This window comes from Dryobates pubescens, chromosome 14, assembly GCF_014839835.1.
Source record: "Dryobates pubescens isolate bDryPub1 chromosome 14, bDryPub1.pri, whole genome shotgun sequence".
In the NCBI taxonomy this organism is placed as follows: Eukaryota; Metazoa; Chordata; class Aves; order Piciformes; family Picidae; genus Dryobates; species Dryobates pubescens.
Window position 1 is genome coordinate 22,941,246 of NC_071625.1, and position 244,449 is coordinate 23,185,694.

Genomic DNA, 244,449 nt, shown 5'->3' on the forward strand with positions numbered 1-244,449 from the left:
ATTCATAAGGTATGAGAAGGAGGAGCCTTGGATATAAAAAATTACTGCTCCAATTTGTGCCAGGATAGTTTGAATATTTTGGAAACATTGAGTAGTTGAGGAGACATAGAAGCTGGGGTATGGCACTGAAAAGGAGAAAATAGTGAAAAATATGATCCAAGAAGACAGAGCAAAGGAAGTGGGACCAGGAAATAGAAGGCTACTCACATAGCCTGCCAAACATCCACCTGATCTCATAGCCCTTCTTTAATGCCAGAACAGAATTGTGCATTTTGAGAGAAATTCACAGCAGGCAAGGTATCCAACAGTGAGCATTTAACTAATGTTTGTGCTGCTGCCCAGGAAGACTTGCCTTCCCATCTGCAAGAGCTGTCCAAAGTCACAGTGAGTGTGAGTGTGTGCATACCCCATAGAGTCTCCCAAACCTGCTGCTCCATGCCACACAAGACACAGGGAGCTCCACCCAGGGAGCACATAATTGAGCAGCACAGATTGTTGTGGACCAGCATCCAACCCCATGTCACAGTCCTGTTATGCTTGCTAGGACAGTCACAGGCAATGTAACACTATTTACTTCTGAAATGAAGACTAGCAATAGACAACTGCCAGAATTGGGATATGCCAATGAGGCACAGCCCTTCCCTAAATGAGCCATAGGCCCTTAGAGTTACCTTCCTGTAGCTTATCATTTCAAATCATTTGACAAAGATATAGCCAAATATACTGGAGTTAAATCTGAGGACTACAGGATCTGTCTCATGGAGGCCATCTTAGAGGCACAGTGGTGGTTATATTCTTACTTACCAAAATACATTAATTAGAAACCGCAAATTTTGACCCATTTTAATTTACATGACTAACAGATTGGACACAAGATGGGTGATGCCAGCTCCAGCATTGGAATATTTGCCACCTGGATCCACTCCATTTCTGATTTAAGTAGAGTTTTTAGCGACAAGAAACAGAGCTGCAACTTCCATATCTCTAACTCTGTAACCATGGAAACCAGCACTAATTATATGTATCACTAAGTTCTAAATGTATTCAAATATAACACATTATTCTGAAAATATTGAGGTTGTTTTTCTTTTTCTCTCTCACCTTAATATGTTGCAGTTTGCCTTCTGGCTTATTTGTCTTCTAAGTAATTTCACTCATAAAAAGATAAAAGTATGTAGGTGAAAATTGCATTCATTTTCTTTTATGTAACCAAGAGGTAGAGTCATGTAAATGTTTGATCACACACTTCCTACCACTGCTGTAATCAAATGTGAGTGGTTACATTTCATGTTAAGGAGATGCCATTCCTAAAAGTGAAAAAGAAAGCAGCAAAGATCTGCCACTGACATTATGAATGCTCAATATCTCTGTGGAGCACCACAGTGATGGCTCATGAAACAGGAATATGCAGGAAAGGTAACAAGAAAGAATGTACACCACACTTTTATCATTCTTCCTATTCCTGTACCATAACCCCTACAGCTACATGCCAGAGGACAAGCTGAACTAAACCCCCAACCAGAACTGTGTTCCCAAGACATGTAACTGACTTTTCAGTTTAGTGAACTACCAAATCCCTAATGCCTGAATTAGCCTGAACCTGCACATTCATCATTTAGTTTACTACACGATCAGAGACATTCAATCATGTCACACTTTTTTCCCCATCTGAATAGACATCTGCTGTAGTCAAAACGTGATGTGGAAGCACCAGAACAGTGAAAGGCTAAGGCTGTTGGACCAAAACCTTTTAAGTTATTGTCCACTTTTTTTTCTCCCACACCAACAGCTGAGTATGGAAAGTCTTGTGCAAGAACCCCTAGGTGGATGGCAATGAATAAGGCTTGGAGTAGAGCTTCTGGGAATGAGTACACAAGTATGCTGAACAGCATCTGGGACTAATCCCAGGTAGCAGAACTCAGCCACAGCACTGTTAAATTGTGAGTCGTTCTCAGGATGGTTTTGGCCAAAATCAACTAACAGTCTTCCAAAAAAGTCCCAGACATAGCTTAGGAGCTGACACAGATCCAGAATCTTTCCAATGCACAAGTTTGGATGTGACTACTCTATTTTGGAGACCAAAAGCATTTAATACCATGGACACAGGCTAGTAGTACTAAAAAATAAAGAAAAAGATAAAAAACCAAATTCAAGAATTATTTATTAGTCTGAAACTGGCCTCAGAGGCAGAAGGTTTAATCTGAAGCCCAAATATGCTTGATCATGTAGAGCAACAGGCTTAGTTCTCCACGACATCTGGCTGTTGGTCTCTACCTGCATTTCACAAAACATTCTTGCATTGATATTGATAAAACATGAACTGAAGGGACTTCACAAGGACTCAGAGAAGGCTACTTCATCTTCCAGGACTGTTTGTTCTCTTACTCTGTCCAATTTAGTATTCATTGACAGCCTGCTCAGGGTGAAAAATAGCCCATCCCTGAAGTCAACCAGGGATGCAGGAGCTGACATCTATTTGGGTATTTCAAAAGACATGGTTAGGCTTTCTAGGCTCCTTATCTAGTCGATGTAGAGACACAAATCCCTTCAGAAGGTGACTCAAATGAACTGTTGAAATTCAGCTGCACTAGAGGATAGCCTGCTGGCCCCTCTAAAGAAAGAGTCAGCGCAAAGTAAGCCTCCTAACACTGGCTAATTTCAAGGGCCTCCCATCACATTTCAACTCTTCAAAACATTTTAAGATAGAGTGAATGTTTGATCATTTATTAACCTAAATCAAACACTCTGCATTTCATAATCAAACTTCAAGAAGAAAATGCTGCTTTACAATGTCACCTGTAGTAGATAAGAGAGAGAAAAAAGGAGTATCTTTAACAAGTAAAAGCCAAGCAGAAGTCTTCCATTAAATGGCCACAGGCAAATCGGCTTTAACAAAACCTGATCTCCGTAGAGGTTTTGCTTCACTGTGTTTAATAAAACCCATGAAATCCAAGAAGAAAGAAAAACCTGAGACTGTCAAATGAAAAGGGAAAAAAACCTGGATAATACTGAAAGGATTGTCTCATTTTATCTTACCCTGTTTCACTGAAGTGACTTCAGCTATGGCTGTGGTTTTCGTCTTAGTCTTATTGTGCCAACATTGTAAATCAAAGTTATCAGTTTCATTCAATAACAATGTACAAAACTGATCACTTCACATTTCAAGAAAACAGCAAAATTAAGAAGCAGAAGTAGATCCCCCTGAAATGAGGACACTAGCTCAAATACAGGACAACTTCTGCCTATGCTATGATTTGCTAACTGGTGTTGAGATGCAACATTTATCCTTAGTTTTCTTAAATACAACAGAAGTCTCCAAGATACTAAAATATATGCACTATGCTGCATTTCTTGAATGCTATGGGAGCAATTTAGTAATGCCTGGAAAAGATATGTTAGGACTGCACAGACCTTCCTGTTTGTATTGTCATAGTGACTATTGCTGGTAGAAGTCTTGGAAACAATCTGGTTCAGTCCATGCTCCTGAATGGGTCAGGGAAGATTTGTCCTAGATGAGAGTCAAGGAACAGCACCAACAAGTGAACATAGATAAAAATACAAGCTGCTCTAATTAAAAATCTATAAAGACACCACACATTTTGAAATAACCTGAGGCGTGCATGAGGCAGCAGTAGTTGGCATCACTGAATTTCCTCCCCGTTTTGAAGAGTCAAATGAAGTGAATGGCCTGATGGTTTCCTTTCAGTAGCCATAGAATTTCACATACTCTCAGTATGTAGCTCCATGCAAAAATCAATTATATTCAAATTCCTCATCTTAAGAAAGAAACAACTGGGAAGAGGAACACACATCCATACCATCACAGTTGGTGTGAGGAGAAACAAGGAATGACCATTCTTTCTCACTATATAAAATTTAGAATCAATTAATGAAGTTATCAGTTGATAGGCCAAGAATGAATGAAAAGAAGCTGACCACCCCTGATAAACAAAAACACACATAAAGCTATAATTAAATTATGCAACTCAGTATCACAGGATACAGCAGTTTATAATCAAGTTCAGTTAGGGATGAGACAAATTCAGAGAGAATCCACCAAATAGACAGTATCTCTATGAACACAGCTATTTTCATTATATACTTCATAGATTCATAGAATACCAAGTTGGAAGGGACCTAAAGGATCATCTAGGTCAACTTTTTAGGGTAAGAACAGAGTTTAAATGAGATGGCCCAGCACCTTGCCAAGCTGGGCCTTGAAACTGTCTAATGTTGGGGAATCCACCACCTCCCTCAGGAGTTTATTCCAATGTCTAGTAGTTTGAATGGTGAAAAAAATATTTCTGACATCCAGTCCAAATGTCCTCACAGTAGGGACTTGTCCTCATTACCCCTTGTCTTTATTATGTGACTCTTTGCAGAAAGGGAGCCTCCCTCCTCATAATAGCTGCCCTTTATGTACTTGCACATGGTTATGTTTCTTCTCAAGGCTGAACGAAGCCAGTTCTCTCAGCCTTCCTTCATATGACAGGGCTTCCAGTGCACTGATCATTCTTGTGGCCCTTCTCTGGACCCTTTCCAGCCTGTCCACATCCTTCTTTTATAGCTGACCAGCACTGAGTAGAGTGGGAGAATGACATCTTTATCCCTGCTTGTGATACCCTCATCAATGCAACCCAGCAATTTCCTCTAAGCATTTGTTACCAGCCAGTGACCAAGACGGAAGGAAGGACTTCTTCTTGATCAAGTCCTCAGGTCTTAAGAATGAGAATTAAATGTATATAATACTGTCAACAAGGTGATTGCAAGGCAGCTTAGAAGATACCTTCCTTTCAGCCAGTAGATCAAGGGTGTGATTATGCAAACATACTCCTGGAGTACTCCCAGATAACCACGTATCCTCTGGCAAGCTCACTGCAAATTTTCTTATGCCATGTCACCATGTCAAAGCTTGCTTATTAAGCTTAAGAACAATAAATCCTCCATTGGTGATTATTTTTGCTATGCTAATCAAATATTTTCTTCCATAGTGCTAGATCACTGAAGTTCTAAACTCACCCCCTAACTATTCTTCCAAAGATAATGGGTGAGGGAGAGAAGTGGAGGTTGCCTTCCCTTTCCTCAGTCATTCAGGAGCCATCTCTTTATAAAACAAGAAGTAACAAGCTTGTCTGTACACAGTCACCGCTGTGCTGCTGCTGCTGGAAAATAACATTGACCTTTCAAGAGCTCTTCTAAACTTCCAAATCTTTCAAATGCTTTGAGTTCAGCTATACTTTTACAGCAAAATTACTCAAATGATAGGTGTAGTCAGAATAAATGACAACAGTCTCTGAAGCTGAGCTTGCTGAGAAGGCTTTAATTCAGGAGGGTTTACCTCCTGAATTCCAGTTCCACTGTTTTCTGTTCACTGTAGGATGAGCTGGCTGCATGGACTTGCTGATATTAACCCAACTTCTGAACTCACCCCTAATTATCTTAAGAATATCTGACAGCCAACTGATTGAAAAACTCTCCTATTACAGGAGAAGGAAATGGGCCTATTGAACTGGCCTCTTTCTGTAAGCACAGCACTATTGCATTTGCGTAAATTCTTATTTCCATCACCACAAAGCAAACATTGCTTTTGCAGCAATAAGGCAGCAGCTGTACTCTGCAGAGCAGTTCAGCACTTCATGCCATCATCTGCAATATGTCCTCTACAAGAACAAACTCGAGCCCACCCGTGCCTGAAACTCAATTTAGATAATGGAATCTTAACAATTCATCCCAAAAAAAACTACCAGAATCCATTGTAACACAAGACAATTTCAAGGAGGATTTATAGGAAGCAGGACTTTGGTAGATGGTGGTGTTACCCATCTGTGAATTCTCATTACTGTGCATAATTAGGGAGTATTTACATATGCTACTGCATTGCACTGTTCTGAGGCACTTGGAAGACACCAAGCTACTGTATCGTAAATCGTATTGTTGAAGCAGATGGAGCTCCTTGCTCAGTTAAAACTTACAGTTAGACATAATTAGAGAAGCCTGTGTAGAATATTCTTTATTTCTTTAACAACTTATCAAGTTCTTTGTATTGCAAAGCAATTCAGATTAAAGGTCTTTTGAAATGTGTTGCTAATCATTTTTACTCTGTGTCTTGCAGACGGCTCAATCATTACATGCTGAATGATTGTTTCCCACTCTTGCTCAGGCACAGTTACACTGCAATTTCCCTCTCTCTTTCCCTCTTCTGGAAAAATTGCACAACTGACCATTTCTCTAGCATTTTCCATTTAGGTATCCTAGACCATTGCCACTATAAAGTATCACAACACTCCTTCAGGATACTAACCTCATTAGCTTGTGAAGAAATTGAGTGCAAAGAGATTAATGTGAAGATATATTAAAAGTTGCTGAAGGTTTGGTTGTTTTTCTTCTTTAGCTCAAACTGGCCTCATTTTCAGAAGTGCAGGTCAGCCACAAATCTGAGCAGTGGAAACCGGATGCTTCATATTTCAGTCACTTTTACAGGGCTCAAGCTGAAACTGTGTTGGTACCCTGACTAAGCTGGTATTGCAATTCAAACCTGCAGAACATTATTTGGTAATTTATGGTGACAGAGTGGGTTGGAGCATCCTAGATAGTGGAAAATTTGTTGGGTATTTTAAAATAAGTTAGGAAATCTAATAAGGTCCCCAAAATCCCCACAAAGGATCAATTTTCCAAGGATTTGTTACTTCACTTAGTTCTGCTGGCTGCAGCTGAGTGGCTAAAGCCTCTCTACAACAGACCCTCAGCACCCAGCTGTGTGGAGTCTGATGCAGGCCAACCCAAAAGCTCACTTCTTACCTTCAGCAGTGGTGCATAGCAACCAAGCTTTCCAAGCCAAGCACTGGGGAGCAGGTGCAGAGGCACAGCATCTAGAGAAAGTCACTTCAGATCCCGCACAGATAGCAATGATGAAACACAGCTAAAACCAGAATCGAATGCAGAGTAGCCCTCGGTGTATTCCTGTCCTAGATATATGATACAGAGAGACCTGAACTGGATCCAGAAGAACTTATTTGTCTTGATAGTGCATTGGAAGCTGAGTTAAACAAACAAATAGTATTTCTGGATCACTGCACCTCAATTGAGTAGCCCTGCCAAACCCAAGAACACTCTTCCTCTGTGGCACAAACAACCCACCACTTCAGCACAGAGCATGAGCAATTGAGAGCCAATGCAGAGACCTGATGCCATGGATATAGTCTTCCTCCTCCCATGTATTCCCCACATCTGGGTGAAGAACCTTCCCTCCAAACTGGGATCTGTGGTCCAGCTGCCTCTGCCCCTCAGGCTCCTCTGCAATTGAAGACACTTCCACCTGCAAACCAGTCTGGGGATACAATCTCTGTAGAAGCACAGAACTAATAGAAGTAACTAAGTACTGCTTCCCCCACACAAAATTACCAAATAAGACATTTTAAGACAAAATTGGTCAGTGTTATCACAGGCTGCTTCTCATGCCATGTAAACAAAAAAGGAGACTCTCTGCATGTTGTTGCACTTTCCTTGGCACAACAGCAGTTTGAGGCTTCTGCTCTATTAAGGCATTGAGGATCCATTCACATTCTAGACAAAATTTCTTTCCTCCAGATATTTATATCTGAAGTTGAAGAAGATTTCTAACACTCCCATCTTGGAATATCCAACAGAGCAACTAGAAAAGCTTCTGCCCATCATAGAGTCACAGCCCTCTTTCTCAGGGAACCAGCTCTAATGGGCAACAAGTGCTTTCTTACAAGGCTTAGCTGACAGGTCATTTCTTACTTAAAAAACATTTTATCTCTCCTGAGTAGAAGCAACCCAGTAGTTTTGGAGTGTTTGTAATTTGATGGGAGCACTCTCAAGTCAGTGATCTTCACTAAATACCCTCCTGAGTCACCTCAGTAGGTCTGTGCAGTGAGAAAGGATTACTGCAGGAAGGCCAGCATCTCCTGGAGGCATTAGACTAAGCTGAAAGTAAAAGGAAAATAGGAGGGTAAAGCTCAGTCAAGCAATCAAAGTGGACTTTGTACTCTGGTAATTCTTAATTTGCACTCTACCTAAAAAAAAAACAGTAGGCTATGTAAAATATCTTAAGAACTGCTGGGAAAGAAAGCAAGTGAAATGTGCAAGTGTGCAGAGGCTATCACCACAACCCATCATAATCATTCTCTTCCCATCCTCCTGCTGTGACCACCCGCAACTTGTTAGCTAGAGTCTTAGCATGGGAGAAATGCCAGTTTCTGGCCTCTCACCTACATTTTGTCTGATGTAACTTCATCATGATGTTTTGTCACCTACTACTATAGCATTTCAATGCACATATTGTATGTGACTTACCACTCCTGACCCTTCCCCCAAAAGGTTATGGCTTTCAATTCTGGGATCTGCTTAGAAGCAAAATCAGCTGCTGACAGAAAAAATGATGCATACAACAGTACTGAAGCCTGGGGGAATAAAAAAAGTCAAGTGGCCAGGAAAAGCCAACAGAGGTAATAAAAGAACAAGATGATTTACACTGGAAGAAATAATAGCAGCTTGTCAAACAGATATGTGAACTCATTAGCCTCTCCTTAACCACAGGAAGGAGACTGTGAGGTCATGTATTGGTATTACTAACTACTTCAAATGTCATGCTTTTATAACTCACTCAAGCCAGAGATAACCTGTGTTCCAAAATCTCCAGAGACTCACACCAGGGGAGCAGCACCAACAGCTATGAAGGTCAAATTATCTGCCTGTCCAGTTCACATCCTCCTAAGCTCTTCCATGAGAGCTTCTCATGAGAGAGATATGTATAACAACTTCTCTGTTTCAACAAGATATTAGCCTATTATCTTCCAAAGATCCTGATTGCTCCTCTTCAGACAGAAACATCTGCAAAGATATCCATGCTGTGAGTTGTCAGCACCCTGGTCTCTCTAATACTGTTGGTGGCTCTTGCCTTTTCATCTTTATAGCCTTTACTTGCTGTGGCACATTCAGAGGCCTTGTCATGGACTGATTTCTCTTCCTGGTCACATAGTTTCTTCCTATTCCAGTTCTCACAAGCTAACTACAAAGCTTTCTCACATGTCATCCTTCTTTTTCTGATGAAATATCTTTTCCCCCCCACTGTGCAGGAGATGCGTCATTTGGTCTCTCTGCCTCCCTTCCCTTCACACTGTGCAATTATCTTCCACAAGCTGTTTCAAGCTCTGCAGCAATCCCAAGAGCTGAAAATTTCACCAGACATCACTGAAGAACTGCTTCCTCCAGTGTGAAAGGCTCATAAATGCAAGATACACCACTATTTGTGATCTTAATTGCAGATCTACCTCCAGCATCCAACTCCTAACTAATCCTGCCCTACCTCTAGGACAGGAGATGATGTTTCACTTGTAGAGCCAACAGCTGCTTACCACAAGTGTCAAATCAGCAAAAGAGGCTGCATCATGCTGGGTCTTTTACAACTTTCAGAAGATGTGTCCCACCATATCTTCCATCTTTTTAAATGAATTCTCACCATTCATCCTATCAGTTCATTTTAACAAGTTAAAGCTCTTCTTGCTTCTCCTTTATTCCTTCACAGCAAAGCTCCTTGCACCCAAAAATGCAGGCACATTTGTTCTGTATGCATTGCAATTTCAAGGTCTCTACAAGGGCAGTTTTAAATTTTCCTTGCTCTTTACAGCATCAAGCACAGCAGGTCCTAACTCTGCACACCACTTAGCATTGCACAGTGTAAGTCAAGTAAGGGATAGAGTTGTCAATATTTAACTCCTGAGCATTTCCCTGGGGCCCTCAACACACCTCACAAAAAAATCTTGCTTAGAGGTTCCATCACAATGAAGAACTCTCATCCATTTGATCAACTCATTTTTTAGACTTCTCTGCAGTGTGACCTGCAAACCAGCAAAATGATACTTCTATATCTGGTTCATCATCTCTGAACACAAGTCTCTCTGCCTTTTCCCTCCCTTTGAGATCAAAGGAGCTCATTGAAGTGTGAGACACACTCATCCAATACCTTCAGCCTTTTCTCATCAGTCATTTCAAGTTCAATTAGTGAAAGTGGAAAAGGGACAGTACTGACATGCAGGACAGACTTAACAGGCTCTCCTCTCTTTTTTTTCTCCCATAGAGTCTGTGCTCAAGAAAAAGACCTTACAGGAAAGGACTTGCAGGAGGACATAGAGGTAAAACATACACAAAATGCACATGTAATAGCATGTGTTAATCACAGACTAAGTGAAAAGAGACATGAAAATAACTTTAAGAGGTCACTTAGTCCATCAAGGCAAAGTCATGTAAATTTAACCCATCCCTTTCTTTCTATTTTCCAGCACAAAAAAGTAGCATGCCATTTGCTGTTTCTTTTACAACACAGGACTTCACACTTATGATTATATACATGTAATCCTCAAGCAGCTCTAAGCAGTCAGGGGACATCTAGACTAATGCAATGGGCAGGAGATAGTACCTGCTGAAAGGCAGATTCAGATTCCCATATTTCCCAGAAAAATGGGAATTCCTTCAAGCCAGAACAGCAGTCAGATTTTAAAAAGCAGACCTCATGAACAGAACAAGGCCTGGTGAAATAAAAAATGAGGAGAGAGAGGAAAACTTCCTTAATAGTGTATTCAGCAACTGCACTTCAAGGTCTTACTGAGCAATATATAAAATATAACACAACAGGACTTTTCTGCCTGAGGCAATAACAAAGGCAGGGAGGGCTGATTCTGCTGGTCATGCTGCTCATTGATGCTGTGCCAGCATTTTAATAAGGAAAAACCATAGAAATAATCTCCCTTCAGCTTGCAGCTTAAAAGTCCATATATGAGGCAATAGCTAAATATATGAAAGCTCACCCCATTATTTCCAACCTAGAGAAAATTGAGAAATTCAGGCTTGGTCTTCAAGAATCACTTCAAGCTGGGACACTGCTTGAAGTTTAAAACACTTTTAGCCATCTTTGCAGTGGGTGCAGATAGAACCAGAACTTTTGAACTGAATCTAACTGGCTTTCATCTGCTGAACATCTGTTTTTACCTGCTGTCCTGACTGGGAAATCATACTTCAAGACAGACCATGTTTTTTAACCCAAAAATGCATTCATCTTTCTAGGTTCATTGTTGTAGCTTCAAAGTATGATGACACAATCATTGATAAATACAGGAACTTATTTTGCCTTGTCTGGATGTCTGATCCTGCATGCCTAGATATCTGTTTAACAGACAACCCTTTGTTTCCTGTCACTTTGTTGCCCAGGAGTTAATTTTGGCATGCCACATGCTAAGGGGATATATTGCTTTGAGTCAGAGAACAGTAGGGATGCTGTTTGTGTGGAATGCAATGAGAATGGAGCTAATCACTAAAGAAAATAAACATTTGGCCCTATGCTTTGCCTTCTTTGATGTGAGGCTGGTTCTGAAGGTGACATTTGGTCTGCCTGATTAAAAACACTGACATCCATACTGCAACTCAGCCTGTGCATGTTCTGTGCAGAATGATAGACCACTGCAAAACACTGAAGCATGATATCCAGAGGGAGGCTCTGTCCACTTGCATATCTCTTCTGAAAGAAGTCTGAGTTACCAGGATGCCATGGGAAACGTACTGTATTAGAAAAATCTTCCACCAGTAAGGGTCAATGAATGGTCCCACTTGCCCATGCAAAGGACAAAACCATCAAGAATTAAGGCACAAATGACAAGCAGCAGGTAAATGTTATCAGCAGAGGAAACTGTAAGACCAGCTGTACTACTCAAGATCTACTAATATATTTGATCTGCTAGCGTTCCAGCTGGTTGCACATCAGCCTGGCCCAGGTTGCCAGAGCATCAGGACACATGGAGATGCCACATAAACCAGGAAGGCTAAGAACTCCAGGGGCCCTTTGGGGTATGCTTTCTGACAACCAATTTGGAGCGCTGTGTTGTAAAAAAAGCACAAGACAGAATAAAGTGACCCTACCATTTAGGGAAGAAAGGTGTTGTCCTTCATCTAACAGCTTCTAAGTTTGATTGCAGTGGGGAGTGAGAAGTGACCCATTCAAGAATGCCCCACAAGAGGAATACATCCAGAGAAGATCAGTCCAAGGCTATATCACTCCTCTTCTCATGTCAGGCTGCGATACATGTTGACACCTGGCAAGCCTGCTGCCAGCAGCTGTCTCTGCAGAACATCAGCCCTTCTTTGGAACAAAGAGGCAGGAAGGCTCCAGCATTACTCACATCCCACCAGGTAATGGAGGAAAGGGAAGGGTTTACCCACTACCTCCCTTCTCTACCTTCAAGTAACACATGGAACCAAACCTTGTCTCAGACAACTCTGGCCAGATCTGTGGATACCTGTTCATAAGAGAAGCAGGGAGGATGATGGAGGCAGTCTCTGAAAGCTTCCTATCTCATTTTATTCCCAGCAGAGGGCTGGACATGAGTTCAAATGCCTGCAGGGTCCTTCTTTGTCATTCCTTCTCCTCCTCCTCCTCCCATCTCCACCCCTGTCACTTTCATCTAAAGAAATGAGCCTGAGAGACTAACCAGAACTCCCTCACTGTAATCATCTCCACTATCCCGCCTTCTTGTGCCACCCAAATTTTCATCCCTCCTCTGGCCCTTAGCCTCTTTATGAAAACAGCTTTCAGGGTCTCTGGAATTCCCACGGAGTGCAACCCAAACAAACAAACATGAAACACAGTCTTGGTGAGGAAGAAGCACTGCAAAATTCCCATTTCCCTCTCCTAGATTTCTGCCCAGTCTGCCACCAACATTTCTAGCAGAGAGAGAGTCTGTGGGAGTCCTCTCAGCTCATCTTAGAGCAGCCAAGCTAGAAATACTTTAGCTTTTTCCTCCAGGATACACAGAGTCAGAGCCCTGGACTTTTAAGCCAAAGGTCTGGTCCTCAAGCATATAATGAGGAAAAAATCAAAGAAGTGGAGCTAGTTCCCTTTGCCTGCTTTTTGAGGCAGGGAACAAGGATACAGAGAAAGAAACAACAATGATGGGGAGAAGAAGGGTTTATTCCAACCTGGTTAATTCTGTTCTGTTCTATTCTATTCTATTCTATTCTATTCTATTCTATTCTACTCTATTCTATCTCAGGATCTCCCGACTTGAGTGTAAAATGGGACAATATCCTTGTGCTGTCCCTCTGTAAGTCCCATCAAATTTCAGAGCAATTAAGAAAGCAGGTAGATTTTGGACCATGCAGACAGTCAGCCTTCAGGAGGTAGTAAGAACTTGCAACCTTCACTACAACAGAGCCTGGGCCTGGCTAGGTTGTACACAATACATCTATTGATAAGTTAGATTCACAATAGACTTCAGGATCATCCTCCTTTCCAGTACATGTGCCTTCTCTCAAGTGTTTGTAGGGCCTGGATGGAGTCGTGCTCCTTTGACCAAATCACGGCATGTAGCGCATCAAGTCCTTCTGTTTTCTACTGACTAGCTATATCTGGAGTGTGAGAGCAGCATAAAGGAGTGAAGTTCCCGTGTATAATTGCAGTAAGTGTCATGGTATGGCCAAATGAGCCCAGCACAAACCCCAACAGCCCCTGATGTGTCTAGACATGGTCTGCCTCTCCCCGCTCCTTCCTGCAGAAGCCAGGGTAATGCAGGAAAAGGAACAAAGGGACAGGACCTAACATGTCTGGTAAACAAGTCTCCTTTTGGGGTAAGAGCACATGCACTGGCCACTGCTTCTCCCCAACCCGGCCTACGTTTCTGCCTTTTGTGGCCACAGCCTGGCAGAGCCCCTTTTCATCAGGTAACTATTGCCTGGCTTCAGTTGCCCTATTGGCCCAATTGAATCTCAGGCAAGATATATATATACAGGTTGATTTGTAGTCACCTTTGTCTTGCCTTTGCCTTGCCTTTGTCTTGCCTTTGCCTTGCCTTTGTCTTGCCTTTGCCTTGCCTACTTGGTCCTGCCTTGCTTGAAGCTGCCTTGCCTTGAGTTGCCCCTTCTCAAGTTGCCCAGTCCAGAGCCTGGGATAAAGCCACGAGCCTATTCACTGCAAGCTAGAGAAGCCATGAGCCTTAGGAGCTGGAGCCAAGCCTCGCTTCCCCTTGCAACTAGAATTCGAATCATGCCTCAGTTTACCCAGGACAAAGCAAGCACCCATCACAAGAAGCATCATAAAGCATCTGCCATCGTGCTGATGCCAGACCAGCCCCGAGAGCACGTGGCAACCACCCTGCCTGGTGCACGAGAGCACCCCAAGAGCCTCAATGGCTAATACACAGTAGCAGCATTCCCCATTTGGGTGGATGGGTTGGACTTGATGATCTTGAAGGTCTTTTCCAACCTGGTTAATTCTATTCTGTTCTGTTCTGTTCTATTCTATTCTACTCTAATCAGCTGTGAGTAATTACTTCATTGCCTCTTTGGCTTAGCAATTCTTATCGAGTCTCCTCCCCTGTGGCCAAGCACCACTTTGCTCCCAGGGATTCTCTCTGTTACTCCTCCCAGTTTGCTTAAAATTGTTTAAATTGTTCTATTTGCCCAAATGCTGTACATTCCCACTGTAAATATGTATTCCAACTGTACATCAAACCTATTTGATATGGTTTGTTCATTTTTCATATTAATACAATGTTATTAATATTTGTGTTAATATTCATATTTGGCATCTCTTAATTATAAATTAATAAAATTCTATACCAGTAAGTTTCCTGCTATCCACAACTGACCAGGTCCAGCTCTAGTTCCACTCTCCTTTCCCAGAACAAGCACAGTGACAAATGTCTCATGCTTTGGGTCCTGGCCAAGTGTGGGTCCTCTTGAATGACCTGACTCACAGTCTCATGCTCTGTGAAATGCATACACATGAAGAACCCATAGCTTCAGGGACACTAGGCATGGGACTATGCCCCCAGTTGCCTGCTTTCCAGCTAGTTGCTTTGTTATGCTGTCATCTTGACATCCACAAGGCTTTCCTGAGTAATGAGCAAATTGATACTGAGGCCAGACACACTTTTCATAAGCTGTCACTGGGTTTTACTTCAAGAGTACCAAAGCAGTGCCAGGAATGTTGGCAGACACATCCTAGAACACTCCTGCTTCCTTACCCCCCCTCACCTGTCCTTACAGTTCCCCAGCTCCCCTGGCAGCTCCCATATTCCCACAATCCCATCCAAAGCAGCCACATCCTTGCAACATTTTAGAAAAGCTGACACTACAAAATACACTACCTGACTTTTAAAGCTGTCCTGCCTGTGCAGAGCTATGGAAATACCAGATATTCTGGCCATGCCAAGAAAAGCAGAACACACCAGCAACATTACCTGGAATTTAAACACATCTGATATTGTTTTCAAACAGACATTTTCCTGTTTTCTGAAGATTTCTACACTGTCTGAAAAGAACCAGCAACAGCTCCCAGTCCTAAGCTATATTTCAGTCTCCAGCACTGCTGTGAAATCTAAGCTTTTGCACTGGTATGTCTAAACCTGAGGGACTGTACCATCATCTATCACCCAAACTCTGCTCACAACTTCATTTTATATAAAAGGCCACAGTATTCTGTATTTCGTGAAGCTATGCAGTTCTCTCTCCTGCCTGCCATACTCATGCAGTTCTGAGTAGCACTATGCAGTATGTTTACCCTTTAAGGTAAACCCAAAAGGCCAATTCAATCGTTAGGAAGCAAAAGGTTTTTACCATGGGGCAAACCTATCTGAGTATCAGTGGCTGATTTCCAAATGGTACAAAAGGCTTAGTCCAGCTCTGTCAGTGCTTTCAGGGACAGCTTCTTGGCTAAGTTCCACAGACTCCTTTGAGCCATATCTTAAGGCCTTCATCCCCAAGGGATAAAAACTCTTTGGGCAAAAATTAATGCAATGAATAAAACATTTAAGCAAGCTCCCTGAGACTTTCTTTTCACTTTGTGTTTCCCAGTGGGGCCCTGGCATAAACACACAGGTCAAAGACAAAGCTGCAGAACAAATAATTGATTATTGCTTCTGCTAGCCTCAGGAGTAATCACTACATGGGCATTTGTACCACTCTGCCTTCTGCTTCCCACCTCAGCTAAAATATACTCTTTAAGGAGAGGATTTTGAAGAAGAGCTCATGTCACTTGTCACTGCACTCTTCCAGGGCTTTAGAGATGGCTCAGCACTAAAGTTCTTTAAGTATCTTCCAAAATGTTAGCCCTGGATACTAACCTGTTTCCCTTTTCTACCCTCGCACTTCAGAGTTCTTCAGCATAAGAAAAGAACATCAGCAGAGTTTTAATTCTTTATTTTAAATTTCAGCAAAAGAGTATCTTCTTCCTTCCTGCTGCTATGGCAAATAGAGGACACAAGAATCAAAGATAAAATATTTAACTTCACCTGGATCTCAAACTTCCAGCCACTTATCAATATCTCTTTCTTCATGCTATTTTTATTTCTCACTATTTTGCTTTCCCCCATCCTCACTTCGTTCATTTTTTCCCCACCATTACAGGCCCTCTCCTATAGCACTGTTACCTGGCTTAGAGAAGGAAAACTCTTGCTGACTGTTGGAGAAGAAATTCTAACATTACCTTCTTTCAAGAAAGCCTGGAATAGTCTCCTGAGGGAAGTGCCAGAAAGTCCAATCGATTGAAACATTTAAAACAAGATGTCGTGTTGTGCAGGAACATGTAGGAAATACACTGTACAGAGCAGTATTTAACTGGAAAGAAGTAACTGTTACACTTAGTTAGAAAATGTTTGATGATGGGGGGACCAAGTGGTTTTCACAGGGATTAGCTGCTGGGGGAGGGGAGAATAGATAAGATATACAGAGAGATGTTTGTACCCCTTCATTAGCACTTCTGAGCACAGTGCACATGGTTGAAGAGACATGACACGAAGCAGATGGACCACAGTATGTCCCTTCCCTCCCCTTTGCAGTGTCCTTTCCTTCCCTTCCACTCTCCTTCATTTGTCTCTGTAATGCATGTACTATATAGACCAACCAGCAATCCTGCGTGTTCTGCTCCCAACACCATCAAATTTTGTAATTATATAGAAGAAAAACAAATAATTGAACTTGTCTAGCACAAATTATTCCTTACAAATGGTTACTTCCTACCTTCTTGATGCACTTCAAACTCTTTGTTTTTTTTTTTTTAGAAAGATTTTTTTTAATGTTTCAGCCAAATAACAAGGTCTGTCACAGGAAGCCCCTACCAAGAGAAAGATAACTGAAAAGGCATAAAACTTGCCAGTATTGCTGTGAGGTAAGAAATGTCTTCATCAGGACCTGAAAGGAATTTATCAATCCCAATACTAGCACAGGGGTGGATGGTTTTTCAAAGGAAATACAGGACAAAGACTCAGAGCACAAAATCATGCTTGTAAACCTGCAGAGTTCTTCTAAAATCTTATCCACCAGGCATCAAAATTCAGAGACCCCGTTCCTGTCAGATGTTTAGTGTGCACCTCATGCATGAACAGGCTGCCAAGGTTTCTCTTCAGTGGTGGGGCTCCTTAACTTGAAACTCAGCTGGTGACCCAGATTCACAAAGCAACTGCTCTGAGTACACTGGCAGTACCTGGGATATGCCATCTAGCTGAGTCTTACTACATGTGACACCTTTGCAACTTAATATTCCCAAGTCCAGCCCTGCATCCCCAGATGCAGGAGATCTTATGCACCGTGGGAACAAGAAACAGAAAAATGAGAGCAAGCAGCAGTCCCAGAGTTAAAACTGGAGTCATTTGTTCTAAGCAATGAGTGATGTCTCCAACACTGATACAGAGCAGGAATGGCTCCACATAAGACATGAAGATAACTAACTCAGGCTCAGCATCAAAACCAAAACTGCAATTAAAGTGCCGGAAGAACATACATTCTGTACTACATCACTGACCTTACAAAAAGTCTTGCTATAATTAAACCAAACTCTCCAGCAAAATGTTTATGCCATACAGTAATAGCACCAGCTGCAAGATCTGCAATGATGGAAACCCTTTGAAAAGGTTAGAATTATAATTCTATAATATGATGCTATTAATGGACATTTTATCATTTAAACAGTGAGTCATGAAAAATACTTTGTCTTTTCTCTCTCCCCTCCTTTACCAGCCCTCTGCTGTGGATGCAAACACTGTGAGCAACCATCACTCATAATTTTTATTTTTTCTTTGCAAGTATTTCTTTTCCTAGTTGGAATGGGAATCATGAGATCATTTGCAAAGAAAGCTAAGGAAGCTTAAAGGCTTAAAAATATAGTAGTATTTTGCACTAAAAAGAAAGCTTTGGAGAAATCTCAAAAGGAGTAGGCTTTTATACTGAATAAAAGCAAGGAACAATAATACTTTTTTTTCTTTTTTTTTTTTTTTCCATTTCTAAATGCTCCTTTGCAACTTAAGAATTGAGAATTCAAAAATCTACCTTATTCTCAGCTAAACAGCACAGAGGTATACTCTACTAGCTGGGGCTATAGGTGTTTCTACAGGGAGCTCATCTACCTGAACCACGGCAATAGCCAGGTTTTTGTCACTATTAATGTGCAGAGCTGCATTTCCCGGTGTTCCAGTAGGAATATGAATCATGCTGACATTCAGCAGGGTTTGTGCTCCTAGATAATATTTGAAAGTTCTACCCATAAATATTTATATCAAAAATATTGCCTGGAATATGTCTCAATAAAGCCACTGTCCCAGTTGCTCAGTCATGACAGAGTAACTCAGTAACAGCAAAACCCAGGCATTGTATGAGTGAACCACCAAGGCTGGTCTCACTGAGAAGGTGGGCTGAGCATGGTCCAGCACAGGATGACACAGTGAATCACCTCATTACAATCCTGACAGAGAAAGTGGAGCAGAAATATCCAGCAACAAATGGTATTTCAGTGGCATTTCAGCACAGCACTTGTCATACTGAATACCAGCAAATAGCACAGCTCTTCCTCATAAAGCTAAACTGAGGCTATTGCACTCCAAGTATACCAAGCCCAAACACACTCTTCCTTTAGCATTAAATATGTACCTGAGTATCTGCAGTGTTTTCACTCTGGTGGGAAAGGCTGGCAGCAAGGACGCAGGAAGGGTTATGGGCAAGGCCACAGGAAGGGCTGTTGTCAAGGCCACAGGGAGGGCCATAGGCAGCGATGCTGGCAGGACTGGTAGCAGGGCCAAGGGCAGGAGTGCAGGAAAGATCACGGGTAGGGCTGGCAGCAGGGCCATGGGCAGGACTGGCTCCACAAGGGAACCTCCTGAATGTGCCCCATCCTGACTGGGAGGGAGGACTCCAGCAGCTGCACAACCTGTCTCATGTGATTCACATTTGCACTGTTGCACAGGACTCAGAGAAACAATAAGTGGGGGTGAGGGGAGGAAGAAAAAAACATCCACAACCCACCCAGACTTCCATTTCCAAAGGTGGAGTGGGGTAAAAACAAAAGACTTTTGCAAGGTTTCACAGATGCACTTAAAGTGCCGCATGCTGGGATGGAGGTATGAAAACAGGACAGCTGTTAGATGGCAGCAGCAGCAGAGGACAAGGAAATGATCAGTTCAATATCCCTCTAGATGGCCCTTGAATGTCAAAGTGGAGTTGCAGCAGTAAAATAGAAAACTACTGCAGGGAAGCTTTCATATCAGAAAAGTAGCCTGGAGGAGGTGTAAACAGATCTATGTCAAATGAGTCAAATGTGGAATTAGGGAAGTAGCAGTTGGTTCTGTAAACCAAAAATCTTTAGGTGACTTAGAACTGAGGCATCAGATAGTCATCTGTCAATGCTTGCCTAGTATAGCCCTCAAAGTAAAGAGAGAAAGAAAAGTAAATAATGCAGAAGTATTTATCACAGGTGGTCAGGGTGGAAACCTTTAGCAAAAAAAAATGGAGAGACCAAAAGAGAGTATCACAGAGGCAAAAACTGTGGAGAACTTAAAATTCCCAAGCAAAGATTGTGTATTAATACATAGGGTATCTCCAAAGCAGTGAAATGCCTGCAATGGCTTGACTTCAAGTCAGCAGCAGTATTGTAGATCGAAGCAAAGACTGATAAGTAGATTTCTTGAGTCACAAAACAGCCAAAGACTGCACATGCTGCTCATATGTACACACAGAGAATGCTCTCAGAGCCCAGTCATCTCTCCTGCCAGGACATCACTGCCTTCTGGGGTAATGTGACTACGTGGACCACTCCAGCAGAGAACAGAGAGCAGAAAAAGCCAATCCCAGTAAAAGACACTAAAAAAAACCCAACACAGTGCAAGTACTTTTGCAGCCCATGGTAAGAAGAATGGCAAATTCATCTAAGCTATGATCTGCTGTGGTTAGTTTGCAATTGATATTGAAGTCAGCAAATGGAATGCTATTGGGCATCTCTGCACGATACTGGTATTGTGTGGTACAATTTCCACAGGAAAATAGTGGATGCTCAGCCACGTAGTATGCTTTTGCTAAGAAGTGAGAGTTTCTCCAAGTGTTGCATTATTCTTTTATTCACTGCCAAGCAAGAGAGACAGGTTTGAAATTTACATGTGATTGACTAGATTACCTGAGTAATGCACTTACTTCCACTGGCAAATGAAATTAAAGTTAATGCTCCAGAAGAACTGTGCCTGGTACAGCATCCACTTTTCATCAGGCTGTCGCCTGTGTCACAAATAACAGCAAATGTGTTTGCTTTCATTAAAGTCCCAGCTTCAATATCTCTGTTGCTTTAGCAAGAGCTGTGTTTTTCAAGACGGTCTGAAAATATTAAACACTTTCTATTCTATCTGGCAGCTCTTCCTAACCTAACTGACATCCACATTTTACACAGCCCTATCCCTGCACACCACAGTCCTAGAGCATTTCTCAGCATTAAAACACCTTTGTCTCACACCTACCACTATTATTAGGGTGCTAGGTTTGAATGTGAGTTCACCAGGCCAAGATATTTAGCAGACCAGTCATAATCCCTGGCCATGCTTGAACCAGTGCTCCTAAAATAGCTACTGAGAGCAAAACTGGACTGATGCCCACAACTCAGTGGTCTTGCTAGGGTGACGTGAACCAGCTAGGTTACACACGCATGATTTAGACACATGCTGCGACTGCATCACCCTGTTGCAGTAGTAATAAACTTTCACAATAGCTCTTTGATAGGGGAAAGAATATGGTGAAAGGGCTGGGTGGGTCAGAGTTAAGATTACAGTAATGGGCTGTAATGCCACATTCAGCAATAGCAGCCATGAGATCAGTTGCATACCGTTGAGTGGTAGCTACCCATTTCCTTGTGTTTTCTGGGTCTGCATCTAGCACATTGCTGCCTGAACAAATCAGCTTAATGACGGTTCTCCATCTGTTGGGATGTAGTGTGATAAGCTTGTATAATTTGTAAGTTAATTATTTACATATGTTCCTGAAATTGAAGGAAAAGAGAAAACTGTGCACACAGAACAAGCAGAGACAGAGGAGTTAAGGGATGTGACGACCACACTCACTTCTGATCTCACTGCAGTTCAGGGAGAGCTTGATGGTTGCTATAGATCACCAGGAAAATTATATGAGCAAAGGAGAGGAATCCAAAATGAAGTAATTGGGTTTCCAGCCATGAGCAGTTAATGAAATGGTCAGTTATCCAGTTCAAAGTTACTCTGCTTCAGCACATGGGTTTCAAGCCAGGCAGGAAACAGGGTGATGTCATGGGCTTCTTGTGCTCCTTCTCCCCTGCCACATCTCAGTGACCCTGGGAGTCTTGCTCAAATGGAACCCATGGGTCAAAATCTCACTCTGATAAAGGTGCTTCTGGCAAGGAGGTATTTTTCACTGGCAGTGAATGTGTTGAAATATCCATCCATTTCTTTTTACATCATTTCCAAATGCAGTATGTTTGCAAACCAGGGAAAAGGATTTAGGCCACAGTTACTGTCCTCTGCAAAAATCAGATGTTTAAGAGCATGGTGTGTCTAAACTGCTTTTAATCACAGATTGTAAGTTTTGCAACAGCTGATGTCCCAAGTTCAGGGACAGGTAGCAAATATGTTTTGCCATTTTCTCCTCAACATCACTTGCCAGGAGACTGGAAGGGGATGACAAAGCTGGCTTAATCACTTCCTTGCTTCAGAGAGCACATCCAATGTGAAGGGGAATCTAAATAAGTTCTCAGAGGCGTTACAATTTCAGTTTTTAACAAAATAAAGGTTTTGTGAAAGAAACATCCTTCCATTTAAAAACACCTTTTCCCTAAAATTGCTTATTCGTCAATGTCCTCCTATGCTAGATGTAGCAGCTTTCAAGGCTGCACTGTGATCAAAACAAGATTCATCTGGACCAGGCTACCCTAAGGTGGTACTGACCCCTGCCACAAGAAGGGATACAGTGTGTTACAGGAAACACATTCTTATAAGCATCCTGGCCTGCAGAAATCCTCAAAAGGTAAAATTATGCTGAATTAAAGTTTCCACTACAAATTTTATTCCTAATTTTATTTGAATTTTGTCCCTAATGCAAATTTCCAACCAAACCCCCTAAAACTCCTCTTTAACTGATGAGAACAGACACATGTCAATATTTGCTGTAATTATTTTTTCATTTCTGGGAATGAAGGTGCTGAGTGGTTTTGATAGACAGTACTGAGGAGACAATGCCATGATACTAAAGAGAATTTCTGCAGTTCTTACTCAGACAAGAGATTCTTAAACAGACAAGTAGCACCATCCTCTGGACATCTGTGGGAATGGAAAACTAAGCAGACAGGCTTGGTTCCCCAGGAAGTACCAGATTCAAATTTCACCATCCTAAGAGTTCCAAGTCCCTCCACCATATGCTGGAATTTAGAGTGAGGTCTCTATCCACACCATGCTCAACAGTCTCACAGATTTTAATTCAATATCAGAGAAAAGCCACTGGAGCAACAAATTAAAGTTAGAAGAAAGAAGAAAGCTGCTGAAGATATAAAGCCAAGAAACAGCAATAGATATCAGGTGTAAGCAAAGCTCTTCTGAGAGCTGTTTTCCACGCTGTTTTACAATGTGTAGATCGTCATCATACTCTCCAGATAAACACTGAGTTTTGGAGTCAAAGCAGAGCACAAAATTAATTTGTTCTGAGATTTCCATTAAGGAATGTTTTGACTAACCATTAATGTAAAAGCAAAACTGTGGGTGTGTTTTTTTTTCATTCAAGAATTTGAAGGTCTCGCAGAGAAAATAATGCAAACAGTGGAAAGATTTGTAGTCCAAAATGGTTCTTCTGTCAACAGATTTAAAGATCTAAATTTCTTTCTTATTTTGATGTTTCTGTTTATTTCAAGTCTGTTTTCAAGGTTGCATGCAACTGTGTACAAACAAAGATCTTGAAGGTCTCTTCCAACCTGGTCCATTCTATTCTATTCTATTCTATTCTATTCTATTTTATTCTATTCTATCCTATTCAGCAAAAGCCTAAAAATTTCATCTGAAGAATGTGTTCTGAAAATTCCCTCTTGAACAGAAATGGCTGGATTTTTAACTGTGGTGGAGCCTAACAAAAAAAGATTCAAATTATCACCCAAATTGGAAAGATCACAGAATCACCAAGTTTGGAAGAGACCTCAAAGATCACCAAGTCCAACCTGTCACCACAGACTTCATGACTAAACCATTGCACCAAGTGCCACGTCCAATCCCCTCTTGAACACCTCCAGGGATGGGGACTCCACCACCTCCCTGTGCGGCCCATTCCAGCACCTAACAACTCTCTCAGTGAAGGACTTTCTCCTCACCTCAAGCCTAAAATGGGACGATGAATGGGAAGATCCTGGGAGCAGTTTTATTAGAGAAAGTCACTAATTCCTTCTTGTCACAATGATGTCTCTAATAGCAACTTTCTAAATTATGTAGCCTACTTAAATGATAGACTGAGGCCTCATACCACTCATTTCAGATACAGAAGCAGAATTCATGGAAGAGGTGAAATTCACAGCTCTGCAACACAGAAGAATGCGATATAATACATAGGCATTACATTAGGGGATTCCCACAAACCTCAGTTTGTGAAATTTTAGTGCTTATATTATAGCTATAAAAAAAAAAAAAAAAAAAAGAAAAAAAGAAAGAAAAAAAAGAAAGAAAAAACACAAACAAACAAAAAAGGCAAAGAAAAAAAAAACCCCACAGCTTCTGAATCTGCGGGGATGGTAGAAAATCTAAGTCAGATGAAACTGTAGGATCATTTTGGTAGATTTTCAAGTGCCATGGAAGAAAGTTTATTTGGAGTTTTAGAGAAACAAACCAACCCACACACACATAAGTATCTTGTTGCTTGCAATCTAAAGCAAAAAGGACATTTGGCATTTCATTTCCCTAACTACAGTAGCAGTGCTAATATCTGAATGGGGTTAGATGATCAGCCTGACAGTTTGGTGTCTTCCTCTGTTTCACAAGATCAGATACAAGCAATAACATCATCCTTATTGAGAAACATAAAAGTATTTCACAATAACTGGAGTCTGTGCTGGGACACGTCCTTGTAGATGCTAAGGGTCTCCAGCTTCAACGACATTAAAGGGAACAAAAATGCTCAGCTGGGTTTATTCAAGGAGACAGCACTTGGCTTTTGCTCACAAGCAGCTCTCCATATATTGCTGATGACTTCTGCTCCCCCACTGGTGCCTCCTACAGAGATGACCACAGCTCAGGCTAGGGTTTGGGCATACTTCCTCATAAACTTACCTGGGTGTTTGGGTAATGGTAATAATTTCTTATAGTAATGGATAGGGCTGTTAGCAGCAGGGTTGCAGTACTTTTATGTAGAAACACATATTGGCTGTAGAAAAAAGCAAAAAGCTTGTAGTCACAGATGCAAAGGCATTTTGCCCAACTTTGAACTCACTCAAGACACTGTAATCGGGAGCAGAGCTGAAAGAGCCGCAGCCCTGGCCTCTTGCCAGCTCCCTGCCCAGCACTGATAGCACAGGCTGCTGCTGCTGACTGAAACTCTGAACTGGTTCAAGCCTGTATTTCTTGGCTTGGGGAAGAACTTTCTGCAGCACAGATTAGGAAAGCTGAAAGCAAGGATCTATAAATTACTTGGGCCTTGCATGGAAAGAAGGGCAGTTGCTTAATTCTGCTGTTCTTGGTGAGCAATTGTGCTCTGCCAAAAGTGAGCACATGCATGTGTGTATATATACCAAGATATACTGTACCTTCCTTTCACCAAAGGAGAGCAGATAGCCCTACCTGCTTCTAGACACTCTCCTGCCTAAATGACACTGCCCCTGTCTTGATACCAAATGAAGATCCACTGGTCCATTCTTCTCATATGTTGTGCTGAAATCCCACTCCCAAGTGACCTGCTCCAGAGATGCATCCTTTACCTCACAGAATGTTACAGATTGTAAGTGACCTCTGGAGATCATCTAGTCCAACCCCTCTCCTAAAGCAGAGTCACCTACATCAGGTCTATCGGCAATTACATTTATTTGTCTGTGCTGCTTTCTGAAATGCATGGAGGAGGCCATGATCCATAGCACATAAGGCAGCATCGATTTCTAAACAATAAGGTTAACATACTAAATATATTTTCTTGCTACTCTGCACGTTAGTGAAATATTCAGCAATGAACCATCCTAGGACTTTCCATGAGCTATTCAGAGCAAAGCACCAGTGTGGATCCTACTGGAGCTGTTTTGGTACAGGCAGTACCTGTGCCTGATGCACACAACAAGGAGAAAGGGAGTCCCACTGTGATCACTGACCAAGAAATGGATCCTGGTAATCTTGCCAGGCTCCTCCAACAAACCTTCTTCTCCCTCTCATATACAATAAAATGAAAATTATTTATCTGTTTACCAACTGTAGGTCAGAATACCTTTGAAATGTCTGGGTCTGCTCTAGGGAAGTAGGAAAAGTTAATACCTTCCTTAACTTTTTTTGCATAAGACTTTTTGTTAATCTCCTGCCTTTTTTTTTTTTCCCCTTCAGGTCCCTTGAGGACGTTTCTGTATGCATCTAAGCATACCACAGTCTAAACACAAAGGCTTCCCATTTACCAGTAATATTAGTATTATTCTTATGAATACTAGAAACATCATGTCCTTTGGCATTTCAGTGATGCATTAACCTGTTGTCTGGAATTTAAATGAGAGCTGAGAACTGATTTTGCAACAGAGAGTAGATTAGCATTTTCTTGGAAAAGTGGTTCAACCTTTTTAAGCTCTGTTTCCAGCTTTGCCACTGGACAGGCAGAATTTGGCATGATTACACCTTTAAATGAGAGGAGCACGTCAACATTGACATTGCCTTATAGAAATGATTGCTGCAATGGCCAGGAGAGTCACACCTGTTTAAGTGAAAAGCTTTCTGTTAGGTGCCTGACCTTAAGGTAACTGTTGTTTCTGCTAAGCAGAACATGCTGAGCTAAACTGCACCAACCTCATTAAGCAGAGCCATTAAAACCAAAGGTTGTTCTAGCACATGGCTTCATTTTTTATGAATGTTATACATTAAAAAACAGGATGTAAAGATGTAATTTCAATTTATTTCTTTTTTTAAGGCCTTGCTGAAGTCCAGATAGACCACATCCACAGCCTTCCCCACATCCAACAGGCAGGTCACCTGATCATAGGAGATCAGGTTGGAGGGGCAGGATCTGCCCCTCCTAAATCCATGTTGGCTGGGCCTGATCCCTTGGCCATTCTTCAGGTGCACAGTGATTGCCCCCAAGATGATCTGCTCCATCATTTTCCCTGGCATTTTTTTAAAGGCCTATTTAGTGAAAAGACAAAGAGAGGATTTTCAGACCCGCACTGTAGGATGTTGCTCTCTCCTTGCTCATCCTGTGGATGAGCCATCATGCTTCAAGGGAGGAGATGTAACTCACATTCCTTGAACTTCCCTCTGCAGGGATTTATTACTTTCCACTGATTGTCTGAGCCCTCCTGTCTTAGAGACCTTTAAATGAGATGTGGAAGATTAGGCAATATGTCTTCCATTGCCTCCTCAAAATCATGCACCACAGTTTCTCTCTCTGTTAAAAAAAAAGAAGAGCAAAAAACAGATGTGGTTATAGTGCTGATGTGCTAACTACAGTGTGAGTTACCTTTATTCATTAAAAGCTTTAACTTAAGCAAACAATTAACCTTCTAACACATCATAAGAATTCTTCTAGATAAGTTGAACTCTCCTCTGCTTGAATACTTCGATCCCCAAATAGTTTAGCTTATTTTAAAAAGTGGTGAGTCAGGTTCACACTCTTACTGTAGCTATATGCTTTCTCCTAAATTAAGGGTGACCCATTCTCTGCAGTCACACATACTCAAAGAGCTATTTCAATGACAGTGATATGACTTGAGGAGGGCAGTTAAAAGGCCTGACACGTTTGAAGAAGTTAATGAAAAGAAGTGCACTGCTCGTTTGACAGCAGCAAGCTCATCTGCACAGGTTGCTCTGTTATCCCATATTGTCTGGCACATGTGAGGCGTGTAACAGCACAGCAGCACCAAGGGAGGATCAGTTTGCCCAAATCTCAATTCACCGCTATCTATAAGCACATTTCGAAAGAGGTCTGAATCTAGGCCACCATTATAAATTAAATAGTCTTATGGAAGGATGAAGAGGAGTTTGAAGGTCTCCATTCAAGTAGCCTGTGCAGGTAAGGTAATTCAGGCTCTTTTTTTTTTTTTTTTTTTTTTTGTAGTGCAGCTGCATGCAATTAACAGTCAATAAGCTGAGCAAAAGACATCTGCTCACAATAAAGCAACCAGCAACAGCCACAGCAACTGATAAAGAGGCAGAAGCATGTCCTAGCAGAGATTGCCCTTTTCCACAACAGCCTTCGGGGCCAGGCTTATGCAGGGGAGACCACACACACACAAAGGATGCAACAAGTTCCCTGTGGCCCTAGGGCTCCTGCTCCTCCCAGCAGCACTGGCTTGGCAGCTAGCACCTCAGGGAAACCAGTACGAGGTGCAAGAGGTGGCAGTAACTTCTGCTCTTGAAGGAGTTAGGCATGGGTGATGACACAGGGCTACTCCCTTCAGCAGCGATGGGGGTTGCCACCTCCTAAGGGCCAACAGCCTTTCACAGTCCTTTCCCACCATGCACAAGATGCCTTTATTCAACTCAGCCTCCTTTCCTGCCCCCTTGTCGGTGACCGCTCCTTCTTTCCTCATTCTTTTATTCAATTTCTCTTATTTAATGTGCTTCTTACAGGACTCAGGAGGCCTAAAACTTGCTCACCATTAAACAAAAACCAGAAAGGCAATCTAACATGGCACTTCTTTCAGCCAGTTCCCGCTCCCCCTAGTAGTCCTCAGCTGTCTTCGTACGACCCATCTAAGATAGTGAGACATTGCTGTGTCACTATTTTGGCACAGAAAGGACTCAGATGTTTGTCAGCAGTGGTATGCAAACCAGCAAGATGCAACCTGAGAACAGGGCTGCCCATGTTCTGGTGTCCTGCACCACTGGGCAATGAAGCACACAAACCTATGGTGAGACCAATGTTTTCTGTCTGTGACAACACAGCATCGAGTGCTGACTCTTCATCACACTTTCTCATCGCACTTTCTCAGACACTTATGCTTGTGGTTATGAGTCTTAATCAGAAGAGAGGATCCAGACCAGTACTTAGTTCCCAAGCAAAAGTCACAGCAAGGCTGGAAGAGGCAGAATCAGCCCCTTGGGAGTTTCAAAACCAGCGCCCTTCATTAACTTCTCAGTGGCTGTGGTTTTTAGAGGCGAAAAATCATCTCTTTCAACATCACAGTTTAAAAAAATAAAAATGGAGTGAAATACATAGACTTTGAAGTGGTGGGGAAGCACCATTACCCATTCACAGACAGCATTCTGGCCTTCATTAGTGTGATAGGGAGGCTGCGTGCGGCAATGCATGTAAGGACACATTTCCTACAGAGAGCAAGAAGGGAGCATACTTCACACTCATATGCCACACAAGCTGCTTTTCACACAGGTTGGCCAGCTGCCTTTTACTGTCCCCTGCTCTGGAGAGCCATGGGGCTCATCTCTCTTTGGCCTTTCTTCTTTCTGAGGCATCTCAGTGCTGGTCAAAAGTTTACCACGCAGGCATACTCATTGTCATAAAGTTCTGGGGTTCTCTGTTCAGCCTGTCAGAACAAACTTTTGCTTCTGCTAGCTTTCATCTCTTACCCACTTGAAAGGCTGGAGTCCTGGATTTAGCTGTGTTTTCTGTATCCCAGACAGCATATTCAATGGCTCTGCTTTTTCAAGGAATACTGGGTTCATCATCAACATCCTGTACATTTTCCTCGCTCCTACTACTGTTCCTTTGCTCGCCTGTAGGTTATTATAAATTCTGAAACTCCTTGAAATACCAATCTCTTACTGAATCACAGAATCATCAGGGTTGGAAGGCACAGTAAGGATCATCTAGTTCCAACCTCCCTGCCATGGGCAGGGGCGTTTTCTTCTACATCATGTTGCCCAGAGCCACATCTAGCCCAGCCTTGAAAACATATAGGGATGGGGCTTCTACCACCTCCTTGGGCAAGCTGTTCCAGTGTCTCACCACAATGGGCCAGCTTTAACAAAAAAAGAAGCTGTATTTTAGATAGTTTAAACAAATTCCATTTCCTGCTTATTGACAACAGAGTATTGGTTCAACAGATGATAAAAAGCAACAGCAAAAGCAATGGTTCTAGCTTTGTCATTGCGTACCCTGGTTAGTCAGAGTTTATTTTCTCACCCTGAATACTTCATCAGCATTTTTGCATTGGATACCATACTTAGCTTGCACAGGGCCTGCTACCAAAGACATTCACGAGGATATTGTTGCTCAAATAAATACCACAAAGATATTTCACAAAGAAATATCACAGGAATGAGAAAACTATGTTTGACATCTAGGGTTTGGCGTCAGGGATATTCTCTCCTTTTCTCAGCTCTACAGGTTGTTTCCCTGCAACAAGCCTGGCAGCAAACTCATCTTGCCCACAAAGCCTTGAACAGCCATAATTCTACAGAACTGCAGATTGCTCAGTTTACTTTGAAATTTCTGAATCACAGGGTGTGCAATAGAAATATAAGGAAATATCCTCTAGGTTACCTCCAGTGGCATTAAGGATAGCAAAGTCATCACTTTCCCACAAGGTTCCCCACTGGACCAGATCCAGGGAGAAGGATTAACATGCTTCCTATCTTCCTCAAAACTAGACCCATCCAAAACCTGCTCAATCCCCCTGTCATCCTCTGCCAGCCCCCACCAAGCCTTCCCACTTGCATGTGCAGAGATCTGTCAGGCTGTGGGATCTTAAGGGGTTGTGGGGAAGCAATTAGAAATGGATTTTGGATCCTGGATGAAAGAGCTTGACAACAACTGGTCCAGCCTTCCTGAGGGAAACACCAAGAAGCCAGATCCTAATCTTACAATCCTATCCTGACAGTATGCTCTTGCATCAGCCACTGCCATCTGTGCATTCAGATTTCTTTGGCACCAACAAAACCTGTTAGTGCTCATTTACCTACAAAAGTGTGGGGATAAAGTGTGGATTTATTAGTAATTCTGTGGCACTCAGAGAGCAAAGCAGTCTTATACTACCAAATACCTTCAACCCAAAGTCATCTCTGGCCTGACAGGTTTAAGGATGGATTTGGTCTCTCATACCCAAGTATTAATTTTCACCTAAACTATAGTGATTTCAGCCATTATCAAGTGCAGAAACATCTGGGGACTGATTCCATGAAATAGGTATTAAAATTGCTTTTGACCTTCTTCTGTGGAAGTAGAAAGATTAAATACACACATTTACAATTTTGCAGGAACCTTTCCAGCAATGCTTTTATTAAAGAACTGTTCATGTTAATTACCATATTATCTGGTTTACATGCCCTAATTGTCTCCCTGTGGCATACCGAGGAGGAAAAAAAAAATGCAGTTTTGGAAGAAAAATCCCACAAGTGTGTGGGTTGGGGGTTTTTTCACCCTGGTTAAAACAGATTTTCAGCACAATGTGCTTTCTCTGCTTCATTGGGATTCAGGCAGAATCTGAGCTCCCCCTGCTGTTGGCAAAAAAATCGATGTGTGGCTGAGTTAAAGGAATTCTTACTCTCAAGTTTTTCTGTCCAAAAGCAGTCCCTGGGGATCCCACTATTCTGTCTTTGGCTCAGACTGTGGCATAGAAAGAAATAAGTAGCTAGAGACCAGTCAAAGCCTGTTCTTGCAGTCCCACCATTGAATACAGAAAGTATTACAGTCAGAATGAGAGAAGATAGCTGTATGTAAAAACAGCTATTTGACATGTGGGCAGAAGAGGAGAACATTTATATAAGCCCAAAAAGGTGTTGACCTTAAACCATCCTCCGATCTGTAGCCAGAACCAGACCTAGCTCCTTTTAGCAGGTAATATTCCCATCAACAGACCTAGGACCAGAGCAGAGGCTGTGTGATGCTGAGATTACTACATCCTTCACAAAAACAGCAAGTCTGCCCATGGAAAGGTATGCTTTATATATTTGAAGATATTCTGAGCTGAGGTTATTGGAAGAAAGCCCAGTATCCATGTCAGAACAGCTCTAAGTCAACAGGACACAGGTCTATGCTAAGGATATCAACGATTTGGGGATGTTCACCTTGACAGAAATTAACAGAATCCGATTATCGTGAGCCAAGGGTTTCAAGTCCCATTATTAAAATGCCTCTGGCACCTCTGTGTGTGGTATAAATTCCCCTTAGATTAACCAGGTATTGCCCTCAGTCTTTTAATTCACTCATCAAAGAGACAGACACCTCTGAACTGCTCTCCAGGGGAGGCTAAATTAGATGCTCTGAATCACCTTCTGGAAGAGCCCCTTATGATGCCCAGATGGGAAGAGTATGGCAGATCCTAAGCCAGCTGAGATGCACCAGTGCCTTCAGCATCAGTCCTTGATCTCCCCACCTCATTTGGTGCTTTTGAAAAATAATGTCTTCTACTGATGTCAACCCAAAGGGGAGAAGAAAAAGAGAAGGAAAGAAAAGTAAGGGCAAGTTCTTCTAATAAAGATTCACAAATGCTAAAATATTTTCCTGTTTTTCTGGTTGTGTGTCAGGTCTCATTAGGCTACGTTAATGAACTTGTTCCAGGCAAGTTTTGGCATAGTTGTTGTTTGTGGCTTTGCCTAACACATGTGAAAGGGCAGGCTAAGTCTGGTTTGTTTTCAAGTTAGTTTAATGATCAGAAGAGTTGGATGGAAATATAAAAGGAGATATAAATATAAAAGCTTACAGTTAGAGATTCAATACTTGCCCTGTAAGAGTAAAGATATATATATATATGTATATATTTAAAGCATAGTTCTGCACTTCATTTTTTTTCTTTTATCACAGCACAGTGGTGTGTGACTCTTTTAAGGGGGATTCAGTTTGGTTTTTTCTACACTTGTGCTGCATTTAAAACAACAACATTCAGAAGCTGCCTAAGTCCTGCTGCATTGCTCATGCAGAAAGTACTTACACCAACACAGCCATCTTGGCAGAACTTTGTCATTCCTAGAAAGTTTTGTAAGATTAGATACTTCTTTGTGATATGGGCACAAAGGTCACAAAGCACTTGTTTTCTTTGAAAGAATTCCCCAGCTTCCAAGTATACGCAGCACAAAAGAAGCTGGGTACAAACAGCAGAGGTATCCAAATCAATAAGGGCTTGGCACCATCAGCATTCTTGCGATCTCACCCCAGCTACCTCGGCCACTGCATTCCTGGAATAACTGCACTGGTTTCTAAAGAGAGCAAAGTTAGTGACACCAAGGCAGGGGGGAGGGGGAATCACAAGGAAAAAAAACCAAAACAACCAAAAAACCACCACAATCCCACATTTTTACTGCAACGGAGATATTCTGCAAGAGAAACTGAAATCTGTAACATCTGGATGATAACAGAAGGAATGAGTCAACCATCCATTGCTACTGCTTGCTCTGTTTATGTTTCTCATACCACTTTGAATCTTTCCATTATTCATTTTTCTTTATTTTACAGCATCAGGATTACAAACACTGAGAGCTGTTACAAAAACAAGGTCAATGACTTGCTGAGTGCAGAGTTTAGCAAAACTATCTGTGCAGCCAAACTCTGTTCTGCAATCTTCATATTGAAATGAACTGTGAGAACCCTAACCAGCTGCCAGGTCATAATATTCATGGTCAGGCTTTGCTAGATCTTCATATATTCCTAAAGAATCACAGATCTTCATCTAACTACTGTGTGCACCATCAGAAATCTAACTAATTCAGTGATGCAAAGGCTTCCACCTCTCTTTAAGCAGTTAGATGCACAACATGTGCTGTGAGGGACACTGTTTACATTGAAAAGCTAAATGAAAACTGTAATACCCAAGAGCCATGTTTAACAAGCCTGTACTACTGTCACTGATACCTAGCACTCACTCTGATCTTTGAGAACTGGCTCTGTAAGACAGGGGTTTAAGGAGTATTTTTTTGCCCCACCATTGTTAGGTGGATTAGGAAGTGGAGGTTTTACATATCACCATATTTCTATCTAATTCTCCCCTTATATTCTACTGCCATGGGTTTCTCCAGGTCCAGCAAGCATCCCTCAAACTAGTTTAGCATTATCACTGTATTAACAGTGATCAAAATCCTTTGGTTTTGCTGTGAGGCAAAGAGCATCTTTCTATCCCTATTCCTTCCCCTAGCACAATGGCAAACAGCACCCAGTAGTTTTCTCTCACCACACCTTAATTCATAACTAGCAGGTTCCCTTCACCATTTTTTCTACCCACCAACCTCAGCAGGTATTAGAGGTGCTTAACCAAGGCCTGAGCACCCTGGCCACACTGCAGCATTATCACACACCTTTAACAGACTAATAAATGTGGCTACACCACAGGACATATTAGAAGGACATGGAAGCACTGGGGAAAGCCTGTAGCATCCTTTAATACCAAGTTGTTTTACCTGCCCCAGAGCAACACCACCTTGCACCCTTTTCCTTGCACCCTTTGGGCAGTTGCATCCAGGGCTCTTAAAAACTGGCACTGTAAACACAGCTGTGGACTTGGGCTCTTCTGAAGTCTCATTATTGCAGTTCAATTGTTGCTGGCTTTTTTTCCTCCAAGTTTCCAAATTACCTCCAGCCTCTATGTTGTTATAAACTAATTAGGCTTTAATAAGTCAGAATAGGAGACAGATTAAAATAATTAGGCCCTATGATTGATTACTGGGGCTGTTGTGGAGTACATCAGGTGAAACACAATGAAGGAGAGAGTGGGTATTTGCAGAGAGCAGGCAGTTATCGGAAAATGGACACCCAGCTAGCCCTGGCAAATATTAGTCTTGAGTTAACTCCATTGTTTCACAGTGAGAAACCTCTAGCGTGGATGCATCCTGTACTGGTTGCAAAGGAAAAGCCTTTAAAAAAGCTTAAACCTCCCAGGTATGGACACCCAGCATTCCAGAAAACATGTTTGTGAGTATCCCTTGCTATGGTGGCAGCCCACAGGGAGCAGTAATGGCAGTGCTTTGTCCTCTGCACAGGCAAGGCAGGAACAAGGAAAAGCCTGAGCCCTTCTCCACTTTGCCTGCCTTGAGAACTTCCAGTGAGGCTTTGAGTCAGACAGAAATACCTGCCCCTGTGGCCCATCGCACCAAGCACTTGCAGCCACCCAGCCAGAAGATCTTTAGGCAAACACCCGAGAACAGAGCTGGCTCTGTGCTCACACACAAGTGAGCCGTGAGTCATGCCCTCTGAATCTAGGTGTGCAATTTTACTTCCCACATGATAATAAACAGGGGAGTAACACTCAGCTAGTCAGCTCATCATATCAGCATACCAAAGGCTTTATTTTATAACCTAATTCAGCTCTGAAACACATCCAGATTGAAAACAGTTGCAAATAAAAGGTTCTCCAAGCAGTTATGAATGAGTCAGTTTATCGTGTGGCTTTAAGTGAATTTTGATAAAATGTTCAAAGAAAATCCCTGCCCCTGTGTGAGGCAACACTGAGTAATAGGGAAAGTTTTCAACAGAGACATCCACATTTTGAAAAACACCCAAAGTAGCAGATAAAAGCAAACCATTTCTTCCATCCTTTCTTCTCCTTATGAATCCTCAACGCAGTTGGAGATTTTTAGAATCCTGTAAAAGTTAGCTGTATCTGGGCAGACTATGATTATGGTGCATCAAAGCTCTGTCTTATCAAGCCCTTGGGAAATCAAGAATGGCAAAATGAGGGGGAAAAAAGGGGTGGGGTGGAATTACAACTCTGTCTGTTGGGACAGAAAAGAAGTTTGTAGCAGAATTATAAAGTTCCATTTGGCAACATTAGGGTTATGATTACTTAAATACACCAAGTTATCAATCCCTTGACAAGCACATTAAAGAGAAACTCTTGTAAGATACCAGCTTTATTAGGAAGCAGGTAGGCACTGATCAAAAAGAGCCTCTTATCCAAGAGCTTTCTCTGAAAAGTAGAGCACTGGCCTGTGGCTGTTCGATAAGATGAACTCAGGGCCCCAGATCCAATCAATGAACTTACAGGCACTGCAGTAATTTACAGGACAAAGGTTTGCAATGAAATATAATTGCAATTGCCTACTCCTTGAAAAGAGTTCGTAAGTAAAGGTCTCTCAGGTCACAGCAGTCAGATAAGGCACAGAAATTCTGCTATGTATACCTCACCAACCTCCATGCTTTTGAGCACAACATCAAATACTACTTTTATCCTGGATCTAGCACCCACATTAGAAATAACTGTAAGCTCATTTCAAAACTGTGAACATGGACATCCCTGCTCAGCCTCCCCATGAACATCGCAGAACATGATCCAACACCTTCTGATAAAACTCTGGGTTATTGTGAAGTTGAGTAATTTCAGGGTTTATTCAAACCTAAACCTGGAATCAGGGCTTCAGACACAGTTCATTCACAAACAGGATGAGGGGTCTTAGGGAGACCTGCAGCACCTGTTGCTTTCCTTCCAAAGCAACAGTCTAATTATTAACACCCTCAGACAATAAGTAGGAAGCTTAAAACTGCATTATTTCTTTGGCTTGCAGAAATAATAATAAAACCAACCTTTTTCTCCCCTATTCAGTTACACATTGAAATGCAAACACTTGTTCTGAAACAAAGGTACAGATGCAGTTATACCCCAACAGTCTTGGAGTTTGCCTGCAAAGAACAGTCTGGGTTCCAGTCTAGGGTCATTTTTGCACAAAGCCATTGCTGCCTTATGCCATTCTGAGCCACTAAGTGTAACATTACTTCTTGCATGGTGGGAAGACTATAAAAGTAAACAAGGATGCCATATAGCAGCCCATATTGCCACATCTGGGGCATTTTTCAAGGATCTGCAGATTTGTAAGACCTGGGGTTCAGGAGGGAGCTGCTGCACTGGTACAAGGGGGTAGGTGGTACACTCCAAACCCTTCACTGAACAGAAAAATGAGAATCCCATTTCCTGTACGTGATACCCCATGTACCCTGCCCTCTTCCCCTCGTTTTGGGGGCAAGAGTTTCCAAATAGGCACAGGACTACTGGGAGCTGCTTAAATTAAGTCTTCTAGGGCTGGGATTTACCACCCACCCCTGTTCTCAGCCACTCTGACTAATGAACTGTAGGCAGCTGCATGTTGAATACATTGACTCTGGGCAATTCCCTGTTTAATGCACCAACTTTTGGGGACCATCAACTTTTCTTTGCCTCACTTCTCATCTAAAGGGACATCATAGCTATGAGGGGACTGTTTAAGGTAAAAATGTCCCCAGGACAGATACACTATGGCTCCTTAGTAAGCCCCTTTTTTACAACCCTTCTTTACACTGGAAACAGCAAGGGCTCTGGATTCTGCTCTAATCTCTTGTCATTTGACTTTTAGATGTTTAAGTCCTTTGCTGGGTCTCTTCTTCTAATGCCGCTCTCAGGAGCTACAAAGTGGTGAAACTGACTTGTGGCACTTTCAGGCTGCTCCTGCCACACCTGGTACAAAAGGGCCTGCCTTTTCTCTCAGGGTTGCTGTCCTGCAAGCGGTGTGCTGCAGTAATTAGTACCAGGCAGATACGAACAGAAAAAGGCTGATTCTACTTGTGAAGAAGCAGGTTTGTTTGAGGTTCTCTTAAGTCAGTTCCCACACTTGAGCTTAAAAGCAAATGCATATGTTTCATAGTGCCCTGAGCAAATTTCACTAAGTTCAAGCAGGGCCATCAGGATGGCCCCTCTAGGGAGCCCTCCTCCTCAGTCTCTTCTCTGCTACCTTCTTTTGCTCCCGTGTATGGGAGAAAGGCACGAAGAGAGCTTCCTTTTGTCAGTGGCCTGCTGAAAATGTCTCCCTGCATGTGAGCTCCATAGAGGGGCAAATGAAAGCACAGACAAAAGCTCAAGCTTTTTTCCTTGCATGTAGGGATGTTTGTAATTATTAATCTCACAACAGTAGAGGTAAATATGATAAATGCATGACTCAGGCTGTGCCTCAAAGGTCATTCTCGGTTCCTAGCCCAAGCCAAAGGGGAAGAATTAAAAAAGGCTGTTGTACTCATGCTCTCATTCTCTCTGAGGTGAGTCAACCTACAAGTTAAATGCTATAAAATGACAAACATTGGTAAATAAGATAATATTAATGATACTGATGACTCAACTGAAGTAAACACACATCAGTCACAGCTCAGCAGCCCGAAAGAACCTTATGAGAAGAACATACCTGCTCAAATCAAAGATGAGATGATGATTGCAAATCTGCTATTAATAAATATTTTTTTATGACAAAGCATTCCACGCCGTATTTATGTTTCATTATGCACAACACCAACCAAGCGACTGGAAACATTACTCACAGCAATTGTGGAAAAAAAACCTGTGAGAACTCTTTTTCATTTCTGCTAGGACAGTGTAATTGCCTCTTTTAAAAAACCTTCATAGAAAACCCTTTCGTTCTCAGCCCTGGAAGATTAGGCTGCATTCCCAGATTTGTACCTTTTTTCCTAACGCTAAATCTGAGACGCAGCCTGAATGACTGGGGGGCAGAGAGTCCCCAGCTCCTGAAGTCAGCAAGAAACTGCACTGCATGGCTGGTTTGAAGGCATATTCCCAACTCAGGGAGAAAAGGCTGCTGTAGCTAGGGTTTGACAAAACAGCTCTTCAGCTCCTGAGGGAAAGACTGGATGCTTTCAGCCTTAGGAAGTCCAAGGTTTCAGAGCAGAGCAGCTGTCATGGGCTTTGATTGCATTGCTCTTACAGTTACAGATATTTTCCAGAGAAAGAGCATAAGAAACAGTGGCAAGACACAGTAACAGTGTTCTCAGAAGTATACTATCACGGCACACTCACATATGTGCCTGTGACTTCTCCTCCCGCAGCAATGGACTGAACAGACTCTGTTCTTCCAACACATGCTCATCCTCCTGTACTTTCATTTTTCCTAGATTAATGACTCTCACGTTCATCAGACAGTGTTTTCATCCCTCAGTAAAGTCTGCATCCATCTGCAAGAGCCCAAATTATAAACACTGAGCCAAAATGAAGGCTCGATATTGCAGGAATTGATGTGTGGGCTTTCATGCAGGAGGCAGTTCTTTCTTTCCTGCAATAACCTCTCCTCTTGATAAAGTCTGGAGATACAAATCCTGCCTGCCAATATGTGGCTCCCACTGAAGTCACCAGCAAGTGTTTGCAGACAGAGGGTAGAATTTGCACATGGAGAATCATTTGCAGTTTGTTTTTCAGAGCAGTTAAGCCTGATCTGTTGGAGATATGTATGTGAGTCATCTCACACTCACTTGCTTTCCTCCCCTTCTGAACAGTGAGCAAACTTCAGTCTAGTAACCACATATCTGTTCTCCAGCATCCTTATGTCTTCTCCCCCAAATATTTCACAGTCAACTTTGAGAGAGACAAAATTTGCACCAAAATATTGAGCAATTTTAGGTCTGATCTTGTAGAATGGAAGTGATGAACTCCCCTTCCTAATCACATACCCCAGAGTGTTTTCATTTACTAGGATATAAATATCAAGAAAGTTTAATGTGTTTGGGTATAAACCAGAAATAATTCAGAGGAAAGTACCAGAGGATTTTGTTGTCGTTACCAGAGGTATGTGCCATATATCACACAAACCACAGACTTCAAGGCAAAACTCTGTTCTCATCTAGTGTAGCATAAATCCAGAAGAACTCAGTTCAGCACACCCAAGTCTCTCCAGTACTAAATTCCTCCAGCTGCACTTGTGATTTAGCAGCCGCAACACAAATGTCACAGTGCTGAAAAGGCACTGAGGACAATGAGCAGTCTGCAGTTAACCTTGAGGCTGAGCATCTGCATCGGGCTCCTCACTGTCACAGGCTCTGTCCTCTAACTCCCTTGATCCCAAATCAGCTCTTCCTCTTGGAAACACAGGTTATTGGTTTTCTCCCAACTTCTCTCATTTATGAAGTCTTCATTACAGGAACAGCCCCTCAGTAGATGTTAAAAAAAAATTACAGTGTTAAGCATGATTTTATATAATAAATGCAAGATAATCCCTGCACAGCATAAATATGCCATTAAAAAATGTCAGTCTCCTTACTTTGCCAGGCATTAATAGGCCTACTCTACAGGGGATTTAAACAAGAGGACTTTTAGGAGGTAAGTGTTACTGGCTATGTGACCTTGCAATAAAACTTTCCTTTGGAACTTCTGAATGCTTCCCCAGGCAATTGAAATAATTTCAATAGCTCTGTGTGTCCCCCTGAATTCATATGAAAACAATTAGGTTCTGAGAAAGCATCTACACAGCTGAGCTTACAGTCCAAGGCAATGAGGAAATAGCTCCTCCAGTTGCTGTGAATTTAACTTAAAACTATCAGAGGGCAGAATCCCAGATACAGTTTCTCCAATTTAAGTTTTGGGACCAAGCAATTTGCCATCATTTCTTTAACATCTTGATTAAGAGTTTCTTAATAAAAAGTCTGAATTCTGAATGCTCTGCACTTCATAGCTAATCATTAACAGATACTGACTGGAGCTATAGACAATAAGCACAGAACAGGAAGATAATTAAGATGCCTGTCCCAGATGAAACATTAGTTTAAGGGGGTAGGGCATCTGTTTATCTTTGAGACCACATAAGAATTTGAAACATGTAGAACTGAACACAGGAAAAATAAACTAACTCAGGTGGATTTATCATCCTGGGCTGGCACAGAAGTTACAAGGGGCAAAGGCTAGAGAAGTGTGCTATACTGTGAAAAAAGGCTGTTCAAGCAAAGAGCTACTCCTGCTGCTGCTTCCTGGCCTCACCCCCTGGTCTCCATCTCACCTCTGCTGATGTGCCTTCAGCTCAGTAGGCCTTACTGAAAATGAATGGATCACCTTACTTGCAATAGCTCAAACCTAGGATAACTCCATGTAATCTAAATTATCAGATTTTAAATATTTTCTCTGAGACTGGAAGCAAGCTTGTCAAAGGGATGCAGGGAAGCAGATGACATCATACCTAAGCTTCATCCACCACTCTCTTAAGGCCAGTTCATCATTAACAAATACCCAGCACTTCCACAGTGAATTTATTTCCAAAAAGAGATGCAGGGAACCATTTGTCACCTTGATAAGGGAATGCAGGGCATTATTGAGAGAATAGGGCTGCCCCAAGGTACACTGGAATTTTGCCTGGGCAGCTCTTCTCCTCAGAAGGAGCTGTGTGGACATCTTGGGGGTGCTTATGCAATTTGTTAAGCAAACTTGGCTGTGTACCGGAGTTGGTCAGAACATTTTTCCTCAAAGTGAAATTTCAAAATTGAAGTGTTCTTGTCAAGACATCAGGTTTTGAGAGGGCATTTTTGAAAGTCAAGTAATTTACATCCCAGTGATTAGGACAGCAGCCAGGAGATGAAAGAGCCAGGTGAAACTCCATTCCCTGCATGGCTGAGAAAGCTGCAGTGAAATCTTCTGACCAGTAAGACAGATGAGGCTTAAACAAGAGACTCTCACACACCAGACACCCAGTGCCTTAAAGATAGGGAACAAGAAAACAGTCTGAAACCTTGAAAATTACTGCAAAACAGAGCAGTCATCTTCTAAGTCATTTCCCCTGCATATGCAGCAGGCCTGAGTAAAGTGGTTTCATGCAGGGAACAGTAATTGAAAACAGTCATTGAAGTGGTAAACAAACCCAGAATGCTAAATATTAATGTGCAGTAAGTGACCATGTAGGTTTTCCTTCAATATTGAGGATTTAAACCCCACAGTGTAGTTGCAATAACCCATTCTTGTTTTTAAAACATTTTGTTCCAGATAGCCCAAAACCCTACTCCCTCCTGGCAATGAGAACAATAGTTTTCTATTCAAAACTAAGGATAACTTGTTCTAGGGTGAAAAAATCTGCAAAGTTCAAGCAAGTTGCTCATAGGCAAATGGGTTTGCAGCAAGAATAGTGGGTCAGAGCCTTGGTTTTTACTTCTATTCCAAAAAAAAGAGCACCTCCAACAACACAGAGCCCCATAGCAACATGCTCAGGCGTTGACTCTGCACTGAGTCAGAGGGAAGAATGCCATTTAATGACTCACCAGCACCACTTATGCTGCATTGTATAGTGCTAAATAATCTAATCTGTCTATCTACTCAGAACCTTTAAAGAGTCCTAGTCTGCAATGTAAAGAGTTTTCGTTGGCATACATGAAAGACATCAAGGACTGGATTGCGCTCAATGGAAAGCTGCCATCATTTCCACTGGGAGTTAAACCAGAGCTTAGACATGCAATGCATAGTGTTTGGGAAAGCTCTTCAGGGGGGAAAAGAAAGAAAGAAAAGTGAGAAAAGAAAAAAAAAAAAAAAAAAAGTCTTCTTAAAAGGCAATAGTTATCAAAGACAGCGGTTTCTGGACAAAGTTCTGTTCTCAGGTATTCTGCGTTATCTGTGCATGCAGATCTCCCTTTGATGTTGATGAGAAACCTGCTCACCAGGGGAGCACCACCCTGGCAAGGAGATCTCCTTTTAAAGAGGAAGGCGAGAAGCTCAGCCTGCTCGTCCTGCAGCTACGCGGGCATTTCCCTGTAGGTGGCACTGCGAAATTTTTTAACAAAAGCGAATTTTGCGAACTCTTAACGTTCTCAGTTGTTTAGTAACCTTATCTGAATGGAAAAGCCAAACCTCACAAGTCATTTCCCTGTCACAACAGGGACACAAAGGAGTCTTTGCCTGATCCTGCATCCAGTGGTAATCTAGGGGGGAAAAGAAATGTGAGATCATGACTTAGGGTTTTTTTGTGTCATCGAATAGATACTTTCCTGATAACAATTCAGTCCAGATGAAGAATTCTGGATCTGATTTCCTCTCGGCATTACGATTTTAGACTCTCTCTACTGTTCAAGGTTACACAGTGATGCGTGACTGCGTCAGAGATGTCTTTCAGTAACTGCCATGCTGTCTGCTGGTGGCTTCTGCTAGCAATTTCGGTGGCTCACAAACAGTGCTGTGATAGTACCACAGGTGCAAAGATGCTTCTTTTCCGGCAGAAAAAAAAGAAAAAACATTTTTTCTTTTTCCAGCTCTACTGATAAATCCTGGTGTTCTCAGCAAAATAATAATAAATAGATAGACAAGCAGATAGATAAAATCATAGGTGGAAAAATCAAAGTGGCAGTGAACAAAAAAGGCCACCTGCAGGGCAGGGGATAAATCCTTCTGGGGACTGTTCACCCCACGTCAGCCCTGAACATTCTATCTCAAATCCCTACACAACAGAAGCAGAGTGTATCTGCAAATAGCACACAATAAAGATACAAGGATCATCCTTTGAAACATTTCACTTTGAAAGCTCCAAACCCATTGTCGGCTGGATGCTTAGCAATGGGCTGACACTAGTACAAATTCAAGCATGCATTAAAATGTCAGCAATATATGATGGTTTTCCTGCTAAGCCTATCCACCTAATATCTGTGAAGGTCAATACTTTTTCCTTCAAACAGTGCAGGTAAATTCATAAGCTTTCAAAGGACTGAAAAAGGTTTTGTTTCACGAGCATCATGTGGCAGGAAGTCCCATGTGTCAGACATTATGTTAGAAAAATATCCTTCTTTTGCACCATTTAGGGACCTATCACCCTTAGTTTCACAGGTTTCTTTTGTCATCAGATATAAGGAACAGTAATTAGCAGGGAAACATCAATTCTGTTCCGGTACAGGCTATCAGTCCTGAGAAGTTTCCAAAGTCCAGAGAAGGTCTCTTGCTACTTGAAAGGAAGTCAGACAGGACTTTCAGTGTGCTGTAATTAAAGTTTTGCTGCTGGCCACATTCAAAGAAATAAGAATATAAGCCAGAGAGAAGCTTGTGTCATGACTATCCTCTTTGTCTTTTTTTTCTTTCTTTTGTTAATAGAGGATCTCTTAAGCCAGCTTCTGTCAGCAATGAAAGGAGAGAGCAAAAAAAACCCCTCTCTTCCTCTATCGTAACTGCAGTCATCTGACAGACACTCAACCCAAGGACGCTGCTTGCCTTCCAAGGTGAAAGCTCTCAAAAAAATTGATGCTGATGTATCTTGTAAACTCTCAGTTTTTACTATCATCATGGGATTCAGTATCTGGAGAAGAGATTTGACTTATGAGAGATGGCAGCATTAGCAGCTCAAAAGTTCACTCATCCTCAAGAGCATATATATCAGCTGAAATGAGTTTCAAAGGACCATTCACTTGAACTGATTTACAGGTACACCAGCAGACACAGAGACAATTCTTTCAATGACATAATTTTAATAGGCCAGAAGCATTTTTGCTACTGTAGCCAAGAACAGGGTATTTTTATTTTGTTTGTCAGAAGGGAAGCTTTGCTTTGCATGCCTTTAGCCTCAGGAGCAGAGTTTCCTGACAGCATTGCCAAGAGCACATCATTTTTGCAACAGAGGCAACACTGGTAGAGTGATATGCTTCACTGGTCTTGACTGGAGATCATAAATGCTTTTGCAGCTGTCACATGGAGGACTTTGAGCCAAACTATTCAGTACAGGTGTGCAGAACTGCCACTGGAGCCCAGAGCTGCCCTTCTTTGTCCCAAAGCTGAACACAGCTGTACTGGGCTGCCTGTGGCCAGCACCAGGGCAGACCAGTCCAGCTCCACCCCTAAGACAAATGTGCCCATGAGGCTTCGTGTGCTACCATCACAGAGAACACATTGGAAGAGGCTCTGGAGAAGGTGCAAAAATGTTTTATTTGGATACATCCCTTTTTTTTCAATTGCCCTAGGGGTCACAATCTACATGCAGACTGTGGAAGTGCTGACCAGGCAGACGATGGCGCAGAGCATAGCACCAGCAAATCCCACTCCGAAAGCAGCACTGTGAGCAATCCCTCTGTAGAGTAAGGCTGATGGTAATATGAAGGGAGAGAGTTTATTGAGGGAAAGGTTAAACTGCATAATATTTCCCACCTTCTCAGCCAAGTCGGTACTTGATGGGGAAAAATGAGGTAGCACAGTTTTATTTTTCTTAACATGACTTTTTTTTCCTCCATTAGAAAGGGGAACTTTTTAGCCTCACCATTTTCACCTCCAAACTCTGAGTCTGTGGAACAAACTTTTAGCTGCTGACTCAAACAAGTGCCAGTGCTTTCAGTGGAAGTTTTGCCTAAGCTATGACTGTGAGATTTGCTCACTGTTCCATACAAAGTGGGTCTTTGAAAAAAGTCAGTTTAACTCACAAGGTGCCTTCTTCCCCACTCATGGAAGAGGTTGTTAAAAGAGCAGATTATCCTGATGCTTCTTCAGAGCTCTTCCTTTAATTCTATCCAATTTTCTCTCTATTGCAAGGGAGGAAGGGTAAACAGAAAAAAATTTAACAGATTCTAGATGTCTAATCTAATTCCTCATTTAAATTTCTCAGATCTTGAGAAGAAGGGGGCTTAAGTTTAGGAAATTCTAAACATCATTAGATCAGAGAACCATTTTTGAGGGTCTCTTCTATAACATCAAGCATTTTGCTGAAATGTAGCCAATAGTAGCTACGGATCAAATCACTGGCCCTGTGAAGGATCCCATAGCCAGGGATCACGTGAAACTCAGGCTAAGCAAAATGCATTCATGCCGTCAATATTCTAACAGCAGACAAGCACACAGCCAAAATCATTCACAGACGCACTGGGCTCAGCCTGACCCACCTGAACACAGAAATTCTTCACCCTGGAGCAGGGCAGGGTGGAGTGTGAAGATAAAAGAATAATTTTTACTTTGTTTTGCTTCAGATGTTTCAGCACTGGGGTTGTTGTACAGCAAGATATAGTTGGGTACTTGGATGGCAGACAGCCACAGCCCTCATCAGTAGCACTGAGGTGAAAATTATCGTGCTATAATTCAAGCCCTGTCATGCCTCATTGCTTAATTATATACTTCTGATTACAACGGAATAATTTTTCTATACTATGTCCCAAGCTGACATCACTTTGATTAACAACTCATTTATCTGATTACATACTAACTCAATAACAGTTTGAATTGGAAGGAAACCAGGAAGCCCTTTCATGCCCATTCAGCTTCCTAGCCAGCATGCGTATAAGTACCCTGTAATTTCATCTTCTTTATTTATAGCATGAACATTGGTTTAATGACCTGGAGAATGGAACAAGCAGTAAGGTACAGAGATCTGATGATAATAAAAAACCTAAGAGCTGTGAGAGACCCTACAGGAACCTGCAGTATTCCTGCAGCTGGTGTCATCTTCAAGCTTATGCTCCTAATCACTTATTACAGAAGGGCTCAGAGGCTCAGCTATGTCGTAGCCCTGTTATGCTCAGCTCTGAGCAGGCCTCTAATTGAGGAAAGTCTGTTTCAAAGAACTTGCAGTCTTAGGCTTTGATTCAGCAAAGAACTGAGGCATTAAGTCTCTGACTTTAGGCTTCATTATCATACCTCTTCTTGCAACACCAACTCTTTCTTTTATGACTCCCAGTGTTTCCCATAATATGGTGTAGTTCACATCTTCAAAGTGCTATAAAATATAAGTAAATTAAGCTTTAAAACTACCTTAGTGAGATCAGCAGACAGCTGTTTCAGAGGCAGAAACTGAGTCATTGAAATATGGAGTAACTTACCCAAGGCCCCATGGTAAATCATTGATAGCAAGACAAACAGAAAAATCCTAGTTCCTAAATCTCTGCTAGCCCACCACACCTTGTTGCTTATTCTTGATTCACCCATTTTCTTTAGGTAACTTCCTACATCTGCTGTGGGAATAGGAGAAAAGAAGTTCACTGTTAATGACCATATGACCCTCCCCATAATGGAATCCAAAGGAGGAAACTATGAGACATAGCAACTGCATTTCGGTCAAAAGTCTGCCCATCAGGAAGAGCTGATTGAGATAATTATTGCACAAAAGTACACTCATTCCACCAAAATCCCCAGTGGCAGTCAAGGTGGCTGGTTTTCCATTGCCCTGTCTCTCTAGCAAACCCCTACCAAAGCCAAAGCACTGGCATCAGGTCTGTCTAAGCAACTAGAAATCATATATTGCAAAACTGCTTTTTAAATGAGATCTATGACAATAATTTATAATGTAGCAGAGCAAATATTTCGTTCCAGCTTAGTTACAACAGTTTGGATAAAAAAATCGGTTTTTTATACACTCCTCTCAACAGTTTTAGATGATTTAAATAGCACTCCAGGTTGTGCCATCCTCAGGAAAGGGATATGTCTGCTGCAGGTGTGAAGTGACACCAACCACTGCCTCACGAATCGTTCATCATCAGCTCTTGATTGTTATTTCTCTGACCCCTTAAACAACAGTTTATTGAATTTCCAAAGCTTTTCCAAACCCAGCACATGGTGTACACATTCTTATCTACTCTGCATACAAATGCTGGGGAGATATTTCATTAGTTAATACATGCAGGTTGCTCTGCATTTCCAGGATATAGTTACATACACTAAACCTCCAATCGAGCCCCTCATGCTGCATAAATGCCTATGAAATAAGCCATTTGCTGCCAAAGTTCACAACCCGTGTTACAGATGTGGCTATCATGTCAAAAATTATCTCACAGAATCACAGAATTATTGAGGCTGGAATAGACCTCTGAGGTCATCAAGTACAGCCTCAGGAGTTCTCCAGTTGTTTCCTGGTCCAACATCTGTTTACTGACCTCTTCTCAGTTAATCTGTGAATGCTTCCCATTTCTCTTCTTGAATACACTGGCAATGGTATGCAGCCCTCTGCAAGGTAAAGATAAAATTCATCATGTGGATACTCTGCTTGTCTGGAAATGTTTTCCTAAGTGCCAGTGGAAATGAAATGCTGTGGCAGACTGCAGTTGAACTGAACACGAAATGGTAGCTACATGAAGCCTACAGCATCCTGTAATAAATTTAGAGGGGCAGCAGAAGGAAAATCATCAACAATTTGCCATCAGCACTTTGAGAGTGCATGTAAAAACCAGGATGATTAATTTTATTAAATTAAATCAGGAAGAATCCACAAGAACGGTTTCTAACCTGCTCCAAAACCACCAAGAACAGATCTCCACCATAGAGCCCACTGCAGTAACAATTACTTAGTACTCTCTACCACACAAAACCATCTGGCTTTGGTTTTTAACCATGGCTCAACATTTCTTATTTTAAAGGATAGCAAATGTCTCAGGCCAAGACTGATCCAGCTCTGAGTAACTCTGAGCAGACTCTGAGCTTGGAGTGAGAATCATCATTACAGATCTCTGGGTCCACAGGTCATGGGACATGTTCAAGTCATTTGGTTATGATCATCCCCTGCCCTCTTCCCAAATTCAAGGAAATTTGCAGTATGCTGAAGTGCCGAAGCCACTGCGTTTGCTCTACACATGCTCTGTTTTCTAATGGGGAATAAAAGACACATTGCAGCAAAAACATGATTGTGAAAACTGATTGCAGGACCCGTCCTGCTTCACTTCTAGCCTAAGGCATCAATGCAAGGGAAGGCAGCTATAAACAAACTGCATGTAATTATTCCATTATTACAGTACATGCCGGCTGCGTGGGTGGGAATTCTTCTTTTCTATCTGTAGCATGTTTCCCCACATAGCTTCCTCCACCCGCTGTCATCTGTTCCATTAAGTAACACCACCAAAGGACATTACCTCAATGTATTAGCAGGGGATACCAAAGCAATAGCAGACAATGTCTGGGGAACTTTTAAACAGGTCTGATTAGAAACTATAACAATAATAATTAAAATTCCCACAACCTCCAGGACCTTTATGGCTTCTCTTTGCCTTTTCAGCTTTACCAGGTGTAAATTATTTGCATTTTATTGCTATTTTTTAAAGAACAGTAATTAGGGAGGATGTGAACATAGAAGCACACTGCACTGGGCTGCAACCTTTGCCGAATTTCCTTGCATTCCAGGGCTAGGATCAGGGAACCAAGGACTCTTGTAAGGTGGTGCTGTAGAAATACGTATTTCTCAACCAGGACCCGATTCTTTACTCATTCTTATGGATGTAAATTGAGAGCAACTGCATCAAAATAGCTGAATGCTATTCAGTTAGGATTTCAAGGAGCAGTTTTCTTGCTTTCTTTTTCTAAAAAAAAAAAAAAAAAGGAAATAGAATGAGAGCTTTCCTGTGGCCAGATTTCATTGGATAAGAAGATATGTATGAAATGGTGACCAGAAATCTCCCTAGTGTATCCTAGTGCTTCCATCAGCTGAAGGGCTTCGGTAATGAAACATGGGTTTGGTAAGTTTTACCTTTTCAGTTGAAAAATGAGCCAGGAAACGTCACAGGGAAGTTGTTTCCAGCATCTCCATTCCCCCAGCCTCAGTGGGGTGGACTACAGTAGATGTTGCAGTTTTATGCCTCAAGAGTACCACTATTAACTACTGTAAGTCTTAATTAATGAATAGTTCTAAGTGATGCTTAGTTCTGCAGTGTTTCTCTATGTTTTGTCACGGAGATTGTACTTTCCTTCCTCCATTTTTACATCTACTGGGATGGGTACTCACCCCAAAGGGACAGACTACAGTATATTTGCCTACTTCTACTGTGTCTACTGACCCATTGAAGACCCTGTATATTTTCCAAGCTATTGAATTCACACTCAGCTTTCATGAGATGGTCCAGCACCCTGTCAAGCTGGGCCTTGAAACTGCGATGTTATTTTAGAACAGGGACATGAGAAAACACATTGTCTGCAACACCACTTCACTTTTGAGAACTGTTCAGCTGTAGGGAAGGTGGGTCATTAATTTCTTCAAAGATTGCTCTCCTCTACCAACTCCCTGCATTTTATTAATATGTCTTTATGGAGTAAAGGTTCATTTCTTCATCTCCAGTTCACTTCACATGGACTGTCCAGCCTGCTGTTGTCCTAGAAGAGGTGCTAGCATTAACAGCCATGCACTGAAGAAGTAGGATATTGTGCTGTCACAAGTAAATGATAGTCCATCCCTTCTACACTGTCATAAAGGATTGTGCAAAGCAGAAGACAATGAAAAGAGAATTGCCTGTTCCCTTGAAGAACAACAGTACACAGTATACTGCTATATACACAAGTCAGCTTTCTTGCCCAAAAAGGAAGAAAACAAGGCTCAGCACTTTCCTGATTGCTCAAAATCTTTGCAGTCAGAAGGGCTGGCCCATAAACATACATTACACTTCTGAAGTAAACCAAAAGTTTGGGGTACTTCTCATTTATCCAGACCAGCATATTTTTGTTTTGTGACAAGAAATAGATTTCAGTAAAGAGGAGACAGCTGTCCTGCCACATGCAGAAATACTTTTCTCCATTAAAAGAGTATCATAATTAACCAGTCATGCTTTGAAATAAAGGTTATGCTTTAGCTAGCATTGTTGAAAAAGATTCTACAGCCTTTTAAACTCCAGTGAAGAGAATTATTTATGTTCAGATTAGGACATTAACATTTTGTCCTTTGAAGTTTGCTAATATGGAACAAGATTTGTATTTAGTATTTGCAAAGTGAGCTACAATAGTGGCAAGACTGGACAGGGAGATTGTGACTCAAAAAAAAGGGACTACTTTCAGCAGGACTTCAGAAGGCATCTTACTATCACTAAGATCTTCAAAAACCCCACTCAGCTGACATCTAGAGCTACAGGCAACCAAGTTTATGCCAGAAGCAACCTCTTGATTCTGACACTATAGAGCTTTTTGATAACATCTTAACTAATGCCAAAATCCTGTCTGGGCAAGATTGAACCTAGATATTCTCCTATTTGTCTCCAAGGTTCCAAACCAATAGGTGTATTCTAATATACTCTATCCGTGGGCACAGCTTGGTGGACAAGACTCATACAGAAGATCACAGGTCAGAGGGCAATTTTATCACTATCCTATATGAAGCCATATCTAGGTGATTGCCTTTAGAATGAGAGATATCTACATTTATTCCCTTTTCCAACAACTCATGAGGTGGGAGAACTAGAAAACACATGTTCTGTCTCTCAAATGACAGACCTAGCTCTGAATATCTTGGTACTAGTGGGAAGACATGCCCCTTTCCTCAGTGGGAAAGGACTGTACTGGCAACAGATCTTCCTGTATCAGGACTCTTCTGGAGGAAGGCACCATATTTAAGGGGACTAACTGTTGACTTTTCCTACCAGGCAAACAAGAGCTAGGCCCTATGAAGGAGGTTTAATGCTCCCCAAGCTTTGCATGGGAAGGAAGTCTGAGTGGCTAACCCAGGGCTGGGGACGCCACGAGACGGCAGGGTGCCTGAAAGTTAGGCAACGCAGTGTCTGTGATCACATAAGGAGTTAGCCCAAAGGGCCTCAGAGGTATTTCACAGAGAAATGAAACAGTCTCTGGCTATTTCAACACTTGCCATCAGAAACTGCAAAGTCAGCTGATTTTGAGAGAAACTTGCTGGTGAACACAAGCATTAGCATCTTGTGCTTTCTACTTATACATGCTTTGAAACTGTAACATCCTCAGCGCTAGGTTGAAAATATTGCACAGGCTTTATTTTTCCCTTTTCCACTACTGTTAATGGACCTATTTTGCTTGTTACAGAAAACCCTTCCTCAAGAGCCTTTATGAGTAAAGGCAGTGAAGTAGGCAAGTGCTCTCTTCTCCATTTGACAGTCTCTATCAAACTCTTCTTTCCAGACGGCTGACAGAAGCTGAATAGCCTGATCTGATACACTAGGAACTTCATTCTGGTCCTGGCTCTGACACCCGCTTACCGCCTAACCTTCATCTTCATGGGCCTCCATTTCTGTCCCCTAAGTATGTCATCCCTCTGGTTAGATTGAATTCTTCTAGAGAAATACTGCTTCTCATTAGCATGTATTCCTTTACTCAGCTTAGAAGCCTGATACAAACTGGAGAGCTTTAATGCTTAAATGATGCAACTGCTGACCCAGGAAAATTTGAAGACGCAAACTACTAATGCTAGACTAAAACATAATTCTCATGCTGGAACTTCATTCAGCATTGGAGCAAAATCAAGAGGCTGGAAATTCTTCCTACCATTTTATTTGTCTGTCTTGCTTTTCCAGTTCTGTTATGAATGCAGCCAGCAGTAGCTAGATTTCAGGAAGGAGGCCTGCATACAGCCAAGAAAGGTGAGCTCTAATCATTCCATTTACCAGAGACGTCCACAGAAGTAGAGATTAATAAGCATCTTTTGACAGCTCGTGGCCTGCTACAGAGGTTTTCTGGGTGCATGGGAAGTCTGCATTGTCTCAACCTTGAATACACTTTCTGTTAGAAGTGAATTGCACAAGCTCAGATTTCCTCAGAAAACAGCAGCTTATTACTGTGGGCTGCAATAAGTTACTACAGCTCTGAGAAATACTCCAGATAAGCAAAATTCTCAGAATGCAATACAGCATCTTTGCTCTCAGCAAACACGGCAGTGCTGACCCTGCTACATCTGTGAGTCAGGTTTGCATGGCAGGCAGCTAGTCCCCATGGACAGGATTCCTTTACCTTCACTCTCCAAAACTTAAGCACTAAGTCTGCTCTAATCACCTTAGGCTCACTATGTGGGGAGCCAGAAGCAGTTTCACTATAATTTCTTCTTCCCACCAACTTAATACAAAAGATTCAATGTTGACTAGGTCAGACTTAGATGTCTTCCTTGTAACATGTATTTATGTACCCTGTGTCACACATCCAGTGATGGCTTAGTCACACATACTCAATACTAAACCTTGAAGTTAGAATCAAGACCATCATGGTGCTTTTCCCATTCTAGTGTTTGTGTTCATGCAGCTTAATTCAAGAGCTTTCACACAGAGTTACCACTCTGAATAATCATCAAGGGAATACCATCAAGAGAATCAGTCCTGTTGACTGTAGGCTCTTGACTGAGGAACTGAAAAACTAGCATGCATTGTTAAGCTCTGCTATGGTTGTTTACACAAATGTGAATTCCTTCAGCCAAAAGAATTACTAAGTTAAATGTTATGGCCCGTTTCAAGCAGCCAGATGATATCACCTGCCTGACCCCTCTCACCCTAAAAATTAGAAAACGTGCTCTACCTTCCAGATACAACCGTTAGGATCAGTGTCTCTCAAAGCCAAGCCACTTATCACTTGCCTGAAATGTCCAGACCACTGTGAATTTGGCACTGGTTATTCTATGTTTATTGTAAGATGTATTTTCATCAGTAACTTGTTTTCAATAATGCCTTTCTTCACTGAAAACAAAGATTTTTAAGAACCAGAAACTGCCCAAGACTTGGCTCTTGGCGATTTGTGCTGGCGGTGACCCTGCAAAGCACTTAAGTACATGCTCAACTCAGTGCACAGGTATGTCTTCATTGACTTTGCTGGGACAAATATGCAAGGTATGCAACATCTTACAGAGCAAAGCTCTTCACACAGCTGTTCTGAAACACTTCCCTGTTATAACTTGGTTTCTGACATTCTCATGACTCTAAATATTAATCCCAACAGTTTAGTATCTGTTGAGTCAGGACGCCACTTGTAACCCACTTGGGGCATGACCTCTAGCCCCAGAAAAACTGTCCTAGAGCCTTGCAAACACACAGTGAGTTTCTGTGGTGATTATATGTGAGTATGTGACCACTACACAAGCAAGGAAAACCTACCCTCTCTCATTACTGAGGCTGGTTTGGGCACTAGTTCAGTTCTGTCAAGTCCTTTATCTTCCCATGCAGTTAGTAATCAGTTGTTTCTACCTCACCCATATTTACTCTGGTAGTTGAGCATCATCTCAATAAGGTGAGCAGCTCATTTTGTATTCCCTTTGCTAATTGGAGCCTTTAGGCATCTAGGCATCAGATCATGTTTGTGCAAGCACTGTAGAATAGCTCAAAGAATTCAGGTTCTAGTTGATTCAGGTAGTAGAGAGCCTTAATATCATCTGCTGCTAAGATGAATTTGTTGGTGTGACTCAGATGAGTTTTGGGTACCATTTTCAATCCCTGGGACAGAGCATTTCTAGTTGATTCAGGTAGTAGAGAGCCTTAATATCATCTGCTGCTGAGATGAATTTGTTGCTGTGACTCAGATGAGTTTTGGGTACCATTTTCAATCCCTGAGACAGAGCATTTCCATATATCTGAAGTATCCAATACAGCTTCAGTTGCAACCTATGATTCTAAGCACAATGTAGTACATTAACTAAAATGTTAGGGGTTCTTCTCTTTTCTATTTTTTCCATCCTCTTCCCTTGTTTCCTGAGTACTAGCTCTTTATGAAAAAAAACCAATCATTTCTCTTGAGTGATAACCAGCCTTTCATTGTGTACCAGTTTCTGCTCCCAGACCCCATTGTGGCAATGCTTATACCTGCTGAGAGCAAGGAAGCCAATCATCAGACTTCCAGTACTGGGAGGCTAATAGCAGGAAATCAGCACAAAGGAAAATTTCAGCTTAAATGACCATCTAACTGTCAGATGGTGTCAAAGGAGGACTGATGGAATTGATAAAAGGCTCTCTGATGTAGCAGAGAAAGATTTACATATTTTTTTTAATGCCCACAGAGGACATTTTTATCCTACATTCACAAAGCCAGCTGTTTGAAGAAGAAACTTTACCACTTTCAAACATAGAGCATCCCCTATTTTTACCCTTGTTTTCCATGTAAACAAGTATTTCCTTAAAAACAAACAAACAAACAAACAAAACCCACAACACGGTGCGATTCATCAGCTTAAGTGCCTACAGGTTGTGGAGTCCTCCAGGCTCTATCCACGCTCCATGGTGAGACAGACTCCTCAAACACAACTTGGTCCCTTCCTAAGCAAAGTGGGTTTTGTCACCTGATGCTTTGCTTCTCCTTTAATTGAAGGTTGCCTTATTCTTTTACAGCTCAAGAGGGTAAACAGGAACACACACACACATAGCAACTTTCTCTATCCCATTCATTAATTTGTGTAGCTCTTAGTCATCTGCTCTCTAACAAAGTAGTCCTATTCTTTTCAGTTTCTTCCTGAGGGAAGTCTGTCCATGCATAATTATTTTTGTTGCCTGTTCTCAAGCCCCTTGTATTTTTTGCTGTCTCCTTTGTCAGGGCAAACTGCAATTGGTAGTCCTGATTGTAGGGCTGACAATTCACACTATGCTGACTAGTTGTGCAAGACATTCAAGTTAGAGGAAGAGAAACTCCACGTATCTTGTGTAACTAACCAAAACCATGCAAATTACTACTGAATATGCAACTAGGATTGCTCTGCTTCCTGCATGAAAGACAGGGAAAGGGAAAAAAAAAAAAGATGGGAATTTCTCAGTAGGCTTTTGTGTACACACTGCTTCAAAGCTAGGAAGAGACAAGGCTGTGGGAAGAAGCCTGAGTGCCCATTAGGAAATTTAAACACAACCTGAGACAAGGCACCTTACTCTCTTCGCCCTCTGGCTGTTCTGTCACCACTGTCGTGATTGTCACATCAGAGTCTCCATGATTTAGGCCTCCCACTGTGGCCTCTGTATCCTTACATTCCCCTGACCTGTAGCCTTGACACCAGAGCACCTCCTGCCGCTTTCAGCAACCAGCTCCAGAAATGCCCTGTTTTCTTTTTCTGGAAGACATCCCTCTACAATTGTACATCCCCTCCTAGTCCATCCCAATAACTTAAGCATCCCACCACAGAAATCCCCACTCTGATCTGCCCCACCTCAGACAGTGCAGGGCTCATGCAGCCTGCACATCTATAAAAGGAGGATACTGCTCCTCCTACAGACTTTGCCCTGGGGAAAGCAGTAATTGGTGCTGGCAAGGCTGGTTGCCACAACCAAGCACGAGTCTGGCCTGCCTTTCCCACATAAACAATTTCTGGTCCTTGTTCTGAAGGACACAATTAGGACATCAGCCACACTTGTCAAAAAATCTCCCTTAGTGACACCTGAAAAGAGATGAAAAGGGCCTGTCCAATGAATAGCAAAAGCCATTGAAGCCTTCAAAACTGGGTTTCATTTCCCTTTCTCGCCCACTTTTTTCTAGAAGCATCTGTGAGTTGTTGTCTGACTGCATGGCAAACATGATGTTCTGTCCTGCTGTTAAGACCAAATGCAGGCAGAAAGCACAAGCTGTTCACAAAAGATCATCGGCTTATGAATGAGTTGCAGGGGAAAAAAATGTGAGTGATTTTCAGCAGCGAGGCAGTCTCGGGTGTTGACTAATGGCACCTGCAGCAGGACAGCCACAGGAGGGGGAGGCTTTCCCTTGAATCAGTTACAGGCTGGTATGTTTCACATAAGCTAGTTAAATAACACAGTATTGACTCTGCCCCTTGGCTGGGCATCTTAGGTAAGAGTGAATTGTGAAATCTTCAACCCAGTATTACTCTCTGACATATGCTTTTGAAGAAGTTACCACAGAAACCTCAAAAGCAGGTTTCAGTGAGACATACATAGGGCTTTGGTCCTGCACCAGCCCTATGCAAGAAAGCATATTTCATCCCTCCTGAGGCCCCAGTGTTCCATGAGAATCTTTGTTTCAAAGGCAGAACTTGTGGGGTCTCATGGTCTCACTCTGTGTCCCATGAGGATTTCCATGGGGAGGAGGTTAGTTCTGCCTTGTCCCCCCTTGTGGGGTCTCATGGGACAAATTGGGAAGTAAGTCTGAGATAAGAGCTGGTTGAATATATGCAGGAACTAACACACATGTTTACAAACCCCAGCCCAGATCTGGGTATCTGGCTGATGAATAGGGATGGCAGCTGATAGCTGTAGGGGTTCCCATCTTCTCCTCCAAGCCTCGTCACGGCTTTGAGACACCTCAGCTGCTAGTGTGGCACTAATTGAACCACTGCAAATTAGGGCTTGGTGTATTAAGGAGACCCAAAGCCTGTGCCAATTCTTCTGTTAATATTACTGGTCTGCAAACTGCTGGTTCAACAGCTGCCTGCCAAGCAACTGAGCCACCTTCAGAGTGCGAATGAAAACTTCCGAGAGAGAGGTGGGGCAGACAGCCGGCGGCAGGAATCACTGCAGCCATCTCTGGGTAAGTCATCACTGCCTGTGAATCAGAGGCCTCACAAAGCAGATCTTAGGCGGGATGTAAAATATTGCGCATAGCTCTAACAACTATGAGGTGTTTTGAGCCTCATAATGTGTGGCGTTCCCCCGTGGCACAGACTAAATCCATGACTGCATGCTTTCTAAGAAGCTTAGGAAGTGATTGTATAAAATTAGTATTAACTAGTTTCACTATTATTAAATGGAAAATTGAAGCTTTCGACACTAAGCTGTTCAAGGCGGTTGCTACACAAATGCCCGGTAATGCCCTCATCAACAATAACCATTATTAAGGCTGCTCCTTAAAAGCTGAGGAAAAATGCATAATCTGTTGTATTATAATCTGCTTTCCTAGAGCAGCCATGAATTTAAAATCTATTAAGAATGGCACATACAGGAAGAAATTTCCTGTAGGATCACAGAACAGCTGAGCCATGAATAGAGCAAACCCTATCAGTTAAGCTGCAAAGGATAATCAGACATACCCTCTCCTGGATTCATAACATCAATTTATCTGTTTGGCTAATTTTGGTTTGCTCTTTGTATTATAGTTTGTGGTTCCAATATACCAGGATCCTTAAGGAAACCCAAACCCACAATGTTTCCTTTGCACTGTATTTTGGTCATCTTAAAAACCATGCATCCTATTTTCCGCTTTCATTTTTTTCAGATCCTCAGTATTTACAGATTTCACATCCATTGGCCAAAAGCCAAAATTCTTCCTCCTGGGCCTGTCAAAATTAACCAAAAAAGCTAATATAATTGTCAGCAAGGAAAAGTGCTACCACCAGAACAAGGGGCAGCAGCTGCTGCTGTGTTGGAGTCTCAAAGAACTGCCCTAATGTAAAAGGAGAAAAAAGAGGGTAAAAGTACCCCAGTGCTGCAATAAGACAGCAAGCTGCCAGCCAGACCACAGTGCTTTATCTGAATAGAGCACAGTGGAGAGGGTCATCTGGCATCAAACCTGCAAGGTCAGTAAATAATTATTTTCCCTATTTTGCAGATGGGCAAGAGGGGACCAAATTATTTAAGGCCATCCAGTGGGTCAGTGGTAGGACCAGAACTGTTTTTCCCATAGCCTCTGAGCTATATGCTTCATTTTCTAGAATACTATATTCTACATATAGCATTCAAAATAAAATTATAAGGGTCAAGACATCAAGAACAAAGAACAGTGCAGATTTTCTTCTCTAATGGGACCTTGATTGCCTTCTTTGCTAGTATCTACAAGAAAGAAACAGGGGAGGAAAAGGGGAAGGAGAAGGCTAAAATACCCTCTAAGGTTCAGCTTTTTGTAATTATTTGGGTGGGCAAGAATTTTGTTGGAAAACTCCACTCACTGAATATGGAGGCAGTATGATTTTGAAAGCAAGGCAACCTGCCATGGGCCTAGACAAGATCTCAAAAGGTGAAGCTCTTATGTTCAGCAGATACTAAATTAATGTGAGACGTTTGAGATGATTCCGTGTCAGAAGGATACCCCTATTGTGCTCACAGGTTCATCCCCCAGGAGCTGTTCCTGGAGTGAAGCTCCCAAACCAGCCTTTTCTCATTAAAAAATAAAATAAATAAAAAAATAAATAAGGAAGACCATGAAATCATACAGTTATAGTTCTTGTATCAGATTTCTGAGATTTCTGCCTCAAGAAGAAGGGAATGGCCTTGAATTTAAAGCTCTCATGTGTCAGATTAATGCAGCACCAGTGAATGTGCATTTTCACTGGCCACATCCTAAAGAACCCCAGCAAGCTTTCTCCAAGTTCATTTCATAGGACACCTATTCCTAACTGTCTTCTAAAGATGCTGTGTGGTCAAATATACCCCAGAATGGAAGACCTAAGAATCCTGTGAAGTGCCACCATGAGCAGATGCAGAGACATGTCCCATACGTCAGCCCTTGGGCACTTCTTCCTATGATCACCAGGCTGCAGAAACTGAGGCATTAGGACCTTCCCCAACTGCCTTGGCACAGCCCTTCCTTTTCCACTCTACTCAGTGCAAAGCATTTTCCCTGAATATCCTGGCCTAAATTTTTCCATCAAATATCTTAATGCCAACTTACTGTTGATGGAACATGGTCTGTTCATTCATCAAAAGAGCTTTAAATAAATCCCCTACATGAACACACAGGGTTCAGCAAGCAGGAAAAATCGGATTTTTCAAGAGCCCTCCGCTGCCGTTTTCATTTAAATTAGCAGCAAAACTCCCATTAAACTTGAGAACACTGCAACCAGTGCTAAGCCACTTTTAAAACCCTGTCTGCATTGACTAAAATCCACAGTCTTATGCCAAACAATCGGTTCCATCCAAGAGGCTCAAAGAACTAGACTAGGAAAAATCCATAAATTAGCTCATAAGCTAATCAGCTCCTCAAAGTGATTCTTATTTGTTTCCTTGGAAATGAAAAACAGCCAGAAGAAAAAGTCTTCAAGCTCATGAAAGTGTTCTCTCTTTGCCTACATGAAGAAGATCTGAGGATTTAAGCAAATGATGAGTGCTCAGTAATAACCTCTTCAAAGTGTACCCTCTGTGCTAATGCCCTTGATTGTGATAGCTGGAGGAATATGAAAATTGTACAGACTAAAATTCACCCACTTGAGTGGTGCCTGTTTTATGGTAATTCTCTGCGTGGAGGTCATATTTGAGCCACTGTAAAGCTGATAACCAGGCAGTGCTACAGTTAGTAGGAAACCCTGCCTGTGTTTTTAAAACATAGGGTTGATGCTTCTCTTTCGGTTTTCATAGCTTTCCTTTTTTCCTATTCAGATTGTAAAATGGGGAGGATTAGGCAATTTCAATCTGGCTTCAATCAATCAGATTTAATCCAGCAAAAACTTCTACTTTCCCAAGGAGTTACTTTATAACTGGTCAGTGGGCACAGTGAAATGAGTTGGTGGGAGCATTTGGGGTAAGTTTCTTGGGAGATCATTGTCTCAAAGGACTTGCAAAGGTCAGAGTAGAATGGATTCTCTCACTATAGACACCACTGGAACTGCTGCAGTCTGGTTTAGACCTGTATTTCTACATCTTACCAAACTGATATCATAACATCTAATCTCAGACATACCAGAACAGAAGCTTTCTATTTTGGTTTAGATTTTTCTACATGACAGGCAGAACCTAGGCCCATTTTGCAAAAGCAACCCACCTTCTGTTAGTTTGCTAATTGGTTATTTTCTCAGATTCCTTGGTGGTTAAAGAACTTGGTGTTCTTACTGGAATATGAGTTCTTTCCACTCAATAGGCAAGCAAGGTTTAAAATGGATTTAGTCATCAGTATTTTTGGCCCTGTCTAACGTAAAACCAAAACAAAACAAAAAACCCAACGTAGTTCCTAAGTCTCTATTCCTCCATGCCATCAAGGCTATACACTATACAAGCATTTGTACATGGCTGCCTCCTGACAATCCTAACCAAAACCTGACCCAAGAATTGGACCACCCTACCTGACATTATATCAAAACAGCCTGAAATTGCTTCTTCAGCAAACACACCATCTTATCTCTCTTGCCAGATAAAAGGAGAATGACTTCCCACTTGGATAATACTAACTACATCCCTCCAACAGTCTAGCAGCAGCAAAATGTCCCAGCTTCCCTCTGGCAATTGTGGCTCCCAAGTCTCTCTAGCATGAAAAGGCCAAACCCCATAGCAGAAAGCCCAATGACACTTACTCTCATTTATTGCCCACATCACAGAAGCACTTTCACAGTGCATTTCCCAGAGAAATTTTCTCTTTAGAACTTCTGATACCTTGACTCAGTCAGCCTGGAGGTCCTTATGGCTAGTTAAATAAAACTACAGTGTGAGCTCCCACCCACAAGTGGCTCTAGTGAAAGTAAAATTAACCTCCCAAGTCACTTTTGCCACCTCTCAAGAGGCTTTTAGGAACCATAACCAGGGCTGCATCACAAGCAGCATGGCCAGCAGGTCGAGGGAGGTGGAGTCACACGTATCTGTTTGTTTGGAAAACACTGGCAGGACATCTGATAGCCCCCTGTATGCTTTTAGCGAAGGAAATAAGCAAATCAATCTCATTTCAGGATTTCAGTCCTCCCTCTTATTCCAGCTCCTCTTATTCAATGGTTGGCTTGAGGCAGCCTGGCTATCGCCAGGGCTCCAACACTCTAACACTGGCTTCCCTGAGAGTCCATCCTTCCCAGAGGACCTCCTCCAGCCCTAAGACAGCAGCCTGCCAAGTTCTTCTCCGGAGTAGGCGCTCTCCACGGAGCCCACGGCCGCCAGCCCTCGTCTCGCCCGGCCTCAGCTTCCCTCTGCAGCCGAGCCAGCTCTGTGCTGCCACCAAGTGTCGGGCCCCGCTCCGCGCTCATACCCAGCCCGGGCAAGAGCACACCTCTTCCCCAAAACTAGGTTTCAATGCCGTGCAGTGCTGCGGGAACCTCAGACTCCTTCCAGCCAGTGCCCTGACTGCTGATTGCGGAGTGGGACTCCCTCCGTGGAACAACGGACATCTACCTTCCACAGAGACCATGCAGCAGGATGGAAACTGCCCCACCTTGAGATATCTTCTAACCTGCTGGCTGGGACAGACACGTGGGAGATGTGGATTCAGACCTCCTCTGGTAAAGAATGAGGTGGAGGTCATGTGTTTGACTTAGTGTCTTAACCACAGGAATATCTGGCTGCAGCTTTTAGGAGGAAGTTCTGATTTCATATATGTGCTCCGAAATGCCTTTTGGCTCAGGCCCTAAGTGACAAATACGAGCAGGAGAGATTGTGGGTCATGCAGAGGTGTAGGCACTCCTCTACTCAAAGTAAAGCAGAAGCAGAAACAAAGTAGACATGCCTAGAAGCAGAGATGTCAGTGACTGCCAGAACTTCACTGGGGAAAATCTGATGCCTGCTAGCTTTATGTACCTCCTAATTTGTAGTAGATTAGTTCATCTAATATCTGGACTTAGCATTCTCTAGGGGTAAAATTTCAAGGCTGAAGTCTTCCAGTGAATAGATTGAGACTATAATTAAATGGCTGTCATACTAAGAGCCCAATACCAACATATGGAAGAGCAGCATTCCAGTCCCTGCTCCAGATAATATTTTTTAATGTAAAAGAGAAGCCCCCCATCCAAAGGCATTCATGAGTCCAAAAGTCCCAACTGACATAGAACTGCATGAATACCACCAGCCAAAAGTAGATCTGAGACCTGGCCTCCCATATGTCATAAGTGCTCCTCAATACTCTCATCCTCTCCAGATAAGAAGGGGTTTGGTTTCATAAACTGTTTTCAGAGTCAGACTCAATCATCACAGCAAGGCAGCTGGAAGTACACCTACCTCATGAATCTCATTAACAAAGAAGCAAACCATGCCTTGCTTTGTCCGCAGTTATCCAGAGGTGCAGATGTAGACATAAAGAAAAAGAATGGAGACGCTCCTGGGAGAAATGGCAGTGCCCAGAAACAAAAACTGAGAGTGGTGTTCTGAGAGTCTAAGTTGGCAGTTAGACATCTGAATCTTCCTTTCAGGCCTATCTTCATCCTTCTAGGTCATGAGGACCTTAGGTGTACACCTACTTACAGCAGCTCAACGTCTTTCTGTATTACCTGTGTCTGTTTAGTAGGAGCAAAATTTATATTGCTGTCTCTACACATCACACTTGCAAACAATGGAATTGACTACAAATAAGGTCATTAGAAACAGGTAAATAAACTATTATATCCATTAAATGTGTGGATACAAATGCATGTAGTCAGGCAGGACAATTAGATTCAAGGTATCATTATATTCTGTACTTCAGACACAAGCATAAGTGCTGGATCCTGCCTGGGAAATGTAACAAGGTGAGATGGAAAGTAGTTATTGGTTTGAGGGGTACTATTCCTTAACAAATTGCACAATTATCTTATTTCCTGGGGCATTATAATTTATACTACAGTCCTGCCCACAGAGGTAAATGCCTCCAAAACAAATCTGAGGGCCATTACCAGAGCAGCATGGGAGAGTAACTTAGAATCAAAGAATTGTTTTGGTTGGAAAAGACCTTTAAGATTATCAAGTTGAACTGTTACCTAACTCTACCAAGTCTGGTGCTAAACCATGTCCCTCAGCACCACATCTCTGCATCTTTGAAACACCTCCAGGAACAGGGATTCAGTCATGTCCCTGTGGAGCTTATTCCAGTGTTTGATAACCTTTTCAGTGAAGGCATTTCTTCTAATATCTAATCTAAACCTCCCCTGGTGCAACTGGAGGCCATTTCCGCTTGTTCTATCACTTGTTACTAGGGAGATGAGACCAGCACCCACCTGGTGTTTGTATAGAACAACAAGGTCTTCCTTCAGCCTTTTTCTCCAAATTAAATAACCCCATTTCCCTCAGCTATTCCCCATAAGACCTCTTCTCCAGACCTTCACTAGCCACCAAATGGATTTAACTTCATTCATTACCACTCATTGAGCTTAGCCAGCCAGCTAGTTTTTCACCCAGTCAACTGTCTACTCATCCAATCCATGAGCAGCCAGTGGGAGACAGTGTCAAATGCCTTGCTAAAGTCCAGGTAAACAACAGTCTTTCCCTCATTCAGTAAGCAGGTCACCTTGTCATATAAGGAGATCAGGTTCCCCAAGCAGGACCAGCCCTTCATGAACCCATGCTGACTGGGCCTGATCACCTGATCATTGCTGACTGAGCAATGCCACTCAAGATGATCTGCTTCATAACCTTCCCCAGCACTGAGGTCAGACTGACAGGTCTGTAGTTCCCTAGATCCTCCTTCCAAACCTTCTTGTAGGTGGGCATCACATCTGCCAGTCTCCAAACAACTGGAACCTCTCAGGTTAAACAGGACTACTGATAAATGATGGAAAGTGAATGGTAAGCACTTGCAGCAGCTTCTGCAGTACCCTTGGGTGTGTGATGTCCAGCCCCATAGACCTGTGCATATCCAAGTGGTGCAGCAGATCACTAACCATCTCCTCTTGGACTATGGGGATTTCATTTTCCTCTGCATCCATCCCTAACTTCCAGCTCAGAAGGCTGGGTATCAGAGGACTATGTTTCCCTCTATATCTATTAAAGGACAGAGATTCTCCTTAGTCCTCCTTTTGTTGCTAATATATTTGTAGCAGTACTTGTTGTTTTTAACAGCTGAAGCCAGATTGATTTCTAGTTGGGATATGGCCTTCCTAATTTTCTCCCTGCATAGCCTCACAACAACTTTGTAGTACTGAGTGGCCTGGCCCTTCTTTCAAAGACCATAAACTCTCCCTTTTTCCCTGAGTTGAAAATAAATCTTTCTACTCATCCAGGCCAGCCTTCTTTCCCACTGACTTGTATTTTGGCACGTGGGAATGGCCTGTTCCTGTGCCTTTAAGACTTTCCTCTTGAAGGAAGTCCAGCCTTCCTGGACTCCTTGGCCCTTCAGGACTACCTCCCAAGAGACTCAGTTTCCAAAACAGGCTAAAGTCTGCCTGCTGGAAGTCCAGGGTGGTAGGTCTGCTGAGCACCCTCTTTACTTCTCTAACAATCAAGATCTTGTGCTATATATACTGCTTAGGAGACTTAAGGACATTTTTTCATGGCCCATGTTCCCTGTCAAAATCCAGTGAATTTGAAGCAACAACACTGGGACCAGCAGAATGTTCGGAAATGCCCAATAATGTATTCAGAACTGTTAATGCCCTTCTATTCTTCTCAAAGTGACATGGCTATAGGAGAGGAGGGGGAGATAGGAAAAACATGATGTCTTCCCTCTGTCCCTTTTTGATTGCTTCTCAGCTCCTGCTCAGCCATGGCAAATAAGCTGCAGAGATAGAATCCTAGCAGAGCAGCAGACCAACAAGAGAGCATGTGACATCTGGGTGAGAAGTTTCTTGCACTGTGAGATGGTAAGGAACAGGCTATGTTTTGAAAGCAGACTCTTTGACACAGGGTCTTGCGTTTCATCTTGCTGTCACACTGTGTTACCACATCACATCACACTGTGTGACATAATCAGCAAACCCTGTTGTAACCTGCCTTAGTATGTGTCATGGGAAGGCAACCTGCTGCTCAATGCTCATAAGGGTGCTTCAGAAAAAAAATGCAGTCCTGCTATTTCCCCACACCCAGAAGAGTACCAGAAGCAAAGCTGAACATAAAGAGCTGCTGTCCTCCTGCCCATTCATAATTGGCTCCCAAGCGGTCAGCACTTGTCCCCCAGAGCATTTCAGAAATTCCAGAGTACATAGCAATATAAAGCCACTGAAGTGATGTCCCATGAAGAAAAAGGCCGCCTGTTGAAACTTACTATTTCGTATTCAAGTAGGAGGTGGTATGATAGAGCACGCCACAATAGGATCCTGGCAGTGCACATCAGTAAGGACAAGTGAACTATTCAGTGCTCACCCAAGACATTACATTGTCATCTTCCACTGAAGTTTGCTCCCCTAACCCTCTTCATGCCTTGTCATCTTCGCAGCAGTGATCTCAGCTGGGAAGTGATACCAAGTAGCTACTCAGAATCTGAGAACTTTACACTTTTCCTTTTGCTACATTCCTCAGGAATTACCAGTTGCCTCACTTTGTGGATGTCCCAGCAGATGACATTTAAAGCAAGCACTCTCCTGATTTATCTTGTCCCCAGGGGATTTCTAACCTATGTGGACTATGTCTGTGAATAATGAAATATATCGTCACACTACAAATTAAACACATTAAACTAAATGACTGTCTCTTGTGCTCTTTCTCGCTTTGTGAACTTCTACTCATGTATCATTGTCCCTGACACCTTCAATACCATGGACTTCTCTTAAATTCAGAGAAATAAATTCTGTGCACAGCTTAATAAGCAGCATTTTAGAAAGCCTCTTTTTTATATTCATCAAGTAGGTCGTTCACCCCTGAGTGCCGAGTCAGCAAAATGGCACCTCCCATTTTGCACCTCAGCATAGAGGTGGATTTCACCCAGAAAGAATAGTTTGCTTCCCAAGCAAAGAGAATTTAACTGTGAGCCAGGCAGACAAGCACTCTAGTTGTTTCTCTTCTCAACATTCCCCAAAGCAAACTGTTCTCAACAAGAGGTATTAGGGAGAAGACATCACTCTCTGGAATGTGATGCACAGACCCTTCTGATTACCTGCCTTTCCCATCAAGGGCATCACGGTCCACAGGCAGGAGCATCTGGTTAGTAACACTCTCATTGCAAAAGAATGAACTATTCATGTCTTTAAGTGTTTGTAGTTTGGAGTGAAAAAACAGCGCAAGATACAGGTCAACTAATCATATCCAGCCTGCATCACAAGGCACAGGGCTTCACCTTGCAAGGAATGCATCCTCCAGTGTTTGAGGCCTTGCACCACTGCTTTCTTGCTGAATTTCCTTAGCAGACCCTACAATGTGTTCATGGCAGTCGTGGGCAGCCTGCTTGTGTCTCTGCCTCACGCAGCATGCAGAGGCCATACAAAGACAACAAATCCCCAGGTGCTTTCATCAGGTGCTGAGAGTCCTTCATTGCATCAAGGCAGGCATTTCACTGTGTGCAGGAGCAGCACAGCATGACATCAGTGTGAGTGGAATGGGGAGGAGAGCAGCTCACTTGCTGTGTACACAGCAGCCACCTAGGCAAATTGGTTGCAGGCAGTGTCATTAATAAAAGCTGGGAAGTGTAGCTATCTTGATGACAGAAGCAGATTGGATTGCAGCACAGGTTACTGTTTGCATATTTACAGGGAGAAAGGACAGTGGTAAACATTTCCACAGACTGATGGACAGGACTGCAGCCTCAGCTGTATAAACCAGGCACCTTCAGAAGCCCCAGGATGCTGCAGGGGCACAGCATGCACATCATGCATTCTGAGAGACTTGGAGAGAGTGGGGCTGGTGGTGTTGCCAGGCCAAAGACTGGATGGTGGTTGTAGGAATCTACAACCAGCACCCTCTTCAGCTTTGGGGGTGTGATGTGGGCCAGTCAGGGCCCACTCATAGGATGCTGATGCCACCATATTCCACAGACACAAGATGAGGGTCAGGATGGTGGGTGGCACAGGCCCACAAGACTTGATAGATCCCTGTGGTGGTGGCACCCTTGGGATGGTGACACAGCCACCAGGACCAGATACTAACCTGTCCTCAAGATTGGAACCAGGATGAGCATCTGCAGAAAAAAAAAGAACTATCTCTGATTCCTGGCAGGTGGCCTGCCCTCCTTGTGATCTTGTTGGATCACCTCAGAGAAAATGTCTGAGTGCCTTGGCCAGCACCCAGGCAGGACAACAAAGAGTAAGCAGGAATGATTCACGCACCATGCCAGACAACTCTTCCTCCCCATTGGCGCCCGCCCTGCTCTGTAGCAACAACCCATTTGCTCCAGGCATGGGCACTGGCAGCCTCTCTTTCATGGTGACCCCCTGACACCATTTTTAAGGTTTTAATCCCAGCTAACTAGCACAGATTCAGTGTAAAACCTTCCCAGCTGAGAGTATCCTCTTGGGCCCTACAGGATCCCACCTCCCCCAAGAAGCACTCAGCTTCATCCACCAGCCAGCCTCTCTCAGCTGCTGGCCAAATGCATCACACAGCTCCACTTTCTGCCCAAGACTGCACCTCTGATGGTCTGGTTTGGAGGAGGAATGGGAGTAGGTTGCTAAGTCTTTGGTTTCCACAGTTTTGTCCTTGTGTAGCTCCTTCCACAAAGCCCTAGGCTCCACAGGGCCCAGGATCCTATAATTAGTATTAGGTAAGATTAAGATAAAGACTAGCTAAGTAGCTAATTTATCAGGCATTCAAGAAGAAATACCACCTGAATATTAATGCACATTGCAGTTGAATACAGAATACAGAATTAATCAGGTGGGAAAAGACCTTCAAGATCAAGTCCAACCTATCACCCAACACCATCTAATCAACTAAACCATAGCACTAAGTGCCCCATCCAGTCTTATTTTAAACACTTCCAGTGATAGTGACTCCACCACCTCCCTAGGCAGCACATTCCAATGGCCAGTCACTCTTTCTGTGAAGAATTTCTTCCTAACACCCAGCCTAAACTTCCCCTTGTGCAGCTTGAGACTGTGTCCTCTTGCTCTGTCACTGGCTGCCTGGGAGAAGGGACCAACCCCCACCTGCATTATTAGTAATAAAATATCCTGCTCCAATTTACATTCAAACACCTTTTGCTTCTGGCTGGGGAAGCACACCTGTAGTGATGTCACAAACCTCTTAAACCCTATAAATACAACTATATATTTTTGGTAGAAAAAAAAATCAATCTGTCATTGTTTATGGGTAACTCTCTCTGTTAATCCTAAAAATAGGATTAGGGGAAGTAATTTGCAACCTACTTTAACCTTTAGATTTAAGATTTGCTGCATGTGTCCTTCTGCTTTTCCACACAATGGCAAAAGGGCAGTGAAAGAGGAGCAGCACACCCGGCCATCCACAGCCAGAACAGCCAGGTGAAAACCAGGAAGCTGATCCAATTTAAGACAAGCAGCGAACTGAAATATGCATCTTGGTGGAAACACGTTCTGGATCTGCAGTGTTCTGAGCATACACCCTTATGCTTCACAAATGCCTGAAGGAGGACAGCAACATTGTAAACCTGACTCCAAGCAATCTCATCTTCTGAGCTAAAACCTGGCAACCATATAAAAGTGGCACAAGAATGATGTTCCTCCATCCCTCACCACTGAGTCATTGACTCCCACCTTTTAGCTGGGGAATGGACACATGCTTTCTTCTGACCCTGTATTTTGTAGTTTCCTGACCCCATTAATGTCTGCACAACCCTTACAGTAATATGAACAGGACCAAGCATAGCCACTGCATGAAAGTGAGTTTCTTATCCATTGCCATACCTGTCTGCCCCAGCTAATGTAATTTCTGCTTCCTAGTCCCCATCATTTACTAGCCTCACACTTGCTTCTTGCTGCATGAGGTAGACTCCCTGGCTGGAGTCCACCTCTGTAATGCACTGCAGTCATCAAATTGCCATGATGTGTCCTGTCAGTGTAGACAGCATGGAGACTACAGTGCAGTAAGTAAGGGTAATGTAATGAGGCCACAGGGCCAAGAAGCCCAAGAGGAGCTGAGACCGGAAGCACAGGAAGCCTTCTCCATGAGGCATTAGAGATACTCATGCAGCCACACTGATTAATATTGCCTCTCCCAAAATGAAACATGCCATGTCAAGGTCAGTGTGAATGAAAAAGCACACACTCCCAGCCTGCTTGGACTGAAAGGAGAACAGTAGTGCAGAGCAGAGGGAAGCAAGTAGTAGCAATAAAGGAACTTAATGAGGATTACTGTCTGTCATGCAGTAAGAGGGTATCTTTTTCCCTAACTTTTCCTTTTTTATTTTTTTCTAAAGAAACAGCTTAAACTTATAGTTCTGGAGATGGGCACTGAACAATGAGTCGACCTAAGTTGAAGAAGTTGTTCCCATTACAGGCAGCAAGATAGGTAGACAGAAGTTCAAATGCCTCCACTGGAAAATTGGACAAACAGTATGTGGAGTACAGAAGCTGCCTTAAATAGGGGCTTCTAAAAGTTAGAACTGACCTCGAAGGCAGGGGAAAGGCACTTAAATAATGTACAAACAAAGGAAGGAAAGAAGTAATGTAGCAGGTGAGGATTTGCACATGTTTTTGCCTCTAGACTCTTGACAGGAACATTTTTAATGGTGTGTGAGGGTGAGGTATTTTTCAGGAAGTCCAAGGAGGCAACAGAAGTTGGTAATTGCTTGCAAGAGATTTGTTTCAGTGAGTGCTGTGGTTTTGCTACACCTCTGTAGATCAGGTCACATCATCTTTGTGAGCGACATCAGCTCCTCATGCTGTCTAAATGCACTGATTATTAGCACCTCTGCACTATGGATGCACGAGGTTGGATCACTCAGGCCCAGCCTTTGGGATCATATAGACTGTTTAGCTGTGTACATTTGCAATGACTCATGAGATTGTCTGCAATCACTGCAAAAATAGTACTTATGCAACTCAGGAGCTGCTACTGAAATCCTGACATTTACTGGGTCTTCCCCTCTTAGTCACACTTATTTCAATTAATTTCCATGCTGCCAAGAGAACTTCATACAGAAAAGGCATAAACCTGAAAGAGGAACTGGTGGAGTTAGGAAATGCAGCAAAAGGGGATGATCATTTCTTTGCAATTGTGATGAGGAAAGATTGCAGCTGCTATTCCCCCTGTAGAAGTGAAATGTGCAAAGTCAACAAAAAAAAAGGGAGACAAATCTGTAGAGAATTCTTTTTTCTTCATATTTTGCCATGCTGATGTTTCTCTTCACTTTTAAATAGTCATTAAGGCATGACCAGAAGGTATGTTTTTTCACCCATTTTCTAGAAGTGCTGTCCAATCATTTCTCCATTTCAGTATGAGCCCAGCAATACCCTGACGGGTACCACTTGAAGGATGGCTCTGAGCATACTAAGCACATGGGATTTAGCCCTTTCACGCATAAGCAACCTGCCAGATCTCATTCACTGAGACATAGTTCACACATGGAGTCCTTATCCCCCATGCCTTGAGGGCTTACCTGGTAGAGGCCCTATGCTTCCAACACACACCCACAAACATAGAGAAGAAACCCGGGAGTCTGGACAAGTATGAGAGCTTCTTTCAGTGTTCACAGCTATCCTTAAAAATCTTTCAGAGCAGAACCTGCAGAGCCAAATGATAAGTTCATTTCCTACACTGGAATGAGAACTACAATTCTTGCTAAACCCACTGAACTCAGGAGTGTTGGCTGGTACATGAGCTTCAGGTGAGGAACACACAGATTAAGCCCACAGACCCAGGCCATCAGGACAGGGGCACCTTTGTCACAAGAACTTTGTGAATACCTGTTCAGTCCCATTTTAACTTGAACCTGTGCTGTTACCTACTCATGGGGTTACACTGGTGTGAAAGTTCAGTCTCAGTGCTCCAGACTGGACTGTGTTAGTTCCCTTTTTCTTTTCAAGTCATCTGAAATTCAACTGAAATTTGTTGAGCTCTACACATTTGGCACAGTGGAAAACAAGGATCTTGGACTACAGGCTAAGTGATCATTTTTTGGGATGGGGGTCGAATATCTTTTGTCTGTGCAGAAGTAGTAAATGAAGGCCTTCAGAAAGTTCTTGCCATAAAGTTTGTCATGTACAGTAAAAGAAACTAAAATGAGAAACTGCTGTGTAGAAATCAAGCCTGAAGGGGCACAGCTCAATTTCCTATTTTCAGCAAGGCAGGCATGCAAAATGGAATTGAAAGGCATGCACAAACCAAATACGGGTCCCTTATCATGGTAGGTGAATGATCTAAAATCTACTTGTATCTCAGTGAAGTCCTGTGGAAGCTGCCCAATCATTTCCTTACTTTCTCACTTTGAAGTTCTTCTTAATTCTTCATCCTGGCATGGAAAGGAAATGGAATTTCAAAGCTCAAGGTGTTTGGCACACACAAAGACAGTTTTGGCTTCAGCTTCCTAGTAAGTTAAATACAACTTATACCTCACTGAGGAGAGAGCTTCATCTTCAGGGCTACATGGTAGAGCATGCAAAGAGACACAAGTTTTGCAGTGAAAGAACACAGGCAACCAAGCACATCTACTCAATACACTGGAAGGTCCTTTATGTGTAGCCCTGAGATACCTCTTAGACATCCAGGTGTTATGAAAAGGAACACACAAACAGAGAGATGCAGTCAGAGCTCAGCATTGAGTTGAAATGCAACCTCTGAAGAGATTCTCAAGGCCATCATGTCAGGCTGGGCGCCTTTTACACAGGCAGGGTTTCACAACCATTTATGGGATCAGATCACAGCCTCTCAGGGTGCATGATTAGGCACCAGTGTAAAGTGCATAGCCCATGGATCTCAGGCACCTGCCTGAAACAACAAGCAACAGCAGAGAGCATTCAGGTGTGAAAGAGGTACGGGTATGACATAGGGGGAAAAAGCTCTCTTCTAGTGTTTCCTGTTTTTTCTAATAATGTGAAGTAACGTGATGACAGTTAAGGACATTGGTACAATATCCCCAAAATGCATATTTGCTTACCCTCCACAGAGCAGAGACAAGAAATATAGCAGTTCACCAGACTTCTCAGCTCTCTGTGTCTCCTGATACTGAAACTTAGAGATGTCCTTCAGAGAGATGTCCCCTATACCAGGTCAGCCTGGTTTCTAATGCCAGCAGAAGTGCTGATTTGCATATAGACAGCTTTCTAGTGGAAGGCTGTCCTTTCTTCCAGAGAGTAGTCGGTAATTAATGATCTGTGCCTTCTGTAATCAGGCAGCACTCAATGTAATGGTGCTGTAGGTCATGTTTTTCTGTTCCACGATTAGATTTTTGCAAGGAAAGCCCCTTATCTGATCAAACTTTTAGAAAGAAATAAATAATTAAAGTCTCAGGATTGCAGAAGGGGAAAAAAAAAAGAGAGAGAGAGAGAGAGACAGAAAAGAAGACCAATACCAGGAAGACTGACAGGGAGGGTTACAGATTTAGAAACGTGTGGACAGCTTAATGTGAAAATACTCCTACACCTGAGAAAAAGTGACAGAAAGTATAAACCTTGCTTGTGCTCCACCTGATTCTCAGTAGCATAACCTGGCTGAGATCTCTCCTTTCCAGAATACGATCATGGGCATTTAATTTATGGCAATCACAAAGGCAAAAAAGTATCCAGAAGTAATCAAAACCTGAAGTAGCTGAAGAAAGTACAAGATACTCAGGTTTTCTCTGCATACAGGGAAGCTTAGATATGGAACAGACATTCACTGAGAATTGCTCCACCCTCATTCTGAGAAGAGTTCCCACTGATTCAACATGCAGAAGTAAGTCTGGAATTACCATGTGGTTTGGTTTCTTGTTGCAAGAGCTTCTTGCTTCGAATATATTTGTCAGGTAGCTGTCTTTAGGAACCAATCTTTGCATTTTTTTTCTCTAGCTGTTTGCCATCCTCCTGTGTGGCACATTTTCCTTTGGTCAGAGGAGCCAAAAATTGTCTTTGTCCACTAAATATATCATTTTTCTTTTAAAGCTGGAGTCATCACTCTCACCAAGCAACACAGGCATGGGAAGGTCAGGGCAATGGGAAAGAGCTGAGGTGTTCATGGCACAGGAGTAAGCAGTACCACTGGGAACCACATAGTTCTGGAGTGCCCTAATGAAATATATTGGCACCAATATGAACCATTGTTTCTCTGATTACAAAATGGCTATGTTGAAATGACTACCAGGCACTGCTAAAACACCAAGTTCTTATATACCACTTGTCAGCCATCATTTTCAAAGCACTTTCAGAGGGTGGGAAATGATTTATGCAAGGTCACTGAATAGAAGCAAAATTAAACCCCTCTGTGTCTGAGTCATTTGCCAGCATCCTAACCACTGAGATACTCCAGGAAACCCTGGCTTCTTTGTTATGTTAGCCATCCACAGGGCAGGGCATAGCAACAGCAGCAGCAACAGATATACAGCTGGGATTTGCTTAGACAGGGTTATCAGGACAGTTTTAAGTGGTGCAGCTTTGAAGCACTACATGTGAGAAAGATCTTCTTTTCACATGCAGCAAAGTGATGCAAATCACAACGTATCTTTTCTCTGGAATCTATGGACAGAGATACTCAGAAGGCCATACTAATATCACATTTATGCTTAAAGTTGTCAAAGCAGGAAATGAACAATTTGGGAGGTAGGAGAAAAACTGCAGACTCTACAGTTCTGAGTGGTGAATGATCTTTCCATGACCTTTCAGTTTTGCACCTCATCTTTTATTTAAACTATCTATTTACAGCCACAGGACTTTGTAAAAAGCACATGTCTGGATCCATCTTCTGACAGCATTCTGAGATGAAAGTGAGAGGTTTTGGAGACAGAAGGAGAGGTACTAAGCAGTTTTACAGAGCTAAGCAGGGAGTCTGCACAGGAAGGCCCAAAGGAGGCTGCAGGAGGCTGCAGGATAAGACTCCAGTCTGGCTTGCCAAGTAGCATCAGGTTACCCACTTAATCACTCAGCTTTGCGTACTTTGTTAAACTGGGGAAACAGTTACTTCAGCTCCCTATACTGTTAATGGAAAGAGATAATAATGCTGAATTACTACCTAGACTCATGGAGTACTTAGGTCGCTATCACTAGTAAGGATACTCACTACTAATGCTGGGTCTGGTCTCTTTCCTTCTGTGGCCAAGGTGACTCAAGTCCCTCTGGTTGTTTGACAGGAGAATTGGTTAACCTTAAAATAGCTCCTGAGATATCAAAAAGTATTCTGTTAGAGGAATACACTGAAGGACAGAATTGGATGGGATTGAAGAAAGGGGCCATTTAAAATTTGAGTGGTGAATCTGCACCCTTTTCAGAAGTGAAGAGCACTGGGAAGCTCTCTTTAATCTGCACGGCATTTGCACATCATGTCACTTAGCAGGAGCCAGAAGCCCAGGCTGAGGACATCACTTTGAATGTCTCCTTGGAAAACAGCCTGACCCAGCAGCCTCACACACTCACTCCCTCTGCACAGCCAGCACTGAAGTGCTGTGTGTCACTCCCTCGGTTTGCTGGAATCATAAACTCATCCCATTTAGTCTTCTGAGAACTGTTTTGCCATTAAAAAATGTAAATAATAGTAGCTCGAAAACTAACTCATAAAAGGCTTTGAAGTTTGCTTACAAACAGAATACCTTCATAAACTCTCCCAATTGTGTTTGTGCTAAAATATTGACTTTTAGGGAAGGTAAATATTTCTCTATTGCTCATTGCATAGAAGCTTGTTCCTGTTGTTTATTCACATGCCAAGGCCAGTAAGTATGGTTTCAGTGTATATAATCCCAGTATAGGTGCTGCAGTGCAGTTCCCAGCCTGTTCCCCAGGGAATTAGCCAGTGGCAATAATTTCAGACAGACAGCTTTTATTTGCCTGCCACCAGTGCTACTCTGTGCCTTAAAATGTGCTTCAAAGCCTGTTGTGGTCTTTAGAAAGGTCTCTTCTGCAAGCAGACTGCTGCTGTCTCTTGTGTCCTGTTGCTGGACTCCAGTGCACATGCCCTTCTGCAGAGCTTGAATCATTTGTTTTTCCAGGGTCATAATCAATTGTGGATGATATTTGCAGCTGAGTCACCTCTAGCAAGGGCAAAAGGTAATGCCTGTTTGTGCAAGTGTAAGCCATATCCCTTCTTGGGGCTGTGCCATTTGACTGTGGAGGGTGATAATTTTGCCCATCCTCCTCTCCCTTGCATCTCATTCAGGTTTTATTTTGAATGTTTTATTTACAGAGCAAGGGAATTCTATCTCTTTTTTTTATTTATTTACCCTCTGACTACATTTCAGAGCAGCCATGTCAAACACTGGACAAGTTCATGTGAAGTACAGCTATCAGTGCTGGGGAATAACCTCTATCTGCCCTAGGAGAAAAGAAAATATTTTCCTGGAAACAGGAAAAATAAACCAACCTATTGTGTTTCCTTGACAAAGTCACTTCCATATCATCCAACTCACCTCATTCGTTTCCAGCCTCACAAACATCCTCCTGCTCTGCTAAGCCAGGAAAAGAAGTGCCACCACAGCACTGAACTCAGGTTATTCCCAGGCATTGAGAAGATGCACCAAACTTCGCCTTCTGCAGTGGAAATCCGGTGCTCAGCTAGAAGATCACTGGGCCCTGTGGCCACAACCTTATTACCAGACTCTGCAGCAGACAAGCTTATATAACTGGTTGGGGCAGACAGGGAAGAGATACATCGACATACAACAGCTGACCTGAGTGATGCGACACACGTGCTTACTTCTAAGCCTGCAGCCTTAACAACTTTGAGGCACAGATAGATCTTTCTTGGACAAACCCTTCCTCTTCTCTCTCCTGCCTTCAGCATTTCGGCAGCCATTGGGAGTCGGGGGTGGTGGTGTAGAACAACCCAAAGAAATAACAGGACTTAACTAAAGGTATATCCTAGGTTAGTGGTGGAGGCATGGATTAAATCAGCCTTCTGGATCCCATGGTAATGTTCTGTACACAGGAGGGCTTTCTTGAGCTTTTTTGGTTGATTGCTTTTGTGGGTTTTTTTTGTTGTGGGTTGTTTTTTTTTTGTCCTTTTACCTTCTTTTTGCCTTTTCTCTTTTACTCATACTCCCTTCAATCTCTATTCTCATAGTTTCTCTAGATACTTTCCCCCCAAAGCTTTTACTCTGCTATAAAAGGAAAGATCCCTTTTACATTACTTACTTTTAATAAATCCAAGTTGACTGCTGTCCATCTCTTGGGCCTTCAAACAGTTTGTTTGCTACTTTATCCAGAATTTATCAGGGTTTGGAAAGTGGTCATCCTTCTATCTCTTCCATCTTCTTTCCCCTGTTCTTCATTTTAAACATATAGCCAATCTTAATACTGTCCAAGGGATGCCTACTTCATGGAAGAGTCTAGAGGGAAATTATACAGGAAGATGTATCAGAGCTTGCATCTGGAGCCTCAGGACTGGCCAGGCCTTCAAGACTCTTGTCCCAGATCCAAGTCTCTGATCCATGAATTGCCTCTTCTGTCTGGCATGAGACAGAGCTCATTGACCCTCTAATGTATGGATAAATTCAAATACCACTTTTAAGCACCCACCTTTAAATGTCAGCACTCAGAGAATAATGTCTGACTAACAGGAATTGATGGCTCTTGTACCAACACTGGGAAAGACTAAGAATTTTAATATGCAGGTATCTTATACTTCTCATACTGGAGAGTAATTGGTTTCAGAATAATATATCTACGTCCTGGCATTTTATTATGAATCTTCTCCTGATTACTGCTTTGCTTTATGGCTTTCTTGAGATAAACTAGTACATTATGTCATGGGTCTCATTTATCAGATGTAGTTTTAAAAGGAAATTGTGCATGCTCTTGCAGAATGTGTGCTCTTCCATGCCTTGAGCAGTCAAATCAAATCAAACTGCTCCAGGCTCTGTGCTGTGAACAATATATCTAACCAGTCACAGAAAAGGATAGAATCTCCTACTAAACTTTTCCCCTCTCTCACCTCTCCCCTGACTGGCAGGTTTTCCCTCCAGTATTACACTTGATGGCTCTTTGTCAGGCTTTATTTTCCATCAGCCTGCCTGTCAGTGGCCCTGTTTTTCCAGAGATAGCATTTCTGTACGTCAGTGTTCACTATCTAACCATGTCACATTGAGCTTTAATCCTTTCTTAGCCTCTTGTGCCAGGCTTTCGCAGTCAGTACCTGTTGCAATGGGGGTCTTGTAACATTTACTTGCAAACTTAGTTAGGCAACCTGATTGTGTTCGATGGAAGTATCTTGAGTAAACAACTTGTTATGTACATGGCCACTTGCTCAAGAGGTTGAATGTTGCATTACTCATTTACACATGGGATGTTTTGAAAATAAAACCCAAAACACTGCTTTCTTATCAGATAGTGTTTAACTCATTCATGTTTGCAAAGGATGATTCTGAAATTCCCTTTCTGTAGCTCCTTTCCTCTTATGACTGTTTATGAAAGGTGACCAAGCTTATGACTACCTCAGGGAGGTGGTCATAATTAATCAAAGCACAATTGAGTTACTTACATCCTGCCTATCTGAAATCTCCCTCAAGTTTCAATTGAACGAGGCTTTCCTTTCCACTTCCTAGCCTAAACTGTTTCTCTGGAATGTTAAATATTTGCCACAGATCACTCCAAAGCTGGCTGTACTTCAGCAGGAGATAAAGTGACCTCTTGGAACTGTTTGTGACATTTTCAAGAGGTTCTGAAATCCTGCAAGGAGAAGAAAAGCATCTATATACAGAAAAAGATTCTTCCTTTTTTCATGGTCAATTAATTAGCATTATGGTGATTTTGAAAGCAGATAAACTGAATCAGAAAACCCTCAACCTTATCTAACCACACCTAAACTAAACTGGAACTGAAGAATACTTCCAAATATTTTACACTAACACCATGATTCCCAATAACAGGGCTCAAAAGCCCAACTGGAGCGCCTGCAACGACAAGCAGGGTCATGAGTCTGACAGAAACGCACTTAATCCACAATTTATCCTGGTCCTGGGGTTGTGTTGACTGACTAGCACAGCAGGAAAGAGTCTGAGGAATGTAGTCCCCAAATAAGCAGGGTAATTGAGAGAGAACATGCTAAATCACAAGTTGTATTTGAAATCTTCCTTGCTATTAATCTACTGTGAGCAGTAGGTAATGTAATGAGCTGAAGAAATACAAATAGGATGTATTTTCCTAATAGAAAAATCCTATTAAAATCCTCAGTGAAAAAAAAAAATTGATAGAGCACTAATTAACACTTTAAATAATCAGATTTTACATCACTTGCTGATGATTGTAATACTGTTGACCAGGTTCCCACTAGAGTTCATGGTGCTCCAATAGCCCCAGGCTTCTATTTTTAACCATTACTGCCCCTTCTGGACTCTGAAAGATTCTGATTTCTAGCTTGGCCACTTTGAAAAATCTTGGGTAGCCAGTTTTCTGTACTCTGGCCAGCCACAATAAGCCACAAACTTCAGAAACTCCAATAAAGATAAAATAAACAAACAAAAAACCCCAACACAAGCCACCATGGAAATAACAAAGTGAACTACTCCTATGGAATTCTGCCAGCCTTGCATAGACCCCCGGGGCCAGGTTTTCAAGTATTTATTATGCACAGTCAGTACTGGAGTGGGATTTTCTTTCTTTCTCTTTCTTTTTCTTCCTTCCTTTCTTCCTTCCTTCCTTCCTTTCTTTCTTTCTTTCTTTTTCTTTCTTTCTTTTCTTTCTTTCTTTCTTTCTTTCTTTTTCTTTCTTTCTTCCTTTCTTTCTTTCTTTCTTTTTCTTTCTTTCTTCTTTCTTTCTTTTTTCTTTCTTTTTCTTTCTTTCTTTCTTTTTCTTTCTTTCTTTTTCTTTCTTTCTTTTTTCTTTCTTTTTCTTTCTTTCTTTTTCTTTCTTTCTTTTTTCTTTCTTTTTCTTTCTTTCTTTTTCTTTCTTTTTCTTTCTTTCTTTCTTTTCTTTTTCTTTTTCTTTCTTTCTTTCTTTTTCTTCCTTTCTTCCTTTCTTCCTTTCTTCCTTTCTTTCTTTTCCCTTTCTTTTCTTTTTTTCTTTCTTATTTTTTTCTTTAAGTGTAGAGCACCCACACTCTTTTAAAGATCTGGCATACACAATGAATCCAATTGTGCAATCCTAATTGCCTGTTTACACACACTTAAATAGGTGGTCACAACCATAGGCTATGTCTATACCTGTAAAACAAAGGTTCTTGGGACCATGTCTAGCCCTGAGGCCAACTAACAGGGCCGTACTGTTAAATTCCCTTACCCATCAAAACAGTGTAGCCACATCCAACCTGCCCATTGGGAGCTGAATAGCCTCTGTTGACTCCCAAACAACGGTGCCTGGGAACTATTCCGAAGTGTGGATGATTGTGTATCAGGGCACAGGAATGTGTGCTGCTTAATATACTAATATGGACATAGCCTGAGAGTCAACTGTGACCTGAAAACCTTTGTTAGATGGTAATTTTTAATTTATTTTATTTTTATTCTATTCAGAACAAATATAATGTTCCACTGTAAAACCAATGAAGGCTGTCCATGCCTCTCTATGGATGTCATTGAGTTTTGGCCCAGATGCTAGAAAAAATATATTTATAGTGCATATTAATGATATTTGTGTTGCAGTATTGCCAAGGAATGCCAGTCAAGGAGAGCAATGCATGAGCTGCATGAGCTGCAAATACAAAACAAGGTCTGCTTCAGAGGTTTAGGAAAGTAGGTTTTCTAGCAAAGGCAGGATAAATCAACAGCTACAGGACTGACTGCATTGGCTGTTGCAGATAAATGGGAGCTTTCTCTGCCCTTGATCATCCCAGGCTGGAAGTGTGAGAAACATGGCATTGAGAGAGGAGCCAGGATGAGTCCAGATGTAGTCTAGACAAATTAGGCTGTAACTACGAAGAACAGGGATCTCATAGGCAGCACTGTACAAATATGGCCTGGCTTCTCCAACCTGGACTTAGCCAGACCCTTGCTGTACCCCACGGGTGTGCCAGCTGGGTCTCTGCTACCTTGGGAAGCCCTATGACGCACCCTGTTTCATAGTATAGACGCATTCTTGCTCCACATGTGTCTCTTGGTGGGGTTCCTGGCCACCACAGTCTGGACATGTCCACGTTAGAGCAGCCTGGTCAGTGTGAGACTATCTGCCTTTAGCCAGAGCTCAGTGCAGGCTGCAAAACTCGCCTGTGGAGCTGCACAAGTTATTTCTGTGCTATGGGCAGCCCCACAGGATAAAGATGTGTGTCAGTGCTGGCTAATGCATGTGGCTGAAGCAGTGAGTGACAAGTTTTCAGCTGCACAAACCTAAACTTATCTTGTCACTTGGGCATAAATGAGGCTGAATTGTGCCTGATCCACAAATTAATGAAAATGATATTTTGCTATAAGCACTACATTTTTCTCAATACTGCAAAATACCTTTTTCATACCAATAGAAAGGAGATATTTTGCCCTTTATTATGCCCTCTGGTTGTTTTTTTTTCCATATGATAGGGGAAAAAAAAATTAAAAAAGCCCCAAACAACCTGGAAGAATTATACAGCCTGGTTGGGACAGGAACAGAGCCTCCTGCATTTAGTAGCTGCAGCCTTAGCTGCTGATGGTTTATTTGCAGTCTCAAAAAGGACTGATTACATCTTCTGTATCAGTTCCTGGATTTAACTGATATTTGGCTCCCATGAAACTCCTCATCTCATAGCTCATTTGTAGAGTCCACAGTCGATGTGAGTCCCTTACAATGGTTGCAAACTTGGGGCTGCTCTCAGCCCCAGGGCAGCTCATTCTACAAACTCCCCAGCAGCCTCCCCTTTCTTCTGCTTCTTCACAAGTAAAAGCCTTTTCTTAACTCCCAAGCTGAGCTCAGAACTGAGCCTTTTGATGTCCTCTACTGCTGAGGAGTTTTATGGAGATCTGAGGCCATCTGAGAGCTGCCAGCTCTGCCCCACCAGTGCAGATGCATTTTGTCTTTGGGGCTTTGCAGCAGTGTTGCAGCAGCTGAGTTTTCTGTGCTCAGTGCCCAGCAGCTCAGGGACCCAGGCTTTCAGCACCTCAGAAGGACAACTTTGAAGCTTGCTCATTATTCCCTCCAACACCAGTGCTTCTGAAAGAGCTTAGAGTAATTAGTACTATTTACAAATACTGCAGGAGATATTTTAACATGCAGCATACTGGGTGATCTGTGCACCAGATGGAGTCAGACAAATGCCTCTGCCCCAGGAACTTTAAGCCTGAAGAGGAAAAAATATTGGAGTCAGGACTCTACCCACTCTCACAGTGAATGATTTGAACCAGGAGCCAGCAGTGAGACACATATTGGTTATGTTTAAATTTAATTTCAGGTCCAGCAACATGACAGGGTCTGCAGTCACTGCTCCCAGGAAAGGGCAATTCCCACTCAAACAGATACATGAGAGAAGGGAGGAGGACTCACCATCAGTTTATGAAGGACGGTATGCAAGTGCTCATCTGACACCAACAGAGCTGAGCCCCAAGAAGTTGAAGAAGGACTTAATTCAACCAAGACCAAACAGCCCATCCCCTGAAAGATAAGTAAACAAAGGGATTTCTGGGAAAATGAGTAAATGCTTCCAGGTCCTCTTAGTGGATGTCCAGAGGCAGGTGGGCTTTGAAACAGTCTCAATCCACCATGAATGCAGATGGTCATTGCAGAATGCCCCAGGCATGTAAGAGCCATGGAAGGATGGCAGCCCCTGCACCTTCACACCAGGAGAGGCAGCAGACAGTGGTGGTGTCCACAACTTTATCCTGCTGTGAGCAGATAAGAAAGGGGGTCTCCATCTCTACTCTTTAGAAATGAGACCTGGCTATTTTCTTCCACTGTGCATCAGTGCTTTTTTTCTGCATCTCCTTTCATGCTGGCTGGCATTGCAGGAGATTTTGAGATAACCACGAATAAGGCTTTCCTCACCCAAGGGTGTGGTGAGTGAATACATGGGTATTGGGACACTCCACACTGCTGTCAAAGCCTTCTTGTCCAGTCACCCAACCTCCACAGAGGTGTCTCCAATAACCAGGGGAAGTCTCACTCACAATGCTGCAACTGCACCCAAGCCTTGAGGGTCTCCAGAAGACTCTCCCAGCCCATCGCATCTTTTTTTGTTATTACCCTTGTGAATTTGCTGACAGGATCTGAATGGGTACATGCCAGAGTCTCCAGAGAAAGCTAGACATTGCCACTGCAAGGAGATGGCCAGGGGGTCAGTTCTGTGCTGGGACCTCAGCAGGCTGCAGCTGCAGTGGCTGGTTTTTGTTGCAGTCATACTGCTGGAGGGGTTAGAGATCTGCTGATTTTCCTGGGTCATTGGTTGTAGTTACAGCATGGAAAGTTCTGTTACTGATCAAAACACATGCTGGGACATATTATTAAAGGGCTGCAACCAGGTAGGGCTTTGTGGTTGCCCTCTGAAATCAGCACCTCAGTTGCTGTGCATGTAAGCACAGGTTTTCAGCTCCCCTGCCCTTGCAGATCCCTGCACCCAGAGGGAATTTCTGTCCACATCTTCATTGTCACTGCTCCTGCTGCTGCCCTCAGTGCCACCATGGGATAACCACCCCAGGCCTCAGGGGGACCTGCCTTCCTCAGGAGTGAAAAATGGCCTGCTCAGGGTGCTACTGCAGGACCCCAGTGCTAAACCCTGCCCTTCCTGGAGCATCCCCAGTATAACACTTTCTGCTTTGTATTTTGCTTATTAATGATAGTAATTTTAGTTTTTTCCTTTCATGAAAGGCCCAAATGGGTCCAGCTATCAGCTACTCCTGCTCCCTGGCTTGTTGATCCTAGGGTAGATGTCACAGCTGGCAGCTCTCCCACATCAAGAACAGGCACTGCAGAGGAAATAAAATGAATTTTGCTGGCTTTCATTAGATACTGAAATATTTGCAAATGAGTTGATTTATCTCATTTCCAACTTCTTATTTTTAATAAGCATTGGTTTACCCTCACCTTCAGAACATCTCTTGCTTCCTCTCCCTGCCATGCCCAAGCCTGACAGGTAGCAGCACTTGAAGGGAGGATGCAGTACAGCACCATAAGTGCTGCATCCCTAAGAGGTTTCTCATTTCTTCTGCAGCCTTCCCAGGCTCTACCTGCAGCCTTATAGCCAGCAGCCTTTAGACCAAGTACCAGCTGCTTCTGGAGGACTGGCAAACTTGGACACAGATTTTTTTTGCTGTGTCAGCTACAGAAACAAAAATGAATGCACATAAATTTGACCTTAGCTGGCTTCTTCTTACAACTCTGTTTAACAGTTACATCAGCCTGTGCAGTAGCCTGTAAGCTGACATTTCCTGCGAACAGTCAGGCTGTCAGGAGAGACAAAAAAAGCAAGTGATAAATTAGGAGCAAACACTTGATGAGCACATTAGCATACAACAACTTGTTTATTTAATCATCTATCAGACACTTAGAAACACAGAAGTGTTTCTCTTTTTAATGAAGTGCTGCTTCAGTTATTTGATGGTTGGAGCTGATGTGTGAGCAGGGGAGAGAGCAAATCATAGAATCATCAAGGTTGGAAAAGACCTCAGAGATCATCAAGTCCAACCTATCACCCAACACCTCATGACTAACTAAACCATGGCTTCAAGTGCTACATCAAATCGTTTTTTGAACACCTCCAGTGATGGTGACTCCACCACCTCCCTGGGCAGCCCATTCCAATGGCCAGTATCTCTTTCTGCGACGAACTTTCTCCTCACCTCCAGCCTAAACCGCCCCTGGTGCATCTTGAGACTGTGTCCTCTTGTTCTGGTGCTGGTTGCCTGGGAGAAGAGACCAATCCCCATCTGTCTACAACCTCCTTTCAGGTAGTTGTAGAGAGCAATAAGGTCTGCCCTGAGCCTCCTCTTCTCCAGGCTAAACAACCCCAGATCTCTCAAGCCTCTCCTCATAGGGCTTGTGCTCAAGACCTCTCCCCAGCCTTGTTCCCTTTCTCTGGACACCTTCAAGTGTCTCAATATCCTTCCTAAATTGAGGGGCTCAGAACTGGACACAGTACTCAAGGTGTGGTCTAACCAGTGATGAGTAAAGGGGCACAATGACTTCTCTGCTCCTGCTGGACACAAACACAGTGCTGGCCAGCGAGAGAAGTTCTTTAGGGCTCTGCTGATGTCAATGCCTGCTCCCTGCATGGAAAAGATGCAACATGTGTCAGATAAGTGAGTCATGCCGGGTCAGGCCTGGAGCCAGTGACTGCTGAGCTCTCTTCCCAGCTCTGCTACTGATTTGCTTGATGGCTTTGGTGGGTTTGTCAGGCCACATATTTGATATTGCCTGTTCAAACTGCCCCTTAAGAAGGCAGCTGGTTTCTCTGTATCCACTGTTTCTCACAGCTTCCTAAAGCAGCAAGCAGCTGAACTCTATTACCTCCTTATTTCTCTATCTGGACAGTGGAGATAACTGCTCAGGTGTGTCCAGCAAACAGACAAGACCCTGCCAAGACAAATGTACACAGTTAGGCTCTCTAGCTGCAGCACAGAGATGTTTGTTACCCAGACTGAAGCTACAGGAACACTGAGCACCATGTGGCCCCTCAAACATCCCTAGAGTGTTGTTTCCCCACTAATTCCCCTTTAAGAACTACTTCTTTCACATTTGTCACTCAGCCAGCTTTCAATCCAGGTAGTGTGTGCCCTATTCATCCTATATAATGTGAGCTCATTAATCAACCTGGCACGTGGTGGAAGAAGCCAGGAACGTTGTGTCATCTACATCGCCAATCTTGTCTGAAGAGAAAGAAAACAGGTTTCTTTGACAAGATTCACCTTCCACAAAACCCTGATGATCACCATTGGTTTTATTTTTAGCCTCTAATGCCTTTTTGTTGGAGGCCTGAAGTAATTTTTGGCCATTGTGTTGAGGGACATCACCCTTCTCACCAGCCTGTTTCTCCCTGGAGTATCTCTTTCACACCTGTCAAGTCCTAGATGCACCCTGGCAGACTCCCACATCTTATAAATTTCCCCATATTTGTAAATATAAAACTTCACAAAGCATTTCAGTTGGCTTCTTTAAGACACAAAGATAGCTGGGCCAGATGATGTGATAAATGTTTAATTTTAGCAGCCGCTGCCTCACATCTTCCGTTGCTCCAGATGGTAAATGCTGTACTCCATCCACAACATTGTATGGGATGAATATCCTGCTCCTTTCCAAAAGCAGAGCAGAAATAGCTATTGAATATTTCTGCCCTTTTTTTCTTTTCTTTTCTTTTCTTTTTCTTTGTGCCTTTTTTTTTCTTTTGGCACCACTACTTATGCTTTTACCATCTGCTTTTAGCAATGGATCCATACTACCAGGGGATGGGTCTGGGAGAGGAGGCAGCATTGTTCCTGACATGAGTTTTTGAATATTTTCTGCATTTCATTCACTCCACTGGCTGTTGATAGCCCATTAATCCTGTGGTTTCCTTCTATCAGTCACTTACATTGTTTTAACTTGTAATTTATAATTATCATAGTTCTGTTTTGGGGGGGGGGGGGGGGGGGGGAAGGGAGAAGTTGTTGCCTGCTTTCTACATAATTTCTTCATGTTATATTGTTCTTCCGACATCTCTCTTTAAACAGGCTGCTTCTTACCCCACATATCTGTTTTCTCAGGGATTTTTTTAACAACTGGTAGCACAATTCTGGATCATTTCCAGTTTTCATTAACACTTCACATTTTACATTTCTGTTCCCAGTCAGCTATGCCAACAACTGCTTTAAATATGTGTACACATACACACACACACGTTCATACATACACACACATAAACACTGCATAACCTCAAAAACTCAGACACAAGGGGACCACAAAAAAAACACAACAGTCTAGTTAGCAATAATTTGTATGAGATAGGAACACCAAAGACCAGGCTTGGCAATGTGTTGTAATGACACCGAAGTGAGAGAGTGTGTTTAACCCACCCTCAATATGGTGAGCAGGCCTTCAGTCATGTCATTACGAAAAAAAGTCAGTGATCTTTGTCTCCAGGACAGTGCTCTCTGCTGCTCCACAGAGGTCTTGGTTCCATCATTCACAGTGAAGTAATGTGATGTACCAGTCTGTGTCTGCAAGAAGTGACAAAAGTTTGTCAATGTGTGCTTGGGCTTCTGACAATGATACATGCTTTTCAGGTCTGCTGACTTCAGTAAGGGCACCAGCATCACTTGGGTTTTCTCCTGAAAAGGCTACAGCTAGAAATTTGTCCACAAGGTCATAAAGGCTTAACTTGCCCCACGGCTACTAATGTTTCATGGCGGAAATCCAATATTTGATGCAATCTCTTCCAGTCCTACCAGGCCACGCACTTGTCTATGGATTAACTGTTGCTCTACCACTGCCTCAAGTTTTGCCAAATCCTTCACCTACTAGATACTATCTTTATGGACAAGCCCAGATGTCTGAAGCATCAAAAGCCATTGATGAAGTGGAGATTGTCCGTCACCACAGGTGTGAGGATCCTCTTTCCCAGACAGGGCAGCAATAAGCTCCACTCTGGTTTTGGGTTCAACCCTGTGTGTATTTCTGAATATAGAAATGTATGCTCACATTGCATACACAGGCTGATAATTAGTGTTCTAGTAATCTACTTGCATGAGACAAATCCAATTTGATTATGATCAAATAACAACTTCTGTGTGATTAGTCTTTCCATTTCCATCAGAAGGAGGTTCTTTCCTGAGTTAGGCAGAGCTGTCTAAAGTTTAAGAAATAAACCCCCTAAAAAGAAGAAAAAAAGGGGGAAAAAGAAAAATAATCGCTCTGGGGAACTGCTGTTGGCTGGATGAAGTGACTCAACTAAAAGTGAATTAAAATCCTGGGTGAGTTCTCTCCTCTGAGCTGTGAAGAGGTGACTGGAGGACTGAAGGCCCCATTGTCTTGTGCAGTGAGGTGGTCTTTTCATAACTATCCGTCAGTATTTAATTTCCAGTTTTATTAAGCAGAATTTCACTCCATAAATCATACCTTGTTACTTACAGTACCAGAAGAAAGACATTTCCTGCTGGTACTGGGCACAAATGCTGTGCAGGCTTTTAAAGCTTGGCAGCTGTACAGAGCCTGGTGCAGAAGCACAGAGGTCCTGTGTTTCCAGGCCATTGGAAAGCATCTGACACTCACCTCCACAACGGATCTCAATAGAAAGTGTGAGTTGATGTGAATGCTGTTCAACTGATTCAAATCAAGAAGGTAAGACAAGCCAATACCCTGTATGAAAGGAGGACAGCAGACAGGCTTCTCCAAAGTGCCTCAGCTATGCACTTGCCCTAGTGTCCAGAATGTCTATGTATAGCTTGGCATTGAGCTTCTGTCGCTTTTCAGGTTGAACATTTACCTGTGCTTAACGACTGTGTGACAGTAGCTGCTGCATTCCTCGGTACAGTGTCCCAAACAGCCTCCCCAGTACAGTAAATAGTTGCTTTGTCTTTTGCCTTTAGTAGCCCCACAGGAGATAATATTGCCTGAGCTTGTGACCCTGTGCTCTTGCTGGTACAGCTGTCTTCCTGCCAGATCACGTATTAGTTCCTGAGCTCAGGGTGCGTACAATGTGTTTTGTTATGCGTTGACACAGACACACACATACTGGTTTACCCTAATGACATGAGTTGTTCTGAAAACTGAGATCCAATTCTAAGCAGCCATGGGGGCTATTCAGGATCCTACTTGTCAGAGTTAATTTTGAAGGGATGGGGAGGCCAGGGGGGTGAGGAGAAGAAAAAGAAAGAATGGGGGGGAAAAGGATGATTTACAGGCCTAAACAGTCTTCTGGCATCAGTGGCTATGACTGAGCTTTTCTTTGCCAGAGGATGAATTTTGCCTGATTGAGCTGTCCATGAGGGTATCTCAGCTGCTCTCTGGTCCCCTGTTCCAAATTCCTAGGTCACTGTGGCACAGCCCCTGCACTCCACTAGCTTCAGTTTCGTCATTCCACACATCTCCTGGCGCGGGCAGGCATGGGCAAGCATTTCTTGGCAGCTGCCTCTGGAACCACATTAGTACTGTACTATAAGAGCTGCTGCCACTGAGATGTCCTCATCTTCATCCAGCCCCACCAAAAGGCACTTCCTCCAGGAGAGACTGTGATGGTCAGCAGTGCAGCAGGTACAGAAAATGAAGCCTAGCATCCGGAGAGGATAGACATCTGCTTCAGCCCGGAAGCCTGGCTGTCTACAAAGCAGCTTAAAAGGTTATCCTAGGTAAAAGAAAGCAAACAAAGCAAACTTGTGGGCTTGTTTCCGTGGATACTTGCCTGGAAGTGGAGGCATCCTTTAGAAGTCTTCATAGCCTCAGTGCTACAGATTGTTATGAATCACTTGGGACAAATACATCCTCAAAGCAACAATGACTTTTTATTCCATTGTAAGTAGCTCATGTGTTGATGTTTTAGAGAATAACATTGCTTAATGTGTTTATACTTTCTGAAGGATGATGCAACAAAGTCTCTATAAGGTAACCAGCTCTTGTGGAAAGACCCATGTGGCAGGTAGAGCATGCACAACACTATTATCCAGAGCATCCTGTTGTTTGCACAGTTTTTCTTTCAGGTGTTTGGACATATCCCTTTCTCCCTGTTACTTTTTTTCCTCCAGCACATACATGCATAGCCCCCATCTATAGCCCATTCTGATTTTGCTTGCCTCAGGGGCAAAACTCTTTTCAGAGCAACTAAAAAATTTGGTGAACTCCCTTTTGTGTGTTTATGTGTAGCTTTCCATCAAAGACTATAGAATGAGACCATGTGGTCTTGTGGCTAGATCAAAGCTAGAAAGCTCCTGAGATCTAATCTGGGCTGAACCAGTGACTCAGTGGGTGGTTTTGGAAAGTCACATGATCTCAGTTTGCTTAAGTCTATCCAGCTGAAATAAGCAGACAAGAAATGCATGCTGAATCCAACCTGGGCTTCCCAGAACTGACATATTTACAGGAAAGAATCTAAACTGATATACCACACATGCAAGGTAGAGTTAATATTCTATAACAAAGATGCCAGGCTCTTGATAATATGTCTTGACTTTGGACCTGCAGCTCTTTGCATTTGCTGCTCACAAACAGCCTTGACATCTGCAGGATTACCTGAACAAGAATCTGGATGTATGGAGGGATCCTGTGCTGCAGTCATGATTTTCACTCCATTTTTAAAAACACCTCCAACAGCAGGCACCTTACATTGTCCACAATGCCCTACCTGCTCAACCCTGCTCAGACTACCTCTGAGCAGAAAAAGCCCAGCTCAGCAGTTGCCTGATCCCAATCTCCAGTTAGTATTTAGCCAATAATTCCTCCCAGTGAGATTCTTCACAGGCAAATAATTTCCCCCACGTGTTTTCCACTTACACCTGTTTTGAGGCTGAGGACATTAGGAAGGCAATCTTGATCCTAATCTATATTGTAATCCTTTCAGTCGGGCATGGGATGGAGTGAGAAACCTGTTTGCCTGACAGTCGTAATATCTGGAAGACGATTGCATACCTGGAGTTATGCTGCCGTGCAGCAGTGGTGTTAAGTCACAGATGGGGCAGCAAAGGGGAAAGTAAAAGGCTAAAAGTAAAAAGTTCCTCCAGGAACCTGAGATTTTCACTATTACTGATACAATCCCATTCTCTACTCACACTTGAAAGCCCAAAGAGTGAGTCAAAGGGCACTTCTTGGCTTTCAGTAGGCTGGGTGCAAGCTTGGAGTCATCTGAACACATGATCCACCACCTCCTCTTCTCCCCTCCCCAAGCTAAGTAAGCCCATAGGTAGAGCTGCAGTTGCTGACTGAGGCAAGGGGCAGCAGAAGCAAAGTTACCGGTGGCTTGATATCACCCACAATGTATAAAACACAACCTGCTGCCCAAGCAGCCTGGGCATCACCCACAAAATTCCCACCCTCGATCTGGTTTTGGATCTCCCCTTCACATCCACACTCCTCCTCTCCCCGCCAAAACATGTCCCAGTCTCACCCTCAGCTGTGCTCCCCAGCTGCTCAGGGCCCAGTGCCATGGTGGGAAAATTGCTTTGTGGGCCAAAAGTTGCCCAATCCAAAGTTAAATACACAGCTGACTGCACTTCCTGATGGGCAGTGCAAGGAGAAGCCACATTCCTACTCAAAGCACCAGTGGGTTCATGAACATCTCTTGTGCCATCACACACACCAACACAAAGCAACGCTCCCAGTGCCAAAATATCTCGAAGCTGGGACTATGTGTTCCCATGCCTCTTAAATTCTGTGGGCTACTTTTACTGCCAAAATTGCCATTTTTCTCTTGCTTCCATTTTCATTTGCAAGTGAAGCCACAGCTGAACAGTCCAGGGGGATGTTGCGTAGCTAAAAGTGTTAAAATGGAACCAACCTTTAAAGATGTTTTGGGGGTAAAAAACAATTCAGACTCTAATTCTGAATCTCAAAAACTGTTTTGAAATGCTAAGGATCTACCCAGCTTCACATCTGCAGTAGAAGGGAAGGGAGTTTTGAGTCAAATCTAAGTAAGGCACTTAAAGACATAGTAAAACCCACTTCTAGTAAACACCCTGCAACTGGGCATCCTGCTGATTTTATTCTAAACCCGAAAGAAATGCTGCATGTATTTGCCCCAGGGGAAACAAAACCAGTTCTCCCTGAACATGTATTTGGATTTGCCTAACGGGGACAACGGGACTCCAAATGGCTTCTCAGTGCTGGGCTTTGTTCTTCCCATTGCGGCAGCTGCCACCAGAGCCTGACAGTTGTCCTTGGCAGCTGCCCTCCAGGTCGAATGCAGAGCCACCAGACAGCCCCGTGCAGGGTTACAAGTCAGGATCTGATCTGAGGTGAAACAAAATGTCAGCAGGTTCCAATGGTGTTGGCTTCCCCTGTGCTGTATTAAATATATTAACAAGTAGCAGCATAGTAACTCCAAGATGCAGCGGAGTAATTAACACAATAAAATCTTGAAGTTTCAAATGATGCCTTTTGTTGTGGGTGAAAGTGTGAGCAGAAAGAAAAGTAGATTTATATCTGCATCAGCTCTTTAGAAGAGATTCCTGAAAACAGCCTGGGACTCATCAGCTCATCGGGTCTGAGCAATGAGCAGCCCTCACATTTTGCATGTGGCTGAATTTCACTCCAGTGAGTAAAAGAAAAACCCGACAGTTGAATTTGGTAAAAGGAACTACTGGTAAAAGGACACACTGCCTATGTGTCAAATATGGGAAGAGTCACAACTTCTGCCCCAGGCTCCTACAGCTCTGCCCTGGATGGGCAGCCCAGAGCAGCGCTTTACTTTGCACAAAGTGCTGACACCAGCAGATACCATAATAGTGGAAGTAACTCTAACAAAACCCTGCTGGCTAGCACAGCACTTCTCAACCCCAGCTGCTTGCCTTTTTTTTTTTTTAAGTTGTTTTGAAAGTTAATTGTTGAACCTCAAAAATAAAAAACAATTAAAAAAAAAGAAGAGATGGGCAACTATTTATGCCAAGGTTAACTTGGGTCAAATCCCAACATTTTGACTTCAGGCCAGACTCTACAGTTCCCATTCATTTACACAGGAATGTTGTATGCGCTGGAGAATTTCTCCCTGGATTGTTCCTCAGACTGAGTGAACGCTGAGTTAGGATCACTAGGTCTGACCCAACATGCAGCAAGTGGATCAGCAATGCAGTGGGCTGCTGGACAGGCAAAGCCTGACTTTGATCCAGATTACAGTGCTTGTATTAGAATTTATGTCACAGCAAAACTCCTGAGTACACCCTGAATATAGTTGCTGTCAGATCAAAATCTCTGGGTGTACTCTTATGATTCAGATGGAGACTTTCTCTGTGTGGGATCTCTAGGACTAGATACTCCATGGAAGGAAATTGGCTCATCCCTGCAGAAGACATGGTGGGGCTGCCAGGGTTTAATTACAAGTCTGCTTTTTCCCAGTGGTTTGAGTGAAGCCTTTCTAACATGCACTAATGGTGTGGGACTCACAAGGGCTGACAGCAAACTCAGTGATATGCTGCTCATTCCCATCACCAGGGTTTTTTTGCATCTGCAGCTCCTTGGCATTTTTTGACACTTTGCTAGCAAAGGAGGAACAACTGTGATGTGAGATGTCTCCACTGGTATTGTGCTGTGTATCCTTGTCACCAGGAGTGTCCCCAGCTGGCCCATAACTCCAACTCACTCAGGCATCCAGCATAGCACGCAGATACAAGATGAGTAGCTGCTCATGTGTGTTTCCAGGACATATATTTTCTGTACAGAGAGTGATTTATTTCCCCTTACTTTGAACTGCTGCAGCAGCCTGGATCACATCTGTATCATTACCTGCATACTTTATTTGTTTTGGTTGATTGCTTCCCGGCTTAACTTCTCTCTATTAGGCCTTCAGCTGGAGAAGTTCTCCCTTTGATTTTGAGGGCTGTACACATCCTTCAGTGGATGCAAACATACATAAGGAAAACGCACTATCCAGAGCATTGGTGCATTATCCTTTTGGGTGTTTGATGTGTTGGTCACTGGAAGAATCTCAGCGTTGAATTGTACTTTGTCTATGTTTGGCATGTGGTGAGACTAAACAATCCTGTTTGTTACATAGTCACTCCTGCTAGTTGTTTCCAAATGAATCAATAACCCTTTTAAAGCCACAGCTGTGAGACCGTGATTTGTCTACCACTGGCTTTTGCACTGCCCACAGTCATACTCGGCATTTGTTACCCTATGCAAGTCATCCCATTGACTCCCAGAAGCACAGGGGGAGTTCAGGACCTTGAGTTTAAGTGCCAAACCATGGACACATTTCCACTCACCCAGTGCAGGGAGTCCATTGCAGCTGGAGTAGTTTCCAAAATGATTCATCCTGACCTTTGCTTGAGGCATGCAACAGCTTCCTAGCAAAGATGAATGCAGTTTCTGGAAGAATCACTCTAAGATTGTGGTGGCAATCTTCCAGAAATAATTAAATGCAAACATTTGCAGGGGTCAAAAGATCTGGACACCTGTTTCAGGGCAATGCAGCAGGGAGGTCAGCTTGACCATTGCTCAGCTGTCCCAGTGCCCAAGTAAGATTGGTACCTGGGTGAAGAGCAGCTGATGGGTGCTGAAGATAGCAAGATAAGGTCAAGCTGATGGTAAGAAGACAAGTAAAGACTGCATTGTTTTTCCAGAGGCCTCTGACCAGCACAGAGTCATAGAACAGTTTGTGTTGGAAGTCACCTCAAAGATCATCTGGTTTAATCCCCCTGCCATTGGCAGGGACACCTTTCACTAGATCAGGTTGCTCCATCCAACCTGCTCTTGAACACTTCCAGGGATGGGGTATCTATGACTTCTCCTCGCAACCTCTTCCTGTACCTCACCACTCATCAAAAAAGAAACAAAAAAACACCAACCCACAAAAAAAAATTTCTTTCTAATAGCTACTCTAAATGGACCCACTTTCAGTTTAAAATCATTGCTCTTCATCCTATCACTATGCTCCCAGATAAAGAGTCTCTCCCCATCTTTTCTGTAAGGACCCTTTTAGGTACTAGAAGGCAGCTATAAGGTCTCCCTGGAGCATTCTCTTCTCCAGGCTGAACCCCAACTCTCTCAGCCTGTCCTCATATGCCCACTAATTATGCTCATATGCCCACTGATTATCTTTGCAGCTCAAGCAGGTCCATTTCTATCTCACAGTAGGGGCTCCAAAGTGGAAAACAGTAGTCCAGCTGGTGTCTCATGAGAGCGGACTAGAGGGGTATGGAAATGGATTTGCTCAACTGTGCTGTGCCTTCTTGCTGGGGGAGACAGGCAGCAGCTTGAGGTGTTATCATCAATATAGGCTGGGGGATGACCTGACAGAGAGCAGCCATGTGGAAAAGGACTTGGAGGTACTGGTAGGTGAAAAGAGCTGGGCATAAGCCAACAAGAGTGGTGATTCTGCCACCCTGCTCTTGTGAGACCCCACCCAGAGTACTGTGTCCATCTCTGGGACCCCCAACACAAGAAGGAAATGGACCTGAAGGAGGGAATCCAGAGGAGGGTCAAAAAATGATCAGAGGGCTGGAGCGCCTCTCCTGTGAAGATGGGATGAAAGAGTTGGGTTCATTCTGCCTGGAGAAGAGAAGGCTCTGAGGAGACCTTATAGTGGCCTTCCAGTACCTGAAGGGGGACTACAAGAAAACTGGGGAGGAACTCTTTACAGAAGCATGTAACAATAGGACAAGGGACAATGGTTTCAAACTAGAGAAAGGTAGATTTAGATTGGACATTAGGAAGAAGTTCTTTACTATGAGTGTTTTGGAACACTGGAACAGGTTGCCCAGGGTGGTGGTGGAGGCCCCATCCCTGGAGACAGCCAAGGTGAGATTTGATGGTGCTCTGAGCAACCTGATATAGTTGGGGATGATCCTGCTTACTGAATGGGTTTGGCCTAGATTACCTCTAGAGGTACCTTCCACCCCAATGCATTCTGTGTTTCTATGTTTACCTGGGCCCCCCAGCAACTCCTTCAGCTCTGAGGTAGGTCGATGCTGAAAGGCAGGCTCTGAGCTGCCTCTACAAACCCATCCCATAGCAGGCACATTGAAGCTCTGACAACGCAGTGGGAGACCTGTCAGCCCCAAGTGCCCTTCACCGCAGCGCAGGTGCAGGCATTCCCCGAGGGAGGCTGTCAGCAGTGATGAGCGATCACTTCCAGCAGCAGCAGCCTCAGCCCCCTGTGCGCTCTGCCTGCTGCTGGGTGAGGCCTCTTCCTCTCGGGCTCTGACTCATGCCCACATGCGTGAGCAGGATGTGCATCACGGGCCAGCCCTGGGTCACCAGCACAGCTCCCAGCGCCCGTGGGAGCAGCTCTGCCTGCCTTCAGCAGCCAAACCCCTGCCAGCAACCCCGAGCCATACCCAGTGCCAGGGACAGAAGCTAGATGTGACTCCAGCATCTTCCCTCCAGCACAGAAAGTCGTCCTAGAACAGACATGTCCTTGCTGTCACTTTTAAATACGGTGCTGTCTCCAGCAAGCACAGCTTGCCCAAGAAGCCTGCAGGCAGAGGTTCCTCATGGCTTGAGCATGGGTCCCATCCCGATGTGTTGAAAGTACTCTCCCTGCAAAGCCACCTTGCTCCGTGCTGGAGAGTGAATTTTTTTTCCAGTCCTTTTGTTCTGGTTGGCACATGAACTTCCTGGGCCACAAGGCATGAAAAGGTGCTCCCCTTCCAGTGCAAATCAGCTTTTCCCCATGCACCCAGGGGGGAAAAAAAAAAAAAGAAGAAAGAAAAAGATTGAAAATAAATGTTACCAAATCAGGAAACCATTCTGGAGGAGGAGGAGGAGGTGGAGTAGTTCCTCTAACCTCGTGCATGGGGAAAGGAAACTATTTGCTGACTTTGACTTATTTTTTAATTTATTGTTTTGCCAGCTGCTTAGATAAAAGGACAATGATCTGCCTGCTGTAATGAGGCAGACAATCAACCATGCCTTTGCAGCATGGAGCATCTGGCCAGGACACCAGTGACAAGTGGGGAATAGTCCAAAGAGTTCACAGGACACATCCTTTCAAATCCCTCTTTGCAACAGCGAGGACCAGACAATTGCTTGTTCTTCCTCATATGAAAGTTTGAAATCTTCTGGAGATCATTAACTTCAGCAGACAAGGCTCTTGCTTATTAATGATCACAAGACCCAAGATAAAAAATCCCATGAGTTTGCTGATTAAGCCTTTCTGTCTCATAGGCTTGAATCCCCATTGCCACAGGCACCATGGTCACCCAGGAAGGCTGCTGCCCGGCACAGAGCACAGGCATTGCCTTTGGTCTCCACGGGAAGACAGAGCAGGACAAAGTCCCTCCAAAAGAAGGCCTGTCAGTCCTCTTCAGTGGATCAAATTATACTCTCTTTTGGAGCATATTCCCTTTCCAAACATGCTCATTTAATGGAGCAGCATCATGCTCTGATCTGGAATTCGCTGCTACAGGATTTCAAGACCCCAAAGTACAGACAGGGACAAAGGCCAGCCAAGCAAATATTTGACAGGAAGGTCCTCAGAGGATGGTTAAACACTAAGGCAGGTATGAGTGAGCCATGGTGTTACAGAATCATAGAATGGGTTAGCTTGGAAGAGACCTTAAAGATCATCTAGTTCAACCCCCTGATACCAGCAGGGGCTCCTTCCTCTAGATCAGATTATTCCAAGTTCCATTCAGCCTGGCCTTCAACACTTCCAGGAAGAGGGCATCCATAACTTCTCTGGGAAATCTGTTCCACTGACTCACAACCCTTCTTCCTAGTATCTAATCTAAATCTACCCTCTTCCAGTTTGAAACTGTTTTCCTTCATTCTATCACTACACTCCCTGGAAAAGAGTCCCTCCCCATCTTTCATCTAGGGTCCCTGTGTGTGTCCGTGTGCTGCAGGGGGGACATCACAGGGGCAGTCTGACAAACCCCTGCTCTGCTCCCATGCACATCTCCTGACATCTGCCAGTGCTTCTCCTGGTGTTGGGTGGGCCTCTTGGCCCAACAGCATCCTGCCTTCTGCCAGATCCAGGCAGTTTGTGCACAGGCATGAGGGTGGGGAGGGAGCAGAGTCCACCACCCTGCTTGTCAGCCAACAATTTCACATGAGCACCAGGGTAGGTTTTACACTCTCACCTGGGGTTTGTGGGCTGTTTCCCCCCTGCTTTGCAATGAAGGGTGCCAGCTGACCTTTGTGAGCCCTACTGTGCAGCCTTAACTCTCCAAGGAAAACACTTACTCACACCAGACATCCCACTGCCCCTCTGCAAAGTCATTGTCACTGGGCACGAGAGTGTTATGCAGACTTTGCCCCCTATTTCTGTTGCTACTTTGCCCCGAGTTGCTAGTGCAGCAAAGAAAATTTGCAAGATTTGAACCTCAGCAAGTCTGTGAACCTGACAAGTTGAGGCTTGACGGGGATGTTATCAAAAGGCCAAACAATGGCTTTACACTCAATTACATTTATGGTTTCTGTGATTCATCTAAGTGTTTATGGTTTTGTCACTACTTGGAACTTAAGAAAAAAAGAAAAGAATTAAAAGAAAAGAAAAGGGGAAAAAAAGTAAAAGAAAAGAAAAAAGTAAAAGAAAAAAATTAGAAACCCAAGCCCTGCAATGAGCAACTTGCTGGTGCAAGACACTCGATGACACAGGAGAAACTGAGCAACTACCTTAGGTGGTGAGGAAGAGTCATTTTCTGTGGTGACCAGAGCTATATTTGATTTCTTAGGCAATGTCAGCTTTTGCATGCTACATTCTTTGGCTAATCGCCAGCACGATGTGTAATACTTTAGCCACACTGTTGTTACTTAATCCTTTCCTAATCTGCAGTTTGCGCAAGAGGGGTAAAATCTAAGCAAAGCCACTGAGAACATCTCCACTAATAATTTATCAAACTCGACTTTAGTTGTTGGCAGAAGATGGTAGTTGGTGGAGGTGAATGTTTTCCCACAACAGCACCGCACGATAAACATAGAGCAGCTGATTCATGCTGCACTTATTTTCTGTCATCCACCCTTCATGTCACCCCAATGCTTCTTCCAATGATAAGCCCGTGTGTGTGTGCTCACAACACACCACCGAGGTCCCAGTTTCATCCCTTTCTGCAAATTACACATTAATTAACCATTAATAACAGCGGGAGTTGCATGCAGAAATCCACACCCGCTGTGATGAGACCATGCCCTCAGTGAGCAAGTGCCTTATTAATCACCTGCAACTCAGCGCCCCAGCCGCCGCTGCTGCCCCACCAGACAAACGTCCCTTGAGAGGAAAGCACACAGGCACTTGCCAGCCCTAATCCTGCTGTAAAGAAAAGCGTTACCTCTTGCTCTATGAATTTTATTTATTTTGGTCCTCTGGGCAGTGCTTGCTGTTGTTAGAAACATGATTGCTTCATACAGTTATGTTAATGTTTGCATTTGACAGAATGTAATTGATACTTCTGCTGCTCCGGCTTCAAAGCCAAATTAGGAAATGAAGTGCTGCACATTAGCTTGTTTAGCTGGTTAAATACTGTAAATAAATACATACAGAGCAATGGAAACTAATGAGTTTTCTTGAAGGCATTTTCTAACTAGGTGGCTTCACGAAAAATAAAACGAGAATGCTCCTGCTGTGAACTCATATCCTAAAGCATTTGTCGTTTTGCTGCAACAAAAAATTGATCCCAACTGAAATGTGAACTCTGGATTTCACTTGAAGAAGAGGATTTTGCAAGTCATGAAGGAATCATAGTAAGAACTGTTGCAGATTTCATGGTTCTTTTACCAACAATAGTTCTGAGAGATGTTGCATTTAACAAAGCCATTTTTTGCAAGGGATTAATTCAGACTGTGGTTACATGTCAACCTATTCTTCTCAGTGCTCACTGGAAAAGCATTATATTTGTAAGAAGCATTTGCATAGGGTGTTTCATTGTGTTGCTAAGTCTGTGTGGTGCCATAATGATAAATGTTGGGGGGTTCCCTGCCAATGCAATAGCATGAAAAAAAGCAGGGGGAAAAGAAATCTGCCTTTTGCATAAAGAGATAAATCTGAGGAGATTTGCTTGACAGAATACACTCAGCACTGACTGAGTAAAGTGTGTTTTTCAACTTAGGTCTCAGGCCTATCCTCAGTGCATTAAAGCAGAGCAAGGGAAGAGCATAGCACCAACTTTGCAATCCAGCCAAGTGCAATGAATCTTCATCTTCTACACCTGTATAAAAAATTGGGGGGGTTCTCCCTTTTCTTTTGTAAATAACTTGTTGATACAGAAGTGCCTTAAAGGTGTTCTCCTGAACTCAGGGCACTGAACCTCTACCAATCCTTCTCCATTAACTTCAAATAACCTTAACAGTATCACCTGCTTGGCAGAGAGATGTTGGCCTTAAAACTGAGCTTGCTGAGCTGGCTGTTTTACCTGGCAGTTTAAGAGGAAGCTGCTTTATAAATTCTGCTGTGCTACTTATAAAGAAAAATATTGAACTGATGCACAAAATGCAGCCAGAGTATCAAGAGCTGATAAAAAAATGTATTCAGGATACAAGATTGAGCTTGACTGAGAGGTAGGTGGTTTGATGCTGGTTTACGACAGAGCCCAGGATGTTGTGGAAAACCTCAACTTTTATCATGTTCTCAGCAGGAAATGGAGGAGGACTGAAGGTTCCCAGCACTCTTCAGGGAGGCCAGCTGTATCTTGCAGCTCTAAGATGAAAATAGTGACCAGGTCTGAGAAATACACAACAGATTCATACAGCCCTGATCCCAAAGGACCATTTAAAAATAGACGAATTATGACTCCCTCAAAAAGAAATGTATGCATTGCATAAATCAAAGTTCTCACACCCACCATCAAAGTTTAATCACTTAATATGCCGGTTCTTTCAACACGCTCTGAAACTTTGTATACAATAATACAAACGATGAGGTTACGAAGCCATAGCAATTTATTCTGCTGTACAAACGGATATTGCATTATAATCCCTAAAGCAACACAGAGGCTGCTTGCAGATGTTACTACAATTTGGCGTTTATTTTAATTGCTCTGCAACGTAGCTCATGTGAAATAAAGTCATGGGTTGACCTACACATTCACCTACTAAGAGTGACTTAACTGCAAGGGCGAAAAAAAAAACGTGCTTTAAAGGTTTGGATGGTTTCACCAAAACACAAACCTCCTGCAGTTCGTTTTAAAAGGGTGCATCGGGGCTTCTGTCCAAGCCCAAAAGCATGGGAGGGCAGGGGGTAATTTAATCAGCCAGGCTATGTGGCGCATGTATTTTCACAAGTCTTGAAAGAATAACATCGGTAAAGTAACTTGAGATATTTTGGTGTCTGACATTCACTCAGCAAGTGCTAAGAAAATATGCTTACTGCACAGATTGCTGGTTTCTCAGAGTGGGAGTCAAGGTGCCTAATTAAAGTCATTGCACTCTGCTTTATCACTGACCAAGTCGCTGTTCCCTCCCCGTAACTTTTCACTCCTTTTCTGAAAGCAAAATCCTTTCTCAAATTGCACCTGCTCAAAATGCTGCCTGGAAGCAGTTGCCCTGGTGAAGAGATTTCAAGCTAAGGGACAAAGTTAAACATGAGGCAAAGTATAAATAAAAATCAAGACTCTCTTCCTCCTCCTCTCTACTTGTGAGTGATGATCTCACCACTCCGGGTGGATTACAAGGGTGGCTTGATCTCTTTCAGGAGAGCACATTCTCGAACCTTGATACTGCTGCTATTTATACTCCACTCTTCTTGCCACAAAGCAAAGCAGCTCTAATAATCTTTCTCTTCATTTTTAACAAGAGCAATGGGTGGCCTCTGCATCGGCTACTGGCAGCAGGGCCAAATTCCTGCCCACTGGCTCTGGCTCTCTGTTAAAGCCCAAGTTCTTGACCACTGCCTCTGCTTCTGACTGCTCACTTTTAGACACCTGAGATCTGATTTTCCACTAGCTTGAGCATCACATTGCCACACAGGCAGGTGCAGGGTGATAGCCTTTCAGTGCCATAGCATTTTGCACTCACAGATGGAAATGAATGCACATTCTGAAAGGCAAGAGGATGTCAAAAGTTCAAAGGCAGAGCTGTAACTCTCTCTCCTCGTTTATCAGGTGAACAGGATACTCCATTTCACATAGCACCGAGGAGTTATCACACACTTTCCCACCTACAAAAGGCAGGAGCCACCCCCTGTCCCCACTCATCTCCATGGGAATTTCCCCTGGGTAGAGCTGGGGAAAGTCAGGGCTCAGACTCCAGGACCTCAGGTGTGACGGGGCACATGTGGACCATAGAAAAGCTGCATCTCTTTTATACCAGCCCCCAATTTTTCAATGTAACCCAAACATACTCAAGCTGTGTTCCCCCCAAGACACCACAAGAAATGGGGACAAACATTATGAAACCAAGTTTATTAAAACTTTCAGACTTTCTCATCCAGGTTTCCACATACATGTACATATTTACAAGCTGGACATAGTGTTTTTATCTTTTCTGGCAGAGTTTTCCACCAATATATACAAATGTACTGTTTCTTATAGAAGGGTTAAACTGTATCACAGATACAAATGTCAAGCAATCATGAGAGGCTTAGTGCAACGGAGAGCTGTAGCGCCCTGCTCGTAATGCTCATGATTCTGTCAAGTTAGTATTGCCAACAATAATTCACATTAAATTGCTCTTCGACACCTCTTATTAGGACAAGGTACAACAAAACAAGAAAACAAAACCCCACACAGTAAGGTATGTACAAAGTACACAGTACATGAGGTATACATGGTATTCTTGCAACTTGTGGTGGGACTGCAGCTTGCTGGGGGTTAACCCTTAAAATGACTTCACTGGAACTGTGCCATGTAGGGGACATAAATTACCCACCTCATGGCCATTTCAGAAGACACTTACCTAAGGTGAATGGACATCTCTCTTTGCATAAGCCACTGGACACAAATGTGAGAAAAACCAGAATTTTTAGGCAGGACTAAGCTTTACTTACTCTCAGCCCAGGAAGATAATGATTTAGGTATATTCATTATCCACACACATTGGAAAGATTATGAATAATCATGGGGGGAAAAAAAGGGGGGGGGGGGGAGGAGGGGGAGAAAGAGGAGTCCTAGCCAGAGGCAAACAATATACCTGAATAATCAACTAAGGGCGTGTGGAGATTTTACTCTTAAGACTAACTTTTTCTGGGGGGTGAAGGGGGGAAGAGAGGGGATGTGATGTTTTCAGGAGCCTGTAGGGAAACACTACCATGTTTACATATACTGTACAAGATACCCCTTGTCATTTTCCAAGGGAAGGCGCCCCAGCCAATAGTGTTACGGTTTGGTAAATGGATATGTTTTGGCACTCAGAGCTAATGAGACCTGCTACTTGACAAGCTTGCTGAGGGCAGAAAGTTATATAGGCTACACCATGGTAACACGAGGCTTGAGTCTATTTAAAATGCTTTCCTGGTCAGCGAATGGAATTGGAGGGGATCCGGCTGGGAGATCCACCAGTTCTGCAGAGGAGCAGCAGTGAGCAGGCAGCTGGCTTTGGTGAGCAAAGACCTCCTTCCCACATTAAAGTGCGCTTACAGTCAGAAAGCTACTTTGCAAGCCAGCCGGAGCAGCACGCCAAGTCCATTCCCCTTTTTACCCGTTTCTGTCAGATTCGTTCAGTTAGAGTCGTGCCTCGTGCCCCCCACACCCTACGGCTTGACACCAGGGCTCAGCGCTTCCATAGCCACCACTGGAAAGCAGACGGAGCTTTGTTTCTCTCTTACACCTCGCCGGCCATAAGACTCTGCAGCCAAGACGTGGCCAGTTACACCATGGAGGATGTTGGGAGGCAGCTTTTGCAAAGCTGGATGAGTCCTCCAGGAACAACAGGATGGAACGACTAGCAGAGCAAGAGGATGAAACTTCTCTAGTACGCTCAGGGAGCAGAGATCTACAGGTTGGCATTTGTTTTAAACAAGGTCACTTTTCTGACCATACTGGCACTTTAAGATGCTGCTGAATTTGCAAACATGAGAAAATGAAACTCTATGAAGACACCGGAGGTGAGAACCGTGGAGCTTTCTGAGATTTCAGGATTAGCAGAAGAAAGAACTAATATCATCGCTGTCTCCGTGGTATTCTGGAACAATTTGATCCGAAGTTCCTGTCTCCTGGTCTGTATATCCAGGCTCCAAAACTGCCTCGAACCAAGGGTGAAGCAAGATCTCCGGAGCAGTGAGTCTTTCAGAGGGCTCCCGCCGCAGGAGACTGCGGATGAGGCATCGGGCTTTGGGGGAGACGTGGTCAGGAATACAGAACTGTCCACGTCGGATTTTGGAAAAGAGAGTGCTAGGGTCCGAGTCATGGAAGGGATAGCGTCCCACCAGGAGAGTATAAAGCATCACCCCCAAACTCCACACGTCGGCTGATTTTCCAGAGTAAGTCCCGGTCGTATTTAGGATCTCAGGGCTGACATACGCCGGACAGCCGTGCTTGTCTGAGAGTGCATCGTCTTCACCTTTGATGATGTGTGTGTCTTCCAGGCTCTCCAGCCGCAGCTGAGTCCTAGGGAGAGCAGGAGAGAAAGCCCTGGGTTAGAAGTTGCAATACCCAGTCACAAGCGAGCCTGGCAAGCCCCTGACCAGGGCGATCCCCACTCCCCTTCTTGCAGTGCATAAAGAAAAGGAGAGAAGCTGCCTCTGTGTAATGGAAGCACAGCTACACACATCAGGCAGGCACTCAGTGACATCTGCTTATTTACTGGGGGATTTGACAACACAGGAGCAGCGGCAAGTCACCTGCTGTGTATGCAGGTTGCACTGCCACTGCAGGGGGTTAATCAGCCACAATGCATCACGCAGTACCAGATTTGCGGGTCAGACTTTGAGCAAACAGCACCCAGCTACATGATTTTGCAGACTGCAATGTCCAGATCCCTTCTGTGCTTGCAGCAATCATCAGCTCTCTTAAGTTCTGTATTCTATTTTTTAATTTTATTTGGTAACTTTTTTCTTTTCTTCCCCCCCCCCCTTTTTTTTTTGCCTTTCTCCCCTTTCCAGAGGGTACCACTGCTCCTGCCACCTCCCAGGTGGAGATGGCTTCACCCTGACGTCCTGTTTTGGGGTGAAAGAGGAGCTTTGCATCAGCGAGGACGCCATCCCCTTGCCCTGGAAGGGCTCTGCACTGCCTTGCAGCCCGCTGAGCCTGTCCTCGGCATGACCTCGTCAAATACCCATTGGTTCTGCAAACGGAAAATATGACTCAACGAGAACCCTGGGCCCGAGATTGGCTGCGGGAGCCCTGAAACTGCACCTGTGCCGGCGCCGAGTCCGCCTGCCATTGCTTAACCCTCTTCTTGCCAAATGGGATGCACATGACACTCGCCTGTGCAACGCGGCTATTTCCAAACGAGCGGGGCTGTGTGCAATGTGACATTTCAACAAATGTTTCATCTTCTCATGGGCGGGAAAAGCTGCAATAGTTTCCTTCAAAGGAATTACTTTTCTTTGCATGTCAACATATGGTTATTTCTGTTTAAGAGGGCCAGTGCTGGTTAATTTTCGTATCGGGTTTATAAATGCTATCCTGAGGAGGCATTAGTCCAGTTAAAAAGAAAAAAAAGAAAAACAGTAAAAAAGAAACAAGTGTTTTCTTCTGGTTTAGTAATACAACCTCCAGTTTCATCAAACTGAGTACAACACCATTAAAGCTTTTACTTGTTTTTTATTTTCAGCTTTCCACAGGATCAGCAGCTAGTCAGGGTCAGTTTTGCAGATTAAATATCTACTTCTGGCTCTGCCACCTGCGGCAAGGCACTACAATAGCAGCACACACTTCAGGGAAATACCGAATTATTTCCCTAACCTAAATTTAACAACTGGATTCTGGATCGCCTCTCTATAAACCTAGCTTTTAGGGTGAGTTTTACCAAACTACTTTTCTTCAGTGCAGGACTCCCAAAGCAATATTTAACTATGTCCCACCTTCCCCCGTGTGCATGTCTACATCCACAGGCATACGGGGCATGGAAGGCACCACCACTGTACTAGAGGAAAGATAAAAGCCTCGAAGGACACAGACAGTTTTTTGCTAGCAGCATGACCCTGATCAGCAGGGGATTTCAGCAAGGAAACTCCTCCTGAGCACCCCTCTCTCCCAACCCCAGCTCTGGCACTGGGCAGCTCACCTAGGCATGAGGATGGCTCCTCACATCTTCTGCTTCTCCAGCTGTGCCGTTCCCCCTCCCCAGCACAGTATCTCAGCCTCCCTCCTCTCCACCTTTTATTCATTTTACACTAAACAAGTGACACTCATGACATCTTCTGGTGCTAACAGGCATCTGAACTATCGTCCCTTTGTCTAACAGCGGGTTTCACTGAACTTCTGCTCAATGAGAGGAAGCTCCTGGCAAGTTTCCTCCCTTTCATCAGTCATGATCTATGAGCAAACATGTACCGATCAGATCTGTGACCTACTACACACATGTGATGGGGACATACTTGAATCACTCGCCGGTGATGCTGCCTGACATGGCTGTTTCCACTCCCTGGGACACTTTTTGTGTCTCTGGATGTCACATTCCTACTCACCCCAGGGCCAGCTGGTGACAACTGCTTACCTTTCTTCATTAGAGAAGACAAATTTCCTGAGCTTGAGGTCACCAAGTACGATGGCCGATTGGTGGCAGTGAGCGACGGCAGAGACAATCTGCTTGAACAGCCGGGCAGCCTCCTCTTCCCTCAGCCTCTTGCAGCTCCTCACGTAGGAGTGCATGTCCCCAAAGTCCTTTTCAAAGAATACATAGGCCTTGGTGTCCCCGAGGATGACTTCAACTACCCCGGTAATGTTTCTGTGTGACGGCAGCTGAATGTAAGGCCGGATCTTGTCCTGGTAGTGTTTGAGGGGGAACACCTGTACAGAGGAAATTAAACACAAATTCATTCTCAAGGGCGCTGAAAGCAGCCGCTCGCGTAGCAACTCTCCCCAAACAATGACGAGGGAGCTGGAGGGGAGCCAGGGCTCGGCAGGAACGCCGTTCAAAGCGGCTACTGAGACCCTTCCTGTTCATTGTATATTGGGAAGGTGTGTGTATGGGGGGAGGAAATTAAAATAAAATAAACCACCATCCCCAAAACCCTATTCCGAAGTAACAGCTTACTCCCAGCGGCTGGCCGGGCAGGGAGCAGCGGGCGCATATTTTTCAAGGCTTTCCCAGCGTCGAGCGCTCCGAAAACGCCGGGCGGATTCCCGTCTCATCCCCCGCCCCGAGCCTCCCGATGCGCGCCCGCGGAGCTCGGGCTCACCTTGCAGCGCAGCTCCCGTCCGGAGCTGACGCTCAGCGCTCTCGACACCTGCTCCCGCTCGGCCAGCGGCAGCAGCAGGTACGAGGCGATCAGGCTGGGACCCGCCGCTCCCCCGCCGCCGGCGGGAGAAGCGGGGGCACAGGGCGACCCGGGAGCGCTCAGGCAATCCGGGGGTCCGCAATCGACGAGGCGAGGGCACTTGGCGGCCGGCGCTTCCTCGGCGGGACCGTCCTGGAGGGGTTGGAGCCGCTTGGCCGGGGCGCTGCGGCAGCGAGCGGCCGGCAGCAGGGACGCGGGGCGGCTCATGGAGGGGAGCGGGAGCGGGAGCCGAGCTAGAGGCGGGCGGTGCGGGCTGGGCGCATCCCTTCGTTCTCCCAGCCGAAACCTCGGGTCGCGTCCACCATCTGCTGCCGACTCCGCGCTAAAGTAGTTTGAGGCTTTAAAAAATAAATAAATTAATACACACACACACAAAAAGAATGAGTCTCCTCCTCCCGGCCCTGACGCACGGGGAAATGGGAGGAGGGAGGCTTGGACGCGCCTGCTCCGCTCTGCCCGATGCTCTCCACGGCCCCGGGCCACAGCGAGCCACGCAACCAGGCGGGGCGGCGGACACCCACCGCCCCGTCTGGCTGCGGGACCCGCTGGGACCCAGGCGCGGAGGTGACCCTCCTCCCATGGTCCTCCAGCCAGTCTGGAGCAAGGACATCTCATGTCCGACTCGGTCTCCTGAGCCCGGCATGCTCGCAACCCCCCCCAAGCTCCGCTAACTGTGGAGAGGAAGCGTGCTCGGTTCCATTCCTAGGAGGTTAGCTTTTATGCATTTGCTGCGGTTTCTCCCCAGCCCCAGTTCTGGCTTTTCCTTCATCCCAAGGTTTGCATCAGGAACCACCGACGGTGGTTCATGCGCGTAGACTAAACGTGCACCATCGGAAATACCTGGCGTTGGGTTTCCCATGTTTAAACTGTCTGCTCTCCGAAAAAGGAATAGCATCGAGACCAAGCGGCAGTCAGCAGCTGAAGTGTCTTGCGAGGAGCACAGAATTGAGCTCAGCAGCCACCACCGGGATCAGAAGTATGGGTTTAAAGGAATAGTAAATAGATTTGCATCCAGGACTGTTAGTAAACGGAAGCAAAACGAAAGGGGGGGGGGGGGGGGGGGGGGGGGGGAAGACATCAAATCATCTCTAAAAAACCGCACAGCTGTAGTTTTGACAAGTGTGCTTCAGAAGGAAACTCTCCATCTTTCCTCTTTGCATATATGCAAATTTTCTGTAAGACAGTGCTGAGGCTTCTCCGATAGCACGCGGAGCCTACATTTTGTTGGTCTGTAGGATCCGTGCCTATCCCGTTTCACTTCCCCAGCCCTGGCCTGTTTCAGCAGCAGAAGGGACCCAGGGCACCCTCCAGCCACCAGCTCTGAAGCCGGTGATGCCACGCGTGCAGGTATTCACTCAGATTCCTGACAGATAACTGCACGGCAAACCCGTGCATGCCTTCAGCTACTTCGAGTGTATTTTAAGAAACACATGAAACTCTGGTGTGGGATGACTCATAGCATAGCAGTCCCATTAATACATTTAAACATAAAATGCATATGCCATAAAGGGATATCCCAGGGCCTGCATTTTCTCTTTCTTTTTTTTCCTCCCAGAAGTACAATTCCGTTCACGTCGGCGGATGGCTTCTGAGCCATTCACCACAGCTCTCGGAGCGTGCTCTTTGATTTCATTCCTTTCATAGGTAAAACATGCATGAGTGTCCATCAGACCTTTGCTTTATTTTCCCTTCCTGGAAGTTTTTCTGATTGAGATGCCACTGCTGGGTGACTTTATCTGGTAGGATGCTGCATGTATGAGCTGCTTCCTATGACTGAGATAGCATGAGTTGAGAGGTGTCAGTACTTTTGAGGCCAGGGAAAGCATGTAGATACATCAAACTAGCAATGGGCCTGCATGAAGGCACCCCCGGGCATTATTAGCATGTAACAGCATTCTCTGTAGCTCTCTCAGAATGAGAAGCTGTGTGAGCAGGAGTGAAGATGTCAGTGTAAAAACCAAGTGGCGCACCTGGACTAAGTAGGTCCCTTTGGTCCATACCCTCCCAAGGGTCCGCACCCCTCTCAGCTTCTGTGCCAACTCACAGTCCCAGATGAGGGGAAAGGCCATACTGAGGATGCATTTGCACACATCACTGGAAGCCATAGCCTTCACTTTCCCACCCTCCCACCCATTTAAAGCCTCTTAGAGTCCACAGTCACCTCATGCTGGCCCTATGCCACCAGGGGGACCAGCACAAAGTGTTTGGTTCGGGCTACTGGCAACCAAATGGGCCACCTCTTGGTCCTGAAGAAGAGCAAAAACCCCTGTTCATTTTCCTGCCTCCCCAGAAAGTCATCTGGGGTGTGAGAGGAGAGCAGAGCACAGAGGGACTCACAGCACTGCATCCCACAGGCCTGCCACAGACTTGTGGTGTCTGGGCACATTCTTTGCACAGGGATTCTCGGGATTTCATGCCCTCTTGGGGTGTCCCTGCTAACTGGAGAACAGAAACTGGGTGTGCAATCCCCAGATACCAGGAAAAGAATAACCCCTGGGTAACTCATCTCAGAACTATGGGTGAGTGCCCTCTCCCATCTGGCTGTGCAGACCAAACTTCAGTTGTCTACATGTGGCTGAAATGAACCCCAACTTTTTCTCCCATGTGCTGGGTCCTCACAAAATGGAGGCAGTTCCTGACAGAAGGAAACTTTCATTGCTTCTTTAAAATGCCTGGCAGTTTTACTCAAGGCATTAATGTAACGAATAAACATATAATAGCAGTTATTAATCAAATGCTCAATACCTTCTTCTCAGTCCAATGTTTTGGGTATGGATCACAAGATCCACATCCAGGCTCCTCTCCACCTTCACCAGATCCATTCCAACATGCAGAGCAGAGCAGTGTTTCCTACTTTGGGTTTTCTGTTGTGTGGCGTGTTTTTTTTTCTAATCCTGGCTGATCCCCCAAATGCACATACAAGGAAGAGGGAAAAAAAAAAGAAGAAGAAAGTAAGAAAAGGGCTGCCAAGGACAGTGTCTGATGACTTGCACGGCATGGTGCTTCCCAGACAGTTGAAATGTTTCTTCTTTACCCATCTCTACCAGTGCTTGCATGCAAGCACAGTTTGGGTGTGAACCAGTGCAGAGAACAGGAAGAACTCCAGGGAGAGCTTTGTGAAGAAGAACTGCTGCAACATTTCAGTATTACAAGAGTTTTTCAGAATATGGGACTACCACACCTGCCACAGTCGTCTCTTGTTCATTGCAGGTCATGCCACAGGCATTTACACATCCAGGCCTATCTCCTACAACTATTCTCCTCCTGAAAAGAGAAGACATTGGAAGTCTTTCTTTTATTCCCTGCACAAGCCTTCATCATTCCATCTTCCCCTCCCCAGGAAAAGATTTTTTTTGGGGGCTACCAGCTTAGCATGAGATGAAATTAGCATGGCAGTTCTCAGCCATCCTTGCAGTGAAGGTGAGTCTGAATGGCTTTACAGCCCTTCCAAACCAAAGCAGTATTAGGCAGCTCCAGTGGATAGCACTGTAAGTCCCTGTGGAGAACTGATCATTTCAGAATTACATTTACAGACCTCACTTTTGGATAAAACATTGACTTTTGCTTCCCAAGTGCTGGAAAAATGAACTTCTGTGAGCCAGCAAACAAAGAACTGAACACCCAGCCTTGGATACTCCTAAAGAGGCCTGGTACCAGTGAGGTGAGGCAGGGATGGCCTTTGGGAGTATCAGTCAGTAGTTTAGTGCTTGGCAAAGAACAACAGGAGCCTTCCAAAAGCTAAGGAGATCAGCAGCTCTCAAAGGACATTACAAAATCACTACAAAAAGTAGATCCTGTCTTGTGAAAGCAAGCAGGGCTACTCACTGCCTCCCTTCTTCCTGGAGTCTCAGCTGCTAGGTGAGGAACCAGGAGTACAGCAGAAACAAGATGCTGTGGGATGTGCATCACAGATCTGGCCTGTTCCAGAAGAGGGAAGAGTCTTGTCCAGCACAGATTTGCTAGAGCTGTGGCAAGATGAATGTTGCTCTTCATCTATGTATATATACATACACTTTTTTTTTCCCCCAAAAACCCAAGCAAAGCAGGACTATTGCATCTGCTAGATGAAGATTCAAGAATCCAGAATTTTCAGTGGTGATGCACTGACATTCCCTTTTCCTGGCACATTTTTTATTTAAAGGGTTTTTTGTTGCATGGCATTCAAGTATGTACCTGTCTCTCCCTCAGCCAGTGCCCACACTCACCTGATGAGCTGCTTTTCCTTCGATGCACACAAAATTATCTCCACTGCTCCAGTTCTCTGACCCTTTATCTTTGTAACTGGAACAGCCAGAGGCAATGAGAATTGTGTAACCATCTCCTCACTTCCCAAGTGCTTGGGACAGGTCTGGTAACTTTGATGATATGTCTCACGGGATATACAGAGTAAATCTCTATTAGATTAGGCCACTTATAAATAAACTGTCTGCTTGCTGTGGGGAGAAATTTAGAAGTCCTTATTTTAGTTATGGGATGAGAGAGGTCTGACACACAAATACTTCAGCTAATATTAACCTATCAGGCCAATTATTTTTAAAAATCCTTCATTTTACAAAGTATCTCAAGCCATGTAATGGAAATTAAACTACTGCTGGATTGAATTGCCAGCAATTGAAAACCAGCAGGTTGTCCACACTCTACCAGTGTGCAGAATCACTCTGCACAGATTGGGCTCAAAGTGTAGTCGTGTAACCAGGTGATAAAAGACTTAAAAGTAATGGGTTTTTATAGCAGGAATGGAATCTGTGATAAATCCACAACCATCCTTAAATACCGTGGAACTCAGTAGCAGATTCGCTGTTAAGATACAAAACACATGACAAGCACGTACTGACATCAAAAGAAGTGCAATGTTATGGTGTTCAGATGTCTCCCCTTAAGCCCACACAGAAGCTGCTCTGAGGGTTGCTGTTGCTAGAAACTCTAAATAATTCCCTTTTGATAAACCAGTTGTTATCAAATCCAAGGAGTCTCACGAGGAGCACCTCCTGACGTTGTTCCTTTGCAGACTAAAGAGCATGAAGGCTTCTTCTGTTGCTTGAAAGACGTGTGAAGGTTCAGGTTTTAAACCTCAGATCCTGTTTTTACTTCAGAAGTTGATTGCACAAGCAGACAGTGAATGAGTGTCTCTCCATTTCCCTTGCGGTCAGAGAAGATCCTATTCATACTGGGTTTACAAGCAAACACTTCCTTTGGTAAGCTTCCCATGCAATTCAATTCATGTGCATGCTTTCAAGCTCTCTGTCTTTGGGTCTCACAATAAATGAGCGAAGCAGGCTCTTTCCTGTGCCCACTGCAGCATTTTCTGCAGCATTATGAAATGATGAAGCACACTGTGTTTGCTGTACATTGCTGCAGCCCTGATGGGTTGCTGAGATTGCTCATGCATAAGCAAGCACATAGGTGTGCATCTACTGTACAAAGCACACGTGTTCCAGAGTCTTACTTGCTTAATAATCCATCTAATGTTTTTACTTCTTATAGTTACTGGCTGGCAGCCTAGAATCCACTGGCACCTACACAGAGGGTTCTCCTCTGAGCATTGCTGTGACCATGTTGTGTGTATGAAATAATATGTAGTAATAGCACAGTACTTTATAACGAGGAAACAAATCTTTATTTATGTTAGAGGGTAGCTTTCAGCTTGAAGGTTTGGCTGTGGCAAGAGAAAGACCTGTCCTGCTGATATTCTAACATTTTCCACTCCAGGAAGCCTCTTTCCTAGGTGCATCTTCACTGTATAACAGAGCACTATTCATTATGGAAATGTTCATTTAATGAACCACACAGTACCTCAGGATCTTCACATGGAGACTTTAAGGGAAGATGAAGATTAACATTCACTTGAAACAGCAGTGGAAATTAAGCAAGCTGCACAGTCAATTCTAAACTAGTTTTGGCCACAGTACTAGAGCTATTCTTTAGAAAAACGTCACGAGGTACTTGTGACCACAGGTAGGTAAGACCTTTGTCATCAGCCACTCATGAGGAAACATGAGTACATCCAAGAGGACATTGTCTAAAATAAGGCAGTGTGTTGGCCTTGGCTGTTGAGTCATCGGTATCACTTCCTGCAGCCCCTGCTTTGCTCCGGGTATTTCTCAAGGGAGCACTGACAGAGCCTAGGCTTTTGATTCTTCTAGAATGAATAAGATCACAGCTCCAGAGCGGTAATGATGAATATGTCCTTGATTCAGTGGAATGTGTACTCCTTTTAGCACAAGTGTGCTAAATCTTCCATGAGATATCTGCCTGATTAGTTTTTATCTTTACACATCATGGCTCCACTGATTTGAAAACTTCAGTCTCTAGTTGTAAAATGGAGAATTCTGCTTCCCAGGGAGCATCTGCTGTAGTGAGAGAGCTGTGCTAATGGCTTGTGCCTCGGGGTACCACTGAAAGCTGTTGCATATGGATCTTTCTTGCCTTTATTTTAATGTTTGATTAGGCATTTCTTTAATCATTCAAAATACTATTTGGAAATTCTGTTCTCTGGCAGAGACAGATTCTCAGCAAGCTTCAGTGCTAGATCCTTCTCAGCTACATCAAGGCTTGCTGCATTTGGAAAGCACCTCTTATGGAAAAGCAAAAAACACCTCACCTCTGAGTTTCTTTCCTTAAATACAGTTGCAAAATTTCTGACGTCAAACAATGAGACACAAATTACCCTGTGAACTGTTAACATATGCCTGTTTGCATATGATATCTTATAGCCAAAACAGATTAAGATTTGAAGGTTTAACTGCTGTTGAGTTTCCACTGCTGTGAATCATACTGATCAGCTTATTCATCACAGAGACTTATTTTTATTCTTTAACTCCTTCAAGAAGCTTCTATCCAGAGCAGAGTTTACAGGGAGCAAGGGACACACAAGAACAGAGAGGTCACAGCTGCACAGCAATCCCCAAACTTTGCAAACAAAGAGCAAAGAGCTGCCAATAACTACAGCCCCCACCCAGTGAATCAGTAGTGGTTTATAACTTCCATCAGGTCAGTTGACAGGTACAAAAGCCTTCTCCAACAGCCAAGGCAAGTCTCTCCTTCCACCTAGTAAAGTGTCAGCTGCAATTCATACTGATGACCAAGCCTGTAATCTTTCAGTTTCAGAAGGAAGTACTTGTAAGAGCTAACAAGAAGAAAGAACCAGCCATGAAAATTCAACAGGATGGCTCAAATGCCAGGTTCAGGAAAACAAAAAATTGAACTTCACTCATTGTATTTGTACCAGGATTCCTTGAATGTTATGATGTAGTTCAAATTCAGAAATGCCAAACATTCTGGGGAGAACTTCATTGAATTCAGTAAATACAGGCATTTTCCTCTAGCAGTGGAATATATGTGGTACATCATTGATTTTGATGGGGCTCAAGTACTCTCATCAGCAATCCTAACATAAGTGCATGAGTATTTGTCTTCTGGATAATATGGCTGTGGCCATACTTGAAAAGATGACATTTCTGATGACAGAAGAAAGAAAATGACCTCTATTTAAATACACATGGCTCTTCAGCTCATATATGTTTGCTATTAAAGCTAAGCAGGTTAAGTGCTGTCATAAAAATAGTCCATTTCTTTCAGCTGCAGTCTGAGAAGGATTTCAGAATTCAGGCTGCACCTGCTGTCCAGGCTCTCTGATTCCCAGGCTAGCAAAGGAGAAAAGGAAGATCATGTATTCTGAGGCAGGAAGGTGAACATTCAAAAATACCTTTCCACCTAGAGTGGCAATCAGTGAGAACTTGACTATTTGTTCACTTGACTATTTGTTCTCTTCATTTAATGTGTTGCTTCAGATTTATTTGTTTCCTTCTCCCAGCTGCATTATCTTAAACAGGCAGTTCACATTATTACCTGTGGATTAGCCAACAGAGAGAGAGACTGAACACAGCTTCCACTAGGGTCAGCAGCGCTGCTGTGGGTCAAGCCTCTCCTTATGACAAGATGTAACCAAGCCAGCGGTCTCCCTTGTAGCATTACTCATTGGAACATGAGGGCAATGACCATATCAGGGAGTGTAGCTATCTAAGGGTATACTGGTACAACCACCACAGGCAGCAAACCAAACCTGCTACCACCAGTTTGTCGGTATTTATAATGTTCTGTGTTATTGGAAGGCACACACAAGAATCTAGACACCTACAGAAACTAAATTTGAAGTGCAGCACTGAGGTCATGTAAAATGTATGGGAACTTGGGAGACTTGATTGCCACTAGGGATTGAACTTGATCCATGAGGACAAAGCCAATGCACCTTGGTCAGAAACTGCAGAGACTGTTTAACCAATGCAAGTTTTTGTTTCTGAGTGTTCTGTGTATAAATGGAGTAAATTTAACCACAAACTTAAAGCGAAAGAAACAGCTGTGAAAAGTTCAGAACATTTCCCATCCCACCCTCCCTTTTTTCCTTTTCTTTTTCTTTCTTTTTTTTTGTTGATTTTTTTTTTTTAACAGATGCTATGGTTAATGCCCTCCCCTACAGCATTTAGCTAAAAACCGGTGACCTGTCTTGAAAATTATAGGTCTGAGACCTGAAATATCTTTAAAGGAACCTGATTTTTACACATAGGAATACAAATAGGTACCTACTGCTCAATTGCTCCCCAGACTCTCAGCTATCATTGGAGGTGTTTAGGAGGAGATTGGATGGGGTGCTTGGTGCCATGGTTTAGTTGATTCGATGGTGTTGTGATGGGTTGGACACAATGATCTTGAAGGTCTCTTCCAACCTGGTCTATCCTATCCTATCCTATCCTATCCTATCCTATCCTATCCTATCCTATCCTATCCTATCCTATCCTATCCTATTCCACAGCTGGGCTTCCACAGACAGAAGCACTCACGATCACTGCTGAGTTCTGAGAAGATGGACCTTTGGGGTTAGACCACATTATGAAAATTACCCTGGCTAATTATCACGGAGTGTTTTGAACACAGAGGCTCAGCACAAATAACAACAGTTCAGTTCCCTTTTTTTAGCTATGAAATCAGTTTGCAGATTAATATTCTCCAATTACAAAATAACAATTTTCAGTTTGAAGTGGTTTGCACTCTTAAGTGCAATTGGAGTTAATAACGGTCTACAAAAAGAAAGCTGCTGGCAAACAGTAACCCAGAGTGAAAAGCTTAGCAGTCAGGTACCTTAGCTACGTTTTACACCACATGTCAGACTGTAAATTCAGAAAAACTACTAAGGAAGATACCATCCAACCCACTAAAGGCCCTGAAGCTCAAAGAAACCTGTATTTTCTGCTTCACATATGCCAAGATATAATTGCCATCTGACCACCAATGCAGCTCCTTTTACCTATGGCTATTTCTAATTCATATATGTAGTTCCTTATCTGCTGCATGTATGCAGACCAATTTAGGCAGTAAGTATGAAGTGTTGCAAAGTTTAAGTCCTTTTTTTGATCTGTGCCCAAATGCATACATATCTGAAGCTCATAAAAAATGAGATGAACTGCTTTCCAGCCCAGGGCATATGGTTGCAATGTATTTGTACTATCTACAAAGTAGGTATTGGAATACACTTGTAAATAATTGTAGTCTTCTAACCTACGGTATTAAGGTAAAGCTATCTGAGACTTCCAAATGCAAAAAGCCTGATGCAAAACTGCTGAATCTCACAAGAAAAGCCCAAGTTGTGCAGGGTGTTCAAAAATTGTAAGAGCAAGACCAAGATCCTCAGAGCTGACTAGTAACGTTGTGTGTCCACACAGAAAGTATAGACGTGCAGCACTTCCTGCAAATGAAGCTCTAGTAAGGGTTCCTGAGGTTTGCATTAAAACTTGTGTTCCCAAGCAGGGTATATGGCTTGTGTAAAGCCTTGGACAGAGGGCCCTACTCTGGGTGTTCCCAGAGGTTGCACTCTGAGTAATGGAGCTATCTGCAGTAGTGATCAAAGCACTTGCTATTTCATGCCCACTGAATCTGCACTTCTAATGCACTGGAAAAAAAAATTAGCAGACTGACAAGGAAGGTTGAATGCTACAAAACATGCTTTATTTATCAAATGTAAGCTTTTCAGAATTTCAGGAAGGTCAAAAAATCCCCAAACAAGTTAAACTGGAATTCTTTGTGTTTGGCAGCTTAAAAGAATGCTTTCAGCTACAGCTGAGACCTTCAACTTTGCCTATAAATGAAACACTTTAAATAACAATCAGTTACACAACCTACTTACAATCAGCAGCTTATCTCACAAGACCTCTAATAACAAATTTTTGTGGCAGCAGCATATCCATCTGACTTCTCCAGTGTTGACCAGCTTTGTTTATTCTGACTGTCAATCGCTCTTTTAAGTGCTTCATCTGGCATAAGATCTGATTCTTTTACATCAGAATGGCTACAGCCAATTTTAGGGCATCTGTTAAAAAGAAAAGAGAAGCTCCATTACATTGGAAGAACTGTCTTTGTCAGATACAGGCTTTTACATAACATGTGCTCGTTTATTGTGTTTATATAGGATTCACTTTCTGTCAGTTCCTCATTACCTCTTTTCCTCTCCACCAGTTCTCTATAGTGAAAAGTAAATCCATTTATTTTAACTCATTGGAATCAACAGATGAAGGAAGGAAGGAACACAGCAAGAGACAGAGCCTCTCACCCATACATCACTCTCTTTGCTTCACATACACAAGCTGCATCAGGAATGATACTAGCATTGCATGGACATCTTTCTGACTTGGTTTCTGTCTTTGCAGTCCTCTGCAAACTGCAGGTAACCACCTCTTCTTACCTTACTAATCTGAGGTGGAAAAGTAAAATCTTCACTGATAGATAATTAGGAAAATTAATTTCTAGGGAAATAGATAAAAGAGAATGAGGTAAGTCAATCAGTGGACTATCGAGTTGGTGTAAAAATTTACATAGTCTTTTATGAACTGAGAAAGCAGAGAAAGGAGAGATGAGAGTTGAATTAACAGCCTCTAAGTGATAATCAAATATAAAATGTCTTACAACTACTTCAAATAGCCAGATAAAGACATCAGGGTGAGAGATATTCAGGGACCAAAGGTCAGTTTCCTTTGGCAGTGGCCCAAACATACATGGATGGTACCCGTAGTCAGAAATAACACTGTCCCTGAATTTTTCTAAGACTAACTTCTTGAGGCACTGAACTTATTTCCATTCAGCACTTGTAGCTTTTACTCCAGATTTGTCCACAGTGACTGTGTTTGTCATGGATAAATCACTTAATTGCTCAGTGCCTCAGTTTTCCCATTTATCACCTTATTAGAGCAATAGCTTGTGAGCTTAATGAATAACAAGTGCTCAGAAAGCTTTCCACACTTCCTGTAAGCATGAAGTATTAGTATGTCCTTCCAGGCAGTGGAAAATTGTGAGCAAACCAAGACACGTAAGAGTTGCCTAAAGGAGCCTGCAGTGAGGCTATCAGCACAGGACTGGTGGCTGTGCACACGTCAGCTGCAGAGCTGACATCCAGCCAGCTCCCTGCCAAGTGCACCAAAGGAATCCCATGTATTCAAACTGCAAAGTGCGTGTACGGAGACAGCCACTTCTGGAACTCCAGAGTAAGCAAAAGCTTTGATTTCAGAGTCGGGATAGAAAGTATTTCCCTAACCATGACTCTGCTCTACCAAGACACCTGGCAGAAGCACAGTTAAGTAGCAACACCATAATAATGGGGTACTCAAATGGGGAACTCATTGCCTCAGCTGGCCTTCCTTCCCACCACAGCAAACCGTGGTTTTTCAGAGTAGACTGCATTTTCACGAGAAAGGTTAAATTTACAGCAGGTTGGTGAGACTGGGCAGAGAAAACCAAGGAGTCTTTCTCAGTTTAGTTACAGAGAAGCTGAGTTATTGCAGTGCTTGTGCTTTTCAAGCACAGTGGAGTTATAATAACTGCAAGGTTGCAAGCTGAAAGCTCAGAATTAAGAACTGCTGGGATTCAGCCTGCACAAATAACTTCAGTTTGGGTATAAGGTAGCTTTTAAGGCTTACAAATTCAGTCATGTGGCCCTATTAGTTTTTCAGCAGTGCTGAAACTTTTGAGTCACCACAACAGACTCTACTCCCACGACATTTTCCTGATGGATTTAAGAACACAGAATTATTTAGATATGGACATCCTAAATTCAGTTCCATAGTGCAGAAAATATTTTGTTGTGGTTTTAGGCTGTTGAGAACATGCTTCCTAGCCTGTCTCTATCCTCCAGAATGCTCTCCAACTTGTGGCCTATTTCCTAACTCCTGCTCATTTTTGCAGCCAAGTTCTGCAATTCTGGCCATCCAAGTTGCTGGTTTTGTTTTTGCTTCCAAGATATTGCACCCATTCCACTTTTACTCCCTAGACTTCATAACACAGGCAAGGTACTTCTCAGTTGCACTTGAAGCTATCTTGACACGAAGGATACCCCAGTCAATGCTTGATTTCAGAGCAGTGCTTTCCTGTAGCCAAGAAGGAACATGGAATACAAAGTCCTGCACCACCTTTGTGTCCACATGACAGAGTATGTTGAGTCTTACAGAAACATAAGAGCAACCCACAGAGGAAGTAAGCTGACTGTGGCATTATCTTTGGGAAAATCAGGTTGCTAGTCTCTGACAGACCCTCCTGATCATGTGCAAACTGCAGACTTATTAAAAAGTTAACAACTGCTAAGTTTCCATGTGGTGACCAACCCCAAAGCATGAGGCTCTAGCATATATGGTGTGAAAAAAACAATGTGCAATCAATGAGGAAATATTACATCCTCTAAACTTGCTTTAAAAAGTGTTTGAGCCCCTTTATCGCTTAAAAAAATATTAATAATCAAACCCATTGTTAATTTGAAACTCATTTTGAGAGAATTTCATGTGTCAAAATTCAACTGTTGGACTCAATGATCTTTGAGGTCTCTTCCAACCTTGGTAATACTGTGATACTGTGATAGTTACATTAAAGAAAAACCAATCCTGTGTGGAAAGTGGCAGGCTGCTTTGGTGATGTAAAATAAGAATGATCTAATTGAATTGCAGTAGGATCTGACTAATCCTGTCTGATCATTCTTCAACAGCCTGATCTAGTGTGGGGTGTCCCTGCCCATGGCAGGGGGGTTGGAACTGGATGATCCTTGTGGTCCCTTCCAACCCTGACTGATACTATGATACTATGAAATTTCTGTTTGATTGTCCTTAAACTCTGTCCTACCTAAAAAGTGATGGTTTAGTATTCCTCACTTTAACATTTATTTCTGTGTTTTAATATTTCTCAGATGTGTGGAATGTCACTGCAAAAGAGGTTGCAGAGAGGAGACTTCCCTCCCCCCCCCTTAATTTCAGGGATTGCTAAATAAGCAGTGGGAACAAAATAAGCAACTAAATTTTAGGAAGAAAAAGTTTATTGTTTGTGGCTATACAAAATCTCTCTGCTGCTGTTGTGCAGGTACCACGAGTGGCTGTAACTTCCACACACACTTCCTAAATGTTTCCTTACACTTTGTTTTCATTAGAAAGAAAAGCTCCTTCTCGTGTACAGTACTAATGAGGAGACTGTGACTGGGGCAGACACTGAGGTATTACTTCCTGCAGCCTTGCCAATCCAAACACATTTTCTAGAGCAAGTGGAGTATAATTCCACTTACACAGCAAAGCAAATAGCTTTTCCACACATTCTTGGTAGCTTACCGGACTTTTTTCTTTTGCTGCTTTTTATTCTGGATGATTTTTAGAATGGCATCTTCTTCATAAATATGTCCACAGACTTTGTTTCGAACCGGCCTCTTCATTTCCATCTGTAATCAATAAGGTTTGATTTAAGGGAACTGATAATGCCCACGAAAAGACTTCTTACGTGATTTTATGTAAAACAGCAGGAAGTGTGTTTGCCATTTAGAGAAGGCACTCCACTCAAATTACAGGGTTAGATCCTGCATGAGCAACTGCATTTCTACTACATGGAGTTTCTTTCCAGGCAATGTTGCTCTTTGGTGATGCTTGTAATTCATACTGCCTGATTTTTTTTTTACAAGCATTGCTGTTTGGTAATAAACAATTCAATGAACCATAAGAAATAGCTATTTCCCAATAGTTACTGTAGTGGTGATAGCATACCTGTGTAATGGGACAAATAAAGTTCATCTGACTCTGAGTCACAGCTATATCTTCATCGATTTGTTCAATGGCCTCATCATTATCTAACTGATGACGAACTATAATAGAAAACAAGGCAATTTTCATTTAATATAGATAGCCAATACTTAAGAAAATAAAAACCAGCATTTGCCAAACATTATCTCACCATGGTATCTACGATGCCATCACGTATTTCTGTACCACTCCCTAAACAAGATACTGCAATAAATACTGTACTGTTAGAAAGCATGTATTTTGAAATGATAGCCACTCGAGGGGTGTCTGTGTGTCTATTTATACCCAATGCTACAAAGGAGGTTGGGAAGCAAGCTGACCTGAATACACGCAATGCCTTTGGTACTCTCTGTTCAGGTTCACCAAAAACCAGTAACATGCAGCTAAGTCACCAAAATGATTTTAAAAAAGGATGATGTGGAGCTTTTACAGACTTGGCAGCCCTACCATTGAGATCAGTTTGTGTCTGAATGTCATAAATGGGCTTGCCATTTAGCTTGTACACCTAGTATCTATTTTGAGAGGAATTTGTACTATTTATCATAATGCATCACTTGTAAAGTGCTGCTGCTGTATTTTAACAAGACTGTAACTAGCAAAAAACAAAAGCCAGGAGAGTGTTATTTGAGGTCGATAGAAACATAAATGAAGTAACCTTTTCAAGGTGGAGGGGCAGAATAAAGTACTATGATCTCCCAGAAAACACCTGATGGCCCAGTGCCAGGAAATGAGGTACAGGTAAACAAGAAGAAATCCACCTTCAGCTACAGAGGATGCAAGTCCCCACCTTTACCAGAGGAAGGCAAAGTGTAAGCAACTCCATACTCAGGGGCACACCAGCCCAGGGTTCCACAGAGAATCTAATTAGCCAGTAAATATCTGAGACACACAAGCAGCTAAAGAGGATTTATATCACTAAGTACAACCTTAATGAATGTAGAGACTTTTATCTTTTCCTTTGTTCTTTTACTGGGAATCTAGGCTTTTAGTTGAATGCATTCATTTATCTTCAAATCTTATCTGGTAATAATAGGAAACTTAACACCTGCCATAACTTTCCATTCCTTTGGGGCAGTTCTGCAATGTTTTTGCCCTGGGGTGTAGTCCTCAAAGTGTCCTAAGCTCAATAGAACCTATTTCTCTCTGCTTTGCAATTTAGCAACACAGGGTTTGGAGAGGAAGAAATCCTTCTGTGGCCTGTGTTGGCTTCAACTGCCAAGTGAGCAGTGAGAAACACAAGTGAGTGAACATGAATGGTTTAGTTACTTCATGATTTGCCTCCTACAAAGTCTCAGTCCTGGTTCCCTTTGCTGCTATGGCACACCATCAGTGATCTTTACATCCCTGGTATGCAGTTTTCCACATCTGTTAAGATCCAGTGTTTCCTTACTTCTGGTCAATTCTGCACACCTGTATAACACCAACACCTTCCAGATGATAACAGCAGGCATCACTCTTGGAGCAGTCACAATCTCTCACATCTTGTCTAGACTGAGCATAGTGCCACACCAGCCAGCACAGTCTCTGGCCAAAGTACTTCTGGCACTGATATTGCAGCCATCTCTCCACCACAGCACCTCTCAGTATGCAGTTTTATTTGCATATTTTTTCTTACTCCTTAACAGAGCTTGCCCTTCTCTCCATTGCAATATAGCAAGAGTTTTCTAAGCACTCAGACATGTTTCTGACACAGGTACTCCTGCAAATACATAGGCAATACCAAAGCAAGCATCTGTTTCTTTTACTAAGGCCTCATTCAATCAATAGGGTATGGATGCAGAGGAAAAATAAGCTTAAATGTCCAATACTACTACTACTAATAATAATGTTAAGGCTTTCATCTCCAAGAATATCAACATACCTTCACCAGATACTGCCCCCCCTTACAAAAGTGAACACTTGCAAATCAAAAGGAATAGTAGACACAGTTCCACAAATACCAAAACTACAATGGAACTGACATCAGAGAAATATTTGCAGCAGCTACATTTTCAGAAAGTAAAATCTGTCACATGTTATTCTTAGACTGTTCATCTATAGGGTTTATTCTATCATAAACACATAGTATTTTGAAAAAAAAAATACAATTGGGGGAAGAATGGGGGCTTATAATGAAGCTTTTTCAAACATAAAACAATGGGTGAAATCCCCCTGAGACAGCGAGACTAAACAATATTGCAACTATTAGCAGGTGCCAGCTTTGGCATGGGCTGCTTTATTTAAATACCACACTGACTTGCTTCCTGTGAATAATGCTAACAAAGAACAAGAGAATCAGAATTTCCTTAAATTCATGTATCTGCAAATGTTGACATGCTGCAGCACTAATCATTCCTACCGAAAACATTTGTAAACTCCCATTTCTCCATGTTACACTTTGTTTCAACTCATGAACTTGGCATGGAGTTCCAGTGTACCAGAGCATCATACCAGTCAGTGAAGTTAGAGCGTAGCAGTACTAGCAAGATCTAGGACAGGTGATATTTTGCCAAGGATGATTGTTGTTGTATCCACATGCAGATGCCAAGGGAGGAGAGTAAAGCTTTAAAATGTGGGGCTTGTGCCTGTGATTTAACTTAAAAGCTAAGCATTCCCAGTTAAGCATGTCTGTGGCCTCTTCTGAAGAATGTTCACCATGTGCAGCACCTTCTAACTTTGCTGAAGAGTCCCCACTTCACCCATTACTTCTGTGTGTGCTCACTTTAGTACCAACACAAGAACTTGGAAGACTATGTTGAAGCAGCCAAGTCTGAAAATATGAGCTCAAGCTTGGGTACTACTGCTTGAGTCTCCCCTGAAGGCCTCAAGCCTCTAAATTATGTAAGCTAAATCACAGGCTGTATTTACCTCTTTCTTGTTCTGGCTCCATGCGTTGAGGCCCACTCCTTGTAGGTGGGATATATTAATCTTTCTGGATTCAAATCACCCTCTGGCTGCAAGTTTATCTTAAGCACTTTGGGTTGCACTTTATTTGCAATGATTTTGTATCTGCTTTACCAGAATGGGGCCCTGATTTCAAGAGATTATCACAGCATAAATGAATAATTATTTAAAATATTTTCTTTTCACAAGCAGCTGACATTTTAAATAATACATATGTAAGCTTGAGATGATGCAAGTGATACCTCAAACATGTCAATAGCAAGTTAAAATAAATCAGATATATCCCCCAGAGATTTGTTGTCATTGCTTGACACTCTGGGTTACAGGAAGGGAGAGGAAAATAACTTTTTTCAATTACAGTAAGTTATGTAGTGGTTACACAAGGTACACACACATCTCAAACTGATCAGTAAAATGCTCTGAATCATAGATGTATACCTGTAACTTCATATTGGAAGACCTTTTCATTAAGGACAAAGAGATTTTTTTAACCAAATGAAATGTACCAAATTTTGAAGGATGCTACTTGCAAGTCTGGCTATTCTATAGGAAGAAGAAATTAAACACAGGGTCATTGTCATACATATTTCAGCTAAGTCAGGTTGCATTTTTGTACAATGGAGTTCTCCTTGCAAATTAAAACCAGATGCAGAAAACACTAAGTCATTGTTCCTGAAATTCTGATGTTGCCTTAAGTAACAGCAGCACATACATCTCTTTTCATAGTCTAAGAGATTACATTTTAAGAGCCTTGAAGAGTTTCTAGTTTTCCATTCCAGACGATTGAAACCTATTATGAGTATTAGTAACTCACTTTCTACCTGGCTGTCTCAGCAGTGATGTTTACAGCTAATTAATGCCCACTGTTGTAATAAAACTGCATTCTCATAAAGGTATCTATTTTTGGTAACACATCATAATGAATTTTGCCACTGCCAACTGTTTTTTACTTATTCAATTTTAATTAAAAGCTGGTAGGACTTTATATCTCTATCACTTTCATCTCTTGATAAATGTGTGACTAATATGCCTCAGCTCAGTTTTTACCTCCTCTGCTGAGAGAGAGAACTTTACAGCCAACTTTTAAAACTAAGAAAACCATAGTGCAGAGATGTTAACTGCTATATTATCAATTATTTTAAGCATGGATAGTACACTTGTTAAAAACAAGTATCAGAGGGAAGACCTCCGTTGTCATTGTCACTTCTGTGACACACCGACTGCTCATGCTTCCAAGGCCAACAACATTCTCTACCCAACTCCTGTTTCTCTAAGCTGGCACTGAGTGAGTACATGTTGCAATGTAAACTTAATTGATTTATTTCCTTTGGTGCTGCACTGTTCTGCCTTCTCACCTGCCATCAGTCAGACACTAATCCTGGAAATCAAAGGGTGATGTTAAGCATGGAGGATTGAGTCTTTGTAAGCCTGAGCCACTAGACAGACAAGGTCTTGGCTCCCAAGAGGGTCTATTGTACTGCTGACTCCATAGAAATAACAGCAACTCATCCAGGCTGGGAAAAATCCTACCTCTGAAAGCTCTAAAAAAACATGAATCTCATGAGGGCAAGACAAATGGCAAGTGGTCCTGCCAGCAGGACAGAGAAAACAATAAAAGTGGGGGAGGCACAGGACATCATCACATTCAAGAGTTGTATTCTAAGAGTCAGAAGGACTCTGGAACATTGCTAGCGTAGGGTGAGTAAGGTCCAAGGAAAAGACTAAAGGAGGGAATAGCCCAAATGCCACTTTCTGGAGAACACACTGCTGAGACCACCATGGGCCATGTTTAAGAGTAGGTCAGAATGTGCATTAGTGCTCTGAGTTGGACTTCAGATCCAGAGATACAGACCTAAGAACAAATCTCCTGTGTCCTGCCCCTGGGATGGATCCACAGCAAATGCTGCAGGAAGAATGAAAGAAGAGGGGAAGCACAGAGTAATATCTTCCTGGGAATGCTTCCCAGTCTCTAGCAGTTTGTGGCCAAGGACTTCCTGAGTCAGAGGTAATATCTTTGTATTTAATAAGCCCTGGAGTTTTCCTCCAATGAATCAGTCTAAACTTGGAGAGAGGAATTTGGGCCTGGACTTTTCAGGTTGATTAGACACATTTATCTTTGCTAGAAAAGTTAGCAACAGTTTAATTTTCCTTGAAACTTGCCACAGAGGCTGCAGGTTACAGTTTAATTCGAGGGAAAATAAGGTGTGCAAGCTACAGCTGCAAACAGTTCAAAGGCTTTCTGCTTTAGCCAGAGGCATGTGATAGTTTAATTTGCCTACCAAGCCAAACTAGGCTTTGCATTAAAGTACATTACAATTTGATTACTTGCTGGTGTTGCAATACATGAGTTGATCTAAGGAAGGTGGCCTCTAACATGTTGCTCCAGATTGCAATTGCAAATATGATTTACTTGCTCCAGCCCAGGCCAAACAACTCACAAGTCCCTTGTATGTGTCATGTTTTATACATACTTGTGTAAGAAGTACATAGATGTGCTTTTGGGCAATCCAGAATAAAATAACAAACCCATAAATACAAGCCATTCTGATTTTCCTGGAGTGTTAAAGACAAATTAGATGAACAAATTAGCAAATTGTTAGTTCCTTTACCTAGTAAGAGTGAGAAAGGACAGTACCCTGCAGTAAGCAACAATCCTCTATAAACTCCTTTAATGCCATCAAATTCACAGCACTTGCCCATTTTACAGTAATTGGTCCCACTAAGCTGCAGGCTTTTAAAATACACTACTCCAGATGGAAGTACTGTTCCTGCTTTATCCTTTCATTACAGGGTACAGCTGATTGATGCCAGTTTTCCTGAATGACCTTAAAATGAAGAGAGACTATGAACTGATGATAATGTTATGGGATGCAAATCTACATGAAGGAGACAGAAAGACACCTGAAGCTACATACAAGCCAACAAACTCCAGAGGTGCCCTGTGAAACCTTCAACTCATACACTGTTTTAAGTGAGAAGTTAGACATCATCTTTGCTTTTAGATTTTGGGAAAATCATACTGTTGTGCAGTGGGAGCTATGTCCCTAGAAATGCAAACAGAAAGGGTATCTTCAATTATAAGCTACACAAATTGAACAGTTTGGTATGCAAACACACAAAGGCAGCTTTCTTGCTCCCTCTATTACTGCAAACAACCATGAAAAATCCACACTTCAAAGTCCATGGATGACATTTCAAACAGCAGTTTCCTCATCACTGCAGTCTGGACTCGATCTGAAGAAGCTCCTGGGGGAGATGAAGATTACCTAAAAAGATGTCATGAGAGCTCAGCAGGAAGCTCAGAGGAGCCACTATTTCTGGAAAATCTAAGAAGGCCATATTTGTGCATCTTAACTATCATCAACCACAATGGCATGTAAACTTAATAAGCAAGTTAAACACCAAAGGCTTGCTGAAAATAAACTTAACTGATAAACAGACTACTTAAAGAACCAGGAAAATTCAAGTCCACATAAAAGCGTGCCAGGCATGTAACAAGAAAGCAAAAGTTTTAGGGCTGCCACAACACAAGCAAAGCAAGACAAAACCCCTGGAATATCTTAGGGGGGGTGGGGAATAAATCAGATACTAGGCTACTAAATCACAAATATATGTAAAGAATGCTTTTATTACTTGAGTTTTCTCCAGCTTCTAGAAGAAAAAAGGCTGAGCAATCACTGCTTCATAGACTATGTTGCATAAAGGCAATTTCCATGCTTAGAGAGCATCATTTCATATAAAATAGATTACAACAATATCACAGACATTAAAATGGAAGAAATTCACTCCAGAGAGATGAAAGAAAAAGTTGCAAAAGATGCAACCAAGGAAGGGGTAAAAAAAAAGGCCTGTCAGTTCATTAAAAGATGAACCACTTTCCATTACTAACATTGTGGTCAGATTCTGGAATGTCACTGATGCAATGCTAACCATCAAATGACATGAGCATGTAGGGCTTGCCTACACAGGGAAGTTGTTGCAAAATAAGTGAGGGTGTGAATGTAGAATGCATTAGCTACTTGGCAATAACTCACTGTGTGGACGCTCTTATTCTGCACTAGGAGTGCCTTTTGGCTGTTAAGCCTAATCCACTTCCACAGTGGACTTGAGAAAGGCACTGTACATGCTGGACAGTGAGCAGTGAGAGGAAAGCTGTCAGTATTGACAGCAGCTTGGAGCAACACCCATTTATGCCTGAGTCCTTAGCAGTCCCTGGATGTTCTATTCCATAAATTTAATCCTGACTTTCTCAGAGCAAACTATGCCAAGTAATCTCTGCATATTAGCTCACAAGCAGAAACTGTGTCTATGTCATCTCTGAACAAAAAGCAACATGACACATCTTGTAACCTATATGGCTAGAGGTTGCTTTACCCACTCAGTATGTCATTGGCACATGGTTGCAGTCATTCACTTCTGAAAAGTTGAACTGGTGACACGTTTTCAGATGGAACAAACTTTTGCTAGAAAACACTCCTGGGCAGAACTCTTCCAAGGCACAGAAAGTGAGGGACAGAAAATAAGAACAGGCAATCAGAAAACTGGACCAGGTAGCGTAGCTTCCTAGCAGTCTATCCCATGCACTGCTATGGAACCTATGAACTAGCTCCCAGCTAGCCCAAAAGATAACATCCCTAGAAAAGTATCATTCTGATTAACATGTCAATCTGTTTCTTCATGTTCTCATCACAAGACTTTTCGGCAAAGACTTCACCATATCTCCTTCCTAAACAGCTCTGGTGAAAAACACCTTTAAAAAGTCACCAAAACAATGTTCCCAGCCCTGATGTCAGAAGAGTGGTGAATACAAATGCAGTTAGTAGTAGTTTGTCATGTTAGGACTTAGGTAGGAATATTTATGAGGTGTACAGTGAGAGGGACTGAAACTTGAACATTAACCTGTTGATTTTGTGATTGGCAAGGATGGCACTGGCTCAGCAGCTGCCTGAAACTGCAGAGAGCAGAGAGCAGAGAGCAGAGAAAGGACAGTCTCTCAGCTTCAGGAATCAGCAGGTTTGTAGTACAGGAAATGACCTCCACTGCCCCCCTTCACCCAAAAGAAAAGTGGAGAGACAAATCTGCCTTTTTACCAGGAAAAGACAGATAAACTGTATTGCTCTTGAATAAAGACATAAGAAGAAAAACTGAACCTGAAATGGTGGGGAAAAACTACTCTTTTCTCTATCCCCTAGTGCCTGATGTTGAAACACCTGAAAGAAATTTTTAGATGAGCTATTTTATTTCAAAATTAATATTAATGAGGTGAGCATCATTTGCAGTTCTGTTCTTAGTGATGCATTTCAGTTCTTCAGAGTTCTTTCCAGAACTCTTAAATACTTAAAAATGAATTTACATCATTTAGAAACAGATAACACTGAATGATTATAATTCAACATGCAGAGGAGCACTGTATATTTCCACATAACCTATGGAAGCTATATCAAGAAGATGTAGAAAGAGAGAAGTTGTGCTAATTTCCCAAGCTTTTTCTACAGAAGTGAATTTCTTCTCTATTTTATATATAAACTTTACCACTCCAGTTATTCTGAATTGTGCAGCTTTGCACTGCCTGAAATGCCTCTGGGACAGGCAAGAAGGCTTAGCTGTCTGCATGTCATGGTCATTACTCCAGCGCCATCTCAGAGCTTGTCCCTTCTGTGGTCACTGCTCCAGGCACTGGCTGGGTACCTGCTTGGGGCTGCATCTCCTGCTCTACTCCTGCCTTTGGTCAGCAGCCCATGGGCCCAACAACCTCCTCAGAAGATGAATTTTCCCAAAGCAATGAAGCATCTGTGGAAGTAATAACATCCAATTCCTTCTTCTCTTGAACACAAAGCACCATAAAACAGGTCAGTTTTACTACCATCACCATTGCACTGGTGAAAAACAGAGGGACAAGGCAGGAACACATCCAGAGCCACTGGCACATTTTGTGTCCTAGACTGCTGTCTATCCCTTTAGACCACACTGCCGTCCCCAGAGTAACTAAGGCTATGAACAGCTTCCAAATACATTCTTAGTGAATGCATCAGTTCCATGTTCAAAGCAAAAAATACTTCTAGTAGTTGCATAATATCTGGTTGTTTATTTGGGGAAAATTTACACTTGCACTGAAGAACAGAGGATCACTTTCTGGTAGATTATATTTATAAAATAAGGCTTGTTTGCTAACTACATGAGAAAAGGGGGAAAATAGCAACATTTCATATTACATCAAAACGAGCTAGGAAATAAAACTCACCTCTTTTTTTTTTTAAGAGGAACTTACAGACCTGCCATTGCTGAATCATAAAACTCCAAGGTTTTAATTTGGATAAAGACAGAGGGGTAATTTGCATGCATGTGTACTAAGGCATTCTGCAGAAACTATGCTGTGCACACTGGGCAGATCCTCACTGTAATAATCCCTGGTAAACTGCTCCCTAAAAGAAATGACAACTGTGGCTAATCCAAATTTATACAGCATCCTCCAAAACAATATCATGGGGGGCTTGTGCAGCCAAACATCATGCTGCCATTATTTTGGAACAGCTGAACAGTTATTTTTCTCAGCCTGTCCTGTGATATAAGATTAGGCTTCTTGAATGGCAGTCACTAGAAGAATTCTAACACTAAACCTCTGAGCTATAAATACTCATGGATTGTAACTGAAGCAGCCTAGTAGCTGATGATGGTAATGTGTAAGTTTTAAATCTGATGATATTTAGTTTAAGTATCTTTCTGCAGACTTTGATCTGCCAAGGCTGTTTTCTGGAAGACTGCTTCTTCACTAATGCTACAGACATCAGAAAACCATGACAGTTCTGCAGGTGTACTTTATAGAGCAATACACACATTTCAGACTTCACCTTGACATTTTTGCATGGTGCACATAACAGACAACCTGGCAATGACTCTGCATTATGGCAAATCTGCTGGGAAGACTGTGAGGAGGTCAACTAAGGTCAAGCACAAGGCAAACTCTTTTAAAACCAGAGGGTCTCTTTGTCTACATTTTCCTCTCCAGATCAGGTTTAAAAAGGTAGTGAAGCAGGATGGAGAAAGGACTTATTAGAATACCTTCATCACAGATGCATGCAGCAGCTGAAACCAGGATGGCTAAGCAGAAAAAGCAAAGCAAGGGAAGCTAATGTTGAATGGACAGGACAGCAGATGCAGTGTCACTTGTGCTTCATAATAAGGATAAGGAGTACATAGGGTAATCACATGGCATTATGCACAATCTTCATCTTTTAGCAAAGCAGTTAACATTATGCTTGCTATTTCAATTTTATTGTCATTATCAAGATGGAGTAACATTAGAGTTGTCCTCTTCAGAGCTACCAGCTTCCCCCGTACTCTTTGGCTGGCATATCAGGTCTTGCAGAAACACATAGAATCTTAATGTGTATGCCAAGAAAGATCAAGATTTTATACCCAAAAATAAACAGCTTAATATAACTGAAACAATCAAACTAATTAAAGAAGGAAACCAAAACTGAATACAACAGTGCTACACTTAAGGGATCACCATTTCAAAACAACAAAGATAAGGCACAGCCTGTTTTGCTCAATGCTCCTTTCACATCAGAAATCAAGCACAGCAATGCAATCAAGAATCTAGGTTAGGTCACTGTTACTGGGACTCTCTTGCTTGTACAGGTAACATTTCTCCTTTTCTTCACACTTGGCTACAGCAAGTAAAAATACGTGAGAAGTTGGCTCAATGACAGAAAGGAGTGGAAAACCTTTAAGGACAGGGTGATACAGGGTGATTACAGAAAAAAAGAAAGATAGGGAGAAAATTTTTACCAGTGCTGCAGTGACAGGACAAGGGGGAAAGGTTTTAAACTGAAAGAGGGTAGATTTAGATTGGATGTGAGGAAGAGATTCTCTACTGTGAGGGTGGTGAGATACTGGAACAGAGAAGCTGTAGATGCCCAATTCATGAAAGTGCTGAACACACATTTGAATAACCTCATCTAGTGGAAGGTGTCCCTGCCAATGGGACATCCAAAGGTCTCTAAAGGTTCCTTGAACCCAAACCATTCTGTAACATTTCCCTGATTCCAAGCTTTTGTTTGCAGATACCAGCACCTGCAATTATGACTCTTTGGGATCAAACACTGCCTTGATACGGCATGTATGCCAATACTAGAACATGCAACACCATTTCAGAATTATTTGTTAGATTAAGAAGCTGAAAAACACTTTTGGTAAAGACCATAAAGGGACTATATCCTTAAAAAAATGCAACAGTAGAAAATGCTAGTCACAAACAAATGACACAGTTAAGCTCTCCCTATGACAAAACACACTCAGTCTTAACTGAAAAATTGCTGTGAGTACACACTTCCTAGATGTGTATTGCTATTTTTTTTTTCATTGCAAAGCTGGCCACAGTACAGCATCCCATTTCATATGAAGGAAACCATATAAGTCAGCAAAAGGGTTCTTCAGAGGGCACATACTTCAATAATAAATAATTCTATCCTGGGAGTACACAGGAAACTGGAAAACAGCAGTGACTTGCATGCAGATTTTGTAAACATAGGAAATGATCACTTCAAAACTTTCAGCTGCTTGAGGTGCACCCATATATGACAAAGCTAACAGGGAAGAGTCACTGTGTTAGTGACACCCACAGGTATGTGGAAAGGGCAGTAATTTAGCAGTAAGCAAAGTTCCTTGGGAAGTGACAGTCTTTGCAATCACACATTCCTGGGTTACTACATTTGGCCTCTGGCTTGTACAGAACAGAGCTTGAAACCAGGAGCTCGATTATCACTGACAATGCTGATCTGGAATTTCAGGAATGGGTTGTAGTGGGTCCAGGGAAGCAAACAGCATTTATGAAGTGAAGAAGCACTCCATACCTTTGCCAACAGAGAATGTTATGTTGCTCTGAGATGTTGCAAGAGCATGCAAGTAGTGTGGGAAAAATGCAAACAGAGCTGGTGCAGTAGGAACTACAAATGGCATGAGGAGCAGAAAGGTGTATGAAAGTCCACACCACTCCGCTCCTGAAAATATTCTTCATCAAATTATTAAACAATTTGACTGACTGTAAGCAGCTACAGGATAATGAGGTAGTAAAAGGCAGCCAATATGTTTCTTGCCAGATCAAATCATGCCAAACTGATCTAACCTGCTTCTCTGATTGATCAACTGTCACTACTGGCCTAGAGAACTCAGCTAGCATGCATGTGTTGATTAAAAATACAGCTTTTGATGTTCTCCAGACAACATTCTCCCAAGTAAACTAAAGAAACTAGCATGGATTTTCAACTGGATCTGTGAAACAACACAGTAATTATGCTTTCTTCTGATCATAGTTGCTTTTTTCTAAAACAGATCACTCATATAACAAGCATTGCAGTGATGCCTGAAAAACAGAACAGAGATCAAGCGAGATTGTACAAGAGGCAATGCACGTTCATGAAAACACAGTTTCTGCCATTGCAGAGCTACAATGTAAACAATCGGGACAGACATAGAAAATATCTTAACTGGCACTGCCAGAGATGGGAAACTGAGGCAATAGAAGATTAAGAGCCTGATTTCCAAATGAGCACAGCACTTTTGTGGCTTAGTTCGCTTGAAATGCTGGCCATAATCAGCATCATGGGAATCATGCGATATTGAGCTTCTTTGAAAATCACACTTCAATATGAACATTTGGCCCAGAGGTCTTTTGAAAATCTAAAGAGGTTTACCCAAGGTCACCCAGGAAGTCGGTGGCAGGGCTGGGAACTAAACTTACATCTTCTGACTCCCACTCTGGTGCATAACTAATGTTGTTCTGTGTTCTGTTTTAATTAATTCAGTGGAGATCTCAAATCAGAGAATGCTTTTGAAATGAAATAAACCCCTTGCAAGCGCATTGTTTCCTTTAAGAAGCATCAGCACAATGGGCTATCAGCAACACACAAGCAGTAAGGGATTTCTAGATTCTTGAACAAGCTTCTGTTTTCCTTGGAGAAGATAAACTGTGTGTTGTTTACATCTCACATATAAATGGATTCATTGGAGAACTGTTTGTTTTTTTCTCTACTAATATGTTTTCGACTTGTCCTATGCCACTGACCCATACACATATTTTTCTAGTGACAAATGAGTATAGAAAAAGGAAGCCTGAAGAGTGTAAAGGCTCCTAAGGATTAGTAGACAACCTCTGGGGCAAGGAGTGGAGGCTTATGCTATTGCTTATTATTACTACATTTTTCCCTAGGTAGAGAGAGTTGTTTGAAGTGGTTTCCTTGCTAATGCAGTGGCAGAGCAAACTATTTACCTTGCATGTATATGTGGTTGCTTCAGTACCTCTCTTGCTGTTCCTGTGGAACACCTAAGATGCACTGTTTTCAGCAGTCCACAAGTTCTTTCTGAAATATCTATATTCTCTGTATTTTCCCTGGCTTTGGCAGCATGCAGAGGTCTCTAAGCATCTTTTCCATTGGAGAACTACTGCAGACATTTCAAGAACAAGAGAGTATCTCTGACCCTGGTACACTGTCATCATAGGGGACTTCTGTATTCATTTTTTTCTACACTGGAATCTCCCTGATAAAGAGTTGATGAGAATTTGGCCCAGTTTTCCTCAGACAGCTACTTGGTGGATAGAAATGGAAATCCTGACAGCTGGAAATTTCATAAAAGAGGAGCTGCTGTGTTCATTATTCCCAGATTTCTGTCAAACACAGAAAAATGGCTTTGTTTCCTCTTTCCAACTTTCAGTCTTCTTGTGCCTCTTTAGTGCTACTTTCAAATCTGCTGCCTACTTTGGGATATGTTTCTCTTGGACTCACAACTGTATCTTACTTCTCTGCCAAAAGCACCTTCCTTTTTTTTTTCTTCATAATTTTCACTGCTACAAGTTCATGTGTCCAGCTCAAAGCCATGTCACTACTGGCCTAGAGAAGTCAACTTTATACAGAAAGCAACTTTATACAGAAAACATATCACTAAAAACAATAAATAATGACATAGTTATGTAAAGCAAGCAGATGGTGGAGTGAGAGAGATGGTGCACGAATAGACTAGACTAGACTAGACTAGAATAGATTTGTTTCTACAGATTCGCTGGACGCACAGTTTCTACTTACAGAACATTTTTAGTTTCATTTAATCAGTAAAAAGATATTATTAGCAGTAGTTTAGCACTGGTTCAGGGGCTAGTAGTGTTTCTACAATGGAAGTTCTTAGGAGTGTTGCTCATGTAAGGGATGGCATAAGAAAAATCAAAAGAATGCTTAGGGGAAAATAAGTGAATCTGACCAGCACTGCCCAAGCAGAGGGGACGTGGGGGGACTCCATCACGTCACTCAGTGTGCAACTGGGCACAGCAGCAGTCTGAAGGTCCTCATGCATGAAGCATTCCCTGAGCCTACTTCTGTAAGAGTCCTATCTGTCAGGCTCTCTTCTTCCATCTTATCTGTTGCTTGTTTTGCTCCACACCCTCCTTTAGTTGTATGGCTTTCTCATTGTCTTGTCCCACTTATCTCGGATCTCAAGCATTCTGGGGCAGGGAGCATATCTTTATGCAGTAAAGAGGCAGCGCTTTTATGGCACAATAAGCATAATTCATAATTATTTGTTCAGTATATGAAGTGAAACTTCTCACTTAAGCATTAAAAGTCAATTATCTAGAATAGGAGATCCCTTGAGTTAATGAAAAACATGACTGAAAATCTTGGGGTTAACCTTAAAGTGTATGCTTAAACAAACCACAACCACTGTCAAACACAGAGGTTGCACATGTGCTGGAATGCTGATTGAGCAGGCTTATGTGGGATAGTCCAAAACCATTGCAAGCTGATGATTCTGAATAATTAAGCTCCCCCTCATTACAGGTTGGCAAAGCACATTAATCAGATCTCCACGCTCTGAACACAAGAATACATCTTTGACTAGTTGGGTGTTCTGATAAGCTGGATTTGGTAAACTGAGGCTGCATTTGAGACACTACTATTGACCATATGCAATACTATATGCTGCCATATGAGTTACACATTCTACTGTCTGCATACTGACCCAGCAACAGAATTTGCAATGCACATTGTTTTACCTGTTTCTTTTCAGCTCTGACAAGTGTGAATTTCTAAGGACCTTATGAAATGCTTTCTCCTCTTCCAGAGAAATCACAAATGGAGTGGGTGGTTTAGTTTTGGTTTGTTTTTTACTATGGAATTCAAGAGGAGATTGGACGTGGCACTTGGTGCCGTGGTCTAGTCATGAGCTCTGTGGTGACAGGTCAGACCCGGTGATCCTCGAGGTCTCTTCTAACTTTAGTAATACTGTGATACGGTGTGATACTGTGAATTTGACTTTCTATTATGACCCTGCCCATGAAATGAGCTCCAAAAGAGCAGTACAGTACCAGCAGTCTCATGAATTGTGTTGAATAGTCAATTTCTTGTCCCTAAAGGCATCAAAGGACAGAAATCTCTCTTCACATACACTCCTGTTATGGCTAACATCCAGAGAAGAATTTTGTCTAGACTGTTGATCACACAAAATGTAGCATTTAAGTAACACTTAGACAAAGCATAACCATGCAGGAAAAGTAAATACAAATACCAAGTGATACAAAAGTGCTTATGAAGATGCAGGGGAAATTTATTTGGAAGAACATAATTAGAATTCTGCTCACACTGATCTAAAGCCCTGAAAAAGGCACAGAAATCAGACAGTGCTAACATACTAAAACTGGTTTAAAACCAGTAGCATTAGCACCACCCTACTGCACTCAAGCTTTAATCCTGCAAACTTGGCTGGCAAAGGTAGCCGAAGGCATCTTTTCTAATACACAAACTGTGAAGATCTGGTTATAGATGCTTCAGCATTTAAAGTGGGTTGAGCATGACAAGAAGTTTCTAGTTTTCTTAGTTAGCAGTACAACATCACACATTTCTTTTCCAAAAGATTTCACTATTTTGAGACAATGCACAACTCTGATGCTATATGTAAATTCTTTGGGATAGGGTATTTAACCTATATTAGCAACTTAAGTATGATTTGAAATTATGAAGACTTCCCTATCAGAGCCCAGCATCAGATTTAATCCATTGAGCAACACTTGTGATTAGTACACAAGCAGATGGGTGGAACTGCAACGAATTTATTAGAGTTTGAGAAATTAGGAAACCTTATAATCAAAATATTATTGTACAAATTGACTTAAATACAGAAGAGGAATGTGTCCAGGCAGGTCTTCTATTTCAGATACTGTACTTCCATTTGAAACTTGAAAAAAGAAGGAGCAAGAGAAGATGACAGACATGACCATGTCTGAATGGGTCGGTGGGTGGGTCGGTCTTCCTGTGAAATGAATCATACTTTTCATTCAGTTTTATGAAAGCCTTGCTTCAAGCATGCCTGTAATTACTGTTTGGTGCAATGGCACACCAGGCTGCCTGGCAGTGTGGTTTACAAGGCTTTGCTAGTTTTCTGAGGATGCCAGTCTCTTGGGGACACAAATTGCAGTGTGGGTCCCTTCCTCAAAGTGCACAGGTGAGCTGGGAGAGATGATAAAGAAATTTTAGTATAGGATGGTCAGGAGGATTCTTTGTTATAATAATCCAAATTGCTAATTGAAGATGTATAGTAATACAGGTATAGATTGGGATAACTACCCAAATTCTGTGGCCAGAGTTAGCTCAGCCTCAGAAGGTGTTACTACAAGGACACCCAAACCAACCCAGATTATGGCCTGTCTTTGTCAGGCTGGAAGTTTTATATAGCTTTCCCTTAATGCCTTGCTTAGATACCTACTATGTAAAATTAAAAGTGATTCTTTTAAGGTGATTCCACCAAAGATGTCCAGCCACAGCACTGACAGAGAGAGCACCAAGTTGGGTGCTGAAGGGTCTTACATAGTGCTTCAGTCAGCTAATTAGCAAAGGGACATACAACTACCACCAACCTTGAAAATGCTAAAAATGTCACACAGTACATGCTGATGACAGTGCTTCAGATCTCTCATATTTGGGAATTTTGTGCTTTACTCTGCAACACCCTCCTACCATCAGAGATTTAAAGTTCTAAGACTTCTCTGGTGTTCAAAGCTCTTTCTTTCAAAACAATAGGAGACAATATAGTCTCTTTCAAAACATGTCAGGAAGATAAAGCAATAGCACTACTCTTTCCCTTTCTTTTAATAACTATGAAGATAGAAAAAAAGTTCAGGTATTCTTGGGTAGCTTGCAGCCCTAGTAAGGAAAACAGTTGGGGCCACTCTGATGTTTTCTGCTGAAGCTGGACCACTGTGCAGCAATGGGCAGAAATGAAAGCAAAAAATCCAGAGGATGATTTTGCAGCTCCAAGAGCAGGGCATTTGACTGGGGTATTTCACATGATGTCTCATGTAAAATGCAGTTCTCAGTATGTTGAGTGCAGTACCAGTGCCAACAGCTAGCTGCATGACAGCAAGCACTAAAAACACCTCTACTGAGACTGATTTGAGCAATATCCTACAAAGTGAGGCACGGGAAAGTAAAAAGTACCTAAAAGTTTTAGAGTCAAACACCAAACACAAATTAGAGAAAGCACATTGCCTGCCTGATCATGAAGAGGGCCACCAATGGAATCAAGGAGCTATTCTAGAGCCTAGTAGTAACAAGAGATGAGGATGCCTTTCCCATGATGGCTTTTTACATCTAAGAAAGTCACATTGTTATGCTCTTTACCCGTTAGTCTCCTTAGAACTGGGAGTCTAGTGAGTGAATATTGGCTTTACACCACCAGAGAGAGGGTACCTCTTCAATTTCCTTTCAACCCCCTCTACTTCTTCCACTACCCGTCTCTAGTCATGTCTACATTAGCATTGACTTTGATAATCTATTTTTCCGTGGATACATTAGTCTGAGCCGAGCTACAAATTCTGTTATCAGTATTGGTGCTACCCAGTTTAACAAACTGGTTTTGCCCCTGTTGTGATCACAGTATATATGTGTGCTCACTTTGAGAAAGCCAACATCTGTCTCTTTCAACTTTTTCTTTCAACTGATGACAAAATTAGTAGGAAAAGGGAAATAAAGATGAGAGTTACTATTCAATAAGCAAATATAGAATATAAATTCCTAAGGCAGAAGATAAAGAAAAGTGTGTAAATATAAATCCTGCAACAAAAAGAAAAGCATCTGTGTTAGTAGAAAACCCATAGAAGAAATATCAACAACTTGAAATTTGTCTAATGCACTGTTTGCAAACCAGTTTTTAGGCATCCGAACAAAAATGTCCTTGATTCTCAAGGTGCTCATTATGCGTGATTCCATTCACTTAGGCTTCAGTGCTTCTAAGAAATCAGGACACCTACTCACATGTCTAAACACTGGGCCAGTTTATGCCACTAAATGCTGTAACAGTGATTTGGCATCTCTTCTAAGAAACAGCATTGCTAGTTACCTCATGCACTGAATGAAACCTTATGTTAAAACTGGCCTGCAGATTTCAGCATTGGTTATCTGTAAGTTCAAAAGTATCTATCCATACATTATTTTTCTGTCTTCATACAAAATGTTCCAACAAAAGTAATTCTTTATCCACATACGAATGCAATTATTTACACAGCCTCCTTCTACAGACTTGTGTTACTGAGACTAAAACAAAATCTGTAAAAGTAAACAGTTACATTTACCAAAGGATTTTGCAGTACAAGAGCTGACTAACAGAACCTACTGGTCTCAGGGGGTTCAAGATCATTCCTAAAGTTCAAGGGAAAATTGCAATGAAAACACACTTAAAAGTGTTTGAACATCTTCCCAGCTTTTAAAGATTTCTGTTCACAACACAAATTATCATTGTTTGCTCGTGATGATTTTCTCTCCAAGGAGCTGCTCTCCACCTCCTGCCAATTGTTTCTGGTGGAGCTTGGCAAGGCCACAGAGCAATCTTTCTTTGCCTTTTGTGGAGGACTGCCAGAAGAGGCCAAACAGGAGTTAAGACTTGATTTAAACAAGTCTCAGTTTCTGTACAGCTCCCTGATTAGCTCTTTTAGCTAGTCACCACATAGATTATGTCAGAGAATTATGCTCTGGAGTGGGCAAAGCAAGAGACTGGGAAGAGGGAAGGTTCACTACATACTTTACCTGGTAGGTACATGAAGAAGGATTTTAAGTGCAGGACTAAAAATCAATTTATTTGTCCTGCTCATATTGTGAAAAAACATTTTTCTACACTTCCTCTAAAACTCTCTGCCCTTCTAAATTCTGTCCTTCTAGAAATATTCAAGTAATTTATGACTTTGTAAGAATTCCTGGACCTCCCTTAGACCAGAATAATTTTCAAGAATGATGTCTCCTATTAATTAACTAAACTTCACCTTATCATTGTAATTTAGCTTTTCTTTTTTGTTCACAGTATTTCATAATTTTAATCCTTTGCATCACTTCCCACCAGACTCATAAAGTGAGCTTACTACCAGAAATTATGGGCAGAATAGCAATTTTCAGCAGATTTAATACTGTTAAGTTCTGAGGGATCAGACAAATTTTCAGAGCCAGTTGCCAGACTCTGGCTGATATGTATGTTTTGATACTAAATCCAGTGGACATGGTACAAGTCCTGAAAGTTCTGAAATTAAATAAGACAAAGGCACACAGTAAGAATTACAAAGACTGGCAAATTGTGTTGTAAATGATGATTTCAAGAATCTCCAGTATAAGACAATTGGCAATGAAAGGGACACCATCATGTCATGGATTTGACACTCGGCATCCCTACACAAAACAATGTCTATTAAAAGCTTAGCAAAAATAATTTAAATCTTACTGAACTATTATTACACAGGAAGTTACATTTTCTAAGGATTTCCTCACAAGCAAGAGCTGAGGTGCAGAAGGTTCCACTTCAAAGATTATTGAAAAAAAAAAACATCTTTCTGCAGGATTGAAAAAGATGGTTTTACATACTGAAAATTGGAGAAGAGTCACAGTAGGATCAGTGATCCCTGCTGGAACCAGTTTTATTCAACAGTTTCACCAGTGACCTGCAGAAATGGGAAGGCAGTCAAGTGCTGCCCCGATGATGAGGAACTACAATAAGACTTTACAGAATAAGATGGTCTAAAGGTGACCAAAGAGCTTAAATGCAGACAAAGCTAAGGTCAGTAATCAAGGGGAAAATACTCTAAATCATGCCTGCACAGTGCTGAACTCAGACCTTGAACACAGAAACCAGCAAAGAGATCTTGGAGTTGCCACTACCTGTCCTGAAGCAGGTCAATGTGCAGGACAAGTCAAGGAAGTCAAGAAGCCTCTGGGCATCATCAAGAATGGTGTTAAGAACATGACACTGAGTTCCTGCCTGCCTGTGCATAAAGCACTGTACCTAGCACCCACGTTTTGGGTACTACAATGCAGTTCTGGTTTTTGCAATTCAAGGAGATATTGGAGTTACAAAAGGTACAGGAAAGGGCAACTGGCACAATCAAAGACAGGAACAAAGAGCTTTACATGGAGAGACTAAAAAACACTGAAACTCTTCTGTAGCCTAGAATATAAGTATGCAGAGAATATGAGTGAAAGAAAACAGGAATCTAGGAATAGGAGAAGGAAGAGAAAGAGAGGCAGACTTGGGAAACAAGTAAGATAAGTGTTAGGAATGCACAAGGCAGATGGATTCGGCAAGAATTACAATGGTAAGATGAAAAATATAGGAATTTGGTTGAAGAAGAGGTGGGAGTGACAGGTACAAGCAGGTTGAAGAATGTCAGGAAAAATCTGGAAAGGGTAGCTAGGAAGAATATCTAAAGCTGCAACAGGGAAGTTTCTACAAGTACAGAATTTTTCCCTTGAGTCTGAAATTAAACTTGAAATTCCAGAACCTCAACACAGAGATAATCTCTCACTAGTGGCTGGTCAGAAAGCAAAAACCATAAACTGTTGGTTCTGATGGTATTTCTTTGCATCAGTGGCAGGGGACAGCATATACCCAGATGTTCCAATTCAGCTCACAATGTGGAAGCTTAATATGATTTTATCTTTTCTGTCTTTCCTGTATGGTTCCATGTGAATTAAATTTCTTGCAGTTACGCATTGAAAGGGAATTTCTTTGACAGTCCTCAATCCTTGGCCAAGCAGATTTGAGGTGAACTTCTCAAGAGGTGAGGACAAGCTAATTGTACCATTGTGCTTTATCACTTATAATGGAATACAATTATTCAAACATTTCTGGCACTTCTTTTCAGGCCCTCCCATGGCAATGACACAAATTTACTAGCTTTCATTCTGAGTCAGGATAAAAAGTTGTATCTTTTTTCTCAGCCAATTCTATTCCTAATACATCTGACATGAGATCAAAACCGATAAAGAAAAAAGCAAACCAACAAACACAACCTCCCCCCCTCAATAAATCAATCAATGCCAGCTCTTGTATTGCCCAAGTTTAAGTGCTAAAAGTCTTTCAAGTCTTGTGAGAGTTTTTGTTGTGTTCTGGAATGATAATACATTTGAAGTGGGGTAGTGGGCAACCAGAAGGTTGGTAGGTGGAAAAGAAGAGTAAGCCATAACAATGAGACATATTTCTTGAGTTTTATAAGGCTACTTCTGTGACATTTCAATGAATCATTTTCAAACACCAATAAAACTTACAAAATACTCAAGCTTGTTTAGAAGCTGTTGCAATAATGGATAATAAACTAACAAGGGATTCCTTACATCCCTAAGAGGGAGTTGTCTAACTCCACATATGCTACTCAGTATACAGTCTTCATGGAAGTACAATAGCTTTTGTTCCATTAAAAAAAGCAATCAAATATTGTTAAGAAACCCAGCAGCAGCACAAACAAACAAAAACCCCAAAACACAAAAAAAAACAAACCCACAAACAAACAAAACCCCACCAAAACTCTTTTGAAAATATCTCCTTTTCCCCAGTTAAAATACTAGTACCACTTGTAGCAAGCACTCCTCAACCCCTGCAGAAAAGCGGGAAGCCCTGTACTATTCTGGTAAGAGCAGTTTTACCAAAGAGTATGTCTAAACCCTGCTTACATGAGAGATTTCACTTTGCAGGAAAGAAATGGAAATCCCCACTGTAGGAACTGCACAAGGTGCACCAATTACAAGGTAAAATGTTATGACGTAAGGATCTGTTTTTATTTTGGTTTCTGACGACCATTTGAACCGCAAAGAGAAGACTTCAACAGGTTGCACTCTTCTCATGCAACTGGTGGCAGGAGGCAATAAACTCACTACAGCCACTTTACATGGACAGAGGTATTTCAGATATTGGCATGAACAGAAATGGATATTGAAAAAGAGAAGGAACAATTGTAAATGTAAAATATAAAATGCCAGGCATAACATTACAGAATTGATCACTTTTTTTCCTCTTCAGAAAAAACAGAAAACAGAATTAGTCTGATGAAAACTGACAAATCTAGTTCAGTGAGCTGCTTACACACTCTTTAATAAAACATAGTCCTAAACAGAAAATACCACCTGTACTATAATATATATGGCTGAGGATTTTACTGAAAGCAAAATCAAAAATGTTAGAAATTAAAAATACTGAGCTAGGTAAATATATTTGGGGGTTTTCTATGCATTCAGAATTGCCTGGTTTGACCTCATCTCTAAGTAAATATATCTTTGTTGAAGATATCAAACTAAGAATTTTCTAAGTTGATTAACCACATCCAAATGCAATTCCATTCACATTTTGACTTGAATAATAAAATACTTCATAACAACAAGTCTGATTAAATACTTCCACCATGAAGTCCTGGAATTGTGCAATGCAATTCTGAAACATCTTGCTAGGATACTCCTTGATACCACTTGTGTGTTGTCCTTCAACTGAAAAACATGCAATCAAAAAAGTATTCATAAAATTCTTCCAGTCTCAAATGTATGTTCACTTAAAAAGATGTTATCCACTCCAAGCAGCCAACATAAACTATTTTCTGTATATATTTATTCCCAAATTATGATTCATTATACTGCCTATCTTTATGTTTTGGGTTACATTTTCACACGTCTTGGAATCCAAAGAAGAGACTAAGAGATACCATGTCAAGAACATTTGTTAACAGGGTAACTGTCTAAAGTACTTAATTTCTTTGTTAGCAGTACTTCTACATACCACAAAACTCTCAGGCAGCAAGAGAACTCACTTCTCTTTTTACAAAGAGAACTACACACTCAAGTAACTTTGTCTTCCTGTGATTTTAATGACTACTCATCTAAAATTCAGTGATGTAAAACATTAAATATATCTTAATAATAGCTTCACTGTATTCAGCACATGAGAGTCTTTCAGTCCTCTGTTCCCATTACTGTCCAAGTATTTCACAATAATTTTGAACAGATGAATGGGAAGAGCTATCTAACTCTGACAAGGCTATCAGCTCCTGTGGGGATAGTTTAAGACTTTTTAATAGTTTTGAGGTTCTAAATGCCTTAGACATAACTTCATGCATCAGTTGTTTCACAACTGTCTCTCAGGTTTTGGTTTGGCTTTTACATAGTAAAAGTTTGTATGTAAGCTTATATTTTTTTAAGTCAGTAACTTAACTTTTAGCCTTATTTTATGCCTTATTTTATCTTACTCCACTTATTTTAGCCCTATATTAAATTTCTACTTTATCCTCATAGAAAAAATAATTTGGGTTATTCTTTCTGTAATGCATATTTTTGTCTGTCTTTGCTGCACTGATATCTTTAAAAGAACACTAAAGCAGAACAACATCAGACTACTTGAACACAATGAAAAAGAAACTCACTAATCATACCATTTTATTTGCAGAACCTAAATTTGAGAGATTAGTACTTGTCCACAAGTTCTCCAGGAAGTTATGAAAAGAAAGGTGAAAAAGCTCTACTACACATAATTTATGGTTTTGATCTTAAAACCCAAGTGCATTTTGCCTTTGAACCTGAAGCTAAAATAATGTTTAATATTTATTTTCCAAACACTTAATTGGTTTAAGTGCTGCTTCTGAAGGATGACAGTGGAGCACATCATGAGTTACACGACCACTGAAAAAGAAATATTTGAAAACTATCACTTTTTCCTGAAGATAAGCTGTCACATGCATTACAAAACAGTCCTTTAATTATACAGATTCATACTTTAAAAAAAAATAAAAATCCTTGAGGCCTGTGTAATTGACAGCAGAAGATATCTGCAGAGCAATAAATAGATCAGTCTTTAACATTTCATTTTATCATCATGACTCAGTGTGTGGTTCAACGTCTCATTCACTAGAGCCATCAAAACCGGATTACAGAAAGTTCCATTTCCTCCTAGACTTTTCCATGCCACTGGCCTGTGTTCCTGACACTGCACTGACTGGTGGGATGACCTTCAGCAAAACATTTTCCCTTTCAACGTCTGAACTCCCTCATTTGATTTGCCTTTGTTAATACAACAATCAAGACCTAGTGATTAAAAACAAGGTATATATGCCATGGTAACAAAGTAAAAGCCAGTTTTCTTTTACTTCCAGTGCACAGGCCTGTAAAGTCATCAGCACAGCTACTAGTCTTGACACAATAGTACTCATGATAATGACTATCGTTAATGCAGTAATATCAAAGAAGCTGTTCTCTGATTTTGTGTACTGATGTGTGGGCATTCAACATCAAGCAAAGAATACTAAAGCAACAGACCTCTGTAAATTCGTTCATCCTGTGCTATATGGTCCCAGTCAATCTACTCACAAGGAACTATTTTCACTATTTTTTCTCCATTTTCAAGCCGTTTGAAGAAATTTCAAGATGTATCGAATATATTTAATGGTGTGGTATTCACAATCAAAAGAAGAAAAAATACAAACAGAAGCAGTGAAAGAAAATAACCAAGCAATGGAGTTTATTGCTGGTTCTCATCCTCAGAAGGCCATCAGTGCATGAGGAGAGGCTGAGGGAGCTGGGGTTGCTTAGCCTGGAGAAGAGGAGGCTGAGGGGGGACCTTATTGCTCTCTACAACTACCCGAACGGAGGTTGTGGACAGGAGGAGGTTGATCTCTTCTCCCAGGCAACCAGCACCAGAACAAGAGGACACAGTCTCAAGCTGCACCAGGGGAGGTTTAGGCTGGAGGTGAGGAAGAAATTCTACACAGAGAGAGTGATTGCCCATTGGAATGGGCTGCCCAGGGAGGTGGTGGAGTCACCGTCATTGGAGGTGTTTAGGAGGAGACTTGATAAGGTGCTTGGTTGCATGGTTTAGTTGATTAGTTGGTGTTGGATAATAGGTTGGACATGATGATCTTGAAGGTCTCTTCCAACCTGGTTTATTCTATTCTATTCTATTCATAGTGGCAATAGTAATGGACAAAGGTGCAGGAGAGACTAGAAGAGGTGTAGCTTGCCCTGCTATCTCTCACGGAAGATTACACAGATGTCCTCCATTACACTCCTACAGAAGATGATCTGTATACATGAATATATATTCTGTAGTACTAATATTTTCTGTAGAGTTAAATGACAAAATTGATGCTAGAGAAAAAAAAAAGGCTGCTGGATATTGAAGCATATCAAAGTGAGCTCATACTACAAGAGATTTGGAAAGGATGAGAAACTTCAGTTCTAAGTACTTATGAAGTAAAGTATGCTTAATAAAACCTGCTGAAAATGAGCAAATAGCACATGATTATACTTTCCTTCTCCATTTTAATACAAATTCTTCAATTTCATGAGTTGACTTCAACTAAGAAATTGTATCTGTGAGAAATTGTATCTGTGACCCTTACTGTTCTGGTTGACAATTTTTTACAGGATACTCTTACTTGGTTAATTTAGATTTGCACTTTCCACTCACCATGACTCCGTGTGTTACACAAAATATTTACAAAACCACTTTTCACCCTCCCTCTTCTCCAATTATTACAAAGTAAAAACAATGGGAAAAAACTCAAAAAAATTAGTAGAAGTCCTAAGTATTTCTCCCAAGGAGCACCCCTAAAGCAGTCACGAGTCTTTTGGCAAAGGAACAGTTTGGAACTGAGACTTTGCTTTACAGAAGCCTGGAATAGTACTGAATTGCTCACTGTCTGCTCTGCATCTCGACTGTAACCTACTCTAAGCAAGGATTATTTTATTTTCATGCATATGTGTACCACCCAGTCTGAGGAGAATGCATCTTAATTGAGATGAATAGAATTTATTCCTGTGGAAATAACAAATGTATACATAAATATGAATAGTACAGCTATGGGAACAGATTGGTGGGTGGGGAGGAACTTGAAAAATAGATACAATAGGAACAACAAAACAATCACTCAAGAAAACCCTCCAACAATACTGTGAAACTCTATGGCTAACACTATGCAGACTGCAAAGCATAGGTAGGTTTCTACACAGTAGAAATACAATACAGACACAGACAGACACAGAATGACAGAGGTTGAATGGGACCTTTGGAGATCACCTAGTCCAACCCCCTGTGAGAGCAGGTTCACCTAGGGCAGGTTGCACAGGACAGCATCCAGGCAGGTTGTGAATTGACTCCAGAGGTGGAGGAGAATCCACCACTTCTCTGGGCAGCCTGTTCCATACACCCATGAGGAGTGCACTACACTCTCCTACTGGCATTGCTTGCAGTATTTCTACAGTACAAACGCATGCAGTACTTGCAGATTTCACAGTAGAAATCAAGATACTGAATTCTTTTCCCTTGCTTTTGATTTAGAAGTTAATCCAGTATTTGTAGTTGTACAGCACTGCTGTTCTCTTTGTAACCCTGCAACAGTTTTCTTACTGCAGCAAACATCTACACATGTCAGTTAAAGGTTCATTTATTTCCTTGCTGATTTCCTGTAAAACTTGTGACTCAGCATGTCATCTGAACCTGTTACTCTGTGTACTGAGAGGACAACGAACACTTTTGCAACCGTGCTCCGGCTGCACATGTTCTACCTCCTTCTCTGTGAGCAATGTAGAAGTCATCACTGTACTTGGACTAATCATTACCCTGTTACTAAATTCAGCCCCGAATATATGAATGCATGCACACACACGTTATTAACTGTGCCAGAACTGCTGGTAATCTGTATTCACTACAGATAAAAATACTTTTTTTCTCTATTCACTATAGAAGAATGGAGTTTCCCCCCCCCCCCCCAATAGTTCTCATGCTAACTACAGTCTTGAGTAATTCTCTTGCATCACTGTCCTCCAATAATTCTTTTTGAATGATGCATTTATGATGAACTCTTTTAGTCTGAATAGCCGGCTACCTAGCATCATAGAATCAGGACTAAAATCATTATGCCCTTCAAAAAACCCATCTCACATGACTTTTCCTAATTTGATATTTGAAAATCAGAAAAGGTTGCCTTCTGGGTTTTTCCAAATACCTTGTGTTTCCTAATGTAAATGCATTGGTTTCTGGAAGCAACTTATAAAGCTTCTTGGTTTTATGTGAGGAGGTATTCAAAACACATAATTTAATGCTTGTTTTTAATATTGAACTACTCTAAGCTTTTGCATTTAAAATGGAGGGACTGCTTCACTCTGCAGGTTTAAACACAACCTACTTGAATATCTCTATCTGAAATAAGGAGTAAATTGTGTTCTCTAATTTGTTTTCTTGGCATGATTAATCACTTTATAGGCCTCTCTTCTGTCATTTCATTCCCAGTCTAGATTTCCTCATACAAGAAAGGGTTTTTATGCCTTTAATAGTTTTTCCTGCCTCTCTCTGAACTTTGCTTTAACTGCCTTTGCTTTGAAGATAAGATCCCTGCAGATGAATACAGCATTCACGGTGAGGATACATAATTTGTATATATTCTCTCAGCTCTCTCCATACTTATTTTTAATATCATCTTTTTCCTCTTGTTGTATGGTGATGGGCCTGATTTTGGGGACCCAGACAAGAAAGCACTCATTGTTTTGGGCCCTTCTTACCCATCTGCTAGTAAAAAAACAAGGCAACATCTAGCTGGAGAGATTTAAACTGAAAACACTTCTGCTTCTAACAAGCTTGGGAGGAAAAGACTGTGATCAAGGCAGCTTATACAAGAAAGCTTGTGTGTTGCTGGGATCAGTTCTTGGGAAAGTCAGAGCTGTCCTCCACAGTTACTCTAAAGAACGCAAGTGCAGAACAACAAAGCCATCTGCCTGTAACATCCACTTAACCTCATGAGCTGAATCTATGTTTTGAAGTGTATTTTATACTAACTTAAGTAAGAACATTTCTTACAGAAAATAACTTAATTTCTCCTTCTGAAATGTCTTGATTTTCTGTACTAAGTCCTTTGGAAGATGAGACTGGTGGCTGCCAGCATTTTGTTCCACTCCTTGTGCTTGTGCCAGGCTGTGGGACACAGGCAGGTATTTCTGAGCCATCCTTCAAGCAGACAGAAGGTTTTGAATCTAATCACACACACACAGACTTGAAGTTCTCTTTTCTGTAGGCATTACCCCTAAATGTATCTGTGCTATCTTAAATTAATCTATAGTTATGCTTTAACACAGTTCACACACTTTTTCTACTCTGGTCTAAGTTAATTATTTTGGTTTTAATGTATTCAATAAAGGAATTTATTGTGTTAAGACCTTTTTATCTGAATGGACCCCTAAGTCACCTCAGATTGACTCTCCATGACAAAATGTGTTACTTGTTCTTTGTTTTATCCCCTCCTGGTCCATATTTAATTGCTTTTTAAAGTAAAAGGTTTCTCATATGCCATAGAAAGGGACTTAATTTTTCCAACTCTGACAAAGACTTTATTATCCACAACAATTTCAGATTTTGTGCTATGGGTCAGGCGACCAAACTAATTCCACAGTTCAATAGTACTTTATTGAAATTATTCTCATCCTTAGAAAATCCAACAATGTTAACTTGTTCACCACCTGAAGAGAAATACTTTAAAGGCTTTTGGAAAGCTTTACAGGTTCTGGCACTTTAATTCTGAAAATTATGTCTCTGTTCATTAGCGATAAGTTTTGTTTTCACAGCTTTACTCCTGGCGAGCAGGCATTTTACTAGGGCACCTTCTGGCCAAAGATATCACGCAGCAAGTATGCTCCAGGTTTATGTTCTGCTTTAAGATGTGTATAGTGACAGACTGACAGGGAAATTAAGGAAAGAGATGGCTGAGAAGGGATAATTTGAATAAGTATTAGCCTGTGACAGAAGTGGATTCAGTTCTCTGTTCTGACACACTTTCTTAAAGTTCTTGTACAAATGCTTCAATCCAGATGCACAAAGGGAATGGTATGCCTAACTTCCACTGAAACCCCTGAGAGCTAAGATCCCCAAAATATTTTTGTAGAAGTCTTGTTTTTCTAGATCTCCAGTATCCATAAAATAGGTTTCACTGAAAAACTGCATTTCTTTTGAAGCAGCTCACATATTGCCCTTTAGTGTTCATAGAGTAGAAGAATTTAAAGACAGTACTGGCTGTGTGGGACATTACACAAACAGACAGGAGAAAAAGAGACCTAGAAAAATACATTCCAGTCACAAAGCTCTACTTATATTTAAAATAAACAGTCCCACTGTCTCAGCAGTCACAGTTTCTCTGACAGACACTGCTACACCAGGAAGACTCCAGAAGAGCAAAAGCCTTAATGTAGCTCTGCTAGCATGGGAAAAAGATAACCAGCAAGGGTAGAGTAACCTACCCCCTCCTCTCAAAAATTAAAAGAAAGAAGAAACATTTCTACATTTGAAACTGAATCAAAGATTTTCTGCCAAAATATTGTTGTCATTAAGTTTCATGCATTTGATTTATTGCTGCTTCCTGCTGTTCCTGTTTAAACTCTCCTTTCCAGCAGGCATGTAATCAAAAGCACATTAAGCATTCCAACAGCTTGCTTGTTACGACTATTTATAGTAAATAATTACTGATAGATACTTCAAGAGAAAAATAAAGTCCTACACATGACAATTATGTGAAAAATACTGATAGAATTCAGTTGGATCAATACTTCAGTATAGTATCTGAGGTTCAAGGCAGAATTAAACTGTCATATTTTGCTTATTTTTAGCACTTTTTTCACATTGTCTCACTATGAATCTATGGTGCAGTTGCATCCTGGCATGTCCCAGAGATGTGAAGCTAAGACAGATGTTTTTGCTGCATTGAGTTATCTGATTAAGAATGACAGAAGTTTTCTCTACATGAACTCTCACATTGGTGAGAGCAGTTATCATTTGCTCAACTTATTTACAACCCATTCTATTAATGTAAAATGGGTCTTAGGTTCAAGGACAGCAAAAGATTTTGAAAAGCCGTACTTTGGAGACTAGAGAGTTTGGAAATTCCACCTCCTGCTAGAAAATAAAATGCAGGTCTGTGCACATGTGAAAAAGTTCACTAACATAAAATTGAAACTACCATGTATGGTATTCAATAACCTGCAGAACATTCGGAATTTTTAAGACTGAAAGACTGTAAACTAAAGAGCACTGAAGCAATCTTTCAAAGGAACACATTAATAGAGTGAGCTTGTGACTGTGCCAGAATATCTTATTTTAGGACTTTACAGGACTTACACCACTCATTTCATGATTAAATTGTCAACTGAATTTATTTCATGGTACCTATCTCAATACACTGAAACTGTGATCAAGCTGATGACTTAGTGAGACTGATGTCTTACTAAACAACAGACTGCTTAAGTGGCTGGCAGCCTCCATAGATGAAGCTAATGAAGTTTTTATGTGTCAGATACACTGATGTGAGGGTAATGGATGCCAGTACAAAGACCTCAAAAGAAACACATACACTGTAGAGTCCTCTTCATTAAAAAGAAATGGTGTAACTCCACGGTTAACTTTTTACTCTAGTAACAGTATAGAGAAGCCAAAAACTAGTGATACATGTAAACTGCATGCAAACTGCTGAGCAGCTGCGTTGGCAACAGAGAAATCCATCTGTGAGCACTGAAGGATAAGGTATGTGCTGCTGTACTGCTATTCTGATACAATTACAAGCAAAATATACAACGGAGAGCACAAACTGGGTAGTGAGTGAAAATACTCCAACACAGATCTTCTGTGAAAAGCCAATGGTCCTAAAAGATTCTGAGATCTTTAGCTTGGCTTTGTTACTTGTGAACACACAGCCTGGATAAACAGGCAGACAAAGGCAGATTAAACCTCCGTATATCAATGACCTTTACTCAGCAGCAGTACTTTAGTTTTCCCAGGGTTGAAAACAAGGTAGCTTTAACACAGCCAGCTGGCATTATCATCCAAGCATTACTTCACGGGAAATGCTGAACTTTCAGGTTCTTCTGAGAAGAGAGACATGTCTGTATTTCACTAGCATACTGATGAGTCTCCTTTCTAAATTCTGAAGTGGTAGCTCTACAAGGCATCATATTAAACTATCCAGGAGCCAGAATATGGCCTTAAGGGCTGCTGCATTTCAAAACAGTTGATGATGACATACAGTTGTCTGCCAGAACCTGTTAAGCCCTTTCTCAGAAGTGTGGTGAAGAGCAAGAATAGCCTCCAATGTATCAGCAATGTCCCTCATTCAACAAAGCAATAAACCACAATCACACGTTCTTCTACCCGATCAGCAGAAATATGATGATGAGGCAACCCAGATCTGAGAGTGAAAAAATTAATGCACAACCAATGCAGCCAGTACAAAGCACAGAGAAACCCCAAACTTGGCCCAGAACCTTTCCAAATGCCGTTGACAGAAAAATTCAACTAGCCTCTGCTTATGATTTCCAAATAGATGAAATCTTGGTACCACTGAAATCAAAAGCAAAACTCTCAATTTTACAGTGCCTGTAATTCATCTGCAGGAAATTAACTGTCAGGATTTCAAGCATTTTTCCTCCTGGCTAACACTTGAAACATTCACCAACTGTGTAGCAAGATCCTAGTATCTCTGTTCCGTTTTCCTCTTGGTAGATAAAGACGGCAGCAGCTTCTATGTTGCTGTATTTATCTACATTTTGAATAACAGAATAACAACTCTATCAGGATAGCCGTTTTGCAGCCTGAGCTCTTCATGTTTCCCCATCTGCAGCTGTTAGTCAGTGAGAAGCTGCTGTGGATCCTTTGAGTATTCTACCACTTTCTGCTTAAGAAACATGATTCTAGGAACAGACAAGTCAGCTGTCAAGAGATTATTTCACAGATGTACTTGGCATCATGTGAAGCCATTTTCAGCTGGCAATAGCTTGAATAAAGATGTAATTCCACCAGAGAAAAAAGCAGGCTTAGGAAAAAGTGATGATGAAATCAAGAGTAAGCAATGTGCTTATTGCTGAACTGTTTTTTGATGTTCAGTAGGCCCTTGCAGAACTCAACGCATATCTCACTTCTGTTTAGCCCCTACAAGTCTGTGCTCCCTTTCATGAGAAACCAAGCACAGAGGCAAAAGGAGACTTAACAGTCCAAGGCAGGGAATTACGTAAGGGTATCAACAGCCTAACTATGCAAGTGGCACAATGAGGTTATGCAGTTTTAGTACTTTGCTGCACGTATCAAACTCTGTATTTTATGGAGCAATAAAAATACTTCCTTGATTACAAACGAGATTCAATTTTACTGCTTACATCAGGAATACGCTCATGCTTCGACTTCTGTTGTGTTAACAACTATAAGACTCACAAGCCTAGTATAGGCAGAGAACACAGTATTTGATGCTGAACAGTCTATTATCCTGCCAATCACAGTCTAAACTACAGATCAAGTTTGATAACAGGTAACAATTCTCACAGGGATGTTTTACCAGCTGAAATATTCTCTGATCAGTCTGTGTAGCTGGAAGAGAGTAAGTGAGCTTATTACTTGTTAACTTTCCAGATTTTGTTGTGTTCAAGTAGCATCCAAACTGTGCAAGGTGTTTTACCTGGAATTTTTGCTCCCATTCTCCCAGAAGAGCTCCCAATCAAAGGAAACACAGTAGAAAAAAGATCCAGCTTACAGAAAATCCAACTAATTACTTTTCCTTCAAGTAAGGAGCTTACTCACTGCACTGTAAAAAAAGACTGAAAATGTATGCTATGCTGTGTGGATACTGAATCCATAGCTAATCCTATATAAATGCACCAAAGTGAATATTCCAGAATTAACAATGTGCATTTTCTCTTGCACACCACATTCCAGAAAGTATTTGTACTGTAAACTGCTTGGAGCAGGGACCTGTCACTGTTAGTTAGTCCATAAGAACTATGTACATTACGGAGGCTGCATTGAAGACTTTCTGTTCTTTTCAAAGTTCCAAAGGGTAGATCTGATTTTACAGCTCTCCTATGAATTAGATGCTAAGGAAAAGAAAGCAAAATCCCATTTTAAATTATGCAATTGATTATTTTGGCTTACTTTGATGCATTTGTGTTTTGGTTAATTTTTTTTAATTACTTGTGATTTACATCAAAGTCAATGATAAGACATTGGGGTTTGGGTATTTGGGTTTCATTTTTAAACAGCTGTTCACACCAAAAATCTCCAGTTTCCTCCAGGTAGACTACCTGCATAATACCTGGAAGAACTTTCAAAATCACACGTTCAGGACACATCCTGAGCTATATCTTACATTCACAATTTCTACAGCCATTAAGGGGCAAAAATATCTCTGAGACAAAAAGATTTTGTTCAGTTGGATACTTGGTTGGGGACTACAGGAACAGTAAGTACTGGAAGTCCACATCTGGGCAAACTTTGGGATGTGGGATGTTTTTTTTTTCTTAGAAAGAGAAGACAACATAAGTACAAACTTCCTTAAAACACAAGAAAAGGAAGTCAACATCTACCAGATGCCCAAATTCATAACAAATTTGAAAACTGATTTTTGAGAACAAATAAAAGTAATTAAAAACACCCAGAAAATCTTTTAAACACTTATTTTACTTCCTATGCTGCTGACCACACTATTTCAATGCACAACTCTGAACTTTACCTTTCTTGTGGACATTAAGGTCTTACTGCCACTTCGCTGCTGTATCTGTGAAGAAGCAGCTAAACTATACTAGAATATAGTAACATTTTAATAAAAGAAGATTAATTACTAAACAAATCTATACACTTCATTCGTGTCTCAATGTAAAACAATCTGACAAAGCTAGTATCAAAAAAAGTTAAATTAATGAGATTTTGTCCTTAAATATATACACAAACAAATCACATTCTGCAGTTTTATTAGAAATAGCAGTGGTAGCAATACACCAGTACAGGGCTTATAATTTTGCTAAGCAGTACCCACTTGAGCTGAAACTGAATCAAAGAAGTGTATTCAGAGCACCAAAATCACAAAGCTAATGAAAGAGATGCCGTTTTACCTCCTAAATTCTGATAATTTGTTCTTTGGACAGCTCCAAAGTCCCTTTGGGCTGAAGCAGGGACCTGAAGTTAAGTTCAAGTCATGTCTGTGTTGGAAATAACTTTTTGTCTCTCCTATAAGAATCTGCCCATTTTACCCAACAATAACTTTCTGAAAAGCTGAAATCTGCACATTCTTTCCTTAGTTTATGAACTTAAGTAATATTGAGATTTCACCTAGAATTGGCATGAGTCCAGAATGAGGAAAGGAAGATGATCATTCCCCTGCCTAAACTAAGAAGAGAAAGAGGCTTTCTAGTCAAAAGGGGATAAAACACAAATTTAGGGGAGGAACCAGCACCAGAACAAGAGGACAGGGGAAGTTTAGGTTCAAGGTGAGGAGGAAATTCTTAAGTTAGCCATTAGAATAGGCTGCCCAGGGAGGTGGTGGAGTCACCGTCCCTGGAGGTGTTCAAAAAGGGATGGGACATGGCACTTGAAGCCATGGTTTAGTAGTCATGAGGTGTTGGGTGACAGGTTGGACTTGATGATCTTTGAGGTCTTTTCCAACCTTACTGATTCTGTGAAAGAGGAAGATTGGGAAAAGCACCCTGAGGGGAATGGAATGAATAGAAGAGAGGTAGAGAAAGGAAAAAGGAAGGGAGTTTCCTTATTTCCAAATTTAGAAGAGGAATGATTCAAGATGACCTACGAAACCTGACGTCAGACTGCAGTCTTCTTTGCATAAACGCTGAAGTCATTGTGAACTGTGTGCCCTGTAACAACACCTCTGATAAACCAAGTCCTAGGCTTCTCAAGAGCTAGCAAAAAACGTTTATGCTAATCTCTCTGAATTTCAGTTTCCCATCTGTCAAGTGGGAATAATAATAATCCTCTCATATGGGTAATGTAAAAACAAATTCATTAATGCTTGCATATACTGTAGTAACAAGTATCATTAGAAAAGCACAACAGAAGCACTAACTCTGCATTAAGAACAGCGCTTGATTAGTCTGCAGAAAACAACAAATGGGCCTTTTGTTCACTGTTTATATATTAACAGAATGAAGTGTTGGTATTTAATAACTCATAGACTGTAAGCTATCCCCATAAAAGCAGTAAGAAAAAGGCATTGCCCAAATAGTCAACAAGGTAGAGAATACAAAATACTGAATCAGAATTGAGAGGAAAAAATAAACTGTGACGACATAACTTAAAGGCTGTCTGACTGCTTATGTGTGGGGGAACAAAGAGGGGATAAACTAACAATTTGAATTCAAGCAGTCTGTACAATTGCTCTTGAAGCCTTCATAGTTTCCTTTCCACATTACATGTGTACACATATTGATCTTCATGCAAGCACTCACAAATCTTCCACTCACACTGCACCGTATAAACACCTATATCTATATATATTAAGCAATTTTCAGTTAAACCAATAGACTACATCTAGAACTAATACATTTGGTGTTACTGCGTAATGAGGTTAACAGATTCACCTATAGCATAAATTATTCATGTACAACATCAGCTTGAAAATCTGTTTTTCAAGTCTTTTGAACTTAGATTAATCTTAAAACAACAAATGATGAAAGTTCAAACAAAAGCTAATTTTGTTTAATGAACTAACCAAGGAGGTATTGTGAAAGTATTGTGCAACCAAATGCTAAGCTAATTATTGTGAGATCAAATAACTGTTGCCATGGTTACTGGACAGTGTTTTCCATAACCAATTTTATCTCTTCAATAAATCTTAGTGATGCAACAAATATAAAACGTTGACTGTAAAATGACTATTATGTTTTGAACAGCATTTAGTTATGACTGACCTGTAACTGTGCCTGCATTCCCCTGTTTGTCAGAGGATAATAAAAGACAAGTATCTGCTCAAATTAACAGAGGAACAGTTGCAACTATAGCTTGGCTTAGGGACTGCAGGTCAGGTTGCAGATTTTTTTTTCTTCAGTGTATCAAGCACATTTGTGTTGATTTGTTTGCCTTTAGACAGTAAAGTATCAAGAAGACCAGCTTGTTGCCCCACTTTCCTTCACTGTTCTATGTTATTCTTCACTTTCATGTTAGTTCATATCAGATGCTGCAGTGCCTCTACAGTAACTGAAAGCTAAACCAAACATTTGGGTCATAAACAACTGAATATGAAAGTCGACATCAAAAGCATTATCACTGCATAATGAACCAAACTGTGCTCTGATTGAATATCCCTGTGAGGGAATCTAGTCTATCAAATCACAGATTCAACATCTGGCTTCTGAAAGAATTGTTCTGAACTAATAAATATTATACCTTATCTGTGGTTTTGTGTATACAGTTATACCAGGGGATTCATGACTACATCTGATGCTTGGAATTAATCCAAATTTGAAAGGTCTTGAGAAAATACTGAATTTAACTGATGAACCCCAGAAAAGAAAGACAAAGATGGATACCACAGAACAGACTATCTCAGCCTGTCTGTGGAATTTTCTAAATTCAGCATTTGAATATAGATGTTGAAACAATATCCCCAAAAGTAGAAATCAAATGTATTCTAGACATTTGGATTAAACAACAGTTATTTGCTTCTCTGATACCCTGCTTCTGCCTGCTTACACAGGATGCTGCAAAAAGACCCACAAACCAGATATGGCTTCTGTCTTAAATTCATGAATAACTGATTATCAACTAAAGCTAGCCACACATTCTACAGCAAAAGACATAAACTTGATCAATTTCATATGTTTTAAGAATGCACTGTGGATTTATATACCTTTTCTTTGCCACCAGCATGTTTCTGATTTTCTGATGAGGTGCTGGGGAAAAAGGTAAGGAACTTCTCCAAACACAAACCAGTCTCATTGTACTAGATGTCACAGATTTCCTACTGCAGAGTCAGGAATCTGACTACTGCAAGGCCCACAAGATCCTACTCTTGCCAGATTATGTGTCAGTAAATAGCAAGGAAGCCCAAAGGTTTAATTCAAAGCCACACTGCATGGGAGAGGCTCCATTGCCTAATCCCCCTAACCAGGAATTGTAGGTGTTCCAAGACTTGAAATATGGCAGGCCAGAGAACCAGGAGTAAGGTCTTGCAAGGAGAAGTTGTGTTAGAGTAGCGTTAGAGTTCTTGAAGCTACAAGTGCCATTCCTGCCAGTTTCAACAGTGGTTACACAAATGAGGCTGCCACAGTTCAAGCCACACTGGGACATTACGTATCATCTCAGAGCAACAACTTGCCTCTTTTTTTTCCCCATCAAATATTTTGACAGATTTCAATACACAGAAAATGTTCTATTTTAATCAGTTCAGCAAACAAAAATCCTATTTTTGGCTATCTTCCTATCCGCTAAGCACAAGGACAAAAGAAATGAGATGGAATTTACAAGCCAAAGAAATTCCAGTTCTAAAATAATTTCTTAATAACAATGTTACATGGATTTCCAATCAAGCTTAGATCTGCACAGACTCCATAATGTTTTCCAAACTTTGCAGCTCAGCTAATAAAGCCCAAAATAGTACCATCTCTCTCTGAGGCATTTGCATGGCCTCAGAGAAAACAAGTGAGAGAGGCCATCTTTGCATTCCACTGATTTTTGCTGTTCCTATGGCCACCAACAGCCTCACTAGACCTGGGCACTTCAGATCTGAGCCAAGAACTGGGAATCAAAACCCTGTGCCATTTCTCTTTGTGCTTTTCAAATGATTCACAATCTAATGTGTTGTATTAAACAAGAAAATAGATGCCTATAAAAGCACCTCATTAGACAGTTAACAGAGGAATGAGGCAACTGAGAAGCCACAGAAAAGAAACTTATCCCTAATGACCCAGGAGGTCATGAGGATGGGGCTGGGATATTCTCAGCCAGTGGTAGGATAAGGGGCAACAAGTACAAACTAGAATACAAGAGGTTCTACTTGAACTTAAGGAGAAACTTCTTTACTTCCAGTGACAGAACACTGCAAGAGGCTGCTCAGAGAAGTTGTGGAGTCTCTTTCTCTGGAGATTTTCAAACCCACCTGGACACATTCCTGTGCAACCTGATCTAGGTGTATCTGCTTTAGCAGGGGCGTTGGACTCAATGATCTCCAGAGGTCCCTTACAATCCTTATGCTTCTATGAAAATAGTATCTTATAAAGTAAGATTTGACAATAGCAAAGAGGAAATCAGTTCTACAGAAGAGATTTTCATGGGGATGCAAGATACTCTAACACTGAATTTTGGATCACAAATCAATGATTCATGCCTTGCTGAGTACTTTTCCTCTCGTTTCTCATTTTCCCAGCCTAGTAAGAAGATTCATTATTAATTGACCTGAGTTTGAATGCTCAGCTCAACCTAACCTTTAGCATGCTTTTCAATGATGTTTCTGTAACAAAGCTGCCACCTTGATAACACGTGCCTGCAATACAAACCATCACATACTAAAACCCTTTTTCAGGCAGAAAATAAAACATTAAGTATGTTCCAAAGATAACTGTTTAAAGAAAGAGACAAATTAGTTACACTCATGTCACCTTAAATCAGTGAAACGGGAAAGCTAAAGTACCTCGAACAAATGAACAGTTAATACACCCCGTCAGTAACCTAAATCTCCACGATCCTTACTGGGGGCAAATATATGTTATGTTAGAAAAAGAGTAAGGCTACAAGAATTGTATCCACAGGAATTACAGAACCACACAGAATGACAGAATGGTAGGAGTTGGAAGGAAGGGACCAGAGATCATCTATTCCAACCCCACTGCTAAAGCAGGTACACCTAGATCAGGTTGCACAGGAACGTGTCCAAGCAGGTTTTAAGTCTCCGGAGAAGTAGACTCCCCAGCACCTCTGGCAGCCTGTTCCAGTGCTTCATCACACTCAAATTCCAATACCAGCTCATTTCACAGCAGCTATACATAGTGGTTGAGAATGTTCAGTTTTTTAGTCCAGGAAATGGAGAAACCAAAACTTTTTGTTTGCTTTTTTTAATATTCTTCACCTGTTCACTTGCCTAGAGGACTGTGCAGAATTAGTGCTGTGATGGACTTTAGCTTTGCTGGTGTTAAACTGCAAAGCATTCATTGTATAACGCAGGAATTTCACAGGGTGAAAAAAAATTAGTCATGGGATCATTTTGTATTCTGAGCTGTACTGAGGTTCTGAAAGTATTTCTGTGTTTTCTGCTTCTCTGCAACACTCAAAAGCACAAGACTACACAGACCTGCATACTGTATTTGAGACAGCATCACAAAGACCCTGACTAAGCTTTGCACACCAGCTTGTGGGGCATTTTGGAATTTACTTCTCCAATAACTTCACAGACCAATCCCCTTATGAACCCACATTATGAGATTATAACCCATGAAAATACAAGCGATTCCACAGTGCCAGGCAGCCCTAGAAAGCCTGTTTCAGAGTAAAAAGGGTGATGTGAAGAAGAAAAGTTGACTAGCATTTGAAAGATGGAATTCAGAATTAAGTGCCTGGGGACATTATTAGTTTTAGGTCAAAAGCCTCACTGCAATAATTCCTAAGCTTTTCTTTAATAACCCTGCTTCTAAGAAGTACAACCCTGTATTCATTGCAACTTTTGATAATGTCCATACTTCTAAATCACTTCTATTAACAGTAATTTTGAAGTTTTAATAAACTATATTGTGTTATCCCAAAGCACTGGACACAAGAGAAACAAAATACACAACTCCACATGCTTGCATCACTTATTTAGTGGAGTTTCCCTTGAATTCTAGCAGTGTAAATGAAGGGGGGGGAAAGGCTCTGTATCTCTTATACAAATAGAAAACACTCTTTGCACCATTACATAAAACTCATTTTGCAAAAGACTTTTCCTAGAGCTTTTACACTATTTTACTTATTCCCTCGCCTGATTAGTTTCTAACCAAATGTAGATGTTTTCCCTGACCTATTTTCAAAGCAAAATAATCCCTAAATCCCCCAGTTATGCAATCTTGAGGGATTAAATGCTTGTCATGAAAGAGTCTGGATTTGTTTAGACTGAATAAATTTCAGTGGTTTAAATAAAGTTCATTGATTAAATTACATTCATAGAATGCTGGGCCTTGTCACAGGGAGTCTGCCAAAGTAGCTCTATTTAGACATGTATGATATAAGCTTCTGCTCATAGTTAAACCCACAAAATATTTGCATGTGGCGCATTTTGGAAGAGAGTAAGAGTCTTTTTATATAAAACACTTGTTCCATCTCTGAAGAAGTATTACAATTATATAATATCTATATTGCAGTGGCATTTGAATGCCAGCCTGGTCAAAGCAGCATTATACTAGGTAAAATGACAATCTCTGCTCTGAAGCAGGCAACCTAAAAGGCAAGACAAACCAGGTGGAGGAGACAAACAAGTGGGTTGGTCTGGAGGTGGTAGCAAAGACAGAGCAACAAATAATAGGATGCACAGGATTTGCAGGCAATGAGACACAACGTGCCATCTGCCCACCCATAATTAGGTTAGAGTTCTCTCTGTGCAGTTCAGTAGAGCACTTTTGAAGAGACACTTGGAGAAGAAAAGGACTTTGTCTTGAAGCTTCTCTTATACCTAGTAAGATGCCAGGAGAGAAAGGATAAAGATATTTAAGGACAAGTGGAAGACTGAGATCAGCAACAAATGCAGGTGTCAGATACATAGTGAGGCAACAGCTCCCACACAGAAAGGACTAAATGGCCAGAAAGGCATCTTCTGCTTGTTTAGGTTTTGCTCACACAGTCAGATTATTCTTTAAACATCACCTTCATGGTAGTTTAAGCTAACTAGTTACTTCTCATGTACAATAGACTAGGAACTGCTATTTCCAGCTACATTATCTTAATTGTAAGGGTATAACCTCAACTTGTTGGCATTGAACAGCTACTTTTTACTTCTTAGAATTCACTGAGATGACTTGCAGTGAAATGAAGACATTGTTATTGGAAGTGTGAACAGCAAGACAAGGATTTAGAAGAAATGAAAATCTATTTCTTCATGGTTACACACGAATCTTTCTAAATAAGGAAGTCAAGAACAGTGTTTTTTCCTTAGACATAATGACCCCTCCTTGGTTTTCTATCCTTTCTTCCAAAACAGTATGCCTGTCTATCTCAGAAGAGGAAATCGGAATACCTGAACTGTTTTCATGAGCTGCTGTTTCCACCTGCTGTAGCAATTGCTATTTCAATCAGCTGAAATAGAACGGTCACACACAATTCATCTTCAAACCTTCTAAATCTGTACATTCGAAATGTACTCATTGTATCTAGATTCGTGCCCTTCAGCTCTGGAGAGCCTGAGATTTCATTGTCAGTTCATTCTGATACACCATCCTATTATGTGAGCAGGGTCTAAGGATTAAATAGGCACGAAATTCAGGTTTAACAAAAACAGTTATTATAGCATTGCAACATACCTCCTGAATATAAAGATGCAAGAATAGTACTTTCCACATTCCATGACATTTTCTGTAAATACAGTCTTTTAGGCAATTACATGGTCCCTTCTTTCTGGAAATGTAAGTCATTTTCAGTTTCTACCAGGACAGGAAAAACAGCTCACTGAACTTAAGACCTCGGTATTGCAAAATGCTGTACGGATAAGCCAGCTCTTAAAAAGAAAGTCAGACTTCTTGTTCACATTATGGGAGGATAGCTTGGGTGGCTGCAAAATATGACTGCAACCATTACTCTGTAGCAAGCAACAGCTAACCACAGCTTTACAGAAAGTACTGGCAGCAGCAGATTTGCTGTATTTAAGACAAAATCTGGAGGGAAACCACAGCTGTCACAGCTGTGTGCCTGCATTTGTAGCATCCAAAAGCAAAACTACTGATCAGGGATGAAAAAGAGTAAAACTGCAAGCATAAAAGTAATAAATAGTCTTGAAAATAATTGACATGAAGGAAATTCAAATGAAGAGAAACTTACACTGCAGCACTGCTAAGGACACCTAAGGCTTTAAGAAATAAAAGGAATTAGGCTAGTACATGTGCCTCATGCTGGGCAGCCTCACCATGCAATCCCTGAACAGCTGATGCTCATCAAAGTATGGCTTAATCAAAAGAAGTTGCAAAAATCCTAAGCAGTCATGATCAAGAGGATGTAACACAAAATCAATATCCAGGAAAATTAGGTCACAAAAGTAAATTGAGAACACAAGACTAGTAGAAATAGCAGAAAATACATTGTTTTGTGTTGTATTTTCCCACTTTTTAAAGCAGGTACTTTGAATCCTGTGGGGTTTTCCTTAAATCAATGCAGTCTAAATACACTGTCAAGGCAGTTTGATTTACTGTTACTCAAGCTAGACCGCACATTAAACAGTTTTATACTGCAGGCTGTATAACCAAAGAGTTTTAAAAGTCTTGTTGGATTGTCACATGAATTAGCAGAAATCACCTGGAGCACACTTTCTGTTGCTCTTATTTCAACAGCAAGCACCAGTGCATGGCCCTCCATGTAGCTGGTGACACATCACAAGGCAGTGGGTATCTACATCCTCAGTGAGGACAAACCAGATTGAACATCTAGAGGGCTCTGGTGCCAGGTTGTTTCTCAAGGAAAGGACATTCAAGGAAGACCTTCTCAAGCTGGGATTTGGCTAGATGATGCTGCCATTTCAAGAGCAAAACTTCAGAACACATTCATCAGCCATTGAGCAGAAAAAGGAAGACTGCAGTGTGGTAAATCAAAGAGGTGAGATACAGGCACTGCAAGGAAGGCCTGTGTGAATGCCCCATGGTTGACACAACACTTGACAGGAGTACATAGCAGGCACAGTTACATACATACATACATACATAGAATAAACCAGATTGGAAGAGACCTTCAAGATCATCGCGTCCAACCCATCAACCAATCCAACCCACCTAAACAACTAACCCATGGCACCAAGCACCCCATCAAGTCTCCTCCTGAACACCTTCAACGATGGCGACTCCACCATCTCCCCAGGCAGCCCATTCCAATGGGTAATCACTCTCTCTGTATAGAACTTTTTCCTAACATCCAACCTAAACCTCCCCTGGCGCAGCCTGAGACTGTGTCCTCTTGTTCTGGTACTGGCTGCCTGGGAGAAGAGACCAACATCCGCCTGTCTCCAACCTCCCTTCAGTTAGGAGGTAGAGGGTGTCTTAACGTAAGTAAAAGGGGAAAATTCCTGCTGAAATTGCACTGGTAACTACAAAAGACCATAAACATGAGTTTGAGAATAATGGTGTTGGGTCAAGTCCTGCAGTGGCCATTAGCACAGGCCTAGCTCATGCATTTTGCATTCTTCAGTGGTTTTGGACAGACTTTGAATTAGTTGATGGCATGTTCAAACATTATACACATTTCTAACAGCACTTCAAGTATGTTGGTATTTTCTTTGACATGTGTTTAAAATACTTATTCTGAATTTAAAATTCATACATCTCATCCAGGAACAGCAAGCCAGTTGTGTATTTACTCTTGAACCTCAGCAGAATATTGTACTTTTGCCAGCTTTTGGAGAAAGAGCAGTCAAAGACCTTACAGTTCAGCTGCTGAATTTATTTACAGTTCAGCTAACTGAGAAGCAAAAAGACTATCAATGTCGGTGGTTCTAACAAGACCTGGGGAATGACTTTCACAGAATCACAGAATCACCAAGGTTGGAAGAGATCTCAAAGATCATCAAGTCCAACCTGTCACCAAAGACCTCATGACTAAACCATGGCACCAAGTGCCACGTCCAATCCCCTCTTGAACACCTCCAGGGATGGTGACTCCACCACCTCCCTGGGCAGCACATTCCAATGGCTATCGACTCTCTCAGTTTGTCAATGGTTCATCAAAGGATGCCCACACACAATGCTGAACCAGGTAGAAGATGCAATTTCAAAGAGAAAATGTACATTAACAGTCAGTAGGTTTCACTTAAATATTAATTTTCACCTGAAGTAATGCTGAAACCAAACATTAAACCGAATGTGAATGGACCTTTTGAAAACAGTTCACTGTAAAGGAGGGATGACGTGCCTCAATTCTCATGACCTGCATAACATCTAGGCGCACTTTCTGACAGTGTGAAGTGCTTGATGTGGCACATATTTCCTGCAGTGTTTCATAAGACTTAGTCCAAGGAAGATGCAAGGCTTTCAATGATTAATCTTCACTGCTATATATGTGAAATATCCCTCATTATTTAATTATTTTTAATTAATTAGTTTCTACAAGAGAACTACATTTTGGTGTTGCAACACAATGTATCATCAATTTAAACAGAACTGCCTAGAAAAAGAGTAGATCAGAAAGCATATTTCCACTTAGATCTTTTGTTCAAGTCTTTGATTGTTTTAAAGACAGTATCATAAAACCTTTTTTTTTTCACCCCCAAAGACTGCTATTCCATTTTGAATCTTAAACAATCTGTGCCATGAGCCACCTGGAAAAAAATGTGTTAAAAAATAATTGGAAAGATTGCTTTAGTTATAATCCCTTGAAAAAATGTGACAGCCATTATCTATGGCTTTTGTATTTACAGAAAGAATTAATCTCAATATTGTGCTGATCTCTCCTTCCCCCTCTAAGCAATACTGAACAATCAGAATCCACAAAGTTGCCTATTACAGACAAATGTCATTCTGTTATTTCTTGTTATAATGAAAACAGCATAAAACCCACACCAGAGCAGAAAATATCCCCTGGTAAAACACTAAACTTTTTTCTATTCTTTGTGCTTGGATCAGACCTACACTATACAGCATTGGCTAAACGCAGCACCACAGTTTCATGATCCACTCTCAAAGGCTGACTGACCCAAAGCGATAGTATCAGGGGTTACACTGCTCAGCTACACATCCTAGTGAAAAACTTTCCCATTCCTGTGCCCACAACCACTGCCAGGCTGGCTCACAGACACACCTCTCTATGCATCATCCAGGCAGGTCAATGGATTGTACAGATGGTCTGAGAATACCCATGCAGAGAAAGCAGGAAATGCTGCAGTTTCAACATGGAGGTGTTCTGTGTTTTTATGCAACTTCTAAGAAGGTTAGGGAGCTGTAATTAGCATACATCACCTCTTTGTCAGCTGAGCTAACCAGGCTGAACAACCCCAAACTCTCCAGTCCTGAGCAGCCCTGCTTCTTGGGATGGAATTTTGAAGCTCTTTCTTGCTAATTGCTTACACTGCTTCCAGACTCACTGGCACCACAGAAAGCTTCCTACTCGTGTGGAAATCAGGGGAAGACTTTCACTACAAAACTGACCTTTTCTATCTGCTAGGAATGTCATTACAGCTATGGATTCTTCTGAAGACATCTAGTGGTGCTAATAATATATACCACTTCCTGGCTACTGCTATACTGTTATATATTAAATTTAATTCTCAATTCCAGGGATAATTCCTGGTCTCTGTCAATACTGTAAAGTCAACAGCTGTTTGAAAGCAAAGTATTTTAGATGTCACAGACAGTACCATGCTGCCAGCTGCCAACCCAGCTGTCACTCAGGCTCAAAGCATCCAAATTACGATTACAAACTGCAGAGGTTATGTGATCTGCTGGTGAGTTGTGATTGCTAGGTGTTCAAATCTACTTGCATCCAATCAGATCAGACCACATGATTGACAGCTTGGGGTCAGGCTGGCAGCCTGAAGCTTTCCTCATTGAGAGCATCTCCCAGAGTCAGACCTCAGTCAGCACCTGAGCACACACCCAACATAAACAATGTGGATGATGGGCAAAACTCTGTAGCTGGGAATGGTCATAATAGTTACTATTCAGTTATCTTGAACAGGCATTTACTCAAGCTTCAGAATACATATACTACTCACTTAATGCCTGAGCGGGTCTAAAGGTGATGTTCACAGTCCTTTGCAAAGAAAAGTTTGTAAGAAACTAACTAGCTGCACTTTAATGGTTATGGCTAAGTATCTGTTTGGCTTCTTTCTACTTTGCCTTCCCAGGATCAAGACTAAAGTATTTTTCATTGTAGGTCTGGCCTTTTCAGCTTGGTCTCTCAGGTTTTTGGATACTGCCTTCATTTATCAGCTTCAGAGTAATTTTTCACTAAAGTTATTTTGGAGATTGAATAAGTGTTTCACACTATCATGTTAAGAGTGTACTTGGACCAGAGTGCTGCATGTTACTAAAATTCAAATTCCAAAATAAGTCACTAACAGGGAATGTCACAAGCACGAAACCCCCCCACATTTAACAGCCTAGAAGTAAATAATACTTATATTGTTTTTTATACCCTTCTTATATCATATAATGTTGACATAATTTTGTTTCTGCTTTGTAGCTATTTTTTCAACCATATAATTTTTAGAAATCATGTCTTTGTGAGTTCACCTTGAAAAAAATCCCACATAGAAACGAGACAATAAACGTGTTGTGTTCATATGTCAGAATGATGATACAGAAGTTGCTACACCAGGAAAATGTACTTTTAATGTAAGTCTCACAATGTCAAAATATTTTTTTTTACAGTTAACTGTATTGCCAGTGTAAATGCAAACTTTAAGTAGATCTGCACATTACAAGACTAATCCAAAGGTAGGAAACACAAAAATCTTCTGATCATTTTACCAGAGGACATAGTTTTATAATGTGAAGAACAAAATCTCCTATGCAAAAGTAGGGCACTGCACTGCATCCTCGTTCAGTTTTTAAGTTAAAAAATAAAAAAAACCCAAAGCAGCAATTGCCCTTCTTTATTGAAAGGTCACTGTAATGCAATAGGACACACTAAGCAGTTGTGAAATTAAGCCCTCCAGAACCTGGTTGCAGCTTTGGAATGTGACCATTGTTGTGCAATGGAGTTTGTCACCATCATATGAAAAACCCATTGGGAAATAAATCTTTTGTTTACCTGCTCATCTGAGATAACCATCAACTGATTCACATTCTGTAGTATTTCAGTAAGGTCTAAAACAATACCTGAACTGCAAACATCCTGATCTTTTTCTTTAAACCACTCTATTCAAGCACTTTTGGAATAAGTGTCATACATCCTACATACAATTTTATTTTTTGTGTGTGTGTGTTCCTCTTTAAAGAGAAGGTATGTCAACAGGTTCACAGCCTATTAAAAGCTCCTCAGTTCTTGTTACCTATTTTTACCTGCTTAAAAAAAAAAAACAATAATGATGGTGTGCTAGATATCCAGTGTAATATTAATCATGCTGATGTCTCAAGCAAAGGTTTGACCTCTGCTCAGGAGGAACAAGTGGTAAAAGCAAATTAACCCACATGTACAAGCAGGAATATGAGCACATTGTCCTAATTACAATCTTCATTCTCTGGAATTTTGAAGACTCTGAGGGTACATCTGCATAGGTAGGTGTTAACAGAGTTCCTCTCCCCATTCCATTGGGTGAATTGATATAGACTAGTGCTGATTCAGAATTTGCAGTGCCTATTTGCATGGCACTGATTTGGCTCGAGACAACGCAGGCAGAAGAACTCAATATGTCTGCACGTGTCTGTAGACAGTCATCCTGAGCTGTGGACTTCCCATGACATACAGAGGGCAACATAATAAAGATCATAATCAAGTTTCTCAATCTGGAATCTAAAGCAACACTCAAAATTTATACATAAACTAAAAATCTGGCTCCAGATTTAGATTCCTAAATGCAGATTTAGGAAATTAACTTTGGAATGTGCAGTGCTCATGCAGAAAGCTAACTTTTCAGTATCTTAAATTTCTCAGCTAGCACCAATGATCCAAAATACACAAGCTAGTTATGCCTTAAAGAAAGAGTTTCTAAGTTGCTTAGTGAAAAGCATCTCTCTTCATTCCCACTGTCTTTGGCGAATTGACTCTCCCAAGACTAAAGACTTTCATGGCTTGGAAATGTTTTCAATTGCAAACACATGTTTGCAGTTTCTGGTTTGTAGTTAATCTCAGGACAAATCTGTCTAGTAATATTTCATGAAAACAACTGCCACCGTAATAAAAAGCTTGCCATAGATTCTAAGGGTGGAAAACCCCAAAGAACAGAAGCAATGAACTCTACCAGACTAATGGCTTTTGCAAAAGAAAATCATTTGGCAGCTGTTTATAAATGATCGGTTTAACATACAACCTCTTCTCAAAAGGTGACAGTGATTAACAGTCAGCCCAATGATGCTACTGGATCCTGGTATGACTGTGCTTCTGAATCAACCTCACACAAACTGAAAAAAGTAAGTGCTATTTTTAAGATTAAAGGCTTACAGGACAACCTTAGTCAGCAAGGTTCGTTCTGTAAGGGCACAGTCACATAAAAATAGTGCAACAAAGAACAGTGTTTTTCTGGCCATCTGCAGCTCATGCTATGCAAGAACTACATTCAAGGACACATTTGGTTAGCAATACCTATATTATTCACAATTCATAGGGAATAAGGAATAAGCATCCCTTCCATTACATATAAACAAGAATTCTTCTGGTTATATGTACCTGATAAAATCAATTTGAAGGATGGGAAAAGCCATCTGCATTCTGCTGCTGAAAACAGTGTTGAAACTGAATACACTCACAGACCACAATTTGTTAGCACAAAATTCCTATCACTTTTCTATTGACATCTCACAGACATACTAGTTCCTACAGTACTACACACTTCAAGACCCAAAAGAATTCAACAAGCTGGACATCTTCACAACCCACAGTGGTTAAGTAGGTATGAGCTCTCTCAGCACTACGCATGCATAATGGCTTCTGTTTGTCCTATCATATGAAAATTGAACAAAATCATCTTGAATTCACAACTGAAAGTGATTTAAGAACTGAGAGTTTTCATGTGTCATTCTAGGATGCACATGTAACAGGATATTGGTTTCAGTTCAACAGAATATTTCCTGTATCTTTACAGAAAACAGTTAATACTTTGTAATGAAGTTCACATTCAGTGCTAGACTGTCAAGCTGCCGTGTGCCCAACGTGAAGCTTAGCGCACGATCTTCTGATATGTTCTGTAGAGAAAGACTCCAGGTGACTGCCCTGCCCATCCTCTCTGTGTCAGTATGCGTGAATGTGTACACAGAAACACACGTGTATGTGAGGGGAATAGTTTGCTATAGCTTAATAAAGGCATTACTTACATGACATGTATAGAGATGCCCAAGAGATATGATGCCTTAGGCAGCTCCAATCTTTCTGATGATCCTCAGAGCAGAAAAACCTCCTACACAGAGCTGTCTTTTAAAAGGCAGAGTCTTACTCCTAACATAAATTCTCATGTCTATATTCTGCATAACATGTCTGGAGGTGTGGTTGAGGTACTGCCTATTCAGTAGCCATGAAGAAATTGCTAAAGAGCATACACCAGAGTAACCACTGAAACCTTTTCAATAACAATGATTGGGGGGGGTGTCACTGTCAAAGAGGTAACAGAAAAAAGAAAATCAAAATCCTGTCCCATTTTGCACTGTTCGATGTCACACAATCATTTCTTTTTTTGGTCTAGGGTTAGGAAAATAACACAGTATCATTTTTCAGCATGACTGTTAGTCAGGAATTTTTTATTTTCTATTTTTTTAATTACTTCAACCTTATTTTAGTTAAGTATACTGAAAAAAAACCCCAAAAAACAGCCGAAGTCTCCCCAGTGCAGTTATGTCTGCATTTTTATTCACAAATCTATGCTGAAATAATGTAGAACTATGCATATCAGGATAATGCATGAGATACATCCTTTTTCTATAGTGAAACCACTCTTAAGAGAAATTTTTGAAGTTGGTATTCTAGCTGATTGGAGAAAATGCTTTAGCTTGTAAAGATCTGGCAACAGCACACATTTTTAAAGGTACAGATGAATATATCATTCAGTCTCTACATCCACCATCTGTAGTTAAAGGAAGAGATACATAGCAAGCTTTTCAACCAAACCCAGGTATAAAGGATTTTACTTTCACAGAGGTTTTGAACTTACATTATTATATTTTAATTTAATTTATGGAACCTCCTTTAAACAGATGCAGAATATTTTATGCCACTATCATAGGATTTTTCAGCAGTTATAATATCAATTTCTTTTTTAAGTAGGAAAAAATATGGGGAACATTAAAAGGTTTTGTTATTTATTGTTCTAAGAAGTGTTTTTCAGTAAGAAATTACATTTAACTGGAAACACGATTTTAGCATACTGAAGAATGATATTTGGTTCTGCCACTGTATATCAGGATATCATTACATGGTTGCCTCAGTAAGTTGCTTTTGGTTTCAGCCTTCTCTCATTACCCCTTCCCATGTGACTGAAATCAGCTGATCTTTTATAGGCATTCCCACAGGCAGCCAGCAAGCCACTCACTTTCATGCACTAAGCACCATATTTAGGGTGTGCCTTTTAAATACAGAGGCCAACAGGAATACAGTTGCCTCGCTTTGTCTGCCCCTTAAGGGCTGACTGCCTTCCCATCACAAAACTTCTGCCAACCAAAGGGAAACCTTTCTCAGCCTACATTCTTAGCTTTCTGATTTCATGTGTGCTTTTGCCCAGAATACACATTTATTATTTTTTTAAAACAGATTTAAGCATGTTTAAAATATAGTGCACATCATCTAGAGAAAATGTAATTAACTTTTAACATCCATGCAATCATTTTGTTATTGCTACTAAAAAATAGTTCTCAGAAGCCAGCTCTTCCAGAATCTCCAAGAAAAATACTCTTTGTTTCACCATTTTCTGATTCATTTGACTTTGGAAGCAACATAAACACATTGCTGTGTTTAATATTGTTGCACAAGAGAATTCACAAGAATGAAATGTGTTCAAAGTTCCTAGAAAAAAATGTAGCAATGCAGGCTGCCAACTTGTTCAATGTCAAGCTCTAGGCAGTATAGCAGGACTAGCAGTAAATGACTCATAGTGAGTCATGCTTTAGCTATTTTTGCTTTTAAAGTAATGCCAGGCGCTGTGTTAATATTCAACCCAGAGTAAATTTAGCAATGCAAGAAAACAAGTGTTTCCATGGTTGCTCCTTCACAATGTTTATGGTATATACACAGCCATTAGGCACAGGAATTAAGCCAAATTAAGAATATGGAAATGTTCCTCTTTCATTTACAACTGAATTTTGCTACGTTGGGATTCATGACTCACCTAGCTACTCGTTTTTCCAAGTCTAACAAAAATGTGAAGCCACAGCTAGCACACCACCAGCTGTACTGCTGATGGTCAATAGCCACTACTTTCCTCTAAATTACGACTTGTGCCGTGTACACAAGTGAGCTGGAAGCATGCTGGCCTATCAGGAACTGTGCAGTCAAAAGCAAATGGTAAATGAACCAAACCATTTATCATGATAATGAAGTCATGCATAACTTTTTCAGGACAAACCAAGACTGGCATGTAGGTCTCACTAGTGAAACTAACTACACCAATCATGGGCAACATGTTCCCACACTTCTAGGGAGGAGCTGACTGGGAGGAAAGCTGAAGCGGAGCACTGAAGGGAAGAAGGAGGTTGTGGCGTCATGTGAAAAGGGAAAGCAGCTGCAGAAAAATGAGGAAGGATGCTGATTCAGGCTGGGGAGCAGTTGGGCAAAATGAGAGAAGTGGTAAAGAGAACATGATAGAGCTGGAAAATATCTTTCCATCACACAGCTGTGATGTGACAAAACCTATATGCAGGCATGACTTCAATGAAGCTATATCACAACTATGTTTGCTTAGGTGAGTAGGTATTTGTGGAAATGTGAAGCCTGAAATGTGGAATAAGAGTCCAACTTATGTAGACATCCGATACAACATAACAAAACTGCTGGAGAATAGGAAGAGAGAATTTAGTCTGGTTACAGGGGGAAAAAGCAACAAAAAACAACAAGAACAACAAAACCCAAAACACCCAGCCCCCCCAAATAAAAACAAACAAACAAACCCCCCCAAGCCAAATCCAACCAAAAATACCAAACCTAAACAATAAATACACAAACAGAAACATGAAAACCCCCACCCAAAACAATGGATGCTGCAGCAAAGCTTAGGTGAATAGTTTACTTTGCTCACTCTGAGAGCTGCTGCTGATTACATCTGATTGCTTGTTAAACTTTTTTGTTCCCATTTTAATATAGTGATTTATTCATTAGTCTCAAATGGCAGTAATTACTATTTTACTGTAGAGACTGATAAAGCAATCAGGAAGCTCTTAACATTTTTTTCCCCTCAAAGAAAACTCTTTAGCTCTTCTGTACAAAGTCTTCTTCCATGTTGCAATAAGCAGGGCTTTTTTCTCCTGTTTTCCTATCTAATTATAAAGTAGCAACTTAGTTCGTAATGGAAATCTATAGATAAATCCTGATGAACTGCCTTTCACTTTCATTTCATTAAGTCTTGGATTGACCCATAAACTTTCAAATAGGGAGTGAGGGAGAATACTTTAAGAATGGGACAGATCCAAAGAACTGAAGCTGGGATTGTTTAGCCTGGAGAAGAGGAGGCTCAGGGGTGACCTCATTGCCCTCTACAACTATCTGAAAGGTGATTGTAGCCAGGAAGAGGTTGGTCTCTTCTCCCAGGCAACCAGCACCAGAACAAGGGGACACAGTCTCGAGCTGAACCAGGGGAGGTTTAGACTCGAGGTGAGGAGAAAGTTCTTCACTGAGCAAGTCGTTCGACATTGGAATGTGCTGCCCAGGGAGGTGGTGGAGTCACCGTCCCTGGAGGTGTTCAAGAGGAGACTGGACGTGGCGCTTGGTGCCATGGCCTAGTCATGAGGTCTGTGGAGACAGGTTGGACTCGATGATCCTTGAGGTCTCTGCCAACCTTAGTTATACTGTGATACTGTGAAATACAAACACTAAACTCTGAAATTATGAAAAATTCTGTTCAGTGGCCTCCTAAGCCTGAAGATATCTGACTCTGGTAAGTTCCTCCCAGGTTCTTCAGGGATCTGAAGCTGTGACTTCCTTACTTGTCCAGAGGTGCCTCAGCCTAAGCAACAGGGAATACATGGTTTGTCCTGAGATCTCTTTGGCTCTTGAAAGCAGGCTCAGCTCCGCCCAAATGGAAGTTGGTGATGAAGAACCCAGTTTCCCATCCTTTGCTGAGTACTCAATCGAGTACACAAACCCTCTTGGCATCCTTCCTAGCCCACTTCCATTTCCAGCTGCATGCAATGCAGATTTTGCTTCAACTGAAGGGATGGAGAGTGCCCTCTACAGACTAGACTCCAGTTGAGAGGTTCTTAGAAGCCTACACGCAAACTGTCAGAGGTAAGGTACATCCCATCCAGAAATCCCTACAGGAGGGCATAAGGCAGGGGAAGTCTACAGTGATGTTTTCCTGGTATTCTTGTCCAGCCTCCAGTAATCTGGTCAGGAGCACTTGAAGGATCCAGAGAGGGGCCAAAAATGACATCTTCCCAATAAGGGATTTTTCTTAGATGCTTATTTGTGCACTTGTTTGCATCACTTCCTGGGCAACTGCTATAAACACAACGCTGTAATATAAAACACAAGCATTCTCACCAGCACTCCACTGCTTCTCTCCCTCATGAGGTATTTTTGGTGCCTGCTGGAACATCTGTTAAGCAACTCGCCTGAGATCATTCACTGCAAGACTGGTAACATAACAAATCTACATCCATATTTGAGATTATAAGACATGATAAACCTATGCACACTTGTAAAGTCAGATGCTGTGTCTCAAATGAGAACTAATAACAGCTGAAAGATTACAACTTAAACAACTCCTCAGTTGTGACAGAGCATCTGAATGCTCTAAGCCTGTTTCAGAGTAAGGATTAAAACCAGCAAAGGTGTTTGACTTCATTGACTTTGTGCTAATGATAATTGAAAGCACCCAACCCTATTCTCATCCCCTATATCTTAGGTTATGCCTGAGATACAGCACACACAAATACCACTTCAGCTCTCTGGTAATATCAGTCATCATTTCAGCACCTGAAATTCCCAAATCCAGAGATTAGAGTCCTGGTCAATTTCCTCTCCAGCTACATAATACAAGCATGTTCAGTCCCATAGTAAAAGCCCTGATTCATTCCCTCTGTGTTACTTTACAGATGGCACATTTTTAGTTCTCTTACACAATCCTGTGACTGACATCCAGGTGTAAAGCAGACCATGACAACAGAATAGGTCTGTCATGGAACAAAGCTGTTCACACAGATGTGAATAAGCCTCCTTTGGGGAGCCAAGGCACTTAACTCTGGCCACTGGCATTCAGTCTGAAGTCCACACACCTAAAAGATGGGTGTTGCAGTCCTTTAGTGCTTTTCTATCTTTCCTTCTCCACTACAGTTCAACTTACAGAATAGGTTTGGGATAGTGTAATGAAGATCTCCAGTACATTCAATGGCATCACATTTAAGATGGAAAGAAATCATGCTTTACTGTGAAGTTATTAGTGCCTACATCTTTCAAGAGAGAAATAAAACAATGTGGATATAAAAAATTATTGCAAGCAGTGAATGCATGTGAACTTCTGGTAAGAAATTAGAGGATGTTTATTAATCTCACTGTACATTACTAGTTTGCACGTTACTATATGTTGCAAGTGTAGAACAGAGAAATTCCATTGATTTCAGAGGCTACATTGATGCTTAGATCTAAAAGCAAGATCAAAGCAAGTTCTATCTCATCCTGCAGCTCTTCTGAAGGACACACCAAAGAGCTAAATGGCAAGTAGTTTCAGGAAACATAAAACTACCAAGTGTTTTCCTTTCTGGAAACTGGCATACTCTGAAGTTACCACGAAGTATGATACACACTGATGGATTATTATTTAGTGAGAATTATCTCAGATCTACTTCCTCATTCTTCCTCAAATGCTTTTTGCACTGGCACTCAATCCAAATCCATTACTTGGTGCAGAGGTCTATTTCCTTTGATCCCTGGTTCCACAAAGTCCCACGTATAAATTATTAAAATGACCATATAGGAAGGGCAAAACCCCCTACTGCCACTGTAGGAGGAAGATAAATACCCAAGGAACATAAGAAATTAGTAAATAAAACAAAGGTGCCTAAATTTAAAGCTCTATTGAGCTCTACTTTCCTCCTTCCTCCTCAATATACTAAACTCAAAATGGAACATGGAACACCTCAACACTGAGATGCTCTTTCCTTTCTCTGCTTACTTCTCCTTGGACTGTTCTTCATCTGTTCTCCTGTGATCACACTTAGTTGAAGTTTAAGCTGTGAGCTCCATCCTCTCTCATTTATATTTATCTGAATAGCATGCAAAAGGCATAATGGCAAATAAAATTGCACAAAGATGGCAGAGGCAATCCTTGCATTTTCACTGCCCACATTTTTTCAAGCAAAACAGTATGTATGATTGCACCATGAAGGAAGTGAAAGAAAACTGGTAGTGAACTTGCTGATGTTTTATCACCAGAAAGAAAACTTTCCATAAGGTATAATCTATTTATTGAAGTTTGCAGATACTGTCAAGCTTTAGCATCTATCTCAATGCTTCTTACTCATCTGAAATTTGTAAAACATTTCTGCTGAGTTCAAATATGGTCACAAGATGTGAGATACTATAAGCTTCTCTATTGCACAAATGGATTATCATGGAGCCAAGAAATACAGGAACTGACCAGACTGAGCTAAACACAATGAAAGGACAACTTCTCCAACAAGCTAGGGGTGCAGTGCTGGCACAAGAACAAATGAACGAAAACTCAGTCACAGGCTTGATTTGGCTGAAAAATTCTCACCATGTGAGCAAGGTTCTAAGGTTTTTTATCATTCTTCCAACAGAAGTAAAGGGGAAAAATTAATGTATTTTAAGATGGCATTTTATTTGATAATGTGATTGAATGCAACATGAAGGGAATGGAATCAGCATCCAGAAGCTCTCTTCCTGACCTGTGTGTTCTTACAAACAATAAAAATGCCATGCTGGTAGTCATCAATGTGCTCACTTAAGAGAGAATTATACCATGAGAGTAACAATAAATTACCCAAAGTATTATCCCTATGTGTATAATAATAATAAAAAACTATTCCTATGCAACACTCCACTTCCTTTCTGGATTTTATATACTCTAATCTGAAAGCCAGGCTAATATAAAAGCAAGAATTATACCTTGCAAAGACTTTTGTAATGAAATAAAATGTAGATCTCTAAAAAATATATGTATAGATCAGATGAGAGACACAGAATGAGATAGAAGGAAATTACCCTCAAGTATTCACTGATTGTAAGGGCAGATATTTATAACAGTTGAGACCTACATCTGATGCTCTTTCTGATTTAGGTACTTCCCTCAGCTGAGTACTTTTACCACAGGGCTAAAGGGTCAGTGTCTCTCAGGATTTCCTTATTCATTTTTTTCTGGTTTACTCCCTATATAGTTAAATACCCACTGAACAGAGAGACACACTGATTCCAGAGCTACAGGTCAATCACCTAGTAGGCCAAGAGACTGAAACCCAGATCTCCTACACTTCAGGTTATTCACAATGAAAAAAGGCTGTTTGAGGGGGTGGGTTGATTCCTCTTTCATTTGAACTACAAATTCCATGCCAGAGCTCTACATGCCAAAGCGAGAAACTTTTTTTTCATCAGTCATAGTAGGAAGGCAATAATTTAATCTAAAAACCCTCACCAGATCTATTGGCAACTGATGTTCTTTATTAATCTATGAAAGGAATGATTGCTAAGGCAAACTTCTGCTTTTTATGCTATATACCTCATTTTTGACCCAGAAAAATTGTCCCAGATTGCAAGAGAAAAGTTCTGACAGTTTAACTCATTCTAGACTTGGTCCCTCTTTGCAAACTAACAAGGACTCTAGCTGTGGTGGTAACTTTGCAATTTGGACATCCATCTTAGGTTCTGTGTGGCTCCCATTGTTATAGTATTTGAGCTTTCCATTTATCTGGTTTGTTTCTCTAGCTTGTTCCTCTCTCCAAGGGCTCTGTGAAATTGAGAATTTGTATGTCAGACATAATCATCATCACTTTAACTCATTCCATTTGAATTCCAGGCTCTGATCTAATCCTTCAAAAGAACAAATCAGCTAGCTCACTCCTGAGCAATTCAACTAGTTTTTTCCAGAAAATGCCCAGATAAGACAGCTCCAGAAGGACAAAACCATGCTAAGTTTCTCTCTCAGGATAGTCCTTTAACCCTACCCAAAAAGTCAGATCTCATTCACACAAACATCTCTGAACATGCTCATGTTGTTACTCAGGGGCTGCAATTTTCTCCCTCAGCAACACGCCATGAAAACATTACACTAGCCACCTAACTCCCAGTGACCTGTTCTGAACCTAAATGACTTCATCCAACACAAGAAGACTGTCACAAAGCAAAGAACTAAATCAAGGTCTCCCAAACTTCAAGCAACCTTCCTAAGCAACTTCCTAAGCACTAGATCATTTTTTCATTCCTTTACTAGTTAAAGGAATTTTACATAAATGAAAAGTGCATGTCCCACACACCCCACTGAACTGTCATAACACCAATCCTACTTTCAGTTAGAAATTGCAACTTTTACGCTGAAGTTCTTTTTCCCATAATTAGTCAGTAGAAGGATTTTAAATTATTATTTCATACTAAGGATACAAAGAAAACTGCAGTAACATTAGTTTTTCAGCTGATCCTCTGCCAACCCAGCTAAGCATAAAGGCAAAAGCTAGGAAGTTAGGTACAGCTGAAGAGAAATCCAGATCTACAAATCAGTTACGTGAATCCACACAAATAACTATTTACTCAAGCTTTACCTCTCTTACATGGTGAGGAATGGAATTACCTTGTCTACCTCACCGTGATCTTAGGACTAATTGGATGAAACTTGTTAAGCACTATACTACAGTGTCTTGTTGCAGCTTGTTTTCTTATACTACTAAAAGAAAATTAAAGACTTCATTCTTTCCTGCAATCTTCAGATAGACTTTTTTATGAATTTAAAGATATTGTGGTTTAACCCCAGCTAGTAACTAAGACCCACACAGCTGCTGGCTCACTCCCCTCTGTTGGGACTGGGGAGAGAATCTGAAGAGTAAAACTGAGAAAACTTGTAGGTTGAGATAAAGACAGATGAATAGGTAAAGCAGAGCACAAGCAAAGCAAAACAAGGAATTTGTTCATTCACCACTTCCCATCAGCAAGCAGATGTTCAGCCATCTCCAGAAAAGCAGAGCTCCATCATATCAACAATTACTTGGGAAGACAAACATCATCGCTCCAAACGTGCCCCTTTTCCTTCTTTTCCCCCCAGCTTATATCATAGAGTATATAACTGAGCATAACATCATATGGCATGGGAAATCCCTTTGGTCAGTTGGAGTCAGCTGTCCCAGCTGTATTCCCTTCATCTTCATGTGCACCACCAGAAGCAGAAAAGGGCTTGACCCTGTGTCAGCACTGCTCAGCAGTAACTAAAACATCCCAGTGTTACCAACGCCGTTTCCAGCACAAATCCAAAACATAGCCTTATACAAGGTACTATGAAGAAAATTAACCAGGACAAAATCAGTACAAATGAGAATTCCTTTCACAGTCATTTTTTTCTACCACAAACTAATCTAAAATACCTTTCTTTTTTTTTTTTAACATCATTATTTCTCAGCATATGCATGGCTTAAAGTGCATCTATCAACAGGGCATAATGGCATCTACTTGAACACTGAAGAGTAAATTGAACATTTTCTCCATTCAAAATGTTTGCTTATAGATAACAACCTTAAATCTATCCTAGTAAAATGTTAACTCATGATACATACTTTTTCCTTTCAAAAACCTCTGAGACTTTTTTTTCTTCAGTGGCAAGGGGCAAGGAAGAGCTTTACAACCACAGTATTGCTACTTTACATTACAATGACTGGGGATCTTAGAAGAAAAAGTTGCCTGAACTACTATCATGTCTCAAAATCATCCAAAAAGTCTCTTTTCTACATTTGCCAAATTGACTCCTTCAACTACCTGGCATAGCCAGCAACGTTGTCATTCACTCAAATCATAACACTTTCCACAAAATGACTACTGAAGTCTGCATCTGTTGGCTATTTGCACAGACTATGGTTATCAAGGATTCCAAAGTGCATGTTATCAGCTGCTATAAAAGGGCTGTGAATACCTGTCATCCTTTGGGCACTGAACGTGAAACTAAAGAACCTTCAGCAAAACCAGCAGTGGCAGCTAGGATCACAGGAGTAGAGATTATACCTTATGATTAGCTCCTTTTACAGAGTATCAGAAATTTAAACTGATACATAGAGATTAAAGACAGATCTTCCTTTCATTTCATGAAGGCAAAATTCTCATACTCTGTGCCAGGAGATGCCTTTGATATCTCTGTATGTATATATATATATATATATATATACACACACACACAAATAAATATTGGCATGAAATAAGAAGAGCTGATAACACAACTTTAAACAGAAGGTGGGATTTTAAATTTACAGAAGATACAAAATGCAAAGTTAGAATTCCTGCAGTAATCATGACTTAGTTCCTATGGGCTCAGTCCTGCAAGGTTCTGTAGTGTGGTTACAATAAGGAAGTGAAACATGCCAGCCATCGAACACATTTCAAAGGATCTACTTTTGCATTTTAATTTGAGCAACTTGCTTAAGCATTTCACCTTATCAAAAGGAGATCACTAAGCACTTTGCAGAGCCAGGACCCGTATGTGTAACAAGAGCATCAGTCATGTAGGATTAAGGTCACAAAAATTTTCCTTACAAAGCACATATACAGTGATTTAGAATTTTCTATTATTACCAGATTTAGTGAATATCTCTCCTTGTGCTCAATTATTTGGAAAAGATAATGTAGCCATTTTTTAGGTACACAAAATGGCAAGAAAAAGGGGGGGTCTTAAAAATTAATCAACAATTCTTTTCTACTGCTTCTAAGCAGGTTTGAGTAGAAAAATGAAAATGTTTCCCATTAAAAATAAGAAGTGGGAATGTAGAAATGTAGGATAGTTCTGAAAACAGACTTCAGAAAAATCACTTGCTGTTCACATAAAACCTGTCTGACAGTGTTTTGACACATCTTATCAGAGGTGGAGATTTTGCATCATTTTGCACAAATTCCAGCTAAGGTAGCTGCATAATAAAGGCTCACAGATTGAGGGAGAGTGCCTGCAAACTGCCTGAAAGATAAGCAGAACAGAAACTGCTCTGAGGCATATCATCCTTAGTGCCACAGAGATGCACTTTCCCAATTTCATTTCTGTGCTTCGTTGCTGCTGAAGTTCAAAGCTAAGAAAGTCTGCAGAACTGCCTAGAGAAAAGGACAATCTGAAGGTGACAAAGCGCTGTCCCCTCCCTGAGTGATAGAGCTACCTATCGCACTGCCTGTCACCTGTCAGGTGGCAGGGAACAGCCACACAGCTCCCAAGATGTCAAGAGAGAAAATGTATTAGCTTTCTTAATTTTCCATTAAAATAAGGTTATATTTAACTGCTTCACATTCTACACATACCTAAAAATGGTTGAGAAAGTTTTATCCGTCAAATCCTAGTTAATTTCTAAGTAGCAAGTAGCAAGACAACGTGAGAATACATTTCCTTGTTCAGCTATTCCAGAATACAAATGCCAAACTCTGCATAAAAGATGTGTAATGATTAATGGCAAGTCATTTTAGCATCTACCCCATCTGCTCCTTTGAGACAGAAAAGGTTAGAACAAAAGAGAACTCCAGGAAAGCTCCTCCAAGCAAACTTGTATGAGGGTTTTCTATTTTATCTGATTTAGCAATAGAATCAAATTCCAAAAAGGAGCTAAAAACTGGACCATACTATATATGTATGCTTGAAATAGAACAGGAGTTATGCACTTAAGTTGTGCCCTAACTTGGCAAGACTAGCCGCTCAAACTAAAATAGCTCAAACCAGGTAGTTGTTGTAACTCACATTAAGTAGTTTTAAAGTGTGTCCCAAAATTTGCAGACATTGTAATGTGCCCTGGGACTATTATTGTAGGACTCATGCTTTTAAAAGCACAACTCATACAGGAGTATCTAAAAATACACATAGGACTTGACTTGAGCATGGCTGTGGAATATTTAATAGGGTGACCTTAATGTTCATAGAATCATAGAATCAATAAGGTAAGAAAAGACCTCAAAGATCATCAAGTCCAACCTGTCACCCAACACCTCATGACTACTAAACCATGGCTTCAAGTGCCACGTCCAATCCCTTTTTGAACACCTCGAGGGATGGTGACTCCACCACCTCCCTGGGCAGCGTATTCCAATGGCTAACAACTCTCTCGGTGGAGAACTTTCTCCTCACCTTGAGCCTAAACTTCCCTTGGTGCAGCTTGAGACTGTGTCCTCTTGTTCTGATGGTGGTTGCCTGGGAGAAGAGACCAACCCCCACCTGTCTACAACCACCCTTGAGGTAGTTGTAGAGAGCAATAAGGTCTCCCCTGAGCCTCCTCTTCTCCAGGCTAAACAATCCCAGCTCCCTCAGCCTCTCCTCATAGGGCTTGTGCTCAAGGCCTCTCACCAGCCTCATTGCCCTTCTCTGGACACGTTCAAGTGGCTCAATGTCCTTCTTAGATTGAGGGGCCCAGAACTGGACACAGTACTCAAGGTGTGGCCTAACCAGTGCTGAGTACAGGGGCACAATGACTTCCCTGCTCCTGCTGTCCACACTGTTCCTGATGCAGGCCAGGATGCCATTGGCCTTCTTGGCCACCTGGGCACACTGCTGGCTCATGTTCAGCCAGCTGTCAACCAGTACCCCCAGGTCCCTTTCTGCCTGGCTGCTCTCCAGCCACTCTGACCCCAGCCTGTAGCGCTGCATGGGGTTGTTGTGGCCAAAGTGCAGCACCTGACACTTGGACTTGTTGAATGCCATCATGTTGGACTCTGCCCATCTGTCCAACCTGTCAAGGTCCCTCTGGAGAGCCCTTCTACCCTCTAAAGGCAAAGGTACACACGGTGTGCTGTAGGGTAAATTACCAGCTCATCGGAACTGGTAGACATCTTTTATAGATGTTATGTATCTTCAGCTCAGCTGGAATTGCAGCCTGGAAAATCCTACCTCTAAGCCCACTCTTTCTTTGAAGTAGCACTACTTTCTACGTGGCATATGCGGTGTTTTAGGTAACATTAACAGCATTCAATTATACATCTCTGCATAATAATTTGCTACATAAAGCCCAAAAATGAGCAGAGACTTTTTGTACCATGGAGCACATGCACCTATTTAACCTCTCTCAAAGTTGTTAAGACTAAGGCCTTGGTCCTATAAGAATAGGATCTGCTATTTTCTATCTTGTGAATAAAACTCTTCTCTTCAGCTCCATGTGTCTTTTTACAGGCTGGATATGACTGAGAAAAACATGCAGAAGAAGAGAGGATAGAATAGAATAGAATAGAATAGAATAGAATAGAATAGAATAGAATAGAATAGAATAGAATAGAATAGAATAGAATAGAATAGACCAGGTTGGAAAAGACCTTTGAGATTATCGAGTCCAACCTATCATCCAACACCATCTAATCAACTAAACCATAGCACCAAGTGCCCCATCCAGTCTCTTCCTAAATACCTCCAGTGATGGTGACTCCACCACCTCCCTAAGCAGCCCATTCCAATGGCTAATCACTCTTTCTATGAAGAACTTCTTCCTAACATCCAGCCAGAGGGAGGATTAGGGGTAATCAGGACAAGCAAATCACATAACTACAATACACAGAGAAACTCCACAGTCTTACAGGTTCCAGGTCACTGGATCATGTAGAAGTAAATTTACATATGTGAATATAAGCTCCACTGATCTTCAATCACCCACTACTACCCAGGAGCTTCTTGGAGCCTTCTTTGTAAAAGAGCCTTTTGAAAAGGAAAGTATAGCAGGAAAGTGACTTTATGGTGGTTCAACAGATTGTTTAGGCAAAAGACATAATAGTAATGCAAGTTTAAGGCAGCAGAATCGTGCTTGCTTTGAAAAGTTTAACTTTCAATTTTCCACCTGTTTTCTATCTGAAGGCCTGAGGTGGCATTTAGTCTTCCATTTCAAAAGAACGTGGGCTGCACCAGACTGTTCATTTGAATATATGTCCATTATATTGCATCCAAGACTGTGAAAGCTAACATGAAATTTTCCATTTAACCTTTTAAATTGCATTAAGTGCTGCAAGAGGAGCAAAACCAATGGATTTGCATCATCAAAACCATCACGACTTCTACCAAACCCACGCTGACCCACCTGATCAAGTCTATGTGCTGAACATAACAGTCTATACAACATCATCATGCATTCCCTTTTGGGCATAGTTTGATATCTAGGCACAACTAAAATGTCCCAGTGGCTAAGAAGACAAATCTGGATTTCAAGCAGTAGTGATGTCCTCATATATATAAACAGACATACATATTTGACATAGTAAGTCTTATTATGCTTATTTAATTTGCTGTTTTGGTTTGTTGGTTTTGGTTTTTGATATTTTTTTCTAACAGGTCTGCCAGTTAGAATTCAGTCCCACAGCCTGAGCTAAACATATTAGTAGAACATACACCCCTTCCTCAGGCAATTACAGGGTAGAAATAAGTCCAAAGTCAGTTATCAAGATTTTATCTTCTCAGGTACAAACACCTGGAAATTAGAAATTACAACATAATGGTGGGGCAGTAATAATTTTATGGTTATGTAGGGAGTGAAAATTACCCTGTTTTGTGGTCTGCAACTCGGTATGTTCATTCTTAGAGTAGTGCCAAGAGTTTTATTAAACTCAGGGATCAGTACTAACACTTGAATCCAAAATCTTAAAAACTGTAAGGATGGAAAACAAACGTATGAAGCCCTCAAGCTCTAATCCTAGGAAGTCTTGAAATATCAGATCTGAAATTCACCTTGTTGAGCATGTTCTCACACTTCATAGATCTCTACAGGGAAGTAATCCAAAGTCCAGTGAAGTCAGCAGGAGAATTATTTCCGCTAGTTTCAGAAGCTTTAGGGTAGAGCTCCGAAAAAACCCAAAACTCAAGGAGAGCTTGGAGAGAGTATCCAGAATATAATTTTCCAATGGAATAAACCATTAATCTACGACTCCTGAAGTTCCGGATACCAGTATATGTTGAAATCAAAATGTAGCATGAGAGGGAACAGGTACATGGGTCAAGGGACAGCAAGCAGAATAATATGATTTCAAAACATAAACGTGACTGGGGAAGAACAGCACAAATAGTATTAGAGCTCATGAACTTTCCTGGCAACAGTAATCAGAGTGGTATTTTAATGGCTGCTATAGGTGCAGGGCAATAAAAGCATACAATTTTGTTCTGTTGCATCAGTACTAGAACTGTTCACTTTCAAACTTTCCCGGTAATTCAACCACAAGCAACTCAAAATTATAGCATTTGATAAGTCATGTGATAGAAGAAAAAAAATCCTTTTAATAAATTGCAGTGCTGCATGGTGTGTGGATAGGGGCTGTAAACCTGAGAACACACACAGTAAGCATTTTCCAACAATATCGTTCTGCGATTAAAGCAAAGGTCTTCTTAGAGTTGCAACACATCCGAAGTTGTGAAACAGGAGCAATTTGTTTAAGTCACAAATGAAAACAGCTTACCTAATCCTTTTAGAAGATCCTATCAATTAAGGAAAGGGAAAAAAAAAAAAAGAAAAAAGAAAAAAAGAAAAAAGAAAGCCTTCAAATGCACAAGCCCACCTTACAGAACAAAAAAAGTAAAGATGGGAAGGAACTTTTTCATTATATTTTTATTCACACACCCCAGGAACTGTGGGAGTCCAAATACAACTACCAAGGTAATTACATTTGCTTTTGTCTACACAGATATCAATTTAAATCAGATTTTAAATAAGAACACTCATCTTGGTCTGTGCCATAACTGGCAGTTCTATATTTTAGGACAGTTAGTCACATCTCACAATTTGGCATTCAAAGAGTCTATTTTGTAAAAAATAAGACTTACATTGTTTTCTCATCTCTTTAAGTTGATCCTTAAAATACATGTATTTTTCATTCCTTTGCAAATCTGAGTCACTGTTCGTGCTCTCCAGGGCAGTAAATTTTTCCTTTACCAAATTTTTTAAATCTGGTATATTTTCTGGTTTCTCTCTTTTTATCTGTAAGGAATAAGAAATGGAATGTTATTTATTTCAATACATTTTAATACAGTGTGAAAGTCATCCAGCTAAAATTCATTAACATAGCCTGTTTCTTTGGACCACTGTTTGGATTCCTGTTCTGAAAACATAACATTTAGGTAACTGTTTATTTCAGCAGAAGTACCTATAAAACATGGAGGCTAACGTCTCGGTGTCTTATAACTCTGCTGCTCTACACAGGGCATTTGTCATGCTAACAGTGAGAACTGAACCTTGCAGTCAAATTTACATCTCTGGCACAGGACAAAATATTAACAACAACCAGCATAACACTGAACATGAATGAAACTAAATATGACTGCCCAAAAACAGAGAAGGGAAGTGAAAAACATAGTTGCTTTAATCCTCCACTCTAGCCATTTTTGAGAGAAGCTTATAATCTACATGCATAATGAGTGTGATAACACCAGTAAAGGCAGTATAGATAGTTAATATAAAAGGAAACCACTTCAATATATTTGTGCTGTGTGAAGCATTATGCTGTACACGCAAGCAAAAACACAGCTTCTTGAAAAGTACCTGCTTATAGCAATTATATCTGGAATGATCTGAAGAATAAATGAATAGAAATAAAAGAGAAGTCATCACACAGGCAACATTAACACACTCCAAGAGTGCAAAAGCACTTTGAGAACTCCCCCAAACCAATTAGAATTTTCTCTTCTAGTTCCATTTCTCAAGCCAGCATTAAAATCTAAGGAACCATACAGGCCTTCATAACAACTAGCTTACAGGTGGTGGGGACTGTGCTATGCAATGATGCTCAGCAACAGCACAGACTCTGAAAGAAGGTGGACATATGTCAAATCCTTAATGCTAAGCATTCTCTGACCCAGACAAAGGTTATTTCTATCCCAAACATATGGTCAAACACGCCAATCTGAAAAAAGAGGAGGTAAGCACTATTTCCGCTGAGCTGCTCTTCCCCTGCCACACGCATTAAATTCTGCCCCTCATGGAACTGTTCCTTGTGAAAGACAGGAAAAGAGCCTAGTGAGAAAAAAAAAATTGTTCACTTCGAAGTGTTTATTGGTTTCTGGGTTTACAAAGACCCTGGAAATCCTGTGCAATGTATTTTATTTCAGGAGCTAAAGAAATAATATATTTTTACCAGAAAATGGATGTTGCCGACATATAAAATGCTTCATAGCCAAGAAAACTTCACCTTCCTTTTAATCAAAGCAAAGCAATCCATAAAATTGTTATTTCTTCCAAGAGTAAAGACAGTTTGGTAAACCTACTTTAAGCAGATGCAAGTTGTGGCAGGAAGAAACATAAGAATTCAAACATGCACTGCCAGGTGATAGTATGCAGTTTTCAAAGGCACCTGGAGATAAGAGACCACCTACCACAACATCCAGCTGTGAATGGGAAGGACTCTGGGATATCCTGCCACTAAAGGAGCATGGTGACTGCGAAAACCAACAGTGTGTCATCACAGATGCTCAGACTGCTGCATAAAGCCAAGCAGTAGCACACAGTCCTTATTCTATGAAACCTGACAAAAGGGGTAAAGGAAAACAGAACATCCTGTGCAATGGGGGCAATCACACACACTCAAATTATTTGCCTGTGGCAGCATCACAGCAAACTGCTGCAAAGAACGCCTATCACAACCAAACCCTATGTTATTCAGTTGGAGAAGAGACTTGGCCATCTAGTGTATGCAAGCATAAGAAAGCTGACATATATGTAACAAAGTAGGAGCCAGCATGCTGTTTGCTGAAGGTAACATCAGCAATTCCACTAGTTATGAAGAAAAGTAAGTCCTTCACACCAGCTGTATTCCCAACAGCTATACACTATGTTGTGAGGACAGCCCAGCAATGACACTGGCTCAACCAAACATCTACTAGAGAAACTGAAAAAGTCAGGTCAGAGAGATGCTCAAAGAATGCTCTTTCCTATATAAGTTTAACGTCTTTCACATTTAAAATTTAAATTCAGTTCCTGTTCACCTCCAGATGAATGTTTTCATTAAAATGATTAGTAGAGACACCATTCCTGACCACACTCGATACTATACCATCATGTACGCTATTACTGAAATGCCAAGTAGACCTTCTGGCAGGTCAACACATCACAAGTGAATCATAAGGCATGTCCACCCACTATAACAAGTAAATATGTTTGCTGTGCACAAGCAAGTCTTTGGTGCTGCATATCCTCTTCCATGAAGAGGGCTGAGAACAGTCTAACCCCACAATGCAAATGAAAACAAATAAAAGAGAACATGACATCAGTTCTAGTTCCCCACAGTGGGACAGAATTGCAACATCTTACACACTGCATGAGTACAACACCCTTACAGGTACATTACAGTTTTCTTTAGTTCTCACCACCCACTCATACTCTACAGATTCACGATGGATGTAGTAGTGATGAGATCAGCATAACAAAATGTATGAGGACAAAGCAAACATAGGATATGGCTAAGGGACAGGATAAAATTACCAGTGTTCAGGGCCACACGTTGGGGTCATACTTCTTTCTGGTCTCAGCAGCATGCCCGAAAAATGCTTACCTAGCAAACCTAAAGCCATCAGCATATTCAATTTGTCAGTAAAAGTTACTTCACATGGGAACCATGAAAGACATGTTAAGTAAACAACTGTTCATTTAGCAGCACTGTCAGCCAAAACCAGCAGGCTAAGTAACACCTTCCAGTCATTAGTCAATCCATTGAGAGTTACATTGATTTTGAAATGGGGTGGAGGCACACACACCCTACAAAGCATCCTGGAAATGACATCTAACTATGAACTGGGAGTGTTCAGGACATACGGTGAAAAGAGTCAGTCACAACAGCTTGTTTACAATAGAAAAAGCTGAAGGATCTGCTGTAACAGTCCCATAGCAGCAAAGAACCACACAGGTATTTAACATGGGAGCTCAGCAATAAGAGGGAGAACAGACATGTTACACATAATAATTAACGATACTCCATATATGATCCACCAGCAATGCCAACAGAAAAGCACATTTAGAAACACTACAAACAATAATTGTTTAGAAAAACATAGATGTGGTTTACTTATCAGAAGATACATTTGCTCATAGCAAGAGACCACACCATTTGGTCACAGCTGACAGGTGCAAAGAGGTTAATATATTTGATGGGCAATGCTTATGAAATGAGCCAGCTCATCACAGGTCTTTGACTACCGGCAATGGCTGTAAGGATGAGCCTTGCTGTTGTAGATTCTTTCACTGGTTATGTGTCTGTTCTGTGCATAAACTGTTAGACTGTGCCTCCAAAAATCAGGCTTTTTGAAAGACCAGGGTATTTTAAGGGGCAGTATGGGAAATTTTTATTTCATCCATTACCACAACCACCAAATAGGAAATAAATTATTCTGCTCCAGACCAATCCCAGAACCAATGAGGTCAGAGGTACCATAGACTGAAATTGGACCAGCGTGCAGTAATTATCTACATACAGTAGGGGATCAGTGCCTAAAAAGGCACTAATTAGCATGACCTTGCATGCATCATTGCAGCATTTATTAATCTGTTCTTTCCAGTATTATGTCTCAAAACACTAAACAAATATTATTTAGCCTCAAACACTCATTGTGACACATGTACCATCAACTGCATTTTACAAATGTGGAGAGTGCAGCATGAAGAGATGACTAACTTGACCGAAGGTCACACAAGGAGACTGTGGCAGAATCAAGAACAAATAAATCCCATGCTTTGCGTACAAAGCCATCATTTTACCTTCTCCTTTAGCTGAGGGAAAGTTCAAATTAACATGTGCATTTGATTCACTCTCTACAAAGAGGCCTGAAAAAGCTTGTGGCTTCTTGGCAAACTTTGTGATAAAAGGGCGGCACTGTGCTTACCACAAAAATGCTCCGCTGGACTTTGCATTGCGGTGGTTTGCCGTGTGATGCTCCACAGTTATTTTTTTGCCTTTTCTTTCTTCTCTAGCTCTGAAGTCCTTTAGCTGCGTAATTTTAATCCTGTCACTGTTCCTAGGTATTCTTTTTCAGGGCCATAATTCATGTCCTTTGGTTCTGGGGAGCTTGCTAGTGCCACCCATGTTATTTCTCAGAGTATTCTTGTCATGCTTGAACTACACTGATATTTCCTCAAACCAGTGACAATTTGCAAAAGAACTATCTTTCCAAAAACATTCAGAATTCTCACTTTAATCATCCAAACCAAATGTTATTTAATCCCTACAAAATATGGATTTTAGAAGTTTAATTTATGGACATTATTGATATTTGGTATTTTTGATGTAAAGAAGCATTCCTGCTTGCTAATCACCTTTTAATGACCAAATCAGCTGAAATGGCAGAATTTCTTCTTTTCTCAGATTCTTTGTTGTTTCATTTATAAAAGGGAGGATGACTAGTCACTCATTGCTACAAAGCTCAGAGGTATATACATATTACCTAGATATGTATATCCTTTTGGGACAATCTGAAAAAAAGATACACTCCAGCTAACTCTAAACTCACAGTAATTTAGAGTGCATTCACAGTGAAGCCACATGCCTGTCCCTGTGCTTATGGAACGCTGACAGCAGCTGTATCTTACTTAGTATCTTGCAGCTCTTGTTGGGACATAATTTCTTACCTCTGTGAATTTGATATAATAAAGGAACTCAAACAGGATTTTTTTAGACAGACAGCTTCACATAGTGGTGGTGACTAGGCAAAAATGTCCTACAAAGACCCTGTTTTCAGAACCACGTATCACACTTTCTGAACTGACATCACTTTCAAATGTTTGACTCAGGTATTTTAAATCTAAACCTACTTATTTCAAAAGCCAAGAATTGGCTGGCTGTAAGAATGGGCATTGTCAAATGAGCCTCCCTGAGCACCTCCATCAGATAAAAATAACTCTTCTTCCTTTATTTATATGCCACAAACTCAACCAAAAATGCATGTCACCTTTCTTGTTTAACAGTTCCTACATCCTATTATTCCATCCTTACCTCACTAAATAATTTATTACAAATACACATCCTTTCGACACACATTTATTTTACCTCAGGTTAAGTCAAAGTTTGCTGTGATTATTTATTATAACCAATTTATTTCACTGAGAGGGAAAATAACATGGGAGCTAAGTAAATTTGTGGGCTGAGTCACCCATACACTTTGTGAATCATGTGAGAACCAACTCAAAGTGAGTCACCACTGTAACCGAATCAGGCTGCAAAATTTCAGCTCAACCTAAACAGTCATTTATTATTCTTCAATGGCTGGATTCAAACCCTTAGCAAATATCAGATCATTTGTTGATGCACAAATAAAACACAGCTCTTAGAAACATCAGCAAGGGCAGTCAAAAAGGATATCGTCACACAGCAGCAGGAGCTGCACTAGTTTGAATACAGCTCTGCCGCAGTCAGAATTGCCTAAGGGCCCACATCTGCTTCAGGAGATTCAACACCTCTATACATCATGGCTGCAGGGCTGGGACTCTGGTTGAGCAACACCTTCACAGACAATTGTGAAATGCCAAGAGAGGCATATTTATAAGGGCTGACCCATACTTATGACAAATACTGCACATTACACTGTAGGAGCACAGCAGAAAATGACTGTCAGCACATTTCAAACATCCTAAAACTCTGACCGAGTCTGAAGGTGAGGCAGGGTTGCCATGGTTCAAAAGCAGTTTGTCAACATGGTGGCTGTAACTAAGGTGTCCCCCATAATGAATTTCTAGTACCCTCCATGATTTATTTTCCCTACTTGGAACACAGCTGGAGATGTTTAACCTTTATAAAGAAAACAGCAGACACTGCTTCCCTGTACACTGGGCTATATCCAAACAAAGTCCTCACAGGTCGTGGTGCGTTACAGTCATTTTGGTAAGGCTAGAAATGGACTCCGGCCCACTCTGTTTGCTTTCTTTCTCCTGTTTAGAAAGGAACCATGTATACAGACTGGGATTAAAGTAAATGAGCACCAGGTGATGAAACAAGATTGCCTGGGTGCAAATGCAAAGTTTACAGCCTGAACAGCATTTCTTGGTGTTCCCATCTGTTAGAAGTTTCACCTCGAGCAAAATGCTTTAATCTGCACATATTTTAACAGGCAAGAAAAATGCTCTTTGTATTTTACGCAGTTACCCACTATGGTAGAGACAAAACTGAACAGCTTTTTGTTTCCCTCCAAGACCCCTTGTGTGCTGCTCCACAAAGAGCAAAAGAGTAAAAAGCAGCAAGGAAAGTGGATCTTATTGACATACCAGTAATGAAACTACTTGCTACCAGTAGTGTACAACTGGCTCATAAAGAGAGCAATAAATGTGAGTATTAGAGGTGAGGTTTTCCCAAGGTAGCAAAGTGAAGAAAGTTAGTGAATGTTTAGCACCTTAATCCCTTCAGCATTTCTGAAAGCCCAACTGCCTGTGGTTTGCCATGAGGGTTGGACTGAATTTTCTCAATGACTTCAACCAAACAGAAGTCTCTCTTCATCTTGTTTTCTCTGTAGATTTTCAATACATAAAGTGTAAGTATGATAAAGCAAAAAATGTTACAGTATTCTGGAGTCAGTTACCAAAACATCTAAAAAAATGGTTCAAGACACAGTGGAGGAGCAAGTACATAAATACACTAATCCCATTTTCTCTAAGAACTTTAAAGTTCTGCCACAAACCATTTACATACAAACTAATTTTGGTGCACTAGAGATACACAGCATCTTGTTCTAAGCAGTTTTGCCTGAGCACAGATTAAGTCCTATAACAGCAAAAATAACAACTCTTATAAAATCATTGCTTTGTATTAACAACACATTAGCAACTGTGAGGCAGATGGTGCATCTGTTTTAGCAAGGCTGATTCAGCAAATGCATCAGGCTGTTGAACCAGTTTATCAAGTAGCTGATTAATTCATGTATTTAGAAAATACATTAACATGGATATTAGAATTGGGTTTTATTCTTTCATATCCCACTCAAACTGATGGGAATTTAGACATTGATTTAGTGGGAGCTGAAGAAGGCCCTAAGGTAATTTCAGATTAACAACCTGTTTACTTTCGTATGGGTCTGTTTAGTTGACTGAGATCACTAAAATCCATGTAGAAATAAAGGGCCAGATCCTAACCCAAGTACAATTCAGTGTTATCCTCACCAGCCCCCACAAAACACTGCTGATTTATGCCAGCTATGAAGCTGATGCCTGTATAAAAACAAAGGGTGACTTATCCTTTGGAGATGTGCACACAGCATGTATTGTTAAAATCAGCTGAATTTCCACAAGGCTGTTTTCCATATTCCTTGGATATACCTCCAGTGAAAGTCAAGCAGCCTTTTTCAAGTTTTACTTCTTTTTTTTTTTTTAATTCATCTGATGAAACTCTTGTCCTCAAAAAGTTCTTCAGTGCTTACAGCATTTCTTCTTCATATTCTCCAAAACAGCTCTGTGAGTCATATTGTCATTTTTCATTAAGACTAAATGTAACCTTTACACTTTTGGGAAACAGAAATAAGATTTCTTAAGTACAGACTCATACTTTATTTGAACTGACATTAGTTGAAAAACATATATCTAGGCTGACACTTGCAGCCTAGACTCACCAAACTAATATATCTATATTAATACATGGATCAAGATGGCAATACTTCTGTCAGGGTCAGCTCCACCTTTAACACAGAACAGTGAATTCAGTGATGGTTCAGAGCTGCACTTAGTACACACACACATAAAAATCCCCAGGATCAAAACAGTGCCACAGCAATATATCCCCCCAGTTCCCTTATAAACTGGAGTACCCATTTTATACTGCAGTAGGTAGGAAACACCTCACTTGTGTGACAGTCCCCAGTCTGTGGCCTCTGGCAGAACTGCCTTTTATTTTGAGCTTTACTGGGAATGCCTTAGAGACATTTCTCTCTTGAGCCCTTCCACATATCACATTCTTCAGTCATTATTAGTGATGTTTTCTTATCCAGCTTCCTATTGGGACAATCCTCAGTAAAAGTTATTAGCCAGTAAATCTCAGGTCTTACTTCCATTCTTATCCTTCTTGATTTACCAGTTCTGACTGACAGCTTGCACCTCTTTCCTTGTCTTGGCCAACAATTTATGCGATTCTTTTCTCTTCCACAGGACACTCTGGTATGCTAGCATAGCCATTTTGTTATACAGGTGTCCCAGGATATCCCAGTTCCTTGGTTTTCACAGGCTCCCTGCAGGTAGTATAGCATTTGATCGAGGAGGATATTTTCAACTGCAATTCTTTGCCTCCCCTTTGCTTTATAGTCCCATCACCATTACTAATGCAAAACCTCAGAAACAGATTTGTATCAGAAAATTGTAATTCTGGATTGTAATGCTGGATTAATCTTGTTCATGTTACCTCCCTATGCATCATTCCACTGAATTTCCAAAATCTTTGGAGTCTAGCTCACCTTTCCTGCAAACTATCAGAAAATCAAGATGCTGGTTCAAGAGGCTGAGGCAACCTCTGGAGAAGAGAAGACTCCAGAGGGACCTTATAGCTGCCTTCCAGTATCCGAAGGGAGCCCACAGGAAAGCTGGAGACTTTTCATAAGCATGTCAAGTGACAGGACTAGGAGGGTTTAAGCTGAGGGACAGCAGGTTTACACTACATCTTAGGAAGAAGCTCTTCAGTACGAGGGTGGTGAGACTCTGGAATAGGTTGGCTGGAGTGGTTGTGGTTGCCCCCTCCCTGGAGGTGTTTAAGACCAGATTGGATGAGGCCTTGGGCAACCAAGTCTAGTTGAGAGGCATCCCTGCCCATGGCAGGGGGCTTGGAGTAGACAATCTCTGAGGTTCCTCCAACCTAAGCCATTCTATGAATTTACAGTCTCTCATATTTAGCACTGGTTTTGAACTCATCCTTCCTCTTTGTCATATTACTTTACTTTCCCTTTTTTAGCTTCTTTTGAAACTCCTCTCATCACCACTCATCACAACTCTTCAATACTGCTCCCTCCTTGTAACTCTATCAAACTTACTTCCCTCCATTTCTTTGACTCATTCAATGTATATCACACGTAAAACTGATCCCTTTCTTATTACTAGCCCTAATTATGGGATGCTTTAATTCTTCCCTTTATATATTACATTCCCACTAAACACCAGCCTCTGAGTCACTGGCAAAGGATTTAGGGAGCAGATGGAGTGAGCCTCCTCTCCAGGCACGGGGCAGCAGTCTCACTGGAAGGATAGGTTATGGTGACCTATTCACAGGCTACTGTAGTACATCTTCAACCAAGTACACCAGCTGGCACCTAGCAATATTTTGTCCTGAGAGTGCTACTGCCATGCACTTTCTCAGTTGACCTCCCTAAGTTACCTCATTATAAAGCGAAAACACACTAACCAAAGTGGAACATTATAGCTCACCATAAGTAACTAAATCTTATGGTTGAATCTCAGAGATTCATAGATTCATAGCATGGTTTAAGTTGGAAGGGAACTTAAAGATATCTAGCTTCGACCTTCTGCCATGGACAGGGACATCTTCCACTGGACCAGGCTGCTCAAGGCCTCATCCAAGCTGGCCTTGAATACTTTCAGGGTGGAGGCATCCACAACCTCCCTGCACAACCCCTCTCTCTCACCACCCTCACTATACAGAATTTCTTCCTAATATCCAGTCTAAATCTATCCTCCTCAAGCTCTCACACTTCAATAGGGATCTTCTCTCTGAGTACATGTCACAGCAAAATACTTATATTTTACTTGACACCACTCTGTAGTTTTCACAATCAGATGAAATTTCATCTGCTTCTCAGCCGCTCTCTTGCTATTTTGGCCAGTTCCTATAGATTAACTACTATCAATCCCCACCACGATTGCTCCCCTCTGTTTTCTGCCATGCAACATACAGTCACACAATATTTCTAGATTCATGATTTTCTGTTCTCCACCAACCTCACCACCACATTCTCCTGTCCAAGGAACTTACGTTTTGACACCAGACACAGCTCATCTCTATAAAATATAGGGCAGATGAGATCTGCCCTTGGTTCTCAAGTTCATGACTGACTCCTCTAAGGAGCAATGAGGAATCTCATCTTGTTATATAAAGTACTACATGCAAAAGAACCCACAAACAGGACAAACAACTCCCTGAGGAAGTTACAGATTGCAATCACTAAATAGATAGATCATTAACTGGCCAACCGTTTCATTGTTTGCATGACAGAGAGAATGAAACATGCCTGCTGCAAAGTTGGGTAACAAAACTGAAGGGAAAAAAAAGAACACCCAACTCACTGGCAGAAGAAAAAAAACTTTCGCAGAGTCACTAACTCAAAATGGAATAATTAAAACTCCCACTTCAGAAGTTGCCTCTTTGAAGTGGAACTGCAGATCTCTATTTGCATATTAGGAAAGCTTGTGTCGATTTCCATGCTCCATCAGGGCAAGAGATTGCAGATGAGGATGACAAGGCTCTGAATTAGGACAAATCAAATGAATGCAGACTCATGAAATCCTGTAGAGATAATTATGAGTCTCTCAAGATAGTGCCATTAGTATATTAGCATGGTTTCCTCCTTCACCAGTAAATATATTTTTAAAATATGTAATGTCTTCATGTCTGCTATTTCATACATCAGCCCTGCTGAAATTCCTGCAGCCTTCCATTTGGTCTGTTGGCACCATTATTGGTTGATGGGTTGGACACGATGATCTTGAAGGTCTCTTCCAACCTGGTTTATTCTATGTATTCTATGTATTCTATGTAAATTCCTGCTTTGTGGCATACAAGTAAATGGAAAGAAAGAAATAGGAAAAAAGAAAGAAAGAAAATGAGTTGCAGCAAAGATGCAAATTGTAGCACATAAACTTTAGAGATCCCGCTACCCAATGTACCTAATGCAATCCTCTCCCTACATGAGGCAGTCAGACTCCTTATAAAATGGATGAAGAAAGCCAGTGTCCAGAAAATAGGCACCACAAAAACCAGCTATCTAAGCAAACACTGTCCAAGACACAAGGAGTCCTGTTTCTCCAATGGCAATGGGTGCCTCAACCACAAACCCTTTCCTTGATTCAGTTGCTTAAGCCAGGCAAATCCTTCCTCATATAGAATGATGAGAGAAACCCACACACTATCAGATTTAATATCTAAGTGGTTAAAACAGTCATCAGTAAGGTGAGTGACCCGCTTTCAAAACTCTGCTCATCCCATATTAGCTGTCCTAGCCCATAGGCTATTGAGTATTCAGAGGCAAGGCATCTTGATCTCACCTGTTTGAAGTTGTTCCACTTTGTATAACTAATTAAAAGATAATTGGAGTAAGTACTTGAACATGACTCTCTCACATCTCAGGTTATTGCCAAATCATTCAGCTGTGGATTCAGTCTCTCTTTGTTTCTGCAAGGTTCTTAAATCATGTAGGCACTTCTGAAAATCCTATTCTTTGTACTTTACATACAAGTATTCTCAGAGCAGAAAGTCACATTTATTTCAGAATTACCACTACAAACATCCCCCATTCTTCTCATATTCAGTACAATCTCTTGCTCAATAGTGACAGCTAGGTGCTTTGTTTGGGTTGTTGGGGTTGTTTGGGGTTTTTTGGGGGGTGGTTTCTGTGCAAGCAGAAAAGCAGCTTCTGTGGTTCTTAGTTTGGAATCCTTGCTTGGAAAAGACAATGGACAGCCTCAAAGAGTATTCATAGATAACAGAGTAAAGGGATATTGGTCTTTCACAATGACTGATGATTGTTCTTTGGATTCTAAAAATATGGTATTATAGGCTTCAGAAAGTACAAAACGTGAAGAACAGCTCTCTGCCCTAAAGAACTTGCAAAGTAAATGACGGAGCTGAAGCACAGGCAAAGACACAATATAAAGCACACATCAGGAGAAACAAAGATTACAAATCCAGGATAATGAAGTACAATTGAAAGCTTGTAAGGTATTTCAAAATAAAGACAGCCTGGTATAATAGGCATTTGTTCAAGGACTGTAAGTGCATTGTGAGCTGATAGAAGAACAGTATCAGACTAGAGAAGAAATAGTTCAAGAAGTGGTACAGAGGACAAAGTAATTGAAGGAAGGCTGTTCAACCGGTCTACACATGCAATAAATGCTATCCTGGTATAAAACTTGCAGATCTTCTTATTTCATTTCAGCTTACATGTCCTGCACAAAAGTTTAACAAAATGGAATACAATAAAATTCTACCAAAAATGAAAGCAAGACTGCATAAAACATTGATATATAACTGTTTGAGTTCTGCCACTGCCAAAACCTTCCCCACAAAGTCTTAGTTTCAAAATGTGAAGTTACTGCAGTCTGAGACAGGGGAAAATTTTAGAAATGTTGGTTGAAGAGTGGCTTCGGAAAAATGAAGAGTCCAACAACAGGATTGTGAAATGTTAAATGCAACAACATTATGCAGGAAGCAGGGGAAGATCTGATTCAAAAAGACCAAAATTCTGGCTGTGTAAAAACACAGTGGCTCATTTATGGTTTCCAGAAATGTTTTTGCGACACAGCATTCTGTTAGTCTTCAGCTTAAAGGAGTTCTTCCCCATAGCAGAGGCTTGTGGTGATACAATACAGGCACAAACCAACCCTCAGAACAAAAAGTTAGTCTTTTACAATATTTCATTTCTGTGGAGATTTAAACATTTAAATACATCACTACAAAACAAAATGACTCAGTACAGAAGCAATTCAGATGTACCAAAACACATTAGTCATTCAATAAAGCAGGCACCAAGGATTCACTAAAAATACTTTACCCCCAAAAACCAGCAACATATATTTACTTTACTGAGTGGTTGTTGTGGAAAGCACATAAAACCAAATCCTGTACAAATCACCCTCATTTCCCTGTCCCAAAGTTGCCTGCTGTTCCTAGTTCTAAAGCAGCACAGCTAACTTACATCCAGTGTCCAGCCCCTGCTTTGTTTTGAACAGCAGTGCAAGAGGAAACAATGCATGATACGATGTGATGTGATTTGATCACAAGGCAAGTAAACAGGGCAGGGAACTAACTAACCAGCGTCACGAGAAGCTCTCAGCCAGGCAGGAGTCTCACTGGGGGCAGAGTTAACATGCATCAGCCTCCTACTCATCTAGTAATGAGACAGCGTAATTTTGGGAACACCAGCAACAAGAAACCCTGTCATCAGCACACAAAACCAGAAGCAAAGCAGTTAATATAGCAGCTGGATTGCTGGGAGTGCAAAGAAATCTCACAGATGCCACCAACAGAAGCTGGTGAAAATGCAGCACAGATCACCAGCGCAGCCTTTCTGGTACTTTGGCAACCTCAGCCTCCATGGAAGTGCTGTGAGTACTTTCTGTCATGCAGGGCCTGGACTGCTCAGGCACCCAGTGTTCTTCCCTGGGCCAGAGAGCCAGGGAGGTGTGTTCTGATCAAGTAACTGCTATTGCTCACTGAGGAGCTGACAAGAGAGTACAGTGACCTTCACTGCATCAGGAATGCTGCACAGGAGACCAGGAGGATCTTTCAAGACACTTTGCTAAGATACACACGTGTAACCCATTGGGTAGGACTGCTGGAAATACAACATAGCAGAGTGGAAACTGACTAGGACATTCCTACAAGTGGAGTGTGTGTAAGAGAACTTCCTGACACAGCTCGTGAGACGTGCTGTTAGATCTATTGTTTACAAACAGTTGGAAGACCATCTTGAGCACAGTGATTAACAAAACAGTAGAGTTTTCAATTCTCAAAGAAGTAAAGAGAGGGGTCAGCAGAACTTCCACTTTGGGCTTCCTAGGAGCAGACTTGGGCTTGTCTAGGAGACCAGTTCTGAAAGTCCTTTGGGAGGCAGTTCTGAAGGGCATAGGAGTCCAGGAAGGCTGGACATTCTTCAAGAAGGAAATCCTGAAGGCACAGGAGCAGCTGTACCCACGTGCTGAAAGACAAGCCAGTGGGTTAAAAGACTAACCTGCCTGAATAAAGAGCTTTGGCTGGAACTCAGGATGACCTTTGTAAGAAAAGGCAGGCAACTCAGGAGGACTATAAGGATGTCATGAGGTTACACAGGAAGAAAATTAGAAGGGCCAAAGAAGGCTTGGGGAAGAGTGGCTGGAAAGCTGCCAAGCGTTATAGGAAGTTGCAGTGTTAATTGACAGCTGACTGAATATGAGCCAGCAGTGTGCTCCCCTGTGTGAAACAGAAGAATCCATCCCTATTATCCAGCTGAGTCTGTTTCTTGCTCAGAACCTAGATCACTGATGCAGAGAAATTGTCAACATTCACCTAGACTTTTAAACATAGACTACCTGTTGCTCTTAACCACTATGGGACAGGTGATACAGCCTAGAAAAACCTTGAGCAGCTCAAATGGAACAGAGAGCTCAGAGCAAACATGACAAGGCAGAAAACTCAGTGGTGCACTCTTCAATCTTTCTAGTCAATGGAGAGGCCTGGCTAGGAGATGTAACCAGCAGACCGATGCTTGGTTGTGCAGCTACTGTCATCAGCAAGGGAAATTCAGGCTAGATGTGAGGAGGAAGTTCTTCCCCATGAGAGTGGTGAAGCCCTGGAATGGGTTGTCCAGGGAGGTGGTTGGGGCGCCATCCCTGGAGGTGTTTAAGACCAGGCTGGACGAGGCTCTGGACAGCCAGGTCTAGTGTGGGGTGTCCCTGCCCATGGCAGGGGGGTTGGAACTAGATGATCCTTGTGGTCCCTTCCAACCCTGACTGATACTATGGTTTTGGTTTCTTTGTTTATGATAACCTCTACAATTAAGATGAACTGCTACAAATATATGGAAGCTACTTGACAAAGAGAAAAACATCTCTTATGAGTCTCTACATTCTGGCTTTGAACTAGATTCACTAAAGAATAGATACTTGGTCCAGATGTAAGGGAAGGGAGGCGAAAATAGATGTAAGAAAAGGCCTCAAGGGAAAGCTACACATTTCCACTTGGAGGGAGGGCATGCAAAGCTCACTTCAGGTGTCTGGATACTAATGCACAGAGCTTGTCCAAAAAACAAGGAGAAATGGAAGTCTATGCAGAGAGTTCTGATGTAATCAGGATTACAAAGATTAAATAGGAAGCATTCATGTACAGTGTCATGAAGAATGTTCAAGGAAAACAAGAAAGGAAGAAGGGCACTTGCACTTTCTTACAAACCACCTCCTTGTCTATGCAGAAGTCCAGTGTGAAACCAGAGATGTATCTGACAGGAATCTCATGGTCAAAAGCAAAGGCAAAAGCAACACTGGCCACACAGCAGCAGGGCCTGTTAAACACTACCTGCTGTAGAGGATGAAACGGACATGGCTATCTACAAACAACTACCAAAAGCAGCTCAGTTACCAGCCTTGGTACTCATTAGGAATTTCAATCCCATGGACACTATGGCATTGTGCAAGCAATCCAGGATATTTCTAGACTTCACTGGTAGTAACTTTTTAATGCAAATGCTAGAGAGACCAAACAAAGGAAATACTCTGCATGACCTCTGCGCACAAGTAAGGAAGAGAAGTGGCAAATGTGGTCACAGATAGCTTGGGAACAGCAACCACAAGCTGATTATATTCAGGATCCAGAAGACTGAGGAGATCAGAAGAATTAGGACTCAAAATTTTATGCAAGTGGACTCTGGTTTTAGTCAGGAGGTGGCTCAGCATAACCTCCTGTGAAGCTGTCAAAAGAGGTGACGAAGACAGCTGGTAGTTTTTTACAAAAAATGTAATGAGAGCTCAGGAACAAATAATGCTGATGGTCAAGAAGATTAGAATATTCAGTAGAAGACCCACTTGACTAAGCACAGAGCTTCTTAATGAACTGCAATTCACCAAGACAGCATACAGCAAACAAGAACAGGCAACAACAAAGGAGTATAAAAGCACTACTTTGGCACTTAGGAACAAAGTATATTTAGAATTAAAACAAGGGATGTAAAAAGCAGCAAGAGGGAATTGTGTAAGTTCAGAGGAAAAGTGGGGATGATACTGAAGGGGGGAGACAACCTAATGGCTGTGCAGACAGTAATATATTTTTGCCTCAATTTTCACAGGATATATTCAGATCTATGAGTACAAACAAGATTAATCCGAAAGTGCTGAAAGAGTTGGCTGATAAGACTTCAAGAGTCCTGCCTGTCATCTCCAAAGAAAAAAACATAATCATTGGGGCAGGCCCCTGAAAACTGGAAAAAAGCTCACAATATTCTTGTCTGAAAAATGCATAAGAAAAAGAGCTCAAGTCAACTACAGGCTGCTAGCCTTACCTCAGCTCCTGGAAAGATTACATACCACATCCTTGTGGAATCCACCTCCAAACATGCAGAGAACAAAAAGGTCATCAACAATGATCAACACAGACTTACAAAGGGCAGTTCATGCTTGATCAAACTGATTGCCTTGTGTGATGGACTGACCTGAAATGCTGATGTGGGGAGAGTGGTGGATATCAAATGGTCTGGTAGGTAGACTGAGAATTACCAGGATGGCTGAGCTTAGAGCATAACACTCACAATATACATTAGTTTGATATCTAACTGGTAGCCAGTCCCAAGCAGTGGGAGCCTGTTGAACAATAAGGCTGAAAATGCTCACCAATGACATGGATGATGAAACACAATACACTCTCAGCATCTTCTAGACAATATTAATCTAGTGTGTTTGACACTTCAAGCAATAAAGCTTTAATCAAGAAGGACCATGAGGAAATTCAGGCCTGGAAATGTCCGGTTCAATAAGAACTGCAGCTTTTCTAGGGCCCAGTAACCCCATCCATGAGTGCACAGTAAGAACTGATTGGCTTTGTAGCAACTGTTCTGAAAAGGACAGGATGGTTAGGATAGAAGCCAATGCAAAATGTGAGGAAATAGTCTCACTGCTAAAAAGACAGATTGGATACAGGGTACCTTAGGAGCAGTGTGGCCAGCAGGACAAAGAGGTTACTCTCCTCCTATTATATGAAGCACTGACTAGGTGATAGCTGCAATACTCTACACAGTATCACACATTCCAGTTCAAGAGGTACATGGAGAAACTGGAGTCCAGGGAGGGACCATGGGCTCATGACTGATAGAAGGTGGAGCAGCTGCATATTTTTAGTCTGATAAATGGGAGGCTAGGACAGGCAAAAAATACTTGAAGAGTTACAAAAATGGTGTAGCAAAGCTTTCCTCAAGTAAACAAAGGGCATGTAAAATAACATTTTTTTCCTGACAGTGCTACCAACTTAGTGCTTTCTTTTTTTAGAAGACATGCTTTGTTCTCTCTTACTCAGTATCTCTTGTAGGAAGTAGCCCACAGCCACAATTTAGTTGACCATATATATAATCCCAGTTGGACTGGACTACCTTTCTAGTTGGTAACACTGTTGATGGATATATAAAAGGCATTTTTATGTTCACTAATCCAGGAGTCTCAAGGACCAATCTTAAAACTTTTAACTTCTTATCTACTAAAATAAGCCAAAACCCCTGCAATGTACGGAACCCAACCATCCAGGAAAAAAAACCAATGATCCCATTTTGTGCAGTTCAGATTGAGCAGGTAACTTAAGATGGAATTTCATCCATTTTTAAAGAAAGGTCCCAGCAGACAGTCACCCAGAGCTGCAGTTTGGCTCCTCCTGTCAATATTACAAGCAAGATTTGTTATTTAGACATGTTATTAAGTTTTTATTGGGCATTAAGAGAGAAAACTGGCTGCTAGACAAGGATCAAGCTGAAGATTCTTCCTTTCTTTGCTCCAAGTGGGTGTAGCTCTGCTAACTTCAAAATGGATTTTATCTGCTAGTACCTAATTATTAAATGGTTTGTGTGGTTTCATATGACACAGATTTGAAATGAGCTTTGGGATTAAGAATTTTCCAATTATGTAACAATGCCCAGAGCAGGAGCTGTTCATTTACTTATTTTTTTAAAATCACTGAATATATGAGTGAGAACACAGAGATAAATTATTAAATACTCTGAAGACTTCCCAACTATTACAATTATGGAGGAAAAAAAGGCAGCTTTTAGATAGAACTTTCCAACTATTACAATTATGGAGGGAAAAAGGCAGCTTTTAGATAGAACTATGCTTCAAAATAGTTTTGAAACAGAGTAAAAATGCTGTTCTTCTAAAGCTACGTAGCCAGTCAACACAAATTTCAGGATGCAGTAGTGCTGGTGGACTCTGTTTTCTGTGTGCTTTCTGATGCATAAAGAGCACGACTGTATTGGATCGAAGCTCCATCCAGCATATTCTCTTGTCTTTGACAGCGGTCAAAGCAAAAACGCTGGAGTAAGAGTATAACAAGAGTGCCAAATAGAAGAGTGCCTGTTTCCTACAATATACTTTTCTTATTTCTAGCAACTTGCAACTTGGGGATTTTCCAAGATATTGACTGTGTTTGAATCTTTGCATCTAATAGATGTCAATAAGTTTTTCTTCCATTACTTTATCTAGTAGGTTTTTTTAATCCATTAATGCTTCTGGTCTCCGTAACATTCTGTGGCAATTACCTCCACAATGTAATTATTCACTGTGTAAAGTTACTTCCTTTTGTTGGTTTAAAACCTGCTGCTGGAAAATTTCCTTCAATGGCTCTTTGTTTCTACATGACACATCGTGAACAAGGACTTCTGTTCCATCCATGACTGTACACACTGCAATTACAATCACCTTTTATCTGAATTAACTGACAGTTCCTCCTTGGAAGTAAAGCTACATGTAGGATTCTCCACAGGTGCTTTTTGTTTTAGCTGGATTTTCTCCTTACCATAAAACACTGTCTTATTAAAAACTTAACAGACAAGTAAAAAATAAACTAGTGTAAAGAGAGGTTAATATAAGGCATTTGGGTTTGAGTTTTGCAGGGTTTTGAAATGGCTGTGCATGTTCCCTTTGAGTTGTAATACACTTTACAACTATAGTTATCTATGTTGTGCATGTAAACCAGCTTGAAGGGATTTGTCTGATATATGCTTATAAGCCAGGCATATGCAAACCTAACTGCTAGATTAATGAGGATCGACTACCTATACTCGGGTCTAATTAGATCATAGAGAGTTAGCAGAGACATATGTCATTCTAACTGATGGGGCAGCTGTGTGCAAATCCAACTGATGGTCTAGGTTCTCTTAAGACTCTGTTCAACAGGATCTTCATGGCTCTGTCAGATTTTGTCTGCCAAGAGATACAATGCACTGCTGTGGATGAAAAGAAGATAATGCTTCTGTGAGTCTTCTCCCAACAACAGCCAATTCTGCTTTTGGTCAAAAGAAGACAAGAGAGCAAGTCTAAAGCCTAACCAGGCTGTAAGAAGGGAAGCAAGGGGAGAGGAAGAGGAGCTGCCCACCAAAACGAATGTAATTAGCATGCCTCTGCAGAGAAGAGGTGGCGATGAGGGCTGTGCCTCCAGTAGTTAGTGGAATTTCACAGACAGCAGTGGGTGTTTGCAAGGAGTAAGGGCAGCAGGCTTGTTAATAGCTGAAGTCCAGAAACACCCTGTTTCAACAGATAGTTTTACTGAACTGGACCAAAGTGCCACTAGTGCAGCCCAGCATTACTTGTATACCTTGATCAGCTCCAACTGAGCATAAAAATACCCATGAAGAAACATTTCATCTACAGCCCACACTTCATCATTACAACAATTATCACACACCACAAAAGCACACTTCATGTATTTTTCTACAAGAGCTGCCATCTTCCCAGCAACCCTTGTAAATTCTTCATTGCATCCAAGCCCTTACTATACTCTCCCCACACAACAGACTGCTGGGCAGAAAATAGCATCATAACAGCTTTGAATGCAGGATGAGTATCGAATTGAATAAAGACCAAAGTGCTCACACAGAAGCAGTGGCAATGCAGTAAGACACCAACACTTGAAAAGAGGCAGAAGGCCTAAGAGTAGCAACATTATGGAGCTTTGTATTTTTCTGGTTTTGTGGAATTTATCAGCTGTAGTCTGTGTGGGTACATATTAACAGCATTTAAACTTCACAAGGAAGTTGTGTGTGTATCTGATACACTCTTATTTTCTTAAGTCTTTGTGGTAGGTTGAGAGAGGGCCTAGCTCTCCCTCCCCCACAGAGAAAGAAACCACAGCTAAACTCAGTTGGAGAAGCAAAGCTATATTTACAAGCATATATATGGAATGCAGGTTATATATAACACAATTTATACAGTATTTACAAAATATATACAGAAATATACAGCAAAGAAAAATAACACAACAAAATTCCCTCCTCAAGGAGGGTTTCCCTCCCTGTAACCCCCTCTCTCCCCCCCCTACCTCCCTTTTTTCCCAAAAAGGGGTTAGAGAGAGAAAGAAAGGCAGTTATTAAGGAAAAGAGATGTTATTAGGCTTCAAAAGCACATGCAGGCATTAGTTTTGCTTATCTCAAGGTCAGCTCCACTTAGTTTGCTGAGAAGCAGACAGGCCGAGAAGCAGAACAGGCTGGGACGGCAGAACAGGCTGAAAACTCCGAAAAATTCCAACTGCCCTAAAACTTAAAGTTGCATTCTGCCCAGCTACCAGTGAAATTCGTTTAGAATATCTCAGTGTTTTTTCATTTTGATACAAAAACATTCAGCCAGTGTCCCAGTACTGTCCCTTTCTTAAAGGCACAGCCTCAAATGGTCACAGTCTTGTTAAATATTTCTCATTCACTGTCAGTGTTAACGCACAAGCCCAAGGATGAACAAAATACTTCAGCTGGTTAAATCATCTTACTCAGGCTATGCACTTAGTTCAGTTAAATAAGTCAAGAACCCAGAAATTAGTCAAACTTGCCAACTGTTATTATCAAGCACAGTGTTTGTAACTCATAGTAGGTTATCAACAATGGGGCCACATGTGAGAGATACTGTGACACCTGTATTGATTTCTGGCAGGATTTAAGTCTTTTTTGAAACCTCCACCTCAAGCTGGAAAGATAATAGATTGTGTATGTTCTACTCAGCAGATGGTTGGGTTGTTTTTTTTAGAAGGCATTAAAATAGGTATAGTTACATACTGCAGCAAGTCACAAACACAAAGTCCTGCTGCTTCCTTTAAATCAAAGCCACGAACTGCATATTTTTACTGATAAGATCAGTTTAAAATCAGACTAGGAGAAAAAGTAAGTGTTTTTAAATGAGTGTCTTAACATGAAAACTTTGAGGGGAGAAATATTCAAATACTCAACATACACATAATTTCTGGAAACAATTACAGTAATTAAAACAACACTGAATGTTTGGAGAGAGACCTTTTATAGAAGGCATTTTGGAACTGCCTCCCCAAAGACACTGATCCACTTGGGTGTGTTCAATTAACAGGAAAAATTAATTTCAAGTCAAAACCCCTGCTGCTGAGAATCATCCAGCCTTTGGCACTCCCACTCCCTGGCCCCAGCTTTTAAATCCTTGGACTGCCAGCAGGAGCTTTCCAGATGAGATGGCTAATGTGAAAGACAATTTTCACTACTGATCAAGTGAAACTACAACTTCATTGCTCCCATTAACAAGTTTCATCATCAACAATAAAAAATAATCCATGATTTGAAACGAAGGTGGCCTTTTAATTTGCACTGGCTATCTGTCTCAACTCCTACCATTTTCATCATGTTTCATAATTCTATCTTCTTCCTCTAGGCTAAACTAAGCCAGACAGACTTAACTCATGTTGACTCCGAGATGCAGACAATGCCTAGAAAAGCAGGGATCCAAAACACAGAGACCTCTGGTCGCCCTCTGTTGTGACCTTCTGGAATTCCAGAAACAGTTCAGACTGCCAAGTGCAATCCTTAATATTAAAATAAAAACCATAAAAAAAAAAAAAAAAAGAAAGAGAGAAAAGAATTCACATTGCTTTGAAATCTCCAGGCAAGGAAAAGCAAAATTTAAACAATCTCTTTACAGGCAGAGACATGGGATGCTGTCCACATGACTGAGATTGTGGTTGAACTAGATAGTAAATTTAGTTTCAGTATGTCTAGTACAAGATCAAAAACACCACAGCTCCATGACACACTGATTAAATGCAACCCACTCTGCCAATTCTAATTTTGCACAGTTATGCTCCATCAGGTAGCGTCTGTCCTTCTGCAGCCGGCGTGTACCCAGCACAAACATGATATCATGTGATCTGGCTTATTTGATGAGAATGTGCTACCAGGTGATTTGGTGCTAAACAAAAGCAGCTTTAATGAACATGGGACCATAGCCCAGGGCATGGAGTGAAACAATTTGTCAAGGTCAACATCACAGGCTGCTAGTGGACCTGAAAATAATATCCAGTTTGCCTTAATCCCCTGCCAGTTTGCTACCTACTGGCCAATGCTGCTGCCCAACATAACAGTTTTCGAACTATCAGGGAGTTCTGAGGGCTTTTTAGCATATTCATTCTAAATAGAATCCCTGCTGCCACCCCGTCTATGGAACTGCCAGTTCCATGGGATGGTCTTGGGTCCAGAACATTTCTTTTCATCAAAATCCACAATCTGCTAACCAGCTAAAGCCCCTGCTGCTCCACTCATAAAAGCCAAGAGCCATTTCAGCAACTACATTGTAACACTGCAAATATTGAGGAAAATGTTTAGCTTGACAAATACAAGTAACCACAGTGCAGTTAAATAAACCTGTGTTCATGTGCAGGGGTTTCCAGGGTTTAGTTCCCAAAAACAAGGACATGCTTTTATGCTTGCTCTGAGACACTCAGACACACTGCTGAGGATGTGCTCTAAAATCAACATAAAATGCTACTCCTACTTCTTCATTTAGCGTTCACTTTAAAAAGTCTTTTTATTGCAGCCCATCGAATGTGAACTCTTAATGTATTGTTGTACAACTACACAAATAGCGGCTTCCATCAAATGCTTGACCCAACACATACAGAGGCAGACACAAAAAAGTAAAGCAAATATTATAAAGCAAATATTAGAAATATGTTGAAATCCATCCTTGTCCCAGTTTCTGCAGGAAATGGAATACATGCCTCCAACAGTGTAATACTGTTTGAACTGCTGTTTGAAGATGGAAGTAGGACAGAGCAAACATTACCCTATTGATTATGAATTATATGAAAGGAAACTCACTGACAAAACTTGAAAATACTAAAGATCTCCATAGCCAGTAAATGCCAGAATTATGTTTGCCTGTAAAAGTTTTAGGAAGCCCTATAGCACTAGATATATGCAAAGACATAGAGTTACAAATTATTTTCCTCTAGTACCCTGCCCAAGTCACAATAATTTCACAGAATCATATAGCCAAAGAATGCTTTCAGTTAAAAGAGACCTTTAAAGGTCATCTAGTCCAACCCCCTTGCAGTGAGTCAGGGATATCTTCAACTTGATCAGGCTGCTCAAAGACCCATCCAACCTGACCTTGAATGCTTCCATTTGCATGGAAATTTCCACGGCATCTACCACTCCTTTGGGCAACCTTGCCAGTGTTTCACCACCCTCGGTGTAAAACATTTCTTCCTGATATCTAGTCTAAATCTCCCCTCTTTTAGTTTAAAACCAGAAGCCCTTGTCCTATCGTAACAGACCCAGCTATAAAGCTTGTCCCAATCTCTTCTATAGCACCCTTTTAAGTACTGAAAGGCTGCAATAAGATGTCTCCAGAACTTTCTCTTCTCCAGGCTGAACAGCAAACCCAAGTCTTTCAGCCTTTTTTTCATGGGAGAGGTGTTTCAGCCCTCTGACAATTTTTATGGCCCTAAATTGATCCAATGTCCATATCTTGCTTATTCTGTAAGATGAATTAACAGCCTGAAGTGACTTCATGAGCAGCTAGCAAGCAGTAAAGAGCAATACCTGTTAGGTAGCAATACCTGTTCAAGGTATCAAAATAATGGTTCAGGAGATATCCACTGTAAACAAAACTCTGAAGATTAAGCAAGTTTTCCAGAACTCTATTTACTATTTAATGGGAGATAAGACACTGTACAGGTAGAATGTCTTTCATCACACTTCAGTACACTGTAAGTGAACTTCAAGCCAGATTCAGTAGCTTCTACAACTATAGAGACAAAAAAAATACAAATGCAGTGAAAGACTACAAGAGCTATTTTATTTTTCCTACCAGCTGAAGAAAAGATATACCCATTTCACTAAACCCATTGGCATGGTAGCAGATTTCACAGACATCTTTCTGAGCAATTGCTGTGTAGCAAAGGGCTTTTTAAAAAAGGTCTCAAAATTTTCACACCTAGCATACTAGACTTCAGAATCCAGAAGCTCTGATGCACTCCATGTATGAGAGAAAGTGTTCCGAACTCAGCTGGAAGGTCACAATTGCAGATACAGGTATCATCAGTGGACTTTGTTCTAAAAGAGTGCAGCAAGAAGAGGAGCAAAGTGCTCATTAAGAATCTTAGTGTCAGCAACAGACATAGCTGTTTGTTCCATGAAACCAGCAAGTTTCATGTCAAAAATTGTATCACTGACAATGGGTATGTCAAAAATGTTTCACTATGATGTGCATCACAGTGTCAGCCACTGCCAGAGTCCTCAATCACCTAAAACATATGAATCCCATGGGATTTGTAGTCTTCCTGTTACTTAGTCCTATAGAAAACTAAGTGGCAATCTGAATTTGAACCACAGTCCTGTCTGTAACAGACAGCAGAGGTCATTGGTGACACCATCAGCGTAGCCACACAGACAGGACTTGGTCATCACATTAGTTATGCTGTCATAGCTGCACCACCAAGGAGGACAGGAACTAGGTGAAATCACATCCCCTGGCTGACCTTACTATTCCTTCGAAACCCTCACTGCAGGTGCAGCTACCACTACAGAAAGTGCTTTTGTTGGTTTAGTTTGCTTTGTCCAGAGAGTTTACTTGGATATATCAGCAGAACCTTCTCAACCGGACCCACAGCCAAATAGAGTTACACTGGCAGAGCCTGGGTAACAAAGATGTTCTCTTTAAGCCTCTTTCATTTTCCTGAGACCAAGGAATAGTATCCATGTCACTAGAACATTATATCACAAGTTTTAAGTAAAGAAACTGGAATTCTTCTGAACAGTTTGCAAGTCAAACACAGCCCATGGACTTTCCTGTACAGTATTTTTAAATACAGTTCCTTCCTGCAGATGCTCCTTAAATCACTCACAAGCTGCACACATGGAATGGATACGACCTACACAACGGAAGGCAATTATTCCTCTGCAGGATTAAAACCTACACATTTGGCCATGACAATAACAGAACCCAACACTAGATAATCTGCTCTAAATTACTGACAAAGTGACCAAAACATTCCCTGCTCTCCTCTGCCCAAAGAACTTACTAGTCTAAAGGGACCTACTATCAGGAATACAAAACAAATGTAAGTGTAGCTGCTGCACATTCTGCAGACAAAACCACTCTTGTATAAGGAACGCGGTGCACTCATCTTTGCCAAAAGAAGACTGAACATTTGACAAGGTGTGAAGTCACACATACATGAATGACCTACACGTCCAGATTTCAAGCCCTACACAAGGCACACGCCTGCATCAGTTGTATGTAGTTTTACAGAAAGAAAACAACACTCAAAAGAACATGCTTAATTTCACTTCCTGTGCCCAAACTATAAATACCTTTTATCTAATTTACAGTTATAATTACTCAAGTCAGTTTCCACGTAGGACAATCAAAACCCAGAGCTGTCAGCAGCCACTCACATGGTGATAGAAATGAATCATCTAGAACACAGGAAGGTTGTAGCAGAAATATGGATAAACCTCAAACACCAACGCAACTTCTAATATTTCCATCTTTTTCTTCCAGCTCAATACCACCTCCTCCCTAGCACTCTTTCAACCAGACTATTCCCCATCTCTCTATATGACCTCATGACTTCCCCAGATCATGTCCTTTACCTTTCTGTCTGCCTCTTCCCACTCTCAGTCCTTCTGTAGCATGGCTGTTAACATTTTCCTTGAACGCATAGCTTATGTTTTTCTTCCACCTCACTCAGATTTTACGCTCCCTCACAGTGCTTAGGCTTAGCAAAAGGCAGATATAATTCAAATAAGATAAACTGATGTTTGCAAAGCAGTAACTGACAACAGCAAATACTAAGCAATCTTTGCCAGAGATGCTGCTAGCACACTCAACACTTGCTCTCACCTGCAAAACAAGTAAAGGAGCCCAAGTTCCCTTTTCTTGCAAGAGAAGGAAAAAGAGGCAGAAATAATGCAGTATTGGAAAGTTAGTTTTGTCTTCTTTGTCTCTAGATCTATCTAAAATACATTGTGATTAGTTCTGAGGACTTCATAAAATTTACTCAAGCTTTTACAGTCCCAAACAAGTAAAATGCATGAAATATTGAAACAGTGATGAAAGTCCACCACCAACACCCCTGCTAATCTAGAGAGCAGAGTGGGAGTGAGAGAGCAGGCACAAGATGCTGGCATTATAGCCACTTCAGAGCTCTCCCAGAGTAAGGGACACTTAAACTGGCTAAGTCAGCCTGAGTCCCAGTCACTTTGGTCCACTTCAAGACTATAATGAAGTCTGCCAGTGATACTCACAGCTCCATCAGTCCTTTGTTGTTACACTAAAGAGTGCTGTCTGGACGTTGCATGGGAAGAACCCAAGTATTGCCTAATGTATTTCTTTTAACACCCATTAAAAATGAAAAAAGAAGCAGCAATGGGAGCCCAGTCCTTAGGTACAAGAAAATCCAGTGGCACAGGGAGTTTCCACAGACAAAGGATTTCCCACAGCCTATTGTTGGAAACAGTGTGATTCAATTGCTCATTTCTTGCTCAACAGGCTGCTGATTCACCAGAAAAGGATGCTGGTATTTTTCACCTTCTGCATTCCACCTACTGCAGCCTAAACCAACAAAACCCCTGGCTTTTAGAAACATGTGAATCTATTTCATGCTAGTTCCTAGTATTTACCTCATATAGTTTTGTTATAAAATATCTTCCTTTTTTTTCTTCAATGCCATTTAAAGCTACACATAATAAATGAAGCATTTTAAACTCCGTATCTTGCTAACTTCCAGTTGGACATTTCACTACAAGCAGGTGCTTAGAAGGTGAAGCAGAATATACCATACTTTTAGATTCACTGCTGTTTGAAGAAATTACAGACACACAAAAAAACCCCAAAACAACAAACAACAACAACAACAAACCAACAAAAAAACTTTCAAACCCACAAAATAATCAGATAAAATGTGTTTTGCAGCTTGTGACAAATACTGTTAACACCCTACATGAAAAACAGTCTGCTTGTGAAAATGAAGGACCTGCTGCAACTCCCCAGAGAAAGCCCTCAGGTAAGCAATTCAGGTGGAACCAAGGAGCAAGCCAGTGGAAGCTATTAAAAGCCACAAGGCTTTCTACGGCTACCTCCAGGTGCAGTCCTAAATTCAGCAACATAATCTGTTTCCCAGAAGCAGATTTTAAACTGTCTCTGACAGGTAACTGGAGATAGGCTGTGCAGTTCTGGAAGCATGGCATGCAGCTACCCACCAAGACAAAGCACTAAGTGCTATTTTGTAGAGAACAGATTGTATCTCTATTCTATTGCAGAAGCCTATATACATGTCTTTCTTTTGCTCAGAAACATTTGTTCAGAGGTTCAGAGTGCTGGCTGTGGAAAGTATAAAAAATTCCCGAGAGTGAGGTAGGAAATAGACAGGAGAAATTACTGACATTATAATCCACGTGGACTTTTAAATGTGTTAAATGTCTTGGAGCTGCATTTTTAAAATCTAATGAATGAATGAGCAGGGAAAGAGCCTGTTTTAGCAAAAACAAAGCAAGAAATTTCTGATACAACATAAACAAGCTATTTTAAGGGGAAAATGGGGGGGGGGGGGGAAATGAACCCAATCATTCCAGGACTCTAGAGTTTTTTGCACACAACAGATGCAGCTGAATCCGGTCTTAAAAATCATGAATATATCACTGCCCTACCTAAACCCATACAATATTTTCACTTAATTTAAGCAGCTGAATCTGTGCTTGGCTTGAAAAACCATGAGTGAATGCATCTCAAGTAAACAGGATTTGAGTGTTTCTTGAATGCTTCTTGGTGAAGGCACTGGCTTACTCTTTAGTCCTAATATTCTAAGGTGTTCTGATGTTGCACAAGAATAATGAAAGAAGACACATCATTGAAAAATTACTTGGAATTCCTATTATAACACAATTTGCTAATAGCTTACAATCAAACTATAAACCTACTGTGTTTCTCTCAAGTCTGGATATATCTCATTAATCTCTAATGATGAAGGAAGCTTTAAAACTCACAGATATTCCAAATAGAAGAAAAACGTTCTGATCCATTCAGTTTCTAACAAATATGAATTGGGATGTGTGCAATTATGGTGACATCTGAGTTGATCACTGCAGTTAATGCTTCATTTGCTAATGTAAACATAGTTTTCAACTCCTTTTAACATGTAATATTTAATTATTTGAATGAAGATTTTTCAGTTAATCATCTGACTCAGGATGATTTAAAAATGTATTAAAGGAAAACCTTTCTACAAAATAAAAATCATGTAGGCATTTCTCAGAATAGAACTATTGGTAATGCATTACTTTGCTCTCATGTTTTCGTATTTGTATAGCAAAGAACAATACCAAGATAATAGCAAGACATCTTAATAGAAAAGCTCTACTGCCTTCATGCTTTGAAACACAGATTTCACATCTTGAAGGGAAATCAGGGATGTGGTTTTGCCTTTTCAAGAGAAAGGCATACAAGACTGACACCTAAAAGTCTATTTGCAGACACTAAAATAGGTTGCTTTAAAAGTTGAGTTCTCCAAGAATGATGTGGCCCAAATATGAAGTGATCCAAGTATAGACTGCACTGAAATTGACTCTTTCCATGTCAGGATTTGCCTGGTGCCTTTTTTAATACCTTGTTTGCCAGACTGCCAGAAAACTAATGAGCTGTTTTAAGAGAACGATCAGGGGCAGCCTGAGAGACCGCAGCAGCAGCGGCACCCTGGCATTGACCTAACAGGGTTACGGAGCTGAGCGGATTAGCAGAGTCCGAGAGCCAGTGACAGAAAACCAAGAGGCTGACGGCCCATAACGGTGAGGAAACACCATACAATGCCGAGCGGGACCGGCTCGCAGAGAGGCGATGCTGATGGGCGGGGGCCGGAGAGCAGGGGCACTGCCCAGGGAGGGAGCAAGGAAGCCGGGGCGCTACCCGGGCGATGAGCAGGGCAGAAGGGCAGAGGAGTTGGGGCAGTTCCCGGGCGATGAGCAGGGCAGGGAAGCCGGGCGCTACCCGGGCGATGAGCAGGGCAGCAGGGCAGCAGGGCAGCAGGGGAGCCGGAGCGCTGTGCGGGCGTGGGCCGCGGAGAGCAGCTCAGCCCGCGGGGAACGCAACCGCGGCGCCCCCTGGCGGCCAGCCCAACCCCAGCCCTGGCCGTGCCCCCCACCCTGGACTCCGACCCTCGGGGCCCGACGGGGACACAGGAAGGGTTTACACGGCGTAGCCTTCCGTCCGCCAAAGGCAAGGAGGGTGAAGTCCTCCGAAAGCTGGTCTTCATCTGCCTAACCCACGGCGTCCGCCGTCGAGCCCCGTTTGCTAATGACACGGAGCTTACGCAACCCGCGCTGTTTGCGTGGCACACCAACAGCCCCGGCACCTGTTGTGCAACTGCAGTCAGGCTCAAGGGTGAGCCAAAACCCCCCTGAACGTCCTGAAACGCGACATAGGAGTGGGCAGGTAGCAAACGAGACCCTAGTGAATGAAGCAAACAATTAAGAAGCTCGCTCTGTATTAAGCACCAGCAAATTCACACGGCAGGATGGCAGGGGAAACCTGGCTTCAGGTCCCCGCTTCCACAGCCACTTGTTTATTCCTGACATCAGCTGCCTCCTTCATTACGCAGCTTCCATCTTCCACCACACGTGAAGCAGGCATTACCTGAAACTACAGTGTCTTAACTACAGCTCCCAGTCATTCCCATTCATCCTATATTCCAACCAGAGCAAGAGTTTGGTGGGGAGGAATTAGAAACTGTATCACACTGCATGGGAGACCAAGAAGAAAAATCAGTAGTTTTACTGGCAACTTTAGTATTTCACACCCATCAAAGAGCTATCTTTCCAACTCTGTGTTGTTTTAATGTATCATTTCTATCTATTAAAAGATAATATTTACATAAGGATCTATTTTCATAACTTTAATAGAAGTGGCAGTTTACCTGGTTTACTGTTTCTTCAATTGCTCTCATGTAATGATTAAGTTCTCTATCCATTGCAGCATATTCTAGCATGACATTTTCCATAGTATTAACATCCTCTACATCATCTGCAAAACAAAATAGTTTGTACATGGATGATCAGTTTTATTATTTTCAGACAGCATTTTTTCTTTACAGATATGAAGACAAGTATTAATGCTGTGAATTTCTACAGCATCTATGAGGCAGAGCAGGTGTTTTCAAGCTCCTCAAACATACATTTGATTCCTATTTTTCAGCTGTAAACTTTGACATTTCTAAGGTAACCTGAACAAACAGCTTACTCCAAAAGGCACTTTCCTGGTTTGATGTGAATAAGAGAGAGTGTGTGTAATTTCATATCCCAACACCTAGTCATTAGGCAATCAGGATATTTTCTGCAAAAGTTATATTTCATGACTCATCACATTGCCTCAGAAATAGTCAGAAGGCACTTAAATGCCCTCTCAGTACAGTATAGTTCACAGCTATAATTAGACCCTTTATCCCCAATAAACAGCTACTGCAAAAACCAAACAGAGCCAACATTTTCTAACACAGGACATAATGGAAGACTGAATAGCACTGGTGAATCAAGCAGTAAAATTTTAACTGCCAGTGAAAATCAATGAATACAGTACATGTGCTTAGTAATTCACACCCACTTTTATTCTCTTCTGTATTCCTCCTAATTTCACTCCTTTCATCTCTAACTACATCTCTGCTTTCCCATTCTAACACTGCTGTGCATCTACGTAACTGGATAAGGGCTCCCTGTAGATGCTATGGGGCTAAACAGCCACAGCTGTATCTGCTGACTCAAGATCATGTACCACACCGGACACTGCAGAAGGATAGCCAACCACATGCCCTTAACCCATTTAGGAAACAAAGAAATTAGGAAACGCTACTCTCCACTTCTGCTCCTGTTTCTTCCTACCCTGCAGTTCCCAGGTATAAAGAAAACATGACAGAGCCCCAAAGTCTGCCATGCACTATTAAGAGTTGTCATTTAATGGAATATTATTCTTTACAAGAAGTTTCAGTAGCCATTTATGTTATTTTTAGGAAGAAAATTGTGGTATAGCTTTTAAACTTTTGTTGTTGTTGTTTGGGTTTTTTTTGTGGTGGGTTTTTTGGTGGTGGTTTCGTTGTTGTTGTTGTTCTTGTTTGGCTTGGGTTTCATTTGTTTGTTTTTTGTGAAGAAAGGAAAATGTCTTCTGTTCTGGCAAGCTACTGCATTTCCTAAGTCACTAACTGTATTAGCATGATAGAGCATAAAAAAAAGTCTGTGCAGAAAGACAACATAAAGCATTGTGTACGGCCATCTTAGCTTGAGAGCAAAACCTGAAACTGTTGCTGAAACATCACTCCAAGATATGAGATTCACACTGTATGAAACAGTGATGCATCCAGGAGACAGAAGGGAGAGCACTAAGATATATTTATACACACACAAAAAAGTTGCATAATAAGCCATAGCATTTTGTGTACATGGCAATTACAGTCGTGATGTTTCCCTTAATTACACAGACACTTGGTATATATCCATTTCTCATTAAGTAGGTGAATGGATTTTGCAAACTGAATCTTGGCATTCCTGCAACTTTCTTCTGAATAATCAGCATTTCCCTTTCCCCTTTCCCTTCCCTCCCACCCAATTTCCATATCCTATCTGGCAACTATGATCATGCTCATTTTCCTTCCTGCTAGGAAGAATACGAAATGCCTCCTTCAAGGCTGACACAAATGGCACTCCGTGAATCACAGGAAAGGTTTGTGTAGCAAGTAACTGTCATTCTCCTCCCATGGCCAGAATGAATCATTTCCATGACAGAAAGAAACTACAGTGGCCTAAATCTAATTCTTTTTTTTTCTGAAGGGGGCAGAGAAGTGTATTGTTAAACACCAAGAGAGCTATACTAACTTTCAAAAAGGTTAAAAATAAGTCTTTAGGTAAAGAATAATAAATGTTGCAACGTGAGAGATGCCTTAAAATAAAGCTCAAAGAGGCGGAACAGAACTCAGGCAAGAGGGACATTATGTGTAACTATGCCCTACATTCTTCATGCACTGACTGTTCCACCCATCCACCAACCAGTTTTAAGTCTCAGTGATGTTCACTGCTGTTTCCCTGTTGTGTTCTTTTATGCACATGAAGTATGCTATATATACTGGGAAATCACCAAATGCATCACCAACGCATGATTACAGCCTGCCTTTGAAGGCATTATGGACATAAAGATAGATCTGAAGCACTGTATCCAGGTCAGTTGTTCATCCTTTATTTCTGCTCTTTGACAGACACCAGAGTCCATTTTCTATCTGTGGTTCAATCCATAGTCCAAGGTGCTGAGAGCTAAGAGGAAATCTCCCATGTTATTCCCAGCCACTCATCTCCCCATCTACTAAACAAGATTTAAATGCAAAATTACATTACAGGCTATTCTATTTGCCCTTAGAAAACTCTCATTGTCTCACATTACACACTGCAATAACCTGCTGTGCATGGCTCCTCTGCTCCCACCACACTCCCTTCCCTGATGAGCTAAGAGCGCTTCTGCCCCTCCCTGGCAAGGAACAGATGCAGGGCAGAGCTTGGGTGTATACATACAGGGATGTAGGTGACCGTATAGGGATGTAAAGTTTTACAGCTCACCAAGGCAGGGATCCCTGTACCTTCAAAGTTTCCTAGACTAATTAGAACACATCAGCTGGCCTGATCTTACTCTAGGGAACAAGAAATTTTAAAAGAAAGGCTTACCTCTTCTCACCATCATCCCACAATTCTCTTCCAAATCCCATCAAGCTATTAAGTTTAAAAGCACTGTAATGTCAGGAAGAAACAAAATTCTTCTTTTTAAAGGTTTTTGAAAGATTAGCCAGCAATGTGCCCAGGTGGCCAAGCAAGCCAACAGCACCTTGGTCTGTATCAAAAAGAGTGTGTTCAGCAGGAGCAGCGAAGTGATTGTGCCCCTGTACTCAGCACTGCTGAGGCCTCACCTCAAATACTAGGCTCAGATTAGGGCATTGTAGTGTAAGAGAGATACTGAGGTGCTGGAGCAGGTCCAGAGAAGAGCAATGAAGCTGCTGAGGGGTCTGGAGAACAGGTCTTCTGAAGTGCAGCTGAGGGAGCTGGTTTATTCTGAAGAAGAGAAAGCTGAGGGGAGACCTTATTGTTCTCTACAGCTATCCAAAAGGAGCTTGAGGTGGGGGTTGGTCTATTCTCTCAAGTAACTAGCAATAGAACAGGAAATGGCCTCAGGTTGCACCAGGGGGAGTTTAGGTTGGATATTAGGAAAAAATTCTTTACTGAAAGAGTTGTCAAGCATTGGAATAGGCTGCTGAGGGAAGCAGTAGGGTCACCATCCCTGGAGGTGTTCAAAAACATGTGTAAGTGGCACCTGGGGACACGGTTTAGTGGTCATGGTAGTGCTGGGCTTACAGTTGGCCTTGATGATCTTGGATCTCTTTTCCAACCTTAATGGTTCTATGATTCAATCAAAGTCCTGTCCCCTCCTGAGCTGTGACTGCAGGGTCTTGGCCAGCCTGGGTGCACACTAGTTCTTGCTAACAAGGAAAATGGAGCTTGGAGAGCCCTGATCATTTCTGGAATTGTGGGCACAGACTGTTGATGACTCTGTTCAAACTGATCCTTGAACTGGACCAGAAATGGGGCTGTTCAGCCTGGAGAAAAAGAGGCTGAGGGGAGACCTTCTGGCTCTCTACAGCTCCTTGAAAGGAGGTTGGAGCCAGGTGGAGCCATGTAACAACTGACAGGACGAGAGGAAATGGCCTCAAGCTGTGCCAGGGGAGATTTAGATTAGTCATGAGGAGCAATTTCTTCCCCCAAAAGAGTTGTCAAGGTCTGGTCCAGGCTGCTCTGGGCAGTGGTGGAGTCCCCATCCCCAGAGGGGTTTCAAAGCTGTGGAGATGTGGTGCTGAGGGTCATGGCTAAGTGGTGACCTGGCAGTGCTGGGTTAATGGTTGGACTTGGTCTGAAAGGTCTCTTCCAACCCACACAACTCTGATTCTAAGGCACTGTCCATTACCCACTCCTCAAACCTCACTGTTACTTTTATTTCAGTTGTGAGGAAGGCAGTGGAGAGTCATAGTAAAGAGATTCAAAACACTGTCTCTCTTCCAGCAGACTGACCAAGTTTCATGCTAAACACCCTCCCAGCCAGACTCCAGCTACAAAGCCAGCTAACTCTCCAAAGCACTCAAACCTTGTACTCTGCAGGCCAACAACGTAGCTCAAGAACAAAATCAAATGCTTTGCAAGTGCTGGATTGGTGCCTTACTGTTATCTACTCAAAATTTATCCTAATCTTGTTTCTAATTCATATCTAAGGAATGCATTCCAAACTCCCAACATGCTTTTAGCTACTGCCACAAAATACCATCGAAGCTGCACACTGTAGTTAAGTCTCCTTGTTATCTAGGCTAAGTATGTTGAGTTTAGTAAGCATTTCTCCACAAGTCCTTAACCTCACCATGCAGAGATTATGCATTTTGCAATATTACATCTTTTACTCACAGAGAGCCCAGTTCAAGGCCATACTTTTCATTTTCAAAGGTCCATGTGCTTTATGTTAAAATTAGCTGGCTAAGTATGTGCTGGCTGAATATGCACACTTCATGATTATAAATTTCAAACAGCATGACTTCATGATCTCTTTTTATAATGCAAAGAGGGGTATTACTCTGAACATTCTCCCTAAATATTAAAGAACAAAATTGTAGAAAGAGACTAGCAATAGTTCAACTTCTCATTTCTACTGAGAGGCCAAACTGATCATGCTCAGGTGCCTTCCTGATGATTCAAACTGTATTCAGCCAGGGCTGGGTTACCCATCATGAACCTCAAGGTTAAAATAGAAGTTGCAATAACAGGGTAGAGTCCAGTCAGCACTGATTTAATACTTCCTATATTAATACTGACGTTAAATGCCACTCATTTATCCAGGACTTGCATCTCTTTCTACCATCTGAGTTCATATTTACTTATTTCTAAAGATTTTACACAACTACCTCTTTTTACTGTGGCAAATGTTACAACACTGGTATTTACTTACTTAGAGTACTGCAGCTGTCCCGAAGCCATGCAAATAAGCATTCACTTCCACTACAGGTTGTCTCAAACACCAAAGAGTCTGGAATACCATACAATTGCAGGAAGGCTCTAGCCTTACTTACAGAGGATGTTTAAGCACAGACAATGTGAATTTACTCATACTTCCACATCTTTATAGTATTGGCTAATAAAAGTCAAACTTCACTTTAAAGAAAAGAGGGCACTGTCAGCTCTCTCTCTTGTACTACATACTAGCTTGCTTTGAATTTCAAGGCTAGATGCTGATTTTTTTTCTTCCTGTCAGGCTCTCCCATCATTCAAGGCAGAAGAGGAATGGTGTACCACTGCTCATAAATTTTCACAGTAGATATCAGACTTCTAAAACACATGTAACACAAACATCTGTCACTTGAGCCAATAGCAACAGCAGTAGTAGGCAGCTGTCTTCATATGCACCAGCAGATAAAATACAGACTTTGCCAGCAGGTTTCAAGTTACTGCTGACAGAAGAGGAACACCAGCTCCCCAACTCCTCGATTTAGTTCCACCTTCTGGAGAATGTACGTTTGTAATTCACGACACAGCAAAGCATTTGTGCTATTTTTTGGCAAGTATTTTAATTGTTAAAACCAAAAGCAGTAGGACATGTGACCCAAATTTTGGTGTATGAAAAACTGTTGGTAATTCAAATAAGACAATACAGCTTGAAGGGAAAAAACCTACCATCCAACCCACACTCTTTAAGAAGAGATTCACAAAATCACTGGAGAAGAAAGTAGCAAGATGTCCCTCTGCTGTCTAGATGCTTATAGCAAAGGATACAGATCTATGTAGAAGACCACTGTCTTAATTCTCTCCTCTCTCTAGATACATTAGACCCTGTCATGGCACTCCAGACTACACAGATGAAGAGGAACTTAAACTGATTGCTTCTGCAGCACTAGGGTGCATCTTCATCTTTTCTTCTGTACATATGTGGACAGTTCTTCAGAAAACTCTTGCTCAAGAGATTTCTTTTGAAATCCCTCTCCTGGACCTGTAATAGATTTTACCTATTAGACTTCAGAAAGAGCCAAAAGCTACTAGAGAAAAATTCTAAACTAAAATAAATAGAAGCAATACAAAGGAACAGCAAAAGCCTGGAGAAAACCAATGTAATCTCCTGAAGCAGGTTAAAACTAGAGAAATGGCTGAAAGTAGAATGCTCCAAAATCTCCATGGAACAGTTTGGATAAGGAACTAACCATTCCAGTTCTTAAGAGAAGAAAAGTTATTACTGATTAGAAGGCCAACAGCCATAAAGGGAATGGCAACTGGTGGGCTAAAGGGGAACTCAGAGCAGTAATTGTGAAATTCCCCTCCGTGTAACAGTCAGAAGCTATTTACTGCCAAAGCTAGTCCTAAAGAAACCTTCAACTTCTTAACTAGGCTGTAGAGTATTGTGAGCAGGATTTCCCTGATTGTCCCCAAGTGAAGCATTCTACTTGTATAGAAAGCTTTCATGTACATGAAGTTAGAGATTGAGTGTAGGTGATTTTACAGATCAATAGAATAGAATACATAGAATAGAATACATAGAATACACCAGGTTGGAAGAGACCTTCAACCTTCACCTGGATACCAGCACTTCAGCTAAAAAAGCATGTCTTACAAAATGAAATTACATTGCTGAGAGAAAGAGAAATGCACTCCTAATGACCCTGTTTGAGCAGGGACATTGGACAAGATGACTTCCAGGGGTCACTTCCAACTCCAACTGTGATTCTGTGATATTCCACAATATACAGCTTCAACTCTAAACCATTCTTCTAGAAGATGGCTGAAAGTGAGTTCAAGTCTTTTCAAGCAAAGAAGAAAGTTGAATCTGAGTTTCCTATTCTCCACCAAAGCTAAAAAAATTACTAGAAGAAATAGAAGTGAGAGGAGTGTGTGAGACAGGGCTACTGTAAATGACGATCTAGTACTGCAGAACACCATTAGCTGTGCCCACAGCCACACCAGAACTATCGCTTGTGAGTATTTTCTATTGGGCTTCTGTTAAGAAATTGCACATCAAACAACCAGCATCTTTCCATACCTGAGTAAAGTCTTCTAAGGTTTTATTTTGGAAAGGACAGTGCTTTTTAGTGTGGATTTAAACATGTGTTTTATTCAGCAAGTAACCGATAAAATCTTCAATTATCCATTTCTCCCTGCTTAACCTATGTAACTTTTTATAAAGCATCTGTCAAATTACAGACTATTCCTGACAAAAAAAACCAAAAACAAACCAAACCAAAACCCTCATCCTGTGTTACAAGTCATTTCCTTGTAGGCTATGATAGTCTGAAATGGAAACAAAATTCAGTTGACCCAGGAAGCTCCTGCCAATCCCATGGAAATGAAACCCAAGTACATTATATTGGAGAGAGAGTGAGATTTTCAACAGCAACAGACCATGCACGGTCTGAGTGTCCACTTTGAAACATCTCAGCTGCTGAATGCCCAGTTTGAAATACCTCAAGTGGTCAGCATTTCCAGAGAGTGGGTCTTGTACGCATTCTGAAAACGGAGTCATCTCGGCGTGGGCACAGAAAAGTTGAGGCACCAGTAGTACTAACCACTTCTGAAAATAACTTACTGTATTATTCTATAAAAAAGTAATCATGAAACTTTTGCTCAACGTGAAACTCCCTTTAACTCTGCTGCCAACAGAACTAGGCCAACAGTACTTTTGAAAGCAACTTCCTTACAGTACTGGATTTTTTTTCCTTCAAGCAGAGGAAGTTATAATGATCCCAGTTTAGACCTGAGAGCAGTAACAAAGATCTCTTTTACCAGATATTTCTGCCACAGTATCCAAACAGACTGTAACGAAGGGCAACACCTCCTAAACCTACTGACAGTGCTAATACCTATGAAATAAATAAGCTTTTCACAGAGTTTAATTTAGCAAAACACTCCAACATATGCCAATGTGCTTTGCTGTATAAAATCCAAAGTAAAACATTTTTCAGCACAAATAGATATGACTTAATTGAGGCTGAGACACACACACAATAAGACATCAACTAATCTCTAGTAAAAGTAGAGTGTGCTATGGCACACAAAGTGATAAAAGTCTCTGTATCATATCTGCATATTTGTTTGCTACTGAAACCTCTATATTTGATGCCACACATACAGCACCTAGACATGAAAAGAGGTAGAGTGTAGGCACTTCCTCTCAGAAATGGATGCTTGCTTGACTAAATAGTAAGGCCCAGAGTATTTCCAGGCTAATTCTCTCCTTTCTGAGAAAACATATTAGTACCTGACCAGCAGGTCTTTCAACCTTAATAAATAAAATCAAAGGTCATAGTGAGGTTAATTTTTTATTTTACCAATTAAAACCTACTTAATTTTGCAGAAAGAACAACCAGAAGTTAACAAAGACACTGTAACCATTAAGCTGAAGCACTAAAAGGAGGATAAAGCATTTACAACATGCAACAGTCTTGAGATGCAAGTTAAGCTCTCCTCTGTCATAACTCTGCATCAGTTTCCTGGCATTATGGTGATATCTGTGCTCTGTTCAGCACATATCAGCACTGCTCACCATTATCTACATCCACAGGCCCAAGAAGAACAGAAATGCAGCAGGAAAACACCAAGGCTGAGGTTCATGCAGCTTTTCTTTAGAAACCAAAGGAATTTCACAGGTCATTTCCCCAGGCACTCATCCTTGCTGCTCCTCTGTGTTCTTTCTCTGCTGCTCCTCAGCTAGGATAATATGGCTTTTCACAAGGTTATACTACCTTGTACTACCTTATACTACAGGTTATACCAACCTGTTTGCCCAGAAAATGGTAGAGGAACCACACCTATATTTTCCAAGTAAGTTCAAAGCATATGTTATCTTCACACAGAAGTCTGACCAATCTCTCATAAAATAACTAATATTTTCCTGACTCTATATATACACAGATATATGTATGTGTGTACCTCCCCCTCTTCTCAGTGGATTTCAACATATGATGAAATTAAGGCTGAAAACAACATGCAGTAATAATTTTAGTGGGAAAGGATTTTCTTGTGACTAACAAGCCTCTTGCCTGCAGAGGCATGAACGTTTCTACACCACATAACAGATCATGGTTCAAAGCCCCAGGATGCTTCTGACCGTGCCTTCCACAAAACAAGGGGTGGAAGGGTTGACAATATTTAAAAACAAGGGGCTCTGCTGCTGTCCTAACTATTTTTACCTCTTAGAACTTAACAGTAGAATTTGGGAAAAAGAGATTTTTTTACAATAGTTCCCTCATAATGAACAGTGAAATATTTATTGAGGTGTTGTGAGTGCTAGTCATTGATACCTCAGAACACTTCCTAAAACTGCTACTTCAAAGTAAATAATTTATTTCAAGATTTTTAATGCCATTCACAATTTCCATAGAAGTTCCCAGGCTGCTTTACCTACCATCTCCACTAGAAGGGAAGGCCAGAAAAATAGTTCATTATTTTTTTATTATTCCAATAAATTGATTTTTCAACTTGTTAGACTCTCCCCTTTTTAAGAAGCACAGTTTCTTTTGTATTACACAAGATCCCTACTTGCACATTATGAATTCCACAGAGATAATCCACCCCCTCTTTGTTTACAAGTCAAACGTGTTAATTCCTTCTGTTGTCAATAAGCAATTCTTCTCTTATTTTAAATTGTATTGACAGGTGGAAAATAAATATCTCAGCATGAAGAGAAAGTCTGTCTCCAGTGAAAGGCATGATTGTTATGCTTTAGCAGTACACAATACTATTAGGTTTCTCACAAAAGAACTTTGCCTGTGTTGATGAACCTATTGCACTTCTCAGAGATGCTCATTCGAAGTGCACCTTCATTAAGCTAAATGCAGCAGTTACTTAGAAATTCCTCTGTTTGAGGGAAACAGGAAATGTGTTGGAAAGTCATTCCATTTGAAAAAAAACACCTTGGTAGAGACAGGACAATAATCTCTTTTCACCCCAAACCTTCAAAATTCTCTGAAGCATTACTTTGTCCAAACTGGAGGCAGCCTAACTCAGAAACCAAAGTAATGAGCCCTCATCAGAGCTTACTTGATCAGATATAATGTTTCAGTAAATGCAACTGTGTTGGTTCTGGGCTCACCCGACAATCCTGTCCACGTCTGATACAGACATAGACCATTCAAAATCTAATTACACAGGCTAGACATGCTGCATGTGGCACCACAAGAAATAGGAGTCATGGGATGGTGCATCATCAATGGCCAGGACAGAACACAGGGCTGTGACACAGGGCACAAGCACAGCAGTCACCTCGCAAAGCAGCTGTGAGTGCAGGTTCACTACAGGGGCAGTCTCACTGCCAACCCCTGGAAGTGCCACCTTCACAGGTGTCAGTACCAGTGCTTGTGCATGACCTGCTCAACTGGTCCCACTAAAAATCAGCGAGCTGTCCCTCCTAATGCAAGCAAATCCCCATTAGCAGACTGCAGCTTGCACGAGCTCTAGGAGGAGTTCAAGCAGCAGAACATGAATCAACAGGAAGATAAGACAAGACAATCCTTCACTTCAAGATAATCCAGATCTGACTTACTTCAGCTCAGTTCAGTGGTCATAGTTGCCCTGTGACACAAAAACACCCACAGAATCCAAACTTCAGTTTGCACAACCAGCAGCAACAGCTTCATGCAGACATAAATGAACACTCTTCCAGCACTGAAATGTTAACATTATTAACCTAAAATGAAAGATCTGGGCGAGGAAAAATGCCAAAGTATTTGTTTTTCAAATGTCAAATATCTAGATATTTCCAAACATAACTCTTTTCCTTTTTCACCCCTAAACCCACACAGTCTCCCAGTCCAAGTTTTTGTGTTTCTACTTTTACAAACCTTGGCACTACTGATTCCAGAATTCAGAGAAGCTAATCAGTAGCCTCAGACAGAACAACACTGGACTTCAGCTAAATAGCCAGAACACTTGCTGTACTGCAGCTGCAGCAGCAAGCAGCTCAGGGTGGAAAAACAATCCAGTTTTACAGTCAGCTTTTTAGGCAAGTATGACTGGCAGGCAACTCCACATTCGACACCTCTGTGGACAGAGCAGTGGTATGTCTTACAACAGTTGACACTGGTCCACATACATAAAGGAATGAAAGATAAATCAGATTCATAATATAGAGCTAACAGTGGGATGTTTAGAGATTTTAAATGAGAAAAACTTACGTGTTAGATTATCAGACACAGGAAAGTTAGTAGAAACAAGTAAGACTATAGCTTCCAAAGTTAACTGCTTATTGAAAATGTAGATATTTCCACATGCTCTGGATATTTTCCATTTTCTGCTAAGAGAGATAACAGACAGAGGACAACCAAGATGAAACTAAAGGAGTCTAGAAAACTCATGTCTCATGCAAGCAAAGGTCAAGTGATGTTCCCCACAAAATATCCAATTTAGCATGAATCACATCTTGATATGATATTTGAAGTGCTAACCATGTAGCATTACTAAATCTAGGACTTTCAGAGCCCATAATTCCTCAATATGACCAAAAAAACCCCAACAGACACAACACAAAAAGCCAATGCACAGCCTCATCCTCTTACACAGACAAGGCACACAAACTGCAAGTATAATGAAAACCAGCAATTCATTCTGCCTCTAGCAGGCTTCCTTTGCATAAAACCTCTTCTGTGAGTTGGCAGATCTCCTGGTTTTGGCATGAATCGCTGGTATGTGGCATTCATTCTGCTGCTTGCATACTGGTAAGTGACAGAGCTAAATCTTCCCATTGCCAGACTTTCATTTCCCACAAACTTCATGCAAAAATTCCTCCTATTATGAGGAGCTGTTACTTTGTTATCATGTGGAAAATGCGCCTATGTGCAAAAAAGGGCAATGCAATTCTCTATTGCCCGAGTCTTTCACATATGCACAAATATTTATGATTTTGAAAAGAAACAGGAATTTGTTTGATGCCTTACAATGCACCACAGATGATGGTCCCTCAGTGTGTTCTTAGATAATGCTTTTATCTTTGCCCATAGTAGGAAAGAAGTAGCTTTCTGGGGGCCTCGTGGCATTAAAGAGGCAGCTTTGAAAGAACAGGAATATAAATTGAAACAGAAGTGTTCTGAAACTAGATAGAAAGAAGTAGAAGGTTCCCTTTGGTCAGTACTTAAAACAGAACTGGTAAACTATCACACAGTTATCAGTCAGTGTGTTATTAAAGTCAATGACATGCAGAAAATATGCCTAAGATTTGTGTAGTTGAAACATGCCAGTTGGGAGAATTTTCTGCCCTTTGTACTGAAAGGCTTTTCAGTTTTGTTCAGTTCAAAATCTGGTTTTCTCTAAAAGTGACTGGGCCACTAAAGGAAGTATGTTCAGTGGAGGAGAAGTCTTTATTGGAGATTATCTTGAGACATTTGGGCAGACTGCACACTTCCAACAAACCATGGATAAAAGTTTAATCTAAAAATACTGAAGAAATACAGAATTTGAGCAATGGCATACCAAATTCACTCAAAAAACAGCTGTGAATTAGATCCACACCCACAAGTAATAAACTTTAAAAAAAAGTCTTGTGAAAATGTCACATTAATCTACCCATACAGTAAAAAGTCTACTCACCCACTGCTTACTAAGATGATTAGTAAGGAAATCACAAGTTAAACTTTATTCATCTGCTTAAGAAAAATAGGAAAGAGTTTGCAAGGTTGATTTAACTCATAAGATATTATTGTCACTTGACATTTCCATGCAATGTGTAATTTCATTCCCACTTACAGTCTGGGGAAAGCCTGTTAAAATACTTCCTTAATGTGTGAACACTTCTTTGAATTGTGTTCTTTTCATCTGCCACCTTCTCCTTAAGCCAGCTGGCTCCTTTTGTTAAGTCTTTTTTAATAAGAAAGTTCATTATATGTAATTCACAGAGAAGTTTGAGATTGTCACCTTCTATTGAGTGCTAGAACACATGCATATTTCAGAGCACTCCACAGCATTCGCTGATAATGTCAAAAACTAAGGAGGTTAGCACATATATATCCAGAGACTAATCAGAAAGACTACATCTCTCTTCTCATTTACAACCACATGAACCAGTACCCCTCTGATTTATATGCCAGACTCTTCCCATTTGCAAATGCTAACACCTTTGTGGAAACTACAGAAGCTGCTTGCATGGGAAACATCATTAGAAAGGCATTTAAATATCTTTCATCATCTAGGGTTCCATCAGCTTACTGCCCTGCTTAATCCTTTTGCTGTGGCTTTCTTATTTCTTACTTCTCCTTCTTCATTACAGATATTTCTTTACCTCTCCCCTTCTCTCCCTCTTCAACCAGTTCCCCCATTCCTGCTCTTTTTTGGTTTTTTTTTCCCAGAGCACTTGCTAACCTGTTTTTTGATTCTTTCTCTTTAGCCACTGATAGCTTCCCAGTGGCCACAATCTTTGAGGGTCTTTCCCTACTTTCTCCCTTTTATATAGCTGTAGCTCTAGTAGACTCATGGCTGTTCTTTTACTGGCATAAATAGCCATTAACATACAAAAGACCCTCAAACTAAACAAAAGCAACTGCTGTGTAGTGCATGGTTTGGGAACTAATGTAATGCAAGCAATGCCTGAAAGGGTGGCTGGGGCAGCAATGTGAGCGATGACAGGCTACCTGGTTGTTACTGTAGGCCCTACACAGAAGGTTGTGTTGTGCCATGTTCATGACAAATGCCAGACCTCTGTTCAATGTCTAAAGAGAGGTACAGGGACTGTTGTTTATTTATTTCATATTCTTTAAAAAGAGGCTGATTGCATAGTGAATATTTTGCAGATGCATCCTTATCTTACATGGCACAGAGTATAATTTGAGCAAAGGCTCTTTTTAGACCAAAAAAGCATGAGACTAAATCCTGCTAATTGCATTTGCCTTCAATAAGCTCTTTCAGTATTTCAAAGAAAGAGCAACACAAATTACTCAATGTCTGGAATGTGTGACTTACATCAGGACTGATTAAAGAAGCTCAACTTGCAAAGTTTAAGTGAGAGATGCTAAAGGTGACTTACCACTACCATCCTCAAGATTTCTGAACATACTGGGCTCTTTGATTATCAGCCAGTAATATAAGATCCAGTGCCTGAAAACTGAAACACAGCTAATGAAGAAAGAAAATATAAGGCTGAACTATTTATTCAGAGATGGGATGGATTCTCACTCACTTCAGTTGACCTTTTGCTGGGCTGTAGGTTTCAGTGTAAATTTTCTTTACATAAGCAGTTTTAGTAGCCCTGTCTTCAAATAGGTGTAATATTTTCTATATTATTTACTGACTTACTATCCTCCTGTAGACAAGACTGTAGGATCCACTCACAAAATTTATCTACATGCAAATCTTCGCTTAGTGCCTTACATGTATCTTAGCAGTTCAAACCACTTCAGGCTGGGGTCAGAGTGGCCGGAGAGCAGCCAGACAGAAAGGGACCAGGGGGTACTGGTTGACAGACAGCTGAACATGAACCAGGTGGCCAAGAAGGCCAATGGCATCCTGGCCTGCATCAAGAATAGTGTGGCCAGCAGGAGCAGGGAAGTCATTGTGCCCCTGTATTCAGCACTCGTTAGGCCACAATTTGAGTACTGTGTCCAGTTCTAGGCCCCTCAATTTAAGAAGGAAATTGAGACACTTGAATGTGTCCAGAGAAGGGCAACGAGACTGGTGAGAGGCCTCGAACATAAGCCCTATGAGGAGAGGCTGAGGGAGCTGGGGTTGCTTAGCCTGGAGAAGAGGAGGCTCAGGGGAGACCTTATTGCTGTCTACAACTACCTAAAGGGAGGTTATAGCCAGGTGCGCCAGGGGAAGTTTAGGCTTGAGGTGAGGAGAAAGTTCTTCACAGAGAGAGTAGTTAGCCATTGGAATGTGCTGCCCAGGGAGGTGGTGGAGTCACCATCCCTGGAGGTGGTCAAGAGGGGACTGGATGTGACACTTGGTGCCATGGTCTAGTAGTCATGAGATCTTGGGTGACAGGTTGAACCTGCTGATCTTTGAGGTCTCTTCCAACCTTATTGATTCTATGATTCTATGATATCACTACAATGGTTCTTGGAGATGTGATACTTCCTATTTGTTATTTCACAAAAGGCAACGTTGACATTGTGGCTATGCTGTTGTTTTCTGCCTTTTATTTCCTCTGTACACCTCTTTTCCTGGCTATTTCCTACCTTTTCTCATCACCTACCACCCTTACAGACAAGTCACATTATTTCTAGACTCTTGCAAGATCATTTCCACGATCACAGAAGGCACAAGCAACAACAGAGTATCTCCACAGGAGCTTGAGATATTCAGATGTGCATATATACTCTCAAAACACTTCTGGCACTTCTTTTTATAGAAGGGAAACTGATGCCTAGTGAACTTCAGTGACTTGCCCAAGGCCACACAGTGCAGTGGCAGTTTGAAAGCATGACTGTTCCCAGCTTCAAGGCCTCAGCAAAATCAGACTTGCCGCAACTCAGCTGGTTTCTCTCTTTCATATATTGCTATGATGAGTTCCATGTACTTCTTGAGAGAAAATGGGAAAGAAAATGAGAAAGGAAACAAATAAAATCGATGAAAATCTTAATTAAAAAAAATTTTCTAAATCTACAATTCAGACAAACAACCTCTGCATATTCTCCAAAGGCTGAAAGCTTTCATAGGTCTCAGTGTCAGCAATCATAAGGTACACACAAGTCTTACATGTGATTCTGACTGATAAAGCAAACATTCCCATTTATATTCTTGGAATTTTATCAGTACATATTTTCATCTTCATTCTTCACCAGAGCTTCAGTGTGCTATGTACTAGTGTAAATGGAAGCAAGTCATAAAGCCTGGATTTGAGTCAGAATGCTTTTTTTTTTTTTTAAAGTTTTCTTTTTAAAATTACTTTTGTCTGAAAGGAGCAAAAGCCTCTCACAATTAATTCTGCCTGCGCTGCCAAGTAAGTTATTTGAGTACCAAAAAAAGAGAAAAGTAAAAAAAAGTCTCAAGCTCTTGAATTCTTGAAAAGAAGAACAAAGAAGAGAAAGAAAAAAAGAAAAAAAATGTATACAGGGGGTGTGTGTGTGAAAAAAGTGTCCTGCATCTACGGGTAGGGGATCAGGATGAACTTTCACAATTATCTTTCATTCTTTCAGGGATTCTTTCATGTTTTGACCAAGCATTTGAGAACACGTTACCACAATACTTACTTTTAACCCAGATAGATCTTTCTCTAATGGAAAGAATCAAGAAAAGAAATACAATTGCTTGATATTCTTAATCTTCCTGAATGCTGCTCACCCAATTTTTCTTCTACTTTTGTGGGTTCCTCCTCCCTCATTATTCAGGCACACAGTTGGATCACTGAAAGCTAAATACTGATCTACTTAAATTGATAAAAATTAAAGCCTTCAGAGTGAGCTCTTCAAAGCCCACACTACTTTCTATATATACTGTATGCCTCTACATTTGAACAGGAGTTAGCAGTATTTTCTTACTGCCACACTTCTGTGGCAGAAATATGAAGAAACTGACAGATTAATATACTACAGAGAATATTTTCATACAGTAAATTACTCAGATAAAATATTCCGCTCTGGCTTTTGTTCAAAAGAGGTTGATTTATCTTTGTGCTGAAGAGCCCACACAAGACCTCTGCAGTACTTCATAGTATTTTGAAGCTGAAACAGACCATTAGGATCATCTATTCTGATCTCATGCATAGTAGAGGCCAAAGAACCTCACCCAGCAATTTCAAGCCTATAACTTACAGCTGTAAGCTTGCTCATTCTCTCAAGGTTAACATCACTAGTGTGCAGAGGGTCTGCAAAAAGGTCTATACAGCATTTAAATCCCACTTATGATCTATTTTGAAGACTGCTGAGAATTTATGAGGTCTGGGGCAGAGAGAAATTTATAGTGACTATGTGTGTACATGAGGTAACGCACCAGGTGACTGCAAACCTCCCCTAACTCTTAATGACCTTTGGGGGAGAAAATTACTACTTCCTTAAGAAAATACATAAGAAAAAAGAATACACACACATACATATGTTTGCATTTGAAATCAAATACTATGTGAATGCCACCTACTGAAACCTGGGAAATAAAAATTGTGCATGTTCACAAGAGTACTGACAAAAACTGAGACTGTCCAGAGTGCAACCTTCTCTTCAGGTGCAAGCTGTCAGTACATTTCCATGAGAATACACTAAAACAAGTTAGCTTTAAACCAGGACTGGATTTCACTTTGAATGATACTGTCCAGTTCAGTCACAACATACCAGCTTCATGCAAGAGTAACTGCACGAAATGCAATGATCTGTATTATGCAGGAAGTCAAATCAGTAGATCATGCTGATCTCTAAGAGCCTTAAAAATCTATGATCTGATAATACAAATTCTCTCACTATCAATCTTAATCCTCCATTTATATTTTAGTGTTCCTAAATGCAGGAGCAGGGTGATCCTTCTAGGACTGAGTTGCTGTAGGGCCACAACAGCTGCCCACAGCAGGTGAAGGTTACAATGACACAAGCTGCAGAAAAGCTTTTGCTGCCACCTCATGGGTTTCTCTTTCCCTCAAGAACTGCAGAAGCTGAGGAACAAAGATACTTGGATGCACTCAGATTACTGAGTACCCAAACCAAAAAAGAGCCAGCAGGGAAAAAAAAAGCATGTTGCTTAATATAGCTACTTTCCCCTCCCTGCACTGTGTTCTTTTTACAGTCAAAATTCCAGCTAGGAAATAATAACAGCCCCACATATTTGTTTTTTCCCCACTGTGTAAGATTATAGGCTATGGTCACAGGGTGGTTTCTGGAGAAATACAAAAGAACACCAATCTTTCAAAGCCATATTTTTCCAAATTTCCAAACAAGGTACATTTCCAAATTTTCATTTTTAAGACAGCTTCTTTTAAGAACAGCCTTCAGAACCAACTGGCGCATTCCAACAACGGGCTCATCAGAGCTGGCTATAAATGTCTTAAGTAATTTAAACAGTGTAAGCTCTGCAGTACAAAGGTAAGATAAAAAAAATTAATCCAACACTCTCTTCTCAAAATTTTGGCATTGATGGAAGAGCCTAATGCACAAAATGTATTTTGTTTTCTTCAGAAAAGCATTTCACAAGAACCTGATCAGTTCTCTTTGCTTCAAAAACCCAAAATTACTTGAAGAAGAAATACATGAAGTGTGACAGCATCTACCTAGCTACTTCAAGAAAACATATCTATCTTTCTCACTCTTAGCTAGAAGGTTAAATACCTATAAAACAATCCAAGAATAAGTTAAAAGAGAACATCTTTCCTAAAAGGATGAATCTTAAGCAAGGAATCTGAAGGAAAGCAAAATCAGTATTCTTGACAAAAGGAATTTGAAGCATTTTATCTCACATATCTCAAAATACAGGTTTACTTTAAACAACAGGAAAAGAACCTTCCCAAGAAGAAAGATGTAATTTTGGTGCCTGCACTGAGTTTGTGCAAGTCACCAATTAGTACCACAGACACTGGTGTAGCAACAAGGCAGACCAGTTAACAAACTACTTCTGGTAGATAAATGCCTGGGGTTAGGAAGAAACTTCCTGTGAGCATCTTGTTGTGGGGGAGTTCTTGCAGCTTCACAGGAAGCATCTGGTAGAGGCTAACATAGAAGGGTTACTGAACTTCACAGATCACTGGCCTCTCTCCATTTTCTGTAGTGTCTTCTCTCATAGCAGAAAATATGTTTGTATAGCAAGTGACAGTGAAAAGTCATTTATCTCCAGGATGGACTTTGACATTCTCCAAGAAGAAGGCAAAAAAACAAACCAACCAACATCCTGCAACCTTTAGTTGGAATTTAACTTAAAGACAAAGTAAATTCTGAGAGAATGAGGCACAGTAGGAGATTTCAAATCCAGGTAAGATTGTTCCCTTGTGTCCATAAAGAAGTATTGGATTGCTCAATTCTACTGCCATTCCTACACTGCATATAAAATTGTTTGCTACTTGCTTCCCATGAGCACTGTCACAGATAAATGGGCTCAGAAGGGGAAAAAAAAAGGTCTGATTCTTCATGCAGGTCCCTACAACATAGGCCATAGCTTTGTCCACTAGGAGGTGAGAGCAACCTAACAAAACCACAACTCCTGTGTGAAGGGAGGTAGGATGTGCAAGGAAATACCTTGACACTTGCCTTTCCTAGACAAGAACAGGACAGCAATTGAAAGGATAGCAAGTCAAAGCTTCATCTTGCTCATTTCCTGTCCTTCATGCCATCCCTTACTCAAGCAGGTTGCAAAGTGTCAGTCTAGCCTATACACTACAGCCTATTCTCAGAGCAAGTATTTTGATTATTTTTATGAAGCACAATGTTCTGTAACACCATGGAAACTAACAAAGCATGAGAATTTTAGAAGCACAAGTGTCAGCAGGTTTTTTTTCTGATTCCCATATCAATCACAGCATGGTCATTTCATGCACAAGCACGTTGTTAAAATGTTAAGACCCATGTTATGGTATGGTATTGCAGGAATCCTGCATTTAAACTTTCTGTGAAAAATAAACTAGGAAATAAATAAGCAGATATAAAGAGCAAAAGAAGAAAATTAACCAAACCATTTGATATTTAAACACAGCTACAGTCCATCCTTATACTGGAGTTTGCACCATTCCAAGTAGGAGGAGTTTAAGGTCAAGGACAGAGAAACTGCCACGGAAAGATCCCCTGCTCTCAGCAATGAAAGAACTTGAAATGTTGAAGTTTGACTCTTACAGGTTGCTGCAATGTGTTTAGAAAGCCACTGCAGGTAATAGTGGATATTCCACAGAAACTCATGAACCAACTGTTTATTAAAAGGCTGCCAATAGTTTCATAAAATTTGGCTAACAGTTGTGTGCTCCACGCTCCTTCCTATGTCAACAAGGGTCAGCAATGTTTAGGGTGATTCCTGTTTAATACCATATTAAAAGAGCAATGAGAGAAGTCAAAGTGATGTGGGTAATCTCAAAGAGCTAAATGTACACTGAAAAAAGGTCCCACATTACCAACTACTGTTTAGCTAGTATTTAACAGGCATCACAACACAAGTGGATCCCAAGAAACCTGGAGAAGAGAAAGCAATTGGTAAAGGGAGGACATTGTACATGCGAGATGCAGTGCAGCACACATGAAAAGCACAGAGATGGCTCTGGGGCAAGGGGAACAAACAGGATCAGCAGCCAGAGCTAAGGTAAACGCTGCTGGCAGAGAGCAGATTATACAACAGGAAACAAGCGGACAAGCAGGAAAAGCCAGAGCTGTAAAGGGCTAACTTAATCTGGGGCACATGCCAAAGAATCCTATCACTAACAGTCTGTAAGACCCAGGGGCCTGCCCTGTACATACTGGTGAGCAGAAAAATCCATCAAAGTGTGGAGAAAGATACAAGGAATTCTCATGCAGGCCCCGATACTGCTATGGGAAAATCACGGCTATGTAATACAGATGGCAAACAGCCACAGGTAGCAGCTGACTACAGTATTTTAGAGCAAGTTTTAGAAGAAAAGCAGCTACTTTTTTCCCCCCAAATAAGATAAGAGTTCAGGTGCAATAACTGCTTCCCACCCAGCTACTCTACACCTCACAGTGGGAATGTGATGTGTTGTTTGAAGATCCAGACATCAAGGAAGCATCTTATTCTCTACTAGAAAACCTGTTTTTCAGAAGTTATAAACTAAGAAATCAGGTCTGCAGATTAATCTCCAGCCTTTCCAATTATCTTCCATTTGTACTGGACATTCCTCCCAGTCCCACATAGCCTTGGCTCCAGCCCAGACAAAAGCAATGGAAAGAGCAAGATGCTGGGCTGGAAGCCTGGAGATGAGAATGAGTTAGTCTGCTTCACTTCAGTATCTTACAGCAGAAGTGTCAATACAGGGCTTGAAGTTCAATACTAGGAGCATTACAGTTAAGAGACATTGACAAACAAGTACTGACTTAGTGAAGTCTTCTTTTCAATCACACTACTAAAGCTCTGAAACAGACTGAGGCTAAATGTGGAAGATGCATTTTACAGTAGAATTCAGATGATTTTTCTTGCTTTATAACTGATTTCAAGCAGTATCGCCTTCAAATTCACATATCTGTTAGGACTCCAACCTAACAAAGGATATAAGCATATGCTTAAGATTTAAAATATACAGACCAGTCTGAACACTGGTGGACCACTCAAGACTTTCAGTGTATACTTTGCTTCAGTATTTTGCTAGGTTGGGCTACAGAGCATCTGAGAGTGTTTTGAGCACAGGGAGGATGTACTGAATCCAAGTGTGCAAAGTCTGTTTTTCTATTTGCATGGGGGTTTTATATAGAATCATAGAATTGTCTTGGTTGGAAAGGACCTTTAAGATCATCAATTCCAACCATTATCTAACTTCCAAGTCTGGGGCTAAACCATGTCCCTCAGCACCACATCTATGCATCTTTTAAACACCTTCAGGGATGGTGATTCAACCACCTCCCTGGGAAGCCTGTTCCAGTGTTTGACAACTCTTCCAGTGAAGAATTTTTTTCTAATAACCAACATAAATTTCCCCTGGTGCAGCTCAGGGCTGTTTCCTAAAGTAACATTTTTACATGTTTCTATATCACAATTACATTCTTGAAAGAAGAGAAAAATGCAAACTTTAGACACTGTCAGTATCTAATCAGTAGAAAGCTTAAAATAAACATAAAACTCATCTTCCTTTTTAAACTTATTAAATAAAACGAGCTTTTTTGTTGTTTCCCCTTGACATTCAATTTGGTGAACCTGATTTTCACCTTTCAGACAGAGATCCTTTATCTCTTTGCCAACATTTGCTCACAACATGACATCATGAAGATGCTCAATGCTAAAAGTCTGCAATTCTCATTGGACAGGGAGGTCTTAATTTCCAATTTCAGTTCCTGCACCTCAACAAGGTTATTTGAAAAATAAAAGGCTTTCAGCTCAGATGCATTAATAGTATTCTTCACCTAAGTTAACATCAGTTCACAGAAACTCTGCCTTATTTTGCTAGAGATTGTACATGTTCATAAATGAGCAGTGCTTGACCTGAATATTTAACACCAGCTCTTTCTTTTCAGAAATCTATATAGGACTAAAACAAAATAGATGTAAAGGTATTAGTGCACTAAGCAATAGAATCACTCACAAAATGAAGACTTGGTTAATTGCATTTTTGGCAACAAATTTCACATTAGTCTAAGTATCTCACTTTTACAACACATTGTGAACAAAGGATTCCTTAAAGGAAAGAGACTTGAGAATCACTGTGGTTATAGCTAACTTAAGATGAATCTCCAGAGTGCAGCAGAAATGAACAAGATGTTAGGCAGCACAAAGAAAGAGGAGGCTCACAGACATTTCAGATTGTTTCAATTCCATAGTGAAATACTTTTCTTCATGTAAGGTCTGTTATTATTTACAATTCCAAGTTAAAAATCCATACTTTCGTATTACCTCTCACTAGGATTTCCAAGACACTTCACAGCTTTAAGTAAAGCTTACATGGAAAGGAGTAATTTTAAATTACTATTCTCGACTGCAAACAGATTTTCAAGAGGACTATCTGCATAAGTTGAAATCAATGTGAATCTGCCCAGAAATATCAAGTATTAAATCTTCCTATTATTAATATGAAATAGAAGTATACTGTTATTAGTATTATTACTTTGCAGAAAGTAGTAAAACTAATTGTTCAAGGTCATGGAGAAGTAGATTGATTGCTACATTCTGTCCTACATTTCAGAATGTGGGACCATGTGATGACAGGCTATAAACCTTTAGATCTTCAAAGTCATCTGAATTGTAATTTATTTTCATGAAACCCATTCCCTCCATTTTCCAGATTCCTCTGATCACTACTTATTGCAAAGCTACAATGTTTAACTATTTAATTGAACCCTTCCTCTCTTGTCAGTTTCTCTAACAGTCATTCGTATTTCTCAGAACAGCTGTGTCCAGTGAGATTACTTTATCTTTCCAGAACAGAAAATCAAAACTTATGGGGGAAAATACCAAGTTAACAGGACATTCTGAATACAATTAATGCATAGGAGGGAAAAAAAAAAAAGAAAAGAAAAAAGCCAAGAACACCAAACATGAGAACTGCATCAAACTAAAAGGCTCTGTTGTTATTCACAGAAGGTAGTCCTCATGTAAGTTAAATATGACGAGCAAATGATTAAGAAGTACACAGGGCTCTACAGACAGAATAAATTTAACTACAGCAGCACAGTAATGAACAGTAATCAACAGCAGCATCAGTACGTGCACTGGCTTGCAGCTATGCTGTCTTTACCCAGAAACAGATAAATTCCATTTAAGCAGGCCTGAAGTGAGTCAGTAGGTAGACAGCAGCCTTCTAAAAAGAGTTAGGGTACAGAAAGAATAGTGCCAATTCAACAGGATGCATTCTCCATCTAAAATTACTGTTGAAATGAAACCCAGTGTTTGATTTAGTTCTGAAACTTTCAAACATCAAGTCAAAATAGAAGTGTGAAAGATCTAGTGTGGTATTTATTCATGAGTAAGCAGTTTAGTCTGATGTCCCTGATATCCAACTTAAAACCCTCTGTTTTCTCTAATAAAGTTTTCTCAGTTGTTTTAATTATAGGAAATACTATTTTTCTCTTTTGGATTATGATACAGTTACAATGTTCCTACACAGGAACCATTATTCACCCAAATGAGCTTCATTTCAATGGTGGTGAAGTAAGTAATTCCTGTAACCATTATTTACCTTCCCCAAGAGTTGAGAGACTTAGCCAGTGTTTGCAAAGCATCTGTCTGAAGAAAGGTGACATAGGTAACTAGTGACATAGGTGACTATAAATCATGGAATATCCTGAGCCAATTCCTGCCTACAAGTCTGGCACATCTTCCTATCAGCAGCCCTCTGGTTTCTTGATCAAACAAGTAGTTTTGTTCCCTCTTTATCCTGTGTAACACTACCACCATCTGTTTGCAAAGCTTCAATTCAAAATCATTCTGGGAGGATTTTACATCTTCCATAACCAGCGTAAGAGCTCTTTGTTCTCTGGATGGTTTAACTGGAGAGGACTTCAGGCAACTCAAGGATCATGCACAGATCAAAGTACAGATAAAGAGACCAATTTCTTTTCAGTGCTTTTTAGAACGTAAATGGCAGTACGGCTTACTCCCGATCTTCCTCTGCCCCCTAGTGATCTTTCGTTTTCACTCCACCTGAACAATCATGTGGCTGCTAGAGCTTACATGCACACGAAAGTGCTGAAACATGAAACTCTTTCTTTTCTACACCCTTTACAAGTGTTCTTCGTATTGCTCTCCCCTAAACAGGTCAGAAAACACAGAACCTCTTCTAGCCCTACAGTGCTAATAGGCAGGAAGTGATTTTTACTCAAGAGGGAACACCCACAAATGGACACACAATAAAATCCCTTTCCACATGTCAAAGTAAACATAAATTTGTTAACATTACATTTCTCTCCTTCAGTAAAGCTCTTAAGTTAGAAAAAAAAAATCACACACAGGTTCTTTCACAAATACCATTTAATTGTTAAAAGAAATAAAAATAAAAATATGGTGTTTGCTGCCTACAAAGCATCTCACCTACAGCACCAGAGCAAACCCACTACCACACCTAAGAAAACAGGGAGAAGTGACCCCGGTAGATCTTTTGATCTAAGTTAGCATCAGATACATTTCCAGGAAGTCCCTCCATGACACCACATTAAACTGCAGCCAGTCCAGCAAACACTACTGGACTGCATTTAATATACATTTGATAAATGCATTTACCAGTAAATGTTTTCAGGATTGGGCTCGTGGAGAATAGCAATTAAGAGAGGAAACAGACATTGCTTGTTGTACTAACTTTGCCTTTTCAGTTATTTATCTTCAGATGTAAGTGGAACTTCTCTTGTGTACTTGCTATGAAAATGTTTGGTACTACCTCCAAAAAACAGTGCTGTCCAATATCCAAAGGACCAAAATACTTTGTTTTACAAGCACTATTTCTGTGGTGGTATCACAACAGAATTCTTTGCTTATACAAAGCCTGGCAGTGAAACCTCTCAGAAGTTGGACGGTTACCATTTCTTTAAGGAAAGTTAAACAAATTGCAAGTGGGACAGGAACAAGAATGCAGAAACAGATTAGCTAACATTGGCACAAAATTCAATTAATATTTTGCCTCAGAACATGAAGGCAAAGTGTGATAGATGAGTAATAATTCTAGAAAAAGAAATCATCACATGTGTGTTGGAGGCAAGAGCTGAACAGCCAAGTATGGCAGATCAGATGATGCTAATCCTGTAATGCCACAAGTATTCATTCCAAAGGTAACATGTCACAGAAACCCTGTATCTTTCCTGATGGCACTGTGTAAGGAACCTAACTTGAAGTCCAGGTGAAGTAGTCAGGGGAGTGAAAACAAAATCTCATAAGACTGAGAAGCTTCACTCACTTGTGTGTTCCATGTACACTGGTACATACATCTGCAAGGAAATTAGTAGAAGTGAAGACAACTATTGTAAGGAAAAAGCTAACACCATAACACCAGACCAAAGAGTTATAAACTACAGATACAAGTCTGGAATAATTTTTCAGTAGGGCAATGGGATGGACTATGTTAAAAGGTCATGCTTGGAAATTCTGTAACTATGATTCCACAGGGAAGTTGGGCCTGCTAAAATGAGTGTTGCAGTCTACAGCTATTTTCAGTCACATGATAGAACTTATCTGTAACAATGACCATGGATATTTCATCAAGAGTAATACAGGATAGAATGCTAAGTGTGGTACTTTTGGTGTCTGAAGGGACAAAATTATTTTGAGGTTGTCATTAAAGACTAATGTGTCAGGAGCAGGTAAGTGAGGAAGATGGTGACATTTTCTAAGAGTATAAAGCTTGGACTTCCAACTGCAGACCTGCAACAGCAGAGCTTAAGGTGCCTTTCACCCCTCCAAAAGGGAATGCAACAAGGGCTTCTACTGAATGGTGAAATTAATCAAGGCTTTTAACTTTTGTACAAATAACTCATTTCTGTCAATCATTCTGCAGACTTGGGAGTAAAAGAATTCATTCCTTTCACCGTACTTCCATGTATTGCTTATGGTAAAGTAGTAGAGAAGGTGACTGCAAATGCAGAAGAAACAGAACTGGTTAAACCAGTTTTATCTCAAAGGGAATCCCCAGCTGACTGTTCAGATAAGCTTTCCATTTCCTCTACTCAGATAGAAAGAACATGTCAGCTGACAGCAGTATGGATAAAAAGGAGAGAAAAGTACCACACTAGATAAAGAGAAAAGCATTCATCTTGATTGTACATAAACCTTGGCTTAGTTGAGTGCAAGATCTATAACAAATCACAAAACTTGTGTTTCAGAGGATTATCGTTCTTCACTGTCCACACATAATTGAAACTATTCATGTTTTGAAGCTTTACATTTTTATTTTTTCCCTAATGAAAAATGTATCACATATCTCAGAAGAGAAAGGAGATGCCTAATGTTTGCCCCTGAAAAGTCGCTTTGCTACTGTGAAATAGCAGTAACAAGACTGTTAACAGCAAGCACATATTTAAGGTACCCCACCTTGCAAATATCCTAATTGAAGCACCCTAGAAGGGCCTGATTTTCAGCAGAGACAGTAGTTTAAAAATTTACATTCCCTAACAGATGTGTCAGGGTTTATACTCAAAATCATTAGCATTCATGTATCTTGCCCTAAACCTCAAATAAAGCACAAAGAAGCAGTATTAGAATGAAAAGTCATTTTATTCACCCACTTAAGAGGCCACCTCCATCTTGTTCAGCAATGTAAAAGTATTTACAAGCTGTAGGGTTACAACCACTGGAACACAAGTATCCTTGAATATTACAAAAGCTGGGACAATATTTGCCTGGTATTTACATTTTCACTGAATTCAGCATTAAGACAATGAACTGAATGGAATGAAAACACCCTGGTCTAGCCAGAAGAGCTAAGAAGATAGATATTGACAGTAGGCCAAGTCAAAATGCATAGGCCTAGGACTCATCTGTCAGATTCAAAATGCACTACAAGAGAGAATATACTCACTGAAACTTTCCACAAGGTCAAGGGCAACATGAGTAGCAATATCCATTCCAGTATTTATGTAAGACTGGCAGTTTTTCAAAGATGAAAGAGAAGAGTCCACACCATTGAATGAGATCCTTGCACCACCCGGCATCTTGAAATTATTACTCTAGAAATAACAGATAAAACAATTTGAATGCAGCTCACACCCAAAGAACTTGAGAGAGAAAACAGAAGTACAGACTGTCAACAGAAGCAGTGTCGACAGAAACAGTGAAACATCAGAGAGCAAGAATGAAACCTTATCTCCCAAAATGTCAGTAATTTCAATTCACCTCCTGTTCAATATTAAGCAAAACTACATCACAAAAAAAGCAACTTTTCAACTACTCATTCCTATTGCTAAACCATAATGAAGTTCAAACTTAGTGCTTACATCCACTTGAAAATTACTGTTCTATTTCGGATCCAAAGAAGCCCACATGCCCCCAACTTCTCTGTGTTTTCTAAGTAGGTTATCAATTAGACTGGAAAGAAATACAACTTCTCACATCCAATTCAGCCTCATCAGCTGCAAGCCTGTTTCAACAGCTGGCTCTTGGGAAAAAAAAAGGACTCTAACAAAGAGCCACTCTTCTAAGAATATACTTATGACTAAAATATCTAGCACTATTCTTAAATAAAAGCCCACCTTAAAATGCTGTCTACCAGAGTGCCAAATAGAACAGAGAAAGCTTTGCCCAGGCCCAAGCTTTGCATATCCCAATGCTCTCCCTCTACTACTTAAGCTGGAACTCCAGAAGTAAATCCTGTGCCCACCCTAACCTGAACACTGACACATTCCCCACAAATATCATAGAATCATAGGATCACAGATTGGTAGGTATTGGAAGTGATCTCTGGAGATCATCTAGTTCAACCACCCTACTAACACAGGTATGCCTAGATCAGGTTGCACAGGAACATGTCCAGGCAGGTTTTGAAAGTCTCCAGAGAAGACTCCACAGCCTCTATGGACAGCTTGTTCCAGTGCTCCACCACCCTCAAAGGAATAAAGTTTCTCTTTATGTTCAAGTGAACCCCGCCCTGTGTTCTAGTTTGTAGCCGTTGCCCTTGTCTTATCAGTGGCCACCACTGGAAAGTGTCCAGCCCCATCCTCATGACCTCTGCTCTTCAGCTATTTATTTTCCAGACTGAAGAGCCTCTTCTCCTAAATGAGATGTTCCAGTCCCCTAATCATCTTTGTGGCACTCCATTAGATTCTTCAGTAGCTCTGTGCCCCTCTTGAACTCTGGAGCCCAGAACTGGACACAATCCTCCAGATGCAACCTCACCAGGGCAGAGTAGCAGGGTAGAACCTCCCCTGATCTGCTGGCCATGGTTTCAATGCACCCTTCTTGGACACAAGGGCGCACTGCTGGCTGAGAGTGAACTTGTCCACCAGCACTCTGCAGAGCTGCTTTCCAGGAGGTCAGCCCCTAACCCTGACTGATGCAAAGGGTTATTCCTCCCCAGGTACAAGACTCTACACATGCCCTTGTTTAACTTCATGAGGTTCATCTCTGCCCAATTCTCCAACCTGTCCAGGTCTCGCTGAGTTGCAGCACAGCCTCCTAGCGTATCAGTCACCCCTCCCAGTTTTGTATCATCAACAAACTCACTAAGAGTACACTGTTCCTTCATCCAGGTTACTGATGAAGATGTTGAAAAAGAATGGACCCAGTACTGACCCCTGGGGAACACCACTAGCCACAGCCTTCATGTAGACCCTGCACTAGATGACAACCCTCTGTGCTCTGTCATTCAGCCAGTGTTCAATCCACCATGCAAACTGAAACCAGAATACCTGCTTGTCATGCTGTCTTCCCTCCTAAAGTTTTTTTTACATACTTTTAAGTTTTTTCCATCTTAGCAAGACTGTTTGTATAGAACCTCTGTGATCCAGGTAAACACTATTAACCAGCCACATAAAATCATATTAGCAGCTTTATCTTTCTGGGCCCATTTAGTGTATCAAAGTTAACAGTAAGAACCCAATTTCCTCTTGAACGTGGTTAATCTCACTGAGACTGCCTACTGTTCTTTTGGAAATTTCACAGACACACACTGTGAAAGGCAGGAATCTGATAAAAACCAACAGTGAACAGTTAAAATAGCTTCTTCATTCTCTTGACATTTGTGGAAGCACTAAGCAAACCACATGGGAACAGAAGTTACTGTTTACAATATTAAAACATACCACTGCAGTTCTATCTAAATTTGTCTCTTGGAAAGTAATTTAACTATTTTTGGACACATTTTCTTTCTTTTTTTTTTTTTTTTTAATAATGAAATATTATTTTCATTAGAACTGTTTATGAGTCCTAGCAAAGATTTCAGTCTGGAATGCTTTAAGTGAATTCTTCAATTTCAGCTTGCAGCTGCCCATTCTGCCTTCAGAAGAAAAGCCACATTCCTCACTGGAATTGGTTGAACATTGGTTCAATGGGTGCATCAACTAAGCACTTAATGTTTCCAACTCCCAAATTCCAACTCCTTCACTTCTGCAAAACGAAACCACCAAAATCAGAGTTGAAAAGAAGACCAAGTGAGATTGTGGAGGTTAGGGTTTGGTTGAACCATAAGTGATCGGACGATCCAGACAGGATTACCAAGCAGGATTACCAACTTAAATTACAGTTTCTGCCACTTATTTTAAAGATTTGAGCACATGACCTGATTTCTCTATGCTTCAAAGAGATCAGTAGGTGACAAGTGCTCACGGACTATCAGGATTAGCGTTTACCCCATCACTCCACGAACATGCATCACAGTTGGAGAGAAAAGCCCATCAGGCATAAAGCTCCACTCTCCCAACCCCTCTACTTTACTGCCCTATCCCGTCCACGACAAGCCAGGGCAGCTGGCCTGGTCCACTCTGCCCCTTGCTAGTCATGCACGGAGGGCAATGGCCCCACACCCTTTCCCCGCCCGGCTCCCCCGTCCCTTGGCTGAGACAGCACATCTCAGCCCTGAAGAGGTGAAGGGGACGGTGAAGGCAGTCACCCTTACCAGCGGCAGCTGTTCACCTGGTCCGAAGCGGCTCCTGGCCCAGCGGTAGCCCC

At 41.4% G+C, this 244,449-nt stretch overlaps 2 protein-coding genes across 2 annotated transcripts; both read right to left on the reverse strand.

Annotated features, from left to right (window-relative positions):
* Positions 1-101,633: 101,633 nt before the first annotated feature.
* On the reverse strand, positions 101,634-105,458 carry TRIB1 (tribbles pseudokinase 1). The gene is made up of 3 exons (XM_054167353.1): positions 104,875-105,458; positions 104,190-104,482; positions 101,634-102,136 (listed from the first exon to the last, which is right to left on the reverse strand). Exons 1-3 carry the CDS (start codon positions 105,178-105,180, stop codon positions 101,668-101,670), a joined length of 1,068 nt encoding a protein of 355 aa, XP_054023328.1. The 5' UTR covers positions 105,181-105,458; the 3' UTR covers positions 101,634-101,667.
* A 9,476-nt stretch (positions 105,459-114,934) lies between these two features.
* On the reverse strand, positions 114,935-241,510 carry NSMCE2 (NSE2 (MMS21) homolog, SMC5-SMC6 complex SUMO ligase). Its single transcript, XM_009910646.2, has 6 exons — positions 241,367-241,510; positions 214,200-214,306; positions 183,928-184,081; positions 119,025-119,122; positions 118,599-118,705; positions 114,935-115,333 (listed from the first exon to the last, which is right to left on the reverse strand). The coding sequence occupies exons 1-6, from the start codon at positions 241,497-241,499 to the stop codon at positions 115,177-115,179; spliced, it is 756 nt and encodes a 251-aa protein (XP_009908948.1). The 5' UTR covers positions 241,500-241,510; the 3' UTR covers positions 114,935-115,176.
* Between the last annotated feature and the right edge of the window lie 2,939 nt (positions 241,511-244,449).

Bases quoted from the DNA above. Each gene is read 5' to 3' on its own strand.
- NSMCE2 (XM_009910646.2), bottom strand. From the start codon at position 241,499: ATGCCGGGTGGTGCAAGGATCTCATTCAATGGTGTGGACTCTTCTCTT. The intron at 119,123-183,927 runs GTAAGTCTTATT...TTTCTATTATAG, and splicing joins TAAAGAGATGAGAAAACAAT to TTCGTCATCAGTTAGATAAT. The intron at 118,706-119,024 runs GTATGCTATCAC...TATTGATTACAG, and splicing joins TTATTTGTCCCATTACACAG to ATGGAAATGAAGAGGCCGGT.
- TRIB1 (XM_054167353.1), bottom strand. From the start codon at position 105,180: ATGAGCCGCCCCGCGTCCCTGCTGCCGGCCGCTCGCTGCCGCAGCGCC. The intron at 104,483-104,874 runs GTGAGCCCGAGC...TCCTCTGTACAG, and splicing joins GACGGGAGCTGCGCTGCAAG to GTGTTCCCCCTCAAACACTA. The intron at 102,137-104,189 runs GTAAGCAGTTGT...TGCTCTCCCTAG, and splicing joins GTCTTCTCTAATGAAGAAAG to GACTCAGCTGCGGCTGGAGA.